The 235,086-nt window shown below is 44.0% G+C and overlaps 6 protein-coding genes and 3 long non-coding RNA genes across 22 annotated transcripts; 4 read left to right on the forward strand and 5 right to left on the reverse strand.

The window, feature by feature from the left end:
- Nucleotides 1–5,522: 5,522 nt before the first annotated feature.
- Nucleotides 5,523–14,483, reverse strand: LOC138422605 (uncharacterized). Its single transcript, XR_011249939.1, has 3 exons — nt 14,304–14,483; nt 12,919–13,074; nt 5,523–6,271 (listed from the first exon to the last, which is right to left on the reverse strand). It is a non-coding gene; the product is annotated as an uncharacterized lncRNA (long non-coding RNA).
- CLIP1 (CAP-Gly domain containing linker protein 1) lies at nt 13,173–129,192 on the forward strand. Of its 8 annotated transcripts, XM_069557768.1 has the most exons (26): nt 13,333–13,630; nt 46,274–46,468; nt 49,698–50,269; nt 60,880–61,004; nt 62,233–62,455; nt 66,153–66,350; nt 67,202–67,305; nt 69,253–69,313; nt 70,747–70,779; nt 74,357–74,461; nt 78,073–79,017; nt 81,012–81,128; nt 83,307–83,364; nt 84,570–84,653; nt 85,617–85,773; nt 87,617–87,782; nt 87,888–88,103; nt 93,950–94,066; nt 96,149–96,255; nt 101,389–101,509; nt 116,721–116,773; nt 123,124–123,241; nt 123,322–123,472; nt 123,968–124,017; nt 126,309–126,433; nt 127,231–129,192. In XM_069557768.1, the coding sequence occupies exons 2-26, from the start codon at nt 46,384–46,386 to the stop codon at nt 127,454–127,456; spliced, it is 4,317 nt and encodes a 1,438-aa protein (XP_069413869.1). In that variant the 5' UTR covers nt 13,333–13,630; nt 46,274–46,383; the 3' UTR covers nt 127,457–129,192. The 8 variants fall into 8 exon arrangements, with proteins under 8 accessions (XP_069413870.1, XP_069413869.1, XP_069413871.1 ...); XM_069557769.1 differs by lacking the exon at nt 70,747–70,779 and having other exon boundaries at nt 13,173–13,630; XM_069557770.1 differs by lacking the exon at nt 74,357–74,461.
- A 4,917-nt stretch (nt 129,193–134,109) lies between these two features.
- VPS33A (VPS33A core subunit of CORVET and HOPS complexes) lies at nt 134,110–164,546 on the forward strand. Its single transcript, XM_069557776.1, has 13 exons — nt 134,110–134,326; nt 138,016–138,081; nt 138,724–138,851; nt 140,294–140,480; nt 146,493–146,609; nt 147,666–147,840; nt 151,609–151,802; nt 153,833–153,959; nt 155,173–155,240; nt 156,098–156,235; nt 159,229–159,366; nt 163,296–163,464; nt 163,974–164,546. Exons 1-13 carry the CDS (start codon nt 134,225–134,227, stop codon nt 164,153–164,155), a joined length of 1,791 nt encoding a protein of 596 aa, XP_069413877.1. The 5' UTR covers nt 134,110–134,224; the 3' UTR covers nt 164,156–164,546.
- LOC138422611 (uncharacterized) lies at nt 164,367–168,097 on the reverse strand. Its single transcript, XR_011249941.1, has 3 exons — nt 167,477–168,097; nt 165,910–166,070; nt 164,367–165,274 (listed from the first exon to the last, which is right to left on the reverse strand). It is a non-coding gene; the product is annotated as an uncharacterized lncRNA (long non-coding RNA).
- Nucleotides 168,098–169,349: 1,252 nt separating this feature from the next.
- On the forward strand, nt 169,350–188,190 carry DIABLO (diablo IAP-binding mitochondrial protein). Its single transcript, XM_069557782.1, has 6 exons — nt 169,350–170,306; nt 171,177–171,303; nt 174,831–174,962; nt 178,102–178,212; nt 178,401–178,497; nt 187,304–188,190. Exons 1-6 carry the CDS (start codon nt 170,257–170,259, stop codon nt 187,501–187,503), a joined length of 717 nt encoding a protein of 238 aa, XP_069413883.1. The 5' UTR covers nt 169,350–170,256; the 3' UTR covers nt 187,504–188,190.
- Nucleotides 169,625–169,801, forward strand: LOC138422610 (uncharacterized). The gene has a single exon (XM_069557783.1). The coding sequence runs from the start codon at nt 169,625–169,627 to the stop codon at nt 169,799–169,801; it is 177 nt and encodes a 58-aa protein (XP_069413884.1).
- LOC138422612 (uncharacterized) lies at nt 177,969–182,149 on the reverse strand. The gene is made up of 3 exons (XR_011249942.1): nt 182,011–182,149; nt 179,659–179,900; nt 177,969–178,680 (listed from the first exon to the last, which is right to left on the reverse strand). It is a non-coding gene; the product is annotated as an uncharacterized lncRNA (long non-coding RNA).
- A 153-nt stretch (nt 188,191–188,343) lies between the features above and the next one.
- On the reverse strand, nt 188,344–193,327 carry B3GNT4 (UDP-GlcNAc:betaGal beta-1,3-N-acetylglucosaminyltransferase 4). Of its 4 annotated transcripts, XM_069557777.1 has the most exons (4): nt 193,065–193,327; nt 192,521–192,598; nt 189,714–189,862; nt 188,344–189,568 (listed from the first exon to the last, which is right to left on the reverse strand). In XM_069557777.1, the coding sequence occupies exons 3-4, from the start codon at nt 189,728–189,730 to the stop codon at nt 188,488–188,490; spliced, it is 1,098 nt and encodes a 365-aa protein (XP_069413878.1). In that variant the 5' UTR covers nt 189,731–189,862; nt 192,521–192,598; nt 193,065–193,327; the 3' UTR covers nt 188,344–188,487. The 4 variants fall into 4 exon arrangements, with proteins under 4 accessions (XP_069413878.1, XP_069413880.1, XP_069413882.1 ...); XM_069557779.1 differs by lacking the exons at nt 189,714–189,862; nt 192,521–192,598 and having other exon boundaries at nt 193,065–193,204; XM_069557781.1 differs by lacking the exons at nt 189,714–189,862; nt 193,065–193,327 and having other exon boundaries at nt 192,521–192,600.
- Nucleotides 193,328–193,435: 108 nt separating this feature from the next.
- On the reverse strand, nt 193,436–208,972 carry LRRC43 (leucine rich repeat containing 43). 4 transcript variants are annotated; one of them, XM_069557784.1, is made up of 13 exons: nt 208,868–208,972; nt 207,310–207,570; nt 206,623–206,733; nt 204,943–205,082; nt 202,159–202,397; nt 201,116–201,303; nt 199,856–200,088; nt 199,550–199,691; nt 199,239–199,394; nt 198,960–199,148; nt 198,595–198,625; nt 198,429–198,473; nt 193,436–193,748 (listed from the first exon to the last, which is right to left on the reverse strand). In XM_069557784.1, the coding sequence occupies exons 1-13, from the start codon at nt 208,958–208,960 to the stop codon at nt 193,645–193,647; spliced, it is 1,932 nt and encodes a 643-aa protein (XP_069413885.1). In that variant the 5' UTR covers nt 208,961–208,972; the 3' UTR covers nt 193,436–193,644. The 4 variants fall into 4 exon arrangements, with proteins under 4 accessions (XP_069413885.1, XP_069413889.1, XP_069413887.1 ...); XM_069557788.1 differs by lacking the exon at nt 208,868–208,972 and adding an exon at nt 206,909–206,981 and having other exon boundaries at nt 207,310–207,392; XM_069557785.1 differs by lacking the exon at nt 193,436–193,748 and adding an exon at nt 197,424–197,825.
- Nucleotides 208,973–235,086: the final 26,114 nt, after the last annotated feature.

The raw sequence follows: 235,086 nt of genomic DNA on the forward strand, positions 1-235,086 counted from the left end.
CTCACCAAAGACGCTAATTTTTGCTTTTATGGTTTTCACATAGTTACAAAGTGAAAACGCACTGTGGTACAACACATAGGAAACTAACTTCAGATGCCAAAAAGATTCTATAAGGCTTAGACTTGGTGGACATTCGGGGGAAATGGATGTGAGGTGATAAGCTGTAACATCAGCTTATGGTTTTTGAGAGAGTAATGATAATTTAGCCCAAGCTTCCCAGATGCTGCTCATGGTAAAGAACCCATCTGTCATTACAGAAGACATAAGAGACACAGGTTTGGTCCCTGGGTTGCGAAGATCCCCTGGAGAAGGAAATGGCAACCCGCTCCAGTGTTCTTGCCTGGGAAATCCCATGGACAGAGGAGCCTAGCAAATTATACAGTCTATGGGGTCACAAAGAGTTGGACAGGACTGAAGCAATTTAGCACGCAATAATAATTTAAGAAATGAAAAGAGGTTTTTAATAAGCTTGTTGAATTATGGAATCTTTTCTGGAGGATAACAACATGAGAGTCAGTTCAGTTCAGTTCAGTTGCTCAGTCGTGTCCAACTCTTTGCGACCCCATGAATCGCAGCACACCAGGCCTCCCTGTCCATCACCATCTCCCGGAGTTCACTCAGACTCATGTCCATCGAGTCCGTGATGCCATCCAGCCATCTCATCCTCTGTCGTCCCTTTCTCCTCCTGCCCCCAATCCCTCCCAGCATCAGAGTCTTTTCCAATGAGTCAACTCTTTGCATGAGGTGGCCAAAGTACTGGAGCTTCAGCATCATTCCTTCCAAAGAAATCCCAGGGTTGATCTCCTTCAGAATGGATTGGTTGGATCTCCTTGCAGTCCAAGGGACTCTCAAGAGTCTTCTCTAACACCACAGTTCAAAAGCATCAATTCTTTGGCACTTAGCCTTCTTCACAGTCCAACTCTCACACCCATACATGACCATAGGAAAAACCATAGCCTTGACTAGACGGACCTTAGTCAGCAAAGTAATGTCTCTGCTTTTGAATATACTATCTAGGTTGGTCATAACTTTTCTTCCAAGGAGTAAGCGTCTTTTAATTTCATGGCAGCAATCACCATCTGCAGTGATTTTGGAGCCCCAAAAAATAAAGTCTGACACTGTTTCCACTGTTTCCCCATCTATTTCCCACGAAGTGATGGGACCAGATGCCATGATCTTTGTTTTCTGAATGTTGAGCTTTAAGCCAACTTTTTCACTCTCCTCTTTCATTTTCATCAAGAGGCTTTTTAGCTCCTCTTCACTTTCTGCCATAAGGGTGGTGTCATCTGCATATCTGAGGTTATTGATATTTCTCCTGGCAATCTTGATTCCAGCTTGTGTTTCTTCCAGCCCAGCATTTCTCATGATGCACTCTGCATATAAGTTAAATAAGCAGGGTGACACTATACAGCCTTGACGTACTCCTTTTCCTATTTGGAACCAGTCTGTTGTTCCATGTCCAGTTCTAACTGTTGCTTCCTGACCTGCATACAGATTTCTCAAGAGGCAGGTCAGGTGGTCTGGTATTCCCATCTCTTTCAGAATTTTCCACAGTTTCTTGTGATCCACACAGTTAAAGGCTTTGGCATAGTCAATAAAGCAGAAATAGATGTTTTTCTGGAACTCTGTTGGTTTTTCCATGATCCAGCGGATGTTGGCAATTTGATCTCTGGTTCCTCTGCCTTTTCTAAAACCAGCTTGAACATCAGGGAGTTCATGGTTCACGTATTGCTGAAGCCTGGCTTGGAGAATTTTGAGCATTACTTTACTAGCATGTGAGATGAGTGCAATTGTGAGGTAGTTTGAGCATTCTTTTGCATTGCCTTTCTTTGGAATTGGAAAGTCATGAGAGTCACCACCATGCAATTATCATTCTTAACATTTTGGGAAGGTTGATGAAATACTCTAACCATTTTGACTGGTGAGATGATTATTCAAATACAACAGTTGCTCTTACGATAGGTTTGAACTGGAACACTGAAGTCCTAGAAGGGGAAGTGGATGTTTATTACTTCTTGCTGCCTAGGATCCGAATGACATTCCAATTTGGGGGAACTGGGGGTAGATTCTGAGTGATTATGAAGTGGGTACTTTGTGGGGTATTGGGCAATCTAGGGGTGGGGGCGTGGGAGGTACAAACTATTGAATGTAACAGGCTTACAGGGAATATAGTCAATATTTTGTAATAACTTTGAATGGAAAGCAACCTTTAAAATTGTATAAAAAGAAAAAAATTATTTTAAAAGTGAATAACTTTTGGCTGATTCGTGTTGAGGTTTGATAGAAAACAATAAAACTCTATAAAGCAATTATCCTTCAATTAAAAAATAAATAAATCTTTTAAAAATGCATAATTTATATGCTTGGCATTAGTGTTCAACCTGAGATCAATCTAGGTATGCAGCAAGTTACATAAAAATATGCTAAACTACCTTATCTGGCAAAGTCCAGAACAATGAGATGACTTGTATGTGAAAATTCTACTTGTGCTTGTATTCATATATGGAACATACATTACTTATATGGATTATGTACATTACTCACACGGATTACACACATTACTCATATGGATTACATACAATTATTTATATACGGACTATATACATTACAGAACATGCAAGTGTCATCTGAGGACTCTTCACTAAGGAAAAGCTTCTATAACTAAGTTTTGGTTTCCCCTCAGCCCATGTCTACACTGCAGCCGGATTCAGGACTACAGGGCTTTGCCTTAAAAGCCAATTCAAATTCATAAAAATATATATTTTCTTAAAAAATATGAGTAAAACACAGTTACACACAACATATAGTAACAGTAAAAATCCCCACCAGCCACTTCTGTTTTCTTCATAAAGTTCCTTTTCAAACAAGTCCGTTAGCCCTCAAATATTTATTGTCTCGTTCTAAGCAGCTCTATTTTTGTTCTTCTCAAATATTTGCCCCAGATAAACAGTTCTCTTTCTAGGAGAGGAATTCTGTCCTTTCGATCTTTCTGCTCCGACACTTCAGCCTGCTGGCTTTTGTCCATGTTCACTACCTCAGGATGGCAATATAGCTGCTTCGGCTCCAGATAGCACATCTGTGTCTGTCTCCATCTATCGGACAAGCAAAAGCTTTCCCAGAAGCACCTCTAGCCTAATTTGCTAGGAAAAGTGTGACTGAACATTAATTGCTGGGCACGTTGCCATGTCAGATATGAGTGGGGTTTGTCAAGTCACAGGAGGGGAGAGGATCTCCGGCCGGGCAATCAGTGATGTCAGCCACAGCTGAGCTCTTTGAGGGACGCAGTCCTAGTTCTCTGTCCGAGTGTTGTGCCTGAAGTCTGTTCCTAACATATGCTCTTTCTTGGCTCGGTCAGGACTCAGAGCCTTCTCCTGCTGACTCAGCAGTCCCCTCCTGTTCCTGGCATAACTGGCACCTCTGAGTCTCTGTCACAGTGGGTCCTAGAACAGGCACAGAAAGCTCCCAACCAGCCATTCATGCCTAAGGGAGGCCCAGCAGTGTAAACTGTATCTTGGCTATGCCTGACCTTGCTGCCCATCGTCTTAACAACGTTGGCATAGAGCTACCACCTTGCCTAAGGGTTTTCTTCCAGACTCTCAAGTGTGGAGTAGACACAAACAGCCTTGGTCTGGAGGCCACCCCCCACCTCCCTGCCCCAGGTCTCAGCCTGAGGATCTGTCTTCCTCACCTGCTCTCCTGATCTTTTCCCAAGCATGGAAGTACAGCATTCTCTATTTCTTTGATACCATATTCTCTTTCTTCCTGATCTCTTCACATGTGATAAAAATAATACTCAGAAAGACACATATACCCACACAGATGGTGAGGCAAGAAATCAGTTAATTTAGTATCCATGAGTTAAATAAACTAGTTAATCTAGTATTTTTTGTTTGAAATCAATTAAAAACTAGTATTTCTGGGATGGAAGAATGAGGAGCATACTAAATCTGCCTATTTATTCATTTACTTAATTTTAGCTGTACTGGGTCTTCGTTGCTGTGAGAGGGCTTTCTGTAGTTAGAGTGGCTCCTCTTGTTGGGCATCACGGACTCTAGAGCACAGGCCTGCTACTTCTGGCACACAGGCTTGGTTGCTCCGAGGGATGTGGAATCTTCCCTGACCAGGGATCAAACCCGTGTCCCCTGCATTGGCAGGCAGATTCCCAACCACTGGACCACCAGGGAAGCCCAAATCTGGCTGTTTGGTTTGAGCCTTTCCTTTTACAAGGTATCTAAACAAGATTTAGTCATTTTTTTGGAACACAAGCACTGGCAGTGGCTGACAATTCCTGGTACTTATTTCCTTAATTTTTAGTTCAAGTTTAATTTTGGTCTCTTTTGTACAGTTGGACTTTTTCGATCTAACACAGTTGAGATTGAACGCTAAGAAAGAGGCTCAATTTTTAAAATAATAGAATATTAGAGTTGGGAAGGACTTTAATTCTTCCAATTAAAAAATCTTTCTAAAATCTCCCACCTACCTGGCTTTCATATATTCTCTACTTGTGTTTTTTTTTTTTAATCTTTGTTACTTTCATTTATTTATGTGTGTATTTTTATTGAGATGCTATTCACATAAGATAAAATTAATCATTAAAAATATTTATGTATTTGGCTGCACTGGGTCTTAGTTTCAGCATGTGAGATCTAGTTCCCTGAGTAGGGATTGAACCCAGACCCTCTGCATTAGGAGCTCAGAGTCTCAGCCCGTGGACCACCAGGGAAGTCGCCCAAATTAATCATTTTAAAGTATAAAATTCAGTAGCATTTAGTATGCCACAACTGCTTCTATCTAGTTCCAGACTTTTTTTTTCACCCCAAAAGAAGACATAAACCCATTAAACAGTTGATTCCAACTTGCCTCTCCCCCATTAATCCCCACTAATCTATTTTCTGTCTCTATGGCTTTAGATATTTCTGGCTATCTTGTATAAATATCCTTTCTGCATATATCATATGAATGGAGTCAGACAATATGTGACCTCTTGTGTCTGGCTTCTTTCTCTCAGCATAATGTTTTCCATGTTCATCCAGCTTCTAGCATGTTGTTCAGTTGCTAAGCCATGTCCAGCTTTGCACACACCTGGCTTCCCTATCTCTCACTATCTCCCAGAGTTTATCCGAGATCATGTCCATTGAGTTGGTGATGCTATCCAACCATGTCATCCTCAGCTGCCCTAGTCTCCTTTTGCCTTCCATCTTTCATGTAGCAAGTATCAGTACTTATTTTTTTTGACTGAGTAATACTGCATTGTACATATGTATCACAATTTGTTTATCCTTTCATCTGCTGATGGACATTGGACTTGCTTCCACCTTTTGGCTATTGTTAATAGTGTTTCTGTGAACCTGTGTGTACATGTATTTGTCTGAGTCTGCTTGATTTTTTTTTTTTGGCTGCAGATGGAATCAACTTTTCATGTACTCAACAAATATTTGTTGCATTAGATTAAAACTGCTGTATCAACTACTGATTTCACAAATGTTTTGCTTCACTGGATAGAAGTCACAGAATTTTTAAAATGTTTGTGATAGGAACTTTATAAGTCATCTTGTTCAACCCCCTCATCGTGAAAGTACATGCTCTCAAAGCAGTAGTCTATTTAGAAGGCCCTAAATACAGTTTATATCATGATGTGTGGTGCCCTACTGATATTGTTCTTTGTTAACTGAATGGGTACAATACGGCTTTTGTAGTCACAGATGGTTCTCCTTGAGAAGTGGTCTCTGAATTTAAATTTAGCAGCTTGTCATTCTTTCGTTGTTTTTCTTTACAAAAAATTCCAAAAAACCACCACCATCAGCATTGTTTGTATAAAGTAGATATGGCGGACAGTCTTAATTGGTTTCAGTGATAAAATTAATTTTCAGTCCAAAATAGTCCAAATGCTTCGTTGTGTTGTGGGATTTATTTTTTTGTTTCTTTTCTTTGAGGTTTAAGACACTGCCTTTCTCTGGATTAGTCTTTTTTAAGCCTTTTTTCTCTTTTTCTGGACATGAACTATTTTTAAAGTTTTTATTGAATTTGTTACAATATTACTTCTCTTTTATGTTTTGGTTTTCTGACTACAAGGCATGTGGCATCTTAGCTCCCCAACCAAGGATTGAACTTGGCTGCCTTGAAAGGGGACGTCTTGACCACTGGACAGTCAAGGAAGTCCCTTGATTAGTTACTTTTTGATTAAATGAACCGGCACCTTGGGCTTCCATGGTGGCTCAGATGGTAAAGAATTCACCTGCAATCGTGGTGGTTCAGATGGTAAAGAATCCGCCTGCAATTCAGAAGACTCAGGATCAATCCTTAGGTCAAGAAGATCCCCTGGAGAAGGGAATGGCTACCCACTTAAATATTCTTGCCTGGAGAATTCCATGGACAGAGGAGCCTGGTGGGCCACAGTCAATGGGGTCGCAAAGAGTAGGACATAAGTGAGTGACTTTCACCTTGGCATTTCCCAGGTGGCGCTAGTGATAAAGAGCCCACCTGCCAATGCAGGAGAGGTAAGATCCGCAGGCTTGATCCTTGGGTCAGGAAGATCCCCTGGAGAAGGGAATGGCAACCCACTCCAGTATTTTTGCCTGGACAGTCCCACGGACAGAGGAGCCTGGAGGGCTACAGTCCATAGAGTTGCAAAGAGTTGAACACGACTGAAGCTACTTAGCACATAATACTTTTGCAAGGAAATATTAATATTTCTTTAAACACCAAGGTTAAACATTTTTTTTGTATATGACATTATAAATCTTTCCATTTTTAGCAACTGAGTGAAACTGACAGGGAGTATGGTCTAGTGCATTATATCCACTCTGAACATAAAACCAGTGAAATTCATGGAACAGTGATTATCCCACCTTGATTTAGCAAAGCACAGAGCAGTAAAAGTCAAGGTTGAAGGGTAGGGACTTAATCTACACTGCTGTGCTCCCCTCATACCTGGAACAGTGCCTGGACACAGTAGGAGGTCAGTAAATATTTGATGGATGAGTGAATGAAATTAATTTGACTCTGGTTTTTGAAACAATGCTAATAAAAATAGATGTGATTTTAAAAATAGCATAGTGAAAATGAATTCCTGTGTCTTCTTTATAAATATTGTTTTAATTATGGACTATCTCTTAGGAATTACACATAAATTTTTATTGATGTATAAGTGACATATAATATTAATTTCAAGTATAAAAATGATTCAATATTTGTATATATTATGAAATGATCACCATAATAAGGCTAGTTAACATCTGTCGCCAGACACAGCTGCAAAAAAAACCTTTTTTACCTTGTGATGAAGACTTTCAAGATTTACTCTCTTAGCAACATTTAAATATGCAGTATAGTATTACTAACTGTAGTCACCGTATTGCATGTTATATCCTCATGACTTATTTATAACTGAAGAATTTACATTTTTAATTGATATCTGTTACAGTTCAGGAACTTAAAAGAAAAAGGAAAAAAACTTACTTTTAATTAAAAGAGTATTCTTGTTTTGACAGCTTTTGTTTCATTTTCCATTTTAAAAGCTATATAAATCCTCCCATCTATCAGAAATTTACAAACTACTCTTCAACCACTATTTTATATTGAGCATTGTTTCTGAATGGTGATAAGGACTATTTGTGCCTTAGTGAAATATTTAAAATAGACAGTAATGAATGAATTTAGAACCATTGTTTACAGTAATTTTCTCTGGATGTATGGGATTATAACTGCTTTGTTTTCTTCATTTTGCTTGTTTTAATTTAAATAACAAACACCTATTGTTCTTAAAAAAAATAAAGACAAAATACTGGAAAAATGTCCCTAGTTACGTAGCACCTGAAGTCTTACACTAAATCCTTTAAGAAACCAAACTACTATGAATCAAGTATATTCTGGGGATGCAGCTAAGAGCAATGAACCAACAATCTTTGCTTTTTTGAAAGTTACATGCTAGGAGGGGTGGAGAAGCACAGGTAATAAACAAATAAACCTGCTCTACAGCAGAAAGCTGTCAGAGAAAGAGTGAATCTAAAGAGCTGTATAGAAAGAAACTATTGACACGCATCACTTTGCAGAGAATATTCTCTATTCATTTGTTTGAGGACCTTAACTCTTAAATTCATTTGTTTGAGGACCTTAAATACTTAAAAAAAAAAAGAAATTAAAGTAATGCATATCTGAGGTTATTGATATTGCTTGCTCCCAGCAATCTTGATTCCAGCTTGTGCTTCATCCAGCCCAGCATTTCTCATGATGTACTCTGCATATAATAAGTTAAATAAGCAGGGTGACAATATACAGCCTTGGCGTACTCCTTTTCCTATTTGGAACCAGTTTGTTGTTCCATGCCCAGTTCTAACTGTTGCTTCCTGACCTGCATATAGGTTTCTCAAGAGGCAGGTCAGGTGGTCTGGTATTCCCATCTCTTTCAGAATTGTCCACAGTTTCTTGTGATCCACACAGTCAAAGGCTTTGGCATAGTCAATAAAGCAGAAATAGATGTTTTTCTGGAATTCTCTTGCTTTTTCGATGATCCAGCGGATGTTGGCAATTTGATCTCTGGCTCCTTTGCCTTTTCTAAAACCAGCTTGAACATCTGGAAGTTCACAGTTCACGTATTGCTGAAGCCTGGCTTGGAGAATTTTGAGCATTACTTTACTAGTGTGTGAGATGAGTGCAATCGTGCGGTAGCTTGAGCATTCTTTGGCATTGCCTTTCTTTGGGATTGGAATGAAAACTGACCTTTTCCAGTCTTGTGGCCACTGCTGAGTTTTCTAAATTTGCTGGCATAATGAGTGCAGCACTTTCACAGCATCATCTTTTAGGGTTTGAAATAGCTCAACTGGAATTCCATCACCTCCACTAGCTTTGTTTGTAGTGATGCTTTCTAAGGCCCACCTGACTTCACATTCCAGGATGTCTGGCTCTAGGTAAGTGTGAGTAATCACACCTTCATGATTATCTGGGTCGTGAAGCTCTTTTTTGTACAGTTCTGTGTATTCTTGCCTCCTCTTCTTAATATCTTCTGCTTCTGTTAGGTCCCTACCATTTCTGTCCTTTTTTGAGCCCATCTTTGCATGAAATGTTCCCTTGGTATCTCTAGTTTTCTTGAAGAGATCTCTAGTTTCCCCCATTCTATTGGTTTCCTCTATTTCTTTGCATTGATCGCTGAGGAAGGCTTTCTTATCTCTCCTTGCTATTCTTCGGAACTCTGCATTCAAATGGGTATACCTTTTCTTTTCTCCTTTGCTTTTTGCTTCCCTTCTTTTCACAGCTATTTGTAAGGCCTCCTCAGACAGCCATTTTGCTTTTTTGCATTTCTTTTTCTTGGGGATGGTCTTGATTCCTGTCTCCTGTACAATTCACAAACCTCCGTCCATAGTTCATCAGGCACTCTATCAGATCTAGTCCCTTAAACCTATTTCTCACTTCCAGTGTACAGTCATAAGGGATTTGATTTAGGTCATACCTGAATGGTCTAGGGGTTTTCTCTACTTTCTTCACTTTCAGTTTGAATTTGGCAATAAGGAGTTCATGATCTGAGCCACAGTCAGCTCCCCATCTTGTTTTTGCCGACTGTATAGAGCTTCTCCATCTTTGGCTGTAGAGAATATAATCAATCTGATTTCGGTGTTGACCATCTGGTCATGTCCATGTGTAGAGTCTTCTCTTGTGTTGTTGGAAGAGAGTGTTTGCTATGACCAGTACATTCTCTTGGCAGAACTCTATTAGCCTTTGCCCTGCTTCATTCTGTATTCCAAGGCCAAATTTGCCTGTTACTCCAGGTGTTTCTTGACTTCCTACTTTTGTATTCCAGTCCCCTATAATGAAAAGGACATCTTTTTTGGGTGTTAGTTCTAGGTCTTGTAGGTCTTCATAGAACTGTTCAACTTCAGCTTCCTCAGCGTTACTAGTCGGGGCATAGACTTGGATTACCATGATATTGAATGGTTTGCCTTGGAAATGAACAGAGATCGTTCTGTCTTTTTTTGAGCTGGAATCAAGATTTCCAGGAGAAATATCAATAACCTCAGATATGCAGATGAAACCACTCTTATGGCAGAAAGTGAAGAACTAAACAGCCTCTTGATGAAAATGAAAGAGAGTGAAAAAGTTGGCTTAAAGCTCAACATTCAGAAAACGAAGATCATGGCATCTGGTCCCATCACCTCATGAGTAGTAGATGGGGAAACAGTGGAAGCAGTGTCAGACTTTATTTTTTGGGGTTCCAAAATCACTGCAGATGGTGATTGCAGCCATGAAATTAAAAAACGCTTACTCCTTGGAAGGAAAGTTATGACCAACCTAGATAGCATATTCAAAAGCAGAGACATTACTTTGTCAACAAAGGTCCGTCTAGTCAAGGCTATGGTTTTTCCAGTGGTCATGTATGGATGTGACAGTTGGACTATAAAGAAAGCTGAGCGCCAAAGAATTGATGCTTTTGAACTGTGGTGTTGGAGAAGACTCTTGAGAGTCCCTTGGACTGCAGGGAGATCCAACCAGTCCATCCTAAAGGAGATCATTCCTGGGTATTCATTGGTAGGTCTGATGTTGAATCTGAAACTCTAATACTTTGGCCAGCTGATGCGAAGAGCTGACTCATTTGAAAAGACCCTGATGCTGGGAAAGATTGAGGGCAGGAGGAGAAGGGGATGACAGAGGATGAGATGGTTGGATGGTATTACCGACTCAATGGACATGGGTTTGGGTGAACTCTGGGAGTTGGTGATGGACAGGGAGGCCTGGCATGCTGTGGTTCATGGGGTCGCAAAGAGTCGGACATGACTGAGGGACTGAACTGAACTGAACTGAAAGTATAGCATGCACATTTAAAAAAATAAAGGACATCAGAATTTTTAATGAAAGGTAACATTGTTCTGTGAATCGCCCCCAACCCTATTCCACAGATACCATTAATTTTTTGTCTTCAGTTCTTCAGGCAGTAACTTCCATGTATGTAAAAGTATACTTATATTGCTATTTATTTAGCATCTAAAGACATTATCTATTGACTTTGTGTTATGACTAAAGTGCTACTACGTCTTTCCCTCCACACAGGTCTACCACTATTTGCGGTTATTCTTATGGGATAATTTTATGATTTGTGCTTACTCACTCAGTCATGTCCGACTCTTTCGGACCCCATGGACAGTAGCCGGCCAGGCTCCTCTGTCCATGGGGAGTCTCCAGGCAGGAATACTGGAGTGGGTTGCCATGCCCTCCTCTAGGGTATCTTCCCAACCCAGGAATCGAACACAGGTCTCCGGCATAGGAGGTGGATTCTTTACTGTCCCTAATGTTATGAGTTAACCTTTTTTTTTTTTTTTTTACCCCAAAAGAGTATTTAATGATTTCCCCACTTGGTAAAATGAAGATCTGGGAGCTCCTACTGGCTTTTAACTTCTGCCATTTCCCTCCATCTTCCAAACAATTGACAAGAGTCAGTTGAGTTGTAATAATTTTACAGCAGACATATATTAAAGAAAACTCAGTGGCTAAGCTCTGAAATCTCTGACAGTGGAATGTGAATGCTTTTTATGAAACAGAATTGAGAAACTTCTTTTATCCTAACACCAGCCAAATCATGAGATTGAACACAGTCAATGCCTAGGTTGCAGGGCTGGGACTAGGCCTTGGCCACAAAATTTAAGGGTGCACCAAAAACTCAGTAGTCAAGACAGTTACTATTTTGATGTAATACTTTAAAAACAAAAATTAATGCAAAAAAATTTAAAAAACAGTCCAGAATGAAGAAAATAAAGGCATTTAGAAATAAAGATAGGCTCAGGAGAATGAATAGAGGAAAAAAAGAGAAAAACATGTATTGTTTTTTGCTTTCACTGTGCCATGCGGGATCTAGTTTCCCGACCAGGGTTTGAACCTGCACCCCCTAAAAAGGGAGTGCAGTTTTAACCACTGGATGGCCAAGGAAGTCCCTCAAAATGTTTATATTTGTACCCCACAATTAACGGTGGTCTGTGTGCCTCTTCCTATAGCATCTATGATTACATAGGTTGTGTATTAGAGCTGAAAAATGTTCAGATGAGAGGAAGGTGTGCCTTCCAGATTAGGAATGTGTGTGTGTGTGTTAGTCATTCAGTTGTGATTCTTTGCGACTCCATGGACTGTAGCCCACCAGGCTCCTTTGTCTATGGAATTTTCCAGGCAACAGCACTGGAGTGGGTTGCCATTATCTTCTCCAGGGGATCTTTCCAACCCAGGGATCAAACCCAGGTCTCCTGCATTGCAGGCAGATTCTTTACCATCTGAGCCACCAGGGAAGCCACTACATACTGTTGGGGTGCTACCACACTTTGGCTTCAAGACTTGCAAACTAATGCGATGTTGAATTAAGAGACAGAATTTTTGTCTTTAAAGGTGACTGGAGGGGAGGGGCCCGCAGATGAATTTTTTTATCTGCTCAGAACTCCATGCATTTTCAATGTAGTTTCCTTCCCCTGCTCTGTGCACGCCTGTTGGTCCAGGCAGCACCGGTGCTTTGAATAAGGGTCAGCAAAGGGGTCACCCTTCTGATTACTCCCTTCTAACAGAGAGGAGGAGGAAACCTCCGGCCCCCTATCCACCACTGAGTCGCTGCAAAATCCTGGGCTTCCACTGACAACTGCAAATTCCTCTCCCAGGAGCTGCCAAGCTTCTGGGGTTGCCATGGTCCATGGGAGCGAAATGCTGGCCGCCCTCTGCTGCACCAGCCCGGAGCAGGCTGCTGATGCCTTTCCTCCAGTTCCTTTCAAAAGCTTTTAAAGGAGATCCCCGGGGGGTGGGGGGGGGGGGGGGGGAGGACCAGGACCTTAACCAGAGCTTCAGTGCAAGCGGCTGGGGCGAATAAAAGGCTTTTCTCAAAGTAATAGAGCAAGTGTCGGGCTTCTGTCTTTCCCTGGAGGGAAAGGGAGAGCAGAGATTGTCCTTCCCAAGCTTCACCTGCTGTAGGCAGCGCCTTTCAGCGTTTCCCGAAGGGATTCCTCATCCCGAGTCTTCCCTGGAGGGCAAGGAGGGCAGAAGAGGGTGCTCCTGAAACTTAGCCAGCTGTTGGCCGCTCCTCGTAGCTTGTTTCAAACGGTTTCTCACCCTGGGGGTCTAGGAGGAAAAAAAAAAATCAGCTCTAAACCAACCGGCTGTGTGATCAGGCTGAATGGATCTATCGGGTGTGACTTGCAAATTCTGGGCACACTTTCAGAAACTGGGGAGTGAAGCGAGATGATGAGAAGCCCCTTAGTCCAGGCCTCATGGGTTTCCCCGGTACCTTTCTCCGCGTCCCGGTCCTCTTTGGGATCTGAGGGCGGGACGGCGGGCGCGCCGGGAGTCTGGGGGTTCGCCTCCAGCCGCGGCGGGTGCAGACAAAGAGGAGGCGGTGTGTGTGTGGGAGGGTAGTTTGGGCCCGGCGCGGGTTGCGGGGTGCCGGCCGCGAGGTTCGGGGCGCGGGGCTGGCCGCGGTGGGCGCGGCGGCGGAGCGCGCTGGGAGGAGCCGCCGCGGCGTCTTCTGCAGGCGGCGCGCGCCCTCCCGGCCCCGCGGCGGCGCGTCACGCTCTCCCCCGCCCGGAGCCGACGAGCCGGGAGGCGGGAGGCGGCGGCCGCGCGGCTGCTGCTGCTGCAGTGGGGCAGGTGGTGGCGACTGGCGGCGACCGAGGCGGCGGTGAGTGGGGCGCGGCGCGGGCCCTCTCCCCTTCCCCACCCTCTCCTCACCTTTCCCTTCTCTCTCTGCCCGACCGGCCCCTGCCCGCCCGGCTCGGCGCCGGGGGTACCGGGCCCGGCATCCAAGAGGGAGGACCGAGTCCCGCGCACCGGGCCATCGCCGTGGGGCCGCGGGGGGCCCCGGAGAGATGGCCCTGGAGGCCAGGGGTCCCTGGGGGTGCGCTCCCCGGAGCCGGAAAGTGGCCGGCCCCGTGAGCGCCGAGCCCGGCCTTCCCTTCCTCCGCCCGCCTCAAGATGGAGCTTGGACTCCTTGCCCCTGCGCCGCCCCAGGCGCCGCTCCCTCCCCGGCGCCCCTCTTCGCTCCCCTCTGTCCTGGGGCGGCGGGCCGGACCCCCGGGGGGCCGAGGCCCAGCGGGACCTGTTGCCCCGGCGGTCACCTGAGCCTTCCTCGGGCCCTTGGCAGCGGTGCCCGCGAGCCGGCATGGAGGGCACCCTGGCCGTGGCCTCCGAGGCGGGCGCCGGCCGGCGGGCTGGCCTCGCTGGCCTGGGGCCCGGCCGGCCGTGGCTTTTGTCCCCCACCCCACCCTCACGAACGGGACCGTGAATCTTGGAGAAGGTGGATGACAAGATTGACAGGGATTTCCGAAATAACACCGCTGCCCCGTAACCCGAACCTTCTGCCTCGTCAGGGGATTGGCTCCGGAGACGGATGACACTTGTTCAGAGGTTATTTTCAAAGCAGAGCCTCCTGATTCCCCTCCTTTGGAGGTCCTGTGCTTCAGAAATTGTGGTTTTTGATCCGCGGAGAAACCCTGAACTCCGCTGTTGCTCCACTTCATGTGGCTTTTCCATCTGGCAGGGACCGAGCACCACCCCTTCCTCCCTTCCCAGCCCCACCTCTTTGGTATGAAGAAATTACACGTTAAGTCTGTAATCCTTTAGTTACCTGTTTTTAGCAAAACCTGGGCGCCAATTAACGTGTTTAAAAAGGAGGGTGGAGGAAAATATATGCTGCTTTTTTTGGTTGTTGTTGGATTCAGCAGTCTTGCCTTCTTCCTGTTTCAGGTTAGGACAGTTCCTGGCCAGTAAGAGCTCAGGACTAGTGTTAGTGCTGCTGTTTTTATGGTTGTGGTTCTGGTCGGTGGTTTTTTTTTTTTCCCCTTTGATTACTACTGTTACCTATAGTATGTACAAGTCCAGAGACCAGGTCTGTTAGGATTTGGGGTGTAATAATAACCTTTTGCAAGAATCCTCAGGTATATGTTGCTCCTCAGCTTTGGGGCATTTTTCTCTGGAAATAATAACATTTATTGAGGGCTTCCTGTGGTCAAGCTCTGAGCAGGGCTTTTATGTGTTTTGTCTCAATTAACCTAGCCCAATGATGGTGCTATTCAGTGCTATTATCCCATTTTACAGAAGAGGCATGGAAAGGTCAGGAACCTTGCTCTGGGTCACATAGCTGATAAGTGGTACTGTCAGGATTTAAGCTCTGGTATTCTGACTCCTGGTGCTTGGTAATTGGTATAGTGACTCTCCTGCAAGGAGCAGGTCTGCCCTCCTTAAAGCAAAGACAGTGGGTGATTACTTGGCCAAGGGCTGGTCCTGAGTTTCTGAGGTTCAGAGAAAGTCGTAAGGTACAGCTTAGGCTTCTCACTAGGCCTAGTACAAAAGGGTGAACAACAAACTGGGTGGACCCTGTGAAGGTATGCTGTCTAAAGATAAAGATCGCCCATCCCTCTTTTTTTTTCCCCCAACAATTGCTTAAGCACTTGTGCTTCAGTGAGCGAGAGGTAGGCAGATCTGGTTTCTGTTCTTTATAAGTTTAAGTTTGGAATTTAGTGCTTTTCTCATTTACCTTAAAAAATTTTTTTTAACCTATTGTGAAACATTGAGTCTGTCCCATCCCTTGTGGTCTGTGAATACATATGAACTTAAGCAAGTAATGTTTGACTCTTGCTTTTAAGTTCTGTCTCTTTTGGGATTCCAAACCCAAATCATGATATGTAAGAGGTGGTTTGGTCCTCCTGTGCTCCACAAAAAGGTAGGCACTTTTGAGTTTGTCATATATTGGCTGCCTGTTCTTCATTATTTATTACAGATGCATTTCTGTTCTTCCCAGAGTTTGTGTGTATCTATCTCAAGCTATTTGTGTGTATGTATACATATGTATATGATACATATCTATATGTATATTTCAAGGACCTTGACTTTCACTTTATAGTACCCTCTACAGAATTCTGCAGAGTCCCGTGTGTTCAGTCAATATTTATTATTCAGTTAATTGAAAGTATGAGGTGCATAAGTTTCAGGTTTTTTATTTTTTAATATTTATTTATTTGGCTGTACCAGGTCTTAGTTGCAGCACGTGGGATCTGGTTCCCTGACCAGGCATAGAACCTGGGTCCCCTCCATTGGAAGCACAGAATTTTAGCCACTGGACCACTGGGGAAGTCCCAGGACTGGTTTTATAGAAAAAGACGAAACAAAACAAAACTGAAGGTAGTGTAGTAAAGTCATAGGAAGATGCTTACTATTTGTTAACATTAAAAGAAAACTTTATGCAATGTTAACTAAAATGAGCCTTTCACCTCGTATAATTTTCCACTTTATCTGAATTATCAGCTTCTTTCTCCTCTTCCTTGTATAAATGAGGTGGGAAGTCGATTGTTTTTCTCTAATATAAAGAGTGGACACTGTTGTAATCACTGCAAACCAGTAAGTTCTCTTTTTCAGTATTTTTTTGTAGTGTGTGCTAGTCTCCTCAGAGGGAGTTTATGGGGCTTGGTGCACCTGTAGGTGGGCTGTACTGAGGTCTCATTTGGAATTCACTCAGCAGGTATTTATTGAGCACCTGCTGTGTGCCGGTTGCTGTTCTGGGTGCTGGTGATAACAGCGGTAAATAAAACGAAACGGAAAGCCTTGTTGTTGGAACTCCCTTCAGGTAGGGGAGGCAGACAGTAACCGTGTTAATACAATTTATTGTATGTTGGAAAGTGATACATATTTAGACTAAATACTACAAGTTTTGGAGATAAGAGGTAGGGTAACAGAAATTCTAAATAGGATGATGAGAGGAGACCTTGCTGAGAAAATGGCTTTTAAATAGAGATCTAGATGAAGTGAGGGAATGTTGATCCCCGAGGGAAGATCATACCAGAGGAATCAGTTGCAAGGGTCCCGAGGCAGGAGCTTGGGAGGGGCTAGATAATTTAAGGCTGTAGATAATTTAAGGTTGTAGTCCTTAAATATGTATTAAATACATATGTATTAAAATGTTAATTTATTTTTAAAATTTCTCTTTGTTTATGTACATATTTGTCTGTGCTAGGTCTTTGTTACGGAATGTGGGCTCTAGTTCACTGACCAGGGATTGAACCAGGTCCCTGCTCTGCATTGGAAGCTTTGGAGTCTTAGCCACTGGACCACTCGGGAAGTCCCTAAAATATTTTAAAATAGTGAAAGATAAAGAATTTTGTGCCGTGATACTAGCGATTTTGTTGAAGAAAAAGTTGAAGATCTGGGGGAAGTAAAGCTTAAAGAATTTCACTAACTTGCCTCAAAGGCCACACAGCCAGTGAATAGAGAGCTAGAAATTGAACCTTAGTTTATATTATTTTAAGCAATGCACAGACTATATTGGCAATGAAACGTTAAGTAAGTGGCTGGCAGAAAGGCCAGACCAGTGCTTGATGTTCAGACTTGCTGTTAAGAATATACTTGTCTGTTTGTATGCAGGATTTTTGCTCAGCCCTGGGAGCCCTTGTAACTGACATTCGCATATATTGCGTTTTCCTGGAATTATGCTCCTGGCAGGAAAGCCTTCCTTTTTAGTCTTAAAAGATTCATGATTCAAAATTTGTGTTTGATATAAGCCTTTACGTGTCTTCAATCTTAATTGGAAGGCAGTGACGGTATTAGTCTCAATATGAATTTTTTAGATGACTGTTTAGGGAGGTTCTAAACTAATATAGCATCTTATATATGTATTTTAATATACATAATGTATGTTTCCCATGTAAATGGAACTCAAGGAATCCATATGCTTTAAATCAGCACTTGAGTTACAATGCACTTTTAAGGGAAAACATATTGACTGATGGTACTATACAAGAATTTCAAGAGTGACCTCTTCAGATTTCAAATCGGGAACAGAAGAGCCTTTTTTTTTTTTTTTTCCGGTGGGTTGGCAGACTGTAATTAACCAACCTTGAATTTGGCTAGGACATCTGGGTTAATATCCTGGCCCTGGCACCAAGTACCAAGGAATCTTGGCCACGTTTAGTAAAGAGCTTTTTTTTTTTCAGATCTCCATCTGGCACTTACAGAAAGACAGATTCCACTAGCACTAACTCAATGGGTGGGTCTGTTTTTTTGATTGTCTGTCTTATGGTGGTTCAGCAACGCAATCTTAAAAGAAGTCTTCGCAAAATAGTAGTCCTATTACAGAATCCCTGTTGGGAACCCTTTCCTATATCTCTTTCCCTAGGGAAGTATACTCTCATCTGCCTCTTCTTAGGAATCCTAATGAGACTACAGACAGGCATTTCGCTGCCCTAATGTTTTATATAAGCATAAGGTCTAATATACTTCTGACTTGAATTAAGTAGTTTGGTATTTGTATTCTCTTTTGCTTACTTATGTCTAAGTATAGCTTGGATTAGATCCCAGTTTCAACTCTGCCCATTTTTTACACTTAAAATTGCCAAGTGCTTGTTTTACTGTATCTTTTCTGAAGTTAAAGGCCTGAAGATCCAGATGTTCAGGACGTGCAGATCATCCAAAATTTGGGTTTGATGTAAAATGGAAGCCAACTTTAATAGATTTTTCCCGCTCCCTGATTCTACAGCCCCCTAGTCAAGTAGAACACTGAAATATTTGGCATACTTTTTTTCCCTGTCTTCTCAGGAAAGATGAGATATTAGGAAAATTTTCTTTAAAATATTTCAATCAAATCTTTTGATCACCTGCCTTCTTTCTTTATCTGGTTTCGTCCATAGAATGATTTCTTATTGGAAACATTACATTCTAGTAACTTAAGGCAGGAAGGAAGATACATAGACTCTACTTTTCCAGACTATAGAAAAATAAACTTTATAGGCAGGGTAATTTTATTTTATTTTTTTTACAGCTTAAGTGAAAGAAAACTTTTTATCACTAAGTGTTTTTTCACACATGGGTGACTGGAAAAAAGTATATTGCTAATTTCTGTTGTAAGGCATATGTGGCTTGCTTGAGTTTCAACACTGAGATTCTAGAATCAGTCAAATTTAGATTTTAAAAAGAATGTTTTCTAGTGAAGTGATTACTTTTTTGAGGTTCTTGGGTTTATTTTCGCCTTGCATCCCAGTTTTACCAGGACCTTTGCATTTTAATAACATACACTAGTCATCCTTTAATATGTGGTTTCAATGCATAAGATATAAACACACATATTAAAAGACAGAGAAAAAAGCAAATTATCCATAATCCTACTGCCCAGAGAAAATTGTTGCAGTGTTTTGGAGTATATTCTTCTAATCTTTTTCTTTATACTTAAAAAATGTCTTATGGCTGGATCTGTATTTATATATATATATTTCAATATTTTTATATATTTAGTTTTGGCTGTGCTGGGTCTTTGTTGCTGTGCGGGCTATGCTCTAGTGGTGGTGCGCAGGCGTCTCGTTTTGGTGGCTTCTCTTGTGGAGCACAGGCTCTAGGCTGCGTGGGCTCAGCGGTTACAGCTCCCCGGGCTCTAGAGCACACGCTCATTAGTTGTGACACAGGGGCTTAATTGCTCCTGAGCATGTGGGATCTTCCTGGATCAGGGATTGAACCCGTGTCTCCTGCATTGATAGGCGGATTCTTTACCACTGGACCACCAGGGAAGCCCTGTGTTTCTGTTTTGACGTAATTAAAAGTGTAACATTTTCACAGGAAATATTCTCAGCGCACCAACATGAGGGGAATCAGGACTATTTTAAGTTTGAGGAACATCCCTGGTGGTCCAATGGTTAAGAATCCACCTTCCAATGCAGGGGATGAGGGTTCTGGCCCTGCTTGGAGAACTAAAATCCCACAAGCCTCATAGTGCCGAATTACTTAGCTATATGCATGCTTTTATATTGGTATAAAGCATTTGCTTTCTCCAGTGAAGTTTGAACCTTGGGAATAAAGATTTAAGGAAAAAAAAAATGTTTGCGGTCCTGAATTTGCTTCAGCCCCAGCTCCTTGTGAATCTTGTGAAGTTGGACTAGTTGCTTGACTTCTAGTCTCTCATTCTGTAAAGTGGGGGTAACACCTGCCCTGTTCACCTGATGGGTTTGCCGTCTTAATGTGGGGATTTAGTGATGACAGTAGTGCTGAGGGAGTCACTGGTGCTGTCAAATACCAAAGAGGCCCAGGAAGACAGAAAAGACCAGTCCTGTATCACTGATTGACTGTGAGTCACCTGGCATGTTTTGCAAATGGCTAGATTTATTATAGTAAAGCTTTTCAGATGAATGTGACCAATCAACAGTGTCCTGTGGGGTAGGAGAAAACCCCAGAAATACTGATTTATCAAAAATCTCTTGAGAGCTGTGAGAACTCTGTGCTGAATATAAGCAGCTGTCTCACCAGGTGAGGCAGCTAACAGTGGGCCAGTTAGGGGCTAAAGCGGAGGCGTGCCAGGGCCCTGGAAGACAGTCCGTTTCACACGGCTTGTTGTTTGGTCCCTAAATCATGTCCAAATCTTTTGTGACTCCATGGGCTGTAGCCTGCCAGGCTCCTCTGTCCATGGGATTTTTCTCTCTGTGTGTGAGAGAGGATTAAGGAAGCTTCCAACCAGTCAGTCCTTAAGGAAATCAACTCTGAATATTGCCTGGAAGGACTGATGCTGAAGCTCCAATAATTTGACCACCTGGTGTGAAGAACTGACTCATTGGAAAAGACCCTGATGCTGGGAAATATTGAGGGCAGGAGGAGAAGTGGGCGACAGGTTGAGATGGTTGGATGGCTTCTTTGACTCAATGGACATGAGTTTGAGCAAACTCTGGGAGATAGTGAAGGACAGGGAGGCCTGGCGTGCTGCAGTCCGTGGGGCTGCAAAGAGCTGGACACTACTGAGCGACTGAATGGTAACAACACAGTGGGAAGTAGCTCTTGTGTTGGCGTTGATGGAGATGGAGGGTCTCTAGGCAGCGATGGGTTAGAGAAGACATTCTAGGCTGGATTGGATTGAGCAAAGGCATAAAGGGTAGCCTGCTGAGATCAGAGCAGATAGACAGTCTACTGCTCTGTACTTTGAGGGCAGGTAATAGGAAATAAAACTAAGACGTTAGGGCTTGCATCAAGGAGAGGCTTCCCTGCTCTGAGCAGGAGCCCCTTTTATTGGTCTGTAGGTCCATGGGGTAGAAATGAGGCAGACATGACTGAGCACAACACAGCAGCATTTTTGTAATCATTTAAGGTTTTTTTGCAAGTCTTTCTTATGATGATTGCTCAAAACTACCTGGTTGTAGGTGATAAATAGGAAAACTTCTGGGTATTTTTTGTTGTTCAGTCACTCAGTCATGTCTGACTCTTTGTGTCTCCGTGGACTGCAGCACTCCAGGCTTCCCTGTCCATTACCAACTCCTAGAGCTTGCTTCCGAGAAGGCAATGGCACCCTACTCCAGTACTTTTGCCTGATGAATCCCATGGACGGAGGAGCCTGGTAGGCTGCAGTCCATGGGGTCGCTAAGAGTCAGACACGACTGAGCAACTTCATTTCCCATTCATGCATTGGAGAAGGAAATGGCAACCCACTCCAGTGTTCTTGCCTGGAGAATCCCAGGGACGGGGGAGCCTGGTAGGAGGCCGTCTATGGGGTCGCACAGAGTCGGACACAACTGAAGCGACTTAGCAGCAGCAGAGCTTGCTCAGACTCATGTCCATGGAGTAGTGATGCCATCTAACCATCTCATCCTCTGCCGTCCCCTTTTCCTGCCTTCAGTCTTTCCCAGCATCAGGGTCTTTTCCAATAAGTCAATTCTTCGCATCAGGTGGCCAAAGTATTGGAGTTTCAGCTTCAGCGTCAGTCCTTCCAATGAATATTCAGGGTTGATTTCCCTTAGGATTGACTGGTTTGATCTCCTTGCAGTCCTAGGGACTCTCAAGAGTCTTCTCCAGCAGCCAATCCCAGCTCTGTTATTACTTTGCTACTTTATTCACTTTATGTTAATGCTTTCTGGAAGATCTGGTTCAAACTGATAACCTCTAGAACTTAGTTTTCTCATCTCTGAACTGGGGATAAAAGGAATTTCAAATAGTCATCATGACAATTAAATGAATTAATATCTGTAAAACAGTATCTGAACTCTTCTCTCCTCTTTGATCCCTTCTGTCTTCCTGCATGCCCATTCCTAAAGGAAGTCGGGGTTTAGCACCTCAGTTTTCTTCTCTCATGTAAGTTGAATGGGGGAAAACCCACTTCTACTAGTCTGGGAAATGAAAACCTTATTTCCTGCCATGTATAGAAAACTACTTTGAGTCAGAGTCCCTTGCCACTGTCTAAGGGCACATTTTTAGACAACAGCTTGCACTGATGAACTTTAATTTATGAGGAGCTAAGTATTTCGCATGGAGTAGGAACTCGGGCTTCTCATGTCAGAACTTGTGCCTTGCCAAACCTCAGGCCCTTTTGTATGTTTGTCAGTTTGATTTCCCACTGTTTAACTCAAAGGAGTTTCTTTGTAAGATCTGATAGAAACTTGCCGTGTGTCTGTGTGGAAGATTACCTACAAAGGTAAAAAATAACCAACAATGAAGTTGGGTTATTAAGATCCAAATGAAACCAATTCCTAGTTTCCATTGACAACCTCAGGGGTGGTTGTATGGGAAAACTGTCTTAGGGACATCTGAATAAATTTGAAATAGCCGAGTATCCTTCAGGATTGTGCAAACTGAAATTTGGTTATTTTTTCCATTCCCTCTAAAGACCTACAACTATTTTCTTTTTTCCTTTGGCTTGCGGGATCTTCGTTCCCTGGCCAGGGATTGAAGCCGGGCCCCCATCAGTGAAAGCATTGAGTCGTAACCACTGAACCGCTTGGGAATTCCCAGCCTGCAACTATTAAAATTGCTCATATGCAAAGTAAAAGCAAGAAGGTTTTTATAAAGAGGAAAAAAAAAACAAAACAGTGAGGAAGTCATTGATTCTTCTGTTGTCTGTGTGCCCTTTTCCTGTTCAGAACAAACAGTTGGTGAGCTTTTGCATTTGGAATGGGCCACGTGTGATTGTTGAAGGGCAAGTGAAAAGTATGCCGATTTTGATTCCTCTGTGAAGGCTGGAAAAGGAAATGAGTTTTAACCTGCCTTGAGATTGACTCACTCATCTCACTGCTGTTTGTAACAGACCAGAAAACTTTTATTTATCTGCATAGATGAAGGTCAGGAGTCTTTAAACTGAAGACTGGGCTTTAAGTCCTGGACCGTTAAGTAACTGTGACCTTGACAAGTGGTTTCACTTTTTAGAATTAGTTTCCTCCTTGGTAAAATGAGGAAGTTGAACTAGATTGCAGGTCTCTTCTAATTCTAAAATTTTATGATGCTATATTAAGCACCCTTGCTCCTTTTTACACATTAGTATAATTGACTGCTGCCGACCTATTAAGTAAGTTCTTCTGGGAGATACTAACCAGGCCTAGTCATTTCAGTTCCTTATTTAAGATCTGTCTCTAAGCTGTTGGTATTAGAGTTACAGAATAGTAGGAATTTTGTGAAAACTTGTATAAATGAGCAGAATAGCTCAAATTATTCAGCTCTTTGAAAAAAAAAAGTCCTTTGCAAATGGAGGAACTCTGGGAGACTACTTATTTTCTGCTTATCTAAGTAACAGGAACAGAAAATAAATCTTTGTCCAAACTGAACTGTGCAGAGACACTCATAATTGCAGGCCGACGCATCATGGCTCAGCGTTCCGTCTTAGAAAAGTCATCGAATGCTCCAGCTTTCTTTGCTTTGCTTGGGTTTTGGCATCCTCCCCCTCCTTTCAAAAACAGCTGTAGACTTTGAAACTCTGGGTACAACTTGTATTTGGTGCTATGTCATATATGCTTCAAAATTTAAAAACGTGTAATTTTCGAACACAGAATAATTTTTCAAGGGGTTTATGTCTTTCTATTGACATCCTATTCTGACTTTATTTGGCAAGCATCCTTAACTGAGTGTTGAATCATTTAACATTCTACTTCTGACTTTGATGGAAAGATGTAAAACTTTCTGTTTATCTTCAGCATCCTATTGTGTGATATTCTCAGACCAACACTTAAGATTGGTAGACTGACTTTATAAATTGCTCGATAAGGGCTCTACCAGTTAGAAATTGAAAGTACAACTTCCTTGTAGCACCATTTGAATTAAGAGGCCAATTAATTTTCTGATCCTTCCCTGCTTGTGTCTGCCCTTGAGTGTCGAAATGGGTTTTTCACATTGATCCTTTTAGGCAAACAGTGACTACACTATTTTCATCTGCTGTACTTTATCCTTGGCTAGAGATGTGGTTTGTTTTTTTAATCTTTGTATTAATTTTAAGGCTGTTGGAGTCTGGCCTGTTTAAAAAGTTATATATTGTGTATGAAATATATATATAAATACTTACCTAGATGAGGTTCGGTGAAAATGAATCTTTGTGGTCGTCCAGTACAATAAGGTGGCAAAAGGCTAAAGAAGACCCAGAATTATGCCTCCTGGACTCTTCATAAACACCAGTATTTCCTCAAGGATTTCCACCCCACAGTAACCCATCGAGAGTTCTTTGACATCTGGGTGGTCCTGTAGCTGTCGTCACTCTGGGTAGCAAGGGTTACTCAGGGGTTGGAAATCTTTGAGGAAATACTGGTGTTTATGAATAATTCTTTTGACAGTGGAATTTTTTAAAAAAGACATGTCTTTAATACTGGATAAATATTTGTTAGATAATCTACCGTGTAAAAGGCACAGTGATCTGAAGTCAGCAAGTGAAGACAGTGAGGATCATGGTTTGTCTGGTTTTTCTTTGACAAACCCCCTCCCTGCCCCATGTGTGATCTTAGTCCCCTGACCAGGGATCGAACCCATGCCCCTGCAGTGGGAGCGTGGATTGCCAGGGAAGTCCTGTGAGGACCATGTGTTTGAGGAATAGCTGCTAGTGCACTTACTCAGATACACGTCTCCTGGGAGTTAGTATAAGTCAACCCTATAAAAACAGGCTGGTTAAGTTGGTAGATGTGGGAGTACTGAAAAGCGGCATTACAGTTAAGTTGGTATTTTTTACATTTAAACTTCAGTCCTGTCTCCCATGTCTTCTTTTCTCTCCCTTTAACTTGCATTATTGTTTTGTGTCATGCTTTATAATGATTTCTGAAAAGTATAAATTTAGCACTCCATGAATATAAATTATTACCAGCTCCATCTTCAGCTTGTGGATTAACCATAAACTTATCAAAAGCAGTACCAAAAGAACTTGGATGAACTGTGAGAAAGGCATCAGGCAACTTTCAGTCCTTAGAAGGTTCTGTGTCTTTAGCCAGGTGATCTTTGAAGAGTGCTTGTAATCTTCAGGCTAGACTGAGATGCTGCTTTTTCTAATTTATATGAGAAATTAAATACTGAATAGTAGTTTTCTCAGTTTCAATCTTTGCCTTGTATAGGGCTTCTTAGTTTAAGTCTTAGTCTCCTGCTGCTGTGGATGTCTTAAGATGTTTCAGGCTCTGTCCTGTGTCTCAGTATTTCATGGTATTCTCTTTTTTTTTTTTTTTTTAACATTTATTTTGTTTAGTATTAATCTGGCCATGCTGAGTCTTAGTTACAGCATTTGGGATCTTTGATCGTTGTTGTGGCAGGCAGGATCTTTAGCTGTGGCCTGCAAACTCTTAGTTGTGGCATGTGGGATCTAGTTCCTTGACCAGAAATCAAACCTGGGCCCCCTGCGTTGGGAGCACAGAATCTTAACCACTGGACCACCGTGGAAGTCCCTTCATGGAATTCTCTAGGGTGTTTCCAGATAGGCAGATGCTGCCTCCCCGGCCCCCTGCCCCCACCTTTAGGCATATTGCACGGCAGGACAGTCAGCTGTCTGGAAGGTGGATTCTCTCGTTTTCTCTCATTCAACAAGGGAAAGTGGCAATCTTTCACCTCTTGTGTATGTTTATTTTGGGGAGGGTTGTGTGACTTTTCCCCTGGCTGATCTTCCCCACTAGTCCCTACGGTTGGAATGCTCTGCTGGAGGTGGTGGAATAAAAAACAGAGGGGCCATCTGGATCTCCGCCTCTGTCATCACCCAGCCTTTGCAGACTTACCTCTTGCTTTACCCTCTAAGCCAACCACTTAGCTGCTGCTAAACCAGATGCCTCCAGTTCCCTGCTCACTCTTTATTCTAGTTATCTCACTTGGTATTGCAGTGATGTGAAGCAGTGGCTCTAAACTGTGCCCTAAACTGTGTCTGGTGACATCACACACATTTTCTCTATGTTCAGGGGCAAGCTTCCAGGAGGCCTGAACCTTAGGATGACCGCAGGTGGCTCCATGTCACTCATCACTGTTCCAGCACATTGAACACCTGCCAGATACTCTGTCCCAGAGGAGGTGCGCCTCTCTTCATCCCACAAGACATGTTCTGTGTCTTCATTCAGTAGACCGACACGTTTCCCCAGTGTTGATTCTTGGGACAGTGCTTTTTCCTCTCAGTCTTACATTTTAACCACTAGACTATCTCTGAATCAAAGCCAACTTACTAAAGTTCACGGGGGAAGAAACACAGGTGAGTAGGAAATGAATAAGTGACAGTGAGGTCTCATCCTTCGTCCCTCCTTCTCTCCCATTAGTTTTCCCCTCCAGGCTCTGGTCCTGTCTTTCCGCACGTTCTCACTCCACACTTCCCCGAATCTGTGTTGGCTTCCTGCAGTCAGAATGCCACAAGCAGCTGAGCGTGGAGCCGCCTCAGAAGAAAGATGCGTTCACTCGCCTCTTTATACTTGAAACACTGCCTCCTGCTCTGTCGCCCTTAAATCTGCCAGGCACTCCCTCTCAGGTTCCCTTCTTGTATCCTGAGACACACTTATTAAATTTTCATCTGCAACTCAGTCTCTGTTCTTTGCTTTGAGTTTTGCGTGGGTGTGTTTTCAAACGGTGTTGAGCCGTCAGTTTAACTGGGCAGTACCTTGTGCTATGAGCAGGGCTTCTTCTTGCATCCTGAATTGCTGTCAAATAGATATTTCAAAGGTCCTCTTACTGGAAATGTTACTTTTTTTCATCTTTATCTTAAGAGCAACTAAATTATTCACAGCTTTCCATTCAAGAGCTTATCCATTTTTCCTTTCCCACGTGAGTTGTAATGTGATTGTTGTGTTAGTTGCTCAGTGGCGTCTAACTCTTTGCGACTGTGTGGGCGGTAGCCAGGCTCCTGTATCCATGGGATTCTCCAGGCAAGAATACTGGAGTGGGTTGCCAGTCCCTTCTCCAGGGGATCTTCTGGACCCAGGGATCGAAGCCAGGTCTCCTATATTGCAGGCAGGCTCTTTACTGTGTGATCTCCCAGGGAAGCCTGTAATGTGGTGGGAAAGATGAATGTTGCATACCCAGGGACACTCGGATATCTGATTGGCAAGTTCATTATCTATGTCAAGGGGAGAGCATCCTTAGGGTCTGCCTTACACATAGTTCAAGAGCCGCACTGCCCAGTACAGTGGCCGTAAGCCATGTATGGCTGTTGGCAAGTGCAAGTTGAGATCTGAGTATAAAATACATAATTGGACTGTGGAATATTGCTCAGCTGTGAAAAGGAAAAAAAAAACCGCGTGTCATTTGTAGAGATGTGGATGGACCTAGAGTCTTCATAATAAGTCAGAAAGAAAAAAAACAAATACTGTATATTATCGCATACATATGGAATCTAGAAAAATGGTACAGATGAACCTGTTTGCAGGGCAGGAATAGAGGCATAGACATAAGAATGAACTTGTGGACACGGGGGGAAGGGGAGGGTGGGACAAATTGGAAAAGTGGCATTGACATATATATACACTACCATGTGTAAAGTAGGCAGCTAATGGGAAGCTGCTGTCTGGCAGAGGGAGCTCAGTTTGGGGCTCTGTGATGACCTAGAAGGGTGGGATGGGAGGGGGAGGGAGGCTCAAAAGGGAGGGGATATGTGTGTACATATAGCTCATTCACAGTGTAAAGCAATTGTCCTCCAATAATAAAATTTAAAAAATAACACAATTGGATTTTGGCCTAATATAAAAAGAATGTAAAATAACTGGTTAGCAGTTTTATATTGATTACATTTGAAGTCATATTTTGCATATATTTGGTTAACAAAAATAGATTTTTAATTTCACCTGGTATTTAAAATTTTTAAATACAATGATTAGAAAGTTCAAAATTATGCATTTACCTCACACTTAATTTCTGTTGCAAAGAGCAAGTATCTCTGTGTCCACAAAGGAAATCTAATTCGAGACTTCTAGCTCTTACACAGCTTTCACTGGAGGTGGTAATTGAATCATTTGCCCAAAGCCTCACTGGCCTACTCTTTGAAGGAGATCCCAGGGTTGGGAAACCCTCTAATGTTGTTGTCTTCATCAAATGCTTAGAAGGTGAGATACAGGTTGCTTCAGGTTGGAAAATCCCAGTATTGCATCGTTTTAGGGGTTCTTGTTTCATTGAGTCAGTTCAGGACTTTTTAAAACTCTTACTGTGCATCAAGTACTTTTTTAGGCTCTTTGGATGCAGAGACCAGTTTCATCCCTGACCAGGAGAAACTTAGTCATCGCGCAGTGTACAAACCGAACTGATTCATCATTCAGTTATGGAAGACTGCACGGTGGCTCGGGCAGTCCAGTCGAGGAGAGAGGGCAGGGCTCACAGGCGGAAGAGACCTCAAGAGGAGATGATGCGTCTGCTTTTATTCTTCTAGTCATTTCCTGTGTCCCCCGGAAGTCCTGGCATGAGGGGATGTGCTGTGCAGAGCAGGGGGGTATGGGCCTTGGGTGCATAAACAGGCATGACTCTGCATTTGCCATATGAGGACTTTCACCTCATTTCAGCTGGGAGATGAGAACTGTTTCACTTGGCCCAGGCAAGCCCATCAGCTTACTGATTGGATTTTGATATCCTTCTGTGAAGTTGAAAACACTTGACTTTCCTTGTTTTACTCAGGAATTGAAGAAAATGTATAAATGAACTTCAGCTCTAATTGTGTTTTAATGTATGTACAGATGTATCAGTGTGAATGAAACTGAAAGATGGAAAAAATTGAGTAACTTGCCTTTCCTTGGTATAAATACGAGTCAGTTTGGAAAGTGACCAGAGTGTTGTGTAAGTGTTTTCAGTGGGTGAAGCAGGGGAGCTCAGGTTACACAGCGTCTCCCATGGTGGGGGTGGGGGACAGCAAGTGACACAGCCGGCAGCAGACACTTACATAACCGTGACTTCAGGGGATGGGATGAGGCTGTGAATGAAGCTCCCAGTCTCCGGAACAGGATATTAGAACACAGCCCTGTGAGTTTTTGTCTCTAGCTTGACTTGAAAATCAGCTTCAGAAACATCTTTCCTCTCGACTAGACTTTGCCTTATTCTCAGAACTTCTTCTCCCCTTCCCTTCTAAGTGTACAGACTTTCAACATTTTAGAATTAGACAGGCACTCAGAAATCTCAGCGTGCAGCCGCCTGCAGCTAAGACATTTAACCTGCCTGATGCTCCCCGTCTCTTCCCCAGCACCCAGCAGGACTGAGCAGAAATCCAAGTGCCCAGGTGCCCACTCTGCTGTTGTGGGTGCCTTGTTTTTGGAGGCTCAGCGTTAAACTCCCTCTCCTGGCAGGTTAAATTCATTGCAAACTCTTCAACTCTTCCTTGGCCTCCCAGTAGAATTTCCAGATTTCGTAAATGGAGTATTTCTGTTTTGCTGATGGGCTGTGAAGGGGCTGAAGGGAAGTGCAGATCTGATTTGCCTCAGAGGCAGTGCTTTTTGGAGGCTGATCTTATCAGGTGTGGTTCTTTCTTCCCCAACGTCAGGGCACTCTGAACTCTGGCAAAGTTGAAGTCACGGTAGCTTTCCTTTCACTTTTGAATCCTTGCCCTTTCACTTAGGGAGTTTGTATTTGAATCCAAAACAGTAGAACTACAAAAGGACAGACTTAGAAACTGATCTTATTTAATGAGTTATCCTTAGGATGCTGAGTTCCAGGAAGGGGTTAAGTGCTAGCTGAAGGTCATCCAGCTGGGACAGAATCCAGCTGTCTCATTTCCCAATCTAACCCTCTTCTCATACTTTTCTTTTTTTAGAGCCACTTTTTTTTTCACATTGAAAAGATAATAACACTAAACAAAAACAAAACCCAAAAAGCAACAGCAAAAGAGGAAACAAGACCTTAGGAAATCAGATAAGAATTATGAAGATGATTATTCCTTTTCACTTGGACTTATAATTTACACCACACTTGTTGTAGGGGACTGCTTGTTTTGAGGAACTTCTCGCTTCTGTAAAGTGCTTAAGCTTTTTTCTTTAGGTTATGAGGGGTGAGGAAGAAGGTGGAGTTTGGATTTTACTAAACTATCTTCTATAATAAAAAGTTTTTATTGTGGACAGTTTCATTCACATATGTAGAGAAGTAGTCCCATCACCACCTAACTCTTGAACATTTATCAACTCACCATCAGTCTTATCTTACATACAATCACACTTGTGTTCTTTAAACATATTTCTGCTCTTGCCAGTAAAATGTCTTTTTGCTTTTAAAAAAAATAGTACTTTTACTTGTCTTTCATATAATCATGCTTTTTATAGTGTGAAGCATTTCTGTCTCAGGAGCTTATCCTCAAATTTATTTTGAGTTTACTTAGCTGAGATGTTTTCCAAGGTCTCAGCAGAGTTTTGATCTCTTTGTCACTTGGTAAGAAAAGCTAGCTGCTGTAACATACTCCACGAATTTTAATGACTTAAATGGATGGAAGTTTATTTTCAGTTATAGAAGAGTCGGGGGTAGGTATTTCATGGCGGGGAATGAAGAAAAGTGATGCAGGGATTCAGGTTTCTTCAGTGTCCTCCCTCGATGCTTTTGAAGTCGCTCTGCTCATCTCCATCAAGCCACTGGAAGGGCCAAGAGTGGGAAGATTTTATGGGGAAGGCCTGAAAGTATACATGTTGCAGGCCCTGTTCTCCTCCCATTGGCTGGGCCTCAGCTACACGGTCACATTGAGCTGCAGAGGGAGCTGGGAAATGTGGTCTGTGACTCCAGGAAGAGAAAGAAGTAGGCTTGGTAAACACCTAGCCTGTCTGCCTGGGTGCCCACTTCTTATTGCTTACACTGGCCTCTTGTGCTGGTTTCTTTTTCCTGCGCACACAGCACACTAGAGTCTGCTCCCTTACTCCCTGACTACAACCCATTTTCAGTTCAGTTCAGTTGCTCAGTCGTGTCCAACTCTTTGCAACCCCTTGGACTGTAGCACGCCAGGCTTCCGTGTCCATCACCAACTCCTGGAGTTTATTCAAACTCATGTCTGTCGAGGCGTTGATGCCATCCAACCATTTCATCTTCTGTCATCTCCTTCTCCTCCTGCCTTCAATCTTTCCCAGCATCAGGGTCTTTCCCAATGAGTCAGCTCTTCGAATCAGGTGGCCAAAGTACTGGAGTTTCAGCTTCAGCATCAGATCTACCAATGAATACCCAGGACTGATCTCCTTTAGGATGGACTGGTTGAATCTCCTTGCAGTCCAAGGGACTCTCAAGAGTCTTCTCCAACACCATAGTTCAAAAGCATCAGTTCTTCGGTGCTCAGCTCTCTTTATAGTCCAGCTGTCACATCCATACATGGCTCCTGGAAAATCCAGAGCTTTGGCTAGACGGACCTTTGTTGGCAAAGTAGTGTATGCTTTTTAATATGCTGTCTAGGGTGGTTATAACTTTTCTTCCAAGGAGGGCCTTAGGAACTGGGCCTTAGGAAGCAGCCCATTTTACTGTGACTCAAAAAAAGTCATTAAAAATCTTTTTCCTGGGACTTCCCTGGTGGTCCAGTGGTTAAGACTCCACACTTCCAAAAAAAAAAAAAAGACTCCACACTTCCAGTGCAGAGGGTTCAATCTCTGTTTGAGGAACTAAGATCCCACCTGCTGTGTGTCTTGGCCAAAAAAACCCAAAAATATATATATATTTTCCTGCTTAGGTAATTATATCTGTTCATTAAATAAAATTTGAGAAATCCAAGAAAATCCAAAGGAGGTATAAATAATTATATTTGTTCATTACATAAAATTTGAGAAACCCAAGAAAATACAAAGAAGGTATTAAAACTACCAGTAATCCCATCACCTGGAGATAATGATTATTAATCCTTTGTTACATTTCCCTTCAATTTAAGAATGTTTAACCACTTAGAAATAACAATAAAATGTCACTAGTTCTTTCTTTGTTCTGGGTTGCAAATTCCAGAACTCCTGGGGTGGCAGGGAACCACAACAATGACAACAATCTGGCAGTTTTGGCTTTTCTTAGCAAAGGGACTCTGTGCAGAACTGTGGTGAGGCTTTGTATTTCTGGCATTTTCTTTTCCTTTTTTTTTTTTTTTTTAAATCTTGTGTATATTAAGGGCTTCCCTGGTGGCTCAGATGGTAAAGAATCTGCCTGCAATGTGGGAGACCCGGGTTCAATTCCTGGGTCAGGAAAATCCCCTGGGGAAATTATTTTTTTTTGGGGGGGGGGGAGACAATTTTTTATTTTATTATTTCAAACACTGAACCATCATTAATGCATAAATGCAAATGCCCTCGAGCCCACAAATGAAATGTACCTGCTTCTAAGAAATGTTATTTTAAAGTGGAGATGGGATTTGCTCTCGGATGATTTCTTTCTCACACTGCTGCTGCTAAGTCACTTCAGTCGTGTCTGTCTCCGTGCGACCCCATAGTCGGCCTCCTACCAGGCTCCCCCTGTCCCTGGGATTCTCCAGGCAAGAACACTGGAGTGGGTTGCCATTTCCTTCTCCAATGCATGAAAGTGAAAAGTGAAAGGGAAGTCGCTCAGTTGTGTCCGACTCTTTGTGACCCCATGGACTGCAGCCCATCAGGCTCCTCCGTCCATGGGATTTTCCAGGCAAGAGTACTGGAGGGGGGTACCATTGCCTTCTCCGTGGGGAAATTATCTTTAAAAATAATTTTATTTATTGAGAAATTTTGGGCTGAGCTGGGTCTTCATTGCTGCTCACAAGCTGTCTCTCGTTGAGGCGGGCGTGAGCCGTACTTCCTTGTGGTGCCTAGGCTTCTTACTGTGGTGGCTTCTCTTGTTGTGGAGCACAGGCTCTGGTGCACTGGCTCGGTTGCTGTGGCATGTGGGCTTAGTTGCTCCTTGACATGTGGAATCTTCCTGGACCAGGGATCAAACCCATACCCCCTGCACTGACAAGTGGATTCTTATTCACTGTACCACCAGCAGTCCTGGTGAAATCAACCTCTGGCTTACACATCAGAACCCTCCATCTTCTTAGTAAATAAATATTGGACTTGGTGAAGTTAGTGATGTAGTGGAGTGGCGAGACCAAGATGACATTTTAAGTTCATGATTTACTTCCTCCTCGGTTTTCAGAATTCTTAAACATAGCTTAATTTCCCAGGAAAGAATAATAAGAGAAAGTGTTTGAAACGGAACCAAAATAACAACTTGCAAACTTGAAGTATTTAAAAATATATGCATGGTAGTGAGCTAAATCCTTAACTTAGGAGGATATGCTGTTCGCTGCTCACCTGCATTGCCTGTGCTGGTCTGTAGTGGAGAACGAGCTGCTTGATTTTACCCAGGACGATAATTTCTTGGGAGAAGGTACATTTTTTGAATTATCAGCTCCAAATTCAGGGCTACAGAACTTCCTGGTTTTCTTTTAACGTGGTGAGGTGGCATCCTAGAGGCCGACCAGCGTCAGAGTTCCTGTTTGTGATGTCAGCATCATGACCTCACAGCCAGGATTGCTCAAAATATTTGCCCAGCTCCTGCCAGGATATGAGCTGAGGCCTGGCCCGATTCTACAGACACCATGAGGTATCGGTTTGTCTCTTTTTGCTGGATTTGTGTTGACTTTTCTGCAACTTCAGTAGATTAGAAAGTAAAGACGTTGACATTGGGCCCTCTATTTTGTTGAAAAAGAATGTATAATGGTAAGAAGATCACTGTTTTAAAAGCACTTCTGGCAGGACATTTGAAAACAAAACGCAATAGAAGAGCAGAAATAGTTTAACTGTGTGGATGGGTATGTGGTTCACCAGTGGCTCTGTTTGCTGTGAAATTTGCTATCTGTTTTCCCATTCCCTGCAAATAAACATAACAATTTTTTGTTCTGTGGAAATATATCTATAGCACCAGCCAAGTAATAGTTTGAAATGATTAGACTTGTTTGTTCGTGGTATAAATTATTTATGACCTGGAGGCCTGAATTCTGATGTATCACAACTGAGAAGTTGTCATCATTTGGTTTTGAATGTATTGCTTTGCTCTTTGAACATGTTTTAGTTTGAGTTGGAAGAAAAGGTGTTGGTCCACACAGATACCCAGAAATCTAGTCTCTGAGGGTTAATACATAATAGAATTTTCTAAAGAATTGTCTTTCTTTAAACAGACAAAAACTTCAGGAACCTGTGTTCCTGTGTGTTGGGTGTTAAGCACTTGATAAATTAACCCCTCCTATTTTTTTAAAATTGTCTTTTTTTTTTGGTTGCATCCCGGGAATTGAACCTGTGCCCCCTACAGTGGGAGCTCAGAGTCTTAACCACTGGACCTCCAAGGAAGCCCCTCCCCCAGCTATTTTTTATTTAAGTAGATATTGGATCTTTTCTCTAAGTTTGGTTCCATGAGTTTGAATTGAAAGATCACGGGGCCAACAGAATTTTGTCAGTATCCGAGAGACTCAACATTTCAGTTTCTGGATTAGACCTCTTTTTAAAGCATTGTTCTCTGTATTCTCTATTTTTCCCCTCTGTCACAGTCACATGGCCCTATTTTCCTAAACACGTACGACCTACAGTCTCAAAACACTTATTCTTTGAGACTAGGAGCCCTTTTTCAGCTTCACTTGGTGTTTTCCCTTCCAAATGTGCCAGATGAGTCTCTTGGACTGGGATGTCTTTAACACAACTTTTTATTTTTTAATTATTTGACTGCTGAACCTTAGTTGTGGCACGTGGGATCTAGTTCCCTAATCAGGGATCGAACCCTGGCCATCTCCATTGGGAACACAGAGTCTCAACCACTGGACCACTAGGGAAGTCCCAGGACAACTTTTTAGAAATGAGTCGTCCTGTACATGTAGGTTATAGATCCCCGAAATCACCAGTTTAAAGTCAGTTTTGTCTATGGGTACACTATGGAACTCCTGTTTAACTGCTTTAGGTCAGTGTTCCCTGTTGAAAACATTTCTGTGCTTTCAGCATGTATTCTAACGCAGAACTGAATCTTTAACTTTTGAATTTTTGTTTGCTTTGCATGACCTCTTTCATGGAAGTGTTAACTGGGATGGAGTCTGAATGGTAGTGGGTGTTTGCAAATGGGTGCAGGGGGTTGATCTCAGAGGGTCTTTTTAAAAAAGATTTATTTTTATTTACTTATGGCTGTGCTGGGTCTTCGTTGCTGTGTGCAGGCCTTCTCCAGTTGCAGACAGCAGGGGCTACTCTCTCGTTTTGGTGTGCGGGCTTCTCATTGCAGTGGCTTCTCTTGTTGCAGAACACGGACCTTAGGGACATGGGCTTCGGTAGCTGGGGCGTGTGGACTCAGCAGTTGTGGTGCATGGACCCAGCTATCCCACTACATGTGGAATCTTCCCAAACCAGGGATTGAACCCATGTCCCCTGGCTTAACAGGTGGATTCTCTACCATTGAACCACTAGGGAAGCCCCCAGAGGCATCTTGAAATGGCACTGTGGCAGTTTCCTGGGGCGGTTGGAGCAGTACCAGCTCTGTGTGTCTTGTATAAACTATTAGATGGCAGTAGAGTCACCTTTAAACTTGGGCTTCATCACTGGGTCTTTTTTTTTTTTTTTTTTCATTTCCCTTTCAAGGTCCTGATAACTAACCCACTGTCCTTACTGTAGTAAAAAAATTTTTTTTCTCTGGATGTTTTCAATATTCTTACCTTTATGAGGTGGGTGATAGGTGATTGCTTATTAAATTGCTTACTAAAAGGAAGAACTACAGCAATTCTTTCTTTGATTGGAGAAGGCTATAGTCTTGAACTGTATCTTTAACCTCTGAAAACTTGCTTGTTTAGAATGGGAGACTGATTTGTATGTAATTTCCTGTCCAGTAATGTGCAGTGAGAGAGGTTCTATTTGAGAGGAAAGTGGGGTGCTTGGATTCTTAGAAATAGTAATAGCTGGTATTTGAGATACTTTCTATGTCCTGGCGTTGTTTTCATCTCGTGAAACTTCCCCAGTTGCTGATCCAGTATCTAACACACTAGACAAATGGATAGCAATCCTTGACTTCATAGAGGGTAGAAGACATTTCTTTTTTGTTGGGTGGAAGAATAGCCCTTCTTTCTGAAATCCCACCTTTAGGTAAAGCTGACATTCTCAAGAAATACAATACTACACTTCTTTTTTAGAAATACCAAAGAGGCTAGGTCTTGTAAGGTTATTTGCTTCCCTGAAATAAATATCTTGTCCTTTTATATTTGTTTTCTAGATCAGATCTTGGAGTTAATCACAAACACAGGTTATTAACCTAGTTCAAAATTTTTGCATATTTCAGGCCTGGCTTTTTTGTCTTCTTAAAATAAACCTGTAGGTTACACAGAAACAAAACAAAACTGTTCTTCTGGTGTTGCTGTTTGACAATGATTCCTGTTTTTACGTGGAAATGTCAACCTTTCAGTGAGGAGGGAGGCGCAAGGGACTGTGTAGCTGAGCCGCCTGTGTCCTGGAGCCCTTCTCCCCGCTGCATAGTTGGTTCTCGGAAGTAGATCTCTCTTCTGTGGCATTTGAGAAGCATACAAGCAAAATAGTAGCTATTGTTAACTGTTCAGAAGTGAGCTGCTAAGTTCTAGAGACAAACATTTTACAAATGGTTTTTGGCTTGAAAAAATATTAGAACTATGGCATCAGTCGGTGGTATAAATAAAAGGTTCTGGGGGTTGGTGTGTGGTATGTGTTGCAATATTATAGTTTGGAAAGTGGGATAATAAAATAATGTGACAGACTTAAAAAACAAATGAAAAAAATACACCAGAACTTCAGTTGTTTCATCTAGGGAGGCGTTGTTCACTAACTATAGTGATAAGCCATTCATAAACCCTTTTTGGAACTCTTGGAATTGGCCCATGTGCCTTGGATACATTTTTGCTATGTTCAGTAATTGCACATCATTGTATTTTTGAGGTTTTTGGATTAAAGTTTTGGAAACAGCTAGTAGTATTTTTAAGAGCCAAATCCAATGAAGAGTATTGAGCCATTGAGATGGTTGGTCACTATTGCTTTGGGTCACTACTAAGGTGTAACTTAAAAACTGTCTCTGAAGTTATTTCTAAATTAAGAGTTAAAAATATTTTTGACCAAAGCAGTATTATTCAAATTAATTTACTGTTTCCTCAGGTGGTTACTTTGAAGGACACTACTTGGCACATAGATGGTCCCTGGATGGAGGTGGTTCTACAACAATGCATACAATAGAACTTATATGGCTCTGGGCTGTTGAGCACTTGAAATGTGGCTGGCGTGACTGAGGAACTGAATTTTTAACTTGATTTCCTTTTAAAAGAATTTAAACAGTGCAGGTGGCTAGTGGCTACTATATTGGAGAGTGCAAACCTAGAATATTTAGCTTCCTGCTAGACTTATAAACTAGGGTGAGCAGCTTATGGTGAGAAACCAAAAGTTATCAAGCCACAGTAGCTTGTGAAATATCTGATCCCCCTCCCCTCCTGCAGTGTGAAGAGTAGTAAAGTGTGGAATTTGTCATTTGTATTCAGTGGTATCTAATCTTTATAGCCTCTCCCAGGTTTATCTTGGCTAAGGTATTATCCAAAGGGTTTTAGATGAGAAGCTTTCTTTGTGTTTGCAGTTTAATCATTGTCTTTTGATGCTCATGGTTCTTTCCTGCTGGTTAGGACCTGTCTCAGCAGCAAGCCCCTATCAGTTAACCAGCACCCGTGGCTGGAATGAATGAAATTCGACATGTCCCCAGAACAGAGGTTGCCAACTGTCAGTTAAAATCTTTGCTTGGTAATGGTGGTTAGGTTAAGATAATGAGAGGAACAAATGAAATAAATATAAAGCCTGAAGGGAAACTGTAGATATCTTTTCATTTTGGACCAGTTCAGTCAGTTCAGTTCAGTTCAGTTGCTCAGTTGTGTCCGACTCTTTGCGACCCTATGAATCACAGCACGCCAGGCCTACCTGTCCATCACCAACTCCCGTAGTTCACTCAAACTCATGTCCATCTAGTCGGTGATGCCATCCAGCCATCTCATCCTCTGTCATCTCCTTCTCCTCCTGCCCTGAATGCCTCCCAGCATTAGGGTCTTTTCCAGTGAGTCAATTCTTCGCATGAGGTGGCCAAAGTATTGGAGTTTCAGCTTCAGCATCAATCCTTCCAATGAACATCAATCCTTCCAATGATCATCCTAAAGGACTGATCTCCTTTAGGATGGACTAGTTGGATCTCCTTGCAGTCCAAGGGACTCTCAAGAGTCTTCTCCAACACCACAGTTCAAAAGCATAAACTCTTCGGTGCTCAGCTTTCTTCACAGTCCAACTCTCACATCCGTACATGACCACTGGAAAAAACATAGCCTTGACTAGACGGACCTTTGTTGGCAAAGTAATGTCTCTGCTTTTCAATATACTATCTAGGTTGGTCATAACTTTCCTTCCAAAGAGTAAGCGTCTTTTAATTTCATGGCCGCAATCGCCATCTGCAGTGATTTTGGAGCCCCCCAAAATAAAGTCTGACACTGTTTCCACTGTTTCCCCATCTATTTCCCATGAAGTGATGGGACCAGATGCCATGATCTTTGTTTTCTGAATGTTGAGCTTTAAGCCAGCCTTTTCACTCTCCTCTTTCACTTTCATCAAGAAGCTCTTTAGTTCCTCTTCACTTTCTGCCATAAGGGTGGTGTCATCTGCATATCTGAGGTTATTGATATTTCTCCCTGCAATCTTGATTCCAGCTTGTGCTTCATCCAGCCCAGCATTTCTCATGATGCACTCTGCATGTAAGTTAAATAAGCAGGGTGACAATATGCAGCCTTGATGTACTCCTTTTCCTATTTGGAACCAGTCTGTTCCATGTCCAGTTCTAACTGTTGCTGCCTGACCTGTATACAGGTTTCTCAAGAGGCAGGTCAGGTGGTCTGGTATTCCCATCTCTTTCAGAATTGTCCACAGTTTCTTGTGATCCACACAGTCAAAGGCTTTGGCATAGTCAATAAAGCAGAAATAGATGTTTTTCTGGAACTCTCTTGCTTTTTCCATGATCCAGAGGATGTTGGCAATTTGATCTCTGGTTCCTTTGCCTTTTCTAAAACCAGCTTGAACATCAGGAAGTTCATGGTTCACGTATTGCTGAAGCCTGGCTTGGAGAATTTTGAGCATTACTTTACTAGCATGTGAGATGAGTGCAGTTGTGTGGTAGTTTGAGCATTTTTGGCATTGCCTTTCTTTGGGATTGGAATGAAAACTGACCTTTTCCAGTCTTGTGGCCACTGCTGAGTTTTCCCAATTTGCTGGCATATTGAGTGCAGCACTTTCACAGCATCATCTTCCAGGATTTGAAATAGCTCAACTGGAATTCCATCACCTCCACTAGCTTTGTTCGTAGTGATGCTTTCTAAGGCCCACTTGATTTCACATTCCAGGATGTCTGACTCTAGATGAGTGATCACACCTTCATGATTATCTGGGTCGTGAAGCTCTTTTTTGTACAGTTCTTCTATGTATTCTTGCCTCCTCTTCTTAATATCTTCTGCTTCTGTTAGGTCCCTACCATTTCTGTCCTTTATCAAGTCCATCTTTGCATGAAATGTTCCCTTGGTATCTCTAATTTTCTTGAAGAGATCTCTAGTCTTTCCCAAAGATCTTTAATCTTTGGACCAGTAGATTAAAAAAAGAGAATTCCCCCACACTGCCCCACCACACTGCATGGCTTGTGGGATCTTAGTTCCCCAACCAGGGACTGAACCCAGGCCACAGGAGTGAAATCTCTGAGTCCTACGCACTGGATCACCAAGGAATTCCCTCTTAAACTCTTTCAAGTCTCTTTCCTATTTAACTCTCCAATTTGATTTCTTACAAGAATCTTCTAACGTTTGCCATACTGAGCATCTTATTCATATGCTCCATACCTTTCCTCCTCCCTTGTTTCTTTTCTGAAATTTTTTCTCTGTGCCTTAAAAAAAAAAAATCCTGACCGCCAACACCTGTCCAACACTGTTGCTGACCCCCACCCCCTCAAATTCTGCCTTGCCCCTGAAATCTTTTCTTTCTGCCTCAGTCCACTCTACCTCTGCATCTTCTAAGACACCTTCAGGACCATCACATCCCATAGTTTGGTATTTCTCATGAGTGGCATTTTATTTTTAATTATTATATATTTGTGGGCCTTTTCTCTCCAACTGCATCATAAATTCTTGAGCTTAGGCCTGTGTTATATGTTGTTCTGTCACCTGTAGCAAGAACCAAAAATAACTTTTTAAAATATTGGGTACGTCCCAACTGGTTTGTTAACTCATTTAAACAATTGAGACTATTTTTCTCATTTTTATATAGTCAGCTTTGTTTATAAAGTACAAGTAGGGATATAAAGATGACTAAAATACAGTTTCATCCCCCCAGGGCGTGTTTAATCTGGTAGAATCTCTAGGGTGCTTCATAGGTGGCTCAGTGGTAAAGAATCCGCCTGCCAATGAAGGAAACGCTGGGGATACAAGTTTGTTGCCTGGTTGGAAAGATCCCTTGGAGTAGGAAATGGCAACCTGCTCCAGTATTCTTGCCTAGAAAATTCCATGGACAGAGTCTGGAGGGCTGTAGTCCATGGGGTCTCAGAGTCTAATGACTGAACGACTGAGCACATACTCATACACACACAGAATTTATGGCCATATAGACCCAGCTCGGCGTGCCAGGTGATAGGAAAGAGATACAGACTTAGTTCTATGGGAAATTGAAGGATGAACACATTTTCATTGGTGAAAGGTTTTGTGGGGCAGCTGCATCCCTAACTGGCCCTTGAGTAGGGTTTCAGCAGATAAAAATAAGTAGGGTTGGAAATGGAGAAAGAAGTGGCAGCCCTCTCCAGTGTTCTTGCCTGGGAAATCCCATGGACAGAGGAGCCTAGTGGACTACAGTCCAAGGGGTTGTTGCAAAGAGTTGGACACCACCTAGCAACTGAACCACAAAACGACCAGGCTTGGAAAGGGCTTTCAAGACTGAGTGAAAAAGCTGAAACAAAAGCATAGAGTGACACCAACACTTATGTAGGGGTAGTTGCCGAATTAGTCACGTGGGTGATTCATGTGTGTGTAACTGAGAAAATGAACCTCTGATCTTATCAGTTGTTCAGCAGTGTTTCTCAAACGTTAGCCTCAGAACTGTCTGAAGGGCTTGGAATGCAGATAGCCGGCCCCACCCCTAGATTTCGTTTCAGTAGGTTTGTGGAAGATCCCAAATAATTTGCATTTCTAGCAAGTTCCCAGGAGATGCTGCTGCTGCTGCACATTTTGAAAAGTGCTGATAGCTCCGTTCCATCTGATATCTGCCTTAGAGAAATGTCCGTCTTATGTATACAGATACCCCAGTGTAAATGGATCATTGTGTTCACGTTGCTTTCCGAACCTACATCTGGTCTTGTATAGATTGTAGGTTCAGGCTTCTTCCATCACTCAGCCCCTAGCACAGTGCTGTAACAATGTAGGTAATACAGTAGTAAACCCTGTACTTGCTAACTTGACTTCCAGATCTAAAAATGATCTGAAGGAGAAGCACATGCTTCTGGAAGCCCTTAGGAACTGGGAAGCCCTCTGTGGCTCAAAATGTAAAGCAAAAATGCTTACAGTGGCAGTTCTCAAATGTTTTTCCTCAGGACCCCTGTACATCCTTAAAATAATTGAGGTCTCCAAAGAGTTTTCATTTATATTGGTTTTATCCTTTGATATTTACCATCTTAGAAATTAAAACTGAAAATATTTTAAAATATTTATTAATTCATTAGAAATAATAATAATAAGCCCACTAACATGTTATATGTCTTTAATGAAGAATAACTATTTTCTAAAGTAAAAAAAGAATGAATGACAAGATGACATTGTTTCACGTTCTTGCCAGTCTCTAAATGACTGGCTTTAACAGAAGACAAGCTTAGTAAAAGACACCTCCTGCATTTGAACTGTAGTGATACGTTGTTTTGGTTGAAGTCCATGAAGAAAATTGGCCTTACCCAGATTTATAGGAAAGGCAGAGCATTTTCAGATATGTATGGATTTTTTTCTTTTAATACTTCTCCAAAAACTTGGTAGGTTGTAGTTTCTTAAAGGTGAAATCTCAAACTGTATGAATGAACTTCTATCATTACATAAAAATCCACTGGTCTAATTTGTGCTTTGAATGAATGTGATTTTGTAACATTATACATTGTTGGTTGGAAAAAAATTGACTCACTGAATTATGAGATCTTTCAAATATTGTCATACTTCATTTATACAATATAATTTATTTGTTAGTATTGTCGCTCTCATGAGAAAAACCTGTGGTATTGAGACACTCTCAGGTTCACAGAGGATGTGTGAATAACTTGAATTTTATTTGTCAACAAATAGTTGTTTTCCTTGAAGTGACAGGCTCACATGATTCATTTTTAAGGAAATAGCCGCGGGATACCAAGTCTGAGAAACCATAGTTCCTGGTTGGGGAACTAGATCCCACGTGCTGCAACAAAGATCCCTCGAGCTGCAACTAAGACCCAGCGCAGCCAAAATAAGTAAATTAAAAAAAAAAAAGAAAATAATTGGGCTTCCTGGGTGCCTCAGCAATAAGGGATCCTCCTGCCAATGCAGGCAATACAGGAGACAAGGGTTTCATCGCTGGTTCGGGAAGATCCCCTGGAGTGAGAAAAGGGCAACCTGCTCCAGTACTCATGCCTGGAAAATCCCATGTACAGAGGAGCCTCGTGGGCCTGCCGTCCATGGGGTCCAAAAGAGTGGAACACGACTGGGCACACATACACACACGTCACAGTTTCATAAGGCTCAGCTGCGATAATACGGATAACATTTATTTCTAAATGATAATATTCTGGTGTTGTGGTCTTCACCTGTTGGGAGGGTGGAGGGGGTCCTTAGATCCAAATATAAGCATCAGAATTTCAAATATTCTCAATGTATTAGTGAGGCAAGTACATCTCTTTTCTTTTTGCATGTGTTTTGGAATTGATTCATTTCAATATGACATTGACTGACCTTGAAACACTATGCAGAGCAGTTGTTTCTGGGTCATTACATTTTGTGGGTACCATGACCAAGAACTTTGATCTTTTCTTTCTCAGTGAATTGATTTTTTTTTTTTCCCCAAAAGCAAGCCTGACATGGCATTCATTAATAATGCATGAGAAAGAAACTTAAATTGGAAGATTTAAAAGCCAACATTGGTGATGTTCCTCCTAATTCTCTTATTGAGACATAGATTTTTCTCCTTCCTTAAATCTTGGTCACAGTTCCCCTGCTTTGGGATTCAAGTGGCTCACATGGACTGAGAGCCAGAGGCACAAAGATCAGACAACAGAAGACTTACAGACCCCGAGTTTATGACCATTCTTAGGTTCCTGACGCCTCTTTCTTGGGCCAAGGCTTTTAGGGGGCTTTTAGCGTTTTCTGAGCTTAGAGTGTTGAGCTGCAAGGTTTGCAACTGGCTGAGGCTGACCTAGTCACTTACTGTGGTGGTTTTCAGAATTTCTCTTTAGGGAGGAGCGCTTGATGTGAGCTCAAGAATTCACTGTTGCGCCTGAGTGAAATATTTTAAGGAGTACTTCATCCTCTCTTCTTAACACTATAATAGCTTTTCCAGGACCTTTGTGCCTCCTCCATCTGTTCTGTCCTTCCCTACCTGATCGTCATCACTTTATGATGTTGGACCAGGGTGAAGCGTTGGCAAGACACAGACCCCTTGGTACTCTCTGCACTTAGCTTATCCTCATCCTCCTCAAACATTTTTGCACATGCAAACAACCTTTTTGGCACCAGGGACCAGTTTCATGGAAGAATTTTTCCAGGGACCAGGTTGGGGTGGGAGATAGTTTCCAGATGATTCGAGTGCATTACATTTTTTGTGCACTCTATTATTATGACATTGTGATATATAATTGAATAATTAGACAGCTCACCATAATGCAGAATCAGTGGGAGCCCTGAGCTTGTTTTCCTAGGCTCAGGTGGTAATATGAGCAATGGGGAGCAGCTGTTAATACAGATGAAGCTTCACTTGCTCAGCCGCTGCTCACCTCCTGTGCAGCCTGGTTCCTCAGAGGAATCAGTCTGTGTCCTAGTGGGTTGGGGACCCCTGGTCTAGAGGAGTCTCAGCCAAACCCTTCCATCTGTCTAAGGCAGTAGCAGGAGCAGGTACCTCTGCTTGCATCTGACAGACTGTGGGTGGTGAGGATCTAGCAATAAAGCACATGGTTTCAAATCTGAGTCAGAACCACCCGACCTGGTGCAGAGACTCCCAGCCCACTGCCACGGTCCTGGCAGCGATGGTGATGGTGGTGATAGCAAGGAACCCGGGAATTTTGTATTAATAGTCAGAATAGGCAACCAGTCTTCAGATTCACAGAAGTTCTGTATCTGTTAATCACAGTCTTCTCCCAAACCACACAGTTTACCTTTGACTTAAAAAAAAGCCACTTTTGTGACATTTTGAACCCTCTTGAGAACCATGGGAAATCTGCAGAGTGAGCCTGATGAAGCTGCTGTCTTGGTTTGATTTCCATTCAGTCTGATTAGCTTTGACTAGAAAAACGTACATGGCTGTATTAGTTTCCTGGGTCTGCCATAGCAAGCGACCGCCAACCTGGTGGCTTAAATCTGTTCCGTCACAGCTCTGGAGGCCAAATGTCTGAAACCATGGTATCGCCAGGGTAGGTTCCTTCTGCAGCTCTGAGGGAGAATCCATCTCAGGGAATCCATCTCAGGCTTTTCTCTTAGCTTTCGGTGGCTCCTGGCCACCTTTGGCTTGTAGATACACGGCTGTAATCCCTGCCTCCGTCTTCACCTGGCTGTCTCCTCTGTGCTCTTCTCCTCTAATTAGGACACTGATCCTCAGGTTAGGGCATGCAGATCGTCCAGGAGGTGCTCACCTCAAGGTCTGTTCACAGATTCCTGATGGATATCTCTTTTGATCAACAGATTTTCCTTGTCTTTTTTTTTTTTTTTTGCCTCATGGCTTGTGGGATCTTAGTTCCCCAACCAGGAATCAAACCCAGGCCCTCGGCAGTGAGAGCATGGCATCCCACCATTAATACAGGCTAATATAGTTAATATTAGCCTATAGTTAATATAGGCTTGTCCCACTGGATCACCAGGGAATTCCCAGATGGATATGTCTTTTGGGGAGGCTGCCATTCAACCCACCACAGGGACCAAGGGGCCACAGCAGCACCTCTGTCAGCCCTGGCCGTGTTGTTTACTGATGCTCCGCATTGCTTGTAAAAGAGAGATTGAGGTCTGTGCCTCGTCACCCAAACTCGACTAGCAGGAAAAATAAAAATAAAAAAGCACAGAATGCAAACATTTGAATGTCAGTAAATAGCATTTTTCTCTCTGAATTCTGTTTTCTTAGGTATTATGTCTAGAAATATTTTTCCCTATTCCAAAATCCAGAGGTCCTCCTTCTCTCTTAAAGAGCAAATTACAGTTTTGCGTGACCCCAGAAGTTGTAGATTCATACTTGGTCTTGACTAAACAGATGATTGTGTTTCTGTAAACAGAATAAAGATAATTTTCCTTTAGTACTTTCTAGGTACGGCTTTCTTCTTACAGAGTTTGCCGTTGAACCCTCTCTCTCATTTAACATATATATGGTTTTATATTGAGTTATTATATATTTCTGTGGATTAATCTATATATATAGTTAATATAGGCTTGTGCTCATAAGTCTTAAGCAACATAGAAATGAATGAAGTGAAAACTGAAAGCTAACTCTGTTCAGTTTGGTGGGCATTTTTCTGAACCTCTTTATGGGTTATGTGGTTTTGGGGCAGTGTACTGAAATGATATTGTTAGATACTATAAAGAAAAGTGAGCATATTGCCAGCCTTAGCTTCCTGTCTTTAGGATAGTAAATTACTTGTAAACCTATTTCAACAGCATCTTCATTTTTCTAAAAGACTTTAAAAAAATATTTATTTTTGTTTGCTTAGGGATCTTTAGTTGTAGATTGTGAACTCGTAGTTTCAACATGTGGGATCTAGTTCCCTGACCAAGGATTGAACCCACGCCAACCCCTGCATTGAGAGCGTGGAGTCGCAGCCACTGGACCACCAGGAGGTTCCAGCATCTTCAATCTTTTTGATATCTGGAGTTTTCTAGGTTCTTACGTTCATTGTGGAGACATAAGGAAGAGTTTAGGTTGTGAAAGCTGCTTTCCATAATTGTTTCTATTTTCTTTTCTCTTGATTCTAAACTCTTTTTCTGTTTATCTCTTTGCAGATTTAACCCAGAGACTGACTTCACTATAGAATCACCCACAGTTGTATCCATGACTGGGGAAAGATAGTGGCAACAAGCAAAGGAGAAACAGCTCTGACACACAGAAGACAATGAGTATGCTAAAACCAAGCGGGCTTAAGGCCCCCACCAAGATTCTGAAGCCTGGAAGCACAGCCTTGAAGACACCTGCTGCTGGTAATGCTTTATGTTTCTCTTTAACAGCAAGGAAATTTTAATCCTGTATGAAGACTTCTATTTGAAAGTCTTGATTTGAAAAATCAAGATTTGAAAAATGTAAGAAGACAGTCTTATAGAACTTCATATTCTTGAAAATACTTGAAAAAGTTTCAACTAAAAGACATAGAGTTTTATATCTAGAAGTCTTTTTTTTTAATGTTTATTTGTTTAGTTGTACTGGGTCTTAGCTGTGGCATGTGGGATCTAGTTCCCTGACCAGGAACTGAACCCTGGCCCCCTGCACTGGGAGCAGGGGAGTCTTAACCACTGGACCACCAGGGAAGTCCCAGATTTTCTATCTAGAAGTCTTACTCAATGAAGAGTCTATCTTAATTTCATTTCTTCAGTATAAGGCAGCAGTCTTACACTTTTTGGCACCAGGAACTGATTTCATGGAAGACAGTTTTTCCACACACTTGCGGAGGGGGTGGGTTTGGGGATGATTCAAGTGCATTACGTTTATTGTGCCCTTTATTCCTAATCTAATGCTGCCGGTGATCTGACAGGGGGCGCTCGTTTGTGGCCCAGAGGTTAGGGACCCCTGGTACACCGGTGCTAAAATAATTGTCAAGTTAACTTCAGTATTTGATCCTGACCGTGTTAAAGTGTTTCTTCAGTTTTCCTCCCGATGTATCTTCCTGAACCCATCAGGACCTTTCTCCTCGGGGTTTAGGGATATGTAGAGAAAGCGAAGACTAGTCAGACTTAAAAGATATGATGACGGTCATTGACCCGAAGTTGGCCATTGTCATCAGGGAGCAGGTACTACGGTGGCTCAAGTCTGGCTCATGAGGGAAGCCTGTGCCAGTTTATAGATGAACCCGTGCCTTTGATTATCTTTAGCAACCTGTTCCTCAGCTGTTCTTCTCATCCTCTACCGTTTCCACTTACATCCCATAATGATCAGAGAGGCAAGAGGACAGGATATGTGATGCTTGCTTCTGTCATCTTTTTATGTGATTTATGTACTATTAAATCTAAAATCTTAGGTTTTCAGCCATTCTAGACAGGTGCCCACCATAATCTATTAAGTCCAACATTGTTTCTTCAAGTTCTTTCATAAAGACATTCATTGGGCTTCCTTGAGGAAAGGAATCTTTGTGGTTTGTTTTTTTTTTCCCCACTGCTGTATTCCATCTACACACCTAGAAAATTTCCTGGCATGTAACGGGAGCTTAGTAAGTATTGACTGATTAGAGATGGTAAGTTCTTTACATTGTATGTATCAGGATAAAACCTGGTTCTTTTCAGAGAGGCCATAAAAAGAAAGCTTTACTAATAAGGCAAAGGATTGTGAAAAAATGGACTTATTTCAGGGCTATTTAGCCTTGTGGAAATCAGTTCTAATTTTGGCATCCCCTTCTTCTCCCCCAAATCTTTCCTCTTTTAAGACCGCTTCAAATGCCAAACCTTCTATGAAGCCATCCACTGTTATACTTAACCCCTGTTAGAATTGTCTTTTTCACTTTTAATACTTTTTGTGCAGACCTTTTAGCATATAGAGTCCTTGAGTCCACAGATCATATGTAATTCAACTTGGTTTCCCCAGCCTTCCTTGGCACACGTGAGATTAAAGTAACTTATTAAGGCTAAAATTTATATGCTTGAGAGGAAGTCATTGCCAAGGAATTCAAGACACTTTTATGAAGATGGTTTTTCAGAAATTCATGCTTGCCGCACTCTGAAGAATGATGGTTGATGTACCAAGTGAAAGTCAAAGTGAAGTCGCTCAGTTATGTCCGACGCTTTGCGACCCCATGGACTGTAGCATACCAGGCTCCATGGACACGTTGATGTACAAAGCTAGCACTAACTCTTAAATAAATAAATAAATAAACTAGCCCCTGTCTTTGGCAGATTATTATCTGTTCTATCTGAGAGCACCCACTGTCTTCTAAAAAAACAGCAATAAAAACTCTCCACAAACAGAAACTCCAGTCTCCCTTTCTGTGTAGGGTAAAGAGATGCTCAGATGCTCAGCACCCACTCTCAGCCAGCCAGGCCACTCTGCTTCCCAGGCTTTGTGTGGTTCACTCCTGCTGATCAGACCTCAGGCTAGATGTCACCTCCTCCAGGAGGCCTTCCCTGACTGTTCTACCCAAAGGCATTATCTCCTCCACAGCACTTAGACCACCTGAAGTGGCTTGGTGTGTCTCTTAACTGTCTGCTTCTCTACCTCTAGACTCTGAGCTCTACAAAGGCACAGACTATACTGTCTTGCTTTGTCTCCCAGTGAAGAACAGTGCCTGGGACTAGTTCTGGAGTGGCTGGAACTCAAAAAAGATGTATAACATGGATGAATACATTATTTCATTTAATTCTCATTTTGGGGGAAAAAACCCATCAAGATAGGTATCACTACTTTCCCTCTTTACAGATTGAAAAAAACTCGGGTCATGTAACATCCTAAGATCAGGATATGCCCGGTAAATGGCAGACATTAAGAATTCAGGCTCTGTTTGCCAGTTCACACTAAATATTTAATCAATGGTTGCTGGGTGGATGCATGAATGTATTTCTAGTGGAAATACCACATTTCTGGCAAAATTTTAACTCTGTCTTTACCATTGGGTAGAGTTTGCTAAGTCATCTTGCTTTCACAGGGAGTCTGGCTCTCTTTTCTTCCTTGCTGGGACTTCCACCTCTGCTAGCAAAAGAATACTCTTGAAACAGTGATGGTGGGGACTCCAGCACTAAATCTTCTCCTGTGTCAAGTTAATTGAGAATCTCTGTTGTGACTATTGGCCTAGTCCTGTCATTTTTAGGTGACCTCTCAAATGGGGGAATAGAGTCCATTTCAATGGGTCTGAGTTCAGGACCCATGTTGTGCAGGATATGGGGAAACAATGGAATCAGACCTATGTTATAAATTCTGGGAAAAGGACTGCATTTTTCCCCCTTGTTTTTGACTTCTTCGAATCTAAATTTCAAATAAAGATTAAGTCTTATCAGCTCACTGAGTTTTGATAGCACTGAAAACAGTAGTGATGGATCAAGTATTAATACTTTTTACCTCCTTGCTAAAAAAAAAAGAAATATAATCAGAGTATCTCTTGAAGTATAAGTATCTCTTGAAGAGTACTTCTGTTGCTTTTGACTCTTCTTCTCTAGTTTATTTTCGTTAACTTAGGAGTTGTCTGCTTAAATATGAAACTGAATCTTTTCTGATCCTTTCTTCTGTTTGCAGTTGCCGCTCCAATAGAAAAAACAATATCCAGTGAAAAAGCATCAAGCACTCTGTCCTCTGAGACACAAGAGGAGTTTGTGGATGACTTTCGAGTTGGGGAGCGAGTTTGGGTGAATGGGAATAAGCCTGGATTTATCCAGTTCCTGGGAGAAACCCAGTTTGCACCAGGCCAGTGGGCCGGGATCGTTTTGGATGAGCCCATAGGCAAGAACGATGGCTCAGTAGCAGGAGTTCGGTACTTCCAGTGTGAGCCTCTAAAGGGGATATTTACCCGACCTTCAAAGTTGACGAGGAAGGTGCAGGCAGAGGATGAAGCTGATGGCCCGCAGACAACTCACGCTTCCAGGGCGACTTCGCCTCTGTCCACTTTGGCAGTCAGCATGGCGTCCTCGTCCCCAGCCACCCCCTCAAATATTCCCCACAAATTGTCCCAACCAACTGCAAAGGAACCTTCAGCTACGTCTCAGATCAGCAACCTTACGAAAACCGCCAGTGAATCTATCTCCAACCTTTCAGAGGCCGGCTCGATCAAGAAAGGAGAGAGAGAACTCAAAATCGGAGACCGAGTATTGGTGAGTGCAGACACCTTCCGGGGCCGTCGTGTTGACTTGAGAGAGAATCACTGGCGAGGGGGTGAAATACACACATGTGGGCTCAGAATCTGTTCTGTTCACTCATTTCTAGAGAAATTAATCAGGTTTTCTGGTTCTGTTTGTATGAATATGCAGCAGATTAGAAACTGGCAATGTAGTTTGTATATAGTGTAAGCATAGGTTTGCAGTGATCAACCTAGTTTTGTCTTCCAGTTTAGCTAAAAGAATATTGAATTTTTAGCTTGTAAATATTAAGATAGCTTTATCTGACAGAATAAGCTGAGAGGTGGACTGAGATGTTTTTTAACAAAGGGTTTTTTTTTTTTTTCTCTCTAGTTTTTAATATTTGCTTTTGGAATAGTATGTGGATAAAAATGAGATCCTGTCTTCTTGAGTGTCTTGGAAAACTCAGACATCACAGGATGTTATTTCAGAACTTCTGTGCCTTTTAAACTATCAGATTTAGGTCTAGGAAAAGGAAGGAAATGTACACTAGGTTCTGTTGTGCTAAAAAGGCAGGAAACACAGTGTATAAGGTCTATATGCTGTACATTCGTGAATCCCCGAATTTGACACAATGATTGGTTTATTCTTTTTTTGTTTGTTTTACATAAAAGACAGTATAGCAGTGCTAAAAACATAAGTTGAGTCTAACTCTGTCGTTATGGCCTGAGCAAGTTATTCAACTTCTTAGTTTTCTTGTCTGTGAAAACAAGGTTGAATAATAGTACTAACCTCTAGCATTGTTGTGAGGGTTAAAGTAGACGTTGTTGGTGTTGCTCAGTTGCTAAATCATGTCTGACTCTTTGTGACCCCATGGACTGCAGCACGCCAGGCCTCCCAGTCCCAGATTATCTCCCATCGTTTGCCCAAATTCATGTCCATTGAGTCAGAGATGCTGTCCACACATCTCATCATTAGGTCATGCATATATAATTCTTAGCAGTCAACACTCAATAAATGGTAGCTCTTTTTCTCACTGAAAATTTCAAAGTTTGCTGTTTTACTTTTTCAACACTTTTGTTAAGTTCAAGGTATAACGTTTGTCTGAAGCCTTTGACCCTGTGCTCTTTCAATATCCTTTATATCTGTTCAACTGCTTTAAAAAAAAAAGGAAAAGAAACATGGCTGTTAGTCTTTGGAGTATCCCGTGCATTTCATTTAATGTTTTAGCAGTGGATCCTTTATTTTTTTTTAATTAAAAATTTTTATTTTTGGCTGGGCTGCACAACCTGTGGGATCTTAGTTCCCTGACCAGGGATCAAACCTAGAGCCTCAGCAGGAGAAGTTCTAACCACTGGACCACCAGGGAACTCTGTATCGGCAGTGAATGGAGTAGCACCATAGAACTGATGAGAAAATAGGCTTTAAGAAGTATAGTCACTTGCCCAAGTTTGTACAACCTTAAGAGTGATGTTTCTGCAATTCAAGTTTAGGTGTTTTTACTCTAGAACCTGTTATGTAGAGTTGATGACTGATTGCGTAATTTTGAAATAGGCAGTTTTTGTGATTATATTGTCCTACAGACAAGGACATACAGTGCGTTGAAGGCGGGTTTTAGATTTAGAATTCAGGGCTTCTGCTTCCCAGTCCGGTAGCATCCACGAGTAGCATCCTGTGAATCCACGGGTCCCCTCATACTTGCGGCAGCCCTTTATACCTGTACCTTCAAGGAGTTCCTTCTGGATCTGTTAGTTTCAACGTTAGTGGTTCCTTCTTCCAGTTATAAAAGTCATGAGTTTTAGCAGTTGATGTTTCAGAATTCAGAGCATCATTTCAGCACATCAGTGCTTACCAAGGCTCAATCTGTAACTTGTTTGTTTGGCATGTACTCACTTCTTGGGGGCTTCTCTGATGGTTCAGATGGTAAAGAATCTGCCTGCAATGCAAGAGGTCCAGATTCGATCCCTGGATCTGTAAGATCTCCTGGAGGAGGGCATGGCAACCCACTCCAGTATTCTTGCCTGGAGAATCCCATGGACAGAGGAGCCTGGTAGGCTACAGTCCATGGGGTCACAAACAATCAGACACAACTGAGTGACTAATATAATTACAGTTCACTTCTATACCAACTTTGAATTTGTCCCAGCTGCAGTTTTGTTGCACTGGAGGTTTTTTGATGCTTGTGTGTTTAGTTGATCCGTGTGTCCAACTCTCTGCGACCCCATGAACTGTAGCTCACCAGGCTCCTCTGTCCATGAAACTTTTCCAGGCAAGAATGTTGGAGTGGGCTGCGGTTTCCTTCTCCTGGGGATCTTCCCGACTCAGGGATCAAACCCAGGTCTGCTGCATTGCAGGCAAATTCTTTACCATCTGAGCCACCAGGGAAGCCCTGGGTTCTCCCTCTGCTGGTAGCAAAAGAGGGTTTGGCTCCGAGTTTCCCAAATTCCCCTGCACAAGAGTGGAGCACCATGATCTGTATGTTTTTAATTTTAGTTATGTGCTGAGCCCATGGGCAAATGAGAGTTGGGACAGTTGGTCAAGGAGTCCATCTCAAAAATGGTCATGAGTAAGATGAGTCTGCTCCCAGGACTAGAGTCTTTGCTAAACTTTTTTGATCTCAGTGTTCTATAAGAGTGTGACTCTTGCAATTAAATATTCTGCACTTTTATTAGTCTCAGGTTCTTTTTTTTTTTTTTTGGTTCCTATTAAATGTTTAAACAGTTACAAATAGATTTTATTTTTGTTTAAAAAAGCATTTATTCATTTAGCTGCACCAGTGTACCAAGTCTTAATTGTGGCATGTAGCATCTAGTTCCCTGGCCAGGGATCAAAGCTGGGCCCCCTGGATTGGGAATGTGGAGTCCTAGTTACTGGACCATCAGGGAAATCCCTGTCTTTTGTTTTGAAAAGTAAATAAATAAATGCTGTGGGACACCCAGATGGTGTTCCAGTTTTCTGCATTGTCAGCCCCTTGGGGAGTCCCTCCCATTCTCTGCTGCTCTAACATGTATCCATCACCTCCATCTTAATTTTAAGCTAATCCTCCCTTTTATTTAACTTGTATCTGTTTTGTTCCTTAAGCAGCTGTATGAAGGTGCAATTTATGCATCCAAACATTCAATGATTTTTAATAAATGTACACAGTTATGCAGTCACTATAATCCAGTTTTAGAATATTTGCATCCCCTGGAAAGTTCCTCCTGCCAGTCTGCAAGTCATTCTCCACCGGCACCTCCAGCCCCAGGCAGTGATCCATTTTCTGTCTCTGCACATTTGCCTTTCACAGATATTTCCTATTTTTGGTGTTCAGTCAGTTGTGTCTGACTCTTTGCGACCCCCACGGACTGCAGCATGCCGGGCTTCCCTGTCCTTCACCATCTCCTGGAGCTTGTGCAAACTCAGTGTCCATTGAGTCAGTGATACCATCCAACCATCTCCTCCCCTGTAATCCCCTTTTCCTTCTGCCTTCTATCTTTCCCAGCATTAGGGTCTTTTCTAATGAGTCACCTCTTGGCATCAGGTGACCAAAGTATTGGAGCTTCAGCATCAGTCCTTCTAATGAATATTCAGGATTGATTTCTTTTAGGATCAACTGGTTTGATCTCCTTGCAGTCCAAGGGACTCTCAAGGGTCTTCTTCAACACCACAGTTCAGAAGCATCAATTCTTTGGCTCTATACAGTCCATGGAATTCTCCAGGCCAAAAATACTGAAGTGGGTAGCTGTTCCCTTCTCCATGGGATCTTCCCAACCCAGGGATTGAACCCAGGTCTCCCACGTTGCAGGCAGGTTGTTTACCAGCTAAGCCACCAGGGAAGCCCAAGAATACTGGAGTGGGTAACCTATCCCTTCTCCAGTGGATCTTCCCATATCCAACCAGGGTCTCTGGGATTGTAAGTGGATTCTTAACCAGCTGAGCTACCAGAGGAGCCTATATTTCCTATAAACGCCCCCAAATCTTACGTAGTTTTGTAATGGCTGGTTTCTTTTACTCAGCAGAGTGCGGTTCATCATGTAGTCCATTGCTTTTCATGACTGATGATACTCCATTTTATCAGTTTATACCACATCTTATTTATCTCCTCACCTAGTTATTTAGTTTTAATTAATTAAAAGATTTTATTGGAGTATCATTGCTTTCCAGTGTAATGTTAGTTCCTGCTGTATAACAGCGTGACTCAGCCATGTGTATACATATATCCTCTCCCTCTTGAGCCTCCCTCCCATGCGCTGTCCCTCCCCTCTAGGTCATCACAGCGCCAGGCTGAGCCCCCCGTGCTATACAGCAGCTTCCCACTAGCAGTCTCTTTTACGACGCGTGTTAGTGTGTACACGTCAGTCCTAATCTCCCAGTTCACGCTTGCCTCCCCTTACCCCTCTGTGTCTACAAGTCTGTTTTCTCTGTTTGTGTATCTATTTCTGCCCCGCAAATAGATTTGTCTATACCCTTAAATGAATTCTTGCTTATGGTTTAAAATGTCACATTTTTGGTGCTTATAATCTTATATTGAAAAGCAGTTCTGTTGCTCACTCTCTGTGGTAACAAGTTAATCTTCTCCCCCTGCACTTTTTTTTTTCCTGTTTCTTGATATTTTGGGGGCCCTGAATCCTGAAGGAGTTAATATGTTTTTCAGAAGGAAAGATTAGTTTCAAGAGATAGAAGTGCAAGTCAAGCATAGCTTCTAAGTGGTGTCTCCCTCATTATGTCACCTTTTGTTTACCTGTTTGTTCTAAAGCATAAGAGAATGTCCGTCATCTGCTCTTTTAGTTTTTTAAGAGAACTTACTTACCGTCGTTATTTTGTAGATAGGGAGACTCAAAATGATGAAAAGGGAATAGTGAAAGAATGGGTCTGTTTATTTGGCCTAGAGAAAATAAGATGGCTGAACAGCTGTGTTTAACACCCTGCAGTTCATCCAGTGAATACACTGAATGTCTGCTGTGTGGTTGCCAGGCAGTGTTCTAGGTGCTGTAGACTTGGCAGAGACCAAAACCAGCCCCGTTTTCCCTAGTGGATGTCCCACTGCATTAAAATAAACATCTCCGTTCCTTCCAGGGACCCACAGAGTCTGGTGCTGTGGACCCTGCCCACACTTCCAAGCTCAGCTCTCTCTGCTCGGCTCCGTTTTCACTCCACTCCAGCTACACTGGCCTCCTTGCTGTCACTTCAGCGCCCAGATTCATTCTCACCTTAGGATTTGCCCTTTCTTCTGCTTGGAATGTTCTGCCCCCAGGTCTTTGCATGAGCAGTGTCTCAAAGTCCTTGAGCCTTGACTCAGATGTCACCTCCTTAAGGAACCTTTCCCTGTCACCCCAACTAACGACCCTTCACAGCACTATCACCTCACCCAGCTCTGTGCTTTTCACAGCCCTCTATGTACTGAAAATGACCTCATTTATTTATTTGTTCATTGGCCAGTTCCCCAGACCAGAATCTAGGCTTTGTGAAAGTCTGGAAACTCTCTCATTCACTGCTTTCTGCTCAGGACTTAGAACAATGCCTGGCATGCAGTAGGTACTCATAAAACGTTGTCAAAAGAATCAGAGGGCTGGGACTTGCCTGGCGGTCCAGTGGTCAGGGCTCCATACTCCCACTGCAAGGGGTGTGGGTTTGATCCCTGGTCGGGGAACTAAGATCTCACATGTGGCCAAAAAACAGAAAAGAAAAAAAGAGTGTTTTAAACACTGTTGTCACATGGCACCCTTAAAGGGCAGGAGTAACACTGTAAGGTATGATGGGAGATGCAGTTAGGACCCGAGGATGAAAACTGGGCCAGGGGGACCTTACCTTTCTTATAGGAGTTTGTCACAGTAGAGCTGCCCAAAGCTGGATTGTTCTCTAGTTGAGGTGACGTAAACTACTGACAGGTCATCTCACAGGTGATTAAGTGTTAAGTCAGGGCTAAATTTGTATTGGTAAATACCAGTTAGCCATGTTTACGTTTTTAAATTAAGCTGCTTAACTTAACCACATGGCAGCTAAGCAGCCACCTCACAGAATTCTGTTGCTCAGGGAGCCCTGTGGAACAGTCCTTCGTTGCCACTCATTGGACCTTTTATAGCTTTATAAACTGAGGCACAGTGAGGTTAAATGGCTTGTTTGGGACTTGATGGTGAATAGATGGGAGGGTTGGGAGAGGATTAAAGGTTTCCCATTTCCTGTTATTGGACCCGTTCATTAGCCTTGCAGAATTTATCAGAGTTCTCATTTTTCGTAAGAGTTTACAAGGAGGTTGTCTGTCTCTGGTCCCACAGCATTTTTTAGAAACTTCAAGTGCCTGTCACTTTTTGCTGGAATTGTTTGCGTTTCTCTCTGTCAGGGTCAACACTTCTTTTGGTTTATTTTGTATCCAAGGGCCCAGGCATGCAAGATATATGTTGAATGAATGAATGAGAATTTTAAAATCTGACATTTGCTAAAGCATGAGCACAGGTAGGTTTTCCTTTAGCCAAGTTTCTAGTTTGAGTTAAGAGGTATAGTTTGAATTAATTAGAGGTCTTCAGTGATGACCTCTAATTTTGACTTAGGTTGACCACAGTGTTAGGAGTCATATATGTGTGTACATGCAATATATATGACTCCTGACACACACATATATATATTCCAAAAGTAAAGAGAATGAATGGTAGCTATTTGTGTTTGCCTATTTTTTAGTTTCAGTGTTCTAAAAATTTTTTTTTTAATAATCTTGTTATCTACCCCTGAAACATAGATTTGAAAATCATGGCTTATACTTAATGGAAATGCACATACTGTAATACTCTGAGTTCTCTTCAACACATGAGAAATAAAACATAGCTTTATAAAATCATATTTAGATGCTTAGAAAAGAAATTGTAAAATGATTAAGTAGAAGAGTGAGTGATTTAGGACTTCATGTGACTTTCTGTCTCTATTGAGGATATTTTGAATAATCACTGAGGATCTTTTATAGGGGAAAGGAAAGCATTTCATCTGTCATATGAGTCAAGAATTCCAGGTTAGGGGAGAGGGAAAAGGATACGAACACTGTCCATTCTAGGAGCCAGTAATCATCCGTTTGAAACAAACTTTGTGGCATTTAGGGTAGACATATAGTCTGTTACCTGCGTTTAGAGGAAACGTTGCTGATCTGTTGTTTGTGGTAACTTGCTGTAAAGCTTCTGAACTGAGTGAAGCCGTGGTTTGTCTGGAGAGTTTGCTGGTTTGTTTAACAAGCCCACAGCCCGTCCGACGCCTCTCGGAAAAACAGTAGTCATGACAGGAACTTAGACTCACCCCCAAAGAATCCAGCAGATTATCTGGAGAGATTGCCTCATCTTTCACTAATGTGCTGTGTTCTGCTCATGTGATGTTGGTCAGTCTGCTGCTTAGGAAGGTGTGGAATAAGAGGATGGGTGAAACACGCCAGTCCTATGCAGGCTGCTGTTCATGCATTCTGTGGTTACCAAGAAGTGTGTTAGAAAGTCCGGTTTGCCGGATCTGGAACTAGTACTCTCTTTAGCATGGACACACTGGCTGCTGATATATGTCAGACTCCTACCCTATCTGTCAGACATTGCACGAAGCAATGTTATATGGGTTATTTTATTTAATCCTCACAACAGCCCTATAATTTTTCCCATTTCACGTATGAGGAAACTTAAGATTTAGAAATTAAGCGACTTGGCTCATCTATAGACAGAAAGTGAAGTCGCTCAGTCGTGTCCGACTCTTTGTGACCAAGTTCCTCCGTCCATGGGATTCTCCAGGCAAGAATACTGGAGTGGGTTGCCATTTCCTTCTCCAGGGGACCTTCTTGACCCAGGGACCGAACCCAGGTCTCCTGCATTGCGGGCAGATGCTTTAACCTCTGAGCCACCAGGAAAGGCCTACGGAGCAGGCATGTGAATCTATCCCGCTCCGAGCCCATGCTTACTTAACCTGTGTTAGCATAGCTCTTCCTCTGCTCGCTTCTGAGCCATCAGATTCAACCTCAAGCCACCGCATACCTTTTTCCTTTCATTGGTTTATGCGGGGAAGTGGTGTTTGCTGTGAAGTTGCCTTCGGAGAAGTCTGCCTTTGTTTCTTCAGCAGGCGCCGAGTGCTCCTCCGCTCTGCTGCGCGCGCCGTGGGTGGCAGCGCCGGACACAGCGGCTCCTGCGGGGAGTCTTCTCCGGCCTCCAGCTCTGTCTTCTCGGGGCGCCTGTCGCGGCCCCAGGGCATTTCTGGGCTGCCACCTGCGCGCTGTCACCCTTCACACTCCCTGCCTGCCTATCTTCAACCACACCTGCTTTGGGTCCTCAAATCAGACTCACAAAGAGATTCTTTTTCAGAGAAAAAATATACACAGTAGCTTTGAGGCTTTAATATTTTTCATCCTCAACAAAGGAAAAAAAAACGCGTGTCATCCCAAACTCTCAGGAAGCTGTGTTTGGAGAAAAACTGGAAACAAATAGCTTTGGTATTAAAAAGCAAATTAGGGAATTTTCTGGTGGTCCAGTGGTTAGGACACTGCGCTTTCACTGCCAAGGGTCTGGGTTTGATTTCCCCCTGATCGGCGAACTGAGATCCCACAAGTCATGGAGTACAGCCAAAGAAAATTAATTTTTTTTAAAAAAGCAAATTAGTATTGATCTTAAGACATTAGGAAGGGGAGAGTAATAAACCCCAAAGAAGCGAGAAAAAGGAAGTAGTGAGATAAAGAATGAATTAAATAAAATAGAGAACATTAAAAACAAAAAGGAAACACTGAAAAGCCGGTTCCTTGTGAAGGTTGATTAAATAAGTTATCTTCCCAAGGTAATCTACATTTAACACAGTCCCACTGGACTCTTTTTTAATTAAGCAAAATGACTTTTAAATTTATTGAATAAATAAACCTACATAACCTAAATGTCTCCCAGTAAGGGCTGATTTAATAAACTGGAGTGAATCCATGCAGTGGAACAACACACGACTGTAAACACAAGCAGGACGTTCTCTGTGTCTTGATGTGGAATAAAGCAAGGTGCGGGACAGCGCATGTGGTACACTGGCCTTAGTGTAAAAATGAAAGGGAGGAGTAAAAGTGCGAAGTAACATTTGCTTTTAGATCATGAAGAAATGCTGGCAGAAATGCTGGCATGGAGAAGTACTGTACTTCAATAGCAGAGGTTACCTGTGGTGGGGAGAGGGGGCAGCTAGGGACAGAAGTCTAGGAAGAGAGGCTCTTCTCTAGATACATGCTTTCTAAAAAATTATTTTTGGCTGCGCCCTGAACATGTGGGACCGTAGTTCCCTGACCAGGGATTAAACCTGCCCCCCCTGCATTGGAAGGCAGTCTTAACCACTGAAGCTCCAGGGAAGTCCTGATGTATACTTAACATCTGAAAGCTTTTGAACCGTGAGAATACATTGTCTATTCAAGAATTAATTTATTATAAAGAGTTACTTTTTTAGTCAATAAGAAAAAAGGGAACATCCCAAACAAAAATACAGACTTGAGTGAAGTCTGTATTGTGATACATCTGTATTATGGATGCTAAACAGCTACCATAATATAGCAGGGAAAGTGAAATGTCAAAATGTCAACAGAAACTGTCCCTGGGGGTTGAGAATACACAAATAACATGTATTTTTTGTTTGTGATGTTCTCAGTGGTCTGCAGTGACTTACCACCTTTATAATTGGGGAATTTTTTTTTTTTAATTGAGAAAAAGGTGTCCAGGTTCCATCCCTAGTTGGGGGAATTAGGATCCTGCAAGCCACGAGGCTCAGCCAAAAAATTTAAAAAGAAAAAAAAAAAGCTTAGTTAAAAGTAAGAAAGATCAATATTCTGAAGAAGAGTAGTAAGGAAAACCAGCACTAGCAAATATGATACAGGTTGCGAAGTAGCAGTAGCACAGATACTGAATTTCTGAAACTCTAAAAAGACTCAGATCTGTTCTCTTTCTGTGCACATGAGAGAGAATATGATAAAAATGAGTATCCAAAACAAAAATAATGGCAAAGGAAGGATTAGTAAATGGTAATGGGATAATTTTGGAAATAATGTTTGCATGTTATATCGCCAGCAGCTGGGACAAAGAGACATTTAAAAAGATTCAAAGCTTTGGCCAGTTCATGTGAAATAAAATGTGAAGAACTGTCATTTTAATAGTTGTGAAGCAATGAAGAGCCTCACAGTAGAAAATATCAATATTTTAAATATTTTGAAGAATTAATATTTCATATGTGTGGATGTATGAATATTTGTCCTTAATATGTATATGTTATTGCTTTACATGGGTAATGATATAAAGGAAGTTTGAGAAAATGAACACAGCCATTGTTGCAGTGGATTATACACAAATTTTGTTTTTCTTTTAGTAACGTATGGGTTTTTGTTTTTTTTTTAGCAGATATTTATTTTGAAGCAGCAAACTCCCTCTGGAGTAACAGTAATTATTACTATTGGCATGAAGTAATAGTAATAATAGTAATTATTCCCTTTTTCTAAAGAATTCATTATTGGACTATGCTAGGTATCAGATCACTCTAGCAACAGAACCCAGGTGACCTTTGCTGACCTTTGAAGAGAACTCTTTAAACAGTTGGAGAGGAGGTTAAGAGAAGAGCTGCCCACAGAAATGATGGAACACAGTATTGGCTCTAACTGCAAAGGATTAAGCTGTTCACCTCTTCCTTTCACTATTCTCTGCTTCCAGGTTGGTGGCACGAAGGCGGGTGTAGTCCGGTTTCTTGGGGAGACAGACTTCGCCAAGGGGGAGTGGTGTGGCGTGGAGTTGGATGAGCCTCTCGGGAAGAACGACGGGGCTGTTGCTGGAACAAGGTGCATCTGCTGTTGGAATTTCGTCTTCCTCCTGCATATAAAGATACTCAAGCCAGCCCCACCCAGTGTGGGTAATAAAATAGACATGAGCGTTTTGAAGAGCTGCACTTGTATTTCCTAAGGCTCACCTACTGATTTTCCCTTCTGCTAGGATTAGTTGTTCTCTCTTAGATGGTCTGTCTTTTTTTTTTTCCCCTTGTTCTATTAAAAAAAATTTTTTTGTGTGTGTGTGAGCTTTTTAAGAAAACTACTTACTTATTTTTTAAATTTTTGGCCACACCCTGCAGCACATGGGATCTGTGGCACGTGGGATCTTAGTTCCTCGACCAGGGATCAGATCCACACTCCCTCTATTGGAAGGCAGAGTCTTAACCGTTGGTCCACCGGGGAAGTCCCCTGACTCTCGTTTAGTGATATATGCATTGCATCTGAGTAGATTCTGAGCAAACATTGGGTTTATGTATCTATTTATTTTTAAGATTTTATTTTTGTTTTAGAGCAGTTTTCAGTTCACAGAACTGAGAGGGAGATGCAGCTAGCCCTTCTCGACCTCCTGCCCCACCTCGTGCACAGGCCTCCCCCCATTGTCAATATCCGGAGGGATGCGTTTATTACAGCTGATGATTATAAGTATATAGACGCTATGCACCAAATACAGTAATAATGCCTTGAGACTTTCGAAAATCTCTTAGTGCTGTGATGATTATGAAGCTATAGTGTTCATATTCTTGATATTAAGATGTTAAAAATGCGCTAGTCATAACATGTGACTCCAAGTGTCAGTCTGATAACTGACTAACCAGATGATACTTCTCCCCCTTTACTTGAGTGAATCGGCCAGCTAGGTGCTTGTTCGATTTCTTTTTCCTTTTGTTTAGCAAGGTTTTATTAAGTGGGATCACTGTGTTGCTGAACTCTTCTGTTGTGTGTTTATCAGATAGTAGAAATGACTTCCTTTTTACATAGAATCTTAGCAACAGACAAGTGATTCCATCTCTGCGTATCACACTGTTGTTTCCTCGTGTGTCTTTGAGGACATTACTGAAGTTATTTATCAGCCTGCATACCCAGTGAACGCTGCAGGCTGGGTGTACCGCCCCAGCCGGTTGGTAGAATTCACAGCAAGCCGGTCACAAGTTAAGAGTCAGGAGAACCTTTTGGTTATAAGTTTTTCTTTCTTGTCATTAAGCCGCTTTTTGTTCCTGTCCTTAATTGTTGTCCCCTCAAGGTATTTTCAGTGTCAACCCAAGTATGGCCTGTTTGCTCCGGTCCACAAAGTCACCAAGATCGGCTTCCCCTCCACCACGCCAGCCAAAGCCAAGGCTGCCGCGGTGAGGCGCGTGATGGCGACCACGCCTGCCAGCATGAAGCGCAGCCCGTCCGCCTCCTCTCTCAGCTCCATGAGCTCCGTGGCCTCCTCCGTGAGCAGCAAGCCCAGCCGGACAGGACTGGTGAGCCTCCCTTCCCGTCTGTGCATCTCTGCATCCCAGGCACGTCAGATGCCCCCCACTGCCATCAGCACGCCTGCTTCGCTTTAGGAAAGGTTACGCCTCCTCTCACCCTTGTATGAAATGTTTGTTCACTGTAGCTTGTGAACATCCTTATACATTTCGCAGCAAAAGAGAACCCAAAAGAATTTTTAACAGCTCCTTTCAGACTCCTAAGACTGGGAGATACCACAGTGCTTGGTGAATCGATAGTAACGACTCCCTAGTCTAACATATGGGATGGTTGATCATTCTGATATTATTTTTGCATCAGGAAGACAGGAAAATTGGAGGGATCCCTTTCCCCAACTACCTGGGTCTCTTTCTCTTTGTTGTCAGACTAGGAACTAAAAGTATTTTGAGAAAAGGCATGTTCTTAGAATTTTCATGTTGTGTTCATGCAGTCTCACCCACTGAAAGCAGATCAGTGGGTGTGGAGTGTTCCTGCCTCAGGCCCGAGGATGCAGAGAAGAACTTAGACAACTGGAAAAGATGCCTGAAAGGCCCTGTTTTGTGTTGTCTCCTCTCTCCATCTCCCCTTCCCACTCTCTCTCCTTTTCTCCCCCTTTCCTGCTTTGATCAGTAAGATAAAATCATCAGAATCAAAATAGGCAGCATCTTGTTCTGTTTGTTAATGTCATGCTTTCTTAGGGCCAAAGCAATGACTTTTTGGCTTTGCTTCCCCACCCCCACTCCTTGCCCTTCAGTTTATTCGCTTGAAGTGAGGCAGATACTATTCAAATTTGACATGATTGCGTGCGATTACACTCCAGACTGGATTCTGGGTCTCTGGTTCATGACAATGAACTGCAGACAGGAATTAGAATGTGAAGTGGCGCGACTGGGGAGTAAGGCTGCTGGCCCCTGATCTTGCTTGGCCTTCTTTCCGTTGACACTGGGCAGGGACGGGACCTTCGGGGGCGTCTTTCTTTATAGCAGGGGCTACCCTCCTCTGCAGCCATTGAACTTCTTCCCCTTACGTTCAGGTGATACAGGTACCTGCTTGGACTATGTTATTCTGCATATAAAAGCCTGCATCTTCAATGTGAAAATTACAAGTGAACTTGATAAGAAAAGCTTGACAAGAACTCTTAGAATGTCTGAGTGAAATGAAGGTGAAGAAAATCCTCTATTTGGATGAAGCCTTGTTCAGAGTCAGTCGGCCAGCTCTAATGTGGACATCGAGTTTATGTTTCAGGACATGAGTTTACATTTTCAGGACTAATCCAGGAGCAATTCTGTGGACATGTCTATTCTGGATTCGAAATTCTTTCTTGAGTGTTCTTTTTTTTTTTTTGAGACATTTTTATTGTGTTACAATTGTGTCCATTTCTTTGGCAATTCCCCAAGCCCTTCCTGTCCCCCCAACCTCTCCTCTTAGTTTTTAGACCAGTTCTGATTCCTCTTTGAAGAAAACTAGCAAAAGAGAAATGAGTCTCATTGCCTTTTAAAGCAGCTTATTTTTATCTCTTTATATCGAGTGGTTACAGTTTCTAAACCAGAAATCACCATAAATGAATATGTGAAAAACAGAATAATCAAATGCATGATTTCCTAAAAATACAGCTCAACAATATGATCCATTGTACATATGTAAAAAAAGCTGAAAGATTCTTGAATGAAAATGATCTTCTGACAGTATTTATCACAGTTCCACAGAACCTTTAGAGTCTCTGTTATTTTCTCACAGTGCCCATAGGCCAAAAAAAAATAGCTAACAGTTCTGTTTATTAAGTATTTCAGTCCAAACAACTTCATATTTATGTCCTCATGGTTTAGTTACTGTTCAAAAAAAAAAAAAAAGATTCTCATTAGATGAAAGCAAAAATAGTATTTGTAATTCATTCTTAAATAACCACAGTGAGTTACTGTTAGGTTGCTCCTCATGGGCATTGCACATCCTATCAAACCTTGGACTCGTAGTGAACACTGCCTCCCTCATTTTCTTTGCTACATTGATCTGGGCTTTTTGTCCTGGCAGTGGCCAAAACCCAGCTTTGGAGAGATGTGACTGAAAGGAATGTAGTGTCATTATAAATACAATCCAAGGTTGAAGCTGAATTCCCTCCAAGCTAGTAGTTTGCATCATGTCCAACAGGCGTCACTGTTAACCTGGGAGTTAGCTGCAGCACCCTGGGGTGTGTCTCCCTGCAGGGTTTGAGAAGCTCAGATTTAGTGTATTCAGGAAGAAATGTTGGCTAAGACTCCACGCTCCCAATGCAAGGGGCCCGGGGTTCGATCCCTGGTTGGGGAACTAGATCCCATATGCCACAACTGAGGGTTGAAATGCCACACTAAAGATTCCACGTGCTGAAACAAATGAAGATCCTGCATGCCGCAATGTAGACCTGACACGGCCAAATAAATAAATCTCTTTTTTCTTTTTTTAAGGGAGGAAATATTAGTACGAGAAAGTATAACCACATAGTGAAACTGGAAAGTCAAGGTCAGGTGGTTAAAAGAGAGAACAGGAAGTCCCCCTCCCCCTCATATGTTTAAGTAATTCAAGAAATTGCTCTCAGTAGAAACAGTGGCATTCTCCTCAAGCCAGCGATCGCTCGGTAAATGGCCTCAGACAAACGCTGGCCAAAGGTTTGCAGCTTTGTCTGGAGCCCCTCCCAGGCCCCCAGAGTCCAGCCTGCAAGAGTGTTATTCAGCTTGTCCAAATGACCTCTGAACTCTTTACCAGAAGGTTCTGTCCTCTGTGTTTTCACATGACAGTTAGGCACCTTGAGAGGTGTCTGCTATGTGAAACAGCAGAGATGAGAGCAGAAACAGGTTTTCTCCACGCCTCCCCCTGCTGCTGTCTCTCCCTCAACTCCTGTTCTCCTCCCCCCTCCCCATCTCATCCACTCTTTCTCTCTCTCCTTCCTCCCCCTACTTTTCTTTCTCCACGAACTTCTCCTTTCCCCCTTTTCTCCGCCCACCCCACCCCGTGCCATTTTTCTTCCTTTCTCTTACGTGTGTACTTGCACACTCACCCATTCACACATGCTTGGAAGGCACAACACAAGTTTCCTTTTCATCGTATCCTTGTAAATGTTTTCTGGGGATTGGAAACCAGGTCCTCACAGCTGGATCCCTGGGTGAAATCACCTCTGCCTTTCGTTCTAGAAGAAAGGTGAAGCAAATCTGACAAAGTTCCGACTGTGTAAACTATGTAATCAGTTGAAGGAAGGTCTGTGATTCCTTGGGTGACATCATGGTCACTTAAAGGTGTGTAGAAGCTCAAGAAGTTGAAAAAAGTCTCATTCTAAAGTCTAAGGATCAGAAGATTGGCCAAACTGTTTTCATGAGAAGATAACTGTTCATGAAGTCCAGGTGGAAATGGAGTCTTGAGAAGCTTGTGACCTGGGTCCTGCGGGATTTTTCTACCCGGCCCCCTCAGCCCAGCTCAGGGCACCTTTGATTTTGAGCCACAAATATCTTCCTGGTTTTTCTGTGGCCTCTTTACATCGGTGGGCTCTTTGTGACATTGACAGGCCCGAGGCATGCGCCGTCTTGTCTCCACGATGGAAAACCTTTCCTAAGCCTGGGCAAGCCTGCGAGCCAGGGGCAACGCTTTTACTTTGCCGAGGAGACGCCCGCCCTGCATGTACTGCCCCCTCCCTACATCCCTCATAGCATCGCCGCCCTTCACGTCTTTAACTTTCCTTTGCAGTTGACTGAAACTTCCTCCCGTTACGCCAGGAAGATCTCCGGCACCACCGCCCTCCAGGAGGCCCTGAAGGAGAAGCAGCAGCACATTGAGCAGCTGCTGGCCGAACGGGATCTAGAGAGGGCGGAGGTGGCCAAGGCCACGAGCCATGTGGGGGAGATAGAGCAGGAGCTCGCCCTGGCCCGGGATGGACACGACCAGGTGAAGTCTGGCCCCGACCTTGTGGTGGAGATGGTGACGGGTTCTAGGCTGATCTTGCTGCGGAGTCGGTGACGGTGTCTAGATTGAGGGCGGAGGCTGGGCAGCATAGCTGGTGCTCGGAGCCGGGGAGCTGATCCCTGGCGTGCTGGAATGAGCACAGCTATCTTTGCTGGGCTTGTCTGAAAGCTGTGCCCTGGGTCCCAGTTTGCACCGTCGTAAAGGTGAGGTTCTGCTCTTCTTGAGCCTGCTGCGCTCTTTGGCCTTTGCATCCAGGCCTCTCGGCCTGTCTGTTGTCAGATGAGCTTAAACACCAGGACCTTAGTAGTGGTTGCAACTCCGGTTTTGTAGATTATGCTTTGTATGAGTTTCAGCTTCAAAAGAGATGAGAGGGGAGACTTCCCTGGTGGCCCTATGGTTAAGACCTCGCCTTCCAATGCCGGGGGTACAGGTTCAATCCTTTGTTGGGGAGCTAAGATCCTACTTGTGACCAAAGAAAAAAAAAGCACAACCAAGAAACACCAAAGCATAAAACCAATAAAACCAGTATTTTAACAAATTCAGTAAAGACTTTAAAAATGGTCCACCTTAAAAAATCTTTTAAAAAGAGATGAGAGTTGTTTTAGCATTACCCCCTTTTGCTTTAATGGTGTGGTTTTTCATCATCCGGCTCCCAGAAGTGCTGCCAAGAATAACCTGTTATAAGAGATCATAGAAAGCACTTTAACGTGACAAGGTTTTTGACTAATGCCAACCCACAGTTGTACCACTTAGCAGTAGCTCTTTGGGAGGCACGTCTGGGCCAGCATCTGGGTCAGGAGGAGGCCACTCACTGACACCCTTGCCTTTCCCAGCACGTCCTGGAATTGGAGGCCAAGATGGACCAGCTGCGAACGATGGTGGAAGCTGCCGACAGGGAGAAGGTGGAACTTCTCAACCAACTTGAAGAGGAGAAAAGGTGATCCCAAAACCGGCTCTCCTTTTTAAAGCACCTTAGGGAGAGCTTTCCCATCCACAGCCTTGCTGGGGTCAAACCCTTGGAACCACATGACTGACTGTGTGTTCAGTGGAGATGGGATTCCCCCTACTGTGTGAGGAGGGTTTGCTTTGACTTGGCTTTCTTGAGAAGTTTGGAACCAGACAGATGTGCCCTGATGAACTGAGTGGCTGTGTATTGAGCACTGACTGTGCACCAGACATCCTCTAGGGGATGGCCCGAGCCAGTCCATTCAACCCCGGGGCCCACCTGAGCCATTCCTCAAGAGGGGATTTTTTTTTTCTGGGCCCAGTTACCTGGTATTTATGAAACATTGTCCAAGTATCTGATGAAATTATGTGTGTTAGGGAGCGGGGTAGTGACAGAAGGGTCTTGACCTCGAGAAACTCACTGCCTTTATAGGAAAACAGAACTCTCAGTTAGAGAACTATCCAGGGCAGGATAAAATCCAGTGCTCAACTGTGTGAGACAGAGAAAGCAAGCTTGCTTCTCATAGAAGGTCTTTTGAGGCCATGAGCAAACAAGCTCTCCGGGAAAGGTGTCTGCGTAAAATCGGTTGACTGTCTCTGGGTTATGGGACGTTTGTCCTCAGTTGCACTTAATGCCATTTGCTGTCATTTCTGATCACAGTGATGTAACTCAGGGGTCTCTAGGATGACCAAGTGCTCAGGAAGGTCACAAGCATTGGCTGTTGTGGGAGGTACAAGATGGGGGGGGGTCATACATTCAGTGGATCTCTGAGGAGATGACTAGCCACTGGGGAAAGAAGCACTACAATAGAAAGTTCTCCTTGAATCTCATTCATAAAAAAGGCTACAAGTGAACAAGACACACTGACAGACCCTTCCAGGCCCTTCTGAAGGCCAAGGCCCCTGTACCACTTGCTTGGGTTTTTAAACCAGCTCTTGCTGAGCTGACTTCTGGACAGTAGAAATGTTCCCCCAGCTCTTCAGTAAGCTTGAGGGCATCAACCTACGATTATGTTTCTGATTCAACTGAGTAGAATTTTTTTTATTCTAAACTTTGTTAGAAATGCTAGTGAATTATTATTTTTTTGCATGTAGCTTATGGCCTTTGTCCTTTTTTCACAATCCGTAGGGTTGCAAAGAGTTGGACGTGACTGAAGCGACTTAGCATGATAATGGACTTTGTCCTCCTTTCTTCCTTCTCGTATACCCAATTTTGTAAAGATTCATAGTTTGAGTGTTACCCAGGTCTTATAAATCTTCCTCATATCATATTTCATTGACTTTGTGATGGCATTGATCAAAACCCACAGCCCTTATCAGAGATTTTTATGATGTGGGTGGGGGAAAAACCTTGCATTTTTAGAAGCAAGAAATAGAATCCTTGATGGCCTCTCTCCCAAATTATTCCCAGTCTTGGAATAGGTACTCATGTTGTCCTGGGACTCTCTGCATGGGGAGCCTGCTGACCTCACCCTGGAATATCTGATGTGGGTGGTGTAAAGACAGATTTGTTTTCTGTGCTACTTTCCCCCCTACGTTCTGTTACTGGAAAGCAGAAATTATAGACTTCCCTTCTCATACCTATCTCTATGGTGATCAGACCTTTTCCCTCCAGATTGATCTTGTCTCGATTAGATCCATTTCTGGTGGTTGTAACCTGGCGAACCAGTTGATTTTCTCAACCCTTCCCTTTCTGGGATCCATACCTGGTTAAAACTTTGGCGTTTCCTAAGTGGAGAAGAGCTTCTCCACTTTGTGGATTTATAAACCAGAGGCTTTAAAATGCATTTCTTCATTTTCTACATCTCTAAGGCATTTCTTTCCATCGTCATCTGCTAAATTCATCAGGACATTGATTTTATATATATAATCTGGGGAATAAGGCAGAGGTGTTCCCTAGTTACTTTCTTAAGTATTTTGTTTTGATTTTATTCCACAGGAAGGTTGAGGACCTTCAGTTCCGGGTTGAAGAAGAATCGATTACTAAGGGCGATCTTGAGGTAAAACCCCACCAGCCATCTAAAGCTTCTCGGGGTGCGGTATTCTGAAATTTGGATAAAACCACTGTGGCCAGAACAGGCAGCAGAGGGGGTGGCAGGAATCCCCGCCTCTGGGCTGTGGGCTGTGGCTGAGGGGCTGCCTGCCCTCCGGCCTGATACTGTGCATCTCAACTCTGGTAGCTGGGTAAAATTTTCACTGCCCTTTTCTCATGCTTCCAAATTCAAAACCTTGCGTTGGAGTCAATCAAGTCATAAGTCTGGCAGTGTGTCCTAAATGAGACTCTACTTATTCTTCCCTTGATCAGAATGGCATTTTAAAGAGCATTTTTTATTTCATCATGATAGTTCAGAACAGTCTCAGCTTTCCTTTTCAATTTAGCAGGATAAATCCTTTATAACCCTATAGAAAATAGATATATGCTATGGTAACTTATTTTTTAAAGTATTAGTAATTATTACCAGAAAAAGAGCAATTTTTATTTCATGGCATACTTTAATTCAGAGATTTTCCTTTAGCATCAAGTTTTCTCATCTCTTAACAGTTATTCAGGACTTCCCAGGAGGCCCAGCAGTAAAGAACACACCTGCCAATGCAGGAGACACGGGTTTGATCCCTGGGTCGGGAAGATCCCCTGGAGAAGGACATGGGAACCCACTCCAGTATCCTTGCCTGGGAAACCCCATGGACAGAGGAGCCTGGTGGCCTGCAGTCCGTGGGGTCTCGAAGAGTCAGACATGACTTAGTGACTAAACAGCAACAGTGATTCATAGGAGTTTTTTAATAAGACCCCACAATTAAATGGCTCTGATGCTTTTCAAACCACTGCTAGATGTATGACACACGCAAATGAAGAATCTTTCAAACTTAGCAGGTTTTTGGTACTTTAACCTGTAGTATTTTAATAGAAGTTTCTTGTCTGTGCAGTTTTCAGAATACACATTTTTGCTACCATTGCAATCTTAGAGTCTACTGTATGCCCACACCATGCTTAAATTTCAAAGCCCTTCCAAATAAGGCTGATTTCTTCTAAAATAAATGTATCTTTACAGTCAACAAAGAGTAAGGGAAACATTTTCTGAGGTCTGCTTTTATAAGGCCCAGAATGTAATGGATTATGAGTAATTTTGATAGCTGTCTTCCTCACTCATTTCATATAGAGTCACACTCCTTTAGTTGACTTCTGTGTTGTTCTCATCCATTTTAAAAACACCCCAAAATCTCACTAGAAGTTTCATATCATCATCTAATTCATGTCAAATACAGCCTACAATGTTTTGAGGAGGAGCGAGTTAAAATATTGACATCAGCACTAGATAGGCTAGTGTGTCCGGTAAACTTGTAATTAATCAAAGTTATGCTGAAACCCTAACACATATTGAAACTCTAGTTGAATGTCTCTTTTGTTGTTAATTTTTTATTTTTTTGCTGATAGCAAAAGAGCCAGATTTCTGAAGATCCTGAGAATGTAAGAGGGCACTTAACTGTATGGATACTTCCCTTGTTAACACAGATTGATTACAGATTAAAATGCTTATTGATACACTCAAATACTAACTGCATAATCTGACCTTGAGACATTGTTCTTAATATTTCTGTGCATGTGGCTTTCAAAGCAGTTACCTTTGAATCCTGAAGAAATTGTATGTAATGACTAAGTTCTCTAAACCCATTTGTCTAACACACAGGCACATGTTTGTTCTGTAAAGAATTTTGGCAAAAAGACAAGAATTATGTCTGGGGGCCCAACCTACTTCGTTTAATTCATAAGGCCTTCTAGTTTTAATAGAATTCTTCCAAAGTATATGATAGCTGAGTGAAACATAAAACATATTAGATGAAGTTGTATTGTTACAGAAATTCTGGGGTAAAATTTCCCCAGGTTTCATTTATTCCCATTAGAATAAAGGAACACCGAGACCCAGACTGATTGCCTTTTGTGTGAGCGCCCGCTGGTGGCCCATGGCTGCCAGTGCAGCTGATAAGAAATTCAGACTTCCAGTTTGTTGGGTCAGTGTTTCCCCTAGTTGGTGAAGCTGGAGGCAAGCATTCTTCAGTGAAGACATTGTGTATTTTAAATTTATTATTCTTAAATTAAACGTTTAATTGGAGGATAATTGCTTCACAATGTTGTGCTGGTTTCTGCTATCCAACAAGGTGAGTCAGCTATAAGTGTACATATATCCCATCCCTCTTAATTTATTATTCTTGAAGTGAGATTTTTTTCCCTAGTAGCAGTGCCACAAGATATGGAGATTTTTTTTTTCTTCCTACCTCTGTTTAGTATCAAACACCCAATTGAGATCTTACCAGAGTGGCTCAGAAGCAATCTTACCGGAGCACTTAAAAGCATGGCTTCACGGCACACCCTGCTGGCCAAGATGCCAATTGAAAAAAACCTGAGAGCTTCTTCCTCTTCTGATTTACCACCACAAAAGAATGAGATTAAAACAAAGGATTTTTCTTCCCAGCAGCTAAAATAGACAACTCAAGACTGAATTTTTTTTTTTAAGCCTCCATTCTGAAGGGTTCCTTTTTGTGCAGCTACTTCAGTGATCTGGGTCTCTTCTCTGCTCCGAAAGTAGGCTCCTTCTGCTGCATCCAGAGTCAGTCTGCATGAGGCCTCCCTGCTGCCTCTCCTGTGCGCTTCCAGCAGAGCCTTGGCTTTCCCTCTCAACTCCCCCACCCTCCATGGCCTCAGGACGCTCCTCTTGAGACACTCTGTCCTCATCTAAGAAAGTAATAATCCTAAAAGTAGGGTGGTCCTATCCAGCCGAGCATTTCTGTGACGTACAGGGAAGGACAGGGAAGCAGCTTGCTGGTTCCTTTTGCTGATGGCTGGCCAAGTGCAGTGCAGAGCCCAGATCATCTGTGGGCACTCTCTCGCCAGTCAGGAGACACCCAGAGGATCTCAGAACGGGGAGGATATCACGTTCAGTGGGTATCTGCATTTTATCTGGAAGCAGTAGCGACTTTTTGGGCTTCCCTGGTGGCTCAGACAGTAAAGAATCTGCCTGCAATGCGGGAGACCTGGGTTCAATCCCTGGGTCGGGACGATCCCCTGGAGAAGGGAATGTTTACCCACTCTGGTGTTCTTGAGGCTTCCCTGATGGGAAGTGATCTTTACCCAGAGAACACTGAGCTCTGTGTCAAGAAAGAAAGGTACTGTTGCCTTTGCTTCTTCCTGTTAACTTTGCATTTCTCTTCTTGCTACTGTGACCCCAATTATTAAAACATAGATCTGGATGAGATTCTTTTTTTGTGAAAGCAGGTAAATTGAAGAACGTCTATCTAAGGCACATCTGGGGCTTCCCAGGTGGCACAGTGGGAAAGAATCCACCTGCCAATGCAGGAGATGCGGGTTCGATCCCTGAGTTAGGGAGATCCCCTGGAGGAGGCGATGGCAACCCACTCCAGTATTCTTGCCTGGGAAATCCCATGGACAGAGGAGCCTGGTGGGCTACACATCCATAGGGTCGCAAACATTGGAACATGACTCAGCAACTGAGCATACACACACAAGGCACATAGAGATGAAGGGGACTCTCCAAACAATTAAGTTTTTTATTTTTATTTCATTATTTCGTTGAGGGTGAAGAGCTGAAGCAAGTGAAGAATTTTTACAGAAATTTTTTTGTTTACTTTTAAAATATTCTGTGATGGTTTTTTATACCTGGTTCACAAGCAAACTGACCCCTTGAATACACTGAAATCCCTAGAGTACCACTGGAGTGAGTAAAGATATTTATAACATAAAAGATTCTACTTTCTGCTTAAGCTTTGCCCTGCTTTCTATCACTTTAGGGTTTGTTGTCTTTTTCCTTATATTGTCCAGACAGAGCGATCCAACTAGCTAAGACCACAGAATAACCAGAAACTGCTGGGGGCAGCTCTGTTGACAGGTTTTATCAGTTGATTATGTGGCTAACCTCTTTGGTTGGAGAAGTGAGTGGGGAAAGAGGTCCATTCAGACTGATCTAGATGATTTCAAGTTGATTAAGATTCTGCCACACTTAAGACTGTTTGAAAGAGATGGCCCTCTGGTTCTCCATCAGGTTTCATCAAAATCTGAGGTTTTAAAACATGTGAGGATCTTACTGGCTCTTTTCGCATGGAGCTGAAACTCTTGCCTTTCTGTTGAGTCACCATATTTCTTACCTCTGAGCTGAGGAGAAGTGATTGTTTTAGGATTAAGAGTATGAGCCCCTTCACAGTTCCAGCTAAACTTTTCTCCTGCTTTGAGCTCCAGGGATGGAGGCTGTCAAGCGTAACTGTCACTGAATTTTCTCTTTTAAATCGAATCCCTGTCCTCTTTTTTTCCTGGTGACACTCTTTGGAAAGCCCACTTCCGTGGCTCCTCACCTGGCATGTATGAGAATGTTGCTAAGAATCCCAGATCCTTCTCATTCATCTCAGCCAGCACCACTGATGTGGTTTCCTTAGCTCCAGTTCCTAGACTTCCTTTGTTAGGTTTAATACTTGACCCTTGCTCACATCAAATTGTATGCAGAAGTACAGAGATCTGCGCTAGGAACTTACCAACCAGATGTAGACTTATGACATTAATCTTGTCCATATTTGAGTGATGGATGTTCAGTTTGAGGGCCAGTCTACTTTTTTAAGTCACTGAGTCAGTTACATACACATTAATGTCAAGTAGCTGTTGCGGGGAGGAGGGAAAGTGATAGATTAGAGGAATATTAACTATTCTAATTTGTGCTGATAAACTTCACTTATCAATATAACGTATATTTGGCTGCATGCGTCTGACACTTTTCATCTTGCCTCACGTGTGTTCCATTTTTTCTTTCTCAGTAGACTAGCTCATGTCCCCTGCCCACCTCATCCTCTCGTCCATAGTATTCATTGTCAGCCCCCCCAACCTCTTCATCTCAGTCCGCCCTCATCCCCTCTCCATCACCCTTTGTGTCCACCCTTTGGCGGAAGGTACTGGTGGCTCAGCCTGCATGCCGCGCCCTTCTCCTCCTGTGCTGGCATGTCACGGTGGCACTGTTGTGTTTCTTCCTCTTCCTTTTTACTAACAGACGCAGACCAAACTGGAGCATGCCCGCATTAAGGAGCTTGAACAGAGCCTGCTCTTTGAAAAGACCAAAGCTGACAAACTCCAGAGGGAGTTAGAAGACACTAGGGTAATGGTTTTCACTATTTAACGAAGCCGATCCATGGTTGTGAACGATGGACACCGCGGGTGACGGGCCCCGCAGTTGGCCTACAGCCGTGACCCAGCGGTTCGACTTGAGTCTGCTGGTCCTGGTACCGCCCGGGTCCTCATGGGTGTAGGCTGAGGGGTGGGCCCAGGTGCTTTACGTCGAACACTTTGTCCAAGGTGGAGATTCATTCCTTTGGTTAATTCGGCCAAACTCATCATCTAAGCTCTGCAGCTCTACAGACTGCATGGACATCCACAGCTGCATCTGAGGGTCTTTGTATTAATACCAGGAAATAACCTTTCTCCTGTTTGCCACCAGCAGTCAATTGTCCTCTTGTTCTCATATTCCTAGTGGGTTTTCTAAGTAGTTTTTTTGTTATTGTTTTACTTTAGCTCTCTTTTTCTGCCTTCTTCCCTGACCTCTTGGGTGAAGAGAATGGAAAACATTGGCTCCTTTTAATGAGAGTTAAAGATTTTCACCCCAATTTTTTTTTCCCTTGGCACCTGGTCTCTTTGTATTTCTGTTGCCCAGTAGGTTAAATTCTCAGTGGTCAGGAGGGAGAAGTGTGCTGGGAACAGAATGACTTCTGCCAACCCCCAGCTCACAGTGTTTGGCCCTAGGAGGCAGTGGTTTAGTCATGTGTTCACTTGAAAAATGAAACAAGTGAAATTTATTTATATATACACTATTCCCAGCACTTTACAGATGTTAACTTAATCTCACCACACTCCCATGAGGGAGGTAGTAGCGTTGTCCCCATTTTACAGATGATGACACTGAGGCACTGAGAGGTTAACTAGTATGTCCCAGCTCACACAGCTAATTGAGATAGTTGGGCCAGCATTGCATTTGGGCCATTTGACCCCAAAGTCTGTGCTCTTAACCACTACAGGATGGAGTCAGTCTATTACAGAAGTCGTTTTATGCTAAAAGATTTAAGAACTAATCTGAGACACATATAAGAAAACATGTATGTATATATACCTTTTAAATCCTGAATTTGACTGTCAGTAGCTAAATCACCAAGATCCTTAATTTTAAAATTTCAAAAATTATTCTGTCTCTAATCAAATTTGGTGTCCTGATTTTTTTTCTTTTGAATTATTAGTGTTTGTAAAAAATTCTCTTCTCAAGAAATCATTAATCTAAAAAAATCTAGAAAATCAAGTCATTTTTCTTCTCTAAGTCGTGAGTTTTTTATTTTTTAAGAAGAAAGAAAATGTTCTCAGTTGGCCTCAAAACTAAAGATGTCTTCTGTGTATTTGGTAAGGAAAAAATCCTGGTAATTTGGCGCCATGTACTTGTTACCTGAGAGTCAGACTTGATCTGGGAAATACAAGGGACTGATAGGAAGACTGGGCTCCTGTGGTGTGGCTGGCTACTGAAGTAAGGATTTTTTTTTTTAACTTCTGAAGTGCTCTCCTATACAGCTTTGTCAGCAAACAATTTTTTTTTTTAAATTTTCAGTGGATAAGAAAGCATCCATTCACAGCACAATTTATTCAAGTATTTCAGATTCAAACTATTACCTTTCTGTAACAGTCCTGTTGATCCTCACTCTTGGTCTGCCAAGTATGGAACTAACTACTGACCCATACAAATTTCCCATCACCCACATTCCTTTTTGGGAAGTGCTGTAAAATTCCTCTAAGCCAGTAAGCCCAGTTTATAAACAGTGTGCTTGGTGCTGTAGAGACATTAGCAAGAATAAAAAACAGTAACCTGGCTTTTATGGTGGAAAAGGCAGACACGTAGATAGTTTCACCCGAGGGCAGATTTGGGGAAATGAAAAATAGAAGTGCTGTGAAAATGCTCCATAATCAAACTATTATTTTCCCTCATTTTTTACTTGGCATTTCCTTAGTTTGACTGTTTTGTTGTGACTGATTAAGAATTAGTGCCCCGTTGGGTTCAATTTATTTGTATTATAGACCTCGTAGCAATGGAGTTTAATAATGTACCTTATTTTGCGGTAGCACGCTCTCCGAGTCCTCACCTCCCAACCTCCACCCCAGAAAAAGCTAAGTCAATGAACTACCATCTTTCAAATACCTACAGTCTTAAAACACAATTAGACCCTGCTCTGAAATGTTCAGTGACTTGATCATGCAGCCTTGGGAGTCCCAAGTGCTTTATTTTCTTGTTCATGGTCAACCCTTTAGTCTTTATCCACCTCACAGCCTGTTGGTGGGCCACGGGGCTGAAGGAAACATACATCCATTGCCTCCTGTCTTGTTAAAGGCAGTGAGGGAACCAGCCTTCACCCTGCAGAACATTTGATCTGTGAAATTTGGGACTCACTGATGTCTTGAAATCATTCAAGGTCCCCTTCTATTTCCCAGGTTAGCCCAGTAAATTTTTATACCTGAAGCTACCATTTCCCACATTTTTTTGTGCACCGAACTGACTGCCTATCAGACGACAGAGGGAAAGAATAATCTTGGGACCTTCCCAAGAATAAAAGGATGAAGGTTAGGAAAATGGTTTTCCTCATCCTGGGGTCCAAGCTTAAATATCAGTAGATTCCCAGGTTCTGTCCCCAAGCTCAGGTAGAATCAGCGTGTGTGGGCCTGCTCGTGCGCACACTAAGGTCGGGGAACCACTGGGTTAGGGCAGCGACCCATGTGCGCAAGACGGTGAGCGGTTACAAACTCTAAAAGGGGGAAGGCCTCTGTGTAAGATTCCTACGTATCATTGCAGGGAAGTAACCATTGTTTCCTTGTCCTTTCTTAAAAATAAGTCTAGTCAATTTGTTCTTTGGTCAACCCATTTTTCCTCCAGTTGTCATGGTATTTACTGAAATATTTGCTAGGTATTTTTATGCCGGTGCTACCCGATAGAATTATGACATGAGCCACAGATGTTTTATAATTTAAAATTTTTTGGTACCCACATTTACATGCATAGGTTAAAAGGAACAGGTGAAATTAATAACATTTTATTTAAACCCATATATCCAAACTATTATAATTTCATCATATACTCAGCATAAGAAATTGTTAACAAGATATGTTCTATTTTTCCCCAAGTCATCATTATTTGATGTATATGTGACTCTCACAGCCTCATTTTAAGTGCTGAGTAGCCATATGTGGCTCATGGCTGCTGTACTGGACAGCACACTTCTGTAAAGTCACTGCCAACAGATAGATAAGCGTTTATACCCCTTGGGTAGAGTAGGCAAAATAAAGATTCTTCTTCCAGAAGGCAGATATATAAGAACTTTTGAAAGGTACTGTTTATATTAACTAACTATAGTTAATGGGTGCTCTTCCTGATTTAAGGTTCTTTAGAGGGGAAAGAGCTATTTAGGGGGTGAGTTAAGCTCAATAAAACTCAGTTTTATTTTCCTTTAGCATCTCAAAATGGTGAAAAGTTTGCCAAAGACTGTAATTGGGCTATATTTTGAATTGGAGTGTCCAGAACCAGGCTTAAGCCACAGTCAGGCCTGGATTGACACATAGACATTCTTGGTGGCTTGACTGCTGCCTGAGATGGGGTAGTCCCTAAAGATCTCCAAGCTTAGAGAAAATCATCAGTGATTCGTCATTTGAATGGCCTCTTCTTTCTCCTTGACTGCTGCTAACTAGGTGGCCACGGTGTCAGAGAAGTCCCGCATTATGGAACTCGAGAAAGACCTTGCATTGCGAGTGCAGGAGGTCGCTGAGCTGCGGAGGCGGCTGGAGTCCAATAAGCCAGCGGGGGATGTGGACATGTCACTGTCTCTCTTGCAAGAGATCAGCGCTTTGCAGGAGAAGTTAGAAGCCACCCATAGTGACCACCAGAAAGAAGTCACTTCTCTGAAAGAGCATTTTGGAGCCCGGGAAGAAACGCACCAGAAGGAGTTAAAGGCTCTGCAGGCCGCCGCAGAGAAGCTTTCCAAAGAGAATGAATCCCTGAAAAGCAAGCTCGACCACGCCAACAAAGAGAATTCAGACGTGATCGCCCTGTGGAAGTCTAAGCTGGAGACAGCCATTGCGTCCCACCAGCAGGCCATGGAGGAGCTGAAGGTGTCCTTCAGCAAGGGGGTCGGCACCGAGACAGCCGAATTCGCCGAGTTAAAAACGCAGATAGAGAAAATGAGACTGGACTACCAGCAGGAAATAGAAAATCTGCAGAACAAGCAAGACTCAGAAAGGTCTGCTCACGCGAAAGAGCTCGAGGCCCTAAGGGCTAAGCTGATGCAAGTCGTTAAAGAGAAGGAGAACAGTCTGGAAGCCATCCAGTCGAAGCTGGACGAAGCGGAAGACCAGCACCTGGTGGAAATGGAGGACGCCTTAAACAAACTGCAGGAAGCCGAGCTAAAGGTAAAGGAGCTAGAGGTGCTGCAAACCAGGTGCAGCGAGCAAACCAAGGTTATCGGTCATTTTACATCACAGCTCAAGGCTGCCGGAGAAAAGCTCTCGGATCTTGATGCGCTTAAGAAGGCCAGCTCCGAAGGTAAATTGGAAATCGAGAACCTCAGACAGCAGCTTGAGGCAGCTGAGAAACAGATTAAAAACTTAGAGATTGAAAAGGATGCTGAAAGCGGCAAGGTTTGTAGCGACATCCTCCATCTTTTTTTTCTCCTCCATTTCTTATCTTGCGTTGTACCTTATTTTTCAGTTGAGGTCATTCATTCTCCAGACTCCTGACTTAGTTAAAACTGGTGCTGACCTAATTTCCCATATGAGTGGAGTATCTTCTGAGCATCTTGAGTATGGTTTCATCTGAGGAGATTAGAGAAAATAATGACTCAAGGGTGTGGATAGATTCTGGTTTCCTCATATCAGAATACTTTATTATTGGGTTGGCCAAACAGTTCATTCTTGTCTTTCCATTAACATCTTATGGAAAAACTTGAACTAACTTTTTGACCAATCTGATATTTTGTCTCTGGACTTGCTGTGATCTCTTGTTTCAGCTTGATTCCAGTCTATAAACTCTTTTGAAAATAGAGAACTCCCCAAAATGATGGTGTTGAGGTAAATGAATTGAATGTATAAGAAGCTTAAAAGGTAATCACATCCTTTCCCATTGCCTGTCTGTCGAGTCATATATAGGCTTTCCAGGTGGCTCAGTGGTAAAGCATGTGCCTCCCAACACAGGAGACGTGGGTTTGATCCCTGGGTCAGGAAGATCCCCTGTGGAAAGAAATGGCAACCCACTCCCTTATTCTTGCCTGGAAAATCCCGTGGACAGAGGAGCCTGGTGGGCTACAGTCCTTGGGGTCGCAGAAGAGTCAGACATGACTTAGTGACTAAGTAACAAGAGTCACAGGTAAAACAGAATGTGAACTCTAAGTGCACTTGACTCTTGTAAATTAACCTGCTGTGATCAATAACATTCACAGCAAAATGAAGGTTAAGAGCCCGGATCCCTCCGCACTGCTACTTATGTCTCATTGGGGTTTTTTCCTATGTCACAATGAGAGCATGGTCTAGTCCTTGCTCTTTGGAGGAAACTCTTGGACAAGTGTGCTTTTCACCAAGGCATAGGAAATGATAAGAAACCTTTGCCAGCTACATTTCTTACTAACTAGCCTTGTTAAATGTCATAATCATTTTTAACTATTGTTCGAGGAAGGAATCCTCTTTCCCAGTCCTCCTGCCACTAGTTGAGGCACGGGTGCTGATGCTGAATGTTGTGAGCTCTTTGTGGGAAAAGCTGCTCTGTTGGCAAAGAAGGAAGGGTTGTGATGGTTAAATGAGGAGAGGTGAGGACAGACGAATGGCAAAGATTGCTAAGTAACCTTAGCTGAGGATGACAAGCCCAGAAAATTTTTCTCCAGTCTCCTCATTTGGTTCCGAACTACCAATCCAAACACAAAAATTAAATTAATTAAGAATATGTAGCTAATGGTTGGTCTACTTTTTTACATGAAGATTCAGTGAAAGCCAATTTTTCTGATGGCTATTGTCTAGTACATGTTTAAAGTTTTATTTTACATGTTGAAAAACTTCAAACATGTACAAAATACAGAAAATGGAATACAGTCACATGAGTCTACTACCATTCCTATCTTACGGTCTTTAAAAATCCAGAAAATGAAACTGCTCCACTGTCTCATTTAGAAAGTAAGCTGCTGGGACTTCCCGGGTGGTCCAGTGGTTAAGAATCTACCTGCCAATACAGGAGGCATGGGTTCGATCCCTGATTTGGGGTGCTCAAATCTGAAATGTTCTGGGGCTGCTAGGCCCGTGCACCACGAAAAAGAAAAAATATATATACAGTAAGCATCTATATTTTCTGTTTTAGGTCGTGCTGATAGTCCAAACTTAGGTATAGAAAAATACTGTATTTTGATTATTTAAAAATAGCCATGGACAGTCTCATCTAGAACTGATTGTGTGACAAGTCATTGGCTTCTTAGAACTAAAAGCAGCAACACTGAACTGACTTTTTACCCATGCCTTTATTCCTTTCAGTTTTGTTTGGTTGTGTTTGTTTTCTTGTACATTTTTTTCATATTTGTCTTATGTTTTCTTTCTCATTCCTTTTTGTTTCCTTTGGTCCATTGGTTTCTGTACCATGTAACTCTGTCTGGTAGGCTAGTAGCATCACCAAAGAGCTGCAGGGAAAAGAGCTAATGCTTAATAACCTTCAGGAAAACTTGAGTGAAGTCAGTCAAGTGAAAGAGGCTTTGGAAAAAGAACTGCAGACTTTGGTAAGTACCTGTCAGGAATCTGAATCTCAGGGTTTCTGGCCAATTTGAATTGTTCCTGTTTAAAAAAAAAAAAAAAACCATGAAAAAATTTCTATAAAGAAGAAGTATGGCACCTATTTCCTTTCTCTTGCAAAGTATTGATTGGCTGATAATCAGGGGAATTGGATCAAACCCAAACTAGCAATAAAGGTAAGTACTGCTTTTTTTTAATCTGTCCTTTGCCTCTGGTAACGCATTGACGTTTTGACATGTTGCCGACCACTTAGTTTCACTAAACATGGGGCCTTCCAAGTTATGTTAGGTTTTTCGTGTAGCTCTGGCCCTGTGCCTTGTCCTCCCTGCCCTGAGACAGCAAAGCCAGCAAGCTCCCTGGGCCACAGGCGCCCTCCATTAGCAAGGCAGTGATGTCTGTGTGTGCTCGGCCGTGTCCGACTCTGTGAGCCCATGGACTGTAGCCCACCAGGCTCCTCTGTCCATGGGATGCTCCAGTAAAGAATACTGGAATGGGAGTTCTTCCATGTGCCTTCTTACTTTCTCCTTTTTATACCTCTGTGCTAATACCAGTGATGGATAAAAGTGTTTTGATATTTCTTTGATTTAAATGCCAATATTACATATTTCTACTTTTTAAAATGTTAATACATAGTTAACTGCACTATTCATTATGATAGCTACCACCCACTTGGCTCTATAAATTTGAATTAATTAAAATTGAATAAAATACAAAATTTGAGACTTTCCTGGTGGTCCAGTGGCTAAGACTCCACATTCCTAATGCAGAGGGCCCAGGTTTGATCCCTGGTCAAGGAACTAGATCCCACGTGCTCCAGCTAAGAGTTTGCATGCTGTGACTAAGACCTGGTACAGCCAAATAAATAAATATTTTTAAAAATACAGAAAATTCAGTTCCTCCATTGCGCTAGTCACATTTTAAGTGCTTGGTAACTACACATGGCCCATGGCTGCCAACTGACCAACACAGTATCATTGTAGAGAGTTCTGACGAACCCCCACAGTTTTGATGCACAGTACTTCAGGTACATTTTGAGAAAAGTTGGCCTGGAGATTATCATTTTTTAATACAGTGTCCTTTAAGAAAATGCATTTTGGGTGTCACGCCATTTCTCTGCCCTCCTCCCCAAACTTTCAGGATGCCTTACTGTTTTGTTTTTCAAGTTAGAGTGTTCCTCTGCGTCCTCTGAAGAGAAAACATGCCTCCTGAAGTTTGGCCTTGGGAATAACGCAGGTGGACAACCTGTGGGCTTTGATGGGCTTGTGGTTTGTGAGCCCATTTTTTAAATCAAATATTCATTTAAAAATTCACTTGGTGTGTCTAGCTCAGAATTCATCTCAGGAAAATCAGAAGAGTGGTTTTATCCTGCCCTCCTGTCATGTTTAGAAAAGATAATGAGTGAGCAATGGACTTTTTAATGTAAAGGAGTTGACACAGATCTAGTTTCCAGATACTAGGTTCTAATTATTCTTAGATGTAAAACATGTCAGGACTCAGATCCACAGATGTAGAAAACAAACTTATGGTTACCAAAGTGGAAAGGTGGGAGAAAGGGATAAGTTAGGAGCTTGTCACTGTCGTATACACATGACTATATAAAAAACAGATAACCAACAAGGACCTAGTATAGCACAAGAAGCTATACTCAGTGTTTTGTAATAACCTATAAAAGAGTTTGAAAAAGAATAGATCGTTGTGTGTGTATAACAGAATAACTTGGCTGTACACCTGAAACTAACATAGCGTTATAAATCAACTAAACTTCCAAAAAAAAAGAAATATTAAAAAAAAACTTCTGAACCCTGTTTGCTGTCTCAGGCAGATTTATGGAGAAGTTCTGCTACTGGAGGGTAGCAACATGCAGAAAAAGTATATGCGTGGCACCACATGTACATACCCACACATGCATATACTGACATAAGTGTGCATATCCATACACATATACAGACATATGTGCATGCCCAGGCAGGCACACAGGCACAAACCGCATTCACTCGTGTGCACACATGCATGGTACGCATATGGTAGTAGTTGACACCTACATGTTTTAAGCATAAGTTAGCATTAATGAAACAAAACTAGCAACAAAAAATAGTGTTACAGTTATTGGAACTTTTTATAATTTGAGATCTGTCTATTCTGAATGTCCGATTGTTTTTCTTTAGAAAGAAAAGTTTGCTGATGCTTCAGAGGAGGCAGTCTCTTTTCAGAGAAGTATGCAAGGTACGTCTCACTGACATAAGAGTACTTTAGAGGAGGTCACGTCCTCAAGTGGGAGGCAGTCTTCAGCTCAAATAAAGTTCCTGCAGTGCATAGTAACACTACATTCCCTTGGCTTTTTAAAGCCTCAAACTCCAATTGATTCGTTTTATTTTTTTGTAAGCAGTGTGAAATGTATATGGGTTTATTTTCAGTTTATCGCCTTCTACCTACCTACTGTTAGATGCAAATATGTCTAACATATTAAAATATGTGCAGATTAAAAAAAATAGGCATCATCACTTCTCTTACACTATCACCAAATCAACTGAGCTGTGTCAGCCTTCAGTCCATGCCTTCAGCCTCCTTTCCTCACCATCCTGAAGTCCCAACATGTTCTCAGTACTGGAAAGAGCCAACATTACCATCCAGACACAGCTTACCTTCCCAAACTGCTGTCACCTCTGCAGCCTAATCATTTCACCCAAAATCTATCCTGCCTTCTAGAAATATACAGTCCAGTTTCCCAGTTGTATTAAAAGACTCACCCCTGTCAAATATACCCAAGACACATTGAGTAAGAACAGCAGGTTACAAAATAGTATATACTCCATGGTTCCATTTACACAAACCTATGGGTACCATTTCCTACTCCAGGGGATCTTCCTGACTCAGGGGTTGAACTTTCATTAACTGCATCCCTTTGGCAGGTAGATTCTTTATGACTAGCACCACCGGGGAAGCTCATACCAAACTATATGCAGATGTATTCAACACTGTCCCCCAACATAGATGTTTGAATGGATTGTGTCCACGATATTTCTAGTAATGAACTCTGGGTGGTCAGGTTGACTCCCATTAATTCTTTCTTCTTTTTGACCTAAAGCTTGACCCGTGTTAAAATGTAGATGTACTTGGGTAAAGTATCATCTTACTTAAGCTTCAGTCATTGGTAGCTCTATTGAGTTTTAAGTGGAAGGAGGCAAGAGATCCCTGGAGAATGGATGTTCAGTGCCTACCTAATCTTCCGATTTGGGGAGACAGAAAATTGCTTGCTTGCTTGCTTGCTTTAGGTTCATTATATAGTGGTTTGATTTCTAATGGGATTCTTAAGTATTCCCATGACCCCAAATCTCAAACTTTTGATTTAATTTGGTTATAAGACAGTCAAGCTTTAGGTGGCTTATTAACTCTGAGATGTATTAAACTTTTAACTTAATCCCAAATAGAAACTGTAAATAAATTACACCAAAAAGAGGAACAGTTTAACGCACTGTCTTCCGAACTGGAGAAGTTGAGAGAAAATTTAACAGGTAAGAACACGTCTCTGGTTATTATAAACGTTAAATATAGTAGGCTTCCTAGGATTTGAGATCGTTTTAGTGTGTGGTTACACGTATCTACTGTTCAAGCATAAAGTCTTTGCCCATTGTGTTCTCTTGTGATGAAATCTTGTTGGAGGTCTGTAAACCTCAGCAAATCCCCTCTGCCTTGCTTTCTTTCTTTTTTTTTTTTTTTTTTTGCCTTGCTTTCAAACAAGTCAGAATCCACCACACCTCACCACGCCCAGTGCTGCCCTTCATCCCAGCCAGCCAGCATCTTTAGTCCAAGCTGTAGTAGCAGCTGGCCACCTGGGCTGCCCACTTCTGCACTTGCTCCCTTCAGTCTTGTCTTAGCACAGCAGCCAAAGAGATGCTTTCAACTTTAAGTCAGATCATGTCACATCTCTGCTCAAGGTGGCCCAGTGGCACCCATCTCGCTCAGAGTAAAGGCTGTGGTCCTTAACTCCCATCAGGTCCTGTTACCTTTCTGATTTCATCCCATGCTGTTCTTCCCCAGGTTGCTTCCACTGCAGCTGTATCTGCCTCCTTGGTGATGCTCGACTGTGAAGCATGTTCCTGCCTCAGGGACTTTGCACCTGTTTTTCTTCTGCCTGCATCCCTCGTCCCTCATTTCCCCTAGGGTTTTACTTATACGTCACTATCTCAGAGAGGCCCTTTCTAAGATTTCACACTCCCCAGCTTCCTTCCGGGCTCCTGTCTCTGCTTGTATTCTTTTCCCCCTCTTAACACTTACTACTCTCTAACATATGATTTATTCTCTTTCTTGTTAATTGTCTCTCTTCTTTGCTAGAATATCATTTTCATGAGAACAGAGATTGTTATGTACAGATATTCCCAGAGCAAGTTTTGGCATACAGGATGTAGTTAATACATTGTTGTTGATTATAACACAACAGCTCAATTTTTTTTCTATACATATATATATATATTCAGATATGGAGGCAAAATTTAGAGAGAGAGATGAAAGGGAAGAGCAGCTGATAAAGGCGAAGGAAAAACTGGAAAATGACATTGCAGCAATAATGAAAATGTCTGGAGACAATTCTTCTCAGCTGACAAAAATGAACGACGAACTACGTCTGAAAGAAAGGTATGTATGAGTATTAATAAGAGCGCCAGGTTTGGGTTAGGCTCTCAAGGAAGGTCTAGATGGGAGGAGAGCCAAACTCTTCAGGATAGTTATGTTTTAAAAGTTGCCTGTCTCTTGTCCTTTATTGTCTCAGTGTATCCTTGAATCAATTATTTAACTTTCTAAGGGGAAGGTAGTAGTTTACCAATGGCAATAGTGTCTTTAAAAAAATTTTTTTTTTAATTTATTAATTCGGCTGTGCTGGGTCTTAATTGTGGCATGTGAACTCTTAATTGTAGCTTGTGGGATCTAGTTCCCTGACCAGGGATCGAACCCAGACCCCCTGCATTGAGAACATGGAGTCTTAGCCACTGACCACCAGGGAAGTCCCAGACAGTAACATCTTTTACAGGCAGTTAAAAATATTTTTAACCAATTGCAGTGTAACGATAGATAACGATTATGAAGGGCTGACCACATGCCACACGGTATGCTGACCACTTTGTATATTTTTCTGATAATCCCACGAGGTGAGTATATTGTTGTTCCCATATTAAAGAAAAAGAAATCAAGGCATAATGAGGTTAGGCAACTTGCCTGAGGTTTCAAGTCTAGGCAAGTTCTGGTCCCAGCGCCCTTGCTGCCCTTGATCACTACACCGTACTTCCTCAGCGCTAAAGCTTCTTTCATCTAGCTCTCTGTTCTTGTCTTTATTCTGAGGCTCTTGTTGCTTTGATTTGTGTTAATGGCTGCTGTATAAAAATCAAATGTTTATTTTATAAGGCACGTTTTTTAGAAGACATGTCAGCACCATTAGACTTCTGATTCTGAAAGTATTAACACTTGGCAGTTACGTTTACATCCAGCCATGTGGGGGCTCCCCTGGTGGTCCAGTGGTTAAGACTGTCCCATTAATGCCCCTCCATTGCAGGGGGCACAGGCTTGATCCCTGGTCTGAGACCTAAGATCCCACATGGCGTGAGGTGTGGCCAAAAAATAACAGCAGAAGCGTTCGGCCGAGCACTCCCACATGGTTCAGCGCTGGTGGGTGATGGGCATCTGGGCCTTGGTTGGCTGGCTCTGGCCAGACTTGCCATGGGGCGGTCACAGCTGCCAGGTGGTTGTGGCGCAGAGCCTTGGAGAAGTTTCGTTTCCATCAGTGTTTTATCCAGTGTTTCCATCCAAGTTTCCCTCCTCTGATTTATGAGACAGCCTGCTCTCTAGGCTGATGGCCCTCATACATCTTCATTGGACCACAAGGTTATCTTTAAGCTAGAACTTCAAATTATTTATTGTTATTTTCATATCTGCATTCTGAAGTGGCACCCAAATGAGTCTTGAATATTTTAGTCTGCTAAAATTTGGAAACCTCTAAGTACTTAATACGTTTCTTTTTCGCTCATCTCTCTGTATTGATCTACATGCTGTGCTGTGCTCAGTCATGTCTGACTCTTTGCGACTCTGTGGACTGTAGCCTACCAGGCTCCTCTGTCCATGGGATTCTCTAGACAAGAATACTGGAGTGGGTTGCCATGCCCTCCTCCAGGGGATCTTCCCGACTCAGGGATAGAACCCAGGTCTCTTCCATTAGAGGCGGATTCGTTACCGTCTGAGGCGGACATAAAATAATAAATGTTCACACTAAGTGTAGTTGTTACTCTAAAGTATTTATAACCATCACAGTCGTTAAAAAGTATTCTTCAGGACAAGTCAAGTTTTCTTTTTTCCTAATTCGAGATGTTATTGCTCATAACATTTATCATCATTAAGCCAATTATTATCAATATTATTTTTTAAAGTATAACTCTAGGATTTAAAGTACTCTTTGGAAAAATCTGACGCTTCGTTTTGAAATTCCTTCTAGAAATGTAGAAGAATTACAGCTGAAACTAACCAAGGCTGATGAAAATGCAAGCCTTCTGCAGAAAAGTATCAGGGAAGTAACTCTCAAAGCCGAACAGAGTCAGAAAGAAGCAGCTAAAAAGCATGAGGAAGAAAAGAAAGAACTGCTGAGGAAACTGTCAGACCTGGTAAGGAGAGAGAGTCAGGGGGACTGGTGGCCAGCAGGGGCAGAGAGGGTGGCTGGCAGGACAGCTGTGGCCAGGTGACTTCCTCCTGACGTGGGGTGTCTGCAGGAAAAGAAGATGGAAGTGAGCCAGAACAAGTGTCAAGATCTGAAAGCCAGGTACGAGGAAGCCAGTTCCGAGAGCAGAGCCAAGCACGAAGAAGTCCTACAGAACCTCCACAAGCTGCTACGGGACACAGAGGAGCGGCTGAAGGCCGCGCAGGAGGAGAACCGCGAGCTGCTGCAGAAGCTGGAGGAGCTGGGGAAGCAAGCCGACAGAGCCAGAGTATGTGGTGGGGAGGACTGTGTGCCCCAGTATAGTGAGCTTTGCGTCCCGCGTCAAGGTTGTAAGGGTGCTTAGAACGCAGCAACGCATGGAATGGGTTCAGTGGCCTTCAGAGCGCATGGCAGGAAGGTGAATGACGTCTCCTGTGGCTTCAAGTGTTTTGTACCAACTGCTCTCCCTTCTCAGGTGGTGGTGGCTACAGGTCTTTCCACCCTGAAAGCACTGTATAGCCATCACCCCCTATGCTGCTTCAAAGAGCCTTCTGTTGCCTGAGCCCTGTCCATCTGCTTGTAATAGACTGTCGCAGAAAAGCATGTCCCCCTAGTCTTGGCCGTCTTGCTGCCACCTTGCACCAGGGTTAGGAGAGACATCGTGCAGAAAAGCAAGAGACAGAGGCCACGCATGAGGCAGGTGGGCAGGGAATGGAGCCCGGTCGGAAGAACAGAGGAAAAAGTAAGAAGGGAGACCTCTGGAGACGGCTTTCATATGTGCCCAGAAAGGTACTAAAAGCTTATTAACAAGGAGGTTGGACTGAAGGGCTGTGAGAAAACATCCTACTACTGAGTAGAGTAGAACTCGGTACATTGCATGTTATTTTATGGTGTCAGGATCCTGTCAGTGTCCCAATGTTTTCTGACCCTCTTACTGCTATTTAAATTGCTCAAAGAAAAGGAAATTATTGTCTTTAATTGTTTTTAATGTGTCAGAGAAATGTTTATATACATGTGGGAGTTGAGTAGAATAAAATACAGAAGAATATATGTAGGACTTAAAACAGATCCCTGATACTGGGAATGACTGGGGGCAGAAGGAGAAGGGGATGACAGAGGATGAGATGATTGGATGGCATCACCAACTCAATGGACAAGAGTTTGAGCAAGCTCCAGGTGATAGTGAAGGACAGGGAAGCCTGGTGTGCTACAGTTCATGGGGTCACCAAGAGTCAGACATGACTCAGTGACTGAACAACAACAAAACAAATCCCTTTTAAATTAAATGGAGCACATCATAATATACGTCATGTGTGAAAGTGAAAGATGCTCATTCATGTCCCATTCTTTCCAACCCCGTGGACTATACAGTCCATGGAATTCTCCAGGCCAGAATACTGGAGTGGGTAGCCTTTCCCTTCTCCAGCGGATCTTCCCAACCCAGAGATCGAACCCAGGTCTCCTGCATTGCAGGCAGATTCTTTACCAGCTGAGCTACCAGGGAAGCTACTGCTGCCCATCAAGGCTTTCTCTTTTCCCTGTGAAATATCTCCAGTTTTATGAAACATTTAACACTGGATATAATTTCCAGAATTTTGGACTTTGAGGCTCCCTTTATCTTGGTAGACAGCAGTTCTCTAATGTTCCCTTAAAATACTGTAGTCTGACCAAACCACAGCATTCTAGAGGTTTGTGTAAAGCCCCATTAATTTTGTTTGCTGTTGTTTTCATAAGGATCATTTGGTTAAAATGCCAGAATTCTTTCCCTTCCAAAGTAGTCTGAATATTCACACCTCAGTGTTTGTCAGCAGCAAGGGCTCAGCAGACACTTTTGAGAGCTGATGAAACCTTCAGATGTTTTCCCAGGAGAATTGATATACACACTCAGTTTCGGGTGAAATCTCAGGAAGTTCATGGAGCCCACGATGCTCCCGTGTTCCCTAGTTTAGTAGCCAGCAAACCAGTACAGTAGGCACTGGGCACATGTGGCCATTTGAATTTACACTAGCCCAAGTTATAAGTTCCCCTTCTCAGTCACACGCGCCACATGTGTGGCTAGTGGCTACCACAATGGACAGTGCAGATCAAATCCTTTTACATCATGGCAGAAAGTTCTGGGCAGCGCTGGTAGAGACACTATGGTCAATTTATTTTATAAACCAATACATGTTTTTAAAACCCATTTATTTTGGTCATCAAAGCCTAGCAAATCAGTCTGCATTTTTTGTCAGTTACATGTATCACTGGGACTAAATCAGTCTCAGGCCAGGTTCTTCAGTAAGTAAGGGTCTGTAAGTTAGTTTGAAAGGCAACAGTTTATAACACCTCCTCCCTTTTCCCTTTTTTAGTTAAAATATACTCACTTTTTGTAGTTCTTTGGATTATGTTTTTAAAAATTCTTCTATGAATCCCTCCTACAATAGAAATTACTGGATAATTCGGAATGGCAGGAAAAGAATCCCATGCCTTGATGTCAAACTACTGTTTGTATCTTCTAGTTAACTGTCAGGAGTACTTCAGAGGTTGTTTCAAAGATGAACCAATAGAGTTATCTAGGTTTTGCAAAGCTACAGTTGCTTTGCATTATCCTTTTATGAACTCCATTCATCCAGTTTCTTTCCCCTGTTATCCAGATAGTTTCTATGACATTTACCGTAAACTTTTTTTTAACTTCTATGACTTAGGTTATGTTAAGTTACTTGGGCTTGCATTTGTCTGCTTGATTTCATTTTGTTTCCATTCTTTCCATCTTTTGTCTCTGTAGTCGCTAACTTACTTACTAACATCAGCCAAAAGAGAAATTGAACTAATGTCAGAAGAGCTGAGGGGTCTGAAATCAGAGAAGCAGCTTCTTGCCCAGGAGGGGAATGCTTTAAAGTTAGAAAAAGGTTCACTTCTATCCAAACTTGTAGAGTTGGAGGCCAAAATAACTTTACTTCAGGAGGACCAACAGAAGCTCTGGTCAGTAAATGAAACTCTTAATTTAGAAAAGGAGAAAGTCTGGGAAGAAAAGCAAGACGCTGAAAAGCTTTATCAGCAGGAACAACTCGATAGAGCAGCTTTGGCTGTGGAGAGAGAGAAATTACTGAAAGAGATCAATATCGCACAGGAGGAACTCTTGAAGATAAATATGGAAAACGAGTCTTTGCAGGCTTCCGAAGCAAGCTTGCAGGCACTCACAGAGGAACTGCAGTTCAGCAAAGATATTCTAATGGCCGAGTCTCAGAAGTATCGGGAAGAAAAAGATCGCCTGGAGAATCATATCAAGAAGCTGGTCACTGAAAACCTCGCGTTGGCTCAAGATAAAGATGAAATTATTCAGAAGCTTCAGAGCTCCTATGAGGAGCTGGTCAAAGATCAGAAGAGCTTGGTGCAGGAGATTGAGGATCTCACAATAGAGAAAAAGTCAACTTTGGAGAAACAGTCAGGTCTTGACAACATGTGTATAGCCCTGAAGGTCGAAAGAGATCATCTTCTTCAGGGCAGCAAAGACCTGCAGTTCGAGAAGGACATGCTGCTTCAGGATCAGGAAAAGCTGAACGCCAGTCTGGAGACTGCCCTCCAGGTCAAACATCTGCTCAGCACGGAAGCCGGCGAGCTCCGCGCACAGCTGGAGGAGGCCAGCAAGGGCCTGAGGAAGGCTGAGCTGGAGATTCTGCAATTGCAGGCCACGAACACGAGCCTCACAAACCTGCTGGAAGAAATTAAGACCAGCCGGGAGATCACAGACTCCGAGTGCATCCAGCTTCTGCATGAAAAAGAGACCTTAACCTCATCCGAGAGAAGGCTCTTGGCTGAGAAAGAAGAACTGCTAAATGAAAATAGGCTCATCACCGAAAAACTCAGCAAATATTCGGAAGAGTCCACCCACATCGAGATGAACCTGAATGAGAAGATCACGTACCTCACTTCTGAGAAGGAGCTGGTTTGTCAGAAAATCACCAAGCTCAAAAAGCAGCAGGATAACCTCTTGAAAGAAAAATCGGTACTGGAGATGCGGAATGGGGATTTACTGGTAGAAAGAGAGAAGTCCATGAAGGCCATGGAAGACCTTAAAAAGAAATATGATCAAGAGTCAGCCAATAGAAGAATCGTTGTGCACGAGAAGATGAAACTGCTCAGCAATCTCGATGCTCTGAAGAAAGAGCTTCAAGAGAGGGAAAAGGAAAACCAAGAGCTCACGGCCACCAAGTGCGATCTCTCTCTGATGCTAAAAGAGGCCCAAAACGCCAAAAAGATGCTAGAAAAAGAACACACTGACGTATTGCAAGCCAAGGAGAGTTTAAGTGCTGAACTCAAGGCCTGCTGTTCTGAAAAGAACATCTTGTTAAGGGACGGGTTGAATCTGCAAGAAGAATGTCAGAAGTTAAATGAGAAGGTCCACACAATGCAACAGTCCCTCGTGCTGGAGAAAGAAGCCAGGACGCAGAACAAAGAGGCCTCCTTGTACGAGAGCAACAAACTCCATGGGAGGGTGGCGCTCCTGGAACAGGAGGTGGAGAAGCTGAGAACCTGTACCCAGGAGCTCCAGTCTGAAAACTACACGCTCGTCCAAGACAAGACCAACTCGGAGCAGAAAGTGGCTGACATCATCAAGGAGAAGGAACTCCTGAGTGCAGAGACGGCGCGGCTGGCCGCCAACATAGAGACTCTGAAGAGTGACTTTGCTGCCTTGTCCAAGTCCAAGTTGGAACTGCAGGAACTGCATGGCTACCTCACCAAGATGCTGGACGACCTGCAGCTGAACCACGAGGTGACCCTGGCTGAGCAGGCCAAAGCGATGCAGGACAACAGAAACCTTCTGGCCGAGAAAAGAGAGATGATGCTGGAAAAGGACGAGCTCCTGAAGGAGAAGGAGAAGCTGGCCGAAAGCTACTTCCTCCTCCAGAAAGAGATCAGCCAGCTGGCCAAAACCAACAGCCACATCTCAGCCAACCTCCTGGAGTCTCAAAACGAAAACCGTATTTTGAGGAAAGACAAGAGCAAGCTCACTCTAAAAATCAGAGAGCTCGAGACTCTGCAGTCCTTTACGGTAAAGTGGGAGGTTCAGGGATTGGGCCCCTGGCCTTAACCCTGTTCACTAACCCTGTAGTGGCTGAGGGAACGTGCCTTCATTTCCAAAGAAGGAAACGCACCCCATTTAATCACTTGGTCAGGTATCTCAAGCTGTTTGTTACCACCTGAAAGGGCAAGTGTTTACCAAATGTCTAATTGCTATCATCTCTCTCCATTAGAAAAGATTGCAAACTGTGAATAAAAAGGATAGATGTTTTTTAATTTAGGGAGAATTTTTCTGAGAAAGGCAACCATAGTTCTTAAAGGCTTAAGAACAATGGTAAAATGGTCACATGTTAAAACTTAGTATCTTCTATGTGGCTTTAATTGTTTCATAAATCTTCCCTCCAGTTACTGGGAAGGTATAAAGGCAGAATTCTCAGCAGCTGGATTTTAATGCCTTAAAAGATTTTAATTCACTTCTGTGATTTTATATTCAATACTGTATCAACTAAGGATTGGTTTCCATGTGTATATTATCTTTTTTATTCACAGCCATGCTTGTATTCATTGCCTACAGCTTCTCATAGACTTGGTCATTCAATGCTTCTCATGAAACACTTGAGCCTTAAATACTGTAACCGCCCAAATAATTACCCTTTTTGTTTGAAAAGTTCCCAACCGAAATTCCAAGTGATTTCAAAAGCCCCAAATTCGAGATAGCAAGAAGAGTATTTTAAACTTCTAACAGTAAATATGATTAAGAGAAAACATTTGACCACAGAAGGATGTAAGCCTTTCTTATCAGTGAACATTTCTCTCAAACATAAGTCAGAGTGATGAGCACCATTGTCAGTGGAACTCAGAACTTAGAAGGCGTAGGTTTATAGGGATCTGAAAATACGTAAATTGCATATTTCAGTTTGGCTTGTTGAAAAATGGCACAGAAAGTGTCTATAACTTTGTTCTGCTTGTTCGTCTTGATCTGTCTGTCTTGGCATGGGGTTGGTTACCGGCTCATCGTCTCCGTGTGATTCCCTTCACCACACAGATCCTGAGCCTTGTGGCCTGAGCGTTAGTCACCCCCTCCCAGGTTGGTAAGGGGTGCCCTTGTTTCTCACACTGCTTTCTCACACTTAGGCTGCTCAAACCGCTGAAGATGCCATGCAGATAATGGAACAGATGACCAAAGAGAAAACCGAGACACTGGCCTCCTTGGAAGATTCCAAGCAAACAAATGAAAAACTGCAGAATGAAGTAATCAGATTTAAATGGCTTTTTGTACAAAGGACAGCCTATCGACTTCATGGAATTCTTGATGACTAACTCAGGATGGTTTATTTACTTATTTTTTTTGAAGTGTGGCCTTACACAGGTTTGATCTATGTTAGTGGAGTCGCATGTACACCAGGATGGTGATCCTATGAAATAAAGTGTATTACTTCATTACCAATTTAGTAAGATCAACCTTTAAAAAAGGAGGGGAAAGCCCTGGTAGTGTGGGTTTCTGCGATAGTTGTTTACTGACACAACTGCTGAGAGGAGGTACCAGTGGCATTCTCTAGCTTTTGTGTTTTTTGTCTTAAATCATGTGTATTTTTTTTTTCTCCCAAGTGCCTCCCAACTTTGAGCCACTGGACTCCATCCCTCAGCCCTGAGTTTGACATCGGCCTTTTTCTTGGCCTATTTCAGTACTGCCTCCCTTATATCTCATTTTGAATCAGTCACTTCTGGGTCTCAGACAGATTTGTGGCGTCAGGGTAATTTTGATTCTGTCCAAAAGTAGCATTTCTTATCCTTGCACCTCTCTTTTGATGCCTGCCCGCCCCCCCTCCCCACACCCCATACCAGCCCTTTCTTTCTTTGGAAAGCTGTTACGTAAATCCAAAGCAGATTGCTTCGCCGAAATAGTTATGTGAAGTTCTATAGAACTTCAGATGCTTTTTAAAGTGACAGGTGAGATGTTAAGAAGTTAAAGCCAGGGAAGATCCAGACAGGCACACTGAATAGCTGTCGTAAAGATCAGGTCTCCTCGTGATAGCAGAGCAAGGATTGAAATCCATAAAGGCATAAACATTTTGAAATAATTAGACGGGAAATAAAGCTTGATGTGGAAAAGAGTACATTTATGATTGAGTTGACAGTCCTAAGAGAACAAGACTTAAGCTGAAAACATAAAAGCATTAAAAATTATAGATGGTAATCGATTGAAAGCTAAAGTAAATAAGATTTTAAGGAATGTCCCTAAGCTTTGAAGGTAGATTCAGAGCGAATCCCCTGTTTCTATAACTTACCCCTTGGTGTCTCGTTACAGCCAGAATACTGACTGGATGAATCATTTTCTGGTCTCACTGAACATTCCATGAATCTGGAATGTTAGGGAGCATTAAAAGGAAGATGGTGGTGTTAAAATTTGCAGGACACTTTCCAGGGCTCCTGACTTCCAGGGCTCCTGACAGGTAGCATATGGTAGGACAAAATGACCTCTGGCTGGAGGAGATAACTGTACGAGTCCTAGAAAGCCAGCATGGCACCAGGAGCACACATGTGTGATGGGTCACCCATGACAAGCTCCCCGTCCTTGGGGGCTGCGTACCTAGAACTCCAGCCACCTGCCAGAGCCTGAGGTTGGTCATGTCCCCACTAATTCCAATAATGTGTCTGCTTTTCCCACCAGAGGCCAGGCCGTAGGCTGGCCACATCCCACGTGGGCAGGTGATGGGACTGAAAGTGAGTGAGTGCTTTTCAGTCTCGCTATGTGGTCTTTCCCTTTTCAGACTGAAGTTCAGGTGAATAATTAAATCTTTCCCATCTACAAATATCCCAGGAGTTTTTATAATGAGGATTATATAAATTGAAATTTGGCACTGACATTGAAAAATATCATATCCTAAATTACTAGTCTTGCGGGAAGAAAGGAATGTGTTTTCATTACAAAGAATTAGTCCTTGATGTCATGCCTTTGCAATTTATTTCTAATGTTTTTATTTTCTAATGCATGTTTTAAGATGCATCGTACATGAATAGCAAGCTCAATGATAAATTTTAGGAATTGTATAAAAATGAAAAAGACCTTTTGCTTTATGTTGCAATTTAGTTTGACCTTTTGGCCAGGTGTACAGGGAATGTCTGACTTAACCTATGGGGAAGGCTGCAGTTTATAATAGACTTGATCATTTGTTATCTCTTTACCCAGGTGATCTTTTTTTTAATTTGTTTTTTTGCAAAGGATTTTAATTTCACCTGTCTAATGCACATTTTCATGAATGATTTGCCTATCCACTTATGTGATTGAAAAATGAAATAATTTCATTAAGTTTTTTTCTCTTGGTCTTTAAGTTGGATACACTTAAAGAAAACAACTTGAAAAACGTGGAAGAGCTGAACAAATCAAAAGAGCTTCTGACGGTAGAGAACCAAAAAATAGAAGAATTCAAGAAAGAAATGTAAGTTTACCCATTATGAAAGAAATTATGGAACTTATTTAAAATTGCAAAAGTAGAAACAGTGCTAGTTACTTTTTTCAAGTACTTGACAAGTGTATAAAAAGTCAAAGTAATAGTCTCCATCCTGCCCCTGCTAAATGCCATTGCAGCCCTTGAGAATTCACCCCTATAACCACTGTGAAGTTGGGACTATAGCTCAGCTACAGGGTCAAAATGAAATATGTGCTGGCTGGTGAGTTACAACACTTGGAATTCAAATGTGACTTGATAAAACCTTTTGCAAATACAAGGGGAAGTAGAACTTTTTCAGGTAGTATGTTTATATGTATGTGGAATCTAGAAAAATGGTAGATGAACCTATTTGCAAGGGCAGGAATAGAACAGACACATGGACACGGAAGGGGAAGGTGGGACAAACTGGGAGATTGGGACTGACTTGTATACACTTCCAAGTGTAAAACAGATAGCTAGTGTGAAGCTGCTGTATAGTACAAGGAGCTCAGCTTGGTGCTCTGTGATGGCCTAGAGGAGTGGGATGGGGGTGGGAGGGAAGCTCAAAAGGAAGGCATATATGTATAAATCATGTATATATGATTCATGTTGTTGTACAGCAGAAACTAATACAACATTATAGAGCAACTATACCCCAATAATAACATTTAAGAAAAATAGTATGCTTATGTGGTAGCAATCTCAACATTAGGAAACATCAGACCCTCTATTAATTAATCCCTTAAAATTCTTTCAATAGGGGGTGGGGGAAAGCATACACTTTGAAGAGCATCAAATAGTCTTGATTTTAAGAGTAATCTAATCTTCTGTCATGGACATTAAATGAGCAGAACTTTGAAAGCCTCTTTCTGATCCAAGTTTACTCATCAGTCTGCTCCCTGTATTTTAGGCAGACAGGCTGCCCATGTTTCCTTTGTCAATACTGCCTTTCAAGTTTGGTTCTTATAACCGCTGCAGATGGTTATTTATCTGGCGCTGTACGTAATAGTTACAGAGTAGATTTCATTTTGCTTATCTGTTCTGAGAACTACTCTGTATCAACTGTGTGAACCGAACATTTAAAGCCAGTTAATCTGGTGAACGTTTGAGTAAGCCCCTTCTGCTAGGTACAGTTGAGCTAGGAAGGATCCAAAAATGAATTGTATGTGGACTCTGCCCTTCAAGGGCTTGTATTATTTATTTCCAGTTCTGATCAAACAAATAGATGAGATTCAAACAGAGACAAAAGCATCAGTTCCAAACTCCTCTTTCCAAGTTGCCATCCTCAATACTACTTGTTGATCAAGCTTGGGTTAAATTAGTATATTATCTCTAGTTCTTCTGTGAGTTCCTAAAATCCTCCTAGAAGAGTTCTTCTCTGGGCTACTTACCTGAGATGGACAGCTCACAACGCTGACAATGGATCCTTTCGTCCAGCCTTAGTTTTAGTGATATTTCTCTAGACGGTATTTAAACAGCTCCCAACAGTTCCATTTACACCTATGTATATGTGTAGAGTTGTGGTGGCCACTGGGAGAGGCTTGACTATCCTAGTGTGCCAAGGCTAAACAGCATAAATGGAAGCCGCCATTGCTTTTTCTATGATGGGGAAAAAAATTTAAAGCTGTTGAGAGAGGGGAGGTTCAGCTACAGTTTAGGATCTGCCCCCACCCCGTGACACAGTAGCTCTGCCGGCCTGAGGGTCTGGAGCACTACATTGACTTCAGCTCATTTGTGTCACACAGGCATCTGGTGAGGGAGGATCTGAGCATCAGGAGAAGATTCCCTCACCAACCTCCCTCTGCCATAATCCCACCTCTGAGCTCCCTGGGCCGCACTAGGTAATGGAGGGGCAGGGCCAGAGCGGACGTATCAGAGAGCCCCGGGGAGTCAGATAAAATCCCCCTGTCCTGCAGCACCATGCAGGAGCCTCCTGTAAGGGTCGCCACACTGGTGTAGGGTTCATGTGTCCCCGTCCTCACTCAAGTCTTTCTGTTCTGTCTCCACCCCTAGTCAGCATGGGGTGATCTCACTCCTTCCAAGAGAGCGGCTTACTCTGTTTGCCCCTTTTTGAAAGACCCCGTTGAATAACAGAAGCTGAGCTCGCGCCTGTAGGCTCACGGGAGCAAAAACCCATGAGCCGTACTGCCGCCCACCTCCCATAGGCCTGCCTTCCTCCCAGGGCTGGGTCCCTGCATCTCCCTTTCCCAAGGGGAGTAGTTCACTTGAGGAGGGGCTGCCGTTTTTCCTGGCTCGCCAGGGCTACGGAGAACCTTGCCTTGTGCCAGGCCTCAGAGCGGGACACAGGGGCAGTGGGAGACACAGCGGTGACGTTAGTGAGAAGCCTTGGGAGGGAGGTGTGAGGAGTGGGTTGAAAGCGCCCCCCTGCAAACACACCCCCAGTGACTCATTGTTCCCTGCCTGAGACTTGGCCACATTTCAGGGACCAGCTGATATAAATGTACTGTGTCATGAGAACAGTGCTGCTCAAAAAGAGACCCGCAGTCATTTCACTGTGCTCTGAGCTAGAGAAGGAGCAGCTTTTTGTGTTTTGTGACCACATACCTGGGACCTTCATGCCGCTGGAGCTTTTCAGGTATTTCTCATTACCTGCTGGGACTGGAGTTCCTGGAGGAAAAGGGACACCTCTGCAAACCCACGAGTTCTAATGGGAACCAGCCCTAAGGATCTTGCCCTTGGCCCTGGAAACTCAGCTAGCCCTTGCAACTAAACGTTCCTTTTCCTCTATGCCATTTCCTAAACTGGTTTTAGGAAAACTCTTGATTTTGGCTAGCCAGGTCCTGTTTTTAGTTGGAAAGAGAACAAAATTGTGTATCTCTGGTGTGTAATTTTTGACTCTGAGGGAAAACGATATAAGCAATCTAATTTTGCCTTTAATTACTCACCTGGCTCAGTAGTAAAACTAGAATATACTAGGACTTTCCTGGTGGTCCAGTGGCTAAGACTAGGCCCTCAATGCATGGGGCCCAGGTTCGATTCCTAGTCAAGAAACTAAATCCCACATGCCACAACTAAGACCTGGTATAACCAAGTAAATATTTTTAAAAAGTAGAATATGTTTAGCATGGTAATTATTAAATTTATGATAGATTCCTCAGTAGAATGTTTGCAAGTCAATATCAGCAGGGTTTATTTTGCATCTCAGTTTTAAAACAGTGAGTCATCTTTTGTTTTGCAAGATATTGTTATATATATGGGGGGGAAAAGCAACTTATAAAATTGTGAAAAATATATTTGTAGGTATTTTCAAAATTATTCCTTAAAGTATGTCCAGGAGTTGGGCTGTTGGAGCCTCCTCCATCTATGAAATATACATATCTCCTCTGGTCTAAAGAAAAGGTGAAAGGTGTTTCTATATTCAGATCACAACTGAGGTCTGTCTCCCAGTTCTACCTCTAGTTCTCTTGATTCTACAACTTACTTGGGGCAAATCTTTTCACTTCCCTGAGCTGCAATTTTGAAATCTTTAAAATATAAATAATAACATGAGCCTCCTTGGGCTCTGAGGATGAAATGAGAAAATATACATGAGATCATACTGTAGATTTTAAAACATTGAATATATATCATTTGTATAAATCTTAGGGCATCTTGATATTTCCTGACTCCTTGTTTTAATTTCCCTTACTGGGAGCTCTTAATGGAAACCAAGGTTTTAAAATTTTTTTAAGGATGAAAATCTGTAAAAGAGAAAGAACAGGATCGAGAACTTACCACTGACAGGCCACACAAATGCTGAGACCAAATGGCTCCTAATGAAGGTTTTGACCACTTGGGAATAAAAGGTTTGGCTTATGATGATTTCATCATAAGTAAAATCCTCGAATTTATCAAGAATTGATAGACTTTAGCCAGAAGATAAACTTTACTTATAGTGTGTGTGTGTGTGTGTGTGTGTGTGTTGATCCATAATTGAAATCAAGCCTCCCAGCTTTTGAGTCTAAAATTCCTTCTTAGTTTTTCTTCACTTGCTAAATAAACATCTCTGTCAAATGACAAATTTAATGTGTTAAGAGAATTTTCGTGTCGACATATTGCCCTATATCTTCACAAAGTCAGCCCTATAGGTATGTTATAGGTACATGGAGAATTAAAAATCAAGAAAACTGCAGGTACCAAGTACTGCCACCCATTAGACAACTGAGGTTAAAAATAGACGTGTTCATGCATCAGCAGATGGAATCATACCCAGATGACTTGATTCAGAATTCAGCCACGTATGATAGCTCACTAAATGGAGTGTGGCCAGCCCAGACTTAAAATTCATAATTGCATCAAAACCACCTTCTGTGGTTTAAAACTAAAATCCAACAATCCAATAAACTATTTTGAATATCCACATGTAAAGGATAATTTGGGATGTATATTTTTAGTCAAGTTTAATAATGGGAAGAGGTTTAATTCATATGTTTACCCTGTTCACATTTTATATGCTGATATTCATGATATGTATGGTCAGCAAGTTGTATTTTTATTTGCTTCTTTTAATTACAAGTCAACAGTATAGAAAGAATACAATCAAAATTAAACACTTGTTTTGTAATTAGAAAACTACATTTCCTTTGGGCGTTTCACCTTTAGTCGTCCTGAAAATATACCCAGATTTACGGCAACACTTGATTCTGACAAATGCTAGCAAATGGAATTATCAGCTCTACATTTCTTCCTAAAAAAAAAAAAAAAAGATTACAGATTTGTACAGTTAGAGCAGAATACTGTGGCAACGATGGAAATCACTATCAATGTAGTGAATTTAATTTTCTAATGGAAACAAAAAGGAATACCGGCCATTTCATCTGTCATTTATTTTAGAGAGTAACATTGCTTTTTTGTGTGGGAAGTATTTAGAAGTGGGGTAAGTGTGGGTGGTAAGAGAGTAGATGTAGTGTTGATTAGGTTTGAGGAGAAAAAATATAATAATTGCAGGCAGCAGTCCTCCCCCTGAGAGGTTAAAGCCGTTTGGCCCCTCCTGCAGGTAGACAATCCTGCCTCCTGTTATTACAGATCCTAGCAGGCACGTGACCCAGATATATTTTCCCCAGTGCTGTGGAGTTGGTCCTCTCCCACAGTTTCCTTGCCTGTCTTGTTTCTATGGTAACCCCACACTCGCTGTCCTTGCAGAGAAACCCTAAAGCAGGCAGCAGCTCAGAAGTCCCAGCAGCTCTCAGCGCTGCAAGAAGAGAACGTGAAACTTAACGAGGAGCTGGGGAGGAGCAGGGACGAAGTCACCAGTCACCAAAAGGTCAGTGGGCGTCCGTTGGGGTGGGCACCCCCGGCCCTGCCAGGCCAGCATCTGCTGCTGCCGTGGGCAGGGCTCTCGGAGGCTCCTCGGAGACTGTGCTTGATGTGGTTGGGTCATTCCAGTGGGATCTCAAGTCACCTGTGTTTTATGTCCCCTCATTTTCTAGCATGCTGCTGTAGCACTTGGGTAGGAGTGAGCTGACAGGTCCTTTAAAAAAAAAAAAACAAACACCAGGAACTTGCAAGCAAGGAGAAAATAAGACTTTTTATCAGATGATCTTATGGTAATGCATTTAAATGGAAAGGGACAGTATGTTTTGCCTCCTGCTTTGGTTTCAGTTTTGTTTTTTTCTCTAAGATTTTTTTTTTTTCTTCCATCAAAATTGATTTTAAGAAGAAGGTTCCAAGAATACAGATTTGGTGTGAAGGTTGGAAGCTGTTTTTAAATAGAACTCTGCTTTTCTTTTAAGTAAAAAACAATGTTTAAACAGCTCCTAAGGGAACTGTGTATACCTGTGCACTGATGCATTGGTTTATGAAATGTGTGTTATACCTGGAATGAACTAGAAGCTAACCACAACCCACTTGTTTCCCTATTTAAATTATAAAGGTTTCTGATAAGTTCATTAAACAGTGAAGCAAAACTGATTTTAAAGAATGCCCTATTCTTTTTTTTAATTCTTAAATCAAAATGCTAGACTGTTAGCCACATCTGGCCTCAGAGCAGAAACTAAAAAAAAAAAAAAAGACATTTTAAAGAGAATTTTACCGTGTGGTCATTATTCTTTGCTTTGCATGTCAAGGGGAAATTTTTTTTTCCCCAAGCATACTTTGCAAACATTAATTCTCATTTGGATAGAGTATTCTGGAGTAATTTGTACTGACTGTCCATTGACATGGCATCGTTTGTGGTGAAAGCACTCTTTGGAGAGTTGGTTTCAGACTTGTAAGTCTTCATTAGAGCTCTCCACAAGGACACTCCTTCGTGGGAGAAATGGCCCACCTCCCCAGACTCCAGGATGACAAGTGACGCTCTTGGTGACTATAACTCACCCTCAGTGGCTCTTACCTTACTGTGAGACAGGCACAAATACCTGACAGCTGACCTCCCTATCTTCACAGTCGTTCCCATGAGCCGGCACTGTCATCACTCCCATGTGTTAAAGAGGAAACGGAAGCACCAGAAGGGAGTCACGTGCTCAACCTCATTCAGCCGGTAGTGTCAGAGACGTGTGTCAGATTCTGACTTGGGTCAGGGAAAGAATCAGAGTGGGTTGACTTAAACGGGGTCACTGCACTCTGCTTTGGTCAGTATGTGAGAGAGTAGGGTTCATGAAAAACAGAAGCCCTTGGACCGGACGAGGTTCTTTTCTTCCTGGCTCAAACCAGTGTGTGAAACACTGGGCACCTCTGACATCAGCGTGTCTGTAAGGACTCGCAAGGGAAGGATCTCAGCCAAGTGCTGAGTCTGTCTGTCTCCTTTTATCTCATCTCACAGAACATCTTTGGTGGAGAGCGTGGATCCCACCAGTGGGAGGAACACACAGAGGCCAGCTTCTCATCTTATGTTGTGACCTTGACTGGACCATTGTTACATCTCTTGTGTGTCACTCAGAGCCGGCAAGACTTAGGAGTGACTCCTCACGGTTCCTCAGGCAGAGGTTTTCTGGGCTTCTCTCCATCTGCCAGCTCTTCCTCTTTTGCCTTGGGATTCAAATTTACCTTCCTTTTGAAAAGGTTTTGTGTCTAAAAATTTGAAACTCGGAGACTTTGAAGAGTGGTAGGAAACAGCACCTGCAAGAAGCAGCCGGGGCAGTGACTTCCGTTTAAACAGAGGGTGGAAAAAAAAAAAATATTAGGGGGTGGTTTTGTCCTTTGGGTCTTACTCTGGAGAGAGAAGCAGGCGGCTGGGAACCAAACCATGACAGGCTGTGACACGCGAGACTGTACTTGCTGAGCACTGAGGAAGACTGCAGGTAACACTTCACTTGACGTGCGTACGTCTCAAAACACTGGGGAGAATCTCCCCATTGAAAGTAACTTAGAACCAACCTTAGGCTAATGAAGATTGATTCATTCATCGGCTCTTATTACTCTTACTACATAATCTCCAAGAGTCCAGAAATCTAGACTCCAGCAGTCTACACAAGCCACTTACTTGCATAAAATCACGAATTTCCACTTTGTTGCTTGCTATGGTTGAGCCAAACTATCCATCAGCTTTGTTCAGAAATATACTACAGAGTTGGGCAGAAACCCTATTCAGAAAAAGAACTGAGGCGGTGGGGACTTCCCTGGTGGTCAGTGGTTAAGATTCCATGCTCCCAATGCAGGGGGCCTGGGTTCGATCCCTGGTCAGGGAACTAGATCCTGCATGCTGCAACTGAGACCTAGCACAGCCAAATAGATTAAAAAAAAGAAGAAGAATTTTAATTGTGCTGTAAGACTCTCCAGCATTTCATGCTAAAGTGAAGGCAGTAAAGACTGAATGTGGGACAGATAAACACTGACCTGGACCTGAGTTCCTTCCTGTTCCCTTTGCTCAGCGGCGCCACAATTCGCTGACCGTGTTTCAGTCACTGAGCAGATTGCTCTGCCGTTGTTTCATAGAATCATCATACCTGCAATAGTGAGGTTACATTATAGGAAGGAAGCTGAGGCTCAAACATGAAGCAGTTTACCAAGGACACTGCCAGGCAGCGGAGGAGCCAAGATCAGAACTCATGTCTGACTAACTCGTAAGTCCATTGGCCTGCTACTATCCTTTGCTGAGAATAAAACTTATTTCTTTGTACTTCATCATTAACTGTTAAGATTAAAAGAAAAAAAGAAAAACCCTCTGAACTAGGAATGGAGTAGGTGGGGTCAAATAGTACTATAAAAATGCACTTTCAATCCTACCATTACTTTTTTTTTCTGCCTCAAATACTTATTTTGCTTAGAAAACCCAAGGGATCCCAGAATCTGTTCTGTTATCTTAAGGCTCTCACTGGGAATATTGGCCAAGGGTTTTGATTTCCTCAAGAAGCCCTTCATGAAGAGAACTATTTCATTTCCTGTGTGTTATTTGGAAGTGAGATGATTTGTTGCAATAAAGGAATCCCTGTGTCCCTGTGACAGTGGTTTTGTAGAATGTCCTCTCCTTTTATCGTTTTAAAAGCTGATATAGGAAGCTCTGAAGTAATGAGGGCTAACAGAGAGCAGGACTGGCTGATGGAAGGTAGAGAGATGATCCACTCTGTGCTTCATTAGAACCCACATCTGCCTTGATTGACACGTGGGCGCTGTGTTCCCCCTGGAAGAAGTGTTGGAATAGTTAGCAGGCTCACCTGCTCTGGCTCGTAGCCCTCGAGAACCCAGCTGACCAAGCCAGAAGCAGAACCCACATGTTCGTATTCTTTGTGGTCTGCTCCATCAGACATTGTCCCTTCCAGTGAAAAATGGGTCTCTTAAGTCCCCTTTCCCAAGCAGGGTTTTTATTTTAAGAGGGGAGGGGAGTGATAACCAAGATCAGTTAGGGTTGTGAGAGGCGGAAGTGTTGGCGTTAGCTGGCATCACCTGTAACAGAAATCCTTACAAAATGTCACAGAGTGCCTCCTCTTTTCAAAGAGGCTATGTTAGATTGGACATATGGAATTGCTGTTGTTTTGCAATTTCATATGACTCAACCGACTAGATAACGTAATTTACCCTTTCTTATGACGGACGGTTTTGAGGATTGTCATTATAATTGCTGTGGACGGTTTGCTCTCAACCTATTTCCTGCCTGATGGCCGACTGGTTTCATGCTGCTTCGGGTTTTGGGTGTGTGCACGTGTTCAGATACACACTGCATAAATGTACTGTTTTCAGTTTACAGTGTGCAACTCAGTCGCACTTAGCTCATTTACAGTGCTGTGTGACCATCACTTCTATCTAGAACATCATCACCGCCCCCCGCAACAAAGAAAACTCCACGTAAGCAGCCACTCCCCATTCCTCCATCCTCCCAGCCCTGCCAACCACGAATCCATTTTTAATCCCTGCATATTTGCTTATTCTGGGCATTTCACATAAGTGGCAATAGACAGTATGTATCCATTTGCATCTGGCTTCTTTCCTTGAGCATAGTGTATTGAGGCACATCCATGCTGTAGCCTGTGTCGGGACTTCATTTCTTTTCATGGCCGAGCTGTATTTTACCGAAGGGATAGACCGCATTTTGTTTGTCTGCTTCGGGTGTCTTAGGCTCCTCCTCTGTTCGGACTGCCTCGCCTCCCTCCTGAAGCCTCCCCGTGACAGGAGCTGCTACCTCTCGTCGCCCCTTTGGGTCTTCCTAAAAGCAGGGCTCAGCCTAGCCACCCTGTTGACACTCGCAGCCCTGTCTTCTCCTCATCTTAACTTCCAGACTCTGAATAGTCTGTTTTCTCCCTGTTTCTCACCTCCCCCCCTTTTCCCCGCCCCCTCCAGTCTGCTTCCAGCCGTTCCCAGTGCACTCTGGCGTGAAGGATGGCTGCTCTGTGGTGTCTGCACACTCGGATGGCTCCTTCCACCCTCTGTGGACGCTCTGACTCTCCACCTCCAGCTTCCTCCACACCGTTTGCTCATGTTTCTCTTGCCTCTCCCACCACACCGCATCACTTGCTATTTGTGTGTCTGCTTTTCCAGGTCCTCTTCCTCGTCCCCCACTCGGTGCACTTGGCCTCGCTGCTGGTCGTCATCTCTGCTCTCCAGGTGGCCGCTGCCTTCCCTGGTTTGGGTCATGGTCTCTTTCTTGGCTCTCTGTGTGTGACACTTGGAACTCAGGCTCTCTCCCCACCCAGCGCTGAGACAGTAGGACTCCTAGAGCAAGACATGCAGGTTGAGTGAATGAAGGAGTGAACGGGTGAGGAAATAAGTTCCTCATTTTCAGCCAGGCCCTTTGGTCCTGTTTTGCAGAATACGATGCAGAGACTGTGAGACTTGCCCCTTCCACTTCTCTCACACGAGTCCACTCACTTCCAGTCTCCTGACTTTGTTGCAGAGAGCTCATGGTTGCCAAAATCCAGCCACAACATAAGCGGGCCATGCGCCCCGTGTGGATGGTAGATTTGTACAGTGGATTCAGGCTGGATCATGTGGTTTCAGGATTAAGGAAACCATGCAGTGCATTATTTATTTTCATAGAGAAAATACTAAAAATAATCCAAGTGATGTGAGTTCTATAGAGGCAGTCACCTTAGGGAGTCAGTTTTGGAATGTCTGATTTATCATTCCCAAACTGCACGTGTTTTCTTCCCCCAAGAGGGCTGCAGAGACACTGAACTGTCACTATGGGAACAGTGCTGATTTTTTTCCCCCTGGTTATTCGCAAAATGAGGTCACAGTTGGCTTATGGAAACGGCACAGGTATTAGATGACTCAGTCATGGTGTTTCATCAACAGCTCTTCCTCCCAGAGGATATGACAGATACAGTAAACAAAAGACTAGGGGCTATCGTCTCAATTGATCCATGAATAATTACCTGCCTTTTACATAAGCCTGCATTCCCAGACCTGAATGTTTAGAAAGGAAGCACTATTTTTAGCTTGTCCTGTTTCGTTTTCGAAAAGTAGTGATCATCAGCCATCAAATTTTAATCTGGGCTGAAGTGGGGGTGCTCATGGGCAAGTAGGGGGTGAGTGAAGGTTGATCATAGACTCTCTCTCCCTCAATACCTAATGAAAGACATACACTTTTTCAACTATTAAAAGGGGCTCCAGGGGCTTCCCTGGTTAAGAAGCCACTTGCCAATACAAGGACACGGGTTTGATCCCTGGTCTGGGAAGATCCCACATGCGACAGGCTGACTAAGCCCGCGAGTGCCTAGAGCCCATGCTTCACAACCAGAGAAAGCCCACTTGCAGCAACAAAGACCCAGCTCAGCCATAAGTAAACAAATAATTTTTTTTAATAATAAAGAATAAATAAATAACAAGAGCTCCAGGAAAGTCCAGCAAAGCCAACCAGCTTCCTGTTGTAAACACTGAAATTGACAGTGTTCATAGTGGTAAGAGAAAGGAAAACAGATAGCAAAATTCCCAGGATTTCACTCTAACTCCCCTTAGCCCCAGTTTGGAGAAAACGAGACTGAAGGGAGTGACTAGGCAGCCAAGGAAAGATCTTTGAGGCTAAGGAGCCCTCTGCTACCACTCAGGATTCTACCAGACCTGGAAGAAAGTGCTAGTTGTCATTTTCCACAGCAAGTCCAGCCAACAGAATGGCTTAAGTAAATGAGGGTTGGATGGGAATGGGTGGTGGTTTTTTTTCCCCCTTCAAATGATGGTAAATGCACAGGTAGGTAGTCCCAGTGGGTCCAGCCACTCTAGAACTTCCTCAGGGAAGCCGACCTTCCCTCTTGGCTCTGCTGCTGTCCTTAAGCTTGTAGTTTTCATCCTCTCACTCTCAGTGAGTCTTTTTTTTTTTTTTCCAATGACTTAAACATGCAGACATTGCAGAACTTTCTGGAAGGAAGCAGGGGGAAGGACTAGCAGAGGGCTCCTCTTCACGGCCCTCTTATCTCTTCATTTGGAGAGGACCCTCCAGATCTCTGTAATAGTGTCACCAGTTGCAGAGATGAGTCTGGATTCCTGCAGAAAGGGGCAGAAACACAGAGGAGATGAGAGCAGATGTTGAAAGACCCAACTTATGATGCTGCTCAGTCGCTTAGCTGTGCCTGACTCTGCAACCCCCTGGACTGTAGCCCGCCAGGCTTCCCTGTCCTCTCCCAGAGCTTGCTCAAACTCATGTCCATTGAGTCAATGATGCCACCCAACCATCTCATCCTCTATTGCCCTCTTCTCCTCCTGCCCTCACTCTTTCCCAGCATCAGGGTCTTTTCCAATGAGTTGGCTCTTCACATCAGGTGGACAGAGTATTGGAGCTTCAGCTTCAGCATCAGTCCTTCCAACTTGTAATACCTGCCAGGTAATAGAGTTACCTCTATCCCAGCACAATGGGTGAGATGCAGGATCTGGAGGAGAAAGCTCAGAGAGAGACCTATAGCAGACTTTATGCATCAACTGAATTGCACTCTCCCCATCCTTGCCTCTGACTACAGAAAGTATAGACCACAGCACCCAATTTTCAGTTGTAGCTTGAACATGAAGATGAAAGGGCTCAGATAAAGTAGGAAGGACATAAAGGACATTGACATTACATGTGAGCAAATAGAAGGTCTAAGTAGAGCTGCCCATGGTAGGATGAGCAACTGGAAACATACTGTACCAAAAGAGGAAAAAAGTAAAAAAAGGAACCTAGGAATCCAAAGGGTGATGAGGAATTCAGGCCATGAGAAAGCATTACCCAGAGTAAAATATTGCTCTGTGTTATATAAAAATTTAAATGATGTAGGGACTTCCCTGATGGTCCAGTGGCTAAGACTGGGCACTCCCAATGCAGGGGGCCAGGGTTTGATCCCTCATCAGAGAACTAGATTCCCACATGAAACAACTAAGTGTTCGCATGCCACAACTAAAGACCCTGCACGCTTCAACTAAGATCTGGTGTAGCCAAATAAATAAATATTAAAAAAAAAAAACTTTAGTGATGTAAATAAAACAACTGTTTAAAGAGACAAGGATGAAATAATACAAGCTGAGTGGAGATAAGGAAGAGTTAAGGAGACAAACTGAGGACCAAAGCCATACAGTATCAGAACTGCTAAATATGTCAGAAATAGACAGGGACCTAACAGATGTTTCTGAAAGTATACAGAGGATTCTTCAGGTCCCCAGGCAGAAAAAGCAGATTCCTTAAAAAGGGAGAAAAAACAGCCGACTGCAGCTGCATTCAATGCCAGAAAAAAGGAAAAACAACGTAGCACATTGTTTCCCAAGTTCTGATGGACAGAAAATATGATCACGAGCATCATATACAGATAGTTATTATTCAGGTAAAAAGACAGATGTTTCCAAACATGAAAGAACTTGGAAGCTGCAGCATCTGTGAGTCCTTCTGGAAAGTAGCTACTTGCTGATAAAATTTAGCCAAGCAAAACTTGGGACTTCCCAGGTGGTCCACTGGTTAACCTACTTTCCAGTGCAGGGGATGCAGGTTCAATCCCTGGTTGGGGACCTCAGATCCCACATGTCATGCAGCCAAAACATTAAAGGGAAAAGGAAAAAAAAACAAAGACTTACTAGATCGAGGAAAGCTGGGCAAAGGGACTGGAGGTGAGTACTAAGTCCAGGTAAATAGACAGCTAAACTGACAGTTTAGGGAACTACAGATGAGGAATAGAGTTGTGATTTCAACTTTTTATTTGGAAATCATTTCATGCTTTGTGGAAAGTTGTGAAAATAAAACAGAATACTCATATAGGCTAAGGAATTGTTTTTACCTAACCACAGTGCGATTGTCAAATTCAAGAAATGGAACACTATTATCTAATGTACAGGCCCTATTCCTGCTTAGGCAGTTGGTGGTGGTGTCCTTTATAGTTTTTGTGTGTTTTTTCTTTTCCTAATTCAGGATCCAGTTGACTCAGGTCTCTTCAGTCGTCTTTATCTGGAATGGTTCTCTGCCTTTGTCTTTTATGACTAAAAAAAAAAACAACACCAAAACAGGCCTGTACATATAAAATCTTTCATTTCGGTTTTCTCAAGTGTTTCCTCATGATGCTATTTGGATCACTCATTTTTAGCAGAAAAATAGCATAAGTGATACCCATTATTGCTTTATTCCATTATTGGTGGTATCAGTTCTGATCATTTAGTGGAGGTAACTTCAAAATATTTGCAAGTCAAAAAGAAAAAAAGATCAAAGACAAAGGAAAAATAAGAAAAACATACAGAGCATATGACTAACAAAATTTGAGGTGACAGAGTTGAAAGCAAGTGGAAGTATGCAAACTTCCTCATCTTTTACATCAGGATGATGTTTGATATTATTTAAAAGTAAAATTTGCTTATATGTAAGAAAATGATATTAACATCTTAGGCTTTTAAAAATATATATATTCTACTTTAAAGTTTTACAAAATAAATGTATAGTATAAACCTAGTGGGAGTTCTTGGAAAAGAATATGTCTTTGTGGTAAAGAACATTTTCCTAGGACTTCCACGGTGGTCCAGCGGTTAAAAGACTCCAAGCTCCCAGTGCAGAGGGTGGGGTTCAGTCCCTGGTCTGGGAACTAGGATCCCCACATGCCATATGTTGCAGCCAAAAGATTTTTTTTTAAAAAAGGACATTTTTCTGCCCTCAATCATTTTTTATATTTACTTTGCTTTTTTATTTCTTCTGTTAAATTCCTATGAAGTTAAATTTGCTTTTTTCTCCTAAATTTGCTTTTTTCTCTCCTTTCTGTCCTTCTTGTTCTGTATACAAAGAGAAGTGTGTGTGTGTGTGTGTGTGTGTGTGTGTGTGTGTGTGTGTGTGTGGCAAGACAGCTAATATTAATTGTTTCTTCTCTGAAAGGGCTGTTCGACAGAAATTGCCAAATCCTCCTCTTCCTTCCCCCCACCATTACCTTCTCCACTTCTGAGAGCAGGAGTCTGTCTGTGTGGGAGGCCAGACTAGAAGTCTTCAGACTCTGGGGCTGGGGCCTTGTCTTGTGCTGTCAAGGTGGAGCCGCTATTTTAGGCCTCAGAACACTAGCTTAGAGAAGAGGCTGGAGTCGCCCACGCGTGAACCACTTCCCTGGGGAAGTCAGTGACAATCGCAGCCGCTGAGCCCCGGCTTCCTTGGACTAGCTGAGCAGAGAGCTCCCTCTGGGAGGACCCGGGCTCCTCGGTGCCAGTGCTACTGACACTCGAGGACAGCGCCAGCTCACCGACTATCTGACACAGTTGTTCACGTGCCACGTAGTTCTCGAGTGCCTGCCGTGTGCCCATGCGTGTGTGCTCCGTCGTGTCCGACTTTTGTGACCCCATGGACTGCAGCCCGCCGGGCTCCTCTGTCCATGGACTTCCTCAGTCAGGAGTACTGGTGTAGGTTGCCCTTTGCTTCTCTGGGGAATGTTCCCAATCCAGGGACCTAACCCACCTCTCCTGGATTGGGAGATGGATTCTTTAGCAACTGCGCCACCTGGGAATGCCTACTGTGTGCCTGCCAGTAACAAAACAGAACATTGCTTCTCCTCCCTGAAGGTTTTTAAAAAATATTTGTTTATTTATTTGGCTACACTGGGTCTTAGTTGCAGAATGCAGAATCTTTAGTTAAGGAAAGCAAACTCTTAGTTGTGGCATGTGGGATCAAGTTCCCTGACTATGGATTGAACCTTGGCCCCTGTATTGGGATCCCGGAGTTTTAGCCACTGGACTACCAGGGAAGTCCCTCCAGGAAAATTTTTATTCAAGTAGCTTTTTGGTTTTTTTTGTTTGTTTTTTGAATCCTGAAAATTTATTATTTGGGAGAATTTCAGATATTGATCCCTTGTTTTAGAGCTCATAATACTAATCAGAAAATACACATTTTGAAATGAAATTCAAAAGAAAAGAATAATTACATATAAGACAAATTATAAAGTAGTTTGACTGGACCTGCAGAAGCAGAAGTGTGTGTCTTTATTCTGAACTTCAGTACATCCTTCATGTCACACAAGCTAGTATGTTTCTTTAAAACAAATTACCCACCATGTTTATCACATTATAGAACAGTTTTGTGGACAGATGAGCTCTTTGAGGTTTTCTGGTCCAGTGTTCCCTCCAATCATGATCATTTGTATCAGGAAAATATATATTTTCCCTGCAACATTGTATTCTTAATAGTTTTCTGTAAAATAACCCTACCTTTTATTTAACCTTTTATTACAAACAAGTTCAGCGATATTCCTGGATATCCAACTCCAAAGACAGTCAGCTCTTGATCATTCATTTTTTGGTAAAGGTTTTTTTTATGATTTTTAAATTTAAAGAAATTTTAAAAATCTTATTGAATCTTCATTACAATACTGGCGTCTGTTTTATGTTTTGGTGTTTTGGTCTCGAGGCATGTGGGATCTTAATTCCCTAACCAGAGATAGAACTGCTGCCCCCTACATTGGAAGGTGAAGTCTTAACCAATGGACCACCAGGAAAGTCCCTGTTGGTCACTCTTGTTTCAATTTTACTCTCATTGACCATCTACTCTTTCATGGATTAATTTGAAGTAAATCCTAGACATACTATCATTTTATCTGTGAGCAACTTAATACCTCTAAAAAATAAAATTATTCATTTCTTTTAAATTGTAATGTTATTTTACAATTAGAAATAATCGGACATGAGTTTGAGCAAGCTCCAGGAATTGGTGATAGACAGGGAGGCCTGGAGTGCTACAGTCCATGGGGCCACAGAGTCAGACAGGACTGAGCTACTGAACTTAACTGATAAATGTTTGTAACATGAAACAATACAAATACATACCATTTCAAAGTTACCATTCCTCCTATTGTTATTTCATTGAGGCAACATTATAAATGGTTGAGTGTTTCTTTCCATAGTGCTCTTCGTTTGTGTAACAGTCTCTCTATATATAATAATTGTTTTTGTTTTTTACAAAACCTATATTGTATATATTACTCAAATTTGCCTGTTGTTGTTCAGTTGCTAAGTCGTGTCCTACTCTTTGTGACCCCATGGCACACCAGGCTTCCCTGTCCTTTATCTCCTGGAGTTTGCTCAAATTCATGGCCATTGAGTCAGTGATGCCATCCAATCATCTCATCCTCTGATGCCCCCTTCTCCTCCTGCCCTCAATCTTTCCCAGCATCAGGGTCTTTTCCAATGAGTCGGCTCTTCGCATCAGGTGGCCAAAGTATTGGAGCTTCAGCATCATTCCCACTGATGAATATTCAGGGTTGATTTCCTTTAGGATTGACTGATTTGATCTCCTTGCAGTCCAAGGGACTCTCAAGAGTCTTCTCCAGCACCACAATTCGAAAGCATCAATTCTTCAGTCTCAGCCTTCTTTGTGGTCCAATTCTCACATCCATACATGACTGCTGGAAAAACCATAGCTTTGACTATATGGACCTTTGTTGGCAAAGTGATGTCTCTGATTTTTAATGTACTGTCTAGGTTTGCCTCCCTCCCCGCAAAGTTATATTTATTAAGGTAAAATATACATAAAATTCACCTTTCATAGATATGTGGTTCGGTGAGTTTTGACATATATATACAGTCATATGATATACCCTTACAATCAAGATTTTCTTCTCCCCAAGAAGTTCTCATACTCTTTTTATAGTCAGTCACTTCCCAATTCCTAAACACCATTTCTCTCTTCTATGGTGCTATAGTTTTGCCTCTCTTTTGGGTTGGCCAAGAAGTTCATTTGTGTTGTCAACCCGGTTCAGTCCCTGGTTCAGTTCAGTTCAGTTCAGTCGCTCAGTTGTGTCCGACTCTTTGCGACCCCATGAATTGCAGCATGCCAGGCCTCCCTGTTCTCTTTTGGTGTCCTATCATATTGCCTTTTCATACTGTTCATGGGGTTCTCAAGGCAAGAATACTGAAGTGGCTTGCCATTCCCTTCTCCAGTGGACCACGTTCTGTCAGACCTCTCCACCATGACCCGCCCGTCTTGGGTTGCCCCATGGGCATGGCTTGGTTTCACTGAGTTAGACAAGGCTGTGGTCCTAGTGTGATTAGATTGACTAGTTTTCTGTGAGTATGGTTTCAGTGTGTCTGCCCTCTGATGCCCTCTTGCAACACCTACCATCTCACTTGAGTTTCTCTTACCTTGGACGTGGGGGTTTCTCTTCACGGCTGCTCCAGCAAAGCACAGCCGCTGCTCCTTACCTTGGATGAGGGGTATCTCCTTACCGCCACTGTTCCTGACCTTCAACCTGGGATAGCTCCTCTAGGCCCTCCTGCGCCTGCGCAGCCACCGCTCCTTGGGTTGCTTCTCCCGGCTGCGGGCCCTGGCCTCGGGCGCGTGGGTAGCTCCTTCCAGCTGCCGCCCCTGGCCTCGGGCTCGGGGTGGTTCCTTAGGGTCACTGCCCCTGGCCTCGGGTGTGAGGTGGCTTCTCCCAGCCGCCACTGGTTGGGGAACTAAAATCCTGCAAGCTGAGTGGTGCAGCCAAAAAAAAAAAAAAAGTCACAAAAGACAAGGAAAGAATGAAGAACCAGCTAGACTAAAGAAATATGACTACTAAATGAAACTTGTTATCCTGGATTCGATCCTGGACCAAAAGGAAAAAAAAAAAAAAAAACTATTTCCGATGAAGAATTGGTACAGGACTTCCCTGGTGGTCCAGTGGGTAAGAATCCCCTGCTCCAGTGCAGGAAACAGGGGTTCGATCCCTGGTCTGGGATGATCTCACATGCTGAGGAGCAGCTAAGCCTGTACACAACTACTGAGCCCAAGAGCCCGTCCTCTGAACCTAGGGAAGCCACTGCGGTGAGAAACCCACATATCGCAACAAAGAGTTTTGGTAGGAATCATTGTGATTTTCTTTAGGATTGACTGGTTTAGTCTCCTTGCTGTCCAGGGGACTCTCAAGAGTCCTCTCCAGCACTGCCCTTCACTATCTCCTGGAGTTTGCTCAAATTCATGGCCATTGAGTTAGTAATGCCAGCCAGCCTGCCACAACTAGAGAAAGCCCACATGGCAACGATGACCCAGCACAGCCAAAAAATAAATAAAAGAGTCAGTACAATAAGTACCCTAAATTTCTGTTCCATGGAAATTCAGGCACAAGAACTTCATCTTCCAAGAAACGGGGAGAATCTCTGCATGCTGTTCTTTGCAGTGTTGAATGATTTTCCAAGTGTTTATTGATTACTTGTATTTTCTCTGCTGTGAATTACTTGCCATGTCACTTATGTATTTGTATCTGCCTTGTAGTCATTTTGCAGTCTTGTTAAGTTTTTTTCCTTTGTTTCAGTTTTTATAACTATAAAACAGTCTTCCTTGTTTAAAAAATAAATACAAACCACATAGAAGGACGCAGAGGGAATGAGAGCCCCTCTCATCGCCATATCCCACTCTCCAGATGTTGTTCTCCCTCTCATTTCATTTTTTAACGTTTGCCTCCCACTCTTTTTGGTTCCTTTTACTCTTTAAAAATTTCTAAGTATTTCCGTGAAGTGAATTACTCATGCACCAGAAGGATTTATCTTAATGGACTAGGAAAGGAACGTCTATAGTGGGAAAAAAAATCTGTATGTTAACCTCTGTAGATTTCTTGATAGACTCATGTTCAAAACATATATGTTTCTATTTAAGAATTTTTAGAGTATAAAGACCTTTATAGCAAAGCACATACATAACTGACACGTAATCAGAAATGAGACCACAACTACTTACTGTGAGTAGCAGCTTAAATTCCAGGAACCTGGAATCTTAAATCCTAGAATCCATAAATTCTTAAATAAATGGAAACCATTACAGAATCTTTGCTGTTATCCTTTGATTAAAAAACAAACAAACAAAAAAATGGACTTCCCCGGTGACTCAGTGGTAAAGAATCTGCCCTGCAATGCAGGGGACCTGGGTTTAATCCCTGATCTGGGAAGATTCCACATGCTGTGGGGCAAGTAAGCCCATGGCCACAAGACCCAATACAGCCAAAAAAGAAATAATTTTTTTACCTGTAAGAGTCTGTTCACCTTTTTGTGTTGTTAACAGTGTGACTGTATTTGGCTAAACTCTGGTGTAGTTTGGGAGTAGAGGTGTGTCTCCATCACAAGGTTGACTAGCTGAATCTTTTGGTTTTTTCATCCTTCATAGAAGAACAGAATGTTAGAACTAATGGACCACTGGGAATTCTTTTGTAACTTTATTTTATAGGTGAGAAAGAAATGAGTGGAATATAATAGACCTAAGATGAGGCCCTTGTAGAATAAATTACCGGTTCTTAGCCCTGCCCAAGCTAGTGACATTTGCCTTCTGTTATTTCAGGAAAGGAACCAGAATGCTAACAGTGAAGCTTCCCCTCATACATCTAGCAAGTAAAGGAAACATTTTTGGATGTTTTAGATAGGGCATGTACACAGTGTTGGTTAATACTCCAACTCTCAGGTCCCCAAGGAAGAGGAGTCATTGAGATCATAAGTGATTTGTAAATTAGTAACTGTGGGACTTCCCTGGTGGCCCAGTGGCTGAGACTCCACCCTTCGAATGCCATCCACATGGAGATGTGCACTTGGTCTTGTCTCACTGCCTCTCAGGAAAGCCAGTTGCTTTAGCTTCACTGGAGCGTGGGAATGTGACCTGCAGGATGAGAAATCAGCCTCTCTGAGGGCTTGTTATGAACTGAACTTTTTTTTTCCTGTGTGTATTTTTTTTCCAGCTGGAAGAAGAGAGATCGGTGCTCAATAATCAGTTGTTAGAAATGAAAAAGAGGTAGGCTTTTCTTTTTGTGTATATTATTTTTTTTGTGTGTGTGTACGTGTTTAATAAGGAAAATGTTGGAACATGCTGTTGTGAAGTGACTTGTAGAAAACATACCACCTTCTTATACTCAGAAAATTGCATTGTGATAGTTTGGTACTCATAATTGACAAATTTGCAAAGTTTCAGTATGAATTATTACTAACAGAAGATTTTTGATTTTTAAGTCATGTTCAGTTGCATTTATTCAGAAGTATCCTAAAGTCAGATGGTCTCATATTACATACTGCTGTACCTCCTAGTTTCAGTAACTAAAAATACTGCCATTTTACCTAGAGTAATTGATCTGCATATAAATACTGATTTCAGTTATATAAAAAGTTTAATTTTTTCACAATAATAGGAAGCACCATTTTAAACATTTCTATTTATTTTCTGAAAAAGAGGTTTGTTACTTGTTATTCTTTGATGATAATCAAATGCTATTCAAATGGAAGTTTCCAGGACTTTTGAGTAAGGATAAATGGGCCCCCAGGAATAATCATTTAGAAGCCTGATGCTTATGCTTTCTGATGGTCTCTGTCTGCTCTTTTAAAACGTGCAGTTTGTGTCTAGAGAAACTCTCTGCTTTACTCTGCATGCCAAGCAGGTTTAGCGTGCACTGTTGCTAAGACCCACAGCCTGTGGGTTGCTGTACAGTGGTTTGCTGTAGAGTACATCACAACAGTGACGTGCTTTTCTGTCTTATTAAATGTGAAAAGAAAAATAAACCTTTAGAAATAGTACAATCAAGAATTCCTGAGGCTTCCCTGAACAGACTCCTCGCTTCCACTGCAGGGGGCACGAGTTTGAATTCCACGTGGCACTTGTGCAGCACGGCCAAAAATAAGTAAATAAGTTTTTTGAAAAGAATTCCTGTATACCTCAATTTAAAAAACATAAGAAAATAAAATAGGGACGAAAAATTCCTTCACAGGCTTGCAGAGTGCCTTGTTCTCGACTGTCAGGGCAGAGGAAGTTTCCCTTACTGACCACCGACACAGGCGTTTACGCTGACAGTGCTCCTCCTGCCTGCACGGCAGTTGCTGCAGAATCTAAGGCCTTATTTAGCCCACAAAGATATTCGGGTTCCATAAGCTACATTCTGAAGGAAATGAGGCCTCAGTCCAGGGGCGCCTTCCTCCTTTTCTTTTTAAAGACATCCTTAAACTCTTTCTTCTTTAAAGTTTCCCATCAGACTGCATATGCGTTTCACAACCGCCATACCCCTGGTCCAGCCAGGTGTCCACCAAGTGCCCCTCCTGAGCTGTGGTGACTGGCCTGCTACGACTTACCTGCGACCTGGGTACAAGCACAGCTCTGCCCATGGGGGCCTTGGGATATTTAACTTTACATGAAAAAGGCTTTGTTTCTTTAAAAAGAACCCCGTATATGCAGTTATCAAGGGTATGTGAAAACATAATAGCTCTTACTCCTGAAGCATTCTGGTAAGGGAATGTATAAAAATCAGCAGATGTGAGTACTGATGTAGTTAATCCCTTTGCATTTATGTAGCACTTGTAATTCACAGATTTCTCATATCTCCAAACAAACCACTGAAATGTATATTGGGGCTTGCATTTAAAAATGATGAAATCCAAACACCCAAACTTGGGCAACTTGACTAAGAACTCAGATGCAGGCACAAGACCAGGACTTCAGATCTTTTTACACAGGGTCTTTGCTCACTGTACATTTAACGTTTATTTATTTTTACTTTTCAATATTTTTAAAAAAGAAAGATGAGAGGCTTTGTTAGTCCTTTCCTTGTGACTTTGACTAAATTACATGCCTCTCCAAGTGTGATTAGACATGTGACTTTTCTCTTTATTTTTCTGCTCCCGTGTTAGGTCCTGGGTATGTTTAAGAGAATCTCTCTTGAAAATTATTCTTTTAATTGAAAAATGCAGATAAAGTTAATTTTTCTGGGAGTGAAAAAATTTTAAACGTGGTTTCTTATATTTACAACTTTGGTGGGGGAGGGGTTCAAATTGTTAATTAACCCTTTTGGAAAAATTAGGTCTATTTGAGAAGTCTGGATGCAAATATATTTTAGCTAATTTGGGGGGACCATGAATGCATTCTGAAAGCCAGCTTTATAAAGGATTTGTATGTAGATCTACGTAGGTAACAGATAAGTACATGTAGCATAGAGTACTAAAAAAAACTGGATACTTCCATAATTTAAAAGTCTGGAGTGACTTCTCTGGCAGTCCTGTGGTTAGGTCTTCATCTTCTAGTATAGAGGGTGGGGGTTCTGTCCCTGGTTGGAGAGCTAAGATCCCACTCATATGCCTGTGGTCAAAAAACCAAAACATTAAAAAAAAACAACAACAATATTGTAGAAAGCTCAATAAAGACTAAATATGGTCCACATTTTAAAAAAAAAAACCTGAAAAAAAAAATCTGGAAAGTACTTAAAAATCACAAAAGATATTTGAAATGTGGTTGTTCAAGCAAGAACTGAGATCTTAGTCAACATACATAGATAAGAAAGAATATAATTGCTTCATTCAGACTATATTGTTCATTATTTTGAAGTGCAGTACTTACTCCTGACATGGGGTGAAACGAAATATTTATCATTAAGACATTAGTATCCCCTTCTTGTATTTGCTCTGGTTTTTTTGCTATCTAACATTGAATCGCAGGCAACATGCAGTAAAATTTTTTCTCTTAGCCTGAAAATGTAATCATTTCTTTGGAAAACCAGACTCTGAGTTAGGCAGACCTCTTTCAAAGCAGTTTCCAAGGCATCCAGTAGATGAAGCAGAGCTAACCTCGACTTGCTCTAACTGACAGAAGGAGAGAAGCATGTTCCTCTGGCCAGAAAGCCTATGGCAGAGTCGGGAACCAGTTTGGCTTCCCTCCCTTCTGTAGGCTCTTTGATGTCAGAGAAGGAAGCCCAGAGCCAAAACCTTAGATGCAGACTGTAGAGTCGGGATTAATTCTGCAGGCGACCCCCACAAGATTCCCATCAGGAAGGAAGACTGGTGGGCGGCCCGCCTGCCTGTTCTGAAGAGGTCACTGCCCCTCCAGCTCACTCAGCTCACTGTGGGTTGCTAAGTGTCTGACTGTCTCGAGCTTGCGCTGCTTATCAATGCTCATCTCACCCCCTCTCTTTTCCCTTTCCTACACTTGCTTCCTTTGCTCTATCTGTGTGTCTTTAATGGTAAGACTAAAGAAAGTCTATCCACGTTATAATAAATAAATTTCATATATTTTTTAGTAAACCAAGTTGTCGTATATATTTTTTGGCTGCCTTTGTCCCTCTGTGTCTTGCTTTTGTTTTGAAAAATATCCTCAGCAATACACACACACACACACACACACACACACACGCACACACGCACATATCTTTTTTATATCTCTATATACAGCACAGAACTTCAGTGCAAATTTAGTTCTCCTTGCTGTATTTGCAGTTCTCTTCGTGTTCCTAATATTTGGTTCTTGTTATCTTGCGTTTTTAAAGCCTGCCCCGTAATACTTTAAGGTATTTCCTTCATTACCGGACTTTATTTCTTATGTAAGTAGTAAGGAAAGAATCTGGGTTATACATTCTCTTGGGGGAAAGATTTCTGGCCCCTGAAGCCCTTCTTTCATGTTATGTTTATCTTCCCTCCTTGATATTTTTAGTAAGGCCAAGTCACTCGAGCCAGAGTGTCTTTAAAGTAACACAGGCCCTCTTGTCGATGTGATGTGTGACTCAAGTGTCAGTAATGTTGGCAGAACTAGTTTAGTTTAGACCATCTTGGTTTGCACAGTGGGATTTGGGCTCAGGAATTGCCTAAGATGCTGACATTGAAGACCTGTCACCAAGAGGAGCTGCCAAGGTCTATTTGTCCCTTCAGAATTTGGTATACAAATCACAAGTCAGATCCCTTTCTTAACCACCCACCTTTTGATGACTTTTGTCCAAGAAATAACTGTTTGCTATCTTCTTAGAAGGCAGCCTCACTTAGAGGCCATATGTATATGGGGATAAGCAGAAAAAGACACCTGTGCCTTTTTCTTCTGCCAGCTGATGGCGTCCTTATCCTCCCTAACACAAAGATTTAGAAGAATCTAAATCTGCTAATCCCCCAACCCTGGTATTTCTTAGTAAAAATATTTAAAATCACATTGTTCAAATTTGAATTGAATTTATAAGCGAATCTCAATTGTTTGCTTTGAAATAATTCCTTTATTATTTTACAAAGAAGCAGAAAGTAAAAATGGCCAAATCATGGAAATACAAGCTCTTACTTTTAATGGCCTTATTACACTTTACCTAATGTGCTGTATATAGCAAGGAACTGAAATAGATTTTATAATAGAATGAACTTCCAAATATCCTTTAATAGAAACATAAGGAGCAGAAGATTTATTGAGTCTTCAGATAAAAATAGATGTTTATTTCCAGATAGAAAAAGATGCCTATACATTCCTTTCATTTAAATCTTTGGGGTTCTTTTGTTTTTTGTTTTACATAAGCACGATCCTCTTTCCTAGTGAGGTGTCATGCAATTAGTAATTTAACATCACCAGGTGTTCATATAACACGTGGGTGTTGAATTCAAGACATTTTCTGTAAGTCTCAGATTCTTTTCTTACTACTTATTCTGGGGTATAATTGTAAGCCACACACTGAGATAAATACAACACTTATATTTTCCATCTTTGTGTAGAACTTCAATTTACCATAAACCATGAGAATTCTGTAATTCGTGTGCCGGATATCTTGGGTCTCACTAACCAGACATACATTCTGCCATTTCTAACCTGGGCCTCAGTTTCTGATCCCTCCAGTCGGTTCTAAGACAGACCAAACCACTACGTGCTCCATGTTCACCCAGCTCCTCCCAACAGAACCAGGAGCGATTTTTCTCTTTGCACCGTGAACTCTCAATGATGATTATCCACGTGAAGGCAGTGCCTTAGGTTGTAAGACCCAAGGGCTAGCTAGGAAATTTTCCACCAGTAATGTTTTTCCCCAAATATTTTTGTGATACAAGGTCTTTTTTCCTCTTGTTTCACACTGCATGTAATTTTTTTTTAACTTATTTCAAAATTTGAGGTTTCCAGGAGCCGCAAATATAGTACAGAGAGTCCTACATCCCCTTCTCTCATCTTCCCCTCACATGTCCATCTTAGCACCCCTGGTCCTTTGATCCAAACCGAGAGAGTAACATTGGTCCAGACCCCTTAGCCAAACTCTAGACGTTGTTGAGATTTCTCCAGTTTTTCCACTCTATGCCCTTTTTCCTCTCCCAGGGTCCAATCTAGGAGACCCCATCACCTTCAGTTGTCACATCTCCTTAGTCTCCTCCAATCTGTGACACCTCCTCAGTCTTTCCTCGGCTTTCGTGACACTGGCACTTTTGAATTTTCACCACAAAAATGTAAATAAAAGCACACACATTTATAAACACACAGTAGCCTCCTGCCCTTTGGAGTCGTCTCTGTTGTGTCCCTCCTTCCCTGTCTTCCTTTCATCTCTCCCTTTCTTTTCCCACTCCCCTGACTCCAAGAAACATCTTCCTCTCCTGGAAAGCCTGGCGCCCCTCCCTGTGCTGATAACCAGACGCTGAGTCGGCCTGAGAACAGACTCCCCATGCACTGACCTGCTCCCTCCAGGTGTCCCCCCAGCTTCCATTCTGCAGCTGGAAATCCATCTTCACATTTCTGTCCTAGGTTTTTTTGTAATTTACCTTTCATTTCTATGAGCAAGTGAAAGTCGTCTTCAGAGTCTTTATGGACGAAAAGTAATGATCCTTCAGTTTGAATAGTGGTCATAATCTCTGCTACTGTTTTGGCCCATAAGATCTCCAAAACACACTCTGGGAACTTGCTCAAAGTTACTGAAATTAGTGAGAACCAATCGATACTTCCAGCATAAAATTGCTCTGCATGATGTCTGTACAATCGCTTTGCATGTGTGTATTTTAATTGTTGTTATTGCCTGGTAATCAAGAAATAACAGAATTCATCTGGGAGGGGGGTTAGATTTTTTGTTTTTAATAATTCTTTGCGGGGTGCAACAGTCTTGTTTTTTTAATTCATCTTCCGAAGTTATTAACTTGTTTCTTTAAATTCAAACGGATACAATGATATGCAGATTCTGGTATATCTCTGCATAGGTAAACTTTTTCTCCCCTCACAGTAAGTAAAACTTCAAGTAAAATTTCACCAGCATAATAGCCCTAAAGTCCCTGTAAAACTTCCCTGTGATACTTTCTCCCCTTATATTAAGATAATTGAGTGTTTTTCTCCGATCCATGTACACTGACCACCCTCCCAGTTGATTTCTGGAATTTTTTTTGAACTCTTTGGTCTTTTAGAGAATCCAAGTTAATAAAAGACGCAGATGAAGAAAAAGCTTCCTTGCAGAAATCCATCAGTATCACTAGTGCCTTACTCACAGAAAAGGATGCCGAGCTGGAAAAACTGAGAAATGAGGTAGGGTACCCTCCTGAGGGAGCCTTCCCGCGGCCTGTCTGTGCGCGGACCCCGAGCCTAAGCCAGCCCATGTATTTCAGGTCACGGCGCTCAGGGGAGAGAACGCGTCCGCCAAGTCCTTGCATTCAGTTGTTCAGTCTCTAGAGTCTGATAAGGTGAAGCTTGAGCTCAAGGTAAAGAACTTGGAGCTTCAACTCAAAGAAAACAAGAGGCAGCTCAGCAGCTCCTCAGGTAATGTGACCACCGCCGCCTCCAGGGAGGAGCTCTTCCCGGGGTAGAGCTGCCCTTGGAAGGAGGCAGCTGCGCCGCCCCCCGAGGGGCCGCCCTGGCCTGGGCTCTCCCGCGCTTTCATCCAGGGAGACCCACTCAAAGGGCGCGTGCCTGCCTCTCCGCACTTCCGAACCTTCCCGCATTGGCAGAAATTTATATAAGGCAGTAGGTGACCGCTGCCATGTCGGGAGCGACCGCGGGTTCTGAAAGTGCACTGCCGGGAGGAGAACGTGACGGACGCGATAGGCCACCCACGGTGGGCCAGCCCGCGAGAGCGCCGCCGTGCCTCGGGGGGCAGATGCGGACCGGAACTCCAGGCGTGTGCTCGGGCGCCTGTGGGGGTTCCACACCAGAATGAGCTGCTCCCACTGGCCCTTGCGTTGTAAGAACAAGAAAACAAGATGGGATGGCAATTTTTAAAAATGTCCCCCCTCCACTTTTTTTTTTTACAATAAGGTAATACTGATACTCAGGCAGAAGAGGATGAAAGAGCCCAGGAGAGTCAGGTAATATGCCTTCCTTTTGCTTTGCTTACTTGTTGTTGTTGTTTTTTTTTAATCATTTAATCTTTTGACTAGGTAATGTATTCATATGGTCTGAGCATTGAACAGTATTAAAAATATATACACTGTTAAAAAAAAGAAAAACTCTCCCTCCAAACACCATCCCTCTCCTGCTCAGTTTCCAACCCCCTAAACAGATAATCACGGTTATTACTGTCGTCTTAAATTTTTTTGGAGATTTTTTTCTTAATGTATATACAAACCAAGACTAACACAGTCTTTCCCCTCCTTTGTTACACAAATGGCATATAAACTGATCTCTTATTTTTTACAGATGTATAGTATTCCATTATATGGAGATATACACACACGCACACACACCATAATTTAATCAGTCCTTATTGGTTCACATGACTTTTGGGACGTTTCTGATCTTTTAGGTGCATTACAAACAATGCTATAGTGTACTGTCTTGCACATCTATCATATTACAGCTATACTAATATTTCTTTAGGATTAATTCCTAGAAGTAGAATTACTCTGTTAAAGTTTCCTTCCTCATCTTTACCTTAAAAAGACAGCTCTTGAAAACTGTTTCCTGAAGCCAAAATTATCAAAATAGCTTTAGTTGTAAAAGTGGGATTACATGGAGGTAAACTATTCTATTTTTGGAAATGGATGGCATCACCAACTCAATGGCCATGAGTTTGATTAAACTCCGGGAGTTGGTGATGGACAGGGAGGCCTGGCGTGCTGCAGTCCATGGAGAGTTGAACACGACTGAGTGACTGATCTGAACCGATAGCCCAGAAGTAATAAACATGTATTTTCAGTTTTAATTATATATTTTGGACATATTTATCCCATTCAAAATTCAAAGATACAACAGCCATCTTTCACTTTTAAATAAAAGAGAAACTCAGTGAGTTGGTGATTTGTCTGTTACGACATCTCCTTTGAAAGGCGTGTAAGAATTCAACCAACAGCCTGACTTTAACCCTGGCTAGCATTGTCTGCGCTTAGTTTACATGTCTAATGAGCACAAAATTAACAATGTTTTCTCTCCCTCTCTTCCTTTCTGCTTCCGTTTGTTTCATCTGCCACTGCCAACACTTTTCTTCCCATCAGCAAATGGTTTGTTTTATGTTTCCTAATTTGTGAGCATGTATGTGAGTGTGTGTATATGTGTGGCTTCCCACTGTACTTCCCATTTTATGGCTTTTTTTCCCCTTCCTGATATGATACGTAGCTCCCAACAGGATATAGTCTTACAAAACACAGTTTGAGAAGTGAGATAAGAGTCAGTGGGTCTGCCTCCAATGTCAGAAGGGATATTCTGCAGAGAATAACAAAGCCAGTGATTTCTAGCTTTGTTTTGTAACTGCCCCAGTGGGAGAAAAAGGCCAAATATTTCTTTGAAAAATAAATACTAGATGGGCCAAAAAGTTTGTTCAGATCTTTCATCTTACAGAAAAATCCCAAATGAACTTTTTGGCCAACCCAATATGTATGTATGAGTGTACACACAGACACACATAATATTTTTTTAAATTATAAAGTAGGATTTTTTTTTTCCTGATGGACATTTAGAGAAATGAGACCTTTTCATTATTTGTAGAGGAGAGGAGAAACCGTTTTTAAATTAAAGTGCCCTTGCTTTAAAACGTTGGACAGGAGTATTTCCTCCTGGTGGTCAGGCATCTCCTTACTCCACTTCCCCGAGTCTGGGCCCCAGTCCCCTGAACGTTGCCCTCTCAGTGTGTGCCTGCATCAGTTGAAAGGAAGCTTAAGTCTTCTCTTTAAAATCCTTCTTTTGGGACTTCCCTGTCAGTCCAGTGGTTAAGACTCCTCTCTTCCACTGCAGGAGGCATGAGTTCAATCCCTGGTCGGGGAACTAAGATCCCACATGCCATGGGGTGTGGCCCAAAACAGGAAAACCCCAAAACAGCCCCTTCCTTTTTCTCTGAAGACCCACTTAGCATCCCACCATAACTAATAAGTGAATGTTAAATTGTGGTCTGAGGAGAATTTACATAAGCTTATTCAAATCTACAGAACGTGAAAGTCCTGGATTGGCTCTACAGTTTAGCTGAACAAGTAACTGGTTGTGCTTTTTGTACAATTGTGTGTGTGTGTGTGTGTGTGTAAACATATTTAAAAAGGGTTGAGTCACGGCCATTGCTGGCCCCTGTGACTTCAGCACACTGCAACCACAGCCTGAGTATAATTGCTGACTTCTTGATGCTCCAGTGTACATATTTCAGGCATTTTACACATTTTTTCCCCCAAATTAGATTGACTTCCTCAATTCAGTAATAGTAGACCTTCAGAGGAAGAATCAGGACCTCAAGATGAAGGTGGAGATGATGTCAGAAGCAGCCCTGAATGGGAACGGGGACGACCTGAACAATTACGACAGGTATTTCTTGCTCAGCGATGCTGAGTGGAACCTTAGCTCCATCTAAATACGTGTGTGTTTTTAAAGTTAGGTTCTCCAGACAGAGAAGGACAAATATGGCTTCTATGTGAAATTAAAAGAAAAATGGTACAAATGAACTTATTTGCAAAACAGAAATAGAGTCACAGATGTAGAAAACAGTCTTGACTTATGGTCACCAGGGAGTAAGGGGAGGAGGGATAAATTGGGAGACTGGGATTGCCATATACACACTACTGTATATAAAATAGATAACTAATAATGATCTACTGTTATAGCACAGGGAACTCTACTCAATACTCCATGGTGAACTATATGGGAAAAGAATCTATAAAAAGAGGGCTATATGTATGTGTATGGCTGGTTCACTTTGCTGTACAGCAGGTTTTGCAACACTGTAAATCAACTATAATCCAATAAAAACCAAAACAAAAGGAAAATATACATATAACTGAGTCTCTGCTATGCAGCAGAAAATTAATGAAACATTATAAATCAACTGACTTCAATATTATTTTAAAAAGTTAGGTTCTCCAGTGGATTGGAGAAACAATTGCTTTGTGATTATTTGGCCATAAACTGACTTCCACAGATCTGGCAAGAGAGTGGAAATGGTTTGATCTGAAGATTTTAAATGCGGACCGTAGTACTTGTACTTGAGGCTCCGCAGACTGCACCAGAATCCTTGCTTGTGTTTTATTCCTTACAAATGATACTGTCTCTTGAATTTCTTCTGAGGGAGATGAGTTTCTGATCATACACATTGGTAACATTTGCAGCGATGACCAGGAGAAACAGTCCAAGAAGAAACCCCGCCTCTTCTGTGACATATGTGACTGCTTTGATCTCCACGACACAGAGGATTGTCCTACCCAGGCCCAGATGTCCGAGGACCCGCCCCACTCCACACACCACGGCAGTCGGAGCGAGGAACGCCCCTACTGTGAAATCTGTGAGATGTTTGGGCACTGGGCTACCAACTGCAATGACGACGAGACCTTCTGATGAAGCCTTCCACCCAGAACTGGGCTCTCTCAGATGCACTAGTGTGTAGGCAACTGACCACCAGCATTATGCGTGCAGACTTCAGAACTCACGTTATTTTTGACCCCCATCAACAAATCTAAGAAAATATTTTGATCTTCCACAAAATCGCCCTTTTAGTCTCCCCGTATAAGTTTATAAGTTAAAATAATAAATAAGGGGGGGTTTCACCTCTGATTTTTGTCTTCTTGATTTTTAAAACGTATTCCATTGCACCAGATGCCATTACACTCATCGTCCCTATGAGGGAGACCTCACAGAATGACTCCTACCCTTTCAGGACCTTATTTAAGTTAACTTTAAATTATGCCGTTCCTCTTCATATTTGCACTAAAATATTTCCAGGCTGCATTTGTATATTTAGATGTTTGGGTTAAGCTTTGACACTGGAATGAGTTGAAAAAAAAGTATGCCACTTTGCATTTTCATCTACTCATTTATTTTATTTTTAGTCAAAGAAATAGCTGAGTTCTTTGCACTACCCAATGTCAGTAGTGCCTTTATTTCAGGCTTGATGATACTTTTAGGTGTGATTATAAAATCATGAAACAGGTAAAGGGAGGGGGAAGCCCCCAAACTGCTGTGGGAACGTTTTATTATAATCTCGATGCTGCACCCACTTTACTGTGGTGTTTTATCAGTTTTGCATAATTTCAGCTTCTATATATTATATGTATATATTTTTGTAAAATCTATATTTTGGGGAAAAAACCTATACAGTATGTCTTTCTTTTCAGATTTTTATCTTTATGAAAAAGGAAACACTTAAAATGTTCATCAGGACATGACGCGCTAGGCCAGGATCAACATCGCGTGGCTTCGCAGCTGTGTGTTCTCTGTTTTCATTTTCTTTCTTTATCAGGAATAAATAACTGGGAGAATTTTCTCCAGATTTTGTTTTTCTTCTCCAACAAATATCCCCAGCAGTCGGTTAATTAGATAATAAGCCACTCTAAAACACCTAAATGAACCAATCTACAATCTTTACAACTTTTTTTTTTTTACTGTGTTTTTAGATGAATGTACTATGAGAAATTCAACATTAATAGTTTTGGATTTTCTTATCACAAAAAATAAAATGAAGGACCTCAACCACGAGTTTAGCAACCAGTTTGAATCTATTTATCTTCATTTGAATGTCTTTTAGAATATGTAAAAAGTAATAAATAAATGTATCTTCCAGGAGACATGTATAATAAAAACTTCTATAATTGTACATATGCCTTTGATGTATTTTCCCCTCCAGATTATCAACTATGTGTTTGACAAGTGAAAAATAAATATGTAATCAGTTGAAATTTGGGATTATAAACAAACATATCATAATAGGAACCGCTTCACAAACACAAAATGTAAAGCAGTATTAAAATCCAAGCAAACAAGTGTTCTGTATCTACTTTAATAAATGGTTATTCTTTTTTGCCAGTGTAGTAGACTGGTGTTATTCTCAGGTTTATTTGTCCTAATGGTTTTTCTTTAAATGAGCAAGCACCAGAGGTCCAAATAGCAATTTCTACTGCAGTGTGTTGAGAAACTGCTTTTAAGAAATGATCGCAAAGCATTCTATGACCCACTCAGCATAAAATAAATACCCAAGGTGGTTATCCATTGCTTTGTCTCACTATATTACCTCACAGAAATGTAAGTGGCACTGTGCAGTATCAACTACCTATTAAAGAATGAAGTTTGGAAAGAAACTCTGAAAGCTGCTGTGATATTTACCAAAATGATGACTGAACCAAGCAGTCTGGTTTTATGAGCTCTGATTCCCCCGCAGGTAGATATTTCCAAAGCAGAGGGACCAGTTGAACATGACCAAAAAAGTACCCTGACAGTAGTCCTGGACTTCAGCATTGACAGCTGATGAAAAGACTCAAACTATTAATCTACACTTATTGAGATCATTTCTCTCTCTCTCTCCATATATATATATATACAACAAATCATGTTGTACACCTAAAATGAATGTTAAATGTCAATTATATCTCAATAAAAAATACATTTTAAAAAGAAAAGTTTCTAACACTAAACAAATTATTTTAAAATTAAATATGTTTGGGACTTCACTGGTTGCCCAGTGGTTGAGGCCCAGTGCTTTCAATTCAGGAGGCACAGGTTCCATCCCTGGTTGGATCCTGATGATGCGTGGTGAGTCTGAAAATTTTTGATAGAGTCAAGTATTTTTTATAGAGTCAAGTTGAGAGTGGAAGTATGTAAATATGTGTAACTGAATATTACCTCCAAATTCCACTCTGCTTATTCATATGTGGGAAAAAAAAGTGAAACTGTTAGTCGCTCAGTGGTGGTTGATGCTTTGTGACCCCTGGAATGTAGCCTACCAGGTGCCTCTGTCCATGGGATTCTCTAGGCAAGAATATTGCAGCTCAGTCGTGTCCAACTCTGTGACCCCATGGACAGCAGTATACCAGGCTTCCCTGTCCATCACCAACTCCCGAAGCTTACTCAAACTCATTTCCGTCGAGTCGGTGATGCCATCCAACCACCTCAACCTCTGTCGTCCCCTTCTGCTTCAATCATTCCCAGCATCAGGTCTTTTCAAATGAGTCAGTTCTTTGGATCAGGTGGCCAGAAAGTATTGGGAGTTTCAGCTTCAGCATCCTTCCAGTCCTTCCAGTGAATATTCAGGACTGATTTCCTTTAGGATGGACTGGGTATGTAGCTGCTATTCCCTTCTCCAGGGGATCTTCTCCACCCAGGGATTGAAACCTCCTCTCTTAAGTCCCCAGCCTTAGCAAGTGGATGCTTTAGCATTAGCACCACCAAGGTAATTGCTTAGTGCATCCTTTCTTCATAACAGTGTATAGAGGATTGAAGGGAGTCAGGCAAGACCAAAACTTTTCAAGCCTCATTCAGTTCAGTTGCTAACCTGTATCCGACTCTGTGACCCCATGGACTACAGCACACCAGGCCTCCCTGTCCATAACCAACTCCCAGAGTTTACTCAAACTCATGTCCATTGAGTCACTGATGCCATCCAACCATCTCATCCTCTGTCCTCCCCTTCTCCTCCCGCCTTCAATCTTTCCCAGCATGAGGGTCTTTTCAAATGAGCCAGTTCTTCACATCGGGTGGCCAAAATATTGGAGTTTCAGCTTCAGCATCAGTCCTTCCTATGAATATATTCAGGACTGATTTCCTTTAGGGTGGACTGGTATTTCCTTACAGTCCAAGGTACTCTCAAGGGTCTTCTCCAACACCACAGTTTAAAAGCATCAATTCTTCAGGGCTCAGCTTTCTTTATAGTCCAACTCTCACATCCATACATGACCACTGGAAAAGCTATAGCTCTGACTAGACAGATCTTTGTTGGTAATGTGTCTGCTTTTTAATATGTTGTCTAGGTTGTTCATAACTTTTCTTCCAAGGAGTAAGCGTCTTTTAATTTCATGGCTACAGTCACCATCTGCAGTGATTTTAGAGCCTAAAAAAATACAGTCTGTCACTGTTTCCACTGTTTTCCCATCTATTTGCCATGAAGTGATGGGACAAGATGCCATGATCTTCGTTTTCTGAATGTTGAATTTTAAGCCAACTTTTTCACTCTCCTCTTTCACTTTCATCAAGAAGCTCTTTAGTTCTTCTTCACTTTCTGCCATAAGGGTGGTGTCATCTGCATATCTGAGGTTATTGGTATTTCTCCTGGCAATCTTGATTCCAGCTTGTGCTTCATCCAGCCCAGCATTTCTCATGATGTACTCTGCATATAAGTTAAATAAGCAGGGTGACAATTTACACCCTTGATGTACTCCTTTCCCAATTTGAAACCAGTCTGTTGTTCCATGTCCAGTTCTAACTGTTGCTTCCTGACCTGCATACACATTTCTCAAGAGGCAGGTCAGGTGGTCTGGTATTCCCATCTCTTTCAGAATTTTCCACAGTTTGTTGTGATCCACACAGTCAAAGGGTTTGGTGTAGTCAGTAAAGCAGATGTTTTTTTTGAAACTCTCTTGCTTTTTCGATGATCCAACGGATGTTGGCAATTTGATCTCTATTTCCTCTGCCTTTTCTAAATCCCACTTGAACATCTGGAAGTTCCCGGTTCACATACTGTTGAAGCCTGGCTTGGAGAGTTTTGAGCATTACTTTAGTAGTATATGAGATGCGTGCAATTGTGCGGTAGTTCGAGCATTCTTTGGCATTGCCTTTCTTTGGGATTGGAATGAAAACTGACCTTTTCCAGTCCTGTGGCCACTGCTGAGTTTTCCAAATTTGCTGGCATATTGAGTGCAACACTTTCACAGCATCATATTTTAAGATTTGAAATAGCTCAACTGGAATTCCATCACCTCCACTAGCTTTGTTCGTAGTAATGCTTCCTAAGGCCCACTTGACTTCTCATTTCAGAATGTCTGGCTCTAGGTGAGTGATCACACCATTATGATCATCTGGGTCATGAAGATCTTTTTCGTATAGTTCTGTGAATTCTTGCCACCTTTTCTTAATATATTCTGCTTTTGTTAGATCCATACCATTTCTGTCCTTTATTGTGCCCATCTTTGTATGAAATGTTCCCTTGGTATATCTAATTTTCTTGAAGAGAACTCTGGTCTTTCCCATTCTATTGTTTTCCTCTATTTCTGTGCACTGATGACTGAGGAAGGCTTTTTTTTATCTCTCCTTGCTATTCTTTGGAACTCTGTTTTCAGATGGGTATGCTGCTGCTGCTAAGTCACTTCAGTTGTGTCCAACTCTGTGCGACTCCATAGACGGCAGCCCACCAGGCTCCCCCGTCCCTGGGATTCTCCAGGCAAGAACACTGGAGTGGGTTGCCATTTCCTTCTCCAATGCATGAAAGTGAAAAGTGAAAGTGAAGTCGCTCAGTCATGCCTGACTTCGCAACCCCATGGCCTGCAGCCTACCAGGCTCCTCCATCCATGGGATTTTCCAGGCAAAAGTACTGGAGTGGGTTGCCATTGGCTTCTCCATCAGATGGGTATATCTTTCCTTTTCTCCTCTGCCTTTCACTTCTCTTCTTTTCACAGTTATTTGTAAGGCCTCCTCAGACAACCATTTTGCCTTTTTGCATTTCCTTTTCTTGGGGATGGTCTTGATCCCTGCCTCCTGTACAATGTCATGAACCTCTGTCCATAGTTCTTCAGGCACTCTGTCTGTCAGATCTAATCCCTTGAATGTATTTGTCACTTCCACTGTATAATCATAAGGGATTTGATTTAGGTCATACCTGAATGGTCTAGTGGTTTTTCCTACTTTCTTCAATTTGTCTGGATTTGGCAATAAGCCTGTTTCACCAGATCCCAAATAGCCAGTTAAACACTCAAAGTATTGAAAAGCATATACCTTTCTACTAAGCTATTTATTGAGTAATTATTAAATTATGAGCACCCTGCTAAGCCTTTTACATAGATTACACAATGTAGATTACACCCTGTTTCATCTTTACAACTCACCAGGTAACATGCGAATTTTACCTGGATTTTGCATTGGATAGTAGTTACGTGAAATACCATGTTGTATAAATGTCTACTAGGAAGAGCTAAACAGAAAAGTCACTCAAGTTTCCCTCAGCCAATTTTGTATATTTTAGCCTACAAACTCAAAAGAGCAAAGCGCAGGACCTTTAGATTGCTATAGTTTAAAAGATTTATTAAAGATTGCTATAATTTAAAAATTGGAAGAAAAGTTATGACCAACCTAGACAGCAATTTAAAAAGCAGAGACATTACTTTGCCAACAAAAGTCCGTCTAGTCAAAGCTATGGTTTTTCCAGTAGTCATACATGGATATGAGAGTTGGACTATAAAGAAAGCCTGAGCGCCTAAGAATTGATGCTTTTGAACTGTGGTGTTGGAGAAGACTCTTGAGTCCCTTGAACAGCAAGGAGATCCAACCAGTCCATCCTAAAGGAGATCAGTCCTGAATATTCACTGGAAGTACTGATGCTGAAGCTGAAACTCCAGTACTTTGGCCACCTGATGCGAAGAACTGAGTCATTTGAAACTTGATGCTGGGGAAGATTGAAGGCGAGAGAAGGGGACGACAGAGGATGAGATGGTTGGATGTCTTCAACGACTCAATGGACAAGAGTTTGAGTAAACTCCGGGAGTTGGTGATGGACAGGGAGGCCTGGCATGCTGCAGTCCATGGGGTCGCAGAGAGTTGGACACGACTGAGCGACTTCACTTTCACTTTTCACTTTCATGCATTGGAGAAGGAAATGGCAACCCACTCCAGTGTTCTTGCCTGGAGAATCCCAGGGACCGGGGAGCCTGGTAGGCTGCCCTCTATGGGGTCGCACAGAGTCGGACACGACTGAAGCGACTTAGCAGCAGCAGCAGCAGAGCGACTGAACTGACTGAAAAGATTTCCATTCAAATATAGCTTCATTATCATTTTACAGAGAGTATACTTGCTGCTAAGAAGAAAGCCTCAATTTTTAAACTGGACGTGCAGGATCTAATCTCTGTCCTTAAACTCAACCAGCACCCGGCGCAGGTGCCCCGGACTGTGTTGAAGTCTGGATGGGGTCTTGGGATGCCTCGGAACCCACGCGGTCGACGAAAGAGGCGGGCACTAGGACCGGGAGGGAGACCGGCAGATGGCCTTACATTATGGTTTTCCGGGTTTGGCGTGCTGTCAGCGGCCCTGGTCACGTGAACCTATCGTCACGTGACAGCGTCGGTGGGCCACTGGAAAATAGGGGAATGCAGATCTGGTTGGAGTAGGGGGTAAAGGGGGCGGTGGGGCAAGATGGCGGCACACCTGTCCTACGGGCGAGTGAACCTCAATGTGCTGCGCGAGGCAGTGCGTCGCGAGCTGCGCGAGTTCCTGGATAAGTGCGCGGGAAGCAAGGTGAGGGACAGTGCGCGGCGACACCGCCGTCCGGCCTGGCCTCATCCGGTCCCTAGCTGCCTGGGCTCGAAGTGTACTATGTCTCCTAGGGCTTCCAGGGAGGAGAGCCGGCGGGAACGATAAGTCGGGGAGAGGGGCCTTTTGGTGGGGCTTCCATCGCAAAGTACGCGTGGCATCGCTGTTGTTTCGTGGCTGCAGAATAAGCCACCGTGGTGTCTCAGCCCTTCGTGAACCAGCTTGTGTCAGGTGCCCCTCCTGTCCAGAGAGGCGGATCCGGTAACCCCCTGTCCAGTTCCCACCCGAGATATTGGAACTGGGGAGGCGGCCCCGCCCAGGAACGTAGCTGCACCAGTGTCCATTCATTACAAAGATCATATCCTCAAAAGAATTAACATGAACTACCAACACCTTGCAATCTGCTGCTCACTTGAATTGTGAGAAGTTGTAACTATCTGAGATTTTTAACGTCAGCTTACTTAAATAGTATTTTCTTGTTAGATGTTTATTAGCACCCAATTCACAATGGAATCAGAAACCGTAGATCAGGAACTTCATAGGACTTCTTTTAAGCGGTATGGCTTCCCTGGTGGCTCAGAGGTTAAAGCGTCTGCCCGCAATGCGGGAGGCCTGGGTTCGATCCCTGGGTCGAGAAGATCCCCTGGAGAAAGAAATGGCAACCCACTCCAGTATTCTTGCCTGGAGAATCCCATGGACGGAGGAGCCTGGCGGGCTACAGTCCACGGGGTCGCAAAGAGTCGGACACGACTGAGCGACTTCACTCACTTCACTTCACCTCCTTCCTCTCCCTTGAGGATTTATCAGTCTTCCTAAGTAACTGGCAATATAACTCTGAAGAGAAGAGGAAAATTGGGGAAATTCAGCAGTCAGTATTAGAAAAAATAGGACCCCAAGAGGTGGAGTGAGTGCTAACAGCTATGGAGAGAAAACAAAAGCAGGCTAAGTCCTAGGCGCCCAGTTCCAGTTCATTAAATAACTCTGAAATCTGAATGAGATCATGGATTGTATCGGTGTCAATACCCTGGTTGTAATATCTATTGTACTATAGTTTTGCGAAATGTTTGCATTGGGAGAAACTGGACAAAGCATATTGGGGAGTCTCCCTGTATTGTGTCTTTCAACTGAATATTTATAATTCTACAGATGTCTCAATAAAAATTTCAATTTAAAAAAGAAAGAAAAAGAACTGACACTGGAGTTTAGCAGTAGAAATGCTCAGAGGGTCCCAGAGCAATGCTCTGTGAGGTTGTTCAGTCCCAAGCTGGAGACTTGACTTCTTTATGCTGTTTATATTCAAGGTCCTAATATGGCCTTGGATGTTTTTTAAAAATTAATTAATCTATTTATTTTTATTTTTGTTTGCATTGGGTCTTCGTTGTTGCCTGGGAGCTTTCTCTAGTTGCAGAGTTTGGGGGCTACTCTCTAGTTTTGGTGTACGGGCTTCTTACCGCCCTGGCTTGTCTTGTGGAGCACGGGCTCTCGGTCCACAGGCTTCATTAGTTGCAGCATGCAGGCTCAGTAGTTGTGGCTTGCTGGCTCTAAGGCACGTGAGCCTCAGTAGTTTCAGCATGGGGGCTCATTAGTCGTGGTTCAAGGGCCCTTGAGCATGCAGACTTCAGCAGTTGCATTACTTGAGCTCAGTGGTTGTGGCACATGGGCTTAGCTGTTCTGAGGCATATAGAATCTTCCCAGACCAGAGATCAAACCCATGTCTTGTGCGTGGCAAGTGGACTTCCACCCACTGTGCCGCCAGGGAGTCCTGGACATGTTACTTAAACTTTCTGAGCCTTTAAAATTTTTCTCTTGTCAAAATAAACTTTATAATACCTATATCAGAGGTTTTAGTTTTTATAATTGAATTGCATGCTACTTATAAAATAGTAGGTTGAACTGTTGGATTTGGCAGTTTCCATATGGTTCAGTTTGATAATAATACTGTAACACAGATACACAACAAACTACAGTTCCTTGTTTCCTCTAGTTGTTCAGTCGCTCAGTCACATCCAACTGTTTGCAACCCCATGGACTTTAGCACTCCAGGCTTCCCTGTCCTTCACCATCTGCTGGGGCTTGCTAAAACTCATGTCCATTGAGTCAGTGTTGCCATTCAACCATCTCATTTTCTGTCGTCCCCTTTTCCTCCTGCCTTCAATCTTTCCCAGCATCAGGGTCTTTTCAGCTCTTCACATCAGATGGCCAAAGTCTTGGAGCTTCAGCTTCAGCATCAGTCCTTCTGATGAATGTTCAGGGTTTATTTCCTCTAGGACTGACTGGTTTGATCTCCTTGCAATCCAAGGGACTCTTAAGAGTCTTCTTCAGCACCACAGTTCAAAAGCCTCAGTTCTTCAGTGATCAGCCTTCTAGTCCAACTCTTGCATCTATACATGACTACTGGAAAAACCATAGCTTTGACTAGACTGACCTTTGTCGACAAAGTAGTGTCCCTGCTTTTTAATACGCTGTCTGGTTTGGTCATAGCTGTTCTTCCAAGGAGCAAGTGTCTTTTAATTTCTTGGCTGCAGTGATTTTGGAGCCTAAGAAAATAAAGTCTGTCACTGTTTTCATTATTTCCCCATGTATTATCCATGAAGTGGTGGAACTAGATGCCATGATCTTTGTCTTTTGAATGTTGAGTTTTAAGCCAGCTTTTTCATTCTCTTTCACCTTCGTCAAGAGGCCCTTTAGTTCCTCTTTACTTTCTGCCATAAGGGTGGTGTCATCTGCGTATCTGAGGTTATTGATATTTCTCCCAGCAATCTTGATTCCACCTTGTGCTACATCCAGTCTGGCATTTCTCATGATGTACTCTGCATATAAGTTAAATAAGCAGGGTGACAATATACAACCTTGACGTACTCCTTTCCCAATTTTGAACCAGTTTATTCTTCTATGTCTGGTTCTAACTGTTGCTTCTTGACCTGCACACAGCTTTCTCAGGAGGCAGGTCAGGTGGTCTGGTAGTCCCATCTCTTTAAGAATTTTCCAGTTTATTATGATTCACACAAAGGCTTTAGCATGGTCAATAAAGCAGAAGTAGATGTTTTTCTGGAATTCTCACTTTTTTTATGATCCAGCAGAAGTTGGCAATTTGATCTCTGGTTCCTCTGCCTTTTCTAAATCCAGCTTGAACACCTGGAAGTTCTTGGTTCACATATTGTTGAAGCCTCCCTTGGAGAATTTTGAGCATTACTTTGCTAGCATGTCAAATGAGTACAATCGTGCAGTAGTTTTAACATTCTTTCGCATTGCCTTTCTTTGGGATTGGAATGAAAACTGACCTTTCCCAGCTCTGTGGCCACTGCTGAGTTTTCCATATTTGCTGGCATATTGAGTGCAACACTTTAACAGCATCCTCTTTTAGGATTTGAAATAGCTCAGCAGGAATTCCATCACGTCCACTAGTTTTGTTCCTTGTGATGCTTCCTAATGCCCACTTGGCTTCGAAGGACAGTGATTAAATCTTAAGTTTCCTATGACTGCCAGTAACATTACTTGCCCTGACTCTGGGTTTTTTTTTTTTTTTTTTCCTTAAGATCCACACAATATAAATGTGACCACAGCCAGTTTCAGACTTTGAGGGCAGTAGTTCTACTATGTATGACTGCCATTTTCCGTTGATATTGTTGAAATTCTTGATATTAACTGTAATGTTCATCTCTTCCCTCCTGTAGGCAATAGTTTGGGATGAGTATCTCACTGGACCCTTTGGCCTGATTGCACAGTATTCACTGTTGAAGGTAAGTGAACTGTTCAGGTTTGTTCAGGTATTAGTAACTCTGTACCTCAGCAATAATAGTAAGATTTTACATTTCCTCCTGAGTAAATGGCTTGCAGGGCGGTTTGGTCTTTATAACACAGATGCTAATGTATGGCTAACATTTTGTATACAGTGATCCTTTGGTTAATGATTCTGTATTGATCCTAATTGCTCTCATTGTTGTTGTTTAGTCGCTAAGTCATGTCTGACTTTTCTGTGACCCTTTAGACTATAGCCTACCAGGCTCCTCTGTCCATGGGATTTCCCTGGCCAGAATACTGGAATGGGTTGCCATTTCCTTCTTAAGGGGATCTCTCTCCACTGCATCTCCTGCATCGGGAGGTGGACTCTTTACCGCTGAGCCACCACAGAAGTCCAGCATTATATGACTGTTACCTGGTGTCTTTGATAGTTTATCGCGTTAAGAGTCATTTACACTCAAAGATTGTCACAGTGACTTCATCCTGAAACCTTACTGTTAATGCAGCTGGCTGTGGGAAATCTAAATTTTGAGAACAAAGCATTGATGTGCGTTGACTGCGAGTGTTTCTGATGTCCGAATCTGACAATGATACTTAAAGTTGAGAGATTTTGTTAACTTTTTGTGTGTGTGTTTTCTTAGGAACATGAAGTGGAAAAAATGTTTACACTTAAAGGAAGTCGTTTGCCAGCAGCCGATGTCAAGAATATAATTTTTTTTGTCAGACCCAGGCTAGAATTGATGGATATCATTGCTGAAAACGTGCTCAGGTATCTCAGAACTTATGTTTGTGCCGGTAGGAGTTAATCCTTCTAACGGTTTTAATGTCTTGAGCTTTTCATTGTAAACCCCTTCTCTTGCCAGTGCCTTGGATAGTGGTTTTTTGCTTCTTGTTTGTTTTTAATGTTTATTTATATCTTGCCATGTTATGTCTTAGTTGCAGCACTCGGGACCTTCCATCTGCGTTGTGGCATGTGGGGTCTTCAGTTGCAGCATGCAAACTCTTTTTCTGTTTTTTTTTTTTTTTAAGTATTTATTTATTGGCTGTGCGGGGTCTTTTGGCTGCACATGGGCTTTTTCTAGTTTCAGAGAGTGAGTTTACTCTCTAGTTGTGATGTGCGGGCTTCTCTTTGCAGTGGCTGCTCTTGTTGGGGAGCACGGACTCAGAGCATGTGGGCCGCAGGTGTTGCCGCTCATGGGCTCCAGAGCGCAGGCTCTAGCTGTGGTGCACGGGCTTGGTTGCTCCATGGCACCTGGGATCTCCCAGATCAGGAACTGAACCAGTGTTTCCTGCATTGCCGAGCAGTTCCTTAACCACTGGACTGTCAGGGAAACCCATGCAAACCCTTCGTTGGGATCTAGATTCCTGAGCAGAGATCGAACCCAAGCCCCCTGCATAGGGAGAGCAGAGTCTTAGACCCTGGACCACCAGAGACGTCCCAAAAAGTGGTCTTTTAGAAAAACTAGGACAAACATGGAAAAATACAAGAATGGAAATAGGAAACTTGTGACATTGTTCAAACAGTCTGAGAGGGCAGTTATTATAAAACTGCATTCTTTTAGGACAGCTAAAAGTCTGGATATGTATCAGTAGAAAGGACCCTGGTTTTAAAAATGAACAACAACAAAAAAGCCTCCCTCTAATGGTTATACTGATTACAAGGTACTTGAATTTCATAAGCAAAGTAAGAACTGATTAAAATTTAATATAGCATCCAGTCTAGAGAGGAAGTTCTCCCAGCTCCATCTGCACTCTGATATAATCGATTGATGTGGCCCCTAAAATCTTAAAAGCCATATGGGCTATTTTGAGAAGTTCACTGTCAAGGAGAGGAGAAAGAAGAGTCAATAGTGAGCTTTCATTTTAAAAGGAGTCTCTGTGGCTGCATTGGTTTGGTTAAAGATCCGTTTGTTTTCAATAAGACACATATACCATTTCAGTAAACCTCAGAGCTTTAATGCCCCTGAAAATAGTTAAAGAGAAAGCTAGAAAATGCACATATTGGCTGTGAATCAATGCTGGTTTCCTGTCAGGGGAAAAAAAAAGAGCAAGAAAGTGACTAACTGTTTGGGTCTGAAAGTCAATGTCATATGTTTATCTCACCAGCATTTATTTAGTGCTTTCTGTGTGCATGGCAGTGGAGATAGAGTAAGTGAAATAGTTGAAGACTCTAGGGAGCTCATAAGCTAACAAATGTCCCTTCTTTTGCAGTGAAGACAGACGTGGCCCAGCAAGAGATTTCCACATTTTGTTTGTGCCACGACGTAGCTTACTGTGCGAACAGCGGTTGAAGGATCTGGGTGTTTTGGGATCCTTTATTCATAGGGAGGAGTATAGCCTAGATCTTATTCCTTTTGATGGAGATCTCCTATCCATGGAATCGGAGAGTGCATTCAAAGTAAGTTTGGCATTTTCTGCTTTAATGTCAGGCTGTGATTTTTGCCGAATTTGTGAGCTTGATGGTCATTTTCATCTCATATGTACAGCAGAATGATTCAGTATTTTTGCGGATTATATTCTACTATGGGTTATTGTATTAGGTATAGTTTCATGTGCTGTACAGTATATCCTTGGAGCTTATTTTTTTTTGTGCTAGTTGGTATCTGTTAGTCCCATACCCCTAATTTGTCCCTCCCCTCTTCCATGCCCCACTGGTCTGGTCTTTTTTTTGGATGGGGGGCGGTGAAGTAGAAAAGGATAGCTTTATTGCTTTGCCAGGCAAAGGAATGACCTCAAAACTGTGTGTCCGCTTCTGGAGGGAGTAGTGAGGAGTTTTAGCAATGGCCCAAAGAGGGCGTGATCAGCTTGTGGACGCTCTTCTGATTGGTCACTGGTGAGGTAAGTGGAGGTCAGCATCATCAACCTTCTGATTCCAACGGGTCTGGAGTCTGCATGCTTACTAGCAGCATACAGTTAACTTCTGCCACCTGGTGGGGCTGTCAGTAGCTGGTGTCTGGACTTACTGAGGCTCAGGTTCTTTGTGTCTCAGCACAGAAGGAATTCAGTGAGAGGCAAAGGGATAGGCAAGAAGCAGTTATTCATATGGGATACTTGTAGGAGATGCAGGCCGGCAGGTGAGGGAGCTCTGCCACCGCTGGTTGGTTTTCTATGCCTGTAAGTCTGCTTCTGTTTTGTGTATACATTCATGGTCTTATCTTTTTAGATTTCACATATGAGTGGTATCGCACAGTGCTTGTCTTTTTCTGTCTTCCTTCGCTAAGCATAATAGTCTCTAGGTCCATCCACGTTGCTACAAATGGCACGATTTCATTCTTTTTTTCATGGATGAGTAATATTCCACTGTACACTTGCTGAGTTGCTTCAGTTACATCCAACTCTTTGTGACCCTTTGGACTGTAGCTTTCCAGGCTCCTCTGTCCATGGGATTCTCCAGACTGCCATGCCCTCCTCCAGGGGATCTTCCCAACCCAGGGATTGAACCCATGTCTCCTGTGTTGGCAGGTGGGTTCTTTACCACTAGTGCCCCCTGAGAAGCCCAATATTCCATTGTGTGTGTGTGTATACAGACACATACATTTATATATATATACACACACACACACACACACACACACACCCCATATCTTCATCATCCATTCATCTGTTAATGAGCACTTGGGTCACTTCCCTGTCTGTTGTAATTAGTACTCTCATGAATGTTGGGGTACATACAGTATCTTTTCAAATTAGTGTTTTTGTTTTTCCAAATATATATCTGGGAGTGGGATTGCTATTTCACGTGGCAATTCTCGTTTTTTAAGGAATGTTCATACTGTTTTCCATAGTGGCTGCACCAATTTATATTCCCACCGGTATCGTGGGAGGGTTCCCTTTTTCCTTTGCTCCACACCCCCTCCAGCATTTATTATTTGTAGACTTTTTAATGATGGCCATGCTCACTGGTGTAAGGTGGTACCCCACTGTAGTTTCGATTTGCATTTTTCTAATAATTAGTGACATTGAGCATCTTTTCATGTACCTACTGGCCATCTGTATATCTTTTTTGTAGAAATGTCCATTTATACCATATACTTATTTTTTTTTATTGGGTTGTTAATTTTTTTGTTATTAAGTTGTATGAGCTGTTTGTATGTTTTGGAAATTAAGCCCTTGTCCATCGCTTTGTTTGAAAATAATTTCTCTCAGTTCATACGTTGTCTTCATTTTGTTTATAGTTTCCCTTGCTTTGCAAAAGCTTATAAATTTGATTAGGTCCAATTTGTTTATCTTTGCTTTTATTTCTATTGCCTTGGGAGACTGACCTAAGAAAACATTGGTATGATTTATGTCAGAATGTTTTGCCTGTATTCTCTTCTAGGAGTTTTATGGTATCACGTCTTATATTTAAGTAAACATGGCACTTAAAAAAATTTTATTGGTTGATTCATATTTTTGGCTGCAGTGGGTCTTTGTTGTGCGCTAGGGGGCTAGTTGCAGCAAGCAGGGGCTACTCTAGTTGGCTCTTGACGTAGTTTATGATAGTTTTTGCTATGTGTACTTTCTTTGTTTTTAAGTATATTCTGTACTCAGATGAGTGCACAAATCATGAGTGTAAAGTTTGATGGATTTTAACAAAGTGAACACACCTGGCACTCTGCTTAAAAAAAAACAACAAAACTGCTACCAGTGTTCCAGAATGCCTACTTTTGCCACTTCTAGTTACTCCCCACCCTGTGTGTGTTTTCTTAATGTAATCATGTTTATCTGTGTTTCCTTCTTTGAATTTTGTGTATGTGACAGTGATCCTGCTAGTCTGGAGACTAGAACTTTTGAGAAGCACTGGTGTCGTGCCCAAAATTATTTGAAACTTTTTCTTCTGTATTATGTTGTTACTGTGATGACCATCTTCAAAGAGTTAACCCGAGGAAGAACTCTCTGGCACCCCTGATGAATTTTATAACCAAGAGAGTTTCTTGGCTCTTTTTTTAAAAGTCACTTTCCCTGTTGTTTTGCTTACAGTAAACCTCTTCCAATGGTAGTACAGATTTCTCCACCTGCCCCCGACTCTGCCCCCGACCTAATGTTTTATATGAAACATACTTGAAAGTTGAAAGAATGGTACAGTGAATACCTGTATACTCATCACCTAGATTCTGGAATTAACATTTTGCTGTATTAACTTTAAATCATGTACCTATAATGGTGTTCCCTGGTATAATTCACATCTGTGTAATTAATGCGACTCGGTAGCAGCTGAGGAAAACTTGTCCCAGTATGACAAAACATGCCCAGAGGAGAGATTTCCTGTTTATTTAACCACTGCATATAAGTTAAATAAGCAGGGTGACAATATATAGCCTTGACGTACTCCTTTTCCTATTTGGAACCAGTCTGTTGGTCCATGTCCAGTTCTAACTGTTGCTTCCTGACCTGCATATAGGTTTCTCAAGAGACAGGTCAGGTGGTCTGGTATTCTCATCTCTTTCAGAATTTTCCACAGTTTCTTGTGATCCACACAGTCAAAGGCTTTGGCATAGTCAATAAAGCAGAAATAGATGTTTTTCTGGAACTCTCTTGCCTTTTCGATAATCCAGCGCATGGTGGCAATTTGATCTCTCGTTTCTCTGCCTTTTCTAAAACCAGCTTGAACATCAGGAAGTTCATGGTTCACATATTGCTAAAGCCTGGCTTGGAGAATTTTGAGCATTATTTTACTAGCGTGTGAGATGAGTACAATTGTGTGGTAGTTTGAGCATTCTTTGGCATTGCCTTTCTTTGGCATTGGAAAGAAAACTGACCTTTCCCAGCTCTGTGGCCACTGCTGAGTTTTCCAAATTTGCTGGCAGATTGAGTGCACCACTTTCACAGCATCATCTTTCAGGATTTGAAATAGCTCAACTGGAATTCCATCACCTCCACCAGCTTTGTTTGTAGTGATGATCTCTAAGGCCCACTTGACTTCACATTCCAGGATGTCTGGCTCTAGGTAAGTGATTACACCATCATGATTATCTGGGTCGTGAAGATCTTTTTTGTACAGTTCTTCTGTGTATTCTCACCACCTCTTCTTAATACCTTCTGCTTCTGTTAGGTCCATACCATTTCTGTCCTTTATCGAGCCCATCTTTGCATGAAATGTTCCCTTGGTATCTCGAATTTTCTTGAAGAGATCTCTAGTCTTTCCCATTCTGTTGTTTTCCTCTATTTCTTTGCACTGATTGCTGAGAAAGGCTTTCTTTTCTCTCCTTGCTATTCTTTGGAACTCTGCATTCAGATGCTTATATCTTTCCTTTTCTCCTTTGCTTTTCGCTTCTCTTCTTTTCACAGCTATTTGTAAGGCCTCCTCAGACAGCCATTTTGCTTTTTTGCCTTTCTTTCCCATGGGGGTGGTCTTGATCCCTGTCTCCTGTACAATGTCATGAACCTCATTCCATAGATCATCAGGCACTCTCTCTATCAGATCTAGGCCCTTAAATCTGTTTCTCATTTCCACTGTATAAGGGATTTGATTTAGGTCATACCTGAATGGTCTAGTGGTTTTCCCTACTTTCTTCAATTTAAGTCTGAATTTGGCAATAAGGAGTTCATGATCTGGGCCAGTCAGCTCTCGGCCTTGTTTTTGCTGACTATATAGAGCTGCTCCATCTTTGGCTGCAAAGAATATAATCAATCTGATTTCAGTGTTGGCCATCTGGTGATGTCCATGTGTAGAGTCTTCTCTTGTATTGTTGGAAGAGGGTGTTCGCTATGACCAGTGTGTTCTCTTGGCAAAACTTTATTAGCCTTTGCCCTGCTTCATCCCGTATTCCAAGGCCAAATTTGCCTGTTACCCCAGGTGTTTCTTGACTTCCTACTTTTGCATTCCAGTCCCCTATAAGGAAAAGGACATCTTTTTTGGGTGTTAGTTCTAAAAGGTCTTATAGGTCTTCATAAAACCGTTCAACTTCAGTTTCTTCAGCATTACTGGTTGGGGCAGAGGCTTGGATTACCGTGATATTGAATGGTTTACCTTGAAAACGAAGAGATCGTTCTGTCGTTTTTGAGATTGCATAGAGAGATTGTCTAATTGCCCCAAGGCACCAGCTGGGAAGTGACACAGCTGAGGTTTGGATCAAGACAACCGAGGTCGGGAACCTGTGCTCCTACCAGTGTAGGAACTGCTGGAGTCTCTCCTGTCACTTCCTAGCTGTTTTTTTATTTTTAACTTTTTATTTTGTATTGGAATATAGCCAATTAACAATGTGGTTTTTTCATTTTTATTATAATTTTCATAATTTATTGACTTTTTAGATTTTCTCCTCTTGAGTTGTCACTTTTGTATATTATGTTTCTTATTTCTATGTTTTATTTTCAGTTGGAGAATAATTGCTTTACAATGTTGTGTTGGTTTCTGCCATACAACAACGTGAATCAGCCAGAAGGATACGTATGTCCCCTCCCTCTTGAACCTCCCTCCCACCTCCCCCTAGCTGGTTTGATGTGTATTTTTGTGTCCCTTTTTCTATGCCAAAAGTATAATTTTGCCTACTCTACAAAATATACCCTGTATACTTCATAAGGTAAAATATATTTTCTGAAAATCGGATCACTCTAAAGATTGTTCAGCTGCCCCTTTTTCATTTCTCAAGATGTTACAGCCTTCAGTTGCCGTCAGTGTGTGTGAAAATCTGTGTCGTGTTTGTAAAGACTGCCACGTATTCCGTTGTGAGGTCACCTGGGAGTCTGGGGCTCAGAGAATACGTGCACTTGTGGTATCGCCATGTGGCCTCCCACAGTGCCCTCCTAGCCTCTGCACTCGCCACTGGGAATGAGAGAGGTGAAATGGGAGGGAGGTTCAAGAGGGAGGGGGCATACGTATCCTTATGGCTGATTCACGTCGTTGTATGGCAGAAACCAACACAACATTGTAAAGCAATTATTCTCCAATTGCAAATAAAACATTGAAATAAAAACTGGTTCCCATCTCAGTCTTTCTTGGTAGTAGTGGTCTAGTCAATAAGTCGTACCCAACTCTTTGTTACCCCTTGGACTGTAGCCCGCCAGGCTCCTCGTCCATGGGATTCTCCAGGCAAGAATACTGGAGTAGGTTGCCATTTCCTCTTCCAGGGGATCTTCCCAATCCTGCTTGACAGGCACATTCTTTACCACGGAGCCATATGGGAAGCCCATAGAATCTTTTCTAATCAGTAGCTCATTCAAGAGCTGGTAAACGAGGAGGAGTACCTTCCAGAAGGCTCTGCCCTGGGAGAATTGCTTCCGTAGCTGTCTCCTGGTGGCAGAGCTCTTGGGCTTCTGGCCTGGGCTGCCAAACAGCAGCTTTGTAAACTGGACCCCAGTCTGCAGCTTCCTGGCAAAGTGGAGAAGTGGAAACCATCTTACCCAGTGGCTGCCAAGTCCCAACACCAGACAGAGGCAGGCACCACAAGGCACCCAGGTGACCGTGATGGTAACTGGCTCTTCCTCTCCACAGGAGTGCTATCTGGAAAGTGACCAGACCAGCCTGTACCATGCAGCCAAGGGGCTGATGACCCTGCAAGCTCTATACGGGACTATCCCCCAGATCTTTGGGAAAGGAGAGTGCGCCCGGGTAAGAAATGGGAGATGCTTCTGATGGTGGAGCAAGGGCGCCCTGGTCCCTGGGAGAGGGAGGAGTGGGAATCTGTTTTGATTTGAAAATTCACATACTTGCTAACATTTCTTTATAGCTCCCAAATTGGCACAGTGTTTTGCAGATACGCTCAGGGAGGCAGTAATTTGTATCATCCAATAATTGAAGTTGTGCATGTTCTCAGCTGAGATCACAGCAAGCAACCCTCTGCCTTCAACTCATACCATAAACAAGTGTGATTTTTGCCACTATAGTGCAGTACTCATTGCCACTTTTTTGTGTGTGTGTGCATTTTTGTGCCTTTTTTTTTTCCGGTTGGTGATTTCACTGTTAAAATGGCCCCCAGGGGTGGTGCAGAAGTGCTATCCAGTTTTCAGGATGTAGGAAGGCTATGATGGGCCTTTAGGGAGAAAACTCATATTAGATGAGCTTCATTTAGGTGTAAATGATAGTGTTGGAGAATCAACAGCATATATTTAATGTCTTTAAATAGAACACACATAAAACAAGGTTATATATTGATCAGATGATGAAACTGTTGTAACCAGAGACTCAAGGAGCCCTCACCCTCGTGGCCCTACAGAGCAGTGGTTCAGTATTCACTGATTCAGCATTCACGGTGACTTATAGAATAGAACTTCTGTGAATAATAGAAATGGACTCTGATTTTATGCCTCGTTGAGAAATAGCTGGTAAAAGTGTTAAGTGTTGGAATGGGCATCCAACACGGAGTGGTTTTCTGTCGGTTTATTTCTTATCCATCTCACTCTTCCACCATTTTTCTCCATTTTTACTTTTTTGATACTTTCCATTTTTAGCTGATTTTTTTTTTTTTTGGCTGTGCCATGTGGCACATGGGATATTAGTTCCCTGACCAGGGATCAAACCTGGGCCCCTTGCATTGGAAGCGCAGAGTCTTAACTACTGGATCACTAGGGAATTTCTAGCCAATTTTTTTTTTTTTTAGTCTTAGCCAGATTTTTAAATCTGCTTATGCCCAGGAAAGTCCCACCTGATCCCATGTTTTGTTTCCAGCAAGTGGCCAATATGATGATCAGGATGAAGAGAGAGTTTACAGGAAGCCAGAATTCAATATTCCCCGTGTTTGATAATCTCTTGTTGCTTGATCGGAACGTGGATTTATTATCGCCTCTCGCCACTCAGCTTACGTATGAAGGACTCATTGATGAAATTTATGGCATTCAGAACAGTGAGTAAAGTAACCCTCCCTTTTACCAATAGGTAATCTGATAGGAATATCCAAAAGACCAGTTAAATTTTTTTTTTCAAAGAAAAACCCGTATTCTAAGCAGTATTTATTATAGTGGACAGAGAAGAAAAAATATGCCAAAATAGTAACTCAAAAGACCATTTTTTTTTTCTTAAGATGCTTCCTTTCTAAATAACTCAGTATTTAGAAAAATTAAAATGCTAACTTTAGACCTGCAGACACTGGGATTCAGTGACATCTGAGCGAACTGTCCTTGTTGGTCACACATAAGCTGGCGAGTGTTTACTGCACGGGACAGTGTGTGCCCCCTGTGAGCAGAGGCCCAGGGCTAAATGCAGGTGGCCCTGCAGTTGGAGAACATAGATTCCAAGGTAGGCAGTCATTCAGGAAAGCTTGTGGATGAGGTGGCTTTTGTACTGAGTTTGGAAAGATGGGTAGAATTTAGGGGGGCGTTGCTGGTGAGGGGCAGGCAGCATAATACCTGCGGGGAGCCGTGGGGCAAAAAGCTTGCTGAGGCAGAGGGCACAGCGGGGTACATTCTGGGAGAACGGTGAGAACAGGAGGTTGGAGACACTTGATGATAGACTTGAAGGCCTGCGAGAGTTAGGCTTAACAGGCAGTTGGGGTCAGAGATCACAAGTATGTTTTATTTGCTTTTGACTGCATGATTTGTGTCTGTTTCTGTCACTGTTTAAAATTGGAGAAGACTCTAATAATGATCTTGATGTATTCCATGTCTTTAAAAACCTATGAAGCTCTGGCAACCCCATGACCACATTCCTGTGTGGCAGCTGGTGCCCAGTGCAGATCCCTTCTTTAGACAGGCCCTTCTCTCCAGACTACCGCAGACTCCACCACTGCTGTCCCATCCAGGCCTCCTTCCCTCATTTACATGAGCCCCAGTCTCTTTTGGCATCCCGAGTTATATCACAGGGGGCCAAGGAAGAGCCCTGGAGGAAAGCATGGAGGCAGAAAGCCAGCTGGTGGTGGCCAGGGCTCAGGAAAAGCGTGGGGAGTCAACTCCTGTTGGGTACGGGATTTCCTTTGGGTTTTTTGTTTTTTAATTTTTTGGTTGCACCGCAAGGCATGTGGTATCTTAGTTCAGCAAGTAGGAACTGAACCCGCAGCCCCTGAAGTGGAAGCATGGAGTCTTAGCCATTGGCCTGTCAGGGAAGTCCCAGGGTTTTCTTTTGGGATAAAAAAAGTTCTGGAACTAGAGACCAGCTGTGGTTATAGAAAGTTGTGTTTGTAATAAATGCTTTTGTAAAATGGTTAAAATGGTAAGTTTTATGTTAGGTGTATTCTACCAGAAGAATGCATGGATAGCAGATGGATAGATGGGTAGCCACGGAAGAAGATGAAGACACAGCCGTGAAGAGGGGTTTCCACAAAGCGGAGTCTTTAATAAGGCTGTAAAAAGTCTTATTTTAAAATTATTTGTTCCAAAATTTGGCTTTCTTTTTTTTTTTTTTGGTTGTGTTGAGTCTTTTTTGTGGTGCAGGGGCTCAGTAGTTGTAGTACATGGGGTTATTTGCCCTGCACCATATGGGATCCCAGTTCCCTGACCAGGGATCAAACCCAAGATCCCTGCATTGGAAGGCAGATTCCTAACCACAAGACCACCCAGGGAAGTCACCAAAAGATGGCATCTTGAATACTTCTAAAAACTCCATTTCATGGACAGAGGAGTTCTATGCTAGATAGTAGGTAGGAATCAAAGAAATGAGGAGCCCCTCCTCTCATGGTTGCAGAGAGCAAAACACCTAAGATACCTTTAGAAGGAGCCAGGGTTTAGGGCAGGGAGGTGGCCTGGGGAGTGAGGGGAGGCTATGTAAGATAGGTGAGAGGTAGGAAGGGATTCTCCAAGAAGAGAAGGAATATGTGTAAATTCAGTTTCTTGGCAGTAAGGTTTTTTTTTTTTTTTTTTCCATAAAAGTCAAACATTGATTAAGGGAAAATTGAAAAAATACAGAAGGAAAACACACATCTCCCATGATCCCTGAAATCCTGCCCCCAAACTTTGGGACAACCAATGTTAATATTTTGGTTGGTGTATTTCCTCATAGTCATTTTTTCTATGCAGAGTTTGTTTTTAGTTAACAAAAAGTAGAATCAGCTTGTACAAATTATTCTGAAATTTTTTTGGCGGGGGCGAGGGGGGCGTTGTGGGAGCCCACGCGGCTTGTGGGATATCTTAGTTCCTTGACCAGATTTTGATTGAACCTGAATTGAACCCAGGTCTTCACAGAGAAAGCGCTGATTTAACCACTGGACTAGGTACAGGGATTCCCTGAACCTCTTTTTTGATTTGGTATAAGATGAGCATGATCCAGAGGATGTTGGCAATTTGATCTCTGGTTCATCTGCCTTTTCTAAAACCAGCTTGAACATCAGGGAGTTCATGGTTCACGTATTGCTGAAGCCTGGCTTGGAGAATTTTGAGCATTACTTTACTAGCATGTGAGATGAGTGCAATTGGGAGATGGTGATGAACAGGGAGGCCTGGCGTGCTGCGATTCATGGGGTCGCAAAGAGTCGGACACGGCTGAGCGACTGAACTGAACTGAACTGAAGATGAGCATTTTCTCAGCATATGTATAATTTTAATAGCTTAACTAAAATCCATAATATATATTATACCATGGTTTGTACAACCCTTCCCCTAATGTTAGGCAGTTTTGTTGTTTGTTTTTTAATGGTTATAAAGGCATCTGTGTACATAATTTTTTTTCATATACTATATTTCTTCCTCTGCATTCTCTGATGCAGGATTTAGGGGTCAGAAGTATTAATATTATAAGGTCCTTGATTCATACTGCCAGGCTTCTTAGAGTTAAACCAGTTTATGTGCTAAGGCAACTCGTAAAAGCATGTGGGCTATTTCCGGAAATGTGACTAAGTTGGTTTGGAGGGAACACAGGTGGGAGAAGTGGGTTAAGGCTACTTAATGGAGGAACTGGATGCTGTGCTGAGTAATTTGGGAGCTTCTCCTGGATTGGAGTGGACAGCTTCTATAAAAGCCAGATAGTAGGTATTTTAGGTTATACAGTGCCTCTGTGGAGTCTCCGTTCTTCATTGTAATGTGAAAGCAGTTGCAGATGAGAGAAAGCAAATGGGCATGGCTTTGTGCCAATAAAACTTTATAAAAACAGGAGGTGAGGTGAAATTGACTTTCAGGTGATAGCTTTCAAACTATTTTGGACAACAACAAAATACGTGTTATATCATGACCTACTACATACACACATATGTGTGTATGAAACTGAGGCAAAATTTTATTAAAAAAAAAACCCATCCCCCTACTTCATGTGATGCACTATGGTATTTAATGTTTTGTATGTCTGTTTATAATGCTGATTACAACCCACCAACTTGATTTCGTGATCCACTAACGGGACATGACCTACAGTTTGAAAAACAGTGTAAGATAATGGGAGAGATCCTTGTAAAATTTTTTTAAGTGAAAACGTAACCCATCCCTGAATAAATTTAGGAACTAACTAAACGTTGCCGCAGTGATTTAGATAGGTGACTCCAAAGAAAAGTGGAACCATGATATTAGTATTGAAGAGTGACTGCATTCTGTACTGTGATTGTGGAAAAATCAGAGCCTCAGTGCCATGCACCATTTTTTCTAAAGCCAGCTTCCACCCTCTTCTGAGTTGGAAAATTCTCTTTAGTGCCTGAGCTAAACTGGTTCTTCCATTAAACACACGCAGGGCTTTGTTCCCTTCCACTGTTGTTCAGGTTATGTGAAACTACCTCCGGAGAAATTCGCCCCTAAAAAGCAGGGCGATGGTGGTAAGGACCTTCCCACAGAAGCAAAGAAGCTTCAGCTGAATTCTGCAGAGGAGCTGTATGCTGAGATCAGAGATAAAAACTTCAATGCTGTGGGCTCCGTGCTTAGCAAGAAAGCAAAGGTGATCTCCGCAGCATTCGAGGTAAGGTGGTTTGGTTGTTACCCAGCTTCTGTACGTCACAGGCTAGACTGCCCACCCCTCCTAACGAGCAAGGACTGCCAAAGTGCAGCCACTGAGCGGGGCTACAGCTCTCCTGAGAAACCGTGGGCTCAGCCACTGGAGGACCCAAGGTTTTCTTTCTTTCTTTTTTTTTTTAAATATATGCACCTTTATTCATTCATTCATTCTGCACCTCGTAGCATGCAGGATCTTAGTTCCCCAACCAGGGCTGGAACCCCTGCCCTCTGCATTGGAAGCAAGGAGTTCTAACCTCTGGGCCACCAGGGAAATCCCCCCAAGGTTTTCTTTTTAAACTTCTTCCCAGACCCATGAGAAAAGGTGTTTTTCTCTTTTAGGGAGATAAAGGGGTAGTATTTTGAGTTTACAAGCTTTCACTGTAAATATTTGTTTTACCTTCTTTTTAATTATTTCCCATCTCAAGAGGGAGCCAGCTGTACTCTAAATAAAAGATCCTCCATCATAGAACTTGCAATTTGGGCCAACAGTTCCCAGTTTAGCCAACATGCCAATGGCAAGGGAACTCTGCAGATGCAGGAGGTGATAATAAGAGTGAAATCTCAGGAGCCCAGAGCTTTTAAATGGATGGCTTCATTATCACCTTCCTGCCTTCTCTTGCCCAGCCACTGGTTTATTCTTGGTTAAGCTCATTTTTGAAACGGAAATTCAGTAAGATGCTGAACTCTGCCTGTTTAGTCTTTGGAAACATATATTAGGAGAACTTTGAAGATGATTTTTTTTCACTGAGTGTGTAGTTCCAGGTTTCATCTTTATTTTTTTTAGTGGTTTTTTTTTTTTTAATGTGGACCATTTAAAAAATCTTTATTGAACTTATTACAATTTTTGCCTCTGTTGTTTATGTTCTGGTTTTTTGGCCATGAGGCATGCGTGATTCGACCAGGGATCAAACCCACACCCCCTGCATGGGAAGGTGAAGTCTTAAAACACTGGACACACCTGGGAGGGCCCTAGGTTCATCTTTCTTAGGATTCAGTTCAGTTAAGTTTAGTCGCTCAGTCATGTTCGACTCTTTGTGACCCCATGAACCGCAGCACGCCAGGCCTCCCTGTCCATCACCAACTCCCGGAGTTCACTCACACTCACATCCATCGAGTCAGTGATGCCATCCAGCCATCTCATCCTCTGTCGTCCCCTTCTCCTCCTGCCCCCAACCCCTCTCAGCATCAGTCTTTTCCAATGAGTCAACTCTTCGCATGAGGTGGTCAAAGTACTAGAGTTTCAGCTTTAGCATCATTCCTTCCAAAGAACACCCAGGGCTGATCTCCTTTAGAATGGACTGGTTGGATCTCTTTGCAGTCCAAGGGACTCTCAGGAGTCTTCTCCAACAAAAGCATCAATTCTTCGGCACTCAGCTTTCTTCACCTAGACAGCATATTGAAAAGCAAAGACTACTTTGCCAACAAAGGTCTGTCTAGTCAAGGCTATGGTTTTTCTTAGGATTAGTATTCGTTCATTGATTTTCTTCAATTTTCTGAGTTACCTGCTTTACAATGACTAAACTTTGCAAACAAAAAAAAATTTCTCATCATGAAGTAAGGTCCTTTTTATCCATGGACAATATGCAAGATTGAGGTTCAGCAGTAAGAATGGATTTTTTTTCTGTTACAGAGGAAACTTTTTGCTATTTATGTTCCCCTCTTAACATAATGTCTTGATTTTAATTTTTTACTCAGAAATGTTTGTGGATAACCAATATTGTCCCCACAAATACTAATCACAGTATTATCTGGTGCCTGGGAAGGAAAAAACCTTAGGCATTTGCTTCCTAAAAAAGTACTAATGTAGTGAACAGGAACACTGAGCCTGTCTTTTCTGTTTTTTATGTAATGTTGAAGATGGGTCTGGCCTGATTTATTTGTATTCCATTCTTTCTTTTGCATTAGTATAAATTGAATGTCCTCTAAGCAATACAAAGAAGAGAGCGCTTAAAATATTTTCCCCACTTCCCGCTTCTGCTCTTTTATGCATTTCAGGAAAGGCACAACGCCAAGACGGTTGGGGAGATCAAGCAGTTCGTTTCACAGCTGCCCCACATGCAGGCAGCGCGAGGCTCCCTCGCAAATCACACCTCAATTGCAGAGCTGATCAAAGATGTAACTAGTGAGTATCCTTGGGAAGTGATGGAGCTCACCTGGGGCTGACTGGCGCGCACCATGACTGACACCACGGCCACTGGCACCGCCATGCTCCCTTGGGAGGGTTAGCTCTGTTTTAATACCATATGTTATCCTCTGTTAATTAAATGTTCCCATGTTTATAGTCAAAAATGTTCCCTTTGTGGTTAACTCAGTTTTCTTTCATTAATACGATAATGTAATCATGTGATACAATATTTGGAATGTCAAAAAGAGAAAAAAATTCTTCCCCTAACATGAGGCAGTTAATTTTTTCAGTCTGGTTTTCGTCTTGTCATTAAGGGTTACTTAGAGCAGAATCCAGTTTCTGTTTTAGTTTTGGTTTTTCCCTTGAAGACTCCCTAGGTAGAGAGCGTGTATTAACTATTTTGAAAGAGCTTGGGAAATGTCTGTTACACCAAAGGCGAATTTACTTGTTAAAACACAGGCTATAAAAGCTGAGTTAGAGATTGTTCAATGCCCTGTTTTATAAAGTATACTTTAAATCTTACATAAAAGTGTTAGAAAATCAGTCCTTTATTTTCATATTGATGGACGTGGAAATCAGGTGAAACTGGGTTCGATCTGATGATGCAAGTAAAAGGCTCTTGGCAAATTAGCTTTCACTGATACTGAAGAAAAATTCCTAAGATCTTATTAGAGTCCTAAGGATCTTGAGATTTCATGAGAGTCCTAAGAATGGCGAAAGGGTACTGCTGCTGCTGCTAAGTTGCTTCAGTCGTGTCCGACTCTGTGCGACCCCATAGGCAGCAGCCCACCAGGCTCCCCCGTCCCTGGGATTCTCCAGGCAAGAACACAGGAGTGGGTTGCCATTTCCTTCTCCAGTGCATGAAAGTGAAAAGTGAAAGTAAAGTGGCTCAGTCGTGCCTGACTCTTAACGACCCCATGGACTGCAGCCTACCAGGCTCCTTCATCCATGGGATTTTTCAGGCAAGAGTACTGGAGTGGGTTGCCATTCCCTTCTCCGAGCGAAAGGGTGCAGTGGTTGACTATTCCTGGATGTAACTTAGGAGGTCAGAGTTGTAGTTTTCCATGTTTCTTAGATTCTTTTCAGGTGGCAGTTTGAATTTTTTGTTTGCTTTCTTTTTTGCATGTCATGTTTCCTAATCATGCTCTGTGTATAAAAGCATTAACATTTATTGAATTTCTTACTTACAAATTTGCTATTTCCATTTTAGCTTCTGAAGACTTCTTTGATAAATTGACAGTGGAGCAGGAGTTTATGTCTGGAATAGACACGGATAAAGTATGTGAAAATGAAACTGTTTTAACAAATAATTGATACCTTATCAAAGCTAAGATTACAGCTATAAAAGCAATTGCGTTGATTCCCATGCCTTATCTAAATATTTTGAAGAGCAGGTGCAAAATGTGAAAATAGAGATCTTAAGTATTTAAGATTATTGTATTGAAGGCACTTTCTTCTATGCACAGAGAGGTGAGGCCCCGCCCCTAAAATCAAAGATCTCTAAACGAATATATTTACTTCCTAAGTGAATTGGTCTTTTTTTTTAAGTAATTACTTTATTTGCAGCATGTGGGATCTTTTTGCTGTGGCATGTGGGATCCAGTTCCCTGACTAAGGATCGCTCCCAGGCCCCCTGCATTGGGATCGCTGAGTCTTAGTCACTGGACCACCAGGGAGGTCCCAGCAAATTGGTCTGATAGTTCCTTTGTATATCCACCTCTATTACTAAATTTGAAATGATTCAATTTGTGAAAATTCCCATCTTCTAGAAAGATTCTTGTTACTTTATTCTGATAAATTGCTGTCGGGGTAGCCAAGATCACACACCCAGGACATGCAACAGCTTCTGGAGGTTGTCCATCCATGGAGACAGATGAGTCCAGACAGGCTGCTGGGTCCCTCGAGCCTGCCCTCGCCAGCCTGTGTTCCCTGTTGGCTGGTGTGTCTGCGTGGTGGCGGGGGTGTGTGCAGCAGGGGCCGAAGGAGCTACTCTGGAGGGAGCTGAGGGAGAGTGCAAAAAGAATGAGCCCTTCTCCCACTCATCTCCTTTATTTGACTTTGAAAAATAATAGTAAATATCCAGTTCTGTCAGTCCCCAGACCAGATTCTGGTACCCGTTTACACTTTGTTTTCAGGTCAACAGCTACATTGAGGATTGTATTGCCCAAAAACATCCCTTGATCAAGGTGTTAAGGCTAGTTTGCCTCCAGTCTGTGTGCAATAGTGGACTCAAACAGAAAGTTCTGGATTATTACAAAAGAGAAATTCTACAGGTCAGTATATTTTTAAATGACTAATTTGCCAGAGGTGAAAGCGTCTTTCTAAAAAAATACTTCCCAAAGCTGATATTTGGGTGTAGTGTTTCCATTATCTTTTAAATGTTTTAATACCTGGAGGGATTGTCCGTGGTATTTGTCTGCTGTGTTTGCATAACAATAACATTAGTTAATGTTTATTGAGCTTTTACTACATGCCAGGCTTAGTTAGAAGAGTGTTATGTGTATTCATTTGTTTAATCCTTACAAAGGTGATGAGCGAGATAGTCTTATCCCCATTTTATGGATGAGAAAACTAAGGCAACAGAGTAGTGCTGTAACTTGCCCAAGGTCACCAGCTAGTGTGTGCCAGTTATTTTTCATTCCCTAAGTTGTGTCTCTTTGAGATGCCATGGACTGCAGCACTCCAGGCTCCTCTGTCCTCCACTATCTCCTAGAGTTTGCTTAAATTCATGTCTGTTAAGTTGGTGATGCCATCTAACTATCTCATCCTCTGTCATCCCCTTCTCCTTTTGCCTTCAATCTTTCCCAGCATAAGGATCTTTTCCAATGAGTTTGCTCTTTGCATCAGGTGACCAGAGCTTCCTATTGAACCTTAAGCTTCAGCATCAGTCCTTCCAATGAATATTCAGGTTGATTTCGTTTAAAATTGAGTGGCTTGATCTACTTGCAGGCCAAGGGACGCTCAAGAGTCTTCCCAGCACCACAGTTCTAAAGCATCAATTCTTTGGTGCTCTGCCTTTATGATCCAGCTCTCACATCCGTACATGTTACTGGAAAAACCATAGCTTTGACTGTGAACCTTTGTTGGCAAAGTGATGTCTCTAAATACGCTGTCTAGGTTTGTCATAGCTTTTCTTCCAAGGAACAAGCATCTTTTGATTTCACAGCTGTAGTCACTGTCCACAGAGATTCTGGAGCCCAAGAAAGTAAAGTCTGTCACTGCTTCCATTTTCTCCTATTTGCCATGAAGTAACGGGACCAGATGCCATTAAAAAAACTTAAGTTTTTTTAATACTTAGTTTTAAGCCAGTTCTTCCACTCTCCTCCTTCACCCTCATCAAGAGAGTCTTCAGTTCCTCTTCACTTTCTGCTGTAAGAGTGGTATCATCTGCATATCTGCGGTTGTTGTGTTCTTGCCCAGAGAATCCTATGAATAGTATGTACCGGAGCCAGGACTAACCCCAGACAGACGGGGACTAGTGCCCCTGCTCTTTAACCAGACAGTTCCACAGAGGAAGGGAACTTTCTGATGATTCCTTAGCCGACTTACTTAAATCAGGCCTGTTACTTTATAATAAGGAAAAGCCCACCATTGTTTTTAAAATTCTCCTCTCTGTTTAAAAATGTTTCAGGCTGTATGTATTTGCTGTTACTATTTACAGTTAAGTATGTTATTGTCAAAACTAAATACTCACTTAGTTTGGGTTTTTTGTTTGCTTCACCTTTAAAAAATTACATGTGCATTCTCATCACATAACATTCAAATGAAGCAGAAGTATATGGTGCAAGGGCCTCCCAGGTAGCTCAGAAAGTAAAGAATCTGCCTGCAATGCAGGAGACCCAAGTTCAATCCCTGGGTCTGGAAAATCCCCTGGAGAAGGGAATGGCAGTATTATTATTGCCTGGAGAATTTCATGGACAGAGGAGCCTGGCAGGTTACAGTCCATGGAGTTGCAAAGAGTCGGACACAACTGAGCATCTAACACACACACACACACACACACACACGGTACAAACTGTGACCCCCCCCCTCGCCTCCCCCTCCCCCCCATTCCCCTCCCTGGAGAGGACTTACGTGAGCAGTTTGGTTTGTGTGCTTCCAGATCCCCTTCTTTGCGTGTGTGTACAAAGAATGTTTACATACACAGACCATGGGGCGAGACCAACTAGATCTGAGTCCCAGCTCTGTTACTCATTAGCTGTGTGACCTTGGGCAAGTTATTTAAAGTTCTCTGTAAAATGGAGATAATAGTGTCTACCTCGTGAGGTTATAGTAAGAATGATTGAGTTAACATATTTAAAGCACTTAAAACATGGAAAGTATCATATAAGCATCACCTTTTATTACTCATCAGATCTCTTTTAATAGAAATAAAATCCTATTATGTGAAGTACAGTAAGTCCCCTACACACAAACCTTCAAAAGTTACAAACTTTCAAAGATGTGAATGTGCGTTCCATCAATGTGAGGCTTAAGAGAAACTGCAGCTTGCCTTCCAATTGTGTTAGTTGGGTACTCAGGCTAACTTTGCTGGACTTAAAAACGTGCTCTCAGAACAGAACTTTTTTGTATCTAGAGGACTTACTATATTCTATTTTTTTGTCCTTACTATGTTCTATTTTTTTGACAGTTTTCTAATTTTTTCTTTTTTTAATGTGTGGATCCTAGCAGAAAGCAGTGCTCTTGTACTGAATAGTTTGATGGAGTTTTATAAAGATGGGGTGGACCAGGGACAGGCAGTGCAGTAGAGAACCACTCACCCCCTCCCATCTGAGGTCTGAATAAATCCAGAAACTTGTACTTAATCAGGATGTGTAGGTCTGCCTCATTCTGCTTTTAACAGCTAATTATATTCCATATGAAGATACACTATAATTTTTTGGGGGGCCGTGCTATGGGGGATCTCAGTTGCCTGACCAGGGATTAGACCCCCACCTCCAGCAGTGGAAACATGGGATCTTAACCCCTGCACTGCCAGGGAAGTCCAGAATACTGTAATTTATTTGCTGCTCACTTAAGTTGGGCCCATAAATTCTCGGAACTTTAAGGTGAAAAGTTTAAATCCTTTGAGTGATCCAGTGAGCTGGATTTGTTGTCATGGGCAAGCAGCTTTAGGACAGGCTTCCGTCCTGCCCTGCCTGCGCCCATGGACAGTCATCGCCTAGATTTTGGTAACATGCCCCAGAGTGCTCACCAGTGGATTTGTTAGAAGTGCTCCTTTTTGAAAGTCACAGAAACCGTGTTCCTGATTTGATTTCTCTTGCAGACCTACGGCTATGAGCACATCCTGACTTTGCACAACCTTGAGAAGGCTGGTCTGCTGAAGCCGCAGATTGGGGGCAGAAACAATTACCCGACTATCCGGAAAACGTTACGCCTTTGGATGGATGATGTAAATGAGCAAGTAAGATGCTCCTCTTCGACTCACTGAGAGCTTCCCAGGTGGCTCAGTGGTAAAGAGACCGCCTGCCAATGCAGAAGATAATAGGAGACTCGGGTTCGATCCCTGGGTTGGGAGGATCCCCTGGAGGAGGAAATGGCAACTCACTCCAGTATTCTTGCCTGAAAAATGCCATGGCCAAAGGAGCCTGGTGGGCTCCAGTCCATGGCGTCACAGAGTCAGAGGCCCGCATGCACACTTCAGCTCATTTGCATTCCCGTTGCTGGTGTATTGCCATGACGTACGCTACTTGATCTATTCATCCGCTTTGCTTTCTAAAGACAGTTTTCTAATTTTTTCTTTTTTTAATCTGTGGATCCTAGCAGAAAGCAGTGCTCTTGTACTGAATAGTTTGATGGAGTTTTATAAAGAGGGGATGGACCAGGGACAGGCAGTGCAGTAGAGAACCACTCACCCCCTCCCATCCGAGGTCTGAGGGCAGGGGTTCCAGGAGAGCAGAGCTGTGGGGTGACAAGCCAAGGGACTCAACCAGCCTCGGGCAGCATTCCACAGAGGGATTCGGGGCAACAAAACGTGACCACACAGTCCTGTCCTCTCTCCATTTTCCAACTGGTGTGGAGCCCACGGGGCTGCCTCCTGGGCACAGAGCACCAGGTGGAAGGTGGGGAGGGTCAGGCAAGGATCCACCACAAAAGGAAAGCAGATGCTGAGAAGCAGGGTTCCTCCCACAGCCAACCCGTCTCCACTCGGAATTGATCACTATAACCAGTTTGTTACGCATCTTCCCAGAAAGATTCTATATATAGACAAACATTTTTTTAAATATTTATTTATTGATTTGGCCGCTCTGGGTCTTAATTGTGGCATATGGGATCTAGTTCCCTGAACAGAGATTGAACCCGGGCCCTCTGCATTGGGAGTACAGAGTCTTAGCCACTGGACCACCAGGCAATCCTAGACAAACATTTTTACATAAATGGTGCATATTCTATACCTTGGGTCTTCAAAGTAGGGTGCACTTTGCTTTATATTTTTTATTTATTCCCATCTTTCTAAATTTCATTTTTCTTATATTCGTTTTTTGGTTTTTCATAAGGGGCTTTATTAGGCTGCCTCTTGGCACAAAAGCTAACAATTAAACAATCTCTTCTCTCAGTACTAAAATTGGATTGTTTCTCCCCGGTGGGAATATCAGTTCATTCAGTTTAGTCGCTCAGTCGTGTCCAGCTCTTTGCAACCCCATGAACCACAGCACTCCAGGCCTCCCTGTCCATCACCAACTTCCAGAGTCCACCCAAACCCATGTCCATTGTGTCGGTGATGCCATCCAACCATCTCATCCTCTGTCATCCCCCTCTCCTCCTGCCCTCAATCTTTCCCAGCATCAGAGTCTTTTCAAATGAGTCAGCTCTCCGCATCAGGTGGCCAAAGTATTGGAGTTTCAGCTTCAACATCAGTCCCTCCAATGAACACCCAGGACTGATCTCCTTTAGGATGGACTGGTTGGATCTCCTTGCTGTCCAAGGGACTCTCAAGAGTCTTCTCCAACACCACAGTTCAAAAGCATCAATTCTTCAGGGCTCAGCTTTCTTCACAGTCCAACTCTCACATCCATACATGACTACTGGAAAAACCATAGCTTTGACTAGGTGGACCTTTGTTGGCAAAGTAATGTTGTCTCTGCTTTTGAATATGCTGGTCATAACTTTCCTTCCAAGGAGTAAACGTCTTTTAATTTCATAGCTGCAATCACCATCTGCAGTGATTTTGGAGCCCCCAAAAATAAAGTCTGACACTGTTTCCACTGTTTTCCCATGAAGTGATGGGACCAGATGTCATGATCTTCGTTTTCTGAATGTTGAGCTTTAAGCCAACTTTTTCACTCTCCTCTTTCACTTTCATCAAGAAGCTCTCTACTTCTTCTTCACTTTCTGCCATAAGGGTGGAGTCATATGCATATTGAAGTTATTGATATTTCTCCCAGCAGTCTTGATTCCACGTTGTGCTTCCTCCAGCCCAGCGTTTGTCATGATGTACTCTGCATAGAAGTTAAATAAGCAGGGTGACAATACACAGCCTTGACGTACTCCTTTTCCTATTTGAAACCAGTCTGTTGTTCCATGTCCAGTTCTAACTGTTGCTTCCTGACCTGTATACAGGTTTCTCAAGAGGCAGGTCAGGTGGTCTGGTATTCCCATCTCTTTCAGAATTTTCCACAGTTTATTGTGATCCACACAGTCAGAGGCTTTGGCATAGTCAATAAAGCAGAAATAGATGTTTTTCTGGAACTCTCTTGCTTTTTCCATGATCCAGCGGATGTTGGCAATTTGATCTCTGGTTTCTCTGCCTTTTCTAAAACCAGCTTGAACATCTGGAAGTTCACGGTTCATGTATTGCTGAAGCCTGGCTTGGAGAATTTTGAGTATTACTTTACTAGCGTGTGAGATGAGTGCAATTGTGTGGTAGTTTGAGCATTCTTTGGCATTACCTTTCTTTGGGATTGGAATGACAGCCGTAATTCCTGTGTTGTACCATATAAGTCATGTATTAGTTTGGCTCTTCACTGCCCTGACCAGCCTATACCTACCTCGCCCATCCACCTCTTACCCTCTTAGCACTCAGGATCTTACTTCCCCGAGAAGGGATGGAACCTGTGCTTCCTGCAGTGGCAGTACAGAGTCTTAATCCATGGATCACCAGGGAAGTCCCCTCCTTCATTCTTTTATACATGTATTTGACTGCATTAGGTCTTAGTTGCTGCACGTGGCATCTTTTCCCATGACGCGTGGGTTTAGTTGCCCTGCATCGTGTGAGATCTTAGTTCCCCAGCTAGGAAATCGAACCTGCATCCGCTGCATTGGGAGGTGGACTCTTAACCTCTGGACCACCAGAGAAGTACCCCCTCCTTCATTCTTTTAACTTCTTTTTAATTGCTCCATAGTGGTTTTTCAGTTATATCTTGTTTCCTGATCTATTAGAAATTCAAGTCATTTGCAGTCTTTCACTACTTCATACAGTGTTGCATTAGCATGTTTATGCTTTGGCCTTTTCTCCTCTGGTCTTATCCTCTCTGTGGGATAAATGCCTGAAAGTAGAATTGATGGGTCCAAGGGTTCTGTTTCTCAGCTAGAGAGTTTCACTTTACCTTCCAAGAAGTTTTTTGGCAAACCAAGTAACAGCTTTCCATCTTCAGTACCTAGAGGTGCTTTGAGTGGCTTTTGAAGGTTTGAGTAGAAAATGAACCTTTGGAGGGAACAGTATGGAAACAGGTACATTACCATGTTAAATACACAGGCAGTGGGAATTTGCTGTGTGACACATGGAGCTCAAATCCAGTGCTCTGTGACAAACTAGAGGGGTGGGATGGGGTAGGAGGGAGGCTCAAGAGGGAGGGGATGTATGTATACCTATCCAGGTGGTGCTAGTGGTAAAGAACCCACCTGCAGGTGCAGCAGACTTGGGTTTGATCCCTGGGAGGAGGAAATGGCAATGCACTCCAGTATTTTTACCTGGAAAATTCCATGGACGGAGGAGCCTGGTGGGCTCCAGTCCATGGGGTTGCAGAGTCAGACTCGACTGCACACATGCACACATGGCTGATTCGTGTTGATGTATGGCAGAAACACAATATTGTAAAGTAATCATCCTCCAATTAGAAATAAATTACAACAAAGAAGAAAGTGACCCCTTGGCTGCTAAGAACAGAGCCAAGCGTGAGTAGACTGGAGAAGAATATTTATTGATATTAGAGAAAGATATTTCAATATTGCTGCCAGATATTTCAGCATTGGAGCCAGCTATTTTGGGGCTTTGTGTTTCTACCTTCAAAGCCAAATCAAATAATTTTGCATTACCCCAAAAGCCGCAGTTAGGTGGCTCCACTTCTCTGTCTCTTGCTGTACAAGCTTTTTTTCTCTTCAATTATTTAACAGAATCCCACGGACATATCATACGTATACAGTGGTTACGCCCCACTCAGTGTGCGACTGGCCCAGCTGCTTTCCCGGCCTGGTTGGCGGAGTATTGAGGAAGTTCTGCGCATCCTCCCAGGGCCCCACTTTGAGGAACGGCAGCCGTTGCCCACAGGACTGCAAAAGAAACGTAAGTCCGAGGCCTGTATCTACAGATACTCGTGCACTGTTTCTGTGGTTTTCATGTATTAACACAATTGCTTTGTAAAATACGTTTGTAAAGGACTTAGGAGTCAGAGTCCAATATTATTGCTGTTGTTAGTTGTGAATTATATTGTAAGCACTGGAACTCATTACTCCCTTAGGAGTAGCAGATTTCAACCTGAGTTGAGGATCTCCTAAGTTAGAAAAAACATTGAAATCAAAATCATGGTTCCTGAGTTTCAGGTGAACTGTCTGGACCAAGACATATGACTTTTCTTAGGAATGATGCAGTTTTTTAAGAGGTGGGAAAAGAAGCATCAATAATAAATAGTTCTTCCCTGGCAGTCCAGGGGTTAAGACTCTGTGCATTCCAATGCTGGGGGCGAGGGTTTGATCCCTGGTCAGGAAACTACGATCCCACATGCAGCACAGCCAAAAATAAATACGTAATTTTTAAAAATAATGATTCTTCATTCTGAAATGTTCAAATTTTAGGTCAACCAGGAGAAAACCGAGTCACTCTGATCTTTTTCCTCGGGGGTGTAACCTTTGCTGAAATTGCTGCCCTGCGATTTCTCTCCCAGCTGGAAGATGGAGGTACAGAATATGTCATCGCCACCACTAAACTAATCAACGGGGCCAGCTGGATAGAGTCACTAATGGAAAAACCTTTCTAGGGTGTTCCAAGTAGACTTACCAGTGAACTACAGAATAAACGGCTCCTTTGAAGAAGTTACGGGAACGGCAGTGCAGTTCCATGGAGAAATAACAACAGGAATGCAGAATTTACTTTGGGGTCAGCTTCTTAAATTAGGCTGTTTTTTCCTTTCAGTTTCTCTTTTGGGTTCTTAAATTTTTTAAAGAAGAATGGAAGAGACTCAGCCTGTGTAAAAGAAATCCCAGTTTTTAATGTTCTGAGCTCAGGATTGCCATTAGAGACCTCTAGAAATATATGAAGGATGGTGGGGATGGATAATCTATTTAGCCATAAATGGGGCCAGTTCTTAAGAACACAGGGACCAACCAGGTAAAAATGAAAATAAAAGTGGAAGTCCAACCCCTAATAAACAGTGCTGAATTTCTTGGAGGTGCATCATGCCTAGGGCAGTGGCCAAGTGTTAGGGGTCTGGGGCTGGTATCTCAAATCCCTGAGTTTTTTCCTGTCGAACATGGCACCTTACATCCAGTGTCACCAGTCTCTATGTTACCCGGTCGTCAGGGCAAGTTTTGGCTCCTTCTGTTTTTGATTCCTCTGCTTCTAAAAAAGCAAAAGGTTTGGAAGAGCTTCTTGCCCCAGAACAGAGTTTACGCTCTCACTGATCAGCTCAATTGGTGTGAGTCCCCAACTTATCAAGGGCTTTTTACATTGAGGAAGACAGCTTTCTGAGAATGTATTTGAAGATGTGTTCTTAGTGCACGTGTTATTAACTCATAAGAAACTTCAGTGGTAGATGCCTTCAGTTTTCTTCCCTGCTCATCGTGAGCCCCACCATCCAGCTGGTTCCCCCCGTGAGCAAGGACAGCTTTGCTTCAGCATGTGGCAGCTCCCCCTCCCAGGTAAGTGCCACACCTGCTGCCCCAACAGTCTGCAGCCATTCCTTACACAGCCTCCGATGTTTGTTTTGCTAGGAAACACCCAGCTCCCTGGTCTGGTGATGTCATCCCCCTCCGGTACAGCTTGTTGGTGATCCAGGCATCCAGCTGCTACCTTTCCCAGGGGAGATTGCTAGGCTGTGGAACAGAGGAGGGAAGGTGCTGGCGAAGTTGGAAATCTCCCTCCTGCCCTGTCCCAGCATCTGAAAGAGTTAAGGCCAAGAAGGGGACTAAATTAATGGTTTTACAGCCCTTGCCCAAGTCTCCAGCAAAATTAGTTGACCCCCCCCCTCTTTGCTGGGGTCCAAAGTCAGTGTCCCTCCCCGGATGTCATTTCTTTTCTCTTTAAAAAAAAAAAGATTTGGCTCCACTGGGTCTCAGTTGCAGCACTTGGGATCTTCTTCACTGCAGCATGTGCGATCTAGTTCCCTGACCAGGGATCAAACCCAGGCCCCCTGCATTGAGAGCGCAGAGTCTTAGCCAGCAGATCACCAGAGACGTCCCCCGAGGTGTCATTTCTGTTGTTAATTAGTACCTGTACAGGTTTTTGTCTCTAGTGAAATTGTTAGCACACACCATGTTATGAGTGAAGGAGAAATTCTGCATTAAAAAAAAATCTCTGTAATGTAAAAATGAGGGGTAGAAGAGGGAATATTTAAAAGATTAGCTTCTTGTGAATTTAACTTGGCTTTAACATTCAGTATTTGGAAAGGTCTTAAAGAAAGCAATTCCTGTTTTAGGAATCCTTTCTCAACCCCTTGTTAGCCCAGGGAGATTAGTTTATACCTTCCAGCCCCAGTGGCCCTCAGTCTCAGCTGCTGTAGAGAATAAAACGCACCTTGTCCGTCAGTGTTTTTGGCTCCTGGGATTCAATCCAAGCCCAGTCAAGTCCTTCTGGCTGGGGTTTTGTCCTGTGAACAGACACTCGGTTGTGTCTCATCTGTCTGCATTCACTCATGACTCTCTACTCTCTTGCTCTGAGCCTAGTTAGGTCAGCTCCTAAAAATGCATTCAGCGTAAGACTTCAAAACCTCAACTGCTTCATTTGTATGTAAATAGAAAGTGCGAGATAATTATATATTATACGCCTTTGTGTAAGTTCACTTAATACTTGAAGCAGTCTTTGTCCCAAAGAAGTGTGCCCTTACTGAGAAAACGGGTACGTGAATGGTACATTTATTCTTGGGAAGGGTGGATTGTTTACATCATGTCTGGACTTTTTGTCTAGTTGGGTAGACGGTTCTGCAACACCAGCAGTCCTACAAAAAGAAGTCTCCGTACATAAAGAAGCCTACATAGGCGCTATTTTGTGTCCTTCTGTACACTTTTGTAGCCAAAAGAGAAATAAGTATTTGAACTGTAGTTTAACTGTGGGGCAAGAGACTAATGGTTAAAGGGGGTTTAAAACAGCGCACTTTAAAAAGTTTTTCTTGTATATTGGAGTACAGCTGATTACCAATGTTGTGATAGTTTCAGGTGGACAGCAAAGGGACTCAGCCATACATGTATCCATTCTCCCCAAATCCAGGTAACAGCACATATAACTGGGAAGGGAGATTTCCATGTGTTCAGCCACTGTAGCTCTGTCCTCATGACAGGTGGATTATAATTAATCTGACATGCAGTCTGTCTCTTGTTTTTAGTTGTACTGTTTATATTCACCAGAGTTGAACTCAAAAAAAAGAAGTACTTCTTAAAAAAAAAATACCAAAACAAACTGAGTGCCTAAAGCAGCCAGTAAGAGGGCTTGTGATAAAGATGGCAAGGCAGAGAAATACAGATACCGCATAGACTATGAAAGATAAACAGAATGAATTATACTTGAGAACCTTGTATATATTTCAGTTCTATGGTTTAACAATGACATACTGTAGAAAATAGAGGATGTTTTTTGTCATCCAGCAATCAAAGACAGTACTGTAAAATTTCTCAGACTCTCTTATTTCTAAATGGATGCATGTGAACTTCAAGCTACATAATGTGTCTCAGCTTCAGTTACTCCATTGCAACATTATTTAGTTGCTAAGTCAGGTCTGACTCTGTGACCCTATGGACTGTAACCCACTAAGCTCCTCTATCCATGGGCTTTTCCCAGGCAAAAATACTGAAGTGGGTGGCCATTTCCTTCTCCAGGGGTTCTTCCTGACCCAGAGATCAAACCCGCGTCCCCTACAGTGGCAAGCAGATTCTGTACTGCTGAGCCACCTGGGAAGGCCACTCCGTTGGTATAAAATACCCCAAATTGGGTGGTGACTAGAGTCTACAAAGGCTGGAACACAAAACTGCCTTAAGATATCCATATGAAGGATGTGAGAGTTAAAGGGTAACAGAATCAGGTCTATTTTAGTAGCCTTTTGCATGTTACTTTGGTGTGGGATTAGAATATAAATCTCAGCCATACTTGCCTGTGACTCGGCAGGACACAGCCCTCCAGATGACCAGGTCTCTGTGGGGAGTAATTACTCACTGGCTTCCTGCACGCAGCTTGATAATGTTCCGCTCCTGTTTGCAACCCGGCTGCAGCGGGGCAATGATTTGATAATAAGAGATCCTGATCAAATTAGAGAGCCATTTGGCTTCTGGATGATGATGTTGATAAAAGGGTTGATGTCCACACTGCCTGTTTTTTTAAAGGTCAAAACATAGTCTTAACTACAAACTACTACAAAAAGCAGGAATGGGGGGAGCAGCATAAAGTTCGTGCTTTCTTGTCCCTTCATTGTTACATCTGAGAAAGGGTCTGTTATTTATTGGCTGGAATCCTGACTGGTTCTTTTTAGCTTATATTTGGCAGAGTTGAAATTGGAAGTGGGTACATTGCAAGGGTGTCTATATAATGAGTCTCTAAACTGCAACTCTGAATTAGAATCAAGCACTTGAGAGCTCTTGGTTTTCTGAGCTAGTTCGCACACAGATGCTTGCAGTTGCATGTTTTAAGACAAAAAAGCTAAAGTTTTTGCTTTAGTTGGGCAGTCAAAAGTGAATGCTGTATGTACAGTGGTTCTTCTTGTCTGAGACTCAAGGATGGGACTGCTGTTTGTGGAAGTTTGTTAGAAAAGAATCTGGACTGTATCCCACCCACAGTGTTTAGAAAAGCCAGGCAGGAGGGCCATGAAATCCCCCCTGTGTACCGCTTGCTCAGTGCCTCTAAGGCAGGAGCTTTTGCAGGCAACCTCAGAGCTGTGTGGGCTGTGACCGTGACACAGGCAGAGGGTGGGCAAGCCTGCCAGCGCCCCGCCTGGTCTGGACTTGCCTGTGCGCAGCTCCGTGAGAGCTCAGGGACCACGTGGAGACTGTGATTGGTCTCTAGACCACACCTAGTTGATGTGTGCAGCTGCTGCCTGGAAGTCCCTCAGCTCTGCCGACATCGCTGGAGCGCGCACAAGCCTACCTTCAGACAGCACCGGAGAGGGACCGCAGAGCTGCCGTTGTGGAGGATCCGTGGAAACTTTGCTGAGTGAGTGAAATGGGGAGACGGGGAAGTCGGTGGCTGGCACTGAGGGGTGTTGCTGGGCCAGGGCAGCAGTGGAGGTAAAGAATTGGTTTGTAGTTGTTACCATCTGATTCCATCTGAGGTGGAAGATAGAGGGCTGGAACAGATGCCAAGAGCACGATGGGCAAAGAGATAAGCCCAGGGTCAAACTGATACCCACCTCTTAGCACTCCTGCGATCCTGGCTGGCCAGGAGGGCAAGCATGCCTGGCCACAAAGCAGCGGTCCTCAAACTCTTGCAAATTGATACGCCTTGGAGCCAGAGAAATTGCAGAAGGGCTGCAGTGAGGGCCTGCTGCTTTCCCCCTACTCAAAGGGATCACTTTTCCTCTCCCAAGTAGTGCTGACAGCTGGGGCTGCAGCTTGAATGATGGCAAAAAGCAAGCTTTACTCCATCAGCCCATTAGCAACACTCACAACATTAAAAATGCAGGAGGTGCATGGGAGGAGAGGGCTGGCAATGAAGACCAGTGCAGCAGCGGGAGCTGGGAACTCTTCTCTCCAGGCTTCCCTCCTCTGAGCTCAGATCCAGATCTGGAGCCAAATAATGAGAACGTTCAGTTTAAAAGAACTATATAATGTAAATGCAGACAGTGTCCACATGGTTGTTACAGAGAAAATCAGCCCTTTGGGCTTCCTTCGCCTCGGAGAGGGCAGTGGCAACCCACTCCAATACTCGTGCCTGAGAAATTCCATGGACGGAGGAGCCTGGTAGGCTGCAGTCCATGGAGTCGCAGAGTCGGACACGACTGAGCAACTTCACTTTCACTTTTCACTTTCATGCACTGGAGAAGGAAATGGCAACCCACTCCATATTCTTGCCTGGAGAATCCCAGGAATGGGAGCTTGGTGGGCTGCCGTCTGTGGGGTCGCACAGAGTCAGACACGACTGACGTGACTTAGCAGCCTTAGGAAGGTGTGTTTATACTTTTTAGAGGTCCTAGCTAGCCCCGTGTCCACACTGCCTCTAACGGTGCCAGACTCGGTTGCGCTTGCTTAGTGTCCAGCGGAGGTTGGTCTAGACAGAGAACCGTCCTCTTGGCGTGCTCAGGCTCTCCTGGATGCCCCCACCCCGCAGGTCCTCGGGCCTCCGGTGTAGGGCGATGCCGACCTCGTCCACCATCCACGTGCTGCAGCTACTGCGAGAGCTGCTAGCCTTCGTGCTCCTCAGCTACACGGTGCTCATCGGGGCGCTGCTGCTGGCCGGTTGGACCACCTACTTCCTGGTGCTGAAGTGACAGCGCCGCCGGCCTGGCTCCCTGCCCCTCCCACCTCCTGTCCCGCACCGGGCCCCAACCACCTGCCCTCCAGGGCGCTGCTCCGCCTCCGACCTCTGTCCTGACGGACCCGAACGGCCAGCCAACGAGAGAACTCTCCAGGGGCGAGGACCCGAGACCCTGTCCAAACACCCTTCACGACGGCCGACTCCGCTCGCCTCCTTCCAGCCCAGAGTCCAGTCCGGTCCGCCCCGCCCCGCCCCACGCGGAAGCTCCGGCGGTTAAGTGTGTGGCAACGCGGTTTCTGCCGTTATCTTCAGCCCCGCCCCTTCCCCCGTCTGCCCAATCCCGACTGCGCTCTCGGGCGGGGGCGTGGTCATGGGACTAAACTCTCTCAAGTGGCGGCCGTTCCCCGCCCCCTGTTACCGAAGTGCCATCACTTCCGGCGTGTGCGCCTGGCGTCCTGCCGCCGCGGAATGGCGGCCCTACGGAGTTGGCTCTCTCGGAGCGTATCCTCGCTTTCCAGGTACCGCTGGGGTCGTGTAGGTCAGGATCTGACGGAGAGTGGGAACGCTGAGAGCCCCGTAACCAGACTGCAGCCCCAGCGTTGCGGGCTCGCGCTTCGCTTCTCGGCCGAGCGGGTCACCGCGTCCCGCCCCTCCCGGAGGTTTGAGGACGCCCTGCCCCTACTCCGGTCTGAGGCCTCCAAGCCTCCCGGGACAAGCCCGGACTTCACGTCCCAGTGACGCTTTTTTCGTTGTTCACCTGCCGAAAGAGCATTCCCCCACTTCGGGCTGTCTTTTGGGGGCGTCTCGGTCTGCCCGCGAAATGACTTCGGTTGGCCTCTTGAAGTCACAGGGGAGAATTAAGGGGAGAGGCCTGAGCTGGCGGTGGCTTGCCGGAGGGAGTTTTCCCTGAAGGCGGAGGAGTTCCGGAAGTGTTCGGCTTCCAAGCCGGCCTGGTTCCCCTCGCAGCGCCTGCGGGCTCCACGTAAAGTCGCAGGGACTATCAGACCCCTTGCAGCCTAGGTCGGAGGACCAGCGCTAAATCCTGCCTGCAGAAGCTTTTTTATTTGGGCCTTGGTTTTTAAAAAGCTTTGAGACCACTATTTACACGTCTGCACCTGGTACCTCTTAAACTCCACCACCATCCGCCCTCATTCCCGCGCGGGGGAATTCCCGTGCGGGCCAGGTAGCGATTGCCTGTGTGTGCAAGTCCAGGCCTTTCCAGTCCGCCCCGCTGCCCACTGAGTCCCGTCCTGTGAAAAGGCACCCTGCGCCGTCATTTGGGTTCCGGCCTGGCCCCACTTTGAGTCTCCAGCCCCTCCACGTAAATTGAAGAGGTTCTTACAGATGGGTGGTTGTGCCTTATTAAACTTATTAAACTCTGTTTCTAGGTACAGACAGTGTGTTCCAGTCGTGGCTAACTTTAAGAAGCGCTGTTTCTCGGAATTGATAAGACCATGGCACAAAACGGTGGCTGTGGGATTTGGGGTCACTCTGTGTGCAGTTCCTATTGCCCAGGTGAAGTACCATCCTGTCACTCCGTGTTTTTGGTCTTTGTGTACTGTGTCCTCTAAAGTCTCAAACAGGCGATGACAAGCTCTAATGGTTTTCCCCCAGCGCTCTCCCCAACCCCAGGTGATGGTATGCTGTATCAGCATTGTTTCATAGCTGAGCAGATATGTTAATATACTCATTTTGATGGTCTCATTTGGTAGAAGTTGGTTTGTCAAGTTGGTCAAATTGTATAAAGAGGGAAGAAAGAAAATGTATTACAGAACAATAATCTTTTCCTTCAACAAAGCTTTATGGGGCAACTTTTATGTGTCATACACAAGAGACTTAAGAGTAAATCAAGATTTCTGCTTTTGTAAATCTCACATTCTGGAGAGGAGGAGGAAGAAAAAGTGGAATGAGAGAAAAACAGATGAGCTCACAGATAGCGGAAGGTCAAAATGTACTCGACGTTTGTACTTTGTGGGCCATTGTAAGCATTGGAATTTATTATAAAGAAGCCACAGGTTTTAACATAAGATTATTATGTTCTGACATAAATTTTTTTAAATTTATATTTAATTGTAGGATAATTGCTTTACACTGTTGTGTTGGATTCTCCCATACAACAGTGTGAATCAGCTCTAAGTATACGTATATACTTTCCTTCTTCAGCCTCCCTCCCACCCCTGACATAAGTTTTTAAAGGTTGTTGTGTGGAACTAAAAAGACCAGTTGAGGTCCAGGCATGAGATGATCATGGGCCTGAATCAGGTGGGGAGAAGTGGGCTGACGGTCAGCAGGTATTGCTGTTGGGTTAGATGTGAAGTATATAACTTAATTTCCAGTGGTTTTGAAAGGCCTCAGCAACTGAAAGAATGGTGTTGCCAGATACTGGGATGGAGAGGAGTGGGTTTTGAGAGGAGTAAATTTAAGAGTTCGGTTTTGGAAATGATGTCTAGGTGGAGCAATCAACTAGACAGCTGATGGGGAAGTGATATCTTATTTTAAAACCATTGGTTATATACTTTATCAGGAAGAACTAAATAGGAAACCAGCAAACATTTTGGCAGAATGTACTTGATACTTAAATGTGTGTTTAATCATGACAACAAGATTAATTCCCCTTTTCACAAGTATTTTCAGCATCTTCTGAGGCTCTCTCATGAGCCCTTTCCTTTCTGTGCCGTACTCTGCCCTCGTCTCTGCAGACTGATGAATCTTTAACCTAAAAATGCTTACTTGGACACCAAGTCATTTTCAGTCATAATTAGGACAGCTTTTTCTTTCTTCCTCCAAAAGATTTTTTTTTTTTTTTTGGTCCTTTCTAGTTTGTATATCTTTCATAAGCCCTAGTTACCCCACTCAGTTCTGGGTCAGATGCCAGGAGCCTTTGGTTGACAGGAGCCGCAACTCACTCTCCTGCAGGAATAGCATTGCCACTTCCATTCTTCAGAGCCTACAGTGGCTCTCCATTCTGTGTCACAAAACTAAAATCCAGAGAACTTCCTCACAGTTCAGCAACCAGGCTAGATTCCAGAATATCCCCTGGTTGCATCATACGTATTCTCCTCCTTATTTCATCTAACCCAGGATACCTGTCCATTCTAATCCTACCTGTCTTCAGATACAAATCCCACCCCCGTGTTGTTTTTTTTTAACGTATGTATTCATCTTGGCTGTGCTGGTCTTCCTTGCTGCGCTCAGGGTTTCTCTAGTTTCGGTGAGCAGGAACTCCTCTCTAGTTGTGTGTAGGCTTCTCCCTGCAGTGGCTTCTCATGGAGCACAGGCTCAGTAGTTGTGACGCAGGGGCTTAAGTTGCCTCACGGGCATGTGGAATCTTCCCCAACCAGAGACTGAACTTGAGTCCCTTCCATTGGCCAGCTGACTCTTAACCACTGGACCACAAGGGAACTCCCCCACCTCTTTTTAAAGCCTTCCTAGTTACTTGCCAGCAATGATCTCCCTTTTCTGACCACTTATGTTGTATATTTTGATATTTGGTGATAATCCATTTGACTCTGAGTCAGCAGAATACAAAGGAAACTTTGGAGTGAGGAGGTTTGGTTTGGAAAGTGTTACATAACTATTCTGAGCTTCCATTTTCTCATCTTAAAAGAAGACATAATAATACCTGGACTGTTGTGAGGGACAAGTAAATAAGCACTGTAAAATGGAAAGCATTTGATGAAGCCAAAAGTAAATAGGCTTTTCTGATGGCTCAGCAGGTAAAGAATTGCCTGCAGTACGGGAGGCACAGGAGAACCGGGGTTTGATCCCTGGGTCGGGAAGTTCCCCTGGAGGAGGAAATGGCAACACGCTCCAGTCTTCTTGCCTAGGAAATCCCATGGACAGAAGTCTGGTGGGCTACAGTCCATGGGGTTGCAAAGAGTCAGACACAACTGAGCATGGTATAAATGGAGGGTATTATGAAGACTTAACTTACCAGAATAAGTAAAAATTAGCTTTTCATGAGCAGAGACGATATCATTGTTTGCTCTCTAGCTCCTCAATGCAAGGTACATAATAAATTCTTATTTATTTAATCGAATGAAAAGTGTGATAAATGTAATTCATGATTTATTCATGTGTCTTTTTTTGGCTGCACCAGGTCTTAGTTGCAGCACATGAGATCTTTGATCTTTATGGTGGCATTTGAATTCTTAGTTGCCACATGTCAGATCTAATTTCCAGATCAGGAATCAAACGCAGCCCCCCTCCATGTGTTTATGCTCTAAATAGCAAAAATGAGATAACAGATGATAGAGGGATTGGTTTGTTAGTTCTGATACAGTAAGTCCTCCGCTGTGGAAGAAAAAGGGGAGAGTCATCACAGTTTCCAGTATTTAATCAAGGTGGTCACAGCCCCCTTAACTCATGAGCTGGTTATACTGGTTTTTGTTTTTTTTTCAAATAAAACAGCTGAGGTCAGAGGAAAGAGTCTTCCTGCTCCCCCTAACCAAGACTGTACAGCTCAATCAAGAGGGATTCGCCCTCTCCACCAGCTATTTACTTTCTTACGCTTAGCTTAACTCCTTATCAACTCTGTGAAACCTTTTCTAAACAATTCTCATTTAACATAGATATGATTTCTCCCTTATGTGCACCCCTCCAGACCTCTTCCATAGCACCCATGGTACTTGATTATGTTAATTTTCTACTTCACTCTTAGCTCCAGCTCCTCCTCCTCCATCTTTAAGATCCTCATCCAGTCTTTAAGATTCTTATCTTTATATCCCAAGCGTCTAGCACTGGTAATGAAGAATCATAACTTTGTGAAATTTGTGATTATAAGTATTAGTCTTTTATGAAAAGGAATACTTTGCTTTTCTTTTCAAAGTATGACAAAGAATGACAAATTTAAAAAGTAGGTAGAACGCATACTGTAGAATCATTTTCATATGTTGTCTTTAATAGCACAAAGCTTTAAAAGAAAATGTCAACACAGAAGCAGCAGAGTGTAGTTGCAGTGTGGGAATTACATTTTTCCCTTGACTATGATCTGAGCTTGAGTTTTAGGTTAAAAGTTAAATAAAAATGTTTGTGTCTTTCAGAAACCAGAGCCTCATTCTCTTAGTAACGATACATTAATGAGGAGGGCTGTGTCTTTGGTAACAGATAGCACCTCTACCTTTCTCTCTCAGACCACATATGCATTGATTGAAGCAATCACTGAATATACTAAGGTAAGTGTCTCCTCATTAAGTCTTGATCGTCTACATCCATCGTTAGCAAACTGGCTCACAGATCAAATCCAGTCTTGCCTGTGTTTGTAGTTTGACTGGAACGTGGCCAGGTTCATTTGTGTTTGTGTTGTCTATGACAGCTTTCATGAATGAATAGTTGCAAACAGACCACTCTCTGGCCCTTGACCAAAAAAAGTTGCTTTGCGAATCAGTTTACCTGTACCATTTTTCTAGATTGCACATATAAGCAATATTAGGCAAATTTTTTTTCTCCTTCTGACTTACTTCATTCTTTATGACACCCTCTAGATCCGTCCATATCCCTGCAAATGGTACTATTTCATTCCTTTTTATGACTGAATAATATTCTATTGTGTATATGTACCATATCTTTTTTATTTATTTCTCTGTTGATGGACATTTAGATTGCTTCCATGTCCTGGCTGTTGTAAATAGTGCTGCAGTGAACATTGAGGTATATGCCTTCTTTTAAATTATGGTTTTCTCTGGATATATGCCTAAGAGTGGGATTGTTGGGTCATATGGTAGTTCTATTTTTAGTTTTTTAAGGAACCTCCATATTGGTCTCCATAGTGGTTGTACCAGTTTACATTCCCACCATCAGTGTAGGAGGATCCCCTTTTCTCCACACCCTCTCCAGAGTTTGTTTATAGATTTTTTAAATGCTGGCCATTCTGACAATGTGAGGTGATACCTCATTGTAGTTTGCATTTCTCTAATTAGTAATGTTGAGCATCTTTTCATGTGCTTTTTGGCCATCTGTATGTCTTTTGGGGAGAAATGTCTATTTAGGTCTGTTGTCCATTTTTTGATTGGTTGTTTTTTTTAATATATCGAGCTGCATGAGCCATTTGTATACTTTGGAGATTAATCTCTTGTCAGTTGCTTCATTTGCACATTTTCTCCATGCGGAGGGTTGTCTTTTAGTTTTGTTTATGGTTTCCTTTGCTGTGCAAAAGCTTTAATTAGATCCTATTTATTTTCATTACTCTAGGCAGTGGATCGAAAAAGATCTTGCTGTGATGTATGTCAAAGACTGTCCTGCCTATATTTTCCTCTGAGCAATTTATAATATTTGGCTTTACATTTAGGTCTTTAATCCATTTTGAGTTTTTTGTGTATGGTGTTAGGGAGTGTTCTCATTCTTTTGCATGTAGCTGTCCTGTTTTCCCAGCACCAGTTATTAAAGAGACTGTCTTTGTTCCATTGTATATTCTTGTCTTCTTTGTCATAGATTAGGTGGTCATAGTTTTGTGGGTTTATCTCTGAACTTTCTAATCCTATTCCATTATCTATATTTCTGTACCATATTATTTTGATTATTCTAACTCTGTAGTACAGTCTGAGGTCAGGGAGCCTGGTTCCTCCAGCCCCATTCTTGTTTCTCAAGATTGCTTTCACTACTTGGGGTTTTTTGTGTTTCCATATAAAATGTAAAATTTTTGTTCTGATTCTGTGAAAATGCCCTTGGCAATTTGATGGGGATTGCATTGAATCTGTAGGTCACTTTGGATAGTGTGGTCATTTCCACAATACTGATTTTTCCAATCCAGGAACATGGTGTATGTCTCTTATCTGTTTGTGTCATCTTTGATTTCTTTTGTCAGTGTCTTATATTTTCTGAGTACAGCTCTTTTGCCTTCTTAGGTTTATTGGCAGGTATTTCTTTTTGTTGCAGTGCTAAATGAGATTGTTTCCTTAAATCTTTCTGATCTTTTGTTGTTAGTGTATAGGAATGCGAGGGATATCTGTGTATTAATTTTGTATCCTGCAACTTTACCAAATTTATGGATGAGCTCTGATAGTTTTCTGGTAGCACCTTTAGGATTTTCTATGTATAGTATCATGTCATCTACAAACAGTGACAGTTTTACTTCTTTTCCAATTTGGATTCCTCTTCTTTTTCTTCTCTGATAGCTGTGACTAGGACGTCCAAAACTATGTTGAGTAAATGTGATGAGAATGGACATCCTTGTCTTGTTCCTGATCTCAGAGGAAATGCTTTCAGCTTTTCATCGAGTATGATGTTAGCTGTAGGTTTGTCATATAGGGCCTTTATTACTTTTTATTTATTCATTTTAGTTTAATTGAAGTATAGTTGATTTAGTGTTAATTACTGCTATATAGCAAAGTGATTTAGTTTATGTGTGTGTATATATATATATACACACATGTGATATGAATTTAGTTCCCTGTGCTATATAGTAGGACTCTGTTGTTTATCCATTCTCTATATAATGGTTTGCTTCTGCTAATCCCAAGCTCCCAATCCATCCCTCAACCACCCACCCTCTCCCCATTGGCAAGCACAAGTCTGTTCTCCATATCTGTGAGTCTGTTTCTTTTTGTAAATAATTTGTATCGTTTTTTTTTTTAGACTCCATATATATGTGATATATGTCTTTCTTTTTTGGGGTTATTTCACTTAGTATGATCATCCATATTACTGCAAATGGCATTATTCCATTCTTTTTTGTGGCTGAGTAATATCTCATTGTATATCCACATCCTTATTATCCATTGATCTGTCAGTGGACATTTAGGTTGCTTCCATACGTTGGCTACTGTAAATAGGGCTGCATATATCTTTTTAAATTAGTTTTGCTGATCCTCATTTAATGTAGGTTCCCTGCAGACAGGACAGTTACCGCAGGGAAAAGGCTGTGGTTGGCCTCACTGTCCAGGAACCCTTTTTAAAAGAAAAATCTTAAATATAGCAGTTCAGTATATAAGACAGGGGGAACACCACGCTGATCTGGTTCAGTTGGGGTTACCAGCAACACCAGGGGCTTCTGGGTTAGGATAGTTTGAAAGCCACTGATCTAATAGAGTATATGGATATCAGAATCATTTAAAGTAATATATATGTTTCTTTACCTTCATTTTCCAACAGCTTTATTCTCAGCCTTCTGAGTTTTCCATCTGCATTTTCTCTTTGTCTGAATTGCTAACAAGATTTTAAAACACAGAAGTTAACAAGAGATGTTGATGTCCTAAGATAACACCTTTATTTCATACAGTGGTGAGGTTCAATGAGAACAGCCAGTTTGCAGCATTGAGATGTAAGTCTCACCCTACTACACCTCACGTATTTTACTAATTTCTTCTGTATTTGTAGGCTGTTTATACCTTAATTTCTCTGTACCGGCAATACACAAGTTTACTTGGGAAAATGAATTCACAGGAGGAAGATGAAGTGTGGCAGGTGATCATAGGAGCCAGAGTTGAGGTAAGCAAAGAGTTACTTGGATTTTTCTGTTAGTGCTCCTGCCTCATTGTGGTATCTAAATTATTAGATGAAGGTGTTTTACCAATAACTGTTCTCTCAAACTGCTATTGAACTGAAGAAGTCCATTTAAATGTGCTTAATACTAATGAAGAGTCATGTTGTCTGAAGTGCTTTTGTTTAATTTATAGATGACTTCAAAACAACAAGAGTACCTGAAGCTGGAAACCACCTGGATGACTGCAGTTAGTCTCTCAGAGATGGCAGCAGAAGCTGCTTATCAGACGGGTAGGTTAAAGTTTTCACTGTAGAGGTGCTGTTGGAGTTTTCATCCAGCCGAAAAATGAGGGATACTGTGGGTCTTACTTTGTGAGAAAATGTTCCCGTTTCCAGCATATTAATATTGTTTTCATTTACACAAAGAAAAAATTAATGCCCCTGTAGACCAGACCAGTAGAAGCTAGATGGTATCTAGAAGATGAAAAATAATAAAACTGTCAGTTGGAAATTTTGATTACTTCCAAATAGTTAAGGATTTTACTTTTTAGTAACCCAGATAATCTGTGAATATTATCTGTAGCTCAGGCTTGTGGTAAACATTTTATAGATACTTTTAATCCCTGCAGTTCTTTTAGGAGTTATTATTATCATTCCCACTTTACAGATGAAGAAACTTGCAGATAGAGGGGGTTAAATAATTCACCAAGCATGCTGTGGTACCCAGTAAGTAAGCAGCCAAACCGGATTCAGCAAGTTAGGTCAAATCCTAAAGCCTTTGTCCCTGGTAGCCAGGGCATCATCCTCTCTACCTTAGTGCCTCCCAGTATAGAATGGTGCTCCATTCACCAGGGGTTTTTTAACCATCACTATCCATCCAGTGGGCTTGAGGTTGAATGATTTTCTAATGTATTTTGAGGGAGATCCTCATTTAACATGTTACCTGAATGGTCCCAAACTATGTCAACATAAAAATTCTTAAGAAACTGGTTTGTTAAAATGTTTGTTTTCTGAAATCTTAAAGATGTAAAAGATGTTTTAAGTAAATACAGAAGGAATTCTTAGTTAACTAATGCCCAAGGAATCAAGGGATTCTGCAAACAGGACTGGAATGAAGAACAAAACAACAGAAGTGTCAAATAGCATTCGTGACACACCAAAGATGGGGGCAGGATCCCCAGGTACAGTGAAGAGGGAGCCTTGCTGAGAACATCGCCAGGCAGCCTTCACCACTCACTAGGCCAGCTTAAGATCTAGCAGGAACAAAGAGGGAAGGTAAACTACAAGCATTATCTAAGAAAAAGACGTTTTCCCAGAACTGACTGAAAGGGCTCACAAAGGTTCTGAACAGAATTTAAAATATAAGTGTACCTCACATGGCAAAAAAATATTCAGATTGTAAAATATACAAAGAAAAATCCTAAAAACTAGAAGAAAAAATAGAATACTTACAAAGGAAGTATATGCGTGTATGTTAATTTTTCAGTTGTGTCCAACTCTGCAACCCCATGGACTGTAACCCACCAGGCTCCTGTCCATGGAATTCTCCAGGCAAGAATGCTGGAGTGGGTAGCCATTCTTCTCCAGGGGATTTTCCCGATCCAGGGATCAAACCCATTGGTCTCTTGCATTGCAGGCAGATTCTTTACCTTCTGAGCCATAAGATAAGCCCCAGAGGAAGGATATTTGCAACCCTAAGATACAAGGTGACAAATCAATCATCATTCAAATATCTTTAAAATATAAGAGTGAAAGACTTCTACAAAGATTCAAGGTTTACCAGTTGCATGTACTTTCTAGAAAGTGTTTAAAAAAAATTAGAAGCACCTGAGATACAAAAATAATGAACAGAATTTAGTACAACTTGTCAGAAGCTCTGAATGTTAAATTTTTAAGTAATCAAATCAGTTTGGGAAAGCAGTGAAAGCATGCTAAGCTTCGTTGTTTGAGAAGGGAAACATTGGCTTAACATTAGACATTGTTTAACACTTCAAGAAGAAGTGTTGAGGGAAGGGACAAAGAAAACTTAATAAATTCAGTTAAGGCTAACGGTTGAAGAAATAAAGCCTGTTAATTAGAAAATGCAAAGTAAAGGAACACATTCAACAATCAGTAATCACCATAAAGAATAAATTTACTTATTAAATGATACTTCGTATTAAAAAATAATTCCAGCTAAAACTGTTTACAGAGGCACATCTAAAATAACACATAGGAAGACTGGGTATTCTAAGAAGATAAACTGAAATACTATCAAAAAGAAAGCTGAGCAAAAAGGTGACAGAGCAGTGTTAGAAGAGGAATTCAAGACAGAAAACATTAAAAGGGACAGAAGTTTATCAAGACATCACTCTTGAAATGTGCCTAATAAGGCAAAATCTGATAGATTTACAAGGAGAAATTGAGCTTTACACATATCTCAGGCTCACAGGTCAAAATGTAAAAAAAAGCGATTAGGTGTTGGAACAGGATGATTTTTTTTTTAAGCCTAACCAAATAGATATACTGAATACAGAATGTTGCCCTCCCCCCCAAAAAAACCTCTTCAAATACAAATAGTATATAAACATGTACAAAAATTGATTTTTATGCCAAGTGACAAAGACTCAGAAAATTACTTGATATCCCCTTCCTCACCAAAAATAAAAATGGAAATTTAACTTGCACAACTCAAATATAAAAAAAAAAAACAAACACCTGATTTAAAAATGGACAGAAGACCTGAACAGTTTTCCAGAGACATAGATGGCCAACAGGTGCATGAAATGATAGTGTCGCTAAGCATCAGGGAAATGCAAATCAAAACCACGATGAAATATCACCTCACACCTGTCAGCATGGCTGTTATCAAAAAGGATCATAAATAAGAAATATTAGAATGTGGAAAAAAGGGAACCCTAGTACACTGTTGGTGATGATGTAAAACAGTGTAGCCAACTGTGGTAAACAGTATTGTGGTTCCTCAAAAATAAACCTACACACCTATGATCAACTAATCTATGACAAAGGAGGCAAGAATATTCAGGGGAGAAAAGATAGTCTCTTCAAGAAGTGGTGCTGGGAAAAGGACATCTACAAGTAAATGAATGAAATTAGAACAATCCCTAATACCATACTCAAAAATAACATCAAAATGGATTTAAAGACCTAAATGTAAGGCTGGATATGATAAAACTCTTAGAGGAAAACACAGCACACACTCTGACATAAATTGCAACAATGTCTTCTTTGATCCACCTCCTAGAATAATGAAAATAAAAACAAGTGGGACCTAATTAGACATAGAAGCTTTTGAATAGCAAAGGAACCCATAAACAAAAAGAAAACCCTCAGTGTGGGAGAAGATATTTGCAAATGAAGCAACCCATAAAGGATTAATCTCCAAAATACACAAACAGCTCATAAAACGCAACAACAAAAAAACTCAATCAAAAAATGGGCAGAATAGTCAAGTAGATATTTCTCCAAAGAAGAAATACATATGGCCAATAGCACATGAAAAGATGCTCAGCTTCACTAATTAGAGAAATACAAATCAAAACTGTAATGAGATGTCACTTCACACCGGCCATCATCAAAAAATTACAAACAATAAATGCTGAAAGGGTAAAGGGAACCCTCCTACACTGTTGGTGGGAATGAAAAATTGGTACAACCACTATGGAGAATAATATGGCAGTTCCTTAAAAAACTAAAAATAGGACTACCATATGATCTAGCAATCCCACTCTTGGGTATATATCCGGAGAAAACCATAAATCAAAAAAATACAGGCACACTAATATTGACTACAGCACCACTTACAGTAGGTAAAGACGTGGAAGCAACCAAACTATCCGTCAACGAGTGGATGAAGAAGATGTGGTGCATCCTGGGCTTCTCTGCTGGCTCAGTGGCAGAGAATCTGCTCGCCAATTCAGGACACGTAGGTTTGTGCTCTGGTCTAGGAAGATCCACATGTCAAGGAGCAACTCAGCCTGTGCTCCAGAGCTTGGGAACTGCGGCCGTGGAGCCCCCATGCCCTAGAGCCCATGCGCCGCAATAGGAGCAGCTCCAGCAGTGAGGAAGGTGTGGCACAGACAGTGGAATATAGCTCAGCCATAATGAAGAATGAAGTAGCGCTGCCACAACAGGATGGACCTGGAGAGTCATACTTAGCGAAGTCAGAGAAAGCAGTGTACAGTATCGCTTATACATGGAACCAAAAAAAGGCAAAGTAACTTACTTACAAAACAGAAATAGAGTCACAAATATAGAAAACGAACTTACGGTTTCCAGAGGAAAAGGTTGAGGGTAGGAATAAATTGGAAGCTTAGGACTGACACATAGATACTACTATATATAGAATAGGTAACAAAGAAGGGCCTCCTGTATAGCACAGGGGACTCAGCAGTCAGTAGTGAGCTATATGGGAAAAGAATCTAAAGAAGAGGAGATAGATGTACATGTATAGCTGATTCACTTTATTGTACACCTGAAACACACCATTGTAAATCAACTACTCAAAACGTGTTTTTAAAAGAATTGTAAAAATAAATAATAAAACTGAAAACTGAGAATTCTGTGGGTGCCCAGTGGTTAGGACTCCACACTTTCACTGCCAAGGGCACAGGTTCAGTCCCTGGTGAGGGAACTAAAATCCCACAATCTTTTCTTTTTGCTGTGTGCAGCACAGCCAAAACAAACAAACAAACCACTGCTATATGATCCAGCAAGTCCTTTCTGTGCTGTGTGCCTGTGTGTTAAGTTGCTTCAGTCGTGTCAAACTCTGTGCAGCCCTATGGACTGTAGCCTGCCAGGCTCCTCTGTCCCTGAGGATTCTCCAGGCAAGAATACTGGCATGGGTTGCCATTTCCTCCTCTAGGGGATCTTCCCAGCCCAGGGACCAAATCCATTTCTCTTAACATCCCCTGCATTGGCAGGCGGATTCTTAACCCTGGGAAGCCCTAATTACTTTCTACTCCTGGGTATATATCTGAAGAAATCTAAACTATGAATTTGAAAAGATGTATGCACTCCTCTGTCCATAGCATTATTTACAATAGCCAAGATTTGGGAAGCAACCTAAGTGTCCATCAGCAGATGAATTGATAAAGATGTGGTGTATGTGTATACTACTCTGCCACAAAAGAACGAAATTTTGCCATTTGCAACAGTATGGATGTACTTGCAGGGTTTAGGCTTAGTGAAATGTCAGACACTGACAGGTACTGTGTATCACTTATGTGTGGGATCTAGAAAATAAAACTAGTGAATAAAACAAAACAGACTCAGAGGTATAGAGGACAAGCTAGTGGTCACCAGTGGGGAGAGGGAGGGGAACGAAGAGGAAGTGTCTGAACTAAACTACAAAGATGCACAGCACGAGAAATAGAGCTGTAGGTAATGTGTATAACTAAGTGGTTTAGAACCTTTAAAAGTTGTGAATAGTTACATCGTACACCTAAAACTTCTATACTGTTGTAAATCAGCTATACCTCAATAAAGAAAAATGGAAATTTGAAAGTACTCAGAACTATCATGACAAGTCTCATTAATAGCAGAGACCTAGAATGTTGTAGACAAAGTAGCTCTTAAATAGACATGGACCCCTTATTTAAAGATGCATGTCATAAATACAGAGCACAGCAACCATAAATGACAGGTAATGTCCCCTGTACCAAGATGTATTGAAAATAAACTTTCAGCCCAGTAAGTTAGGAAAAGCAAATAAATTCAGACAGTGCCGAATAAAAGGTATAAGAAGACTAAAAAGAAATAGTCGAAAAGGCAAAAAACCCAGTTCCTTGTAAAGAATAAGGAAAATAAGGTTTGGTAAGTGTAACTTTTGAGAGTGCAGAAGTAACCTCAGAAAGAGCTATTATAGTTTATCTATTTTTGGCTGCACTGGGTCTTTGGTGCAGTCTTTGGCGCTCAAGACCTCACTATGGTGGCTTCTCCTGTTGCAGAGCGCAGGCTCTAGAGCACAGGCTCAGTGGCTGTACGTAGCACTCAGCAGCACACAGGCCAGTTGCCCCTCAGCATGCGGAATCATCCCGACCAAGGATCAAACCTATGTCCCCTGCTTTGGCAAGTGGATTCTTTACTACTGGACCACCAGGGAAGCCCAGAAAGAGCTATTAGGGAATTTTTTCTAATCACAAGAGAATATTATGCTATTTATGTAAATCCTAAGTTGGCCCAGGAAGAATCAAAGCAAGAGGAGCAGCCACAAAAGTTGAAACAATATTCATAAAAAATCTGTGCCCCCAAATTAGACACTAAGTCCACACAGTTTTGTGAGAGAGTTTTATCAAATCTTCAAGAAACATAAATCCTGTGTTATAGAAAGTGTACCAGAAAATGACGACAAGCCTCCCAACTATTATAACTGTCTAAAGCCACCATGGGCTTCCATGGTATAAAGAATACGCTTGCCAATGCAGGAGACATGGGTTTGATCCCTGGGTTGGGAAGATCCCCTGGAGAAGGAAATGGCAACCCACTGGTGTGAGGTGGTACCTCATTATAGTTTCGATTTACATTTCTCTAATAATTATGTGATACTGAGCATCAATATTCTTGCCTGAGAAATCCTGTGGACAGAGGAGCCTGGTGGGCTACAATCCATGGGGTTGCAAAGTCAGTCACAACATAGTTAACTAAACCACTACCATCAAAGCCACCATAGGCCCAAACCCAAGCTGGACTAGACCAGCACTAGAATAAAACACCTGCAGCTCAGTGTCACTTGTGGGTGGATAGAAGTAGCCACATACCTTCAAAATACAATTTCAGTTCAACACTGGGGAAAGAACCTATCAAGAGAACATAGGCAAAACATTCTCTGACATAAATCATACCGGTGTTTTCTTAGATCAGCCTCCCAAGGCAGTACAGATAAAAGTAAATAAATGGGGACATAGTCTAACTTACAAGCTTTCACGAAACAAAGGAAGCAAACAAAAAAGACAGCCTACAGAATGGTAGCAAATAATTGCAAACAGTGTGAACCGACAAGACTTAATTTCCAAAATATACAAACAGCTCATACAGTGCAACGACAGCAACCAAAAGAAAACCCAATCAGAAAATGGGCAAAACATGTAAGATATTTCTCCAAAGGAATACATATGGCCAGTAGGCACATGAAAAGATGCTCAACATCACTAATTATTAGAGAAATGTAAATCAGAACTATAATGAGGTACCACCTCACACCAGTCAGAATGGCCATCATTAAAAAGTCTACAAATAACAAATGCTGGAGGGGGTGTGGAGAAAAGGGAACCCTCGTATACTATTGGTAGGAATGTAAGTTGGTGTAGCTGCTATAGAAAACAATGGAGATTACTCAGAAAAGAAAGAACTACCATATGGTGGAGCAACCCCACTCCTGGGTGTGTACCCAGCCAAAACTATAATTCAAAAAGATACGTGCAACCCTATGTTCATAGAAACACTATTTACAATAGCCGAAACATGGAAACAAGCTAAATATCCATCAGCAGATGAATGGAGAAAGAAGATGAGGGTACATGTACACAACGGAATACTACTCGGCCATAAAGAAGGAAAGAATGCCATTTGCAGCAACCTGGATGCAGCTAGAGATTATCATACTAAGAAAGAAGGAGAAACGCACACACTGTGTCACTTCCCTGTGGAGCGTGAAACACGACAGATGACCCATCTGTGAAACAAGCATGGACACAGAGCAGACTGGTGGTTGCTGAGAGGCTGGGACTAGCAGATGTAAGCTTTTATACATAGAATGGGTAAACAGCAAAGTCGTGCTGTATTACACAGAGAGCTATATTCAGTATCCTGTGATAAACCATAATGGAGAAGAATATTTGCAAAAAGAATATATGTATTACTGAATCACATTGCTGTGCAGCAGTAATTAAGACATTGTAAATCAACTATTCTTCAATAAAAATTCAAAAGATCTTACGTACATATAGTGAAAAAATATTTAATACCTATCAATATTTAATTCACTACTTAAGGTTATCTACAGTAGATTTAAGGAGAAAAGCCACCTCTGTAATATCAATGTATGTCCCAAGAAGCTTCAGTAAAATGTAGTGTCCATTTGTGATTTAAATCTAAATTAAGTACAGTTACAGTTTTCCTGACATGATAAAAGTAGCTGCACATCGTAGTGAAATAGGAGAAACATTTCCATCAATGTCAGAAATAAGGGTGCCTGCTGTTCTCCACTACCTTTCAACGTTGTACTGAAGGTTCTCTTTAATGCAATAAGCTAGAAAAGAGCTGCTGGGTGTTCTGCAGATGAATTAAATACACACATCTATATGGGCTTCCCTGCTGGCTCAGCTGGTAAGGAATCCACCTGCAGTGCGGGAGACCCGGATTCTGTCCCTGAGTTGGGACGATCCCCTGGAGGAGGGAACGGCTACCCACTCTAGTTTTTTGGCCTGGAGAATCCCATGAGTCCATGGGGTCACAAAGAATCAGACACAACTGAGTGACTTTCACTTTCATATGATGAAATACACTAGCAACAGGTATCAATAAAATGATATCATTCAAAAATAAAACTGCAAAAAAATAAAAATAAAACTGCAAAATATGTTCAGTAAATACCGTTTGTGCCATTATGTCAATTTAGAGTCAATTTTTTCCTGAGTATTCCATGTGAATACAGTAAATTGGCCTTAGTGGTTCATAAATTGAACAGCAGCCCATCTAGTATTAATTAGTAGATGAAATGTTACTTTACAGTAACATTTTAAAGGATGAGAAAGATGCTCTTTAAACTTCCAAGACAGAGCTTTGACAATTTTGTGAGTGATCTCTTCACTGTCAAGCAGAAATGTATACTTGAATGTAGTTTAAAAAATTAAAACCTTAAAACGCCTATACTAAGAGCTGTGCAGCTATAAAGATGATTGTGGGAATTGCATTTGATAATTATGACAGCTGCTGATAGCTGGAGGAAAATGCCAGGGTTTTGACAATAGAGAGGAAAACAGACCTGTAAATGGAGGTAGAAGGTTCTCTACTCTGCGAGGAGGGCTCAGGTACAACCACCAAGAGCCCCCAGGCTTTCCTTATGTCCACTCAGCATAAATGGCCCATCTTCCGGCAGGCGCAGACCAGGCCTCTATAACGGCCAGGAGTCACATCCAGCTGGTGAAATCGCAGGTGCAGGAGATACGCCAGCTTTCCCAGAAGGCGGAAACCAAGTTGGCAGAAGCACAGACAGAAGAACTCCGACAGAAAACCCAGGAGGATGGGAATGAGAGGGCCGAGCCGGAGGAGCAGGAGGCCTACCTGCGTGAGGATTGACACTGCTGCCCGCTCAGCCTGCAGAAGGCAGGGCAGACGCCACCTGGCCCCGGCTTAGCACCACTTCCTCTGCACAGAGGCAGTGGCAGGGCCTGCCTGGGCCCATCAGGCCAGAGGTCATTGGGAGCTGTGAGTGCCTCACCCCTGTCCCCACCGTCTCAGGCTTGTACTGGACCTGGCTCTTAGCCCATGGGCACTGCACCCTATTTAACATTTCACCCCACTCAGCAGGGTTGCCCTCTTACCCACCCATGGATCTTTTTACCTCCCACCCAGAGCATTTCACCAACCTGGCCAGAGAGAGGGGGCCTTCTCTGTCATGTCCACAAGTTGAGTAGCTCTTTAACCTCAGTTTTCCCATCTTATTTACATTTTCTAATATGATTCAGTATTTGCTCCCTCCATAGGAGCATGAGTTTGGGGGGGAAGGGGAGACTGTCCTGTTAATAAGATTTCTTTGTGTTGAGTGTTTCTAATGCCTTCTGTGACCTGGCCCCAGTGCCCTGTAAGGATATCTCAGGCAAAGGAGCCTAAAGTCCATTGTTCTTAAGGGACTGAATATGGAGTGTTTACCTGGTGCTCACAACAGGACTTACTCCAACACATGCTTCTCATTTCCTTTTTTGCTTGGAGTTTCTCTATTGTATCTGAAGGAAGATAATTTTTTTTTGCATTTAAAAAAGAAAATGTTTCTGTGTGTCTTCTGGAGTCCTGTGCAGTGGCCCTCCTTTGCCCGCCACTCCCCCTGCCCCCCCTGACTAGGAGTGCCCTGGCATCTCATGGAGTTTTAGCAGCATCTGCCATGCTTCGCCCATTTAACACATACTGGTACAAGTCAGCCAGATTTCAGTATTTTAATCAAAGTTAGCAAGGTTTGGGAGGGGTTTACAAAAACAAAGTCACCGTTCCCTGTAGCCTGTCCAGGGCCAGGTTGCAGGGTTCTTGATTTCTCATCATGTTTGAAAAATTAAACAGTCCACTCGCTCAGCCCACCCCAGGAAGCTGGGACAAGGGGGCAGCTGCACACTTGAGCCCCTCGTCTGTTACCAGTGCCCACATGGTCCACATCTCCAGGGGGCTGAGGCGGTGGACCAGAAGGAGCCCTCGGTACAGACAGGGGTCTAGAGGGTCCAGGGGCCGCCGGATTCCGAAAGTCTTGAAGCCAGCGTGGTGCATGGGGCTCACCCCCAGCTTTCTAAGGCACATCCCCACAAAGACGTCATCAATGGGGAAGAGTTCAGCCTCTTCCACAGTCGCCTGGAGGCGCTGCACGGTGGCTCTGGACATGACATACCCCCCACCCCCAGCATAGGGCGGGTAGTGGCGAGCCCTGTACATCAAGGGTGGGATGAAATATTTGACCTTGGTGTTCCTGTTGGGCAGGGCCTGGCGGATGACGTCCCCCACGAGGAGGTCCTGGGCTGGGTCCCAGCCATCCAGGAACTCCAGCACATTGGGGACATGGACAAAGACGTCATCATCTCCTTTTAGTACGAAATGGGCCTGGGGACAGGCAGCAGCCACCCAGCGCTGCAGGTGCAGCTCTTTGAGTGTCAGGTTGAAGAAGTCCTCAGCAAAGTCCCACTGCAGGATGTCATCAAACTCGCGACTCTCATAGGCCAGCAGCTGGGCCGGGGGAGCAGGCCCTGCCAACCCCAGGAGGAACACCAGCTTCAGCTGCCGGCCCTTAGCCCAGCTTCCCGCCCGGCCCCACGTGCTGCGGATGGCCGCGCGCCGCTCCACATGGCCGGGCTGCGACTTGATGGCCAGGAGCAGAAAGGTGTCCTCGGCACAGCCCGAAGGCTCCAGCAGGATGGAGAAGTTGCGGCAGTGGCGGTAGGTCAAGAAGAGGCGGTGACGGGTGGGCAGGAACAGGGAGGCGTTAGCCACCGTGTGGTTGGGTAGACATGGGCTGCGCCGGAGCCCTGCGGGAGCCCAGAAGGGCTGTCGGGCCACGAGCCCCCCCGCTGGCTTGGCCTCTTTCTTCAGAAAGAACAGGCAGCTGAGCAGCAACACTGCAAGGCTGTACGGGACCAGCCACCCCACCCTGCGGAACATGGTGGTCCTGCAAGGAGAGCGCTGGTGAGCGGACGCAGTCCTGGCCCGGCCTCCACCTCCTCCATCCAAGAGCAACCCACCATCGTGCGTGCGTGCATGCTAAGTTACTCAGGCATGTCCGATTCTCTGTGACCCCATGGACTGTAGCTCACCAGGCTCCTCTGTCCATGGGATTCTCCAGGCAAAAATACTGGAGTGGCTTGCCATTTCCTCCTCCAAGGGGTCTTGCCCACCCAGAGATCGAACCTGTGTCTCTGGCATCTCTGCTTCCCTGGTGGCTCAAAGGTAAAGAATCCGCCTGCTGGTGTAGGAGATATGGGTTCGATCCCTGATCCAGGAAGATTCCGCACACCTCAGAGCAACTAAGCCTGGCACCACAACCATTGAGCCTCCAGCAACTAGGTCCTTTTATTTTTTTCAGTGTGTCCTCTGGCTCCTTCCGCAGCCCCCTCCCGTGGAACAGACCAAGCGCACCTGCCGTGCCAGCGCTTGCTTCCCTTCTGCTGTCATTAGAGAACTTGGCTCAACTTTTTCCCCAAAAAGACTTACAGCCACTTTAGATATATGAGACACCACAAGTGTTTTCAGTCTTTCCCAAGAAACTCAAGTACCTAATGAGTTTCAATGAAAATGACACAGCTTATTTCCAGAAACTCGAGAGTGGTCTGTTGATGGAAGACCCAGTGTCAGACATGACAGCCCCAGACACTGTCCTTAGGGAGTCTGGCCCACTGGGGAGTGGGGAGGAACCACTGTAGGGCAGCAGCAGGTGGCAGAGGCCACAGAACACGCCCTCCACACCTGCCCTGCGTGGCTTGGGTTTCCTGGGGAGTCACTTAAACAGGGCTTTAGGGAAAACACAAAAAAATGCACAGGAAGAGCATGAAACAAATGGGGAAGCCACAGACTTGTATCAGGCTCCCCTGCAGCCACCTCTCGCCAGTTCCTGCTGCTTACTGAGCTCCGGTTTTCTCTTAGCAAGTCTCCCGGTGATCCAAAGAGAAGGCTGAGAAATGGTAACTTAGCACAGCAACCTACCCACAGCTCACAGTAGCAAGGCCAGGCCTCAGTCTCCCTCCTCGTCACCCCCCTGCTACGTCCTGGACCAGCTAGCCATCACTTCGATCCAGTCTACCTGCATTAATCTCATCCCTGTTGTCTCTGCTGCCACTCCCCCAAAAGCATCTTTTAGAGCTGCCAGAACTGTGCTTTTGAACTGTGGTATGGGAGAAGACTCTTGAGAGTCCCTTGGACTGCAAGGAGATCAAACCAGTCAATCCTAAAGGAAATCAGTCCTGAATATTCATTGGAAGGACTGATGCTGAAGCTGAAACTCCAGTACTTTGGCCACCTGATGCAAAGAACTGACTCATTGGAAAAGACCCGGATGCTGGGAAAAATTGAAGGCAGGGAGAGAAGGGGACGACAGAGGATGCGATGGTTGGATGGCATCACCGACTCTATGGACATGAGTTTAAGCAGGCTCCAGGAGCTGGTGATGGACAGGGAAGCCTGGTGTGCTGCAGTCCATGGGGTCGCAAAGAGTCCGATACGACTGAGGGACTGAACTGATAGCTGCCAGGGCTGCCATAGCAGGCAAAACCGGCAGGGTCACAGCTCTCACAGTCCAAGAAGCCAGTACAAACCTCAGAGGGCTGAGAAGAAATTAAAGCAGTGTGATGGAATACAGTGACCCGGCAGGCTGTCTACTACCCGGAAGCCAGTAGTTTAGCGAGACCTCCCTGATAAAGAACACCTGAGCAACTGAACAAAGTAAGGATCCAAACCACATAAAGGTCTAGGGGGAGGGGGAGACTTCCCTGGTGGTCCAGGAGTTAAGAATCCACCTGCCAATGCAGGGGACATGGGTTTCATTCCTGGTCCGGATTCCACCCGCCGTGGGGCAGCTACACCCATATGCCTAGAGCCTGTGACCCAGAACAAGAGAAGTCACTGCAATGAGAAGCCCGAGCACCACAGCTAGAGCCCCTGCTCACTGCAACCAGAGAAAGCGAGCGAGCAGCAACGAAGACCCAGCGCAGCCAGAAATCATTTTTAAAGCTCTGGGGAGGCGGAGTGGGGAGAGTAGTGGAGAGCACGGTCTGGGCCGGAGGGAACAGTTGAGTGCAGAGCTCCTGACAGAGGACAGGAGGTGTGCAGTGTGGCTGGAGTGTAAAGGACAAGGAGGAAAGTGGTAGGTAGTGAAGCAGAAGCAAAAGCCTGAGGAAGGTCACGCACAAGATCCATAGTGAAGTTCCCGGGAAAGGTCTAGGGTTTTATTGTAAGCACTGCAGAGATCCCTTAGAGGATTTAGCAGAGGGAGTAAAAGAATTTACATTGTTTGAGAGGTCACTACTGCTGATGCTTCAGTTCAGTTCAGTCCCTCGCGACCCCATGAATCGCAACATGCCAGGCCTCCCTGTCCATAAGCATACTGCTGATGCTTAGATGATGGTTTATGGAAGGGCAAGAATGGAAACACGAAAGTAGCTAGCAAACTCTTCCATTAGTCAGTAAGGGAGCGCAGCTGAGACTAGGGTGGAGGCCGTGGGGCGCCTGAGGGCCAGATGGATTGCAGACACGGAAAATGGCTTTCAGGTGTGGGAGATAGGCTAGCTGCGGGAGAGGACGCCGGGGGAAGGGGAGAGTGGGAGCAGATTGGTGGCGCCATTTACCGAGAAGGGTGCAAAGCCAGCAGTTTGGTTTTGACTTGTGCGTTTCAGAGGCGCTGTGGACCCGATTGCCCCTTTGCCCACAGCGCTCCCAGTGCGCCCAATTCCTCGGCGCTCCACTGCGGGAGCTAACCCCCAACTCCCCACCGCAAGGACGGGGCCGTTCCTCTGCTCCCCACTACACTGCGCTTATTGTGAATCCAATTCAGTACCTGCTAAACATAAGCCTCCCTACATTCTGTGAGCCCCCAAGCCCGGTGCCAAGCTTCGGTGAGTGCACGCCTTACCCTCACTCAAGTGGGTGCTGAGCCCTAAGGGTCGGAAATTGCTTCTGGGATCCTCACTGGTCTCGGTGACCTGGTATGCTTCGATGAGGGAAAGGGTCGAGGGCTGGTTCATTCTCCACACGACAGTCCGTAGAGGACTGTTGTGGGGGCGCAAAGTCCCGCAGGGTGGCCAGAACAAGGACCAGAGCCCCGCGGTAGGCACCCCTCTCCGGGCCGGAGCACAGAGAGCAGCGCTGCACGACGGGGAATCCGGAGCAAGCGCCCCCAGGCTGCCCCCGGCCAAACCCCCAGCTCCAGCCATTCTTGCCCCAGTGGGGCGAACAGAAGCAGAGAGGTATCAGGAGACCTCCCTGGCCCCGACGGTTCACTGGGGGCAGGAAGCGGCTCCCGCCGGGCAGGGCGACCACGTCGGCACCAGGTCGGCGCATTGCCCCTCCCGGGCAGGGGCCCGGCACCCCTCTGCTCACACAGAGGGCCCCACCCAGCAGAGGGGCTCCAGGCGCCCCAGACCCGACACCCGTTCGCCCGCCCCTCGCCGACCTACCTGAGCCGTCACGCGGTCTGGGCACAGGCGAGGCGCTCGCGCAGCGGCACCAGGTGAGCAGAGTTTGCTCTTCTGGGCTCGGGCGGAGGGCGGGGCTCCGCGGCGGCCCTGAGCGCTGGCCAACCCCGCGCACCGCCACCTCCCCAGCCGCGGAGGTCGGGCTTGGGGGCGGGGCTTCTGGAGGGCGGGGCTTCTGGAGGGCGGGGCCCCTCCCACCCCACGCACCTGCCGGCCAGGAGGTCCTCCCCGGCTCTCCCTGGCTCTCCCCCGCCAGGCATCCGCTTCCAGTTCCCGGCTCCTCCCTACCCCAGCTCCCCCGGCCAGCAACCCCCTCCTCCCCTCCCCGAGGCCAACCCCTACCCCCAACGCCGTTCCTCCCTGGCCAGCCGCCCCAACCCCGCTGCTAGCCGCCTGCTCCTCCCTAGCCAGCATTCCCCGCTCCTCCTGGCCAGCACCCCGCTCCCCGGACGCACGGCGGCGGCTGGACAGACCGGTGTCAGAACCAGCAGGCCGGACAGTCGCGGGGTCAGAACTGGACCGGCCGGACATCCACGGTGTCAGAACCACCTTTAATCCCGCTCTATATGACGAGGCCCCGGAGCGCCTCCTCCGTCGAGCGCCACTGGATCAGCTGGATCTGGATCTCCACCGTCAAGGGCTCGGGCTGATAGTCACTTTCGAACACTGAAACCAAAGATTTTACGTCTGAGGGAATATGAAAATGTGAATCCGGAGCGATGAGCGGGTTGGCTGTGCACGGCAGACCCGGGCGACTCCGTCCCCAAAATGCAAACCTGACCTGGGTCCCCAGGCCAGCACGGTTTCAGAATTGCCCTGGGGTCTTAACTGTAATAAGGCATAAATCACATCTAATCAAGTCATTCAACAAGCTTCAATGTGAGTTACAAGATGAACTGGCTGCTTTTTCTTCAGACATCTTTTTCACTTGAAAGAAGGCTGACAAAATATGGTTATTTCTGCACTTCTTTGGCGGGCCCAGTGGCTAGGGCCCCACGCTCCCAATGCAAGGGGCCAGGTCCATTTCTGGTCAGGGAACTAAATCCCTCATGACCAGGGGCAGCCAAATCAATATATGTATATATATTTAAAATATGGCTATTTCAGCATGAATATTTGGAAAATATTTTCTAAAAAACGAATGAAGCAAGCCTGGCACTCCAGGCAAAACATCTGAAAGCATTTGGATAAATACATTTATAACATTTGCACTTCCAGGTAGAACTTTGTAACACTGTGTCTGCCACCATGAACTTAACAGTTTTTCAATACTGGAAGACTTTTCAAATGATAGGTTTGATGATAAAGAAATCCATTTGGAGATAATGGATAAAGAAACATGTGAACAGTTGGAAAATATGTGTAACTCAGTGAACCAATATTTCACAAAAAACAATGACCAGATGTTAGCAGTTGTTCATGAGTAAGACAGATGTTCAAAATGCAGTTTTTTTTAAGACAATGTAGACTAATGAATGTAACATAACTTATTATGAAAAACTTCATCCATATAGATTGTTTCCACGTTGTAACAACCTTCTTTTAAAAACTACTGGTTGTCAAGCCTGATGTAATGTCAAAGAATATCCACAATTATTTAAAAGTCTATTAAGGTATTTCCCTCTTTTCCAGTTGCATGTCCATGTGAGAATCTATTTTCTTCACACATTAACTACAGCAAACATCACACAGACTCACTGCAGAAGCACCTCTGCATATGTGGCTTCCTCAGTTAAACCAGACATTAAAGAAATCAGCAAAAATGTAAAAAGTAAAAGCTTTCTTTAAGCTCATTTTAATCCCAGGGCTTAACAATACAATTGCTTAAAATTAGTGATAAAGAGAAAACTTTTAAAGCTTAAAGAGAGAAAAAAAAGGACACATTATATACAGAGGAACAAAGATAAAGATGACATCAGATTTATCATCAGAAAAAAAAATGCAAACCAGAGGACAGCAGCAGAACAGTGGCCATTTAAACACTCAAATTTGAAAACTATCAACTTAAATTTCTGTCTTCCCTTCCCACTCTCCTTTGGGGGCTCCCACTCTGTGGATGTGATTTCCTTTGAATTTATGTCACTGATCACTAATGCTCTGTTCATTCTTTTTCCAGCCATTTTTCTCTCTGAGTTTAACTCTGGATAGTTTTTACTGCTTCAGGTTAGTTTCCTCAGTCTTCCTTCTGCATTGTCTAATCTGCCATTAATCCCACCGAGTACATTTTTCAAGTGATACTATGGTTTTCATCTCTAAAATTCTGATTTATCTTCCATGTCACTATGTAACGTGGTCAATCTTTCCTCTAGCTTCTTGGCTCTATGGAATATAATGATAAAGATGGATTTAATGTCCTTGTCTATGAATTCTATCATATATGTCATTGCTGAGTCAATTATAATTGATTCAGTTTCATTATATACTGAACTGTCTTGCTTTTTTACATGCCTGATAATTTCTCACTGGGTGGCAGACGTTGTGAACTTACCTTGAGTGCCTGGCTACCTCACCTTGGCTTGGCTATTTCTGTATTCCTATCAACATCCTTAGGTTTTGTTTTAGGACACAGTTAAGTCTGACCCTTTCAGGTCTTGCTTTCTCTTCCTGCTCAGAATCTGTAGTGTTTCCCAGGGTACTGGGCTCAACCCTTTCCTATCAATAAGCTCATATTTTCACGGCTTTAAACACCACCTAGAAGCTGGTTCATTCATTCAATCGATGTGCTGGGAGCTGGAGATTGTGTGGCTTTAAAGAATACAAGCATAGCTCCTGCCCTACTGGAGCTTACTCGTGTGTACATACGTGTGTGTGTGTATGTTAGTTGCTCAGTCACGTCCAACTCTTTGCGACCCCATGGACTCTTTGCGTCCACCTGGCGCTCCTCTATCCATGGGTTCTCCAGGCAAGAATACGGGAGTGAGTTGCCATGCCCTCCTCCAAGGAATCTTCCTAACCCAGGGATCGAACTCAGGTCTCCCATATTGCAGGCAGATTCTTTACCATCTGATCCGCTAGGGAAGCCCAAGATCTCACATGCTGCGGGACAACTAAGCCCGTGTGCTGCAACTACTGAGCTCGCACTCTAGAACCCGTGCTCTGCAACGAGAAGCCCCTGCAGTGAGAGGCCCTTGCACTGCTCCTAGAGAGTAGCCCCCATTCACCGCCCCTAGAGAAAGCCTGCATGCAGCATGAAGACCTCGTGCAGCCATAAATAAATAAAATTTAAAAAATTAAGCACTTACACAGATTCACATCTATGTAGCTATCATTGTGATACCTGTGATCATTGCGATTTCCTGTAAAGGAAAACGCAGGATGTTGTGAAGAAGATAAAGGGCCTAACCCCAACCAGACGATCAGCTTCCCTGGAGAAGGGTCACGGAAGCTGACTGACCCAGGAAGCAGCAGCGGAGTGAGTGGGAAGTGTGCAGTAAGTCCTCTGAGTAGACATGCCCCGTGCAGGCTAAGGAAACTGCAGGCATTCTGAGTGAAGACCACCAGGCGGTCTGACCAGGGCAGAGGAGATGGAGTCAGAGAAGAGGAGGCAGCTCGGCAGCACAGTCGACCACGGGGACTCTGGATGCACACTCAACTCAACTTCTCAAACTTCACGTCCCCAAAGCTGAGCTCGTCTTCCTACCGCCCCCCGCACCGCCAGGCCCCAGTCACTGCCTGGCAGAAGTCCCGCCTGCGCCTGCGCCTGCGCCTGCTCCCCAGTCACCAAGTCGGCCTGTTCCTTCTTCCTCATGGCTCTCTGCTCCGTCTTCTACACACCATCCTCACCACCCATTCCTAAGTCCAGGCTCTGATTCTTGCCTTAAATGCTTCTTTTTTTTTTTTTAAGGTGACTTTTTTTTCCAGCGAGAGAAAAGTCTCATAAAATTCAAAACATTTAAACCATTTAAAAGCATACAGTTCGGTGACTTTTAGTAAATTTACAATGTTGTGCAACCATCACCACTAATTCCAGAACGTTTTCATCACCCCAGATGGAAACCCATTAGGCAGTCACACCCCTTTCCCCTCCCCCACTTCCAGGCAACCACTGATCTACTCTCTGTCTCTATGGACTTGACTAATCTCGACATTTCATATAACATGGAATCACACACTGCGCAGTCTTTTGTGTCTGGCTTCTTGCCCTCAGCACTGAGTTTTCAAGCTTTACCCATGGAGTTGGATGTGTCAGGGATTCATTCCTTTTCATGATGGAATAATTGTATGGGGACTTCTCTGGTGGTCCAGTGGCGAAGACGAGTCTGAGCTCTCAATGCAGGGGGCCCAGGTTCGATCCCTGGTCAGGGAACTGGATCCCACATGCCACAGCTAAAAGGTCTCAAGTCCCACAGCTAAAGATCATGCACGCTGCAACTAAAGAACTGGACTGCCACAACTAAGCCCTAGCACAGCAAGTAATTTTTTTCTCTGAAAAATCCCACCGTATGGGTAGATCACATTTTGGTTATCCAGTTCATCCACTGATGGTCATCTGGGCTGTTTCCACATTGCCTGCTGCTAACAGCACTGCTATGATCTTACCTAGACTTTTGCAGCAGTCTCCCAACTGAGCAATGTCTTCCATCTTTCCCCGTAAGCCAAAGAGTTCTATAAGTTAAATCTAAAACTTACCTATTCCAATGCTGCCACTGCCCACACAACAAGCCCGAGATCCTCATACAGCAAAGAAGAGTTAATGCCCTGCAGGAGCTTCCCAGGTAGGGCTCACATGGTGAAAGAACCTGCCTGCCAATGCAGGAGACATAAGGCACCAGTTCAGTCCCTGGGTGGGGAAGAGCCCTTGGAGGAGGGTCAAGTATTCTTGCCTGGAGAATCCCCACGGACAGAGGAGCCTGGCGGGGCACAGTCCACGGGGTCGCAAAGATTCAGAGACGACTGAGCAACTTAGCATGCTGTGCAGGAGCAGGATTACCGCTGAGCCGGAAGGACACTGGACCCCCGAACCCAAGCCTCCCCTCCCCACTCCGTTCTGCCCCGCCCCAAGACGCCTGTTCTGCCCCGGGCAGGCCCCTGTGCACAGGGCCACAGGGAAGACTCAGGGCTTGGTCCTCAAGGTAGGCGTGCCCCTCCCATCGGGTGGAAAATACGACTCTCCATCCTCCCATCCCTTCAGTCCCCAGTCAGGCTGAGCCCTCAGGGAGTCCTGCCATATTTGTGCCCTTCCCCAAACTCCTGTGTGGAAATCCCAGCCCCCCAGGGGGATGCTGTTGGGAGGTGGGGCTTTTGGAAGGTGATTATGTCATGAGGGCGGGGGTTGGTTGGTGCTGGCCCCTCTCCCACCAGGTGAGGACCCAGGGAGAAGGTGCCAACCAGGCCAAGGGCTGTCACCTGGTGCTGCTGGCATCTTGGTCTTGGACTTCACCTCCAGTGCAGCTGGAAAGCAATGTCTGGTGTTCACTTGCCACCTGCCCTGGGGCAACTTACGGCAACCCTAACGGACCAAAGCTGGTCCTCGGCAAAGCCTCCCTGCCCTCTGCCCCTCATCGGCACCTACCTTTTTTACCTTTCTTATTCTTCTTTGCATCCTGAGAGAGAGAACCACAGAATAGGTTCCTCACTGGAGTGGGGGGGTACCGGGGAAGAGCTGGGTCCAGACGCTAGCGGGTGAGAGCTCCCTGGCCAGGGTCCCTCTTAGACCAGGGGGTTGAGGCGGGGGTCTCCGGAGGAGGAGCTGCCCGGCCTGCCTGCTTGCCTGGCCCTTCAAACTCGAGAAGGCCACCCATCGGGCAGATGACCTTTGTTGCATGCCCCACCCCCACCCTCTTGTGGTTCTACTCCCCCTTCCCCAACCTACCCCCCTCCCTCCCCTCCCCCCCAGGCATCTGCGGGCTAGGGAGGGGTGTGTGGGGGCCGTTATACCCTGTTAAGTGTCAGCCGGTCAGCTTCCAAGGTCCGGATCACCCCAAAGTTGCACACGGTAGACACAAACGACTCCCCCGCCAGCAGGGCCTCTAGCACCACTGGGCTGCTGCCCAGCACCCGCAGGATGGGCGGGTCCTGGCGCATCTCCTTAGGAAGCTCCTTCTGCTTCTTGCTCCCCTTTTGCGCCTGTGGGGAGAGGCCAGGTGGGTGGACGGTGTGGGCAGGGGGCCAGGAGCATCTCCCACCACTCAGGCCACCATCCCCACCTGGAGGTACCTTGGGGGGTTCTTTCTCCCCTTTGTCTGCCTTGTCTTTGCCCTTCTTGTCTTTCTTGTCTTTCTCCTTCTCCTTCTTGTCCTTCTCTCCTTTGCCCTTCTTAGCAGCCAAGGGACTGTCTGAGGAAGGCGGCTGCTCCACAGGCCAGGAGAGAATCTAGGGAGTGGAGGCGGGGAGGGGGCTAGCGGGGATCTTTCCGGAAAAGCACAAAGACCTCACCAATGAGGGGGCAGGGCTACAGATACCCGACAGAAAAGCAGAGCACAGGAGACAGGGGCAGCGTATGAAGCCTGGAGAACGCTGGCACCCACCTTCTCCTCCACGACGGTGACCGTGGTCCCTGAGAGCAGGAAGGCCTTGAGCGGCACCAGGTCCTTCAGCGTGTGCTGCAGCTCGTAGTTGCAGGGGATGACGTCAGACCAGGGCTTGGGCACCGTGCTGAAGAGCACTGTCCTTGGGAGCAGAGAGGCCACATGGTGGCGGGCTGTGCCATCCGGGGAGGGCTTTGAGAAGATCAGCAAAGCCAGGGACAGAAGGCCAGGAGGGATGGGGGCACAGAAAACAGTAAACACCCAGTGTGGTCTGGGCCTGGCCCCCAGCCACGTGAGCATCCTTACCCCGGGGATGGGCAGAGCCTGGGATCCAGGAGCGGCCGCAGCTTGGCCAGCTCTTCTGCAGAGCCTATGGACTGTGGCAACGGCTCGGAAGCGCCAGAGACAATGGACTCCTCCATCTCCCCCAACTCGGACAGGGAGGCCAGCCCTGATTCCAAGGACTCTTCTATGTCTTCGATGATTTCTTCCAGAATGTCCTCACCCAGCTGTTCCAAGCTGGAAGGGGGCTTGATGATCTGTCAAAGACGTGAAAATACATTCAAGACTGCCGGCCTCAAAGCTCACACCCAACATGACGCGCACATGGTGCGAACGGGCACCTGTGCTTGATGGATGTGAAGCAAAGAAACGCATGGCCTTAGAGGGCAGGAAGTTAAAAACCAACCAAGCAAACAAAGAAAACACCCAGTCTTGATTCTTCTGAAAGTTCTATGTTAAGAGTAAAGACAGGGTCCCTGGATGTTCAGTGGCTAAGACTCCGAGCTCCCAACGCAGAGGGCCTGGCTTCAATCCCTGGGAACTAGATCCCACACACCACAACTAAAGATCCTGCATGCCACAACAAAGATGGAAGGTCCAACATTCTGCAACTAAGACCCGGCACAGACAAATAAATAAATGAATAATAATAATAAAGAGTAAAAATAGTAACAATTTCTTCACACGTTAGGAAACCCTCGCATTTCTCCCAGTCGGATGACACTGTTGGGTTTTCTTGTGATGGGAAGGGAGAAGGGAGGTACAGGGGGAGTTGGAGGACAGGGTCGGGAGGCCAGCAGCCTACTCCTGAGAATCTCGGCTGCTTCCTTGTTAGGTCCTTTGCTTCTGTTTCAAGGGGGATGAGGAAGGGGTGAGCATGACTGAGAATCACTCCAGCTTCAAGGGGCTTCCCAGGTGGTGCTAGTGGTAAAGAACCCACTTGCAGGAGACATAAGAGATGTGGGTTCGATCCCTGGGTCGGGAAGATCCCCTGGAGGAGGAGATGGCACCCCACTCCAGTATTCTTGCTGGGACAATCCCAGGGACAGAGGAGCCCGGAGGCTACAGTCCAGGGGATCACAAAGAGTTGTACACGACTGAAGCGACTGAGCAAGCCAGCAACACCAGCTTCAAGAAAGGGGCTGAGCAGAAGCTGCCTTCCTGTTCAGAGGAGGGTATGCATTGGAAAGATCCATGCTAAGGGGTTTCCTGGTTTCCCTAAAGCCATCCCGTCTGCACAGGGGACCCTGAGAGCCCAAGGGCAGAGCTGCCCCAGGCACCCACCTCGGCCAGGACTCCGCTGTATTGGCTTCCCTCGCCTTCTTCGTCTTCTACAAAATCGTACGTCACATAGTAATTGTAAGTGATGAAAGGGCCTTGGGGCCCTGGTTCTGGGTCCAAGACCGAGGAGTCCAGCACCCCTCGGAGGTTTCCAACAGTCACCAATATCTGCGCCTCAGGCACCAGGAGATCTGCAGGAGGGAACAGGCAGGGGTGAGGGGAACCGAGGGATGAGATGGACAGAGAGCAAAGGAGGCCAGGTGAGCACGCCTCCTGCCTCCTGCTCTGAGCTGGGCTGAGCCTCACTTTGCAGACTTGGGTTCATGTCCCAGCGCTGCCAAGTTCAACATGCAGGGAACTGGGGTAAGTCTCAGGGGCTTCCCTGATGGCTCAGACAGTAAAAAATCCGCCTGCAATGGGTTCGATCCCTGGGTCAGGAAGATCCCCTGGAGATGGGAATGGCTACCCACTCCAGTATCCTTGCCTGGAGAAGTCCAAGGACAGATGTTACAGCCCATGGGGTCACAAAGAGTCAAGACACGACTGTGTGACTGACACTTTCACTTTCCTTTGGGCAAGACGCCCCTCTTCAGCCTTGTTTTCCTGATCTGTATAATGGAAACGACAGGAACTGCTTTGCAGGATCCTTGCAGATTGAGGCTATGTGACTTTAGCCGGTGCCTGACAGGCAGAGCGCAGAGCTGTTATACCCTGTATCATCACCCTGACCTTGAGAAGACTCTGGTACAGCCACAAGAGGTGATCTCAAGCCACCAGCAAGCCAAGAAGCTGATTTAAAGAATGTTTCCCATTTGTCTCGGAAGGAAAGGAGGGGACTCCCAACCCCCTACCATTTCTGTCCCCAAATCTCAATCACGTGGATCAAAATCTGGCAGAGAACTCTGCCCAAGAAAGTGAGTTACACCTGACCAGGGTCTGAGTCAGCCGAGCTGGGTGACAAACAAGACACATGCACCCAGTAGGGAGGTGGTTGGGCTGGGGAGCCCTCAACAATCCCCCCAAGCCCTGCGCCTTGGCCCCCTCACCCTCACTGTGGCTGAGCCCCCGGAAGAGATGCTTCTCGCTGGACGCCACGGTGATGTCATCCAGCACGCAGAGCCTGGCCAGGCTGTCGATGGTGAAGCCCCGGTAGTGGGGCACCAGGGCCAGTGGGTTGCCCTGGAGGAGCAGCAGCCTCAGGTGCTGCAGTGTCTGCAGGCCGGCCACCATGCTGTGCAGGTCCGTCAGGTTGTTGAAGCTCAGGTCCAGGGAGACGAGGTTGGGCCTGAAAGGCGAGTGGCACGGCCCAGGAGCATGAGGCCAGGTGAGCAGAGCGGTGGGGACAGGCAGCCGCAGTCGTGTCGCTGCGCCTGCCTCTGCCAGCACCCCCAGCACCCCAAGTCACGGCTGGACAAGGCCGGGTGCTGAGGGCGGGATGGGAGACTGTGGCCCTCCCTGACACTCAGGCTCAAGCTGCTCTTGATCCGAGTTAGCCTCCTGTCCAGATGGAGCCCCCGGTTCCCCCGACCCCCTTGCTGTTTCTGTGTACAGAGGTGGCCGTCACCTCCTGCCTCCACTCAACTTGTATGTGTATAGACCTCTTCTCAGCTAACCATCCGGCTATCTCCCAGACATCTAGAAGGTACTCAGCAGAGATGGACAGGCTGGCGAGGAAGGTGGAGGCAGGCCTCTGTACGGAGGGGCCGTGGGGGTGGGTAGGAGAGTCCGACAAACAGGGGGGCCCGGGAAGACAGGGTGTGAGGCTTGAAGGGTCTAGAAGCTGGAAGAAGTGCCCCAGAGTCAGACCAGGCCATGACTGTGGGAAGCAGTCTGGTTTGTTCCTTTTTTTTTTTTTTTAATATTTACTTATTTATTTGACTGCACCAGGTCTCGGTCGTGGATGTGGAATTTACTTCCCTGACCAAGAATCAAACCCAGGCCCCCGGCTTTGGGAGTGTGGAGTCTTAGCCACTGGACTGCCAGGGAAGTCCCTGGTTTGTTTCTTGGGGCACAAGAAGAACCAGCTGCTAGGGACAGAGGAGGCACCCTGTACCTTCCACCCGGTGGCAGGCCTCCCTACTGTGCAAACCAGAAAGTGAATGGATTCCAGCTCTGAGAGCAGCGGCAACAACAACAGTTCACAAGGGGACACCTCATCAGCACAATCCCGCCATCACACGTGACCATCTCCAGCCGCAGGGCAGCTTTCCCAGGTGGCCTGGGAACGTGCTCGTGGAAGGCCTGTCTCTGACCCTTAGGGAGGAAATTCCTGCCCTTTCCTGCCCTTCTTTCCTCCTCTCATCCTGCCCTGATGTTGACCAGCCAGTCACAGAAATACCTGAGAAGAACACTTCGTTTGGACCAGCACACAGATTTTGCCCAATACCAGCCTCCTTCAGGAGAACTGGTGGAAGCATCAGAAAGATGGATTCGCAGGACCGTGTACCCTCCTTTTGAATTCAAAACAGCAAAAGATGGCGCTTTCACACATACATGTTTCTATGAAATCCACACTCAGCATCAAGCAGGTGATGTTATCATAAGCCTGTTTCCCAAATCAAAGACCAGAACACTTAAGGGACGTCCCTGGAGGTTCAGTGGTTAACACTCCACGGTTCCACAGCAGGGAGTGCGGGTTTGGTCCCTGGTTGGGGAACTAAGATCCTACATGCCATGTGGCCAAAAATTTTAGATGAATAAATTAATAAAAAATAACCAGAATGCCTAGAACTCTGGCAGAGTTCTGAACTCAGCTGTCACACACAACCCAAAGTGTGTGTTCTCTTCCTGTGCCCCGTAGCTTCCCTGACGACGGAGGCCAGTGGAAGTCAGGGACTGGAATTGTGCGTGGTCGAGGCTGTGCAGAGGCAGCTTTGTCAAGATAGAGAAAGAGGAGAAGGAGGAAATTAGGGCCAGAGACAGGCCTTCCACGAGCACGTTCCCAGGCCACCTGGGAAAGCTGCCCTGCTCCTTGAGGCCTTCCTGGGCTGTGAGGAAAGAATTGTCGTGAACCTCAGCCCAGGGAGGTCTGCCTGGGATGCTGGGCCCCAGGAATCCTCACAGAGGACTTGACAGGCCTCTCTGGCCCAGCTTCCTCTGAGGGAGGGTCTTTTTTGTCTTTTTTAATGTGGATCATTTTTAAAGTCTGTATTGAATATGTTACAATGTTGTTTCTGTTTTATGTTTTAGGGGTTATCAGCCCCAAGGCACATGGAATCTTAGCTCCCTGACCAGGGATTGAACCTGCAACGCCCTGCACTGGAAGGCAAAGTCCTAACCACTGGACTGCCGAGGAAGTCCCTCCTCTGATAGGCTTTCACGGGTGGTCTCTGCTGCCCTCAGACGTCTCAGATTGACCACTGCTCACCCACCAAGGAGACAAAGTCAGAGCAGGCTTGTCTGTAGGGCAGCGGCTCTCAGGTGGGGGGGATGGCTTTGCCCCCCGGTGGCCAGGTGGCACTTTGGGTTGTCACAGCGGGTCTGGGGTGGACGCTCCTGGCCTCTGATGGGTGGAGGCCAGGGAGCTGCAGGACGGCCCTCAGAACCAAGAATTCACTGGCCCAAACAGCAAGAGGAATCCTGAATTGGAAGCATGTCCTCAAAGCAAAAGGTCCGCTCACTCTCATTGGCTCTTGGTGCCCTTCCCTGGACCTCAGTGGGATTTTTGGTTTATGGGGTCAGAGAAAAAAACCCTAGGTCTGGACTTAGCAGCCAACCAGGAGTTATTACAAAAAAGAGCAAAGCTGAGTTCCCCAAGTCACCAGCTTAGAGGGGCCCCCACGGCATGTCCAGCCCCCTCCTTCCTCTTCCCACGGGGGCTCCCGAGTTACCAGTGGTCGCTGGTGACATGCAGACTCTCCAGGTGGCCCAGGAGGTTGTTGTGGCCCAGCCCCAAGTGCTGGAGCCGTGGGGGCGGGTGATGGCACAGACACTCCATGCTGGTTATCTTGTTGCCGTACAGTTCCAGGACCTGAGACGAGCAGACAGACAGCCTGTGAGCCCAGGGAGAACAGAGTCCAGCCCCTCCTTCAGCCCTGAGCAACTTAGGAGGGGAGCTGCGAAGTACTCAGGCCTTGTCTCTCTCTGCCCACCTGGACTCCCTTCTAAGGATCCGGGAAGAGGAACTTCCCTGGTGGTCCAGTGGCTAAGACTCCACGTTCTCAGTGCAGGGGTCCAGGTTCAATTCCTGGTCAGGGAACTAGATCCCATATGCTGCTGCTAAGACCCAGTGTAGCCAAGTAAATAAATATTAAAAAATTAAGTAAAAAGTATAATAATAAAATAAAATAAATATAGCCTTTGGGTTGGTGATTTTAAAAGAAGAGTTCAAGAAGAAAATATTTCTCCAGTAGCTGTCAGAAAGCTTCTTTTCCTTTTGCAAAGGAAACTTTAAAATATGGAGTGGAGGTGATGTCGGAGAGGACGAGAAGGGACGTCTGTAATATTTTGGCAACCTCCCAATCCATGGCAGTTGTCCCTGGGGAAGCCAAAGTGCCCCTGGACCAAAGGAATAAACCCAAAGACAGCAGAGTTCTTGTGTTTCTCCTCCCAGGCCTTCCTCATTTTCTTCTTGAGCCCAGCACTGAGACATACAGTGGAGCCTCTTCTGCCATCAAATTTACTAGTCTCAGCATTTAATTTAAAACTGAGACTATTTTGATATACTCAGCTGAAGACTCATAATATTGTCTGGCCTACCATATTTTCATTGTGGTTTTATATATATTAAAACAAAATTTGTGATTTCAACCCTTTTTAAGCGACCATTCAGCAGCATTAAGTACACTCACTCAGGGTACAACCATCATGATCACTATCCATTTCCAAAACTTTTCATCACCCCACACAGAAATCTACCCACTGAACATCTCCCCAGTCCCTCCCTGCTCCCCCTAGTAACCTCTAATGTACTTTCTGTCTCTCTGGATTTGCCTCTTCTATGTATTTCACATAATCATCCAATACGTGGCTTTTTATGTCCGACCTCCTTCATTCAGCATCACGTTTTCAAGATCATCCATGTTGTTCATTTGATTGTCTTTTTCTTGCCACACTGTGTGGCATGAGGGATCTTAGTTCCCCAACCAGGGATCGATCCCAGGCCCCCTTAGGTGGAAGCAAGGAGTCTTCCACACTGGACTGCCAGGGAAGTCCTTGTCATGCCTTTTCATGACTGTGTAGACAGACCACATTTTGCGGCTCCCTTCATCTGCTGATAACATACAGGCTGTCTTCACCTTTTGGCAACTGTGAACAGTGAACACTGGCGTACAGGAATCTGAGTCCCTGCCTTCGAGGCTTTGGGGTGTATACCTAGGAAGGGAATTTCTGGGCCACGTGGAAATCCTGTGTTTCACTTTTTAAGGGATCTGGCCAAACTTTCAAAAGCCTTGGACCCACCCTTAGCACAAGACATGATGGTCAAACCTCTTGGGGAGTGGGCAAGGAAGGGGCAGGGTTTCTGGGCAGCTCTGGCTCCAAGACCCAGAATGGAACCTGGGCTCCTTTACCTTGAGAGTTGGGGGCAGGTTGGTGGTGTCAATCTCCTTGATTTGATTAGCACTCAGCACCAACTCTTCAAGCTTCACAAATTTCAGGAGCTCTTTGTCCACCAGGCTCACCTGGAAGGGAGGAAAGGGAGATCGGAGGTGCAGTGGCCGGGGCGGCCCTGGAGTCTACTTGAGGACAGCAATGGTGCGCCCAGCCTCAGAGAGCGACCGCCCCACACCCCAAGCCCCTTCCTCTCCTGTGCGCCTTTCCTGCAGCCTTCTGCCAGGGCCTGCAGTGGCCTCTCACCTCTCAAGCCTCACCCCTCCTCTGACACCCTTCCGGCTTCCCTGTCTTGTGTCCCTTGCTGGACTGTCAGCTCCTGAGGGCAAGGATCAGAGGCATGGTGAACTCTGTGCTCTTAAGGGACTACTCTAGTTTACATCCCGCAGGGTCAGGCCAGAAACTTCAGGGGCCTGTGAATCCTCAGTTGACTTTGGCTCCAAGGACATTACGGGCCATCCTGGCTAGGCCTCCCTTCTCTGCGGCAACAAACTGGGCAAGTTTGCTGGGCTTGGTAGCCCTGCTCGGTGGACAAGCTGGTGAGATTAATCAGGAGGAGGGCAGGGCTAGGTCTTATCACCCAGTCCCGTAGGGGAATGGCTCCCCTCTCATCATCCCTGTACTTGAGGCTCACTCCCAGCACTCACATCCTTGTCCACCACCCGGAGCGACCTGAAGTAGGTGTAGAAGAAGCTGTCTTTGAGCATCAGTGGATTCTGGATGGCCAGCTCTTTCAGGAAAAGGTCCTCTGCGCTTGAGCCCTCCACCAGAGCCCAGGGTGAGTGGGCGCTGCGGACTAGGCCCAGCAGATCCTCTACCGTCTCCTCCCCAGGGCTCAGGGCCTTCTCCTCTCTGGGGATCAGCTCCCGCCATGCTCGGCTAGTTTGAGGAAGAAATCGTGACTTATTCTGCAGTAAGGGAAGGGGGGAGGAACAGAATTTCTCTCTTTATGACTCACCCCCTCTCAAGGATTCGAAACTCCTAAAATGGAATAGACTATAAGACAGGACGATCAGCGTGAGCTTAGAAGCCAGGAGGTGTAAAAGGCAATCTGTGGGAGGTACTTAGCCAGGAAAGGTTTCTGAAGCAGAGGCAGCAAAGGCTGAACATCTGGCCCTTTAGATGCCATAAGTGGAGGATGAAAGATTTTGGTCCTTGAGTTTACTGTCTTCCACCCCTTCGTCTTGAAAGACGTCTGCCTATGAAACCCCAAAGCACAGCACAATGCCAGGCACACAGTAGGGGCCCAGTCAATGTTTGTTCATCAAACAAGTTAGTTTCTTGATTAGCATCTCGGTTTTCTCTTCTATGAAAATGGGGACCAGCCTGACAAGGGAATATGGGGTTCCAGCTTCCCACTAGTCAATCCTAAAGGAAATCAGCCCTGAATATTCATTGGAAGGACTGATGCTGAAGCTGAAGCTCCAATACTTTGGCCACCTGATGCAAAGAGCCGACTCGGAAAAGACCCTAATGCTGGGAAAGACTAAGGGCAGGAGAAGGGGATGACAGGATGAGATGGTTGGATGGCGTCACCGACTTATTGAACATGAGTGTGAGCAAGCTCTGGGAGAGAGTGAAGGACAGGGAAGCCTGGTGTGCTGCAGTCCATGGGGTCTCAAAGAGTCGGACAGGAACACCAAAAAGCTTCCCACCAAGCCCATGGGAACCATTCATGACTCAGGACTTCCTGGCACACTTGAGAAGCCCCTGGTTCTGAAGGTCATGCTCCTCCTGCACTTAGCTGGTGAGGACAGCCCCTTTGGCCACATCGCAGCAGGGTCCTAACTGTAAACCTGCTCTCAGGACGGTATTTCACCCCTAAAGGAGGCTGGTGTCTTTAAGAGAGCCTGCCCTGCGGTCCCGCTCTGCTCGATGCGGGGTCCCTGCCCTCTACCCTGGGTGAGCGCCCACAGGCCACAGGTGGGGGCCTGTCTCGTCCTCCCCTGCAGTGTCCCTGTTCCCACAGTCCACCCCCATCCCCACCCCCAGGTCAGGACGCTCCCTAAACGCCCAGATACAAACATCCTCTCCAGGCTTCTCCTTATCAACCAACTCCTGGGGCTGGTGGCGCCCTCAGCACCCAGAGCCAGCCCTTCCCCAGCCCCGCTCTGCGTCCCTAGGCCCTGGCCTGGCCCCTGGTCGGTCCCCTCCGTTTCCCAGACCCCCGAGCCCCTCCCCCGGCCGCCCCGCCAGCGCCCGCACCCAGCTGCCGGTGCCGCACGGGAACTCGTGCAGACACAATTGTCGCAGGTGCTCCCGGACCGCGGCGCTCAAGGTCCGGGTCTCCGGCTCCATGCTCGCTCTTTTGCCACGCCAGCTGGTTGCTAGGCAACCGCCGGGACGCTCCAGGCGGCGGAGGCGCGGTTGCGCAGGCGCCCCTGGAACCCACTATTCTCGCTTGCGGACACTTCCCGCAGCCAGGAATTAGAGACCCAGCTGCACCGGGTTAGCAATACTCTTCCCATCACCGCCTGGGGGTGATTACTGTGGTGGCCCCGGCAGGTATTGAGCGCTTCCCAGCTGCTAATCTGTTTCTTTGGAGCACCCTCGGAATAAAGTATTAATTCTTATCCCCCTTTGGCGAAACTGGGGAGGAGAAATGAATCCAAGGACAAACAGTCCTCTCTAATCAGTGGATTCCAAGATGGATCTCTTTAATCCCCGCGTCAGAAGTTTTAATCACTGTCTACCCAAAAGACAGATTTAGCACCAAGGTCCCATTTTAGACTGGTCCAATCTCATTCACCTTTCCATCCTCAGTATCTAGTCCACTGCCCGGCTGGCAATGGATTCCTGGGCACTGGTTTGTGAAATTAACGGGATAAGATGATGGTTGTCCAGTGGCTAAGATTCCACAGTCCTGATGCAGGGGGCCTGTGTTCCATCCCTGATCAGGGAACTAGATCCCATATGCTATAGCTAAGAGTTCACATGCTGTAACTCAAAAGATCCTGCATGCTGCAAGTAAGACCTGGTGCAGTCAAATAAATAAAAATAAATATATAAAAAGAGATGGTTCTGGTTCCTATAATTTGAAAATGCAACATCTTGACTGAGATCTAAAATTCACCTGTTTAAAGTGCACAATTCTTAAGTATATTGATCAGTATCAGTTCAGTCGCTCAGTTGTGTCCGACTCTTTGCGACCCCATGAATTGCAGCACGCCAGGCCTCCCTGTCTACCACCAACTCCCGGAGTTCACTCAAACTTACATCCGTCGAGTTGGTGATGCCATCCAGCCATCTCATCCTCTGTTGTCCCCTTCTCCTCCTGCCCCCAATCCCTCCCAGCATCAGGGTCTTTTCCAATGAGTCAACTCTTCGCATCAGGTGGCCAAAGTACTGGAGTTTCAGCTTCAGCATCATTCCTTCCAAAGAACACCCAGGACTGATCTCCTTTAGAATGGATTGGTTGGATCTCCTAGCAGTCCAAGGGGCTCTCAAGAGTCTTCTCCAACACCACAGTTCAAATGCATCAGTTCTTCAGCGCTCAGCTTTCTTCACATCTATATACGACTACTGGAAAAACCATAGCCTTGACTAGACAGACCTTTGTTGGCAAAGTAGTGTCTCTGCTTTTGAGTATGCTATCTGGGTTGGCCATAACTTTCCTTCCAAGGTGTAAGTGTCTTTAAAATTCATGGCTGCAGTCACCATCTGCAGTGATTTTGGAGCCCCCCAAAATAAAGTCTGACACTGTCTCCACTGTTTCCCCATCTAGTTCCCATGAAGTGATGGGACCAGATGCCACGATCTTAATTTATAGTGCCACTATATCCATAGTGCAGCTCTCACTGTAATCTAATTTTCAACTTTTTCTTCATCCCAAAAGGACACACAGCATAATAGTTTCAAGGATCAGATATGTTGAGCACGTCAGTACTTCATCCCTTCTTATGGCTGAATGATATTCTATATATGGGTAGAAGGCATTTTTGTTTATCCATTCATCAGTCGAGGGACATCTGAGTTTTTTCTACTTTTTGATTCTGATGAATAATGCAGCTATGAATATTCATGTACAAGTTTTGTATGAACATAAGTTTTCATTTCTCTTGGGTAGATACTTAAGAATGAAATTTTGGGGTCATATGGGGTCAACGTTTCACATTTTGAGGACCTGCTAAACTATTTTACACAGAAGCTGCACCATTCATTTTACATTTCTACCAGCAATATATGAGAGTTCCACTTTTTCATATCCTCACCAGCACCAATTATTTTACATTTACAAAAACTATAGCCATCTTAATAGATATGGAAGTGGTATCTCATTGTGGGTGGGGTTTTTTTTTTTTTTTTTGCATTTTCCTAATGCCTGACAAAGAGATGGGAATACCAGACCACCTGTCCTGAGAAATCTGACACCTCCTGAGAAATCTGTATGCAAGTCAAGAGGCAACAGTTAGAACTGGACATGGAACAACAGACTGGTTCCGAATCGGGAAAGGAGTACAGTTCAGTTCAGTCTGACATGCCTGAGGGACTGAACTGAACTGAACTGAATGCCTGACTGGGCTCCCCTGGTGCCTCAGTGGTAAAGAAAACGACTGCCAATGCAGGAGACCTGGGTTTGATCCCTGAGTTAGGAAGATCCCCTGGAGAAGGAAATGGCAACCCACTCCAGCATCTTGCCTGGAGAATTCCGTGGACAGAGGAGCCTGACAGGCTACAGTCCATGGGGTCCCAAAAGAACGGGACACGACTGTGATTAAATAACAACAACAACAACAATGCCTAATGATGCTGAACATCTTTTCATGCGCTTATGGGCCATTTGTATCTTCTTTGGAGAAATGTCCGTTCAAATACTTTGGTCATTTTAAAATCGGGTTTGTTTGGTTTTTATCATTGAGTTGTAAGAGACTTCATATTTTCTGGACGCTAGCCCCCTGTCTTGTTCATGACTTTCTCCCACTCTGGGGGCTGTCTTTCACTTTCTTGGCAGTGTCCCTTGACATGCAAAATGTTTTAATTTTGCTGAGATGTAATTTATCTGTTTTCCTCGCCCCCCTTTGGTTGTTTGTGCCTTTGGTGTCATTTTAAGAAACCACTGCCTAATCCATAAAACTGAGTTTTGAGCATTCTTTCTATATTCTGCTCAGAATTCCTTTGTTGGATTTGCATTTGGTTAACATTTTTTTCCTAGTCTTGGCTTGTCTTTTCATCCTCTCAACAGCATTTTTAGATGAGAATTTTTTTTTTTAATTTTGAGGAAGTCCGATTTACTGACTATGATCCCGAAACACCCACTCTTGTGGACATCTGTCATTCTTTGTGATTGTCCTATATTAGAACACCTTTACTACTGTTAGGAAAATTTCCCAGAACTTGGAAATAAGACAAAAATGGAGCCATGCATCTTTTTAAAGTATAAAACAAATATCCAGGAGTCTACAGTGATATAAACACATCAAAGAGATGGACCAGGGAGGATGCCTGGGATTCCAGGGACACGACTGAGTGGTTTTACTTTTTCCTCGATTCCAAAACCACAGTATGGCTTCCCCTTGCCCAACAATTTATTCAACTCCCACTAGCAAACTTCCCAGTGACCCATGTTCTCAAACTGACAGTATCTCTTCAGCCTTTATCTTATTTGACCTCTCTGTGCCTTTTGGTGGTGCCAATCATTTCCTCCTTGAAACCGCTTCTTGTTCCATGACCACATGTTTTTCTAGTACATTTCTTTTCCTCTTGAGGATATCTTTTCAGGGTTTTAGACTAAATCCTCTTTCTGTACCTGTTCCATTAATGGAGGTGTGTGCCAGGGCTCCACCCTTGATTCACAACTCACACTGGTCCTCTCTCTTAGACATCCAGTTTCATCAACACAATATACCAGGTGGTACCCAATGTATGTCTCCAGTTCCTCCCTTCAAGCTCCAAGTCCAAATGCCCAGTAGCCTTCTGTACACTTCCACCTTAACACATCAATAAATAAATTCTTTATGTCACCTGAGCCCTGTAATCCTCTCCCAGTAGGGACCAACACCATCCATCCAGATGCCCAAACAAGACACCTGGAAGTCATCCTCAACTCCTCCCTTTCCATTATCCCCAGATTCAATCAATCACCTCCTGAAGATTCCATCTCCTACAGATTTTGCCAATCCATCCACAGGTCTTCATTGCCTTTCTCACTATCACCCTGGTTCGCAGGGTATGCACCTCCGTTCTGGCTATGTTGAATGTGAAGTCCAGGTGGGCCATTCAGGTGGAGATGTCCATAGGGCAGCTGGAACACAGACCAAGCACTGGGCCCTTTGAGGCATGTCCATTAAAGAGCAAAGCAGGAAGATGATTCATCCTCAGAATGCACTGTGAGAGGCTGATATCCAAAACATATCAGAATAACATTTTCAGAGCGGAAAAATAGTCTCAAGAAGAGGAAATAGTTGATATTATTGCGTGCCGTGAAAGGGTGAAGTCAAACGATAGCTGAAAAGAACCCAGTAAGGTTGGCAATATGAAGTCACTAGAGACTATGTGGGTTCTCACAAAAGTCATAAACTTAACAGCTTAAGACCACAAAGTTCGCTATCGTTGTTCAGTCCCTAAGTCATGTCTGATGCTTTGCAACCCCATGGACTGCAGCATGCCAGGCTGCCCTGTCCTTCACTGTCTCCCAGTGTTTGCTCAAACCCATGTCCCCTGAGTCGGTGATGCCATCCAACCGTCTCATCCTCTGTCGTCCCCTTCTCCTCCTGCCCTCAATCTTTCTCAGCATCAGGGTCTTTTCAGATGAGTCAGCTCTTCTCATCAGGTGTCCAAAGTATTGGAGCTTCAACTTCAGCATCAGTCCTTCCAATGAGTATTCAGGGTTGATTCCCTTTAGGATGGACTGGTCTGATCTCCTTGAGAGTCTCCAAGGGACTCTCAAGAGTCTTCTCCAGTGCCACAGTTCGAAAACATCAATTCTTTTGCACTCAGCCTTCTTTATGGTTGAACTCTCACATCTGTACTTGACTGCTGGAAAAGCCATAGCTTTGACTATACAGACCTCTGTTGACAAAGTGATGTTTCTGCAGGTCAGGAATCCAGTCTAGTGTAACTGGATTCTGTTCTCTGCTTGTTCTCTGTTCTCTCTTTAGTTCTTTACCAGGCTAAAGTCAAGGTATCAGCTGGGGCTGGCAGTTCTCACCTGGGGCCCAGGGGCCTCTTTGCAACTCACTGGTTGTTAGTCAAACTCATTTTCTTCTCATGCTTTCCACCTGGACCCTCCACCTTCAAGCTAGCAATGGAAGTTGGGTTATTCTCATGCTTTGAGCCTCTCTCACTTCTTCCTTCCTCTTTAAGTCTCGTGTGATGACACTGGGCCCACCTGGTAATCAACCTACCTTAGGGTCAATTGATTAGTAGCCTGAATTACATCTGCAAAGTCCCCTCTGCCATGTAATGTAACAAAATTGTGGGAGTAAACACCAGAGGGTGTAAGTCATAGGGGCAAAAGGTTACCTAGAGGGTTTTGAATAAATCATTGGAGTGAAAACCATATTGTGAGGTAAAAGTGTGTCTAGATCTCTCTGAAGAAGCTTGGATAAGAGGAAGAAAGGGGGACTTCCCTGGTGGTCCAGTGGGTAAGACTCACTGGTCCTGATGCAGTTGGCCTGGGTGTGATCCCTGGTCAGGGAACTAGATCCCACATTTTGCCGCTAAGACCCAGTGCAGCTAAATGAATAAAAATAAATATTTTTTAAAAGAGGAGGAAAGAGACAGCAATGACTAGAGAAGGACTTGGGCTTAAGGGTGGAAGGGGGTTGCCAACTGTCTCTTTTGGTGTACATTGGGTTCTATGAACCACCCAGGTCTGACCTCATCCCTGAGCTTGTGACTTTTATCCAGTGGCTGACCTGACATTAAATAGATGGCCAGAGGACATCTCAAACTTAACTCACTCCAAATAGGACTCTTGATTTCTCGTCTCCAGACTTTTTCCCCCCATGGCACATTAACCATTCAGTGGCTTTATTTAAATCCCTGGAGCCACCCTTGATTCCTCTCTTCAGTTCATCTCCGCACCAGTCCACCAGCCGTCCCGTAGATCTCCAACTACTTGAGAGGTCCAAGTCACCATCACCTCTCACCTGTATGGCTGCATAACCCACCTGGGCCCTCCGCTTCCACCCTGGACCACACAACCCATTATCCACTAAGCAGCCTATCTCTTTCTCATTCTCTAAAGGACACCAGAGCCTATGTTTCCCCACCTACAGCCATGCAGCGGTGCCTCATCACACTTAGAATTAAACCCAAATTCTTTTTTTTTTCCTTTGGTTGCACCACACGTGACCTGTGGGATCTTAATTCCCCAGTGGCAATCCACTCCAGCACTATTGCCTGGAAAATCCCATGGACAGAGGAGCCTGGTAGGCTACAGTCTATGGGGTCGCAAAGAGTCGGACAAGACTGAGCGACTTCATTCATTCATTCAATTCCCCAACCAGGGATCGAACACGTGCCCCCTGCAGTGGAAGAACTGGAAGCTCGGAGTCTTAACCAGTGAGCCACAGGGGAAGTCCTAAACCGAATTTCCTTAAAGCTGTCTGTGGCCTGGCCTCTGCCCAGCTCTCCACCACCCTCTCCTTCTCTCAGTTCATTCCAGCTACCGTGACCTGTGACATCAGGATCATTTTTGCACCACGGGGCCCCTGCTTGGAGCACCCATTTGCCAGATCTTCCCACAGCAGACTCCTACTCATCTTTTAGGTCTCAGCTTCAGTGATATCTCATTAGAGAGACGTTTCCTGCTCCCCTGACTGCATATGTCATCTGTCACTCTCTGCCTATCTCTATCTCTGATCCACTCTTGTTTATTAATGGTGTTTGCTGTCAGCTCCTTGCCCACGAGAACACCAGTTTCCTGAAGTTAGAGACCTCATCTAACTTTTTGGCTGTCATTTCTGAGAGCTGAGAAGAACGTCAGGTCAGAGATGGCTCTCAAAATACAAGTAAGTGATTTCAGCAAATAACTCCGGGACTTCCCCGGCGGTGTGGTGGTGAAGAATGTGCACTTCCCTTGCACTGGGCCCGGTTATGGAACTAAGATCCCACATGCTGCGAGCAGCCCGACCGAAATATATAAAAAGTAAAAATTTAAAAACTAGTTGACAAGAACCAGGTAACTCTGGAGCATGGATTCTGGCTTGAGGTCTGTGATTACAAAGATGCTGTGGAGGATCCAAGGATGTTCAAGGCCAAACAGAGGGGAGTCAACACCTTTGACTCACTCAAGTACACAGTGGTTATCCGGGCTGTCCCCGAGCTCTGGCATGGGCATGCTTCAGAAACTTCCAGAGATAATACATTTTATAAGCTTTGTGCCAGCTTTACACCTACACACACTCACCATGACCCTCCCCAGAAATTTCTTGTCGGGCACTGACCCTCAACTCTGGTTAGTCATGCATTCCTTGGGGGTTCTGCCTGTCTACCCCGGGGGCTTTGAAATCTCTTCTAGTCAAATCACCAAGCTCTTTCCAAGAAGAAATGGCAAAGACGTGTATGCTTTCCTGTGGGCGCCGTGTGTGTATCTGCACTGAGTCAGGCATCTGCCCACCTTGAGGGTAACCTCAGCATTTCCTTCCAGCCTTGCTTTCACCCAGACTCGGATGGCAGAAATTTGAAAATGTTTTCTGGAGAAAAGCTGAGTAATGATTTTGCCATGGGTGGGACTTTTAGTGTCTCTCTTCCTTGCAACTGGCCCTTTATATATACGCCTCCCTAAGAGTATGGCGAGCACATCTCACTCCAGCAGCTGTTGCCAAAGCAGCCTCGCTCTCTCCTGCCATGGTCTCCGCCTCAGGTATCATCGGGTCCTGCGACCACTGATGCTGGCGGGCACGGTCGGGTCTCCCCAGACAGAGAGGAAGACTGGAGGGGCCCAGCCTGGCCCAGCTCCAGCGGTGGAAGCTGGGGCGGGTCGGGGTGTGTAGGCCACGCACCTCACAGCATCACTCTCTTTTTCCAGGATCCTCTGGGCTTGCCCTGCTCCTGCTCTGCTGTTCGGGAGCCTTGCTCTCCTCCCACAGCCATCCACTACCACGGGACATACAATCAGCTGTGATCACAGAACTGCAGTTCTCATTTTCGAAACTCATGAAAGAATATGTAAGTGCCCACCAGATTTCTTTTCTAAGCCTTTTCTTTAAAATGCCTTCCTTGGCCCCCAGAAGAAGCCTACTCTTTTTCAGACCAGAAGCTAGGGCTGTGGACATACCCGGAAGGGAAGGGAACAGCCAGACAGGCTTTTGTCGTTCTTGTTCAGTCGCTCAGTCGTGTCCGACTCTTTGTGACCCCATGGACGGTAGCGCATTAGGCTCCTCTGTCCTCCACTATCTCCTGGAGTTTGCTCAAATTCATGTCCATTGAGGGGGTGATACTATCTAACCATCTCATCCTCTATCTCCCTCTTCTCCTCCTGCCTTCAATCTTTCCAAGCATCAGGCTCTTTTCCAACGAGTTGGCTTTTCACATCAGGTGGCCAGAGTAGCGGAGCTTCAGCTTCAGCACAGACAGGCTAGGATGGAATTTTTGTGAGGTTGGTGGTGGGGGTCAGAGACAGAGATTTGCCCAGCGAGCCAAGCTCAATTTCTCACACACCCCTACTTTTGTGGGCTTGTTCATCCCTGACATATTCGGTTCACAGGTAAATTTATTTTCCTCCCGCCCTGCTCTTCAAAGAGCAGCCAATCTCAGCCTAAGCTGTACATGATAGCCCAGAAAATATAGGATGCTAAAATCCTCCTGTGGGTCACAAGGAGCGTCTCTTACAGCAGATAAGGGCGGTTAACACATTAGATGTCTGTGTGGGTGTTACTTATGAATTAGGGCTCTGTCAGCCTCTAGCAGAGGCCCGGCTGAGCCTAACCCACAGCAGGGAAAGTGTGAGGCTGAGTACATGAAAATGCTCCTTCAGTTTCTCAGGGTTGTGGTCAAGACAGAAGCTCTTACACAGCTTTGAGTAAACAGAAAGCAACACGTGGAAGTGATTCGTAAGATTGGCCTTGCTCTTCCCTTCCATCCTGGCATTTAAACTTTAGCCTTGGCTTTGTGTGTGTGTGTGTTTAGTTTATTTATTTAACTTTGTCTGGGCTGGGCCTTCATTGCTGCACACGGGCTTTCTCTAGTTGCGAAGAGCGGGGGCTACTCTTTAGTTGTGGTGTGTGGACTTCTCATAGCAGTGGCTTCTCTGGTTGTGGGGCACAGGGTCTAGAGCAAGGGCTCAGAAGTTGTGGCATCAGCGCACAGTTGCTCTGCGGCTTGTGGGATCTTCCTGGACCAGGGATGGAACCTGTGTTCCCTGCATTGGCAGGCAGATTCTTAACCACTGAGCCGCCAGGGACACCCCTGCCTTGGCTTCCCTCTACAGATGCAAAGGCGGAGGCTGTTGGCTCTGGTGATCAGGCAGCTTCAGGTTGATGAGATGCTTCTAGTAACCACCACCTCCCACCCTGGCTAGGAGCGGGGGATATTTTTTTAAATTAATTTATTTTAATTGGAGGCTGATTACTTTACAATATTGTGGTGGTTTTGGCCATACATTGACATGAATCAGCCATGGGTGTACATGTGTCCCCCATCCTGAACTCCCCCCTCCCTCCCCATCCCACCCCTCAGGGTTGTCCCCAGTGCACCGGCTTTGAGTGCCCTGTTTCATACATCGAACATGGACTGGTGATCTATTTCACATGTGGTAATATACATGTTTCAATGCTATTGAGAGGGGGATATATCGACTTTACACGGAGTCACAGAGAACCAGGAGCAGCACAGAAATGCAGACACCTTCCCCTTCCCCACCTCTCTGGGCCCCTAAGCAGCTAAGAGTGGATTCCAGAAGGTTGTGCGGTCCTCAGAGGAGAGGAGATAGAGATGCTCAGAAGAGGCAGGATGGAGCCACAGTTAGTGGCACAGGCTTTGGGAGTGGGGCCTGATGTGGGTTGCAATCCCACTCCATCACCTGATCTTGCACCAGCTCCACGAACCAGCTAAGCTTTAGTTTCTCCTGGGAGAGGGGACAGTGACCATCACAGCCTTGCAGGCTTGTGGCACTGGTTAGATGAGCCGCTGAAGAGAAAGCACTGCCCAGGCCCCTCGACTTGTCATTGATGTTTAGCTGCTCATTCGTGTCTGACTCTTTGCAACTCCTTGGACTGTTGCCTGCCAGGGATTCAGACTGTAGTCCGTGGGATTCTCTAGCCAGAATGCTGGAGTGGGTTGTCATTTCCTTCTCCAGGAGATCTTCCCGACCCAGGAGCTATCAGGATTTCTGGCTGCTTTGCAACACTAATGCTCACCCATTTCCCCTCCTCCTTCCACAGGAGCAGAAAGAGAAGGGAGTGGCCAAATCCTGCACCTGCCGCATGCAGTGTTTTTCTGTGAGCCCCCAGCCGCCGCACAACATCAACAGCTCAGCCATCCTGCCTTATTTCAGAGCGATCAAATCATTTTTCAATGACACAAGTAATTTTACTGATGTCATGGACCATCTCAAAAAACTTGAATTGCGACGTGCACCAGACGTTTCTGTGCCTAAAGACACCTATCAAAGCAAAATGTTCGTCAAGTGTGTTTTAGAAATGTTTTCAAAGTGCCTAAAATTAGTGGGCACTGAAGCCCAGAAGGTCACTGAAGACCATCTGGTTGACCCTGTTCCTTTTGAATGGCAGGAATGCAAGGAGCCTTAAAAAAAAAAAAAGATGAGTGACAGCTGTGTATGAGAATTCTGCTGTGAGTTAAGTAAATCATTCTAGTTATCATCTCAATGAAGCCTCAAAATTGCAAGTCCTGGGAAGACTGAGATATAAATGAGCTAACTTGAAAATGATTTCAAGTTATTTCGTTGTTCTTTGTTGTCTTGTTATTTATAGAATGTTCTTCTTCAGAAGACTTAAATTGTATTATACCCTTGTGAGGGCAGGAGGTGACAGCTATTTTAATTTATTGATATTTATCATACTGAGATTGTTAATGCTCCTTGGAGGAGCCCTTGGAAACTATTTAATAAATTATGCTGAATTTTTCTCATAACCTGTTTTGGATTTTGTGCATGGGTGAACAGTGGTGACTGAGGGGGTAGACGGGGTATCCAGGCTAGGTGGTGTTGGGGCTTAGGGTGACTGAGACGTGCTGTAGAAATAAATAATATCTGTCGCTGCTGTTTCTCCTCATTGGAAAGGCTTAGTGGCAAAGGATGATAATTTTAACAGTAGTAAGCGTTTATTGGGCATCTTCTTGCCAGACACTGAAAGTTTCACTCTCTCCTCTCTGTATAGGCGGGGAAACTGAAGCAAGAAGTCATGTAGTCATTTGCCCAAGACTACATAGCTGTTAAGTGTGTGTGGCTGGGGGACAGATTCAAGCCTTTTTTAAAAAAATGCATTCATTTTTGGCTGCACTGAGTCTCCACTGCCGCCAGCAGGCTCTCTCTAGTTTTGGCGAGTGGGGCTTCCCTTCCTTTCGATGATGCACAGGCTTCTTGCTATGGGGCTTCTCTTGTTTCGGGGCATAGGCTCCAGGCACGAGGGCTCAGTAAGCTGTGGTACACAGGCTTAGCTGCTCCATGACATGTGGGCTCTTCCTGAATCAGGGATCAAACCAGTGTGCCCTCCGTTGGCAGGTGGATTCCTAACCACTGGACCACGAGGGAAGACCCTCAAGCCTACTCTTTACCACTCTGCCAGCCTTTGTTCCTCTCTGGGCAGCAACTGGGTCTTCGAGGCATTTAACGCCATGCCTGACACAGAGCAATCATTCATGTGTCTATTGCCTAGCTCCCCACTGGGTCCCCAGTGTCCCGTCTCCCCGGCTCCTGCAAAGGTCTGTTCCATCATTTTAGCAGTGACACAGCCAGGGCCAAGGATTTCCTCATGTTAAGAGATACATCCATAGCTGTCCACAGTACACTCAGCGATCATCTGGACGAATGATTCTCCAAGTGTGGTCTCTGGATCAACAGCCTTGGCATCGCCTGACGATGTGTTAGAAACGCAAAGCCCCGAGCCACACCCCAGACCTAGCCAGGCCTACTGAATCTGACACTCTGGGGGTGCAGCCAGCAACCTGTGTTTGAACAAAACCTCCACATGTGTGCTGCAGCCTGAGAACCACGGTTGATCAGCGCTTTCATCTTCCCCTTAACCAGGGGGAAACTGAAGCCCAGAGAGAAGGTATAATTTGCCCAAGTTCTCATGTAAAAGGAACGAGGTTAGGGCTCTGAGATGCGCAGTCCAGCCTCGGCTTCTCATCATTATTTTTCTGGGTGTTTTCTTCTTCTTCTTTGGTTCTGTTGCTCACCTTGCAGGATCTTAGTTCCCCAACCAGAGATTGAACCTGGGCCACCATAGTGTAAGCACCGAGTCCTAACCCCTGGACCTCCAGGGAATTCCTTCTGGTGGGTATTTCTACTCCAGTCCCATACCAGGCTTTTAAAGTCCCCGAATATCCTAGCCTCCAGTAACAATGTTTTGATCAGTCCTTCCAGAAACACCCATGTGCTTAGACATCTATTGTTCCTTCTGACTGTCCTATGTTGGAACATTCTTACTATTGTTAGAAAAACCATCCAAAACGGGGACATAAGGCAGAAAGATGACCATATGTCATTTCAAAGAATAAAATTAATGTGTAGTACTCTGTGGAGATATAAATAAATAAAAAGGAGAAAAGGGACAAATGTTCCTTGCATAATTCTAGTTAATAAACATAAAAGAAGAAAATAGAAAATCACCATTAAGCACCACAGTAGTAACTGCTGAAGATAATATCAAGAGATGAAGGCTGAAATTAATGGGGGATATGGAGGAGAAACACGAAATGTGCACAGGCCTCCAGCATCTGTCTCCCAGTTTTCACTAATCATTGTGGTGGTTTTACCTTGCATTCACAAAGTCTCCAGGAGGTGCTCTAGCCAGACTCCCCTCTCCTTGGCAGTAGGCTGGACAGTGACTTGCTTCTAAAGCAGAGTAGTGACATCCCTGCTGGTCCAGTGGTTAAAAGACTTTACCTTCTTAAGGATCAGGCACAGGTTTGACCCCTGGTCATGGAACTAAGATCCCACATGGGTCCTGGCCAAAAAAAAAAAAAACAAAACCCAAACCCAAAACCTAAAACAGAAACAATATTATAACAAATTCAATAAAGACTTTTAAAATGGTCCAAAAAAAAATCTTTAAAAAAAATAAAAAATTAATCAGAGTCGGGATGAGAAAGACAGCAACCCACTGCCGGATAAACATGGCGGACACCTTCCCAAGACAAGGGGGCAAGGTCAATTCCACCTGTAGTGACAGAGACACCTCCAGGCAGGGTTCTTGGATGCCCCAGATGTATCATGATGGGAAGGGCACCCCCTCACTTTTGGGGGACTCTTCCCCCAAGTCCACAAGCCCAGTGTCCTCCTGAAAAAATATCAGACACACCCACATTGCAAACTGTGGGATGTTCTGCAGATTCCCTGACCTCTTCAAAAGTGTGAGAGTCAGGAAAATCGAGCAAGACTAAGAAATTGTCACAGAGCGGAGACCAAGAGGGGATATCATTGGATAGTCTTGGAAGGGATTTGAAACAGGCATTAGTGAAAACAAAAAAACTAGTGGATGCCCAAATTAACCCTGTTCTATTGTTCTCAGTTTTGATTTTCAGTCGTGCTGCGCAGCACACGGCTCTCAGTTCTCGACCAGGGATCGAACCTGTGCCCCTTGCAGTGGCAGTGCGAAAGTTTAACCACTGGACCGCGGAGAAATCCCGGTTTCTTACTTTTGATAGATGTGTGCCGTGGGTACATAAGACGTTCGCATTTAGAAGAAACTGGAGAAGGGTGTATGAGAACTCTGTACCATCTTTGGTGTATGTCTGAATGTATTTCAAAATAAAACATTAAGAATAAAATCCAGTTCCTCAGTCACGCTGGCTGCATTTTAAGTGCTCAGTAGCTACGTGCGGCTGAGGCTCCTCCTATGTGGGACAGCTCAGAACATCTCCACCACCACAGAAAGTTCTGCACAGCACTGCTCTCAGGAAACGGGACTCTGGAACAATTTATTATTGATTAGGTCCCCTCGTCTGTGAATGTGGAGAAAGGTGCTAAGATGACCTCTGTCCGGTAGAGAAGACAACCGCCGGGTGACGGCTTTATTGACTACAGAGCATTAACGAGGTGAACGTCTGCCTGTGCATCGTCTTCCCATTTTCATTTTCTTCAGGGATGGTGGGTAAACGGAGGGTTGGTCCTTTCTAGTACTGGCCATGGAGTCAGTTGCGCTGGACCGATTGGCTAGTTTATGGAAGAGGTAAGGAAAATCTTGGCGTGTGCTCACTCTCTGTATAATAAAGTTTAAACAGCCTGAGACTTATATTTGGCGAAAATTGGAGCCTGCCTCCTGCTGCTGAAGCTGGAAGGGGAAGAGCTTGGCAGCTGGGGTATGGGTGCATCAAGGAAAACTGCTTCCCCTCCTAGAACAATTCTCCCTGCAAAGTGTGTATTTTCCCCTCCAGGAAAGTCTTCAGTACTCCATGGGCACCATCTGGGTGTCCTACAAGTCAGTTCAACTCTTACAGTAACTTCATGGGGTTACAGCACAGACCCTACAGTTAAAAGCTCAGTCCCACAAGGCGGCTTCCCTCTACTTCAGATGCCAATCACAGAGAGTGGGTCCCAAGTTACTCACATTTCTGTCTGTCCCAGCTACAAACCAGGGGTTCCCACAACCTGCTGATGAGGCTTAATGATTTGCTAGAATGGCTCCCACAACTCAGGGAACACTTTGCTTATGTTTATTGGTTTATATAAAGGATGCTATAAAGGATATGAACAAACAGCCAGAGGGAGAGATACAAAGGGTGAAATCAACAAGGGTCCTGAGCACAGGAGCTTCTGTCCCCGTGGAGCTGGAGTTTGTCTTCTTCTGGCACATGGATGTGTTCACCAACCCCTGCAATTCAGATTTACACAGAGGTTTTATCCTGCAAAATGCTGGGCTGTATGAAGCACAAGCTGGAATCAAGACTGCCGGAAGAGATATCAATTACCTCAGATATGCAGATGACACCATCATTATGGCAGAAAGCAAGGAAGAACTAAGGAGCCTCTTGATGAAAGTTAAAGAGGAGAGTGAAAAAGGTGGCTTAAAACTCAACATTCAAAAAACGAAGATCATGGCATATGGTCCCATCACTTCATGGCAAATAGATGGGGAAACAATGGAAACAGTGAGAGACTTTATTTTCTTGGGCTCCAAAATCACTGCAAAATGTTGACTGCAGCTGTGAAATTAAAAGATACTTACTCCTTGGAAGAAAAGCTATGACCCATCTAGACAGTATATTAAAAAGCAGAGACATTACTGCCAACAAAGGTCTGTCTAGTCAAAGCTGTGGTTTTTCCAGTAGTCATGTATGGATGTGAGAGTTGGACTTTAAAGAAAGCTGAGCCCTGAAGAACTGATGCTTTTGAACTGTGGTGTTGGAGAAAACTCTTGAGAGTCCCTTAGACTGCCAGATCCAACCAGTTCATCCCAAAGGAAATCAGCCCTGAGTATTCATTGGAAGGAGTGATGCTGAAGCTGAAACTCTAATATTTTGGCCACCTCATGCGAAGAAGTGACTTGTAATCATGGCTTGGTCTTTCTGACAAGCATCCTGAAGATGTCCAGGAACCCACCCAGAGTCCCTTCATTAGAACCAAGACCTCCTACCACAGAGGAAATCCCCAGGGATTTAGGAGCTCTGTATCAGATACTCCTAACATTCCCATAAACTCAGGAAATTACAAGAGGAATTGGGGGCAGAGACTGAATATATATTTCTACTCTGTCTCCGCAGGTGATCAAGGCAGTTCAGACTTTGCTTTCTTTATTGTCGTTTCTTAGATTTTTTTTTTAATGTGGACCTTTTTTTGTTCTTTTTTTAAAAATTTTAATTGGAGGATAATTGCTTTGCAATGTCGTGTTTGTTTCTGCCATACAACAACATAAATCAGCCATATGTGTACCTAGGTCCTCTCCCTCTGGAACCTCCCTCCCACCCCACAGAAGTGGACCATTTTTAAAGTCTTCATAGAATCTATTACAATATCCCTTCTGTTGTTTTATGTTCTGGTTTTTTGGCCATGAGGCATGTGGGATCTTAGTGTCCTGACCAGGGATTGAACCCGCACCCCCTGCATTGGAAGTGAAGTCCTAACCACCAGACCACCAGGGAAGTTCCAATTCCATCCCACTTTGGTTCAGGAGGCAGGGGGGATGCTCTACTCAAGGCAGGAGGGAACTCGGTGGCATTCCAAACTGCTGGAAGGTTGATGGTCTCAAGGAGAGGAGGCAGTTGCAGTAAGAGCCAGACTAGTGGCTACGGGGGCTGAGACGTTAGTGGCTGCCAAGCCCCCGACCCTGCCCCAGACAGGTCTCTCGCCTGCCTCCTTACTGTTCTGCTTGAACCAGTCAGTGTTCAGTTGATGGGGAACCCAGGACCTCCGAGAGATCTGGCAGCAACCCCAGTCTTTCTCCCTTTTTTTCACTGAAAGCCCGCAGTTTTGGGGATGACTCAGCCATGGGCTGGGGACTCCACCGTGGTCTTCTAACTAAAACCAACTTGTGGCTCTTGGAAGGAGAGGAAATGTGCTCTTGAATTTTGTGATGTCTCCTCTCGGACTTCCAGCCCCTCCACCTACAGCTTCTCTGACTGAGAGGCAGAGGACCTGCTCACTGAATTCCCTCTTGCTTTTGGGTGGACCATCCCTAACTTGAGTCTGGGCTGCAGGGCTGGATTTGGAGGCCTGCAACCTGGGCAGCGGCCCAGGGCCCTCTTAGAAGGGCCCCATGCTTGTTTTCAATACTCTGTGGCCACTGTCTCCAAATTCTGAATGATTCTTTTTTTAACAAGGGGCCCCACACTTTCATTTTGCACTGAGCCTGCAAATTACATAGTTGGTCCTGTTGGGGTGTTTGTAGATTTCTGGATTTTTACGCCAAGATTCTGACTGAGCGGGTCTGGTCTGGGCCTTAGACTCCGTATTATTAACAGCTTCACTGATTCGTAACTTACCTGCCTTGAAGTTCACCTGTTTCAAGCGTATAATTCAATGTATTTTAAGTATAGTCAGAGTTCTGCAACCATCACCACTATCTCATTCCAGAAAGTTCTCATGCCCCCCCCAAACTCCCCATTTCCCTCTCCCCCAGCCTCCAGGAAATCTCCATCTCTCTGCTGCTCTGCGTTTGTCTTTTCTATACATCTCCTATACACAGAATCAGACAATATGTCTCCATTTTTGTCCAGCTTCTTTCATTCAGCGTCGTGTTTTCAAGGTTAATCCATGCGGTAGCCTGTGCCAGTGTTTAGTCCTTTTTACTCTTGAACATTATGGGATCAGCATGTTTTAAACACGCCGTCAAGGTCTGAGGTAGTTGGTTCACCTGTACGGAGACGTTTGCCTTGAAGCCTACTTTCCCCATTTCACAGAAACAAGAAAAATTTGGAGGGGAGATGAGGGAGGAGATTAGGGGTAGAAATTTGTCACTAAATCAAGACCACCTACCACAACACTACGCAAGAGGAAAATAAAAATCCAATTCATCTTTGTCTTTCCTGATAGCACCGAGCTAGGACAGAGATGACCACAGTGATAAGAATGATGAATCCTAAGTTATCTGGAACTCAACTAACAAGAACTCTCAAATAATTAGAATTTCTTTTGGTGATAGCCTGCCAAAACCAAAGAAGAGGCCAAAAGATGATCAGATCTTAACATTCTGGTGACAAATTTAATATCTCCTCCTCCAAATGATTTCCAGGGTCTGTCTTGTGAATCAGGATCCCACGTGGATTAACCTTGAAAACGCGATGCTGAATGAAGGAAGCCAGACAAAAGTGGAGACGTAGTGTCTTGATTCTGTTGTTACACTCCAAAGTAAAAACATTTAAAAATCAAGTGCCGCTGATTTACAGAGGAAAGGAAAACAAACACGCCATCACGGGTCACAGAGAAGAAAACACTAATATGGTCATGGGACTCAGTTTTTTCAGAGGGAATTTTTTGGACTGAGCTTAAACATAAAGGCTTAAAACTTGCTCAGCTTATAAGAGAAGAATCAAGACTATGAAGCTGCAAGAGAAACACTTTTAAGCAATGTCATTTTCTTATTCTGGAGATTCAAGATGTGAGAAGAAAAATCAAAAGGAAATAGAAAAGGCAATCAGATAATCAGAAAATGAAGAGAGGAGGAGGGAAGCAGAGAACAGGAGAAAGAAATGCGTAAATGTGAAAACAAGAAAACAAATGTCCAGTAAATGTGAAACTTGGGGGAACCCCACCAAGTAATTGAGAAAGGCAAATAAACAGAAGGCTCTCTTTCCTGCCAGTCCAACCAGCTCGGCCTGGTGGTGAGGCTGTGAAAGGCCTCCTCAGCCACTTATGGAAACAGGTATCCATCTTATAAGAGGATTCTACCCCTCACCGGGAACTTTCCCGTGGCATCCTATCCTCATGGAACCTCCTAAGGAGATGATCATAGCTGGGACAGGATATACACACTGACATGTCCATAACAGCATTAATGAGAATATCCGAAATAAACAGGGAGGGACTTCCCTGGTGGTCCAGTGGTTAAGAACCTGCCTGCCGATGCAGGGGACACGGATTGATCCCTGATCTGGGAAGAGCCCACATGCCCCGGAGCAACTAAGTCCTTGCTACTAGAGCACGTGCTCTACAACAAAGAGAAGCCCCTGCTCCCCACAACTAGAGAAAGCCCACATGCAGCAACAAAGACTCAGCACAGCCAATAATGAATTAAAAAAAAAAAAAAAAAGACTTTGCCTTCCAATGCAGGGGCCACGGGTTCTATCCCTGGTTGGCGACCTAAGACCCCACAGGCCTTGCGGCCAAAGAAAAGAAACATAAAACAGAAGCAACATTGTAGCAAATTTAATAAATGGTCCACATTAAAAAAAAAAAACCTCAAAAATTTTAAATAAAATTAATTAAAAAAGAAAATGAATAGAGAAACAAGAGTGGAAGCAACCTGTGTTAGTCCAGGCCACCCGAGGTGCGTATACCTAGATGGGATTCACTGTGAAAAAAGGGTTGCTCTGCAGACAAATGGCAACCCGCTCCAGTACCTTTGCCCGGAAAATCCCATTGACAGAGGAGCCCAGGAGGCCCCAGTCCATGGGGTCGCAAAGAGTCGGACACGACTGAGCGATTTCACTTCACTTCACCGCAGACAAAGCTGTGAGGGGGAGGGGAGGAGGAAGAGGTGGGTCTGGCCCCCGCAGAAGGGGCCGGAGAAGGAAGGAGGGTAGGCAGTAGCTTCTCACCGGTCAGGAAATCCTCCGAGTCTCTTTTCAGAGGGATATGTGTGTTTCATTTTAGAAATCAGTAAATTAAACACACTTCAGATTTTGAAAGAAAGAGCTGCCAGAGAAAAAAGGATGAAGAATGGAGAGGTTTGAAGGGTTTTACACCTATCGGTAAAAAGGTAAAATTCTTTGGCTGTCCCAAGGCTGTTCACCATAGTAGTGGGCTGTGAAATTTGTAGTTTCTTCTCTCTGAACTCTGAAATTAGGCTACAGTTCCCTGTTCACAGCTCTTCAGACTCCCAGCTGAATGGCACAAGCGAAGCCGAGCATCGGGGCCGAGCATTCCTTGCATAGTATAACTGATTTCTCAGTGTATCCAATATTGCTTCTCTCAGCCTTTCTATGGGCTATCCAAAACTATAGTACTTCATCACGAGAAGGACTATTCAAAATGACAATTCTGAGGTTCTGTGAGATCCCAGCTTTATTAATTTACGTATTCGAGGGCCCTGGAACAGTTCTTCCTCCAACAGCTTTGGTGTAAAAGCAGATATTCCTGGGCTTTAGTTTCTGGTCTCTTCTCTACTTAGGACCAGATATAACCTTCAGGAAGCTACTTCAGTCTTCTAAAGTATGCAGTTTAGTTGTGTGTGTGGTGTGTGTGTATGCACATGTATGTATATTCAGAGTTGTGTAACCATTACCACCTCTTTCCAGAACATTTTTATCACCCCCAAAGAAACTTTCCAGAACATTTTTATCACCCCCAAAGAAACTTTCCAGAACATTTTTATCACCCCCAAATAAACTTTGTACCCCATAGCAGTCACTTCTCATTCTCCCTTTTCTTCAGCTCCTGGCAACCACTTACTTACTTTTTGTTTATGGATTTGCTTATTCTGGACGCTTCACATAAATGGAATCATACAATACGTGGCCTTTTTAGTCTGGCTTGTTTTACACAGCATACTGTTTTCAAGATCCACTCATGCTGTAACGACTTTACGTGTCAGTACTTTATCCCTTTTTATGGCTGAATAATATTCCATTGTCAGAGAAGGCAATGGCACCCACTCCAGGGCTCTTGCCTGGAAAATCCCACGGACGGAGGAGCCTGGTAGGCCAAAGCCCATGGGGTCGCTAAAAGTCGGACACGACTGAGTGACTTCACTTTCACTTTTCACTTTCATGCATTGGAGAAGGAAATGGCAACCCACTCCAGTGTTCTTGCCTGGAGAATCCCAGGGATGGGGAAGCCATCTCTGGGGTCACACAGAGTCAGACACAACTTACGCGACTTAGCAGCAGCAGCAGCAGCAATATTCCATTGTATGGATATGCTGCATTTGGTTTATATATTCATCAGTTCAAGGGCATTTTGGCTATTTTCACACTTGGCCGTTATGAGCAATGATGCTATGGATATTTGCATACAACGGTCTGCTTGAGTCAGTTTCCATTTCTTTGGGGCACATGCCAAGGGATAGAACTGCTGAACCCCCACAGTAACTCTAACTTTTGGAGGAACTACCAAACTCATCCACAACGGCTACACCTTTTTACATTCCTACCAGCCTCGTGCAAGGATTCTAGTGTCACCATATCCTCAAGAACACTTCTTATTTTCCATTTATTTTATTATCACCATCTTGGTAGGTGTGAGGTGACCGCTCACGGTGATTTTTAACACGCGTCTCCCTGTGTTCAGTCGCTCAGTCACGCCCAACTCTGCAACCCCATGGACTGTAGCTTGCCAGGCTCCTCTGTCCATGGAATTCTCCAGGCAAGAATACTGGAGTGGGTTGCCATTTTCTACTCCAGGGGATTTTCCCGACCCTGGGATTGATCCTGAGTCTCCTGAGTCTCTGGCTTTGGCAGGCAGATTCCTAACCACAGAGCCACCTGGGAAGCCCATGCATCTCCCTAATGACTAACTAGTGATGTTGAGCATCTTTTCTTGTGATTGTTAGCCATTCATATACCATTCAAGTCCTTTGTCTATTTTAAAATTGTCTATAAAGGTCCATTCAGATCGTCGTCTTTTCATTATTGAGTTGTAAGACTTTTTTTATATGTTCTGAAAACAAGTCCATTGCCCTATATATGATTTGTAAATGTTGTTTTCCCCATTCTGTGGGTTGTCGTATCACTTTCTTGATAGCATCCTTGACCCACACAACTTTTATTTTTGATAAAGTGTACTCTATTTTTCCTTTGGTTGCTTGTGCTTTTGATATCAGTCTAAGAAACTGTTGCCCTGTTCACGGTGATGAAGATTTACATCTATCATTTTCTGTCACTAAGTCCCAACACCATCTGCTGAAAAGATTATTCTTTCCCCACAAGAGTCTTGGCATCCTTATCAAAAACCACTTTGACAGTGGATTTATAGGTTTATTTCTGGACTCTCAGTAGAATAAAATTCCATTGATCTACATGTCTGTTTTTGTAAATTTATCTTTTTAAAGATTCTTTTTTTGATGTGGACCATTTTTTAAGAGTCTTTATTGAATTTGTAACAATACTGTTTCTGTTTTATGTTCTGGTTTATTGGCCTTGAAGCATGTGGGATTTTAGCTCCCTGACCAAGGATGAACCCACATCCCTCCCCTGGTACTGGAAGGCAAAGTCTTAACCACCAGACCACCAGGAAGTCCCTCCATGTCTGTTTTAACACTGGTACCACACTGTCTTGATGACTGTAGCTTTGCAGTAAGTTTTTTAATTGAGAAGTGTGAGCCCTCCCACTTTGTACTTCTTTTTCAAGATCGTTTTGGCTATTCTGGCCCCTTGCAAATATTTCCATATGAAGTTCAGGATCAACTTGTTCATTTCTGCAAAAAACACAGTTGTGATTCTGATGGGGATTGCACTGAACCTGTAGGTCACTTGAGGGAGTGTTGCCATCTTGGCAATACTGTCTTCTAATCCATGAACACAGGATGTCTTTCCATTTATTTACGTCTGCTCTACATTTTTTTCAACATTAAAAAAAGACTGAGGTGAAATTTACATGAGATGAACCATCTTAACATGTAAATTCAATGGCGTTTAGCACAGTCACAATGTCGTGTAACCACCGTGTATATTAAGTCCCAAAACAGCGTCACTACCCGAAAAGAATCCCCCCTATCCATTAAGTACTCTCCCGCTCTTCTCCCCTGCCAACACCAACCTGTCTCTAAGGATTTGCCTGCTCTGGATGGTCCGTTTATGTGGCCTCATACCATGTGTGGCCTTTTGTGTCTGGTGCCCTTCACCCAGCATCATATTTCTGAGGTTCATCTACACTGTAGCCTCTGTCAGCACTTCACTCCTTTTTATGGCTGGATAATATTCCTCAACAATGCTTCACAGTTTTCAGTGCCAGAGTCTTGCCCTTCTCTGATGAAATTTATTCCTAGGTATTTTATTCTCTTTGACACTATCCTACAGGGACTTGTTTCCTTCATTTTTGGAGTGTTCACTGTTAGTGTCCAGAAATACAGCTGACTTCTGTGGATTAATTTTGTGTCCTAGGACCTTGCTGAACTCATTGCCTAGCTCTTAGCAGTATGTGTGTGTATCTCTCAGGGTTTTCTATACAGAGCATCTTGTCATCTGCACAAAGGGAGTGTTTTTCCCCCCTTCCTCATGGGAATGCCTTGGGTTTCTATGTCCTGCTGATCCGCCCTGACTGCACCCTCCAGGACAGTGCTGTCCAGTCCTGGAGACAGCGGACATCCGTCTTCTTCGTCATAGGTGGGAAGCGTTCGGGCTCTCATCATCCCATATGTTCACTGGGCTTTTTGTAGATGCCTTTATCTGGTGGAGGAACTCCCCTTCCACTGCCAGCCCCTGGATGCGCTCATCATGGCAGGCAAGCCTTTGCTATCTCCAGTGTAGGATGAGGGTCATAATCCCCACCTTATGGGGTCTTTTGAGGACAACAATGGGTAACATAATGATGTCTAGCACAGGGCCTGGCACCCATTGGCTGTCATCACTTGCAGGAAGCCCCAGAGTCAGACTCACTTGGGGCTGCAGCCCCGCTTCACAGGCATCAGTGATGCCGTGGGCAAGTTCTGCAACTCTCGAAGCCTCAGCTTCCTTATTTCTACAGCAGGGATAATCGGAGGACCTGTTTCGTGGGGTTGTTGCATCGTCCCTGGCAGGTCGCGGTAGATGTAACTTAGATCATAAGCTCAGAACACTAAATCTCCGTGCTCGGGGAGATGAGTGATAAAACGAGATGCGGCTCCTGTCCTTAGGAAGAGGTGATGTTGTGAATGCGGTCTTGACACTCACAGTACCGGGTGGAAGGGGGCATGTGATGCCAGCGACAGAAAAGCAGCACCGGTGGTAGTTCAGGGTCCAAAGTGGGGCGGCCCAGGCCAGGACAGGCTACAGACAGGGGGAAGCACTGGGCCTCCCGCGGTGGGGGTGGGGGAGGATGGCACACAGCGAAGAAGCTGCAGAACCACACCTGGAGCCTGTTGTAGGAGTCAGTGTCAATGCTGAGCAGAAGGCCAGGCTAAGGGCGGGGCTTTGTTCTTGAAGAATAAGTTCTCGAGGGCTGGGAGGGAGCCTCAAGATTTTTGAAAAAGGGGTGGTGGTGGAAATCTCCCTGCTATTTTCAGGTCAGGGCTGGCGAGGTTGGTTGGGAAGTAGCTCAACTCTGACCCATACCAGCTGCGCCTGCAGTGTGGCCTGGGACCACAGTCAGCGACTTTGTGGAGAAACAATTCACAGCACAAGGATGTGATGGATGAAAAGGAGACAGGCAGGATGATGTGGGGAAAGAAGGACCAGAAGGACTCCAGGGTATTAAAAAGGAGGATGGTCTCAGTGATGCGTTAATAAAAACAGGGATCGTGGAACAGGGGTTGGGGGAGAAGGTGGGAAAGAAGAGTGAGAAGAGCTGACATTGGAGGTGCTGCCTATAAACTGGCACGTTGAACCCTTACAGTGATCCGGTGGGGCTGGTGTAATTAGTGTCCACATTTTATAGTTGAAAGATTTGGGGGCCCAGAGGGGCTGTCACTTGCTCAAGGCAGTGGGGAGCCAGAGGGTGAAGAGTCTGGTTTTTCTCTAAATGCTACAGGAAGCCACTGGATGGTTGAGCACAGGAAGACCAGTGTTGGTAGGTGTCTTTAAAAGGACCCTGCCAGCCGTGTGGCGGACTGAGGCAGGAGCAGCGAGAGGAGGAACCTGGGAATGTCATCCTGTCGGGGTGGGGGCTGAGGGTGGGGAGAGGTCGTTGGATTCTTGATCATTTGGGGGAACCCACTGGCAGGACTGCCTGGTAGATCGGAGGTGGGAAGTGAGGGAAAAGGACAGAACGAGGGGGTCGTGTGAATTTCCAGTGTGAGCAACTGTGCAGGTGGTGGCGTCATGTGAGGAGATGCTGAGTATCTGGGGGTGCATGCGTTCTAGGCTGGGGAGAGTGAGAGATAAAAGGCGGGCTCGTTACAAGGGGAGAGACTTGAGATGCTTGTGGGGAGAGAGGAAGGAGTCAGCTGGACAAAGAGAAAACTGCTCAAGACAGAAGAGGCAAGAGCCGAGCAAAAGCCCCAGTGGAGAGGGAGGACAGAATTGACCCGAAGGGAGGTGTTACATCTGATCAGTGTCTCTTCTCATAAAACATGCTCTTCCCTGTGGGTCTTGCCTCCTCTGCTTGGCTGACTCTTGTCCTGCTGGGTCCTGGTTTGGGGGAGGGGCCACTACCCGACCCCCTCCTTCAACCCCAGAGGGTTCCCTGCTGCTCCTCTAGGGCACTCCGTGCTTCTCCCCATCCCTACACATCAAGACGGGTTTTGTTGTGTCTCCAATAAACTCACTGTGTGACCTCTGAGCTGAGTCCAAATTCAGCCTTCAGCACATGTGTCTTGATCAAAATCTGGAGGAAAGGGGGCAAGTTGGGTGAGCCTCTGGCAATTTTGGGGGTGGGAGAAAGTGCAAAATCGATGCTTTGTCTATCCCAGGGTGTGTGGGGGTGCTCAATTAGGCTGGGGACTCAGGAGACACCAACGGGTTGGCATCCGGGCTGTGAGACGACAGGTGAGGGGGCAGGTGGAAATGGCCCCATCCCCTCCACCAACCTGTATGGTATCAACCTGCCCTGCTTAGTCACACCAGCGAGAGAGACAATCAGACAGGCTAGATCAAGAGATTAGACTGTTTGCTGTACAAACCCATTAAGGCAGGAAAGTAGACAAAGCTTCCCCCCCCCACCCCCAGGTCCCTAAACAGCAAGGGTTTTCTAGCTAATGATTCAGTGAAACAGAAAATCAGATCAGGTCTCCCCATTCCCCAGGGTTCTCATTAACTCTGACTGCAGTCTTACACAAAGCCTTTGGGAGTTTTCAAACGACGGACACTGCAGGCAGAGATGCAGTTCTAGGAAATGGTACTCAAAAGCACATTTACTATCAACAGATGAAACCCATATGGCGTCTGGGATGTGCTTCAAAATAACGGGGGCGGGGTGAGGTAGATACCAAAGAAAACCAGCCCTGAGTCGGTCATCTTTTAAAGTGGATGGTTGGGTACATGGGGCTTCACTGTACTGTTCTCTCTACTTCTGTGTTTGCTGGAGATTTTCTGAAATAAAAAGGTAAAAGCACACATTGAGTGTAACCACACCAGCCTACACAAGGCTAACTTCAGAATCTGACATACAGAAAAGCGCGACTGAGAAGGTAAACTGTGTCCTATAGAATCGAGTCCAAATCCAAGACAAAGTGCTCTCAAATGCCATTTGGAAACTGTTCTTATCACATTTACAATCCAAATGACTAAAGCTGATGCTTCATATTAAGCATAGACTCGCAGTAGCCAACCTCTAAACCCTGCAGGACCCCTCCACGTCTGCACCTGCCGGTTGCACCCACCCCTACCCCCAGCTCTTCGGGCTCCCCACACCCTCCGCCTGTCTGACATAGAGTTGGGCAAGGGGTAGCTGGGTTGGTGGAAGGGCGAGGGGCTGAGGGTCCCTGAGCGGGTTCCCTGGGCACCTGCCGTGCTGGTTCTGAGCTGGGCACAGTGGCGGCTGTGGGCCCTGTTTCCTGACGGATCTCAAAACCTCATGGGGAACATGCACAGTAATGACCAGCATCCTGAGGAAATACAGCTGTCTGAGGTCT

Source organism: Ovis canadensis, chromosome 17 (assembly GCF_042477335.2).
Source record: "Ovis canadensis isolate MfBH-ARS-UI-01 breed Bighorn chromosome 17, ARS-UI_OviCan_v2, whole genome shotgun sequence".
In the NCBI taxonomy this organism is placed as follows: Eukaryota; Metazoa; Chordata; class Mammalia; order Artiodactyla; family Bovidae; genus Ovis; species Ovis canadensis.

Excerpts from the sequence above, each read along its gene's own strand:
- CLIP1 (XM_069557768.1), top strand. The coding sequence starts at position 46,384 with ATGAGTATGCTAAAACCAAGCGGGCTTAAGGCCCCCACCAAGATTCTG. Across the intron at positions 69,314-70,746 it reads TTACTAAGGGCGATCTTGAG|CAAAAGAGCCAGATTTCTGA; the intron begins GTAAAACCCCAC and ends TTTTGCTGATAG. Across the intron at positions 74,462-78,072 it reads GGGAGTTAGAAGACACTAGG|GTGGCCACGGTGTCAGAGAA; the intron begins GTAATGGTTTTC and ends GCTGCTAACTAG.
- VPS33A (XM_069557776.1), top strand. The coding sequence starts at position 134,225 with ATGGCGGCACACCTGTCCTACGGGCGAGTGAACCTCAATGTGCTGCGC. Across the intron at positions 134,327-138,015 it reads ATAAGTGCGCGGGAAGCAAG|GCAATAGTTTGGGATGAGTA; the intron begins GTGAGGGACAGT and ends TCCCTCCTGTAG. Across the intron at positions 138,852-140,293 it reads ATTGCTGAAAACGTGCTCAG|TGAAGACAGACGTGGCCCAG; the intron begins GTATCTCAGAAC and ends CTTCTTTTGCAG.
- LOC138422610 (XM_069557783.1), top strand. The coding sequence starts at position 169,625 with ATGCCCCCACCCCGCAGGTCCTCGGGCCTCCGGTGTAGGGCGATGCCG.
- DIABLO (XM_069557782.1), top strand. The coding sequence starts at position 170,257 with ATGGCGGCCCTACGGAGTTGGCTCTCTCGGAGCGTATCCTCGCTTTCC. Across the intron at positions 174,963-178,101 it reads CAATCACTGAATATACTAAG|GCTGTTTATACCTTAATTTC; the intron begins GTAAGTGTCTCC and ends CTGTATTTGTAG. Across the intron at positions 178,498-187,303 it reads AGAAGCTGCTTATCAGACGG|GCGCAGACCAGGCCTCTATA; the intron begins GTAGGTTAAAGT and ends ATCTTCCGGCAG.
- LRRC43 (XM_069557784.1), bottom strand. The coding sequence starts at position 208,960 with ATGGAGCCGGAGACCCGGACCTTGAGCGCCGCGGTCCGGGAGCACCTG. Across the intron at positions 205,083-206,622 it reads ACCTGCCCCCAACTCTCAAG|GTCCTGGAACTGTACGGCAA; the intron begins GTAAAGGAGCCC and ends TGCTCGTCTCAG. Across the intron at positions 198,474-198,594 it reads GAATAAGAAAGGTAAAAAAG|CTGCACTGGAGGTGAAGTCC; the intron begins GTAGGTGCCGAT and ends ATTGCTTTCCAG.